The 288,358-nt window shown below is 37.3% G+C and overlaps 2 protein-coding genes and 1 long non-coding RNA gene across 14 annotated transcripts; 2 read left to right on the top strand and 1 right to left on the bottom strand.

Moving 5' to 3' along the window:
- Positions 1–47,476: 47,476 nt before the first annotated feature.
- Positions 47,477–190,458, bottom strand: WRN (WRN RecQ like helicase). 6 transcript variants are annotated; one of them, XM_047716851.1, is made up of 35 exons: positions 190,111–190,458; positions 183,098–183,232; positions 158,834–158,970; positions 158,084–158,196; positions 154,773–154,918; positions 153,964–154,110; positions 153,571–153,722; positions 152,283–152,355; positions 145,907–146,021; positions 136,576–136,978; positions 133,833–133,913; positions 131,732–131,870; positions 130,325–130,400; positions 127,993–128,060; positions 127,594–127,702; positions 126,601–126,669; positions 123,656–123,738; positions 119,917–120,023; positions 109,288–109,475; positions 104,534–104,708; positions 99,855–100,036; positions 94,759–94,860; positions 94,361–94,453; positions 89,136–89,277; positions 81,741–81,911; positions 81,567–81,664; positions 80,233–80,308; positions 79,398–79,474; positions 74,521–74,596; positions 73,971–74,083; positions 71,439–71,553; positions 66,766–66,897; positions 64,229–64,391; positions 54,805–55,019; positions 47,477–48,721 (listed from the first exon to the last, which is right to left on the bottom strand). In XM_047716851.1, exons 3-35 carry the CDS (start codon positions 158,927–158,929, stop codon positions 48,602–48,604), a joined length of 4,215 nt encoding a protein of 1,404 aa, XP_047572807.1. In that variant the 5' UTR covers positions 158,930–158,970; positions 183,098–183,232; positions 190,111–190,458; the 3' UTR covers positions 47,477–48,601. The 6 variants fall into 6 exon arrangements, with proteins under 6 accessions (XP_047572807.1, XP_047572800.1, XP_047572793.1 ...); XM_047716844.1 differs by having other exon boundaries at positions 158,834–158,992; positions 190,234–190,458; XM_047716837.1 differs by having other exon boundaries at positions 190,234–190,458.
- On the top strand, positions 190,409–227,741 carry PURG (purine rich element binding protein G). Of its 7 annotated transcripts, none has more exons than XM_047716925.1 (4): positions 190,409–191,038; positions 191,344–192,213; positions 210,787–210,840; positions 227,384–227,741. In XM_047716925.1, the coding sequence occupies exons 2-3, from the start codon at positions 191,350–191,352 to the stop codon at positions 210,796–210,798; spliced, it is 876 nt and encodes a 291-aa protein (XP_047572881.1). In that variant the 5' UTR covers positions 190,409–191,038; positions 191,344–191,349; the 3' UTR covers positions 210,799–210,840; positions 227,384–227,741. The 7 variants fall into 7 exon arrangements, with proteins under 7 accessions (XP_047572881.1, XP_047572887.1, XP_047572857.1 ...); XM_047716931.1 differs by lacking the exon at positions 210,787–210,840 and adding an exon at positions 204,398–204,399; XM_047716901.1 differs by lacking the exons at positions 210,787–210,840; positions 227,384–227,741 and adding exons at positions 205,637–205,703; positions 205,880–208,162.
- Positions 227,742–273,769: 46,028 nt separating this feature from the next.
- On the top strand, positions 273,770–284,527 carry LOC125093974 (uncharacterized). The gene is made up of 3 exons (XR_007125406.1): positions 273,770–273,782; positions 280,604–280,605; positions 284,330–284,527. It is a non-coding gene; the product is annotated as an uncharacterized LOC125093974 (long non-coding RNA).
- Positions 284,528–288,358: the final 3,831 nt, after the last annotated feature.

The following is a 288,358-nucleotide window of genomic DNA, read 5'->3' as shown; positions in this document are numbered from 1 at the left end:
GCTAGAAAGGTTCCGAAGAGAATTAGTTGGAATCATCACCACCTCTATCCAAGTCATGGGAACAACCCCAAACCCGAATCTGCATCTCTAGGTTGGAACTCTCTCCTGAATTCCCCAAATCTTCCCCCCCTGCGTTGCAAAGCCTTTCTCCACAGTATGATCTGCATGTCCCAGAAGTACCTCTAAACTCAGCCTACACACAACTGAGTATCTCTCAACCCAGTCCTCCAACACCTCCAGCATTCCCTCTCTTGATTAAACCACTACCATACAACCACTCTCCCCAGGGAGAAGCTGGGCACCATTACAGTCAGCTTCCCTCAATCCAGTCTCAAAAGCCTAACAATCAAAGCATTTTAATATCTTTAAAATGTGTCCCTTCTCTCTATCCCCATCACCACCTAACTGATGTTAAAAATAAAACCAAACCAAACAACAACAACAAAAAACCGACATGTCCAAAATGGCATCCCTTAGGTTAAAGCCTCAAGTCAATAAACCAAGACTTAATACCTAAGTATTAAGCAGTTTTGATCCCCTAGGTATGTCACCTTTAACTAGCCAGCATGTGGACTTCCTGGTCAGCACTAGGAAATTCACTGATAGACCCTTCTGATCCCATTAGGAGGGCAACCTTACCTAAAACAATGGATTCTTTGCTAATAATTTCCATTTTCCTTCTCCCTCTCTACCTTTAAAAACCTTTCCTTTCCTGTAGCCCTCTGGAGCTTGCTAGAATCAATTAATAAATCCAATTAGATCTTTAAAATTTGCTCAGTTGAATTTTTGTTAATTGAACACTAAGAAGCTCCTGGGTTATAAAATTGAAGTAATTCCTTTTAATTGTGATTTTTTTAATATTTGGAAGAATGAAAGATTATTTTTACATTGGGAGTTAACTATTTCCATATTAAAAGTGAATAAGTGAGGTTTTATCTGGAACCCTCAAGAAATGAGACCACCACTTTCTAATAGGACGTTTTTCAAGAGACATATATGAACCTAAATAGATAACACCAGATAATACAGAATAGCATATACATATCACAGATCTGAGAGAAACTTGACTATTTCCTCCAGGCAACCTAGTATTTTAGACTATGTTAGAGTTAGTCCCTAAGCTGACTATCTGCTCTTTGCCCTCTTTCATGTCAACCTTTCTCCCTTCACTGTGACCCCAAGGAGGTTTACTGGAAGATGCTACAGCAGGGGGATATTTTGCTTGTTGACTTCCATTTGGATTTGGCCAAGGGAAGGCATTGGGAAGGGATCAGAGGAAAGAAGGAAAAGAGGTTTGGGGATTTATTCTCTACCTTCCCCATCAATTCCCTCCCTCTGGTTTGCTGTGAGTAGACTGACTGCCTCTTCCTCCCAAAGGCCACAACCTCTATCCGAAGCTTTCTCAACAGTTCTTCGCTCTCCAGATTTCCAGTAACCACTTCTGCCCCTTGCCTTTTCAGACCAGAGTGGTATCAGCTCCCCACAATCACTAACCCACAGTACTACATTATCCTTTGTTGGTCTCCTTAAACCTTACCTACACCTTTATAGATAGTTCCTTATCATTTCATCCTCAAAATAACTACTTTGAGTGTACCATTTGTTTTCTGACAGGACGCTGACTGATGTAGTAATTGGTGCTAGAGTAGTCCTAGGGGAACGACTTTAGAATGGAATTCTGTGATCTGAAAAGTTCACAGATAACTTTTCTGTTAAGACAAAATATATTCAATGGCACAGTTGGCAGGCATCACAATTACTCAAACTTTACAGGGCCTGGGATATACTACAGGTAGAAGGCAAGTTGCTGAGAAAGGCTATGTCTGGGACATATCACTGCTATCTATGATAATACTTATGCTTATCAAAATTTGGAGAGGTTGATTATAAAGATTGGTGGGCCAGATGGCTTCTGACAGCACTAAAGAACATATACGCAGAAAATAAAAAATTGGAGTTTGTGACCTTCCAACTCAAAACACTGGTGGAAAATCAGGAAGATTCTATGGCAGAATTTAATGAGTCGGTTATCTTACCGTAACATAGAAGATATGGCTAAGGCACAAGAGCAGGCCTAATTTTAGGGGATATAAGTTACAAAACCTGGTAAATGTTCAGCTCCACCATGTCTCTTCACCAACATAAGGGTATTGGCTGGTGGTAAAGAAGTGAAAACCTGAGATGTGTGAGGGGTCATTTGAGCAGTCAGAAATGAGGGTGAAAACTTTGAAACCCTAGATCCTTCTGAACTTTCCTTAAAAGTAGAGCCAACCCTTCCCTACTCTCCACCTTAAGGATGCAGCCTTCTGGGGAAGAAACATATTTCAATGGCTATACCTGAAGTAGTTGCTTCAAAAATGGATGCATATTCTCCTCAGGAGCCAGCCCATCAACATTTTCTTGTCTCCAAGTTCATAATGGGAGTCCAGTGCTAACAGAGCCAAGCCAAAGGAGTGAAACATCTGTCACAGGATTCTGAAAAGCACGTACACAAGTGATCTGAAGAGTGTGACACCAGGGAAACTGAAACATAAAGCTTCATTGGATGGATTTATTGGCATGAGTACACTTATGCAGTAATTAAATTGAATAAATTGGCTTTAGCACCCAGGAGTGGTGTTAACACTTGACTGGACTGGTTAATTAAAGTCTGGACTCAACAGGAACAAGAAGTCGATGAGGTTAAAATCCCCCAAATTCTCTGGCTTACAAGTAGAAGAAGAAATCCAAAATCTCAACAAGATGAAAATGTTGGACCAGGTCTATTTTAACCAACCTGCTCAGCCATCCCTAACCCAATCTTACCTTCTAGAAGGAACTGAGGACACTCCTTTCATGAAGACATTAGGAAATTAAGATATTTATTAAAGAGAGGGGAAGGTATTATTGGTGAGGAAGGATGGTAACTAGCCACTTTGAAAAGCTCTTTGGCGGCTGTCCTCTACCAACAACAGGGAGGGATGCCACAAGGGAATTACACTCCCTGCTTTCAGTGGAAATAATGGGATCCCCAAATAGAGACAACAGGCAGTAGCCCTCATCACCACAGACAAGGTAGACACAATTGCCACAATAAGCCATAAGGACCAAGTTGTCAGCAGAAGGTCTAGACTAACAGGACTCTGTAAGATCATCATCTAATTAATCATGAAATCCCAGAAAAAAAGTGGATGAGCAGCCTACAAAAGATGCTGCTTGGCATGTATAGGTGGAAAAATTCCGGGTCTCCTGGGCAGACACCTAACTCTAATTGCTATAGTGAGCAGTTCACAGCCTCTTACCTAGTTCCCACACCTAAATAAGTTCACAGATCCAGAACTCCTTGGCTGAGCAAGAACTTTGAGAAAGATCCTGTAATGCAGTCACAGATATCTATCCATAAAATCATCCTTCCAGACTTTCCCAGAGGTGTCAACAGCCAGTTAAGAGAATAACTAGACACTGGAAGGTGAAACACCAGATATTTTGGAGTTACTAGATACTGCTCTGAAGCGACCCTATTCTCCAGAGATCCAATATCCACTGTGGTCTACCAGAGTGGAGGCTTCAGGTCAGGAGATAAATGGAGTCTTGGCCCAAATGGGTCCAAATGGGACGAGAGACCCATTCTATTTATAGTTATTCCCCTAATCCCAGGATGTAGAGTGGGAATAGATATATTTAGTAACTGGTAGAATCTCTATCTTGGTCCCCTGGCCTTTGATATAAGGGCTATTTGGGTAGGCAGGGCAGAATGGAAGCCTCTGGAACTACCTCAACCCTTTCCAAGATAGTAAACCACACACAATACAACATCCCTAAGGTAACTGCAACAATCAGTATCACCACCATTAAGTATCTGAGAGATGCAGAGATGATAATTCATGGGTTGGTTTGTTTTACTTTTTCAAAAACTGTGGTTAAAAAAAAAACACATATAACATATAATTTACATCTTAACGATCTTTAAGTGTACAGCTGAGTAGTGTTAAGTGTATTCACATTCTCGTGTAAAAGATCTCCAGAACCTTTTCATCTTGCAAAACTAAAACTCTATACCCATTAAAAAAATTCTCCATTTCCCCTTCTCTGCAGTTCCTGACAACCACCATTCTTCTTTCTGTTTCTATCAATTTTGACAGGTATTCACTTTTTTTTTTAATTTTATTTATTCATTTGTCAGAGAGAGAGAAAGAGAGAGAGAGAGAGAGAACAAATGCAGACAGAGGCAGAGAGCAAAAAAGGCTCCCCGGTGAGCAAGGAGCCCCATGCAGGACTCAATCCCAGGACCCCGGGATCACGACCCAAGCCCAAGGCAGTGGCCCAACCCACTGAGCCACCCAGGCATCCCAATTTTGAGAGGAAGGTATTCTTAACAGACCATTTAACATTTGCGTTTGCCCAACGCAAAAGCCAGATAGAGCATAAAGATGACTAGATTATCACAAACAGTAGCAAATAGTGAGGCCAATCACTAGGCAATTCAGATGTTGTATTAGCACTGGATTAGCATAGCCCCTGGCAATGAGTGTGCACTTAGCAATTTTTTCATTCTTATTAAATACAATCAGAAGTGATTGCCTTCCTGTGGTAGGAAGAACCATATACCTACACTGCCTTGAGTCACAGCTATAGACACAAATCCCCAAATTCAAAAGACATATTGGGAATAAAAATAAAAAGAAATGATACAGGAAATAAAATTTAGTAAGAAAATGGACAGATCAGATCTAAATCAGAAAAACATAATCTCTTTTTAAGAAAGAAGAAATTAAGAAAAAAAAATTTTTAATATTCTAGAACTTCTCAATTGAAAATATCTACTAAGTGCCCAACACAGTGAATGAGAAAACACACAAAACACATCATCAGGACATTTCAGAAGCCTAGCGATAATGAGAAGATCTTAAAAGCTTCCAGAAAGAAAAACAGTTCAGTAGTGAAAATGATTTCACGGGTGCCTGGATGCTGAGTCCAATTCTTGCTTTCAACTCAAGTTGTGATCTCAGGGTGGTAAGATTGAGCCCTGGGTTGGACTCCACACTGAGTGTGGAGTCCGGGCTTCTGTCTTTCCCTCTGTCCCTCCCACTCTCTCTTTCTCAAATGTTTAAATAAGTCTTAAAAAAAGAATAGCTAAAAAAATGATTTCAGACTTCTCAACAACACTGGAGGCTAGAAGATAATGGAAAATTGTCCTCAAAATTGTTAGGAAAAAGTATTTCTTTCTTTTTTTTTTTTTTAAGATTTTATTTGAGAAAGAAAGAGTGCTCAGAGGCAGAGGGAGAGGGACAAGCAGACATTTAGCTAAGACTGGAGCCTGATGCAAGACTCCTGAGATCCAGGAACCTGGGATCATGACCTGAGCAGAAGGCAGACGCTTAACAACTGAGTCACCCAGGTGCCCTGACCTGACCAAAAAAAAAAAAAAAAAATTTTTTTATTTATTTGACAGAGGGATCACAAGTAGGCAGAGAGGCAAGCAGAGAGAGAGGGGGGGGGGAAGCAGGCTCCCCGCTGAGCAGAGAGCCCAAGGTGGGGCTCTATCCCAGGACCCCGAGACCATGACCTGAGCCGAAGGCAGAGGCTTTAACCCACTGAGCCACCCAGGCGCCCCAGAAATATTTCTAATGTAGAAAAAACATATATATAGTTTGCTATGGACTAAATGTGTGTAAACCCTCGAAATTCATATGTTAAAGCTCTTACCCCCAATGTAACTGTATTTAGAGATAGAGACTCTAAGGAAGTAATTAAGGTTAAATGAGGTCACAAGGGGGACTGATCTGAAAGGATTAGTGTCCTTACAAGAAAGGACACTGGAGAGCTCTCTTAGTCTCTTTCCATATTTAACAAAGACCAGATGAGGACATAGTGAGGAGATCCATGTCTGCAAGGGAGAAAGGGTTCTCACCAAAAACAGAATCAGCTGGAACCTTGATCTCAGACTTCTAGCTTCCAGAACTGTGAGAAAATAAATGTCGATGTTTAAGCCAGCCAGTCTGTGGTACTCTGTTATGGTGTCATGAACAGATTAACACATAGTTGAAACTACTAAAGTATATGAGTAGAATGAAAACATGTTCAGACATGCAGAATTTCAAAAAATTAACCTGACATGAACCCTTTTTCTAGAAGTTTTTAAAGAATGTGCTTGACCAAGTATAGGAATACACCAAGAAAGAGGAAGGCATGTGGTCCAACACAAGAAAGAGGCAAAAAGAATTTCCAGAATGATAGTAAAAAGGAAACCAATATTCAGAAAACCTCTTGGAGAGAATCTATTCAGATTGGGGCACAATTCAGGGCTACAGAAAGTCACCAGGTATGGGCGGAGCTAGAGGGAGAGAGGGTAGAGGGCGGAGAGAGATTGGGAGGAAGGATGGAAGGAAAGGGAGAAAAGAAAAAGTGACCAATGTCTTAGAGTGTATTGTGATGAAATTTATAGTTCTGACAGATGCAGTTTGGGACTCAACTAAATAGGTCAATAAAAAAAAGCTAGAGGGCACCTGGGTGGCTCAGTCAGTTGAGTGACAGACTCTTGGTTTCGGCTCACGCCATGACCTCTGGTCATGGGATAGAGCCCCACATCAGGCTCCATCCTCAGTGTGAAGTCTGCTTTAGATTTGTCTCCATCTCCCTCTCTCTCTGCCCCTTTCCCCACTCTCATCCTCTTTCTCTCGAATAAATAAAAATAATAATAAATTTTAAAAGCTAGAAATTTTTAAATAAACACTATATTTAACAGATAAAAAACTAAAGTTGTATAAAAAAGTAAACTACAGGGACACCTGGGTGGCTCAGTGGGTAAAAGCCTCTACCTTCAGCTCAGGTCATGATCTCAGATTCCTGGGATCGAGCCCCACGTTGGGCTCTCTGCTCAGCAGGGACCCTGTTTTCCCCTCTCTCTCTGCCTGCCTCTCTGCCTACTTGTGACCTCTCTCTCTCGCTCTCTATCTTTCTGTCAAATAAATAAATAAATAAATAATCTTTAAAAAAAGTAAACTACATGCTCATCTGTGGATAAGTACACGGTCAAAATAAACTTAAATACTGATTTATCATGTATGTGATAATATTAGTAGGATGGGATGTTATAGGCATGGAGGGGTGGGAGGTATAAACGTTTTAAGTACTCATCTAACAAGTGGAAATTTTGGGGAGGGAGGAGTCAATAAATAGTGATATAAATATGCTATTTAGAAATATGACAATAAAGGGGTGCCTGAGTGGCTCAGTTGGTTAAGCGTCCAGCTCTTGATTTCAGCTCAGTTTATAATCTCAGCATTGTGGGTTGGAGTCCCACATGAGGCTCCACGCTCAGCAGGGAGTCTGCTTGAAATTCTCTCCTGCCCCTCCCCCCACTGTCACGCACATGCACACGTGCACGCTCACTTGCTCTCTCCCAAATAAATAAATAAAGCTTAAAAAGAAAGAAATATGAAGTAAATAACAAAAGGAGTGATTAAAGGGTCAAAAATAGCAATTAGGGTGAGAAGGAACAAGCCCTTGTCAAATATTCTATTTTATATACTGTTTCATTGTTCTTTATTTTATAATTATTATAATAGAATGCCAAAGAAAGAGTACCCTCCTTAAAAATTATTAAACAACCATTTCTAATGGTGGAACCCAATCCTTACAATTAGTCCAACAGTTTTAACAGGAGAAGTACAGTCTTTTTTTAAAGAATAGCCCCTTGATTCATGAAGATTCCCTTTAGTAAACAATAAATTCAGGTCTTATGACTTTTATTTTGTTTCAGATGTTAAAACATCACTACAAAAACCTCTGGCTTTTAAAAATGGAAAGGAAAAGGAATATTCCTCTGGTGACTTGTGGGGCTTTACTACCACAGACCAGGAGTAGCAATAACATATACCTGGTTCCATTAACTAATTACTTCCACTCTGAAGGTATTATTCAAGATGAACTATTCAAATTCAAAATCTGAGGTTTTGGTAAATGTAGTCTAATACTTAACTGCCTAGAAATCCCACATTGTGTGTCTCTTTAGTTAACCTGAAGGATTCACCCAGAACTAATACTATTAAATTTAGATGCCTTTTTTTCCTTCTGCTTATATTGGGAAGCCTAAGGATTTCATGACCATGCTTTCTTGTATAAAAACTTAGAATTCATTATCCCATTTGTTTTGGTGTTAGAAACACTCTTACTTTTTTTATTTTATAAAAACAAAATCAAATAAGTAAAATAAAATCAAACCTGTGCCTCATTCATGAAAGAAAATCTGAATAGTTTTTCTACCCATGACATTTGGATACACCCATATCAACTATCTAATACAGAATACCATCCATCCAGACTTCCTGAAGGAGTAGAATCTCACAATTTTGCCATCCAGTGCTGATCAAAAGCAGTTTCAAAGCATGATTTTATGGGTAATTGCTTGACAATAAAAAGACCGTTTTTGCCTGACAATCAAAGAACTAAATACCAGAACCACATCATTTAAGTCCTCATAGGATGGTTTACACTGAACTGTTAGTGACACAGTGACAGCAGCTCGCTTTGGCAGATGTAGTAAGCAGCTCTACCATATCCTTTATAATACCCCATTTAACACATCTTGATCAGCACAGATTTGTTATAAATCAATTTATGATGGTAAATTTTATGGGTCAACTTGACTGGCCTCAGTGCCCAGGTAGCTGATAAAATATTATTTCTGGGTATGTCTGCAAGGCTGTTTATGGAAGAGACTAGCATTTCAATCAGTAGACTGAGAAAAGAGATCTGTCCTCACCAATGTGGGTAGGCAACATCCAATCAGTGGAGGCCCAAATGGAACAAAAAGACAAAGGAAACGAGAATTCCTTCTTTTCTTCTTGAACTAGGCCATCCATCTTCTGCCCCCTGATATCAGAGCTCCTGGTCTCAGGCCTTAGGTCTCCAAGACTTAAACACCATTGGCGACTCCAGTCTCAGGTCCTTTAACTACACCAACTTTCCTTGTTCTCCAGCTTGCAGATGGCAGACTCTGGGACTTACTGGTCCTATAACTGCATGAAGCAATTCCTAGGATGAATGAATGAATGAATGAATGAATGAATGAATGAATAGATGGATGGGTAGATAGATGAATATTATTCATCTATTCATGTTTCATTCTGAATACATATATATGTTTCTGAATATATATATTCTAAATATATATTCCTGAAATATATATATTCATATATAAATATATATATATTTCTCTTTCTTTATATATATAAAATATATATGTGTTATATATATAACATATATGTATATATGTATTTCTCTTTCTACTGGTTCTGTTTCTCTGGAGAACCCTAATGAGTATACACCTGATTCTGAAATATCTTTCTAAAGAGACATAAACAACTTTAGTACAGGGTTTACATACCTTCCCAATGTTCTGCCTGCTATTCTTAGGCATTCCTGATGACTCAGAGTCACCTCTTATATTAAATAGTCCTTCTGTCTCCAACTTTGCTGTCAGCTGTCATTGCAGTTTCTTTTCTCTTAAAATGTCTCTTCTAGGCCATCTGTACCCCAATGTTTATAGCAGCAATGACCACAGTGGTCAAACTGTGGAAAGAACCAAGATGCCCTTCAACGGATGAATGGATAAGGAAGATGTGGTCCATATACACTGTGGAGTATTATGCCTCCGTCAGAAAGGATGAATACCCAACTTTTATATCAACATGAACGGAACTGGAAGAGATTATGCTGAGTGAAATAAGTCAAGCAGAGAGAGTCAATTATCATATAGTTTTACTTATTTGTGGAGCATAAGAAATAACTTATGGAGGACATGGGGAGATGGAGAGGAGAAGGAAGTTGGGGGAAATTGGAGGGGAAATGAATCATGAGAAATTGTGGACTCTAAAAAACAATCTGAGGGTTTTGAAGGGGTAGGGGGTGGGAGGTTGGGTGAGCCTGGTGGTAGGTATTATGGAGGGCATGTACTGCATGGAACACTGGGTGTGGTACATAACAATGAATTCTAGTACACTGAAAAGAAATTTAAAAAATAAAAGATAAGGGAAAAATGTCTCTTCTAGTTGGCCACAAAGCTTTCTTTTAAGGAATCACTTCTACAAGCTGATTCTACATCGATAGACACTCCAATAGGTTTCTCTGAGGAAGGCTCATTCCCAATGGATGGTGGTTCTCAGAGACATTTGGCTACATCTTGGAGCCCCAGCCTTCTCACTATCAAACTCCAGCCCTGATTCTGTAGCTTTCAAGGCAACCTGTCACTCTTCTAAGCTACTTCTAAATACCTCCTTCCAATCCCTCTCCCATTAGAAATTTGCTCCCCATGCTCTCTCTTGCTTCAACTATTACATGTTAAGATACTATTAAAGTTCTTTTCTTCAGTATCAATTAATCTCCCTTCAATGAAGGATTGGTCTCTCTTTCCTAAAGAGCCATCTTATTGACCACACAGACCAAAGGCCAAGTCCTAATGCCTTCACATCAGAGTCTAACCTTGATGTCAACTGCTCTACTGTTGGGTTGCTTGTGTAAGACATGAAGTCCTCCTCCTCCTAAATAAATAAATAAAGACATTAAGTTCTCCTACAACCAGTATGTAACTAAGTCCACTAGGTCTGTTCCCTTTCTTACCAAAATAGTGGTGCCAAAGCCAAACATAGTCTAGGGGTAACATTAAACCAAGATTATTGGCAATAGGCCAGGCTCTTTGGAAGAAGGCTCCTATCTTCTGATAGGTAGTTTTGGGAAAATAAGCCCAAGTATAGCTCAGGACCACCAGACATACTCTGAGACCCAGGACAGGACCCTAAACTCCAGAATGGTACTAAGATTTACTCTCCTTGGTGATGTAGGTTATCAGAACTAAGGAAATCGGGATCCAGGGAAATTAAGAGGACCCTAGAAGCCTAATATGGGACCATCTAGGAACACTTTGACCCCACTGTCCACTTTCTTAGGATCCATGATAATGTAAAACCAAGGCATTCTACCAGAACCCCACATCAGCCACTACTGGCATCCTCCTCCATTTCCAGCAGTGTCTGTACACAGCCCTACACTTCTAATTAAGCCAGATTTTCTGCTATGTAGACCATAGGGAACAAAATCAGGAACCCCCACTTCCACTAATATCATAGCACAGTGATATGGCAGAAAGTGAAAAGAAATGTCAGAGCCACTTATTAAAACTAAACCAGAATCATACCTACTCCTTGTAAACCCCCTCAGTCACCAGGAGTCTCTTCATTACTCCAACTGTTGATTTGCCTTCACAGTCAACTGTATTGCAAGATCTTCTTGACCTTTTTTGTTATTATATCATGGTGATCATCTGTGAGAGAGAAGCTTCATGGAAGCATTTAAGAGTCTGGATGGAATGGAGTGGATCAGCATCATGACCACTATGACAAAGGCAAGAACAATTAATAGTCCCTATAAGCTGCTTCAAAACCAGGAATTCCAATTGCTCAATCGAGTCCAAGAAAACAAATCCCATAGGCCATAGGATCAAACATAGAAAGCCAAATGGTTTTTCCCTCAAGGTAATGTTTCATTGTTCAAAGTACAACAAAAAATGTTAGCAATGGCACAGACATCACTATGACTAGAGCAATGCAATCACTCATCATGACACATGCCAATGAGTTGAGACTGATCTGTATTCTATTTTGGGCAGAGATGGTGTCTTTAATGACTTCTGCTAGAGTTAGTGATAGGTTTACTTATAGTCTTTTCTATTTGTGTGATTCCCACCAATGGGAACACTGCTCTGATTGTTCTAATCTAAACAATGAGTCAGTAATTCCCTAAGATAGTATGCCTGAATAATCAAGAGTGACCTCATTTTGAAGGTCTCATCAAGATCTGAGTCCAAACTTGGTGACTTTGAGAGTTTGGATCTTTGTTACAGACAAGTGTCAGAATACTATTCCTAAAGTGTATGAGGTACTAGTCTAAAGGCAAATAAAACCAGGTGTCCTAGCAACAAAGGAAGCAGTATCCAGTAGGGGCACATGGATATACAGGGAAAAAAATGAAACATTGAGGACATAAGCTTGGAACCAAGACCTTCCATTAGTTGAGTCACATACTTGGATCCCTATGAGTCTCTTCCAGATTATAAGTATTTGGCCCATTGCCCTATGAAGTTTGCTGAATTCAAATTCAGGATCACCTAGGGTCTGACTGATAGGTTGTAATTACTAGTTCTTTATCTGGGGCAAATAAATATTAGCAAAGTCACATGTTAATTTAAGGTCAGTTGTCCACGTAGGTACAAGTGGAAATGCTATCAGCTGTAAATCCCTATGGTCTCATGTGATGAAATCAGAATTGTCCAAAGGTTTTATTATGGGGTCTGGTGATGGACAGCATATCCAGGAGTCAGTAAGATTGAGAGCAATGTTTACTGTTTGTTTAATCTAAGAATGGTGTTGGTATGAGTATGTCCTGACCTAACAATTATAATAATGAGGGAGAAGGAAAGAAAGGGTTATTATGAAAGAAAAAGACCAAAAGGCCTATATAAAAGAAGAATTATTATAATCAAGCAGATAAATAAAATATGAATTAGATAAGGGTCTTGATCCAACCTCTTGGGCAGAAGCTACCCAATATCCATTGTCATCTGTTTGTTCTAAAGATGTTGGGTCAGCTGTCTATTTCTAAAATTCAACTGTTTATGGAATACTCATTTTGACTTACCCTATTGGAGTAGACTTCCAATTGTGCAGAGTTCTGATTTCTGTTTCAGTTGTAAAACATGGACCCAAAGACTAACTCCCTGGAGTTTCACTGCTGTCTTTGTTGTTAATGGTGCTTGTAGGCTCCCTTCCAACAAGTCTCAAGAGTAGTTTTTCTCCAAGGTCTCTTCCAGTAGTTGAATCTCCTGGTTAAAAATCATGGAAAGACAACTTCAGACTATCAGGAAAATGTTGTGGGAAAGGTGGCTTTAACCTGTTGGTGAGAGAACCTGGTATAGGACATGAATCTCTTGCAATTTTTTGCCATGTCCACATGCAGTAGGGCAAAGCCTAGTGTTCAAGGTGAAATCCTAAATATACAGATTTTCCAATTACTAATTCATAAGTGAATAACAAATGTGATCCCGAGAGAGTAGACTGCATGGCCATAAGGACCGATGGGAATACTTCTGGCCAAGAGAGCTAAAGAGTTTCTAAAATTTTCACTGATTTTAAGGATACCATTGGCCCTTTCAATCTTTTCAGATTGAGACTATCAGTGGTAAGGACAGTGTAGTTTTTGGACAAGGGGTAATGCCTTACAGATTTCTTTTACAATGGTTCCCAAAAATGTGTACCCCAATCACTTGATATGAAAGTATGAATGCCTTAAGTTGGAAACTCAAAATCCAGCAGCTTTTTAACAACTATAAGGACTATAACTTTTTGGCAAGAAAATGCCTCAACCCTTTCTGGAAATAGACATATAATAACTAAAACATATTCAAATACCACAGAGAATAAAGTTGGATAAATCCATCTGAAGGTGTTCTAAGGGACCCTGAGGTTTTGATTCCTAACAATGTTCCACATTTGCAATTTTTCCAGGATTATGTTGTTGACATATGACATATGATATATGACACATGACCCAGAAATACTCTGTCATATTTTTTAAAGTTTCTGTATCAATGTTGATTGAAGACACTAACGAATTTCCCTCATCTATGATGAGAAGTTTCATGGAAATCTTAGCTAATATCCATTTAAAATCATTTGGTGCTACCAAGCAGCCATTTGAGAACACCAGAGATTATCTGAGTGAAGGGTACAACCAGACTTTTTTTCTAATCCTCCTTTTCAAAATCAGGGGCTACAGGTTGATATTTTATAATGGCCTCTTTGACTCCCTCAAGATATTTATCCTTTAAAGGTTTAGTTAGGATCATAATTTTGGTTAAAGCAGCTTACTTGGTATAGTGATCTTCTACTAGAACATTTCCATTAGCTTCCATATTATCTTTTTACATGGGTTCCAACCTGTATAATTGCCACTTGTTCCATATCCCACCTGGAATATGGGAGTGCATCTTGAAGTTCTTTAACTTGCTATTTGTAATAGGTATTCCAGCAGAGATGAGAAACCCTCTTCATTTCCAAAACATCTCAAAGTCATGTAATACTACAAGAGCACGCCTGCTATTAGTACATATGTTTGCTCTCTGATCTTTGGGTAGTTGACAAGCTCTAGTGAGTGCAGTAAATTCTTTCAGTCTGGGCCAATTTTGCCTCGGGTCAAGGACTGTATTCTTAGAAGAGTGATTGTATACCCAAGTTGATAACTTCAAATTTCAGTTTGAAGTATGATTCATCAGCAAATGATATTAGGTTAGCACTGGGGCACCTGGGTAGCTAAGTTGGTTAAAATATCAGCCCTCAGCTCAGGGCATGATCCCAGGGTCCTAGGATCAAGCCCAGCATTGGGCTCCCTGCTCAACAGGAAGTCTGCCTCTCCCCCTCTTTCTCTCCCTTTGCCTGCTCATGCGTGCTCACTCCCTCTCTCTCAAATAAATAAATAAAATCTTAAAAAAATATATTAGGTTATTTTTTTTCAGTAAGAGTCTCTAATAAACCTTAGTGAGGTACAGCAAGTTCTCCCCAAGGCAAGATGATCATGAGGCTCCCCTTCTTCTGGTAGGTGCAGGACAGGATTCAGGGTGTTTATGGTGGTGTAGAATGATGAGGAGTAATGTTCCCCTGAGTCGCCAGTGGAGACCCACATCGTTCTTGGGGAAGTTATGCCATTGAGAAAGACAGGCACGAGAATTAGGAGGTAATGAGAGTCCGGGTAAGATGCAGGCATTTTTCCTGGCAGAGGAGAGGATTTAGACTTAGACAACCCCAGGAGATGTGGCAATGGTTGGAAGGAAGGTAATGCTTGTGCGCCTTGTGTCATGGGTTCCCAGCCTAAGACAGGCTGCCTCTGAAAGCAGACCTGATCATCTGCTCTTCCACCCCATTCCAGGCAGAAAACCAAATAATGCTCTCTCAGCATGAAAGCCAAACCAAACTAACACGTAAGGAAAACCTCCTCCAGTTTTATTGGTGATTCACAACAAAGCTTGTCCAAATGGATGCTGGTCCACTCAGAACCACGAAGTCTGTGAGGCAGATTCAAACAAGCTTGCAGGGCCTATGTCTTACCCTATGATTCTCCTTGCCTAAGGCTTTGAGACAACATAACACAAAACAACAATGCAAAGGATTGCAAAAAGGGATGATGAAAAGGAATGGCTTGTCTCTACCAATGATGCCCCCAAAATGGGAACCAGTAACAAAACCTAGGACCAAACTGAGAATAGTCAAGGAACTCAACACAGTAGAGCAGACTCTACATTGACTGACCATGTCATGTCACGGACTCAAGGCTCCAGCAGGAAGACAGAAGGGACCACTGGGCACTGCACTTGGTTAAAGGCTGGGGTCTATGGCAGCAGGGCATACAAATCGGGTGTCTGTTGCCTCTCCACAATAACTGTGGAGTAAAGACCACCCAAATGGGAAGCAGAGGCTATTTTGTCAGATCTTGTTATATGTATCAAGGGAGTCAGCCCCTATCACTTACATTTGGCAGAAACTTGAAGGCAGAGGAGTAGGAAAGCTTCATAGTGGGAAAAGGGGACAGCCTCAAGTGTGCCATGGCTAGAGGCTGTTGGCATGAGAAAGCTGTAGGAAAACTAACTGGAAGCAGGGATGTATTTGGCTTTTTCGTGTTGGTCCTAAGCTAGGAACAGACAAAAACTAGGGAAGCTGTCAGTTATTAATCAAGTCCTGGCTGTTTTCCACCAACTGTTATGAGGGTTATTGTCTGGATTCCTGCATTATTTTCTAGAAAGAGTGGTCTGATTTCCCACAAGTCTGACCTGTAGATAGTAGATGGCTTCCTGGGCTGTTTCCTATAGAAAATGGGTCAGTTTCCTGGGCCTTTGGATCATGGGTCAGAGTTCTCTTTTTATGTATGATTTGGCCACTGTTCATTTGTATATTCAGTCTCTCACAACATAGGGTAAGTACTATTATTCTCATTTTACAAATGAGGGGAATGTGACATAAAGACACAGTAAATGGTAGAGCACGAATTCAAACTAAGGCAATCTTTCTAGGGTGTGCCCTCAGCCCTGAAGGTAGCTGTCTTGAATGTTGCTATCTTAGTGTTGGGTCCATTCCAGAAATTTCTTTTTGGTGAAAAAGTTCAAATCTTTGTTCTTCTACCCAGTTGTTTGGGGTCCTACCTACTTGTTTTTGTGGCCCAACTAAAGAAGATGTATAAAGTATTGTTACATTAATAACTTATGAGATAACTTTTGGTTTTTAGTTTTTGTTTGCAATTTTCTTCCCTTTAAAGACTGGAGAAGGAGAATTTTTACAGTCGGGTTCCCTGAAGCAGAGATGAGTGTACAGTAAGCTTACCAGTGAAAGTTCTTGGACTCAACCCCTGAGGAAGTGGGGGAGAGGGGAGCAGAACTGAGCAGAGAGAAGCTGAGCTATGATACAGTCTCAACCAAGGTCTCAGCCACACCCATGGGAGTCAGTGGCGTTGGGATGACCCTTCAGAGTCTTCACTGTCTCCTGGCAACACTCCCAGCATCTAGGAGAATGAGTGCATTCCCCATAAAGGGGAATCACTGTGCAGCATGTTTAGGTACTGGAAATATCATTCTAAGAGAGAACAGCTCTAAGAAATTACTCCTTAGAAACCATTAACAATTAAAAAAAGGTAGACGGTGGTTTCAAGGGCTAATTCCTGGAGGTGCTATATTTGGCTGCACTAAGATGGAAACTGTTGAGCCAATAAAGGACAAATCCTGAAGGCTGATTGACAACCTTCTGGGTAAGTGCACTAATAGAAATACATACCCAGAAATGTCAGGGATGGTGGGGATGGCAGAGAAGCTTCTTCCAGAGATGCTTTGGGTCCCCACCTGGTCCTCATTCACACCACACACTTTGGGATTTCCTTATGACACCCATATAAGCACATGAGATTTGATTCCTGAACTTCAATAAGACCAGAGTATGGGTCAATCTGTAAATTCCTTTGGACTTATTCCTACTTGTTCCAGGTAGAAATCTTGTAACCTCTGAGCCAGGGGTCTCTCCCTTGAACTCAAGGGTGATCTGGAAAGAGACTGAAAAGTTCCAAGAGGAGGCAGGGATGGGGCAACAAAATGGGAGAAGAGAGCAGATATATGTAAATAAGGAGGAGAAAGGGGAAAAGGAAAAAAGAAGAAGCAAACTAAGACTAAGAAGGGAGAGGCCACTTACATAGTGTCCTACCTAACCACTGGAGACAGATTAGGAGACACTTCAAGATTCTTTCATCCTCATGATTCTAAGATTAAGTTGGCATTGCAAGTAATTTCCTGGCAGAGATCATATGTCCATCTCCCCACCTACGAAGGCTGGTCTTATGTTTGGAGAATAAAACATTATTCTACCCCCCTCACGTCCTACAGGAGAACAGAGTAAAGCTTTAGAACATTTCTTTCCTGTCGGTTTTAACAAATACTCTACAGAAAGACACAAATCATGCAATAAAACAAGCCCTCCCCAAGAATAAGGAAAATGGGTGAGAGACAAAGCCAGGATAATACCTGAGTCGTGAATGCTGAAAGCCATCTTTTCAATTCACACTAAATGTAGGACTACAAAAAGGAATCATCTGTTTTCCAAGTGATTTGCTCTTTTATAACAAAGTGCTCAACGCAAAACAAAAATGCTTAACAGTTCATAAAATAGCTTTGAAAGTTCATATATAGGAAAATGTTCTCAAAATGTTTTGCCTACACAAGACTATACCATTTGTGGGCGAAAACATGGCTTTCCAAAATGTTGAAGGGCCCAATAAATGCATCTTAGATTTTCTAAATACCCTAATAGAAAATCCTTCTCTGTGTTGCATTGAATGATCCCATCAGAATGTTAAGCACAACTTTATTCTGAAAGTGTACTGCTTTGAGATTTGGATCTTTCTTCTTTTTCACAGGTCTCTGACCAAACCATTCAGGACTCCAGATCTCCTGCTGTCTCAGACAGCTCAACTCTTCACAGGTTAAGGCAGGTTTTGGAAACTTGTTTTTTTGACTTACAATATAGCTAATTCCCAAATTAATTTTTTAAAAAGTCATTCTTACACAGATTTAGCTAAAACTCAAGTAGCCTGAACCATATTCACATTAGAAGATGTTAGAAAGTATAACCGTTTGTTATGCAATAAGATTATTTTTTCCCCTTAGTTTTATTGTTTGGCATTCAGCCTATAAAAGCCTAGAAAATGATTCAAAGTTACTAAGAGGGGGTACCTGGGTGGCTCAGTCAGTTAAGCCTCGGCCTTCAGCTCAGGTGATGATCCCAGGGTCCTGCTCTGCTTCTTCCTCTCCTTCTGCCCCTCCCCTCTCCCTCTGCTCCCCTTCCTCTGCCCCTTTCCTCTCCTTCCCTCCCACCCCACCCTCTGCTTGTGCTCTCTCTCTCTCAAATAAACAAGTAAAAAATCTTTTTTTTTTTTTAAAGTACTAAGACATGTCATAGGTATTTGGCAATCACTTAACTATTACTTATTTAACCAAACTGTCCACTGAGGTCACTTCTGGAGAGGTTTTTTCATTTTGTCTTTGGTTTTGTTTTTTATTTTGGTATTAGAAGATCCTCCTTCCTTTTTGGAAGCTATTAGAATTTTTTTGCATGTACTTAGACTGGAAATGTCTTCGAAGAAATTCGTAAGGTTGAACCATGGAGCCAAGAATATGCTCTAAGTTTTTACTGGGGGTGGGGCGGTCAGTCTGACCGAGTCTGTTGAGACTTGAGGGATGACACCATCATCTCTAAACGTGGCATATCCTACTTCTTTTTATTTAGTGTTAGATGATAGTATTGTTGTTAGTACCTGAGACATAAAAAATAGGCTCACTTAGGCTGTCATTCCCCAGCCACCATAACACACTATACTAAGCACAACCCCAGTTTCATCAACACCCTGGGACCCTTGGATTTCAGAGTCATGGTGTCTCCATTGCAGTGACTTCTCCACTTCAACAAGGTTCTGAAATTTTGTATGACCTGTTTCTATAACTTGTTCCATTTTGTGCGGTATTATGCATCCCCTGGCAGACACCACTTGGCAGGAAGGGGCTCTCAGAATAGAGCAAAGTACCATATCACAGGAAGGCAAAGCTCCACAGAAAATGCAGAAAAAAAACTGATGCATTGCAGTCTGTCACAGGAAGGAAGGGTAAATAAAAAATCGTCACTTCAGCTCTGCTCCTGTTTCCTAAATGCCAGTCTTAAAGAGTGTGGATCTTGCTGGGATGGAGATGACTGTGCACAATTTCAGAGGCCCCAGGGCCAAGAATTTAATTTTCTTTTCCATCAAGTTTTGAAGTGGTATTTTTCCATTTTTCCCAGGAGCACAGAGAGACTAACATAGATGAGAAACAGAGAATTGGTTGGTGCTAGTGTTAGCAAATTACCCCAGTTTTGCTCAAAATAGACTTTGGTGAAATTCTACATAGGGTTTATGTTGTGCCAAACCAATTACATAACTAAGGTGCTAAGAGAGTATAGAAGAGTCAGCAAAACTTTCTGTTTGAGTAGATCCATGAAGGCTTCATGGTGGAAGTGACATTGGAACTAGGCCTTGAAGAGACAGCAGAGTTTCAGTCGTTGGAGGGCATTCTGAAGCAAAGCAGCATGAAAGCCCCGGAACCCCGTGGCAAGGCTGGCTGAGTGCAGGTGAAGTGACTCTTCTGGGCTCCTGGAAGAAAACAAAATATCCTGCAGTCACTTTCAGCCATAAAATAGCGCAAATCAAAAATTAAGATAACAAGTCCCACATAACAGGGAAAGTTCCAGAAGTTAATTTAGTGTCACATTAACTTTGCTGACTTCCATTCTGAAGTGGGGAAGGCAGTGTGTGGTTCTTCGCCCTCTGTTCTCTTCAAGCTTGCCTCCTTCCCCAGGGGGAAGCTCTATTTTCAGAACCTTCCTGGGTCAAAGCAGGTGGAAGCAAGGGAGGAAATAAGGGCTTCTTGCTTGACTGGTTAGCATTCCCAGATAGATCTGGCTGGTAACATCACATGGATTGTAGTAGTGCTTTCCATGAGCTCTTAAAAGTTCCCTGAAGTTTCCATGACCCGACAGACTGTTAACAACTGTCAACTGTTAACAGACTGTTAACAACTCAGATGGGTACCGCCCTCTCAGTGCTGAGTTTCCCTCACTCTGCCAATCAGGCTCTCAAAAGACCCCACACCAGGTCTCCCCTCCACTTGGTCCATATGTGTCCTAATCACACATGTGCTACCCTGACAAACTCTAGGATACCAGGCTGCTCCCAGCACACCAAGTGCCTCTCCTGGCTCTGCCACCAGACCAGTTATTAGTCTCTCTCTCATGTTCTGGATTCCTATACAGCTGTCAGACCTCAGTCCTCCATGTCTCCCAGCTGTGGAGAACACGTTCAAAGCTGTCCAACTGGCCCCATAGATGCCCTTGCAAGTTAAGTTTAGAAAAGAACCCTCTCAGGGCTCAGGTCATGATCTCAGGGTCTTGGGATCAGGCCCCAAAACAGGTTCCATGCCAAGCCCAGAGTCCACTTGTCTCAGTCCCTCTGCTCCTTCCTCCCCACTCCATCCCCCACCCTCAGGTCCCAGGCTCTCTCCCTCCCTCTCTCTCAAATAAATAAATAAAATCTTTTAAAAAGGAGAGGAGAGGAGGATAGGGAAGGAGAAAAGGGAAGGGATGAGATGGGAAGAGAAGGGATGGGAGGGAAGGGAAGGGAAGAGAAGGGAAGGGGAGGGAAGAAAAGGGCAACCCCTCTCATCCCTCTTCCAAAAGGTGCATTTGTTTGTGCACAGGTATCGATTGATGGACGAATGAATGGAGAGAAGACAGATAAACAGGTAGATAGAATAAATGACATCTACTTAAATAGGATCATACCACTTTTAATAAAGTGTATTGAACTTAATTTCACTTAAACTTAACTGAAGGAAAATTGTGAACATTGACTCAGTGTTCTTTCTTCACAGGAGATATCGTTTCTTAAAATATCCTTCTAAAGATAAGAAAAAACATTCAAGAAAAGTTTTCAGTCATTATTTTTTTTTCTTACATGCTTCAATTTTAGACATAATTACCTAATGAAAGAACACCTTCTCCCATATCCCTTTTCCCAACTCCTTGATTTTTCTTAGTTATATTATTATTTTATGCTGTTCAGATTTGTATCATTTACTTTATATTCTGTAACCATGATTCTTTTTTTTTTTTAAGATTTTATTTATTTATTTGACAGAGAGAGATCACAAGTAGGCAGAGAGGCAGGCAGAGAGAGAGGAAGGGAAGCAGGCTTCCTGCTGAGCAGCGAGCCCGATGCGGGACTCGATCCCAGGACTCTGGGATCATGACCTGAGCCGAAGGCAGCGGCTTAACCCACTGAGCCACCCAGGCGCCCCTGTAACCATGATTCTTAAAAGCTTTAGTATGAGATCTATGTTTAAATGGATTTAATGTATTTCACATTTTATCAATGTCTCTATTCTTACATTTTTATTTTAATTCAGCTCTTATTTTTCTAGATCCATTTGGCTAAGAAATTTAAATGAGTATTATAACTCTCATGTGCTTTATATTAGGCAACAGGGACCAGCAGTCTTTAGCTGAAGGACATCTTCACTGGCTATAATATTCTTGGGTCAAAATTTCTTTCCCCCAGAATTTTGTGGACATTTTCCACTGTCCTCTGACTTTGAACACTGGGGAGTTGGGGGAAGGGCGGGGGCCAGTCTGATTTCCCCCATGTAGCTGATTTGCTTCTTCTGTTAGGATTCCCAAAGGTACAAGTGGAATTGAAGAAACAATATCACAGGAGCTGGAAAGGACCATGGTACCCATACAACAGCATAACCAAGGCAAGGCTGTTTGTTCTAGGCACAACCAAGTGCTCTCTGCTTGTGTTTTAATCACTCTCCCTAACGAGAAGCAAAGGTCTACAGGAATATTCTCTCCCCCAGAGAAAAGCAATGCTTTTCAGATCCCTGTGACTGGTGGAAACAGCCCAGATAAAAGTCTGTATCTTCCCCAACAGTTCTAACACAAACAATATTATGAATAGAATTTTTTTTAAAAAAATGAATAAATCAAGGCCTATCAAGTATTTCTCCATCATAATATACAATTAGAAAAGTACAGTCTAAATATTTGGAATAAATAAGTCTAAATATTTGGAAAAGCAAAAATTTCTTTGGTCCAGGCTTGATTTGAAGAAAACTACACATATATAGCAACTGGAACCTAAAGTTTACCGAATACATTTAAGGGGGAAAAAATGAGATCTAGCCACTAGTAATCTTTAACAAGATTTATAAATTTAAATATTGTAATGAATTTCTTACAGTACAAAAGTCAGTTAAAATTCAATAAAAGTTTATTCAATGCATTCAGTGACAACTTATCTTAGAATAATTCCTAATTACAGTAGTTCCCCTCTTACCTCTGGTTTTGCTTTTAACTTAAAAGCTCTGGATACAACCAAAAAGCATTGGGAAACCCTAAAAAATGGAAAGAAAAAAGTGGAATGCCCAGGGATCTCAAGACTTAAGAAAAGACAGTGCTAAGCCCCCTGGATGCATTATCAAGTCTCTACAGAGCAATAGAATGGAGGGTATATATACAGATTTACACAGAAAGAGATTTATTATGAAGGGCTGTCTCACATGATTATGGAAGTTGAGAAGTCACACAATATACCATCTGCAAGCCACTGGCCCAGAAAGTCCAGTGGTGTAGTTCCAGTCCAAACCAAAAGGCCTGAGAAGCAGGGACCCAACAGTGTAAATCCTACTCTGCAGAATCTGAACCTGAAAGTCTGAGCCTGAGAACTAGGAGCACCAATGTGCAAGGGAAGAGAAGATGGATGTTCTGGGTCAAGCAGAGAGCAAATTCACTTTTCCTCCTTTTTGTTCTATTTAGGCCCTTGGTGGATTGGATCATGGTCCACCCACACTGGGGAGAGCAATCTACTTTACTCAGTCTACCTGTTCAAATGCTAATCTCTCCCAGAAAAATCTAATAGACACACTCAGAAAAGTTGTTTTACCAGCTACCTGGGCATCCCTTGATCCAGCCAAGTTAACACATAAAATTGACCACCACATTGGGTTTCTTTGTTGGCACACTTAAATCCCTGACACAGTGCAGAAAAGCCTCCAACCTGAGATCACCAGCAGAAACATTAAAGCTCAAGAAAGGTCCTCCTAGCCAAAGGACTGAGGAAAAGGTGAGCTAACAATAGAAAATCTTTTTGGTAATACCTGCTGTATTCCAGCCAAACACCAAAAGGAAAAACTACAGCCATCCCTATCTCCCTGTGGTCTGAAAGGGACTGGCAGGGATTCCATCTTCCCTCCCACCACTACTCCACCTCTCCAAAGCAGGCATGAAGTGGTGTTGGTGTCAGTTGGGCCAAATAGGGAGGTGATCTTTCATCAACTCCTGGGTGAAGCAAATGATGCCCCAACCCCCCCCCCACCTGCCAGGAGAGTGCCAGCCGGGTCCAGGGCAGTATTGCCTTCAACCCCACCAGACAGTAATAAGACTTGAATGACGCCATGAAAAGTTCCCTCTCTCCCACCACCAGTATCTTCAGGACCCAGTGAGAACCATGGCCTCCATCCTTGCCCAACAAACTAGAGAAACTGAAATCATGTCAGGTGGGTTAGTCAACACTCCACTCACCTTCTTCCTCTCCCTGGCGGCAGGAGGGCCAGGTAGGGAGTTGAAGTAAAAATCCCACTTGGAAACAATAGGGCGGTATAAGTCAGTGTCCCCCTTTGACCAGGAAGGTATCAGTGAGGACCAAGGAGAAATCTGAACTTCCACCCTACCTTTCTGGAAGGAAGCAATGTAAATCAGTGCTTCACTCTTTCTGGAGTGGTATCAGGGGGGCCCCTGGAAGAAAGCTTAACACACCTACCTGGTCTTCCAGCTACACTTCAATAGGGGGACTGCCTGGTAAAAAGAAAATTAAATAGCATTCTGAGTCTCGTAATATAATATCCATGTTCAAAAGACAATTTTCTAATTCCAGTATAATTAACATAAGTGTTATATCAGTTTTAGGTGTACAATACAGAGATTCAACAATTGTATACATTACTCCATGCTTATCGCCATAAATATACTCTTTTTTTTTTTTTAAAGATTTTATTTATTTATTTGACAGAGAGATCACAAGCAGGCAGAGAGGCAGGCAGAGAGAGAGAGGAGGAAGCAGGCTCCCTGCCGAGCAGAGAGCCCGATGCGGGGCCCGATCCCAGGACCCTGAGATCATGACCCGAGCCGAAGGCAGCGGCCCAACCCACCGAGCCACCCAGGCGCCCCGTCCATAAATATACTCTTAATCCCCCTCACCCATTTCACCGATGCCCCACCTACCTCTTCTCTGATAACCACCAGTTTGTCCTCTATATTTAAGAATCTGGGGGTTTTTTGTCCCTGATTTTCTTTGTTCATTTGTTTTGTTTCTTAAATTCCACACATGTGTGAATTCATATGGTGTTTGTCTTTCTCTGACTGACTTATTTTGCTTAGCATTATACCCTCTAGACCCATCCATGTTGTTGCAGATGGCAAAATTTCATTCTTTTTGATGGCTGAGTAATACTCCATTGTATATAGATATACCACATCTTTTTATCCATTCATCTATAGATGGATACCTGGGTTGTTTCCATATTTCAGTTATTGTAAATAATGCTGCAATAAACATAGGGATACATATATCTTTTTGAATTACTGTTTTTATATTTTGGGGGTAAATATCCAGTAGTGGAATTACTACTAATTACTACTAATTAATCATATGGTAATTCTAATTTTGATTTTTTTGAGGAACCTCCATGCTGTTTTCCACAGTGGCTGCACCAGTTTGCATTCCCACCAGTGATGCATAAGTATTTCTTTTTTAGGAGACAATTTAAAAAGTCACTTGTCATACCAGGAACCAGGTAAATTATAACATGAATTTTCAAAGGCAGTTAAGGCCCAGATGGGTTTATCCATGAATTCTATCAAACATTCAAAGGAAGAAATTATGCCAGTTCTCTGAAATTTTATCAGTTCTCTACAATCTCTTCCAGAAAATAGAAATGCAGGGGATACTTCCTAACTTAATCTATGGGATTAGCATTACCCCAATATACCAAAACCACACGAAGACATTACAAGACTACAGACCAATATCTCATGAACATTGTTGCAAAAATCCTCAATAACATATTAGCAAATCAAATTCAACAATGCATAAAAAGAATTATACATGATTACCAAGTGAAATTTATTCCAGGTATGCAAGGCTGGCTCAATATTTGAGAATCAGTTACTGTAATCCATCACATAAAAAAGCTAAAGTAGAGGGGCACCTGGGTGGCTCAGTGGGTTAAGCCTCTGTCTTCGGCTTGGGTCATGATCTCAGGGTCCTGGGATCAAGCCCTGCATCAGGCTCCCTGCTCGGTGGAGGGCCTGCCTCCCCCTCCCCATCTACCTCCCTCTCTGCCTACTTGTGATCTCTCTCTCTCTCTCTGTGTCAAATAAATAAATAAAATCTTAAAAAAAAAAAAGAAGAAAGGCTAAAGAAGAAAAATCACATGATCATATCAATAGATACAGGAAAAGCATTTGACAAAACCCAACACCCATACATGATATAACTTTCAGCAACTAGGAATAGAGAGGAACTTCTCAACTTGATAAATAACATCCATATAAAAAACCTACAATTAACATTTTGCTTAATTGTGAGAAACTAGAAGCTCTTCTACTAAGATCAGGAATAAGTCAAGAATGTCTCTGCACAACTCCTTTCCAATATCATACTGTAAATTCTACCTAATGCAATAAGAAAAGGTATACAGATTGGAGAGAAAGAAATAAAACTGTCTTTGTTTGTGAATGATATAATTGTCTATACAAAAAATCCAAAAGAATAGACAAAACAAAACCCAAAAAAACCATTCTTGGAACCCATTAGAGGTCATAGCAAGATTGCAAGGTACAAGATTAACGTACAGAAACCTACCACTTTCCTATAGACCAGCAATGAACAAATAGTGGAATTTGAAATAATTTACATTTGCATGCAAAAAAATGAAATACATAGATATAAATCTAACAAGTATGTACAAGATCTATGTAAGGAAAATTATAAACTATGATAAAAGAAATAAAAGAAGAACTAAATATATGCAAAATACCCAGAGCAATCTACAGATTCAATGTAACCTGTATCAAAATACCAATAGTATTTTTCACAGAACTAAAAACAAGTAATCCTAAAGCTTATATAGAACTAATAAAGACACCAAATAGCCAAAGCAATCTTGAGAAAGAAGAACAAAGCTGGTAGTATCATGCTCCTCGATTTCAAATTATACTACAAAGCTACAGTAATCAAGTCTATATGATACTGGTACAAAAAACAGACACATAAACTAATAGAACAGAATAGTGTCCATAAATAAACCCACACTTATATGGTCAATTAATCTACGACAAAGGACACAGAATATACAATGAAGAAAAGACAGTCTCTAATAAATAATGCTGGGAAAACTGGACAGCTACATGCAAAAGAATGAAACTGGTACACTATCTTATACCATACATAAAAATAAATTCAAAATGGATTAAGGACCAATGTAAGACCTGAAACCATAAAATTCTTAAAAGAAAACATAGCATCTTGGACATGGCCTTCACATATTTTTCTGGATGTGTCTTCTCTGGCAAGAGAAACAAAAGCAAAAACAGCTGGGACTGCATCAAACTAAAAGGCTTTTGAAAAGCAAAGGAAACATCAACAAAACAAACAGGCATCTTACTACATAGGAGAAGATATTTGCAAATTATTTGACTGACAAGTGGCTAGTCACCAAAATATTTAAAGAACTCATATAACTCAGCACCAAAGAAACAATCAGATTAAAAAATGAACAAAAGAGAAATCAAAATACATTTTTCCAAAGAAGACATACAGATGGTCAAAAGACACATGAAAAAATGTTCAATATCACTAATCATCAAGGAAATGAAATTCAATGAGATACCACTTCATACCGATCAGAATTATTCTTACCGAAAAGATAAGAAATAACAAGTGTTGGCAAGAATGTGGAGAAAAGACAACACTTGTGCACTGCTGGTGGGAATGTAAATTGATGCAGCCACTACGAAAAATAGTATAGAGGTTTCTCAAAAAATTAAAAATAGGAATACAATCCAATAATCCCACTTCTGAGTATTTATCTCCAAAAAAAATGAAAACAGTAATTCAGAAAGATATATGCACACTATGTTTATTCCAGTTTTATTCACAATAGCTAAGATATGGAAGCAACATAAATGTCCTCTGATAGATGAACGGATAAAGAAGATGTGGTATAGATGTATAACAGAATATTACTCACCCAAAAAAAGGATGAAATCTTGCCATTTCCGACAACATGAATGGACTCTAAGGTATTATGCTAAGCAAAATAAGTCGGACAGAGAATGACGAATACCATATGATTTCACTTATATGTGGAATCTAAACACAAACAAACCAACAAACCAACCAACAAGAAAAATATAAATAGACTCATAAATACAAAAAACAAACCAATAGTTGACAAGGGCCGGGGGAGGATGGGCAAAATAGGTGAAGAGTATTAAGAAGTACAAATTTCCAGTTATAAAATAAGTAAACCATGAGGATGAAAAGTATAGCATAGTCAATGCTGCATACTATATAGTCAGTAATACTGCAATAATTTTCTATGGTGACACATAGTAACTACAGTTATGGTGGGCATTTCATAATGTATATAATTGTTGAAGCACTGCATTGTATACCTGAACTAAATCAATATAATTGTATATCAACTGTACTTCAATCTAAAAAACTAAATAAATGGAGAGATGTTCCATATTCATGAATAGAAAGACTCAATATTGTCAAGATACTGATTGTTTCCAATTTGCTTTATGGATTCAGTGCAATCCCAATCAATATCCCAGAAATTTACTTTGTTAATACTGACAAACTGGTTCTAAATTGTGTATAGAAAGGCGAAAGACACAGATTAGCCAATACAATATTGAAAGAGAAAAAGTTGACTTGAAGACTCACTATAAAGCTTCAGTACAACTTAACACCATATAAAGACAAATCAATCAAGACGGTGTTGTACTGGTGAAATCACAGGCAAATTCATCAATGCAACAGAATAGAGAGCCCAGAAATAGACCCATATAAATACAGTCAACTTATCTTTGACAAAGGAGCAAAGGCAATACAATGGAGAAAAGGTCATCTTTTCAACCAATAGCACTGAAACGACTGAACATATACATGCAAATAAATAAATCTAGCCATAGACTTTACACCCCTCACAAAATTAATCCCAAATGGATTATAAACCTAAATGCAGAACACAGAACTGTAAAACTCTTAGAAGATAACATAGAAAAAAATCAAGATAACCTTGGGCTTGATGATGATTTTTATTTATTTTCTTAAGATTTTGTTTATTTATTTATTTATCTATTTATTTGAGAGAGAGACAAAGATAGTGAGAGAGAGCACAAGCGGGAAAGAGAGGGGGAAGTAGGCTCACTGCCGAGCAGGAAGCCTGATGTGGGGCTTGGTCCCAGGACCCTGGGATCATGATCTGAGCCTAAGACAGATGCTTAACCAGCTGAGCCACTCAGGTGCCCCAGATGATGACTTTTTAGTGTAACACCAAAATTGCCATCCATGAAAAAAATAACTGCTACGTTGTACTTCATTAAAATTTTAAAATTCTGCTCTGCAAAAGACATAGTCAAGAGAATGAGAAGATAAGCCCCAAACTTAGAGAAGTATTTGCAAAAGACATCTGACAAAGGACTGTTTTCCAAAATACACACAAAACTCATAAAATTCAACAATGTGAAAATGAACAATCCAATTTTAAAAAGAAGTCAATGATCTGCATGGAAAACTCACCAAAGAAGATATGCAACATATTTCTCCACTTCATTGCACCAATCAAAATTATGTATATATTTGTTTGTTAGGAACTGGATTTTGCATATCCCTAAACTCCCAGTACCTTGTCCAGTCCAACAGCATATCCAATAAATACGTATTTAATGAATAAATAATTAAATGAGTAGATGAACATAGCAGAAATAAAAATGGATAGTTTCACTTGTAAACAGAGGAAAAGTTGAAGAGAGCAAAGGAGAGGGAGAAGGGAATGGTAAATGGAAAAGAAAAGGAAATGTAAACAAAAAAGGAAGAAATGCACATAAAATCAAACTCAGAACTTTTTGTTTCAAGTTGGTTTGGCTCAGGATTTAAGAAGTTCTTTTTTTTTTTTTTAAGATTTTATTTATTCATTTGACAGACAGAAATCACAAGTAGGCAGAGAGGCAGGCAGAGAGAGAGAGGAGGAAGCAGGCTCCCTGCTGAACAGGGAGCCCGATGCGGGGTTCGATCCCAGGACCCTGAGATCATGACCCGAGCCGAAGGCAGAGGCTTTAACCCACTGAGCCACCCAGGCGCCCCATCAGGGTTTAAGAAGTTCTTATGAAGGTACAATTCAGTTAATTATTCAAGAAAGTAACCTTGACTGGTTCAAGTTTGGCATTCATGGTTGGTTCATTTTGTCTCAGGAGTTTGATTTATAGGAATTTGTAGAGTCATGGAAATGAACACATCCACATTCACACCCACCTAGTAAGCACTGATCACAGGAAAAAATATATATATAAAAGATGACTCAACTTTGGGGTGCCTGGGTGGTTTAGTGGGTTAAGGCCCCTGCCTTCGGCTCAGGTCATGATCTCAGGGTCTTGGGATCAAGCCCTGCTACCTCCTCTCTCTCCGCCTGCCTCTCTGCCTACTTGTGATCTCTGTCTGTCAAATAAATAAATAAAATCTTAAAAAAAAAAAAAAAAAACGACTCAACTTCTATTTCTCATCCCGGATATTTACCCAGCTTAAGAAAATGCCCATTAGCGTCTGGGTGGCTCAGTGGGTTAAGCCGCTGCCTTCGGCTCAGGTCATGATCTCAGGGTCCTGGGATCGAGTCCCACATCGGGCTCTCTGCCAGCAGGGAGCCTGCTTCCCTCTCTCTCTCTGCCTGCCTCTCTGTCTGCTTGTGATCTCTGTCTGTCAGATAAATAAATAAAATCTTAAAAAAAAAAAAAAGAAAATGCCCATTAAACTAGTGGCTTCTTAATATATCTGGGGCATTTTATCACAAAAAAAGTCAAGGTTAGAGCCATCTGAATTAAATAAGTTCTCTCCCATTAGAGGAACTGAACTTTTGGAAGGAAGCTAATTGGTAGGTTCTACAATCACTCATCTCTAAAATTGCAAGGCACTTTTCTTTATTATGTTATATTGAAATGACATACTCTTGAGAAATTAGTTAACTTTTTAATATCATCAAAACCAGGCAGCCACATTATTTTATTTTTAAATCAATATCCTGGCTCACTTGACAGAACTCCGAGCAGACTTATTGATGGATCAGCAGTCTGGGATCCTGGCACAGGAATTCTAGAGGAGACCTGCCACAGTACAGAGCAGGATTAATTAGGCAGGCTATGATAATCTGATCATACCATTTTTGAAGGGCAGAGTTCATCTCATTAATTAGAAAATTACAGTGGGAACCCAGGGCATTTCTGGGAATTGATGGTCATGAGGGAAAACTAAGGACTTCAGATTTTGTTTACTCTTATTATGCCTAGCCCTTAATCATGAACCAGCCATTAGCTGCTCATTTATCCCCTGGATCTCCATTTTGTTGATCTTGCTCTAGTGTCGACCTCACTTCCCCCATCCTTCTCCAATCCTGCCACCTTCACTACCGCAGCCACCATAATCTTGCCATTTGAAATTAATCTGGAGGAAAGTAGGTGGGAGGAGGGTGACCAACCAACACCTGGGATGTAGCATATGGGAGGAGGACTTTGAAAAAAAATGCAAAAAGCCTTTCCATTCTCAGAAGACTATACACTAACATAGTTTAATCATATTTAATACTGTTGGTTGATAAAACAGATGCTAAAATCTGGTGAAGTCCATGTGAATGTCTCAGCACTCATGAAAAACAAAATTGGACCAATACACTTCAGCTCAATAGTGGGAACTATCCTTCCTTCAGGCAGAGCCAAGTCCTGCTAATAAGAGAAATATTCTTTCCTTTTCTTTCTGTTTTTTTTTTCCCCCTTTCTCCTTTTTTTTTTTTTTTTGGTCGTCTTATCCTCATGCTGTACACTGTATCATCACATCCCCAGGACTTACTTATTCTATAATTGGAAGTTTATACTTTTGACCACCTTTACCCATTTCACCCATATTCCTTTATTTATAAAGGATTAGACCGTGTTGTATATTTTAAAAATTGCCTTCTAAACAGTTATTAGTTGATTGTCTACAGTTCCATTGGTAGGAAAATTATACTAGAACTGAACCATTGTTCACATTCTCACCTTCCCTGCACTCCAGCCCATTCTCCTGCCTGAAAACAGGTGCAGAGGCAAACAGCAATATCTTTTCTTATAAATTCTTTAGGTAGTCCTCTTTTCCCTTTCCCTGGGACTGAAAGATTAAAACAGAGACTCATAGCATTTCTGGATCTCCAATTCTAACACTGGAAATTACAGGAAAATTTGCCTATGAGATTAAGCTACAGAGAGAAATCACCAGACTCATTGAAAAGAAGTAAACATAGGACACCTGGGTGGCTCAGTCAGTTGAGCTTCTGACTCTTGGTTTAGTCTCAGGTTATAATCTCTAGGTTGTGGGATCAAGCCCAGGGAATCTATTTGGGGGTTCGATCCTTCTGCCTCTCCCCCCAGTCACACACATACTTTCTGTCTCTCTCTCTAACATAAATAAGTAAATCTTTAGAAAAGTAAAAATAAAAGAAATGGACTAGCATGAGGAATGGGAAGTACATGTCCCTTTATGATATGATTTTCTTGCAAGAAACATATAGTAACCTTTGAAATATATTGTATTATCACTATAATTCAGAAGGATGTTGTATCTAAGAAAGAGGGGAAATCCAAGGTCAGGGAAAAATGGAGAAGATTGAAAGTCTAATCTGATAAATTCAGAAGAATGTGGAGATGAAAGAAGGAAAAGAATATGGGGGACAGTATCACAAGGGTTTAGCCTGGTCTAGAAGTCCCTCAAGTCTGGATCCAAATCCCGGCTCTGTCTAAATCAGCAACCTACAGAATTATGTAGCCTTTTTAAGACTTTTTCCCCCATCTATAAAGTAGAATCAATAATAATAGTATCTGAGTCATAGGTTGTTGTATGATTTAAATGAAAAAATGTGTGTAATGGGGGCACCTAGGAGGCTCAGTTGGTCAAGTGTCCGACTCTCAATCTCAGCTCAGGGCTTAATCCTGGGGTTATGAGTTTAAGTCCCATGAGAGAGAAAGAAAGTTAAAGAAAGAAAGAAAGAGAAATAAATAAATAAATAAATAAATAAATAAATTATATGTAATGGATGTGACTCAGGGCTTGGCACTTAGGAAACACCTAATAATATTACTGTGGATGTTGTTGCTGGTGCTGATGAAAATGATGTTGCTAATGGCAATAAAAGATTCAGAAACATGAACACACTTGTGGTGAGAATTGCGGAACGAGAGAATGAAGTAGACAGTGAGCAGCAATATGTCAGAGAGGATGTTTTGGCAAGCATTTGGCAAGCATTTGACAAGCATTTGACAAGCAATAGAAAACCCCACAAAAGTAGTATAAGCAATAAGGAAGTTCACTGATTCACAAAAAAAGATATTCCAAGGTAGGGCAGCAAGATCCAAACTCTCTCCCTCTCTGTATTCCACTGTCTCAGAGGCTGTCAGCTAATCCCCTCACGTCAACCAGATGGCTTCAACAGCTCGAGGCCTCACATCCCCACATACCAACATCTGCACCAAAAAAAAGGTGGGATGGGGGCTCTCTCCTTGCAATCCACTTTTTGAAGCAAAGAAACCTTGTCCAAAAACACTCCTAACCCAACAGACTTCCCCCATTATCTCACTGGTCAGAACTAAGTTCAATGCTCATCCTAAACAAGGATGGGACACTATGATTTCCATTAGGCCGTCTATCTGTCCTAGCAGTTAACATAGCAGAGTTACAGGAAAGTAGACTTCTGGCAAGCCATGTTCTCTGACTTAAGTTTGTGTGTCCATCAGCAATGTGTCCAGGTGCTCATGACAGGAAACACAACCATCGCTGCCATAGGTTGTTATGGGAACTTACCTACCCAGAAGTCCCAAGCTTGTGCAACTTGTCAGCAATGCCATCAGGGACCCAGATTCTTTCTTTCTTCTCTGCCGTTCTTAGCATGTGGGAGTTCCTTGTTAGGCTTGTCTTTTGCTGTACCTCCAAACATCAAATCTGCAGTTCAGTGAGGAACTTTCGTGAGAAGGAAGGGAAAGGGGCAAAGAAGAAAAAGGGATTCTCCTGGTGAAGTCTGCCTTTTTGTTCCCAAAGCAACTCTGTCTCCAGGAACTTGGACCTACATCTTACTATGCCGGAACTAGCTGTCATGTAGACCAGAAATTGAGTCATTTTAGCTAGATACATTGCTGCCCTCAGCAAAACCCAAGTTCAGTTTCTAGAGAAAAATGGAAGAAAACAGATATTAGGATACTAGTAGCACAAGTTACACTTGTAAAATGAGAAATAAAGACGATAGACATTTAAAAACATCCAACACCCTGCAAATTTAAAATCAGTCTCCTTAGTAATCCTTGGATATAAAAGGAAATAAGAATTATAACACCATCCATACCAATTATAATTATTATCATATAATAATCTATTAAATTTTATATAACTAAATAAAATAATTATATAATAATATATACAAAAAGCATACAAAATACCCCAAAGTGCTAGAGTTAAGATTTGGGATTTTTTTTTAAAGATTTTATTTATTTATTTGACAGAGAGAGAGATCACAAGCAGGCAGAGAGAGCAGAGAGGGCGGAGGGGAAGCAGACTCCCTGCTAAACAGAGAGCCTAATATGGGGCTTGATCCCAAGACCCTGAGATCATAACCTGAGTCAAAGACAGATGCTCAACTGACTGAGCCACCCAGGCGACCCTGGGATTTTATTTTTATTATTACTTTTTTAATAAAAGTAAAGAAAATAATTGAGGAAACTATTTAAAAAAGACCACAAAATTAACCAAATAGAAGAAGGAAATAGAAATGAATTATGGTAAATCAGAAATCAATTAATTACAAAATTAAAAAGAATTACAGTTCATAAATAAATAACAAGTCTGTTTTTTGAAAAGGCCAATAAAAAAAAACAATAAGAGACACAAACCATAGGCAAATCTAACCAAGAAAAAAAGGGAGAAAGTGAAAATATAATGAATTAGAAATTAAATATGGTCACAGATAAAGAGGAAAATGTTTTACTTATAAGGCATGTACAATTTTTCAGTGATAAATGTGATGACTTTAATCAAACTAAGATATACAGATATAAATTACTACAATTGACTCAGAAATAAGTTAAACTTTTTTTAAAACAATAAAAATGGTAAAAAAAAAAATAAAAAACCCTCAATTTTTTAATGAAGCTGGGACAACCATGTACTGAAACCTATTGAAGGAAAGACAAAAGGAAGGAAGAAAGGAAGGAAGGAAGGAAGGAGATGAGAAAGGAAAGGGAAAAAGAAAAGAAATAATGAATCACACTACAAACATAACACAAAGTAAGATAAGAGTATATTAAATCTGGCTCTAATTTAAATAATTCATCACTACCAGAAAAATAAGAATTCTGAAATACTAGAAAAATCTGTATATAATTAATCATATTTATAAACCCAATGTAAAAAAGAAAGTATATAAATCATTTGGACAGATGTCAATAAAAATGTCCAATAAATAAAATATCCACCCTGGAAAAAAATTAAAAGCTTATAAATAGAAGGAAATTTCCTGGATATAGTAAAAATTATCAGAAATCACTATTAAATACGATCAATGATAAAACAAAATTATTATCAGAAACAAGACAAGAATACTTGATTTTACCACAATTACTCAACATTGTTGTCAATGTTCTTTCAATGCATTTAGAAAAACAGAAGAATTAAGAGATATTCACAACACACAAGAAGATAAATCATTTTTTTGGCACATGAAATACTAATCTGAGCTATGCTATGCTAATCTCTGGAAAGTCATAAAGACCCAATGAAAAATTTATAAAACTAACAGTGCTCGCTCAAAAAATATTATTAGTCCTACCATAACAACTGGGAAAAGTTTCTATTCAGGACACCTAGGTGGCTCAGTCAGTTGAGCGTCTGCCTTTGGCTCAGATTATGATCCTAGGCTTGAGCCCCGTGATGGGCTCCCTGCTCAGCTGGGAGTCTGCTTCTCTCTTTCTCTCTGCCCCCTCACCACTTGTGCTCTCTCTCTCTCTCTCTGTGTCTCTCAAATAAATAAATAAAATCTTTTTTTAAAAAGTTTCTATTCATAATACACAAACAAGAACAACAAAAATTACCTATGTATAAACTTAAAAGACATTATATATATAGAACCTAGACAAAGAAAACTGCAAAGTTTTGCTGAGAGGCATAAAAGAAATTTAAGAAAACCAAGAAATAAGCTGTATTCCTTATATGGAAATTTTTATAATGTTGTAGTTCTCTTCCAAATTATGAAATTAATCCAATAACAAAAACAAAAAAAAAATTTTTTTTTTGGAACTTAAAGTAATTCTGAACTCATTTAGATGAACAACCTTAGAGTAGCCAAGAAATTTTTGAAAATGGTAAGGACGGATTCCATAGTAGATATTAATTTATTAGAGTCGCAATATTTAATATAGCATAGCACTGGCACAGGGATTGATAGAACAATGGAACATAATAGACCAAAAGAGATCTAATTTCTAAGAATTTAGTAGGTAATACCATGAAAGCATTAGTTGTTCAGTAATTGGTCATGGAGCAACTGGCTAAACATTGGAAAACTCTCTAATCTCACTCTCCTTACTCCAAAATAAATTCTAAATAGAATTTTATTTCTAAATAATTCCAAATGGAGCTTAATAAAATTTTATAATATATATGTCTTTATTTTGTTTGTAAAAAATATATCATGGATACAATTAAAAGGTAAATGATTCCCCCTCAAAAAGGTAAAGGACAACCTGGGAAAAATTATTAAATAGGTACAACAGAGAAAAAGTTAAATACTTCACTGATTAAAATGTTTTTATAATTTTATAAGTTGCTTTTTTTTTTTTTTTAAAGAAAGAGAGCATGTGAATGGGACAGGGAGGGACAGAGGGAGAGAGAGAGATTCTTAGCAGGCTCCACACTCAGGGGAGCCCAACTCGGGGCTCGATCTCACAACCCTGAGATCAGGACGTGAGCCAAAACCAAGAGATCAGATGCTTAACTGACTGAGCCACCCAGGCACTCCTATAAGATTTTTTTTAAGGCAAAAAAAAAAAATTTTTTTTTTTAGATTTTATTTATTTATTTGACAGAGAACACAAATAGGCAGAGCAGCAGGCAGAGAGAGAGGAGGAAGCAGGCTCCACTGAGCAGAGCCCGATGCGGGGCTCAATCCTAGGACTCTGGGATCATGACCTGAGCCGAAGGGAGAGGCTTTAACCCACTGAGCCACCCAGGTGCCCCGCAAAATTTTTATTGGATAAATAAAAAATACAAATTGCCAAAGAAAACCCATGAAGTAATGTTTGATCTTCATTAATAATAAAAGAAATTCAAAATACATACAGTGGTGAAACAACTTTTGTCCTATCAGTTTGGCAGAAATATAAAAAAAAATAAAAATAAAAAAGAATAGTCCTGGAAAGGGTGAGAGAATGAGCAATTTCTGAAAGACAATTTAGTAATATGTATCAAAGCCCTAAAATGGGGAGTTTTGACCCTACAAGTCTATGTCCAGGAATTTATACCAAAGGATTTTCATTTTTTAAAAGTATTTTAAAAAGATGTCCATTGAAGCACTGTTTATAACAGCAAAACTAGAAATATTCTAAGTATGGAAAAATAGGGGATTAGTTACATAAAGCATGGTAAATCATACACTAGAACTCCGTTAGCCATTAAAAATGATGGGCGCATGACAAAATGTCAAAACCTATTTCAAAGTGAATGAGAAAGCAAACCCCTAATGGAAACTGTGGTTAACTATGAGTGGCTGGACTGTAAGAATTCATTTTCCTCATCGTATTTCTATTGTTTTTGATGAACATATGCTATATTTGCAACTTCACTGCTAAGTTTAACATAAGGGAAGTTAGTGCCAAGTGCAAAAGCCGTGCATTTCCAGCTAAGGTTCTTAGAGCCGGAAAAATCCAGACAGGACATCTTCAAATGTCAAGGAGCTTACTTCTGGCTGATTCTCTTCCATTCCCCTCTCCATTGTTCAGGATGAGCTCACCAGCTCCCAAATGAGGTCTAAAAAGGGAAGAAATGGGCCGAGGCTTGCGTTCCCACCCTGGAAAACCTCTGGCCCCAACAAGTTGAGTGTGTGAGTGGAAAACATCGCTCAGAGAAAGCCTGTGTAACAGTCCGTTTTCTCAGGATGAGGTTGAGTGATCCAGGAACTCCGCGTGTTTTCATTTGCTTAGACTCCATGACCAAATACCACAGCCTGGTGGGCTTCAACAGCAGAAACGTATTTTCTCACCCTTCTGGAGGCTGGAAGTCTCAGACCGAGGTGTTGGTCATCAGGGTTGGCTTGCTGACCTCCTTCTCCCCCTGTCCCCACATGGTCTTCCCTCTCTGTGTCTCTTTGCCCAAATATCTGCTTCCCATAAGGACACCAGTCATATTGGATCGGGCCCCCATAATGTCGTCCTTTAACTGAATTACCTCTTGAAAGACCCTACTTTCAAGTACAGTCACAGTCTGAGTTGCTGGGGGAGGGGAGGGGTTAGGACTCCAACATACAAGTGTGGGGGGAACACAACTCAGCCCACAACACAGGATCATCCTGAGATCTCGGTTATCCCAGCTGGGAATGGGTGGCCTGAAGGTGGGTGTCGTGTAGGATGATAAGCAGTACAGTACTTACCCTAGGCTTCTGAGATGCTCTTTACAGAAGTGCTATCCCATCTTCAAGACACTTAGGATCTAGGTTTGGAGATGAGACATCATCATCACATTTGTTAAATGAGGACTAAGCATTGCTCTCGTTCTGTGAGGCCAGGGGTTGAATTCTCTACATTGGGGTGGTACGGTAGATGAGAAGAAAGTTTTAAAAGCTCCTTTCTGGACTGTGGGGAACCAAAGAATCTTCTACATCCAGGTCCACGGAAGATTTCCAGTAGGGAGCAGAGAAGAAAATCCTAATATGTCCTGCACATAGGAACTGATGAACAGGCTTAATTCAAATTCCTGCTGCTCTATAAATGAATGAACAGAATCCAGCTTCTCTGTAGCTCATAAAAACTGACCCAGAGTAAATGCCTCTCTCTTTCCTTCCAAATCTTGACACATTAGCCACGCAGCTGAAGCCAAAACCAAAGCAAATGATCGGACTTTACCGGCACCCCATATAACCTGAAATTACCGAAATTGACCAGTAGGTGGTGCTCTTGCACCAGCAAGGCAAAGAGTCCTTTCCTCCTCCCAGTGTGAAAATGATGAGCCACAGGAGGAGCCAAAGAAAGAAAGAAACTGGTGATTCTTGGTGGATGCTTAAACGTTAAGAAATTCAAGTGAGTCAATGAAAGTACTAAACTGTCCCTATTAGAACTTAAGACAAAGAGGCTCTGGGGCCTTATCAAGTCCCATATCTTCTCTAAGGCTTACTTGCATGTTCAGCAATCCCCAGCTTAACTACCTCTATCCTTAATCAGCTACAAGGAGCCCTTGAGGAAATTAGAAGTAATTTATATTCAGAAATGTTGAGACTGGGTCTTAACAGAAAACCAGTTCATGAACCAGAATATCTCATCAACTTCCAAATGTTTTATTATTCCAGTTATTTTCTTAAAGGCTTCTGGAATGTCCATCCTCTCGTATCCTTTGTTAAATGAAAAATAACAATTACTTTAGTACATCAGGAAATCCACCTGGTGCCTTTACATATCAAAATGACCTAACCTCTCTCTCTGACCAAACTACTAGGCAACCTTCTGATTATAATATGCTTCCCCGTAGCCTTCCTCTAGGTAAAGAATGAGGTAGCATTATTCCCACAGTGTACTAAGAACTGTGCAAAATCCTGTACTTGTAATTCTCCAACTAAGCCTGTTTCTTCCTCTATAAAATGGTGTTAATAAATGAGACTTATAGAGGATTGATTTGCTCAAGGTCGTGGTGAAAGCTGTCAAATCCATGCTAATTCCAGAGTTCATTTCTCAGCAAGTCCTTCTGTGACCCACTTTGCAACACTCCCCACCACCTTCTCTGCTTTGTCCTCCTAATGCTTATCACCATGTAACATTTTACTTCTTCTGTCATTGTTGAATCCCTAGCACCTGGGACAGTGCCAGGCACATAGTAGGTACTCCATAGAATTTGTTGAATATTTACTTCCATCTCTGTCAACTTGGAAAAAGAGAGCCTGAATCTACCCCTTGAAAGAAGGATCCACTTTAGGGTGGGGACACCCCAAATTTCTGAGCGAGAACAATAAGGGGCACACACTGGACCATGGTGATTTCACAAGTAGTGACCAAGTAATGTCTAAGGAGATAGGTCGCCTCCTTCGGACACCCAACCACAGAGTCTGTCTTTTCCCTTAGAAATTTCTACAGCTACAACTAGGTGAACATCAGTCATGTGTGCCAGCCATTGTTCAATGTTCTACATGCACCGAGTTTAATCTCAGCAACTTCTCTTCGCGTTACAAAATGTCTAAATGAGCTCAAAGTATCTAAGCAATTTATCCAAAGTCACACAGCTAGTAAGTGACAGAGCTATGGACTTTAGTGAACTACTAATGTCCAGAGGAAGTTATAAAGGAAAACTGAGCTATTGGTGCTCATGGACACACCCCACTCTATCTGCCCTTGGCTCTTTTCTGCACCACAAAGAGCTCCTGTGCATACATGTGAACACCCACCCTGGACATCCGAGCCTTGTCCATTGTCCCTACAAATAGCCATTTTTTGCCCACTCTTCAAGCCAAGGAAGGAGCATACCAGAGAGTGAACCAAGGCCAGAGGCCCCTGCAGGCTCAGGAATGTTTAGGCCAGACACTCTGGAGTCCTGTGTACTGGGAATGTAGTTTAGAAAAGGGGAGAAGGTATGGGCTCCTCCAGATAAGCATGACCCTTGATCCCAAGGATTCCTCACCTGCACAGAAAGGCAAGGGATGTCTTCTCATGAAGACTCAGCTGCCAAGGAATCTAGCAGGAGCAGGTCATCAGAAAGCTGTCAAAGCAACAGGATAAGCCCCCGATCCCTCAATCTCACAGAGTTCTCCCACTTGGGGAATGAAAAGAATTTGGTCTACTTGTTTAGCTTCTCCTGAGTTCTTTGGGGTCCAAAAGATCTGACACATTCCAGAAAACCCAAACCAACCTTCCCTCTGAGATCCAGGCATCTCCCTGGGATCCTCCACACTCCTATCTTTGTCCTAGCTTTCCCTGATCCAGGTATCAGTCACCAGCCAGGGCTCTAAGACCTTGCTCGCCTGCTGGTCCTAGCCAGCAAGAGCAGCAGATGGAAGTTAAACCGGGACAGGGTCGAAGCAAACATACTGGTCTGCCGTCATCCTGGGATGCCCTGCTACTCTAGTTTCATATATGAAACTAGAGTAGGGTATATATAGAGAGTATATATATAAAACATATATATGTATATATGTGTATATACATATATATTAATATATAAAAATATATTTTTATATATTTTATATATAAATACATTATATATTTTATTATATTTTAATATATAAATATATAAAAATAATTTTTATATATTTATATATATTATACAATTATATATAAATTTATTATATATAAATAATTATATATTTTATATTTTAATATATAAAATATATTTTTATATATTAATATAGACATATATATATAAAAATATATATAAAAATATTTTTTTTTCCCTGCATACTGGTCATTAACAATGATTATTACACCAAAAAGGCATTTTCATTACACTTATGTGTACATTAATGTTTTGATAAAAGTGCTATTTTTCTCATTTCCTGTGGAAGCTTGGCATAATCTTACAAAATCTGTAAAATAAAGAAAAATGTAGAACTTAAATTTAATTGTGAAGGAAGACTCAGCTGAGAAGGTCACTTCCCCCATTGAGGTGCAGACAGCATTCAAGGCATAAATTCTCACCTTCCCCCTTACTCTCTTTGGAACAAAGGAAGCATGGCAGCTTCCATCTTTTATTTCAGCCCCAGACTGTCCAAGCACCTTCTAAGATAGCCTTCCCTACTTTCTGCAGCAACGGTGCAAGTAGGGGTCTCTTTCCCAGTTTCATTCCCCGCCCTGCAACTCTACTGCTGAAACAGGAGAGCCCCAGGCATGATGATGCTCCCACGGGAGGCAGAAGCAGGAGAGCCGGTGGAGAGTGCTTTCTGGAACTTAGCAAAGATTATTACATATCAAAGCTGACTGAGAAGAAATCTAACTAGAGACCATCATTCTACATAATCCTAAACTCCCCAGAGACTTGCTGAAGAAAAACCTACAGTTGACCTCATTTCTAAATTTCAGACCCTCGAGCCCCCACCAGACTGGTGTCTCATATTGAGTGGCATCATTGGAAACGGGAGTCAAGTGTGACCTGGACATTCAGAGCACAGGGCCTCAAATCTGGATCTGCAAACAAGAAACAAGGAAAACAAAAAGGGGAGTAGGAGGGGGTGAGCGAGTTTGGGGTCTCCCTTTCCCGTCCTCACCAGGAGCAATTTCCTGCCTCTAAACAGTGTTAAGAGCTCACAGAGAGCTCTTAACTCTTAACTCTTAACACAGTGGCGGCTGCAGCATCCCTTTGTCTGCTCAGTTCCCAATCCGCTGTTCTGAAGAAAGACAGCATCTTCCAGGCACTGCTTTCCGCAAGAGGCCTGTTACTGCTCACGAGGTTTCCCAGGAGTGACCCCCCTTGAGTCGATGCTGGACTGTTTCAGTAGAGTATCACCATTCTCGCATCCTCATCGAGAGTCTGTGAACAACCGGTTTCGCTGACACGTACGCAATCAATTTTGCTTTAAAGAGAAACTGGGTATGAATGTGTATTTACAAGATTCCCCAGTTTTTTTAACATCAGTGGCCATTCCATTCAACATTTCGCTCCCATGTTATATGTAACGGCAGTCTCTAAAGACCTATATATTGTCGAGTAGTTTGGTGAAGCTCTAACAGTTTTCTGTATGTATTTTTCTTTGCAGATGAGGAGGAATTTTTTTTTTAAACCAAAATGCAACTGAAACCATAAGGATGGTACTCTGAAGAGTTTGTAATCTCTGATGTGATCTTAGGGATGGGAGTTCAGTTTTAATTTTAAAAGCAATACAGATTTCATTTAAAACAGAAATTATAAAAATGGAAACATCTGGCCCTTCCACCCTTCCCCTTCCACTCCCCAGAAATAATGTTAATCATTAGGAGTGTCTCAGCCCACAACTTCTTTACGCTCCTACGACCACATACTGGGCGGACAGGCTGGGGTATAAGCATAAACTACTTTTTCTAACTGCCACCGAGTGTCAAATCGGTGACCCCAGCTCATGCTAGACGATGGCCGCAGCTGTCTCCCCTAAATCACCTCCCGCTTCTGCATACTTACCCTTTGGAGTTGGGGGAGGGAGGAAGTGGAGGAAAAACACAATCCCATAACTGACTAGCAGAATTGCTCATTCCTTTTCGATTCCGATTGCTTCTCTAATTGACTGGTAGTTGCTCAGCGCGTTGGCAGATACCCAAATGCCAGCTCTCTCCCGGGGTGCATTTGTTGGTGGTTTGTTGCCCTCCACAAGCTGTGTTCCCTTGCAAACTAAGTTCTCCCTCTCACCCAATACTTGTCTTTCACGGAGGGGAGGATGGAGAAGTAGTACCAGGGCCAGTTTTCCTTGGTTACATGTTCATATCTTGTGATCTCTTTTTCCCCACTTTTATATTCTGTCTACACAAAGGTAAGCAAATACACGTAGGCAAATACAGGATTCGAACTCTTCATGTTCTGCTGAAGAGTAACTGCCCAGGGTGTGGTACACAGCAAATGCTTAATAAATGATTAGCTTAATGATTCCTTTATGGTCTCTTTTTTCTTCCACATTGGTCATTTTTTTCAATATCTTAAAAGAGTATGTGATGTATCTTCTTCAAAATGTTTTGTTTGCTGCAAGAAAATACTTTTGTGATATGCTTTTTTGTTAATTCTTCACAACGTAACTCTTCCCCTCTCTTAAGCATGGGATCCATGTTGTGTTTCCTTCTTCTATTTGTTCCTTCTTTATGAGGCCAGTCTATTGTCTTGCAGCCTATGAATGCAAACGTTTACTGAATGAAGAAGTATTGAATAAATGAGTACACACTTCTCATTAATCCTTTTAAATCGAGTTAGAAAATGAAGCTGGATGTAAAGCAGAAGTTTCACAAATTTTCTGAAAAACAATGAAAGCTCTGGGTTTAATGGTTACTAATATTAATATGAATCTTAGTAGTAATAGTAAGCATAATGTTAGATCTTTTTTCTTTCTCTCACAAATGAAATTTGTTGGTGATGGAATTCTATGCAATAACATGTTTTTTAATCCTTATTAGATATTCCAATAATGTTTCAAACTTGGTAGGATTTCAGCTTTAAAAGAACAAGCATATGCTAATTTTTCAATGATACATATTTAAATGGAACCACAATAACAGAATAATCTGTTATTCTAAAAGCTAAATTATCCTGAGCATTTCAGATGCTTACACTATCAAATAAAGACCTCTTATTCCTTAACCCTAAAATACTACCACCAAAGGTTTAATTTACTTCATATTCTACTTATTTACAATTTCTTTCAATGTTTAAACACATTTACCTAAGGATGTCTGTATGTTATCCCAAATGATTTTTGGGTTGCCTTACCCCAAAAAACTATGTGGCACCTTTTCAGGTAACTGAGATCCTGAAGTTTGCAGTTCCCCTCACGACTGTAGTGAACACTCTTCAGTGTTTTTGTTGGTTTTTTTTTTTTTTTTTTTTGCTTCCTATATGACAGTTTAATGTCTAGTTAGCTCTAAAATGACTTTACCGTCATGTCATTGGATCTTTCATGTTCTTAGTTACTTCTATAGCAACCTCTCTGAACATGAAGAATCCTACATTCTTTGCTTACTCTATCTGGTAGCACCATAGACTTGTGGGTTTTTTGTTTTGTTTTTGTTTTTATATTCTAAATAACTGTCAGGGCATTGTCTGACTCCATAGTCGGAATTCTAAATGACAACACAAGAGATCATCATCACTACTTTGTGGAGGAGATAGCATAAGACAAAGACATTACAAGAAACTCCTTATTTTTTAGAACGAACCTGAGGCAAACTTGAGGCCTGACACTGCTGAGAAATGATAATACACCCGGGAAAGTAAAGCCCAGTTCATCAGTTCTTAGTACGTTGTGCTGTACTGAGTCATTAGGTACTAGACACTTGCACCTGGTGACAAGGCCGAATACAGTAGAGCCTCCCCAACGCCCTCTGGTGGTAGACAGTGATAGGGAGCACGCCCTGGCGGAAGGGAGTGCTAGGGAGCTCACCCTCCTGGTAGGGAGTGGTTGGGAGCTGGACGGGGTGGGGAGAGCGGAAGGATATGGAAGTTCCACAGAGAATGCAGGCGAAATGGGGCACCTGGAGATTTAGGAAGTCTGCCCCTCCACCAAGGAGCAAACTGCTTTGTCACCTACTCTGGGGAACTAGCTCTATGAGCTTCCCACATCCTTCGACATTTAAAAAACATCATTATCTTTTGTGTCTGTTGTTGGGGGTGTCTATCAATGACATGACCGTACTGTGGTGACAAGTGCACAACATTGTAAGTTAAAAACGAACAAAAAACCCTTATTCAAACAGGTTTAACCTAAGTAAAGGGAATTTAATGCCCGTGTATGTGAAATATTCAAAGATATGTCTGACTTTGGGAAAGGCATGAACTAGTAGCAGGACAATATCACCAATAACCTGACTTCCTGCGGTTTTCTACTCTGCCTACCTCAGCACCGGGGCTTCACTAAACGATGACTCCTCAGGGTCCTAAAATTGCTCCAACGTTCCCAAGGTTCATGCTTCCTCATTAGTATCAGCAAGGGGAAAGAGAACATATTTGTGCCAGCATTACCATAAAAAGTCCCAGGATTCACTGTCATTGGAGTAATTTAGCCAGATCCAAATACTGCGGCGAAAGACTAGCTTACATGAAGTCACTGGTGCCAATCCCATATCCAGATTGGAATTTTTCTCCTTGGAGCTAACTCAAACATAAATCAAGAGCCATGTAGCTAAAAGGCCAAAAGTCCATACAAAATTATAACCAAGACAAAAAATAATAACTCTCTCCCTCTGGCTATTTGGCATGAGCTTATAACATATTTCATTTTAAGACTATTCAAAGCAGAGCTTTAAAAGAGCAGAAAACTGGATGTGATTTAATGTGAAACAATAGGAAATCAGCTAAATAATTCATAGTACATCTGTATAATAAAATACTATGTCGGCAGTTCTCAATCTACTATATCTCAAGCTTCATTTATATTCTTAAAAATTAAGGACCCAAAAGAAATTTTGCATTAATGTGCATTAAATCTATTGTTATTTAACATTTTAGAAATAACACTGAGAAATGTTTAAGAAATGTTTATTAATTTAAAAAAAAACAGCAGTAAATCCAGTATATGATAACATAAATAAATTTTACAAAAATATCCCCCACAAAATAGAAGAATGGCATTGTCTGGCTTCACAGAAGTGGCTGGAGTCTCAGATCTGCTTCTACATTCAATCTGCTCCTATATTCAATATATGTTCTTTTGGTTGACATATATGAAGAAAGTGTGACCTTAATTAAGAGTATTTTAATAGCTTTTCCAGATAATTGTAGACACTCTTCTTTGAAACTATACCACAACTGGACACCTGTAGTTTCTTAAAGATTGGTTGCAGTATACAATCTGAATCCATATAAATAAATGTTTTCATACTCTGCTACATTAAAATCCACTGGGCCACTATGTAGTTTGGATGACTCTTTTACTTATGCATGATTTTATAAGATCACGTATTAGTCACCTAGAAAATACTGGAGTTCACTGGGTTGTGTAGATCTTCTAAAAAGTTTGTTAATTGTATGAATAATACCTCATTAGAAAAGCCTTTATATTATTGGAAGCTTTCAAACTCTTGGCAGCAGACACAAGTTTTCCAAAACTATAAATTCTGCCAGAAATCTCAAATTTTATCATTGCCAACAAATAACCATCAGTTTTCCTTGAAGTGACAGGATGACTTCATTCAATTTTGAGAAAATACCCACCAAAAGCCCAAGTCTCAATAACCAATCATAGTTTTCTATCAGTCATTCTTTTCAGTAAGAAATGGTATTCCATGGAAAAAGAACTAATTCAATTCACAATTCAAACAAGAGTTTTTCCTGGAGACAACCATCACACTTTGGTACAGAGCAGAAGTGTTTTATACATACTTGCCACTTCATCACATAAAAGATTGAAAAGATGTGTTTAAGGACTGAGAATTAATAAAATCAATAATCTGGTGTCATTGTCTTGATTTGCACTTATGTACCAGTGGTTTAACTAACGACTGCTTTGCACCCTCAATGGAAAAAACAAAGGACAAAAGGCAAATCACAACTTGGTATTATGAAAATAGTTTTCCTTTGCAAATTCCTTGAAGGAGTCTCAAAAACTCCTAAAAGGCTGCAGACCACACTTTGAGAATCTCTGTACTATAAAAAGCCACCAAAAAAGATTCTGTGGAAAACGATTTAATGACATGGAAAAAAAATATTCATAATATATTCAGTGAAATATAAATTTCAGTCTCTAATTCTACTTCTAGAAATAATCTAAAGTAGAAAAAAAAGACAAAAATCACCAATAGGAAAGTGATTATATAAAATATAATATATTCACCATATAGAATGGTAGGTAGCTGTAAAAAAGAATGAGACAGACCAATATATATACTGACATGGGAAGTTCTTCATGACATATTAAGTGAAGAGTTTGCTGCAGAAAGTTGCATACAGCATGATCTAACTCACTTTAAAAAAACAGTAATGTATGTGTAGATATATAAGCAAAGTATTTACAAAGCATGTAAATGCGTAAGGAATGACTAGAGAACTCTAAGTCACGTACTTAACAGGAGCTACTTTCTGGAAAGGGAATGGTAATGAGAAGTAGGAAAATGGGAATACAGGGATCTTTTGTGTTTTAACTTAAATGTTTTACAAAGAAAACACATTCATTTATTATTCATGTATCAAACTAAGAAAAGCAGTGAATACAGAGGCTTAGCAGGATACACAAAAGGGGTTAACTGATGATCTGCTGGGTACAACCACCAGTGATTTTTATTTTCTTCTTTTCATCTCTCCAGATTTTCTAGTTCTCCTACAATATTTCTTCTTTATTAACAGTGATTTTTAGTTACAAAACATCAGTTAAAGTCCGTAAGGTGAACTGGTTAAAGTGTTATTAACCATGGTTTACCAAACTCAGCGTCAGAGTATGGGTTTCGATAGCGAAGTCACATGTGCTACATAAAGAGGGATTACAATCAAACTCCAACATCCTCAAAAACTGGAAGTGCTCAAGGTAATTACATAAAAGTTAAAAAAAAAATATATATATATATATACACACACACATATATATAATGCATATATAACATATATATTTTGTAATATTCAGTATGAAGGAATTTAGTACTTGAAAGATAATAGAAATAGCATACAAAATACAAAGTGCATGGTTACCTAGTGAAGTTGGTCTCCTTTGCTACATTATTTATCTTTACATGCATGGAACCCAGAATGTTTCATTTTCACTGGTCTGTTCCACTAATACCATTTATCAATGTGTGTAAGAGCTTCTTGTAAAGATGGTAAGGACAATTTGTAAAAATAACTATGCTTCCTTCGTTCACAAGAAAGAAAGCTGGTAATATATGAAGATTTTCTATCACACACGTAATCATCCTACAACCACCAGTCTGTTATTTATATCAAATCGGCCCCCCTTAAACATACTGCTGAAATAAAGAGATTAGGAAACAGAGCAGTAACGGTTTCTTAGAGAAGCGTAAAGGAGATTAATGTATTTATTCTATTCTATGATTACTCACTCAGGCTCTCAGAAGACTCAACTTTAGTAAACTGCACAAGGCTGTTTTAAGATGTTAGCTGTTCAACAAATGGGTTAGTCTGACTTTTGAGATTAGAATAATTTGTAAACTGAAGTACTCGTCACCACTATTTTCAGAAATGAAACACAGCTCCCCTCTTCTAATACAGTAAGACACACACAATTCCTCTGGCAATTGCCAGTTTAACTAAAAAGACCTTTCTTTTTTGTTCTGGCCATTGATTTCTTGCTGGTGTCAGCTGAAGTCTCACTGCCTTTGGCAAACCACTCAGGTAATTTTCTCTTTGAGGTTACAGAGGCAGGCTGTAGGAAAGAAACAGAAAAAGAAATATGTTAATGTTGAAAATGTGTGTCGGTTGTAAAAAGTAACATAGGTTACTGTATATACACCCACTACCTTCCCTTGTAGAGTAAAACAAAATAGTGAGAGCCACAGAATTTACTTCTAGATCAAAAAGTAAATAAAAGACAAAAATCGCTATATCATTTCTTCAGGCAATTTCCTGCCATCTTCTTATCTGTTCTCGGGCACTCAAGTGTACATACACATTTGAGAAGGAAAGAACTAGATATTATTTCAGATTTCTGTCTCATGTGTACTTGGTTTGGGCTGACCAAAATGGTTAATTTAATGTTCTGAGGAAAGGCATCTGCTCAGGCGCACACACATATAGACACCCACACATAAACACAAACACAGACACACACAGTATCACGTTAGGTGTTTGAAAAAGCATGTACTTCTATGTCTCCAAAGGTTGACTAGCAGAGTGATTCAAACACTATCAGTGCCTTGCAGAGTTGCTGGGACATAACAGATACTCAAAAAACAGTCACTGAAATAAATGAAAAAAATTGTTGTTTCAAAGAGTCTTTTGAAATCTGCTAAAAACGAGATTCACTTCTTTTTTTTTTTTTTAAGATTTTATTTATTTATTTGACAGACAGAGATCACAAGTAGGCAGAGAGGCAGCCAGAGAGAGAGGGGGAAGCAGGCTCCCCGCTGAGCAGAGAGCCCGATGCGGGGCTCGATCCCAGGACTCTGGGATCATGACCTGGGCCGAAGGCAGAGGCTTTAACCCACTGAGCCACCCAGGCGCCCCTGGAGATTCACTTCTAAATGAACACATACGTAATACTTTGCACAATTTTAGGAGACTTAGGCACCAAATGAAGCCTCAGGACCCTAAGTTAAAAGTCCCTGAAAAAAAAAATTTAGGAACCCAAAGGCAGTGGTTGTATATTATGTGATCTGCACGTGAAAAAGATAAAACAATTTTTAGTTATGTTCCATAAGCATAAACTGGTAGTAATTATTGTTATCTCAGTTTGACAAGAGCCTCAAACCAACATGACAGACAAATCATTCCAATGTAAGCATACCTTGGAATCCAGCAGTTAATTTAGTTATTGGAACTATATGAAGGACTTTATGATAAGGTGACCTCAATCTAAGTTATAATGTGTCTGTTAGTTGAAGGTAAAAAAGCATAATTTATTCAATTTCCAGAATGAAAAATATATACGGTTCGTCAATTACCTGCTATGTTTTGTTACATTTTCTATGTTTAAAAATGGTTTCAAAAGATTTAAGAGTGGGGAAAAAAGTCAAAGATCCTTCACAGAAAACTGTGAAAACATATATTTAGAAAAGGTTAAAAAAAAACCAAAACCCTATTAGCTCTTTTGGCTTAATTAAAGAAATCCAATGAAGAAGAAAGAGCTACTCACACTTTAGTAATAAAGCTAAAGAAAAAAAACAGGCTAAGGATAGCAAATTTCCTCACAGGGAAGAGAAGTCCAAGGAGAACAGATTAGATTTACATAGACTGCATGAGACGATATTTGACTCAGAAATAATAAATACTGGCGATATATAATGCCACAGACAAAAGGCATTTGGGCAGAGATAAAATTGGTCCAGAAATATTTATTCTTCCCTTAAAATCTTTTTTTTTTAAAAGATTTTATTTATTTATTTGACGAACGAGATCGCAAGTAGGCAGAGAAGCAGGTAGAGAGAGGAGGAAGCAGGCTCCCCACTGAGCAGAGAGCCCAAAGTGGGGCTCAATCACAGGACCCTGGAATCACGACCTGAGCCAAAGGCAGAGGTTTAACCCACGAAGCTACCCAGGCACCCCTTCCCTTAAGATCTTACTAACACAATCCCTTGGAGCCTACAGTTGTTTGCAATTATAGCTGGAACACCTGTGTGCATCTGGAGAAAGGAAAGAAGTTAACATGATAACAAAAGCAAAAAGCAAAACAGAACATGACATCTGCACAGGAACAGAGCAGAGAAAAAACCCTAAGTCTTGCAGCTGAATACCATGGAATAAATAGGGACTGCCAACCAAGACAGAATTAGGGTTTGAGCTCCAATTGAGTCACTTGCTAAATGTATGGCCTTACAAATGTTATTTCAGCCTCAGTTTCTTCACACAGAAAATGAGAATAACAGTACATAACATCACTGGATTACCTGGAGGGTCGAATGAGAATACATGCAAGCTATCAAAACACATCCTGATTTAGTTTTGGCATTAAAGACTTATTATTAATTAGTAGCAAATTATCATTAATTAATTATTATTATCATTAATTAGTAGCTAATATCACTGAAAATGTTCTATCTTCTGTAATATTTCTACAGAATATGACCTTCAGTATTTACCACACTATTATAATAATGATCTTGTTTCACTGAGAAAGAGGGAAAGTGCTTACTTACACTGACTATATCTTTTGAGTCTCAACAACAAGTTTTTGGAGAGACTTTAATTATGAGAACTGAGTCACCTAACAGAAACAATGCCTTTCAGTGACTACTTCCTTCTTTAGTAGTCAACCAAAATTCCCAGAAATCATAGTGAGATTTTCAGGGGGGTTTTCTGATACTCCAAATTCTATTAACAAATAACATTAAATTAAAAATACAAAACATTAACTCGTTTGTTGAGTATATGTGAGCATATATATGTAAGCAAACAGAGAAATATATATGTTATATTCACATTTAATTTCATCTACACTAAGACAAATATAAAAATAATAATTATCAAGTTGGATGTAGTTATCATGAAAACTACTTTATTAATTTAATCTTAATTGAGAATTAAATGAGAATCCGTAAATAAATCTGTTTTTGAATCGCTGGTTGGCTGATTCCAAGAAGTTAGTCTTAGGGAATTTCTGTGACTTTCATCTTTTGGTGAAAAATCACAAGGATTTTTTCGATCAACCTTTAACATTATTATAGAACACAAAATAGTTACAGCATGCACTATTTTCTTAGAGAACAACACAAAACAAAAACTATGCCTAAAAAGGCAAAGCTTAAGAAAATTCTAATTGTTCTGAAGTACTGAATTTTAATAATAATAATTATAATATTATTTGTAAGGCATTTTTTTCTGAGTATCTCAAAACAGTTTATAAATAATATTGTACATTTTAATTTATAATGAAGCTTAGTGGCAGGGCAGAAAATATCACATACTTTCTCTCTTAGGCAGTGAAGAAAAATAAGGAGGAAAAAAGGTGATTTGGGGGAGAGGGTTCTGGGAAGATGGTGGAAGCAGCAGCATAGTGTTTTAATCTCTCTGAAGCCCACCATTAAAACAGAATTGACAGGAAAACTCTGAACTCATAATCTACATTTACAATAAAACTAAGTTTAAAGGTATCCCAAAGAAATCCAAACTCAGAGCATGTGAGGATAAACCACCACCAGCCATAAGACCTGCATAGTACCACTTACTTAGACAAGAGAAAGCAGAGAAAGCAGTGAGGTGCCCAAGAACAGAAGAACCACAAAGTAGCCTACAGATAGACATCAGAAACCATGATAGATTAATGGGAAAACAACAACTGAAAATGAGAGGGCTTCTGCCTACCGCAACAACAAATGACTTATAAATGGTGTCTTCAGCTAACGCAACCGGTTCCTGTGAACGCTCCTGACCAGCTACCACAATGCCTTCTGGGAGAACTACTGGGTGAAATCGAATCAGCAGTTCAAGTAAAACAGAGACAAAGGGAAGAGTGACAAAAGAGTGTATCTCATAAACTAAGTTTCCATATTTTGAAAAATTACACAAAATACCAGAAGGGAGAGCTCTGTGAACTTGGGAAAAACTACCTTGAAACATGCTTTCTTTTGAAAGTGCAGGAAAACTAATTTCACGTGAAAATGAACAACAGGAAAGTATTAAGATCAAATGGGACACCGGAAGAGTTGCTAAGATACAGAATAAAACTGTAACCTCTTAAATGAGTTGAAAAACATTAAGAAAATTATTCAAAACATGAAAGAACATCATAAATCAGAATCAGAAAAATTCAAAATGGAGGAGAAAAGTTTAGTTAAGACTTAGAAGCAAAAGGAAAAATGTAAAGAAGTGAATACTAAACTAGAAGGAACATAGCAATAAACATAACAGAGTCTGTCCAGAGAAATAGGAGGTGAAAAAGAAGAAGATGAAGAAGAAAATTTTAAATTAAGGAGAAATGGAAAACTAGAAAGAATTCATGGAAAGTGACAAATATTGCAGCTAGGCAAAGAAGATCCAACATATAGTCGAAGTCCCTGAAGAAGAAATATAAAACAATGGGACAAATTCTAAGAAGCAAAATTTAAGAAGACTTTCCAGAAATTTAAAAAAAAAAAAAAAAGATGTACTCAAAGAATCCACTGTGCACCTGCATATTTTGAATCAGAACTACCAATATCAAGATGGAATCTTTCTTCATTAAACAAAGGCATCATGGAGCTTCTATCTTAACAGTAATCACAATAGGCGTAAAACTAACAATGCACCAACAAATACAAAGAATTTGTTTTGACATTATTCTTTATCAGAAGCCTCATATTCATCCAATGAAACAAATTAAGAGATATAATCCAGGTCAGCAGAGAAGATGAATGTTAATAGGAAAGATCTGACACCAGCCCTCCAACAGACTACAGTATTCGAAGCAGCCTTCTGTACTTGGGAGTCGGATGAAAGAAAAATACTTAGGCTGGCTCACTCATCTCTTAATCTACTTCCTATCCCCAATATCCTTGTTCCCCTAAATGTGGGGGAGGGTAAATCCAGTAGGCTCAGCATGACTTCTACCCATCCACCCACCACCGCCAAAATCTCCCCACTCTGTTGTCAGCGTCTGATATTATTTCAATAAGGGAAAAGCCAAACGCTAATATGTGACTAAAATAATAATTCATATAAATGTGCATCAATAATCAGGAAAAAATGGTAAGTTTCACCTCTTCCTTTACTGATAGGTAGAAGCTGGGAAAAAACAAGGTTTTAGGCATCTGGTATAGATTTCAGAAATAAAAGGCTGGGAATAGAGGCCAAATTTCACTACTACCACCCAACATTATTTTCTTTAATATCCTTCCCACAGCTACTTCAATTGACTAAATAATGTAAAGACTTCCAATTAATCAAATTTCATTAGGTTATCTATGACATGTCTGTATACAAGCCTAACTGAAGTACAGAATGTAAAGCTCCTCTTATTTTTAAGCTATTGAGAAAATGGGTTTAACTCTTAGAAATCTATAAAGACTATCTTGAAACTGGAATGGAATCCCTAATGCACATTATGAGAAAACACCTACTACCATGCTCAATTTATGATCTAGAAACTAAAATAGTTTTTTAGCAAATCACTAGTTTTCACAACTTTTATCACAGAATCATAAAATTTTAGACCTGGAAGGTAACAAAGGCCCAATTTTCAAATTTATACAATCATTTAATAGAATCATCATCAAAAAATAGTTATCTCATACAACATATAGAGCAATAATTTCCAAAGCATTTTAATAAAACTAAAATAATACTAAATAATACTAAATTCATGGTTTTTCTCAGAAATATGTATGGTATATGTGCAGGACCATGGGCAACAATTTTCCTTGTACCTAAGAGATTCAGTATGACAAGAACAAAGCAGGAGGAATGACAGAACGATAGACAAACTAGTTTTGGGGGTATTCATAACGGAATTTGTTTTCATTTTCATAAACTACATAAACTGCCATAAGTTCAAAGCCAATACTATGTCTATGAAAGAAAAAGGATTTCCACTATATATATATATATATATATAATCGGTATGAGGTAGAAGTAAAATTTCAGCTGACATTCCACACAAAAAGCTAAGTAGATGGGCTACATTTCCCTTTTTCTGTTGTTTAAAAAAATCACTTTTCTCAGATAAGATTTATGAAAAACAAAGGAAATAGAGCACAGATTTTAAAAAGTAACCTTATAGCAGAATTTATAACAGTTTAAAAAATACAGCATTTTAGTGTTAGAATATGTAAATCGAACCAACCGACAATGTATGAAAATTCTACATATAATTAACACCTTAGTATTAGCGCCTACTTCTTCCCTGCTTCTCTTAGAACTTGAACAGCTCTCTTCAGAGTTGGGGAAATATCTCTTTCTGTTGGAAGTACATGAAAGCTGGTCTAACAGTCTGTTGTCACAGTCTTTTCCCAGGATCTCAAGTGCCATGTGGATAAGGTACGTGTCAATGTTTTCAGGAACCAGCTTTCTAATTAGTTTAACTTCATTTATATCTGTAAAGGATGAAAAAAAACAAGAGTTGAAAATAAATTACACAGAACATTTTAGAAACCTATGAGCTGGAAAGAGTGAAATACTTTGTAGAAAGGAAGGAGGAAGGTGTCTGAAGAAAATGTTTCTCTGGGTGCCTGGGTGGCTTAGTGGGTTAAAGCCTCTGCCTTCGGCTCAGGTCATGGTCTCCCGGCTCTGGGATAGAGCCCCACATCAGGCTCTCTGCTCAGCCTCCCACCTCTCTGCCTATCTCTGCCTACTTGTGATCTCTATCAAATAAATAAATAAAATCTTAAAAAAAAATGTTTCTCTTTAGAATGCCTGTAGCCCTACAAACCAAAATGAAGTAAAGCATGTTCTCCCCTCACCTCTTACCACCTGCAGCCTTGCTTCTAAGACTTAAAGTCAGGTCAATGCCATTGACTCTGTATAAATGATGTCTCAAACCGCTTCTTGAGAGGTGCCCTGAGAACCAAAACCAACCTTCACAGAATTGTTTCTAAAGGAGTTACACTTCAAATTCCAAATATCTATTACAATTATTTTTTAAAGATTTTATTTATTTACTTGACAGACACAGAGAGATCACAAGTAGGCAGAGAGGCAGGCAGACAGAGAGGGGGGAAGCAGGCTCCCCGCTGAGTGGAGAGCCCAACGCCGATGCCGGGCTGGAGCCCAGGACCCTAGGACCCTGAGATCATGACCTGAGCAGAAGGCAGAGGCTTAAACCATTGAGCCTCCCAGGTGTCCCTACAATTATTTTTCTAATAGAACTTACTCTTAAAATAGAAGCTAATCGTACTTGTGAATAAGATGCTACTAAAAAAAAAGATCCTTTCAATGGCTATTGTAGCATAACAAAACATATCAATTATTTAAAATGCATATAACAAAATGAGTTTTCTGGGAAAAAATCACTTATTTTCACAATCAAGGAATTTTTACTTTTCGTAACTCAACAGAACCAATTCAGACTGTGTGTCTTCACACCTTTTACAAATTATTTAGCAATCTCCTACAGTCCACTACTTATGTTTCAAACACTTTCAACAACACATTCATCTGGAATGCCCTGGAGTATCATAAAACTAAGCAGCTCAGTTTCACCCATCTTCATGTAATTATAAAACTGGTATCAAACATTTCTGACACCCAATTCAATTAGATCAGAATCCAAGTATTTTTAAATGTCACCCTGAAAGGGCAGTCTTTCAATTTTCCATTTTCAAGATTTATATTCTCCTTTCTTCCAAAGATCTTATCTTGCTACTCTTGAACTTCAAAAAAAACCTGCAGTTAAGTTTAAAAAACAAAAACAAAAAAATCAACAGGTGGTGTCTGGGTGGCTCAGGGTCCTGGGATCAAGCCCCACTTGGGCCTCCCTCATTTAGGAGCCTGCTTCTCTCTTTCCCTCTGCCTCTCCCTGCCTGTGCTCTCTCGAATGCACTATCAAATAAATAAAATTATTTTTTAAAGATTTTATTTGTTTGTCAGAGAGAGAACGAGCAGGGGGAGCGGCAGGCAGAAGGAGAAGCAGGCTCCCCACTGAGCAAGGAGCCTGATATGGGGACTTGATCCCAGGACCCTGGGGTCATGACATGAGCAAAAAAGACACTTATCAGACTGAGCCAGCCACTCAGACATTCCTACAAATAAAAGCTTAAAACAAAAACAAAAACAAAAACAAAAAAAACCACGCCAGCAAGAGGTGGTCACCCAGCTAATAGAAACTAGGACCATGGGGGTATATATTTAGCCTATACTCTGTTACTTAAAAGTGTTAAGATATAAAACTGATCCTAAGCAAAATCTTGGAAAATAAGATTTTACCTCTAAATGTAATAAAATTAGCAATATGACTATTATTTCTATTGACCAACTAAAATTCTATTTGCCCTTCAGTCATTATGCCATCAAAATACCACAGAAATTTGGCCAATTTTATTACTTCATTAATTTCTTAATGACTGAGGCATCTTCTTTTGTATTGTCTATCCAAACTTACTTTGAGTTCCCTATCATTTGTCTTCAATTTTTCTTTGAAAACAAAATGACCCAAAGAACATTATATTACACATTTTTTTCCATATCTCTAGATTCTTAGAAGTGGGATTGCTAGTTCAAAGGTCAAACACATTTTATGTTTTCATGGGTATTGCCAAACTATCTCTGTAATTGTGCTTCTGCTACAATGAGCACTAACAACATGTAGCTGACAAGCTCCTGAAATGCGGCTAGGATGGTTAAGAAACTCAATTCATCAATCTGAAATTAAATTTAAAAGGTGATACTTGGAAAAAAAACAACTGATATTTGATTCAATTATTGAAAACATTTTAGAATGTTTGGAACACAGAGTATCTACTTTATTCAATTGTAAAGTTTATGAAAGCTAAATACAAATCAAGTATTTTCAATTAAAATTTGGCATCAGAATTGAGATAAGCTATAAATGTAAAATACATTCCTGATTTCAAAGGCTTAGTACAAAAAACACAAATATCTCATAATAATTCTATATTGATTATATGTTAAAATGATAACATTTTAATATACTGGGTTAATTAAATTATATCATTAGAATTAATTACAACTGTTTATTTTTGTTTTTTTAATTCAATTTTTTTAACCTTTTTTTTTTAGATTTTCAAACTTATTTTTATTTAGGGAGAGAGAGCAATCAGGCACTTGAGATTAATGGAGGCAGGGGGAGATGGAGAGAGAGAATCTTAATTATTTTGAAAGGAAAAATGAGATATTTTATTCCATCAAAACAATCTGTTTCTAAAATTAGAATGTCTTTTTTTAAATAAAACTATGATGTATCATTTAGTTATGGTTTTAAACCACTGTTAGTGATTTAACAAGTATACAAAGTTATTGTACTATAATCTGAATATAATTTCTAGATATAACTAGAAAATCCATAAATTCATTTACACATTTCTGTAAATCCTCTACATTTGTACCTTAAAGTCATCCTACAATACACTTATGCAAAAAAGGGGCATCTAGCATTAAAGATACATCTGATTCTATCCTAACTTTCCAGGCAAGTAAGTGCTGAAAATTTCTATTGGGAGAATAATGAACACCGGCTGCACTCCTTCAGTGCTTTAAAAGAGATCATATTACTCCTATTTTTGTGGCAGGTCCCTTAGAAGCCACCCTTAATTTTCCAGTTATATGCACATAAAGAATGGAAGAATGAAATTATTCAAAATATTACCTAGACACCTCATTAAATGCCTTGCTTAATTTATTATTAAGCATAGTTAGAATTTCAACTCCAAAAAAGAAGCTTAAAATTACATAAGTGTGGATAAACTAAAAGATTAAAATGTTATAGAATTCCTTTAAATATTAAATTACAAGTACAAAATGTACTTAGCAAATAAGACAGCATGAAATAATACATATGATTTCTCAACTCAGAATTACTCTATTTTCAGGTATAAGATTATGCCATAACAAAAACATAGAGAATTCTCAATTCAGAATTTTGAAAAATTTAAGTGCCAATCAAACTTGTTCATTTAAACACCAAATTATATCACTTCTCGGCCTTTTGGCTAAGATCAAGTGTAAACACCAAATTATGTGAGATAGCTACAATTAAATTAAAAAAAATAACATACCTGAATCATTAATGTAATAAGTCCATCTGCATTTCTTTTTATTTTTTATTTTATTTTTAATTTTCTTTGAAGATTTTATTTATTTGATATAGAGAGAGAGATCACAAGTAGGTAGAGAGGCAGGCCAAGAGAGAGGGGGAAGCAGACCCCTGCTGAGCAGAGAGCCTGATACAGGGCCCAATGCCAGGACCCCAAGATCATGACCTGAGCCGAAGGCAGAGGCTTAACCCACTGAGCCACCCAGGAACCCCCATCTGCACAATGTTTTCTCGAATAGGAGAACAAATAGTATTTTATCAAGGAAAAACAAGAATTCAAAAGTAAAATTTCACATCAATAAATGTTGTCTTACACACCATAAACGTATAATCAAAAGAAAATTGAGTTCCCATAACCTTAACTTTCTCAATTTTTGCTTTGGAAGTAAACTACAATAATATATTTTTTCATATTGTATTGTATAACCTACACACAGTATACTGACAGAAAGATGAATTAAGTATTTAATAAGTATATTTAAAAGTGTTCTCCCTTCTTTAGAATTTAGTATTTATCTCTAAATGAAAATTTATTTGCTATATTCAGTATATAATGGATAAGATAAATGTTTTAAATACTGTTTTAGTCACTAATGATTACAGATGCTTCTCTTCTCTCAGATATTTATTCAATCAGGCCATGCAATTTTATATGCAATTTTATTTTATTATTTTTTTAAGATTTTATTTAGTTATTTGATAGACAGAGATCACAAGTAGGCAGAGAGGCAGGCAGAGAGAGAGAGGAAGGGAAGTAGGCTCCCTGCTGAGCAGAGAGCCCGATGTGGGGCTCGATCCCAGGACCCTGAGACCATGACCTGAGCCGAAGGCAGAGGCTTAACCCACTGAGCCACCCAGGCGCCCCTTTATATGCAATTTTATATTCACATTTATATATTGTTTGACTTTAATTTTTTTTTTAAGATTTTATTTATCTGAGAGAGAGAGAACAGAAGTAGAAGGAGAAGCAGATTCCCTGCTGAGCAGACAGCCCGATGTGGGAATTGATTCCAGGACTCTGGGATCATGACGTGAGCTGAAGGCAGATGCTTAACAACTGAGGCACCCAGGTACCGTGGCTTTAATATTTTTTAATTTCAAAAGTTGTCTGGGGCACCTGGGTGGCTCAGTGGGTTAAGCCTCTGCCTTCGCTCAGGTCATGATCTCAGGGTCCTGGGATCAAGCCCCACATCGGGCTCTCTGCTCAGCAGGGAGCCTGCTTCCCCGGCACCCACCTCTCTCTGCCTGCTTCTCTGCCTACTTGTGATCTTTCTCTCTCTCTCTCTGTCAAATAAATAAATAAAATCTTAAGAAAAAAAAAGTTGTCTAATGTCAGAAATTAAAATTGCTAAATCAAAATTTAGAGGAGACTAGATAGAGAATATTTAAAGGCACTATACATACAAATATGTTAAACTGAATATAATTAAGTATATCTACTTTACCTGTCAATTAGAAATTTATAAACCCAAATCTTATATCAGGATTAGAAACTGCATACTTCGGGGTGTCTGACGAACTCTTGATTTCAACTCAGGTCATGATCTCAGGGTTCTGGGAATGAGCCCCACCTTGGGTTCCCCATAAGCTCGGAGTCAAATTGGAATTGTCTCTCTCCCTCTGCTCCCCAACCCCTGCCCTGCTCACTCGTGCACTCTCACTCTCGCTCTCTTTCACTCTCTAAATAAATAAAACCTTAAACCAAAAAAGAACCTGCATATTTCTTTCTTTAAATAGTTGGCAGTACACTTTAACATGGTATAGTAAAAAGAAAAACTTGCTCAGTCATTAATCTTCACGTGATATTAAAACAATCTGCAACTCTCTAGGCCTCAAATTCCTCTCTCTAAAACAGGGCGGAATTCATAAAGTGAAAATTTAATGATTTCCAATTTCCTTCCCAAATCTAAAATCCTAACTTTACAACTGTATGATTTGGAAAGCAACTTAGCAATACCTGGATTCTTCACCATAGCCAAATAAAATAGATGTTGTCAGTAATTGGGTAAATAACAGAATCTTAAATCTTCCTCTACCATTTTCTCCTGCCAATAATGAACTGAAATTAGAACATTTATTTTATGTCACTCAATAATATTTGCCCAAGAATTCTTCAGTACTTGAAAAAAAAAAGGTAATTATGACCAGCCTGAATTATTAAAGTCTTAAGGTTCTATAAAGTTCAGTTTTAGGGCGCCTGGGTGACTCAGTGGGTTAAGCATCTGCCTTCAGCTCAGGTCATGATCCCAGAGTCCTGGGATCAAGTCCCACATTGGGCTCCCAGGTCCACAGGAAGTCTGATTCTCCCTCAGACCCTCTCTCATGCTCTCTCTCGCTGTCTCTCTCTCAAATAAGTAAACAAAATCTTTAAAAAAAAAATAAAGTTCAGTTTTAAAATCTCCCTTCTTGTACACTTTTTTATTAACTTATTTTCTTAATTAGCTACTAAAAAGGATAGAGTATAAAAGCAATCATATTTAGAGGGGTTTTTTTTTTAAACGATTTTATTTATTTATTTGACAGACATCACAGGTAGGCAGAGAGGCAGGCAGAGAGAGGAGGAAGCAGGTTCCCCACTGAGCAGAGTCCAATGTGGGGCTCGATTCCAGGACCCTGGTATCATCACCTGAACTGAAGGCAGAGGCTTTAACCCACTGAGCCACCCAGGCCCCCTGGAGGGTATTTTTAAGAAGCTATAAGATCTTACCATCTACTTCTTCGTTCATATCATTATAATCACCATTACTGCCACCATCACCATCTACGAAATACTTACAGGTGCCAGAGTGTTCTGTCAGTCAGTATCTAATTATTTCTCACAGTTCTGTAAGAAGAGGCAACATTACCTTGCCCTGTTTTAGAGATAAGGAAACTGAGGCTTAGGGACACTGGGCCATTCACCCAAAGTCACATGGTTTTGAAGTGGTGCAGCCTACGTCAATCTAAATCAGCTGTTACCAGAGCCTTTGCTCTTACCGACCAGGTTAACACACCCGTCAGTACTCGGGATTTACGACAGACAGCCAATAATAGTCACAAGGGGAAAACTAGAAAAGAAAAAAGGCTGCGCAAACTCAGAGAATACTGCCTACTATCCAACAGCTCATCAAAAGACATACATTTCTTTAAGTCCTGAGAGATTATACATACATACATAAAGAAAAAAAACACCAAATGTATTAAAATCAAGATGATATCTGAGTTTTTGACCTTCTCTAAAATACTATTTTACTTTGCATTGGAGAAAGAGAGGTTTTCTATGATCACAATTCTACCTCTATAGAATAATTGCTGCTTTCCTTTCTCTGCCTTAATCTCTAGTTCGGTGGCTGCTGGAGTTCGAAAGACTGGAATGGGACCAGGATAGCTGCTTAGCTTTCTCGTAAGAGGACTCACAGCTAAGTTACCTTGGATGTTTTATCACAGTCCAGGATATGGCCCTAAGGTTTTCAGATTTAGAAACTTAACTTTACCTTAATAGATCCACATTAACCATGTTCACAGATTGTCAATTCACTGATTTACAATAATGGGTTTATAATTTCACATAGATAAGTACCCAGATTAGCATGACTAGTGCATGACTAGTCTCATTGGCCAGGATTAGAAATTGCACATTTCCTTCTTGTAAATAATCAGCAGTATAACTTTAATATGGTAGGGGACCTGGCTGGCTGAGTTAGGAGAGCACGGGACTCTTGAGTTGTGAGTTTGAGCCTCATGGAGAGATTGGGCAGAGAGATTACTTAAAAACAGTAGTAGTAGTAATGATAATAATAATAATAATAATAATAATAATAATAACAACAGGGCATCTGGGTGGCTCAATTGTTAGGCATCTGCCTTCAGCTCAGGTTATGATCTCAGGGTCCTGGGATCAAGCCCCACATTGGGCTCTCTGCTCAGCAGGAAGCCTGCTTCTCCCTCTCCCACTCCCCCTGCTTGTGTTCCCTCTCTCACTTCTCTCTCTGTCAAATAAATAAATAAAAATCTTAAAAAGAAAGAAAGAAAGAAAGAAGTTTGAATAAATAAGTAAATAATGTTTTCAGAAAAAAAAGGAAGAAAAATTTAGTTCCCTGAGAATAATTTAGATGACCACTGCCCAGATTTATCCCTGTCTTTCTCCTGTGCTTCCATAGTTGACCAATGCAACACATGAAGGTGTTCTTTCTTTACACTTCAGTCAAGTCTTTCTGGAGTTCAGAATTAATGCTGTCTTTTTAAATATGTTTTTGGGTTTTTTTTTAAAGATTTTATTTATTTATTTGACAGACAGAGATCACAAGTAGGCAGAGAGGCAGACAGAGAGAGAGGAGGAAGCAGGGTCCCTGCAGAGCAGAGAGCCCGATGTGGGGCTCGATCCCAGGACCCTGGGATCATGACCTGAGCCGAAGGCAGAGGCTTTAACCCACTGAGCCACCCAGGCGCCCCTTAAATATGTTTTTTAAAGAGTTTATTTATTTAGAGAGACAGTACAAGCAGGGGGAGGGGCAAAAGCGAAGGGAGAGAAAATCTCAAGCAGACTCTGTGCTGAGCACAGAGCCCAACTTGGGGCTCAGGTTCATGACCCTGAGATCAAGACCTGAGTGAAAATCAAGTCAGTCCCCTAAGGGATGACCCAGCTCCCTGGGGAGCACCCAGGTGCCCAATGCTGTCTTTAAGGTGACTTTAATATTTTTGTTCTGACCAATTTAGTACAGTATTGATTGTACTTTCAGAGGGTGATCGTATTTCCCTTATTTCTAAATCCCTGGGGGAACCACCTAGTTGTTCCCAAGTGGGAAAGAATTCAAGTTAATGAAAATTTAAGTATTTGCATTGCAGTTCCTGAGATAAGGCTTTCTGTATGTCTACTGTTCTGTCTTAAGAGTCTGAAAATTTACTGAGTTAAAACACATCTAGTTTGTACATTTATGGGGAAAAAATCCTCTGAGGTACCTCATCCTTAATTCTGTAAAAAAGAGATAATCGAAAACTTTCTGCAGGGCAGGCAAATGTGCTCAGTCTCCACGAGCACAGCTGACACTCTGCAGCAAAGGGACAACAGGAAGCCCTTCTACAAGGGACCCAGAGACCAAGGACCATCCCTTCACACCACAGCAACTGAGACCACTGATTGCACTGCTTAGAAAGATTATTTACGTGGGCCAATGACAAGGAATCTGTAAGATTTAGGGGAAAATGAGAAATTAGTAAGCTATGAGAAATGAATATGGAAAAAAATGTGTTTTTTCCAAGAGGTGAGGTAGAAGTTAGAAAAGGATGAAAGCCCACTGTTTGGGGATGGGAGTAGAAGTCATTATTTAAAGCTGCAAAGGAATACAGGAATTTCTCAGACTCAGATTTTCCTCTGATAATGGGAAGAAAGACTGTTTTTCAAAAACAACAGAAAAAGCATTACAAAAGTAAAGTTTCCCTTGTAGCATAAGGGGTTAATGCTGGTAAAGTGAAAAATACAAGTGGACTGCTTGTTTACTTCCTCTGGGTTCAATGACTCAAGTCATTAAGGCTGCAGACTAGGGTCAGAGCGATCACCTGAGTTGATGGGAGGGTTTCGGATAACATCAGCAATAATCTTCTGAACCTCTGGAGTCAGGCCTGCTCGTTCCGTATCAAGTGGGCAGCCAGCTTTCATTGCTTGGGTTAAGTGCATCCCAACCATTGTGACAGGCATAACCCTCTCCTTGGATATACTTATCTAGAGAAACAGGAGCAAAACAACCAGTGAGGTCTTAAAAGTTTGCAATGTACCATATGTAAATAAAATGTCCAAAACCTTCAGGTAGTCTATGTTCATTGATAAATAATGCACTGAACCTTCGCTTAAAATTTTCATTTTTACTATTTCTTTAAAACTACCCATGTTATAGATCTTTACACATGTTTTACCTTTTATACTTACTACAGTGAATAAAACAAAATCCTCCAGCTTTAGCTAAGAACTCAATCCTCATCCCTATGTAATTATTCACTTCAAAAACCTATTAGTGGCAGAGACTAATCATTCTGTGTAAATCTAATAACTGCCACAGCCTTTTGAAAATATCATAAATTGTAATCCAATATTCTGTATAATTGAACTAACACATGGTACTTTAGTTATATGAATGTCCAAGAAGACAAATCCTAAAATGCTTAGTGATAGTGTAAGGCTCCAGATGCATTCTATAAAAGGTTCTTAAGAAAACTTTAATAGGGTGTTTTATATTGGCTCTATTCATAAAATAATGACCACAATTTATAAAGAGCTGTCGTTTTTTGCCTAGCGTTAAACTTAACATGAATTGTTTTAAATTTAGGATAGTGTTACATATCTTATGTAGCTTTTTAAACAAAAGTAGCTCTAAATCCATTTAAGATGTACATTTGATAAAACATTCTTTTAAACACTCAGAAAGTTTATGCAGCTCTAGATTATTTCATGATACCTTCTTTTAATGCATCTTGGAAGTCTGAATTTGGACTGTATTTATGTGAAGGCTGTACTTTCACAGAACGGAGCATTTAAAGCAGTATTTTCAGCCTTCAAAGGTAGGTTTTAAGTTACCTTCATTAAATGTCTACCTTTTTCTACTACACGGTCTGTACCATGTGTGCATAATATCAGGGTTATTTGATACCAGGCATCAAATTACCTAGAACTAATTGTATTATTGCTCCTGATTAATTAGTCCTTAGGCATGTTTAATTTTGTGGTTAACTGGCACAGACCCTCTCAGACCCCTGGGAGGAACAGATAATTATACCATGATATTACACAATAATATAAAAAAAATAGCAAAAGATCAATGAAAATATACCACTCCGTATTTTTAATCATATATAATACAACACATGAAACCATGTATCAGGGCTGAGTATTAGAATGTACTTTATTCAAAAAATTTGGAGGCTACACCAAATCTTCTTAGTACTGTATTCAGTTATACTATACATAGTCAAATTATGTATTTATAAGCATACTTAACACATACATGTAAGTTACTATTTAAATAAGAAACTGAACTTAAAATTTCTATTTATCATGCAATTCACTTCAAAAATAGTACAACGGAATTGTTCGGTTTCCTCTGTAATGGCTTTTGTACTTTTAATTTCAGGAATCTGTGTAATTAGAACATCTATTAAGTGATGAAGACAAGCTATAAACTGTTTTTCTTATTTATACTGGATTTTAACCAGAATAAGAAGTATAATATAGCCTAGTGAATACAGACACAGAGAACAGGAAAAGCAGGCACTGGACCATATAGCCTTTCCCTAATCAATTTAATGACACAGAGGATAGGAATTCAAATTAGTTAAACCTAGCTGGACGCCTAATTCTGTCCCTATTCCACTAAGTTATACTCTTCATTTTGTATATTTAAAGAAACCTCAACAGCCTTAAGGACTGAGGCCAGAACAGTGAAGAAACATTAAGTGTGGCCATTTTTCACAGTAATTAAGATTTTTTTCAAAGACCAATCAGGCATGGTTTAAAATAGAGAATAATAGTAGATGATCTAGAGTGAAAAGCAAGCTGTTTTTTAAAAACTTATTTCCAGCTTCTTGGACATCCTTCCAGAGACAGTTTATACATTTTTGTATACATACACAAAAATATGTAAATATATAAGCATGCATATATACACACACTTACATTTATGCTTTTCACACTGCTCTCCATCTTCCTTTTCCTTAATGTTTCTTGGAGATTATTTCTTATCAGTACATATGCTAACAGTTTTTAAACTACTAATCCCAGTTAAAAAAAAAAAAAACAGTCTTAAAATACAACTGCTCTAATATCCCTAAGCTGTAAATATGTTCAGCAGAACCTCTGATACAACCTCTACAAAGTAACCATGGTCAAAGTACACTTACTCTTTTTAATTAATTGACAAAGGTAGGTTTGGCAGAAAAAGAAAATGACATTCTAGTCCAAGATTAAATAGAAAATGAAACAATATAAAATACTTCAAGATTAGAGGAAATTTACCCCAAGTCACAATTTTACTATTTGAAAAGCTGATAAAAACACATGTTTAGATAAATTTGAAAATCTGTCAACTTGAAAGTAAAACACTAACCAAAGACATCTTCTTTTCTTGGAATAAGTAATACGTGATGGCCACAGGCTGTGAAAGGGAGCATGCTTCATTTTTAGCCACCATGCTGTTCCTTTGTTCTTCCTGAGGTTTTGTCCTTGAAAAGAGGTCTGTCTACAAAATTTTAAATGTAACACAAATGATTGATAATAATATCAATATAATGATAAAGAATCAGTATGATCATTAGGCATGAGGGAAAAAAAACCACACAAAACTTCAAAGGAATGGTCAAAAATCCCCTTTTTATGAAGAGCTGAAAAAGGTTTTGTTTTTGTTTCCTTTTTGTTTTTGTTTTTTTACATATTGATCTAAAAAGGTGAAATAAGGATGGAGGGAATAAGTTTTTAAATAAGATATCTAAAATAGTAAACATGTTTATAAAGCGAGAAATTTCTAGTCTCCCCTTTAGCCAACAAAGAGGGAATAAAAAATGAACTATAATGTTAACCACTCTGACTCTAAATTAGTCCCTTAATCTCTGGAAGTGAATACTGAATGAATGAATAAACCAAATTAATATTCAAATTTGATGCCATAGTCACAAATTCTGCTAACATTTTGTAAGTAAATACATTACCACTATATACATATAGTTTAAAAAGATACATACAAACTGTGGCTCTAAACTTGAAGCATTATGTAAATTCTTAAATATGGTTCCTTAGGAGACGTTTAAAAGAGAAAAAGCAGACAAAGGATTGAAAAATGAGATTAATAGAGCAATAGTGGAATTTTTTTTAAAAGATTTTATTTATTTATTTGACAGACAGAGATCACAAGTAGACAGAGAGGCAGGCAGAGAGAGAGAGGGAAGCAGGCTCCCTGCTGAGCAGAGAGCCCGATGCAGGACTCGATCCCAGGACCCTGAGTTCATGACCTGAGCCGAAGGCAGCGGCTTAACCCACGGAGCCACCCAGGCACCCCGGAATTTTTTTTTTTAAGATTTTATTTATTTATTTGACAGACAGAGATCACAAGTAGGCAGAGAAGCAGGCAGAGAGAGAGAGAGAGAGAGGAGGAAGCAGGCTCCTTGCTGAGCAGAGAGCCCGATGCGGGGCTCAATCCCAGGACCCTGGGATCACGACCTGAGACCCGCAACAGTGGAATTTTTTAAGAGCCTGAAAAAAAGGTAAAGACCAAGTGAGAGTTATGATAGAATTATATGATGTATGATTCGCATGGATTAAGAATAGTTTTCCCCATGCCAACTTTACTTTTCAAAACATAAGCACCAACTTAAAAGAATTAAATCCAACAGAACTTGGTGTATTGTAACCCACAGCGGTCCATTTCTACCCTAAATAAATAAGTGAGTCTGTAGATTAGTTCAGATACCTGGGACCACGCAGTTTGGGGGAACAGAGAAGCTAGACAATACCACAAGTTGTTTCTAGGCACCTCTAGATTTTCAAGGAAGAATATTTTTTATTAAATGAAGTGTTTCTATCTGAGACCTTAACACTGTCAAATCTGGCCTTAAATTGCTAGGCGTGCTTAATATCAGACCCCATTAGCCCGATTCCTCAGTCTGTCAGTATAGGCGATAGCTGGAGGCAACAATGGGATATCCCAATACCAAGGTCTTAGAAATGTGACCACTGTGAATTATACTGGCAAATCCATAAAGATTTTATTACTTATAGGACAAAATCATGATGTCATCTGTAAATGTGAGACTAAAGGGTTTAGGAACATTCAAAACACTAAGCAAAGTACTATGAGGGCAGTAATCTCAAGAAGGAAGGGCTATTCTAATTAAGCAAAAGTCTAATCAAATCATTCTCTATGTAGATAAAAGACTATATGAACAGAGAGTTATCAATGGAAACATAAGTAGGAAATCAGTGGAAACAAAAATAGGAAAGGCAGAAGGACCAAAGCAGGCAATACCTACCCAAGCACTGTTCAGATGACAAGACATCTTGGCTAACTAGATTTGAATGTAACAGTTTCTCTGGCAAGTAATGTAGGACAATGCCTAATCTGCCTTGATGTGACAGACTACTCTGACACTATCAGAATTCCCCTTGTTCTTTCTATTCCAGGCTTTCTAAGCAACTGTCAGATAAACTGGCTTCCCATATACCTTCTTATTCAATACAAGAGGAGAGGACGCTGGTTGGGTCAGGTGAAACTTCAGTTACATTTCTCACGATAAATTAATGAATTTGCATTCCAATGTAACCACTTACATTCACATATGCACACATGTATACATAAAAACAAGCTCACAGAGAAGGATAATGCAAATCTACTCCCCAAAACACAACTATTCTGTGATGAGACATACCAGATTTTTAAAGGGGGATCCAAATGTGCATGTCCAAAGCTTACAGGAGATTCTTAGAAGCGAAAACAACCTCTTAATACTGCCTTCCATATTTTTAATGCTTTAATGCTTTTTATACCCACCCCTTATCTTTTGTCTTTCTTTTTTTGTTAAGCTTTATTTATTTATTTGAGAGACAGTGTGTGTGTGAGCAGAGGAAGGGGCAAAAGGAGCGAGAGAGAGAGAGAAGCAGACACCCTGTGAGTGCAGAACCCAAGACTCCAAGATCATGACCAGAGCCAAAATCTTAAGTCAGATGCTTAAATGATTGAGCCACCCAGGCATCCCTATCTTTTGTCTTTCTAATTAATCTATTGTTTCCTTAATATGGGGAAGGAAAGTATCCTTTCCATTGTGTAGTCAGGAAATGGCAATGGAAACCTAAAGATGTTAAAGAACACTTAGAGTCAGGCTCCCTGCTCAATGGGGAGTCTGCTTGTCCTTCTCCCTCTGTCCCTCCCCTCCTCATTCTCTCTAATAAATAAACTCTTTAAAAAGAAAAGGGGGGGGTGGTGGTGCCTGGGTGGCTCAGTCAGTTAAGCACCTACCTTCAGCTCAGTTCATGATCTCAGCATCCTGGGATGGAGCCCCGTACCACTCCCCTAGCCCCCTGCTGAGCAGGAAGTCTGCTTCTCCTTCTCCCTCTGTTCCTCCCCCAGCTTCTGTCAAATAAATCTTTTAAAAAAGAACACATTCAGCTTCAACAGGTAGACTATGGGAGAATTAAATTCCTAATTCCCTGATTCTGAGTCTAGTAGACTTTCTACCGCCTCGCAATGCCTTGCCTTTTATGTTGGAGTACACAAAGTTAATAGAGTCTGCATGTGGGGTTTAAAGAAAGAAACCCAAAGGATCCTTATAGAAATGGCCATTTATGGTGGAGCAAAGAGTAATAAAAGAATAGGAAGAAAATGCTATTAAGACTGAAGAGAAGAACATGTATTCTACTTAATATCAAAGGACAGCATGACTGGAAGGAGAGGGTAATTAGGGAATAAAATAAATAAAACAGAAAAGAAAGTGGCTGGGCTCCACGCCAAGTGATAGTAAAGATAACTTTGCAGCTTTAATTTCTATCTCCATCTAAAAGTAAAATAATTTATCAACCTAAAACACAGTACTTTTTCAAATTTAAAAGCAAAATCACTCAACAGAACAGAAAGACATGAGCAGCCTGGACAACTACTTAAGCATCATCTTAAAAATTAGATAACATGTTTTTGTGGGTGATTTACTACAGGAGTAATCTGAATCGATTTTCTAAGTGTCCAGTGTGGAAATGAAAACACAGCTGACCCTTGAACAAGATAGTGTGAAGTGGCCAGGTCCACTTAGATGCAGATTTTTTCAATAAATACAGTACAGCGCTAAAACGTATTTTCTCTTCCCTATGATTTTGTTTTGTTTCAAGTTTTTATTTAAATTCTAGTTACTTAACATATAGTGTAATATTGGTTTCAGGAGTAGAATTTAGTGATTCATCACTTACATACAACACCCAGTGCTCGTCACAAAAGTGCCCTCCTTAATACCCATCACCCATTTAACCCATCCCCTGCCCACCTTCCCTTCATCAACCCCTTATGATTTTTTTTTAAAGATTTATTTATTTATTTGAAAGAGAGAGAGAGTATGCACAAGCAGGGGAGAGAGGCAGAGTGAGAGGGAGAGAGAGATTCTCAAGCTGATTCCTGGCTGAGTGTAAAGCCCAACGCAGGGCTTGACCTCATGACCCTGAGATGATGACTGGAGCGGACACTTAACCAACTGACCCGCCCAGGCATTCCTCCCTTATGATTTTCTTAATAACTTTTTTTTCTCTACCTTACTTTATTATAAGAAAATAGTATTTGGGGCACCTGTGTGGCGCAGTCTTTTAAGCATCTGCCTTTGGCTCAGGTGATGATCTCAGGGTCCTGGGATTGAGCCCAGAGTTGGGCGGTCAGCTCAGTAGGAAGTTGGCTTCTCCTCTCTCTGCCCTTCCCCCCATCCCTGCTTGTGCTCTCTGGCTCTCTCGCTCTCTCAAATAAATAAATAAAATCTTAAAAAACAACAACAACAAAAGAATACGGTAAATAAGACATATAACATACAAAATATGTGTTAATCAACTGTATGTGTTCTCAGTAAGGCTTCTAGTTAAGTTTTGGGGGAGTCAAAAATTATACATGGATTTTTGATGGTGTGGGGGTCGGCACCCCTAACCTCCCACATTGCTCAAGGGTCAACTGTAAAGGGAGAAAATGTTGCTTTTGAAAGGTGTTTTTTAAATCATCAAAAAATGTTTATTCTCTCACAGTTCCTGCAAACCACAGTATTTTACCTGAGTGTTATTTATTTGACAGAAATCTTTGATGACTTCCAACAGAGGGGTCAACATATTAGCTTTGCCTTCAGACACACCATCGATCCTTTTCACATTTTCAAATGTAGTAGGTCTGTCATTTAAAAAAATTAAAAAGTCAAGAAACCACTAAAACATTATCACTCCAGCAACATAGCTGATGTTTAGCTTCATATTAATACTTAATAAACGTATATTTTTCCATTAACCAAAAACAATGTGTAATATAAGTAATGATGTTTCTCTTCGCTTTCCACCATTTAAAGATTTATAATTTTAGCAGTTTTTGAACAAAAACACCACCACCATTATCACCACAAAAACACAGTACTAACTGGTAAACAGGCCATTAGCATGAAGAAACAGGCTAATGTTCTACTCTATTACTGATCTTATCACTATTACTATTTTTACAGATATTAAAAAAAACTATGAGGCTCTGAGGATAACCAAGAGGCTAAGAAATACAAAAGAAAATCTCATTCATTATATACAAACTATTTACCTGTAATAATAAACTTGCTAACTACTTTAGGCTTTTAACTCAGTATTTCTTATTGTGTCCAAAATCCAAGAGATTGTATGATGTCTACTTTCTAAAAATCTGCCAATCTAATTATTACTCATTTTCCTTTAAATTGTCTTCACTAAATATTAAAATGTGGTTTTTGAATATTTACTTTTAATAAAATAATTATTTTAAAATATAAGCACCACATTACTAAAATTTCTACACTAAAGTAATATCTTCTGGATGAAACTTAATGATAAAAACAATTTTTTAAAAGAAAGTATAAAAGATGAATATAATTGGGACACCTGGGTGACTCAGTTGGTTAGGCATCTGCCTTTGGCCTAGGTCATGATCCCAGGATCCAGGGATGGAGTCTCATATCAGGCTCCTTGCTCAGCAGGGAGCCTGCTTCTCCCTCTGTCTGCTGCTCCCCCTGCTTGTGCTTGTGCACTCTCTCTCTCTCACAAAAAAATAAAATAAAATTTAAGGGGCGCCTGGGTGGCTCAGTGGATTAAAGCCTCTGCCTTCGGCTCAGGTCATGATCTTAGGGTCCTGGGATCGAGCCCAGCATCGGGCTCTCCGCTCAGAGGGGAGCCTGCTTCCCTTCCTCTCTCTCTCTACCTGCCTCTCTGCCTACTTGTGATCTCTGTCAAATAAATAAAATCTTTAAAAAATAAATAAATAAATAAATAAATAAATAAATAATTTTTTTTAAAAAGGGTGAATACAATTATCAAACAAATGCTTTTTTTCTTTTAAAGATAGAAATTTTTTGAAAGATTTTATTTATTTGTTTATTTGTCAGAGAGAGAGAGAGAGAGAACACAAGCAGGGGGAGCAGCAGGCAGAAGCTTAACCCACTGAGCCACTCGGGTGTCCTTCAAAAACCGTTCTTTGGAAATAATTTCTTCTAAATACTTATTGACCACCTCATCTTTATTAGGCATTGTGCCAGGTGCTTTGGAAGACACAAAATAATGAGGAAAACAGTGTCTTTATTCAAAGTTTAAAATCTGGAAGATACAAGCACGTATACCAATAATAACAAAAAATAAAGCATTATGTGAGATGTGTCACAGAAGCATCTTCTAAATTTACATTTTAAAGTCCTTTATGAATTCAGGGGAAAGGAATTACTTTGCTGCTAAGAGCATGAAAGACTTCATGGAGAAAATCTTGAAGGATTTCCTAGCAGGAGTTTTGGGAAATCAAGGAAACGACAAGGCAGAAGCAACACTGTAAACAAATACATGGAATTTGAAAGGGGATCTTCAACATGTGGTCGGATAAACCACTCAAAATTCTGTGACATGGATGTAAAAGTATGTTTAAGTCCATAAATGGAGGGCTCTGAATTATAGGCTAAAGAAGTTAAGACAGTTAGGAACTAGTTAGGCAGAAGTAGGACATGAGAAGGAAAGACTGATTTGGTCTCATGTATCAGATGAAACAGAGACAGAGAGAGGAAGGAAAGATTTACTAGTTAAGAGGCTTCTGCAACAGCCCAGGGGCAATGGTCTGAACTAACAGGGTGTGACAAAGAAGAGAGAGGACAGCATACACGGACGCATGAGGAACGCTTTAATGAAAAAGTCTCACAACTATTTAAGTAGGACTAAGACGGGGATCCACGTTAGAGGAGTGAAAATAACACCAGGCATTTTAAACATGTATTGTTGAGAACATAAAAGTATGAACTGACAAAAAAAAAGAGAGAGAAGAGTTTTGGTAGTTGCACAAAATGCATGCACGTAGGGTTTGTGGATAATGAGTTAGATTTCATATACACTGAATGTGACGCTGAAAACGTTTTTCATTCATGTTGAAACGTAAGACTACAGCTCAGTGGAGCGACGGTGGGCAGCATGGGACACTGGGGAGTCACCTCACAGACAAGACAGCTGGACCCCAAGTCGTACGGTCACTAAACAATCTACATTACAAATCTATTATGTTAGGAGAAAATAAGTTAGAACACGTGCCGACAGAGAGCTTACCTCATTTTGGCCATATCCAGTAGTATCTTATTTGTTGCCAGGATAGCTGGAGGGACATCCATTTTACTGGCTTGTTTCTGCCTGGCTTCCACCAGTTTGCCGTACAACACAGTCTGAACGAAAAGCAAAGAAACAACTGAACATTTGTTGTTGTTTTTTTAATGTACTTAGAAAAATCCAGTCCTTTATTTTTAGAGCTTCGGCTATTACATTTTCCCTCAGGATGAAGAATTAACTATATCTCAGACTCAAGCTAAAGAACAACTTTTAAAATGCTGGCAACAGGGGCACCTGGGTGGCTCAGAGGGTTAAAGCCTCTGCCTTCGGCTCAGGTCATGATCTCAGGGTCCTGGGCTCGAGCCCCGCATCGGGCTCTCTGCTCAGCAGGGAGCCTGCTTCCTCCTCTCTCTCTCCCCGCTTGTCTCTCTGCCTACCTGTGATCTCTGTCAAATAAATAAATAAAATCTTAAAAAAAAAAAAAATGCTGGCAACAAAATCTTAAGCATGCTTTCAAGCACTTTCAAGCACTGCCTTTTCACAAAAGCCATACCTCAGTCTCCTGCTCTTGAGCTGAAATAACAGGTTCTGAGGACTTGTGAGGTTTTCCTGGTGAACGTACCATGATGCTAAAATATGTAAAAGAAAATAAATAGTAAAGGCGTTTCTTTCTCCATGTTCACTTTTTATTTCACCCCCAAAATGAGAATATTGTTGCAAGTCAACAGTAACATTTATCTTTCATAACACCAGTAAAATAATTGTGATATGGCAGCCTAGATTTTAAGCAATTTCAATCAAATGCATTCATTATAATGGTAAAGTTAAAACTGTAATTTGAATTCATCAAAATGTAGTATACTCAAAAACAGCCTTTGCCCCATCCTCATCCTCAACCAAATTCTTTAAAATACTCCTTCCTTATCTATACTTAAGGTAATTTTTTTTGTCCAAGAGAGATACAATCTATGATTCTTTACTGTGACATCACTAATTTTTGGTTGGTAAGGAACATTAGCATGGGACTAATCAAACTGTTCACAATTTTCTTCAAAATCAAACAAAAATAAGCCAAAGGGGATTTGTCTTTTGACTCCACAAAACAAAGATAGAAAGCATGCAATTAGCAAACAACATGGAAGGAGCGAGGCAGCAAACTAGACAGAAAACCAATTTCTACAAAGAACATTTCCCATTGATAAATTAATTCTAAAGACAAAAAGATATAAAAATGAAATTGTATGGAATAGCCTATATAAAAGATGCCCAATTTAAATAAAGCCCTTTTTCGGTAAGGAAAGGGGGAACATGTTTGATATTTAACAAATGTTTATAGTAAGATTTTCACAATTATCAAATCCTATCGCTAAAATAAGCAGATTTAAATTAGAGGAAAAAAAAACACCAGTTCAAAGAATTAGTAATATCAGGTTATTCAAGATAATTATAGATTTGTTTTAAATAATAAAATTATATTACCCTTTATAATAGTATTTATAAAAGTCTTTATACTAACGTACTGCTTGCAAAACGGTATTTTAGATTATTTCACAAATAAATTTAATTATCATATATACTGGCAAAATATGGGCAATATAGCCCTGAAGGAGAAATATACATGAAAAACAATAATAAATGTTTTGCCTATGAATACTATTACAAGTGCACAGAAGACAAGCCCAAAATAACTATAATGAATATCATGAAAAAGTGGAGATGTTGGGGGCACCTGGATGACGCAGTTGGTTAAGTGTTCGATTCTTGGTTTTGGCTCAGGTTGTGATCTCAAGATCATGGAATCGAGCCCTACATGGGGCTCTGCACTGAGCACAGAAATCTGCTAGCTTCTCTCTCCCTCTCCTCTGCCCCTCCCTGCCTCATGCTCTCTCTGTAATGAGAATGAATGAATCAATCAATCTTTGGGGGGGGATAAAAAGTGGAGATGTTCTACGCATGAAACAAGAAAAGACTACCATGTTAAAGAAGAAACAGAACAAGAAATAGTTCTTAGAAATTAAGATTTTAATAACTAAAATTAGAATCTTACTAGATGGAAAGGAATATAAAGTCAAGGAATCCAAGAGAGTACACACCAACAAAAAGAAATTGAAAATAAGGGGGGGAAATGAGTAATAAAAACACTAAAAACCAAGCCAAGAAAACAAAAAAGATAATTACTAACAACAAGGAAAATTAAAGTAGTCATGCCTTAGCCACAAAGACTGGCTTAGTAGTATATAATATTTGTCTAAGTATAATAATGTAAAAACAAATTGTTAATACGGCCACAACTTGAAATATAATTCTGTTTTGGTCAAGGGAAGAACTTAAGGAAGGGAAATGAGGGAAGTGCATATGGAAGATAAGCCACAATCTACCATTATAGGTCAATAAAAAAACTTCTAAAACTGATAGGTCCAAAAATAGTAATCTAAGCATGTCACTTAGAAATATGGAGGCAGGGGAACCTGGGTGGCTCAGTTTGTTAGGCATCTGTCTCTTGATTTTGGCTCAGGTCATGATCTGAGGGTCATGAGGTCGAGCACCAGGACAGGCTCCATGCTCAGCAGGAAGTCAGCTTGAGATTCTCTCTCCCTCTCTCCCTGACCCTCCCCAACTTTTAAAAAATGGAGGCAAATATCTACAAGCCCAGCTGAAAGATTAGAGGATAACCACTTCTACAGAACAGAGCAAAGTGGATTTGGGAAGGATGTGAACTGGCTTGCTTTGTTATATGCCATTAAGTACCAATTGACTTTTAAAACCATGTACATGGGGGCACCTGGGTGGCTCAGTGGGTTAAGCCGCTGCCTTCGGCTCAGGTCATGATCTCAGGGTCCTGGGATCGGGTCCCGCATCGGGCTCTCTGCTCGGCAGGGAGCCTGCTTCCCTCTCTCTCTCTCTGCTTGCCTCTCTGTCTACTTGTGATCTCTCTCTGTCAAATAAATAAATAAAATCTTTTGAAAAAAAATAAAATAAAATAAAACCATGTACATGAATTATTTTAATGAAAATTCAAATGAACTTTAAAATAATAGTTATTGATATGTAAGCATCTTCCTCGTTCCTATACACTAAGCCCATATATTAAAATTAATTTCTGGGCCACTCCACAGGTATGTCAAACCCAGTATGTCTATCACTAAACTCCTCATCCCCTAAATACCCAACCTCTCAAACCTGTGTTCCTCTTACGTTACCAGCGACGGGAATGACAACACTCTCGCCTGCAATCAGACACAAACCTAAGTGTCATGTTCAAGTTTTCCACTTTCCTAAGCCCACCTCTGTTTTCAATCACTTAGTCCTAACAATTCTAACTCCTAAATATCTTACAGTCCTTTCTCTTTCCATGCCCACTGCCATTTCCCTTGTCTAAGTTCCCACCGCCTCTTGCAATAGCCTCCTTATGGGGTCTCTACACTCTGATCCTCCTGCCTTCCATTCCCTCCACAGCCAGAGTCATGGATCAAGGGTCGGCACACCAGGGTGCACGGGACAAACCCATCTGTTCTGATAAGGCTTGTAAGCTAAGAATGGTTTCTTACATTTTTAAACAGTCAAAAAAAAAAAATCAAAAGAACATTTTGTGACATGTGGAAATTATATGAAATTCAAATTTCAGGGTCCATAAATAAAGTTTTATTGGAATACAAGCCACACTTTCTTTACATATCAACTATGGTTGCTTTAAGGCTACAAGAGTAAAGTTAGACAGAGACCACACAGCCCTCGGAGCCTAAATTGTTTACTATCTGATCCTTGATGGAAATGGCAACCTCTGTTCTCAATCGTAAATTTGATGTCACTGTCCTACTGAAAAATCCTTCCTTAGCTCCCAACAACTCCTCTGCCTTTATGACCAAGTTGAGGGCTGGATAGACACTGGATATTCTGGGCCCTATTTAATTCTTCAGTCTTAAATTTTCACCACCCCTCTGCTTCCCTCTACTAGGTAACTGCTAGGACTGTTGAGTTCCTTGATCATATCACACCCTCTCTTGCTTTCAGGTTTTAAAAATTGGGCCATTCCTCTGCTCAGAGAACTTAACCTCACGTCACTTAACTTCTACCTAAAGTCTCAAGTGTCATTTCCAAGTGTGTTTCCAAAGTATTACAACTTTGGATTGTAATTTCATGTTCCCCTACCTGTATACCCCACTAGAGTATAAACCCTGGGAAGGCCAGTGACTATGTCTCTATTTTCCCTACCAAATCCCAATGCGAAGACTAATACCCGGCACAAAGATGTTTACCAAAATGAAACAAATGTTTAAATGAAGAAATACTTCAGCATACTGAATGGATATCTTGTTTTATATACTCCTTAACCCTTTTGTTTATACACTGTAATTAATTAGCCCATATCTAAACAAAAAGAAATTGTTTTGAGTGAGAGACTAGTATTATGGTAAATATTTCTGTCAGATCGAAAGTAGTATTATCTAAGTGAGAAATCCACCAGAAAGTAACAGCATCAGAGCACATTAACTTCCGTTCTCCTGATAGGTATATAAACAAAGTCCACTCAATAATCTGTATATAAGTCCTGACAAGTTTTTCAAACTCTCCATCTTTAGACCTTCTCTAATTCTGTACATTCTCCACACTTTCATTAAGTTAGCAAGTCAAATATTAAACTCCAAAGTATAATAGGTCCATTCACTATTTCTACCAACTCTAATATCTACCATTTTATGTTCCCATAACATGTATTTTATATGGCCTTGGAATATATATTTTATACATATGTAGTGAGTGTTTAGAAGCTAAAGGTTGGGGGCACCTGGGTGACTCGGTGGGTTAAAGCCTCTGCCTTTGGCTCAGGTCATGATCCCAGGGTCCTGGGATCGAGCCCCAAGTCGGGCTCTCTGCTCAGCAGGGAGCCTGCTTCCTCCTCTCTCCCTCTCTGCCTGCCTCTCTGCCTGCTTGTGGTCTCTGTCAAATAAATTTAAAAAAAAAAAAAAAAAAAAAGAAGCTAAAGGTTGACAAATATAGATTTGAAAGTCAGATCTGCCATACGTGACTGAACAAAGTTAACTTCTTAACCCCTGGTATCTTCAACTTTAAAATGGGAATAAATAATAGCAGCCAACTTACAGATTGTTGTAACAATTAAATGAGATGTTATAAATAAAATACTTAGCATGTAGTGTATGGCTTGGCAAATAATAATACCCAAGAAGTATTAGCTATTAAATTAATATTAATACTATCATTTTATAGGTCTTATTTAATAATTATAATTTATATATTATATATAATAATTTTATCTACATAATAATTATGATAGGCTTATGCTTTAACTTTAACTTCCTTCTACCTTCTACCAATGAAACAATCCAACATCTGACAGACCTTTCTCTAGGAAAGAAAGAAAAAAGGTGTCGATACAGTTAACATAGAAAATAAACATTTTGAACTCTGTACCTTTTTTTAGGAATGTTTCTCCCAGAAGAAATTTTATCAGTTGCTTTATAAGAATACATCTTCTCCAAGTTAGGCTGCTTTTAAACATATAAAGATTCATTACAAGAAATCGGAAGTTTCAAAACTTTCAAATACAAAAAAAAAAAAATAATAAGATACAAAAATCTCACAATGACAACTTTTCCTCTGATTAATCAAGTCATCAAATAAAAGTCATCACCTGAAAACAGCTCTTGGATTATCAATTTCTAGGATTCTAAAGGCAGTTGGAAATGTAATGTCCTATTTCTCCCAAATCTATAGAGAATACATAATCAGAATAATTATTTGAGGCACAGTAGAGGCCCAACTTATAAAATGATTCAGTTAAATTCTGCATACTTTAATACAACAGAAAAACTCTGACAAAAAATTAATTCAGCACATTTTCCTGTTACTCCAGTGTTCCAATTAGTTTAAGTCTGCCTGTGGTTCTTTAACCTGTAACTGTTATCTAAGATCCAAAAACAAAGCAAGAAAGTATGTGTGCATGTGTGTGTGAGTATGCATATAGCTTTCATGAGAACACTTAGGAATCAGGCTTATTATTTCTCTTAGCTTTAAGTATCGTACTTTGTAAAAAACAAAAAAACTCCAGGCCAAATGAGTTATAAAACAGGTTTTAAAAAAATTAAAATAAGTCACTTTCTCTATTTTTAACTGTCCTATTAGTCCCAGAAATCACATCCTGCATCTTTTATTCTGTTCACATCACTACTCTTTCCAAAGTTTATGTTTTATTACATATGGCATTTCGAAGGAAATCAGTAGGAACCACCTCTTTAAACAAACCAACCTTCTTGTCTGTGGTTGACTCAGCTGGTACTTGATTATAGGAACCCTGTTCAACTCCAGGTGGTACAGTTTTAGAACTGAAAAAATAATAACATCAAATTATCTCAAATGCTGAAATATGATTATTCAATTATCTAATATCATAATGCATCCAGTCTCAGAAAGACAGATGAGAGTCTACTGTTTTGGAACCGAAAATTTTTTATTTTTATTTATTTTAAAATTTTTAAAAAAGATTTTATTTACTTGTCAGCAAGAGAGAGAGAAAGTCAGAGAGAACACAAGCAAGGGGAGTGGCAGGCAGAGGGAGAAGCTGAGCAGAAGCTGAGCCCAATGTGGGACTCGATTCCAGGACCCTGGGATCATGACCTGAGCCAAAGGCAGAGGCTTAAATGACTGAGCCACCCAGGAGTCCCCAAACTGAGATTTCTTTAAATTAATTTTTTTTTAGGACAAGCTCCGAAAGTGCTTTTTAAGCTCTTTAAAATTTAAGTTTAAAGCTCTTTAGAGTTTTTTGACTTTAAAAGAAAAATTGATAATAAAATGCACACTATAGGGATTACCATCAACAATATTATAAACTTCAAAGTTGTGAAGAGAGTTGTATTCAACACAGAAATGATAATTATGTCACATGATAGAGGTTTTAGCTAACCCACTGTAGTAATCTTATGACAATATATAAATCTATCACACTAACACGTTGTACACTTCAAACTTACAAAATGTTATGTCAATTATATCTCAATTTTTTAAAAAAGGAAAAAACCCATAAATGATCAACAACATGTAAAGATACAAAAAAGAAGGCAAAAAGTATATTCCCTTCCCACTTTCTAACATAAGAAGAAAATCTGAGGGGTGCCTGGGTGGCTCAGTGGGTTAAGCCTCTGCTTTCTACTCAGATCATGATCTCAGGGTCCTGGGATCGAGCCCCACATCAGGCTCCCTCAGGGAGCCTGCTTCACCCTCTCTCTCTGCCTGCCTTTCTGCCTACTTGTGATCTCTCTCTCTCTGCCAAATAAATAAATAAAATCTTAAAAAAAAAAAAAGGAGACAATTTGATATATGGATGCTTCAACATTGATCTCAGTGCTGTTTCTTTAATCAATGGGAAAGTAGCTTTCTAAATACTATAATACTCAACTACTTCTTATCAATCAAGAAAATGATCTATGATTTATCTTTCACCCACTAACTCCCAATTTCAAACTAGCTAAAAGACGTATGCAAAGCAATCTTTACTCACTTTATCTTTGTGGTGCCTGTGAATTGGTATAATTTGCCATTTCAACCACAAAAATACAGAAGTTAAAAAAAAAATGAAAAATGAACCTTGGTAGAAGAAACACCCTCGGACACAATTCTTCACTAGCTTGGAGGATAAGTTTCTTAGGAGACTCTGTACCAGCTTCATGAAGCCAACATCTGCCCTATTGAAACAAGAAGAATCTTTTAATACATAGTGAGAAAAATTAAATCAAACAGGTAGTCTTCTACATTGCTTACCTTTTCCGTAAGAGTGCAAATCCTTACAAATCTGCGTTTCCCAGAAACTTCTACCAAGAATCCCTCAGCCATGAGCTGGTGGGACAAAGCCTTCCACCAACTCTCTGTCTGATTCTTGCCACTGCCAAATAAATTGTGTCTGCGATATTGATCTGGAAGACGCTGGGAACTCTGAAATTAGGAATAAAATCAGTATCTAAAAATGCTTTTTTTACTTAAACAGGATAAGTAAAATGGAACTGCCTATTCACTTTTTGGATTTAACACTAAATTTCAGCTTTAAATACCTACAAAATTTGATGCCCATCCTGCTTGTTCTGAGCACTTAAGTCATAAATAAATATATAATCAAAATAGTGTTCCTTTCCTGTGTGAAATAATGGCAGGTAATTTGATACACATGTTTTCCAATGCACAGCGTTGGATATGTTTGGCATATTTAACCTAGGCTATTTAGGCCTTTTATCAACACACATTACTGTCTGAAAACAGTACTCATAAGCTGTAGCTCAAGACTAGAGGCAGGGGTGTTAAAAGGCAGGATGACCCCACAGCTAGTCATCAGTGAGCGCACTGCAACGATTCAGTCCCCACAGCGTGGCTGCATTCACCGTACTTTTGTTCACGAGGTACTACAAAGTTTATTTAATCATTTCTGATTTAGCTACTTTACAGAGAAACTCCAGGGAAAACAACTGCATGCTACCCAGGAACTGTTTTTGAGATTCTTTTTTTTTTTCCTAAGTGAAGAGAGGATTCCAGTAGGAGACTCTGCACAGGCCATCACATTCTGGCAATGTTGGGGAAGATGGTCTGCCATGTGCAGAGTCTCCTATATAACTCTCTTGCCCTCTGACAGAGGGAACTCCCCGCACCTTCACTCTCTGTAAAGTACTTTTCCATTCACTGTGCCCTCTTACTACCTCCTCCACTTACCCTACACATTCAAGAACTGCCTTTACATGTCTATAGTATTTTATGAACATAATTCTTTACGGAAAGTTGCTCCTGTCTAATGTACTTGTGGTGAATACGTCAGATGGTCATTCAAGGATCATTCTAACCTTCAGCCACTGTACCCTCTTTCACTGCAGAATCTGCGAAGTTATAAATACTGTTCCTCAAAATCCCTTTCGCCAGAGTTCTGGGTATGATTTAAGAGGCATTTTCGCATGACATCTCGAAGCACGAGATGAGGTCGGGCTACTCTGTAGCTATTCTTGCAGGGACACGTGATTGTGGAGGTGTTCGCTTTTTATGAGAAAGTGTTAGCCAAGAACCCAGCGTACGACTACTAGCATCCTAAGTCTCAAGAGGCATATACTTTTTGGATACAGATTATAGCAAGTACAGGTGGTCACCAGAACAAGAAGGAGAACCTCCCTAGCTGTTACAGCTCCCTGTTCGGTGCACTGTGGGGTCTGGTGCTACAGCGGCAGCTTCCCAGACTGATAGCTTCTTGTCACAGAAGAGGCAGCAGGTCTCATAATCGATTACTTTACAGTACAATCTGTAAGTTTTTTAATGCCCAGTAATATATAGCTTTCTGTTTAAATTATTTAGAGTGATTATGAGCAAATATAAATTCTGTATTTTAGGTTATATTTAGATTTCAAAAAGAGTCATCCCTTGACTATGTCAAGAGGTTATTCTAAAAATTTCAATATTAAATCCAATCTAAAATTTTTGAAACAGGCACAGCCCATCATTCAACATTTTTACATTTTACCTATATTCCATGAAGGCTTAATAATCAATGCATATAAAAATCCAGGGGTCAAAGTCAAAACAATTCATAGACAGCAGACATAACTCAAGTACTAGAAGGTTCTCTATTATGAATGTACTGGTTTTATTCAACTGATGAAAATTGTTACAGCTACCAGTTTATCATTTTTGGAACATTGAAACATGTGAATAAAAGTGAAAGAACCTTGGGAGGCCTGGGTGGCTCAGTCAGGTAAGTGTCTGTCTTTGGGTCAGATCATGATCCCAGAGTCCTGGGACTGAGCCCTGCATCGGGTCCCCTGCTCAGCTGGGACCCTGCTTCTCCCTCTCCCACTCCCCCTACTTGTGCTTGCCCTCGTGTCTCTCTCTCTCTGTCAACACATGAAGGAATCCTAGGCTGACGTTAGATTAAAGTGGAACAAATTCCCATCAGAGACACTTCAGTGCCTAGAAACTGAGCTTAACACCCATAGGCTTCTGACAGGGTAGTTAAAGAGTCTATAACATGCATTCTACTTACCTTAAAAATAGAAATAGAATTCTTTTTATTACAATAGATAAGTAATGAGCTTTAGTATCATGGTGATTATATTTACCAAAATTTTATCAGAACAAGATTTAGAGAAATAGAAACACCCAGGTACAACATGGTACCCTTTTCCCTACCTAAGCCAACTGACTTGAAAAGAATGCTTAAACTCAAACATCAGAGAATTTCAGAGCTAGAAGAACACTGGAGTTCTTTGATCCACATGGTTATTTTTTACTCATATTGCTAACAAATAGTTAGAGGCTCAAAGAGTTAAGCGGTAGCTAAGGTCCTAGAACTAGGAGTAGAACACGGGCCTCCAGAGTACTAGTTCGAAACCTTCATTACTATATCATGCGAATACACACACAAATATACATATGCAATACATACATATACAACAGAGATACCACATATCCATACCCCACATATCCATATCTATCTATACACACACACACACACATTGTTTGTAGTTAGTACAGCAAGACTACCTGGATTCAAGTCCCAGGAATGGTACTTTCTACCTTTTTGACCAGGCAAGTTACTTAACTTACCTGGGCTTCTAGTTCCTCAGCTGCTACCCAAGTATTAACAACATCTTCTATCTCTTGGACATGTTGTAAAGACTGAGTAACCAAGACAGAGCCTGACTCAGTAACATTAACTTTCTTCTTATTAGTTAACAGTTGATCCTTTAACTCAACCTAAATTCCCTAATCTAAAAGAAAAACCATTATAGGGGCACGTAGGTGGCTCAGTCGGCTAAGTATCGACTCCTGATTTCTGCTCAGGTCATGATCTGACCTGCTCAGATCAGACCATGAGACTGAGCCTTGGAGCTGCGTGTGGAGCCTGCTTAAGATTCTCTCCTCCCTCTGCCCTTCCCTCCCACATAAGCACATGCATGCGTGCACTCTCTCTAATAAATAAGTAAATCTCTAAAAAAAAGAAAAGAAAAGAAAAAAGAAAAATCACTACCTAGTATCTAGTCAGATTTCCTTGTGACACTGGTAATGGTACTCTACATCTACTAGGGGCTTATCCTTGTAGCAGGAGCTTCTACTGCTTGCAAACTAGTAACACCAAAGGTATTAAATTGCCTAACTAGTACTTACTAGCAATCTCAACACTAAAATTATTCTTCTAGCCTTTCCTTTCATAAGGAAAAAAAAAAAAAAAAAAAGACAAAACCTGAAGGGAATTAACACATTCACCAGTATGAAGCAATAAGATTTTTTCCTAATCAGCAGGGAGTAATTGTCCTTCCCCTCATGATCAATAATTGCAAATACTATATACTGTGTGAATAAATTCACATTGTCTTGTTTCCATGGCAATCACCATACCCAGAAAGCTGCTATCGAGAACACAGGGATTTGAGCATTGATTTTAAGGAAGGCACATTTTACAGACACATCCCGTACCAACTGCATTCATTCTAGTATCTCCAGATCATTCAATCTAAAAATAAAAATGTAAAACTGCATGTGAACAGCATAATGAATAGAAAAGGCACTAGAACAGTAGTCAGGAAAGCTGCTTGCTCATCCTGATTGTGGCACAAAATAATGTGACTCAGGCAGGTCCTCTAACTTTCAGGGATTCAGTATCAACCACTGTCAAATAAGGCAAGAGGAATAAATGGTTTTTTTGCTCTAGGAGTCTACACTTCTATGGGACACACTCAAAAAGGGAAATTATCTCGTTCTTTTCTTTTAAAAATCAGGTTGGGAAAATAAGGAGCACCAAACTGGTATCAAGGAATATGGAAACCCACTAACTATGGATAGGTGTTTGAACAAAAAGAGCAGACTGGCGAGAATCCATGACCCAAAGTATCACTTTCTGATAAAAGCAAAGTCTTTGAACCTTTATCTGTTAGAGAAAAAACAACAACAACAACAACAACAACACACAAATCTGCCACTTGTCTGAAGTAACTTCTTTAAAGATCACAATCATTTTGTAAGATAATTCTTTCTGCTGGGAATGCCACACTCCCCTCCATCTTTCTTTCCTCATCTCATGTCTGAATGCCAAAATCTACTATTATCTCCCACAAAAAAGAAAGCTCCAGCAATATTGACAGCATCACAAAGACTTCTCTAACTTGCCGGCTATGGACAAGCACTCTCTCCAGAACCCATGTCTATTCCTATGTTTTTTATCTCTTTCAATGCTACACTATACTATTTCTTCCCAAGTAACACCTTTCATACTAGAGGATGAGTTTTGGTTTTTTGGATTCCCTACAAAACACAGTGCCTTACACACACACACACACACACACACACACACACACACAAGATGTTTAATAACGAGTGGGAAAAAATAGGTATGAGCTCTCTCAAGTTTTAAATCTCTAAGTTCTTAAAGTGTGAAACAGGCCCACAGTTTCTGTCTACGTTTTAACTTCTTTTGACTCTTTCCCAACTCCTACAAGCCAAAGAAGCTTGGAGCTGCCACTTCAGGTCTTAACAAAGTCACCTTCAGGGCTTTTATTCTAAATGCAAAATAAAATTAAAAGATTAAAAAAAATTATCTCTAGGAATATGTTTCAATCAGACAAAATAGCTTATCCAGAAAATTAAATTGATAACCCTCTCCTGTTCAATACTTTGAAAATTATAAAGGGTGTTTAAAACCACCAGTAGAGGGGTACTTGGGTGGCTCAGTGGGTTAAGCCTCTGCCTTCGGCTCAGGTCATGATCCCAGGGTCCTGGGATCGAGCCCCGCTTCGGGCTCTCTGCTCAGCAGGGAGCCTGCTTCCTCCTCTCTCTCTCTCTCTGCCTGCCTCTCTGCCTACTTGTGATCTCTGTCTGTCAAATAAATAAATAAAATCTTTAAAAAAAAAAAAAACTACCAGTAGTTTTCTCGCGGCTGCCTGTAGTCAAAGCATCTTTTATCGGAAGTATTACCTAATTCTGGAGCCATGACAAGGCTCAGCACTTTGAAAATATGATCAGGAATGAGGTTTCACTTAATGTCCTGGTTATGCAAATTACGTACTGTGTTTGTTTTCGAATCTATCCAGTTATTATTGTATAGATTCGAAAACAGAAACTTATTCATACAAGGTGTTTAAAAATATTTATGTGGTGAGCTATTTAGACAGCTAAAACAAAGTTTCTTAGGCAACATTTCTAGTATTTAATTTCTAATTAAACTTGAACTATTTAAAAACAACGTTTTAAACTCCATTTACAAATACCTGGATGGGCTGTATAACTGTTTATACTATTTAGAAAAATCTTGTGTAAGAAAGGAGAATCACATGCTGCTTAAATTATATTTCTTATATATATATGTAAAAATATTATCTCTTTAAAACTCTAAAGGTCTTCAGTTTAATATATTTATCATCTTACAGATCTAAATTATCTACAAAGCTATAAATTTTACCTAAATTAGTTAAGGTGGATGATTTACTAAATTCCTAAAGGAATCATAATTATAATTTTTAAAACAATATCCCAATAGATACCAAGATCACTGAAAGGAAGGGGAAAAAAAATTACCTTATTTTTCCTTGTAGTTAATGTCTACAAATTTTTGTTAAGTGGTACTTTTTTGAAAAGTTTTATACCTTTATCTAGCAAGGGTAGTATAAAATTTCACAAAGAATAAACTTCTTAATTTGAAGACTCCCAGAAGAGACTGTCAGTATAAGCAGTCTGACTTGGTTTTCAAATAATAGGTGAAATCTGATCCCTCTTGTGACCAGTTCAAGTTTGTATAGGAGCCCACTTACACTTATTTGTTGATACTGGATACTGCTGGCTTAAACCAAATTAAAACAAGGATCATTTTTATAAATTACACATTCAACTGGGATACACAGGTTTTGAAGATGACAGAGACAGAAGAAACTTTCATAGATCCCAATTAAGCTTAATCTATCTCTTGTAACTTAAATTCTTTAATAAAAAAGATACTAGAAAAAAAAAATAGTAGCACTCATAGCAGCTAAAACCAAGTTCCTTAACTCGGAACACTACTTAAATAATATACAGTGACAACACTTATTAAATTTCTAATCAAACTGGTGATTTAAAAACAAAATTATAGCGGGGCTGGGGAAAAAAATAACAAAAAATAAAAACATAATATTTTAAACTCCATGCAGAATCTAAACCATCACTATCTGAAAAGTTAACATGTTTTCAATATTTCATTTAAAAATATTTCACAAATAATTTAACATGTCCCTTTCTAAACAAGATAAAAACTCAGAAAATAAATATTTACATGAAGCATTCAAGTATTTAACTAATAAATGCTTACTTAAATTATTTTTTAAAATTTTACATGCAAACTGAGAATATTAATCTCTACTTTTAAGTATATTTTTAATAAATATACATATTTGTGAAGGATTCTACCTCCGACTTTGGTTTATTCAACTAATAGCAATGCATGACACTTGGCTTTGCTTTACAGACTTCTAAACCAGGAATAAAATCATATGAACAAAAGGGCTACTGACTGTTAAGGGTCATGACTTACTCATAGTATACTCGCAAATGTTAGCATAATTCTGGCATGCTAATCACTAAAACAAAAAAAAGTTGCTGAATTGGCTATCGCTATTTATTCAATGGTAAAGCCAAAAATGAAACAAACAAACAAAAAAAATTTTTGGAATTTTAAATACCTGAGACGAGAAACGGAAAAGATGTAAAAAGAAATAGTATACCTCCAAATATTGTTATTGAACTTAGACATTTACAAATAATCACTGAAATTAAAGTTTTGCTCAAAGAATTTACTACTTTTCAGGGCACCAAAGAGATACTTTTGTTCTACCTGTCTCCTGATACAATGAAAGCTAACTTTTCTTGATTATCCTAAGAAAGACCAGTTTAGGGATTTATCCAACTGTAATCTAATAAGCTAATACAATGCTTCTAGAATGAGCTGCAGAACTGAACATCAACTTGAAATATGAAAACAGCAGTACATGTGATAACATGCAGGTTTTGTCAAAAGTAACGAATGTAATGCTTGACTGGAGCTTCATATGGCTGACTTCCAATAACTCATCTAAAGCCAAAGCTGCCATCCCAAGACAAACTTCTGAAGAAAAATCTAACAGGAGTGCAAGAAGAACTAGGAAGGTGATTCACAGGTATACTTACAGATCCTTGGAGAAATAAAATCGGAAGTCCAATTCCAAACTTTTCTCCTAAGATTTCCACAGCAGATAATAGCTGGAATGCTTGTGGACCAAAGTCCTTTGATGTCTCATCTGAGTCATCAATGGCATAGCAATGATCCAATCTAAGTAACAAACAGTATAATAGAAAGTTTAGCTAAGGCATGTATCTTTAGTAAAAGGCGAAAGATTTATGCGATCTGAAGAGAAACCAGAGTATAAGGCATGTACCTTTAGAAAGAAAAAGATTCCATGTAACAATTAGCTAAGTAAAAAAAAAAATCTCAAATATGCCAACTGATTCATAAGCTAACAAAGTTCACAGCCAAGACCATGTGAAGTATGTAAACCATGAAATATAAACCATAATTATAGCTTTGTATGTTATGTTGATGGTTCTCAACCCTGGTACCTTGGAACCCAAATTTCATAGGAGGTACCTTAGACCATAAACAGAAGAGTAGCGAGGTTCAAGCAAGCAGAATTCAGAAGTACAGCTTGAAAAGCTCCACTCGAATGATTATATAAATACTGGACTTTTGGGTTAGGTTGTAATAGGAGAAAAAAATTTTTGCAAAAAAAAAAAAAAAAAGTTGTTAACTTAAAAACCAAATCTCCTATGCAATAAATTATTAGCTTAAACTCCGATGTCTGTAAAATACGACACAAAGATAAAGTGCACCTCATTTAAGTCCACTTGGAAGTTACATTCCTAAGCCATCCTTCAGGTAGACTTAGAATTATCATTAATACAAATGAGAATTTTTTTTTTAAAGATTTTATTTATTCATTTGACAGAGATCACAAGTAGGCAGAGAGGCAAGTTGGGGAGGGGAGGAAGCAGGCTCCCTGGTGAGCAGGGAGCCTGATGGGGGGCTCAGTCCCAGGACCCTGAGATCATGACCTGAGCCAAAGGCAGAGGCTTGATCCACTGAGCCACTCAGGAGCCCCAAGAATTCTTTAAAGCTGGTTGAGAACAAAAGGACTCCTTAGAGAAAATCAACTAATACAGTTCAACTACCTAATTCAATAGCTTTCTTTAGAACAAATAGCTTTGAAACAGCAGTAGGAATACAGTCAATATTCCAGCTATAATATGTTTTGGGGGAAAGACTACATTTAGGTTTATTCTCCTATTCTAACTTCTTTAGTAGGATACTTAGCTCATTATTTTTCTTTTCTAGTATGAATATTTAAAGCTATGAGATTCCCACAAAGTGCCACCTCTGCTATATCTTCCAAGTTTTAATGTATAATATTGTAATCATTACTAAAGTTCTAAAGATGTTTTAATTTCCAATCAGATTCTTTCTTTGATTTATGAGTAAGTTAAAATTGTTATTTATTTTTAATGTCCAAGTGAATGAGAATATTGTTTATCCTCTTATTTTTCTTCTAATTCAATTGCATTCTGATCAGATAAAGTGGTGTGTTTAATACCAATACATTGAAAACTTTTAAGACAACACTACAATCTAGTATAAGGGACAGAAAGCTTTTTATAAAGGGCCAGAGAGTAAACAGTTTAGGTTTTGTGGGCCATACTGTCTTTGTGTCACAGCTACTAGACATTCAACTCTGCAAAAACAGCCATAGACAACATATAAACAAAAGGGTACGTTGTATTCCAAGAAAACTTCATCCATAAAAACAGGCAGCAAAGTGGGTTTGTATACAAGCCATAGTTTGCCAGCCCCCTGCTCTAACACGGAGTCAAATTTTTTTTTTAAAGATTTTATTTATTTATTTGACAGAGAGAGAGATCACAAGTAGGCAGAGGCAGGCAGAGAGAGAATGGGAAGCAAGCTCGCTGCTGAGCAGAGGGCCCAATGTGGGGCTCGATCCCAGGATTCTGAGATCATGACCTGAGCCGAAGGCAGGGCTTAACCCACTGAGCCACCCAGGTGCCCCCAGAGTCAAATTTTTATCAATGTTCCATGTATGTTTGAGAAGTGCAGTCTCTAATTCAGGGCTTCCCAGCTAGTGTGCTGTAAATGGATTATAGGGATGCTAGAGAGTTAATCACAGTTCTGGACAGAATCTGGACCCGAGTAGTAAATAGCCTAATGTGCTATCGTGGTATTATCATTAGTTTTGTGGATCATGAAGTGAAAATGTTTGCAATACATTGTTCTAAATGCTTAGTATAGAGTTCTAAATAGCAAGTGTGTGATAAATCAAACTTGTTACTATGTTGACCAAATTTTCTACAGCTTACTCATTTCTGGGTTGTTTAACCTGCCAATAACCAAAAATTATATCAAACTCTTCTACCTTAATGGTGGATTTGTTGATTTCTTCTGGCTGTCGGTTTGTGCTTTATGTATTTGTAGGGTTTGGGGGTTTGGTGCATAGAACAATTCTGTCCTTTTGCAGAAGAAACTTTTTGTCACCACAGAGATCATCTTCATCCCTAATAATTACTTTTTTGTCTAATAGTTACACAGCTACTATGCCTAGGTACCTATGGTTAACTCAACTAAACAATTTGTTTTTATTTTTTCAATTAATATACAGTTAAATTGACTGTGTATCTGTGCATATGTAAAGTTCTATGAATTTATTTTTTTTTTAAGATTTTATTTATTTATTTGAGAGAGAGACAGTGAGAGAGAGCATGAGCTAGGAGAAGGTCAGAGGGAGAAGCAGACTCCCCATGGAGCTGGGAGCCTGATGTGGGACTCGATCCCGGGATTCCGGGATCATGACCTGAGCTGAAGGCAGTCGTCCAACCAACTGAGCCACCCAGTCGTCCCAGTTCTATGAATTTAAATACATCTATTGATTCATATGCATAGATTCACCCAACAACCGTAATCAGCTACTATCACAATGAGGACACACAACAAATCCATCAGAGCAAACACTCCCTTAGGCTAGCCCTTTGTAATCATACCCTCCACCTCCCTCTACCCTCTGGCAACCACTGATCTTTTCTCCATCCCGACAGTATAGTCTTACTTTTGTGAGACCACCATATAAATGGGACCATACTGTAAAACTGGTATTATTTCTTCCTTTAAAAGTTTGGTAAAATTTGCCATTCAAACCATTTGGGCTAGGGAATTTTATTCCAGAGGTTTTTAACAGCTCTAATTTCTTTAACAGTCGTACAACTATCTGGGTTATCTATTTCGTTGTAGGTGAATTTTGTCAGTTTGAAGTTATCACGGAATTGGGTCTGTTTCCTCTAAATTACTGAATGTACATGCACTGTATTATTCACAGTGTTTCTTTATGATTCTTTTAATGTCCGTTGGACCTGTAGTGAAATTACTTTCATTCCTCGTATTGGTAATCTCTGTATTCCCTTTTTTTCTTGTGAGAAGTTTCTATCCATTTTATTGACCTTTTCAAAGAATGAGCTTTTGAATTCTTTGGTTTTTCTCTTTTGTTTTTATTTTCTATTTCATTTCACATATGCTCTTATCTTTATTTCCTTCCTTCTGCTTCCTTTTAGTTTATTTTGCTCTTATTTGCTTCCTAAGGTGGAAGCTTAATTACAGCTTTGAAACTTTTCTTTTATTCTAAGTATTTAATGCTCTAAATTTCCCTCAGTATTGCTTTAGCTGCATCCCATACATTTTATATGTTCATTTCATTCAGTTCAAAATATCTTCCAGTTGACCTTGAGGCCTCCTCTTTGGCTCATGGGTTACTTAGCAGTGTGCTATTTAATCTTTTGAGTGTTTGGAGGCTTTCCTGCTATCTTTCTGTTATTGGTTTCTAGTTTAATTCCTTTAAGGTCAGAAAACACATTCCATACAAGCCGAATTCTTTTAAATGTATTAAGGTTTGTTTTATGACCCAAAATATAATCCCCATTTGTGAACATTCCATCAGTACCTGGGAAGAATGTTTACTCCACCATTGTTGGGTGGAGTTTCTATAAAAGTTAATTAGATCCAGTTTGTTGGCAGTCCTGTTCATTTCTATCTTCTTACTGATTTTCTGTCTATTAGTTCCATTAATTACTGAGAGATGTTGAAATCACTAACTATAATTATGGACTTCTGTATTTCTCCTTTCAATTCTGTCAGTTCTTTTGTTAAAGTATATACACATTTAGGATTATGTGCTCTTGAACATGATGGTTAACTTGATGTGTCAACTTGGCTAGGCTATGGTGCCCAGTTGTTTGGTCAAACACTAATCTAGATGATGTTATAAATATTTTGGAGATATTCCAATCACTTCCAATCAGTTGACTTTAAGAAAAGGAGATTACCTGATAATGTTAAGTCTCATCCAATCAAATGAAGGCCTTAAAGAGCAAAGACTGAGGTTTGCTGCACAACAAGGAACTGTGACTCAAAAATATTAACACAGAAATTCTGCCTGACTTTCCAGCCTGCCAGCTTATCCTACAAATTTCAGCCTTGCCAACCCCCACAACTGCCATCAGCCAATTCCTTAAAATCAATCTCTGTGTATATGTATGTGTGTGTGTAACTCTGGAGAACTATGATTCATTGGTAAACTGACCCTTTTACCATCATGTAATGTCTTTCCTTATCCCCGGTAATATTCTTTCTCCAAAGTCTCCACTGTCTGATATTAAAATAACAACCCAGCTTTCTTTTGACTAGTGTTTTCATGGTATATAGTTGTTATCCTTTTATTTTTAATCTACCAATATAATTACACTTGTGGATTTCTTATGGTCAGCATATAGTTGGGTCATTTTTTTCCCCCCAAGTTTACTTATTTATTTTTAAATAATCTCTACACCCAATCTGGGCTCAAGCTCATGACGCCAAGATCAAGAGTCTCATGCTCCTCTGACTGAGCCAGCCAGGCTCAGTCATATTTTTAAACCAATTCTAACAATGTCTGCCTTTAAATGGTGATTTTGGACCATTTACACTTAATATAATTATTGATACATTTAGATTTAGGTCCACCATTTATGTTATCAATTTGTAAAGCAAAATAATATTGCTTGCTTTGTCTTACATTTAAATAAATTATTTTGTTTTTTAAAACTGTAATACATATCATTCAACAAAAACTCAATTAAAAATTATTTGAGGGGCCCCTGGATGGCTCAGTCAGTGGAGCATCTGACCTTGATCTCGGAGTCTTGATCTCAGGGTCGTGAGTTTAAGCCACCTGTTGGCCATGAAGCCTACTTAAAAATATATATATTTGAAAAGGAAGAGAAACAAAGACTTTAAGAATCTCCATCTAGAAGAAAAAAATCTTTACCTGGACCTGCAATTATCACAGCATTTTTCAGTTCCCATAATACCCACGGAGGCCTTTCTTAGTTGTTTGTCTTCAAAATGAGACAAGATGAGTCTACCCAAGAGAAAATTTAAAATTAAATAAAAGAACAAAACCATATATGTTAAAATCATTGCTTAAAATAATGAGGTGAAATCATCACTAATTGATTCACCTGGGATCTCATTATCTGGCTTCAGTTTACTGAGGCACAAAGAAAGTTACCTTAAAATTTCAGCACATATGTAATACCAACAAGATATGGTTTCTAAATATTTCTAATTATTTTGCAAAACTTTTTCTTAAAAGAGCATCATTTTTTTTTAAAGAGCACCATTCTTAAATCTGTTATTAAGTAATATAAAACAAATAATACCTACTTTCGCCTACACCTTCTGGAATGAAGATATTTTTCCATCTTTGCCATCATCTTTAATTTGTATAATCGAAACTTTTCATTGGGAATCTCACTAAGGAGATGCCTGTCAATTACAAATATCACAGGAATATATAAAATTGCATTAGTGATTTTGTTATTTTTACATTTATTACTGTTTACTTTTCACAAACTATACCACCTACACCTCTATCAAGATAAAAAAAAAATTTTCTATCATCCCAGAAAGTTATATGTCCCTTTCTAGTCAAGTCAATGCCCCTAAGAGGCAAGCATTTTTCTAACTTCTATGAAAATTACTTTTGAAAGAATTCTGTATCTATATTCAAGCATCAATTTTTTAGCTGCCTTTGAAAAAATTATTATAAACCCTAAAGTTTTTCATTTTGATTTATATGCTACATGCTTTTTGGCAATATTCCCACTATACATGGATTTTTACATTTTCCCAGTAAAAGGTTATTGTTTATTTTATTTTATCTGAGAAACTAAAACATATTGAAAGAGGTTCAAATCCAAATATAAGCCTTAATCCCTATTTGCTCTTCAGAGGATTTCTCATCCCCCTTAAAACTATCCCTTTATACTATAGTCTATTTTGAGACACCAATAAAACATCAGAATTAAATTCTTCCTCGAACAATTATAACTCATTTTTCTATAATACTTAATTTATTTTAAAATTGTTAGCACTAGACATGTTTGTCTTTAAAAAGTTAATTCTAGTTTACTGTGAAGAAATTCCATGAATATCAGATATCAGAAGATGATGCACATCTTTCCAAGAATTCTTTTTTTTTTTTTAAAGATTTTATTATTTATTTGTCAGAGAGAGAGGGAGAGAGAGAGCGAGCACAGGCAGACAGAAAGGCAGGCAGAGGCAGAGGGAGAAGCAGGCTCCCCGCTGAGCAGGGAGCCCGATGTGGGACTCAATCCCAGGATGCTAGGATCATGACCTAAGCCGAAGGCAGCTGCTTAACCAACTGAGCCACCCAGGCGTCCCCCCAAGAATTCTTTCAAGAATAAATAGAAGTCTGAGTTGAGTAGATTTCAGATATTTCAAAAGAAAACAATGTTTGCATGTAAGCTCTAATTGATAATGCTGATCCTCATCAAAATGGACCTCACTAATATTATGACTATTCAAACTTCTGACTGATAAAAATAACTCCGTACAATTCTCAAAGATGACACCAACAGGGAATCCAGTTAAATGACTTCTGGAAAGTCTGAACATACAAATGATCACTTATTCAAAACCATTCTTATGATTTGACACCACCAACCACCATGCCTTTCCATATAATTTACCCCAAAATCTCTTCCAACTATTGACTCTAGTTCCCCATAATCTCATTCTTCCTAGCCCATGCCCTAAAAATTATAGTTGACCATTAAACAACACAAGTTTAAACTGCATCGGTCCACTTACCTGTGAATTTTTTTTTTTAAAGATTTTATTTATTTATTTGACAGAGATCACAAGTAGGCAGAGATGCAGGCAGAGAGAGAGAGAGGGAAGCAGACTCCCTGCTGAGCAGAGAGCCTGATGTGGGACTCGATTCCAGGACCCTGAGATCATGACCTGAGCTGAAGGCAGCGGCTTAACCCACTGAGCCACCCAGGCGCCCTTACCTGTGAATTTTTTAATAAATACAGTATAGTACTATAAATGCATTTTCTCTTAAGATTTTTTAAAATAGCATTTTCTTTTCTCTAGTTTATTTATGGTAAGAATACAGTATATAATAGATACAGCATATGAAATAAGTGCTAATCTACTGTTTATGTTATCTATAAGGCTTCAAGTCAACAGTAGGCTACTGGTAGTTAAGTTTTGGAAGAGTCAAAAGTTATATGTAGATTTTTGACTACCTGGGGGAGTCAGCACTCCTAACCCTCATGTTGTTCAAGGACCAACTATAGTTCTTTTTTTGCTTTATTTATTTGTTTAGCTCACCTCTTTCTCCTCAGGAAGGACAAAGAAAACAAACACCTACACTCTAAGTACTATAGCCTCCTTTGTATTTGGTTCAGATGACCTACATTTAACTTCTCATTACAGTGTCAGTAACAAATCTGAAAAAATAAAATTACAAGTCTCTAAAAGCAAATCTAGTAAATATTTATTTTACTTTTAGGACTATTAAAGTAAAATATTCCACAGAATAAAAATAAGTTGAAAAGGAAAAAAAATTCTAAAAGCAATCCATAAATACAAATCAGATGGAACCAGATGGAAGAATTATTAAATTGAAATTAACCTGCAAATTATTCCCTTTTTAAAAAGTTTACATTAACATTGGGTTTGACTGTTTAATAGCAAATGCAGACATTGAGATGTTGCCAATCGTACTGCTTCTACAATAAGAAATAAAAAATTACATATTTACACTGATGACTGGACAAGTTTTTCTCAATCATAGCATTCTAGTATAAGATACACTCTAAAAGTTTTATGAATTATAGTAATCTTTCGACTGAGAACAAGAAACTCCATTTATTCTCAAACTTTGTTTCCTTCAATAGAAGAGATCTGTCCCAAGGATGACACAGATCTGTCCTAAATCCTCACTGAATTCTCTTTTATCATGATTAACCCTGAGGTTTAGTATTTCCCTTAGGATGGATGCAAAAAACAACCTGTCTTTACTAAAATTCAAGTATGGGTTTTCTGGCACCATTATTTGATTACTAACCACTATTACTTCTGTGAAATCTTAGAAGAGGTAACCATTTAAAATATCTTTTGAAACCAAGATGCCTTCAACAGACAAATGGATAAAGAAGATATGGTCCATATACTATGAAGTATTATGGCTCCATCAGAAAGGATGAATACCCAACTTTTTTATCAACATGGATGAGACTGGAAGAGATTATGCTGAGTGAAATAAGTCAAGCAGAGAAAGTCAATTATCATATGGTTTCACTTATTTGTGTAGCATAAGGAATAACACGGAGGACATGGGGAGATGGAGAGGAGAAGTGAGTTGGGGGAAATTGGAGGGGGAGACAAACCATGAGAGACTGTGCACTCTGAGGAACTAACTGAGGGTTTTGGAAGGGAGGGGACTGGGAAGTTGGGTGAGCCTGGTGGTGGCTATTGTGGAGGGCACGTATTGCATGGAGCACTGGGTGTGGTGCATAAACAATGAATTCTGGAACACTGAAAATAAATTTAAAAAATAAATTTAAAAAAATAATTAAAAAAATAAAGTATCTTTTGAGACCCAAATAAATAGTAACTATATCTACTGATGAACCTGCATAGTCATAGTATAAAACTCCGGCTGCTAAGTGTTCAGCACCTCTAGTACAATATATAAATAAATCAGAATTGGTAGGAATCAACATATGTTTGATACAACCCCAAATTTAATAGTATCAGATAGACCTGTTCTCTATCCCAGTTATTTTAGTTTATAAAAAGCTTTTACATAGGCAACCGTCAAAAGAAAAACAATAATTGTTCTGTTTAAGGGGATGGTTTTATTAACTCTGTGTTAAGAAACAAAAGCTATGACTGTTCTTTAAAGAGCTTAAAATTTACACCAAACGTTTTTATCTAATTAATCCCTGTTCTTCTTTCATAACTCACCCTATCACTTCTTGAAGGAAGACTTAACCTGAACTTTTTAACTTGGTAAATACGCATCTAGTATATTCTTACTTACAATTCAACTGTCCTTCAAAGTACTTAACACAGCTGTAATTTTTACACAGATTTGCATAATCCCTTTTAAAAACTCTTTTGGTTATTGAAATTGTCAAACACAATGAATCCTGAGTATCTAGAGTTGTGGGTACATACTCTGTATGTATGTACATACAGAATCACAGAATCTGTGATTAAGGTCTGCCATTTCCATTATATTCTCTGAGAGCTCTCTGAGAGCAGGCACCATATCTGTTTTTATTTATCACTGTATCCCCAGCATAGATCATAATGCTTAAAACATAGCGGGCACTCAGAACAAAACACTGCTGAAATGATGAATAAAAATAAAAACTGTATTGGATAGGTACTCTCGTCATTTTAATAATATGAGCTAATATGTCCACGCAAGAGCTCAGTTTATTCAGCAACATGGATGTGCATTTTGAAAATAACTCATCTTAACAGCCGCATCAATTACCATATATAGGGGTTTTTTTCCTGAGATTTTATCCTCCTATGGATGAGGGCATCAGTTGCTAAACCCTGCCCCTGAAATTTTTGCAAGATGAAGTTTTCCATTCCAATATAAATCTCGTAGAACTCAAGTACCAGTAAAAGACTTGTTTCATGTTTAAGTAGAATGATCTTCCTACATTTAACTGAACACTTAATGTTTTTCATGGCAGTCAATCAGTACAGTGAATGGCTAGCTGTAGTGCAACACGAGTATTCACACACAATCAAGGAGAGCTGGCATGCTTTCACAGAACTAACAAAAGAAACAAATGGTAAAGAGAGTCAAATAGTAAAATTCACTTGGAATAAGCACCATTGTAGCACAGGAAAAAAGAACCAATAACAAAATAAATGCTATCTGAAGAAAACTATGGCTGCAGACATACCAAAACTCGAGAGGACCTGGGGTGAAAAAGAGTTTGTCCGGGCGCCTGGGTGGCTCAGTGGGTTAAGCTGCTGCCTTCGGCTCAGGTCATGATCTCAGGGTCCTGGGATCGAGTCCCACCTCGGGCTCTCTGCTCAGCAAGAAGCCTGCTTCCCTCTCTCTCTCTCTGCCTGCCTCTCCATCTACTTGTGATCTCTCTCTGTCAAATAAATAAATAAAATCTTTAAAAAAAAAAAGAAAAAGAGTTTGTCCATGCACAATATTAGGAAAGCACCCATAGGATCCATGTTCCATTCCCAGTATAGTTAATTCTTCACACTAGATGAAGTATAGCTGAAATCAGGTCATCTCTGGGTGGCAACACTTAACCACAAAGGTTCTTACATATCCTCTGTTTGGTTGGTTTTAAATACACTTATACACATTACTTGGAATTTTGGATGCAGCTTCAAAATACTTTCAAAGCTTATACGGAAAGAAAGAAATCTGCAAAAGTAAAAGCAATAAATGGTTTTACCTGTTTAAGTTAATGTCTGCTGGAGCCCACAGTACATGACAAGAACTCTGAAGTCCATCACGGCCAGCTCTCCCAATCTCCTGGTAATACGATTCCATTTCTTTAGGAGCACCATAATGAATGACTTTGCGAATGTCGGCTTTATTAATGCCCATTCCAAAAGCTATGGTAGCTATGACACACTGAGAATAAATAACAACATAGTTTGACAAATATGTAGCAGAACCAAAAGCTGACATCTTTACCTTTTGGCAAGAGTAATAATTAGCTCATTAACTAAAGTCCCCGGGATGAAACTGAATTTAATATAATTTCAACCAACACTTACAGATCAAAAGATTACCTGCCCAATTTATGAATTAGAGATTGGTAACCCTAAAATAGGATTTCTATTTCCTCCCTATAAGAAGTAGCAACTAAAGTGGTCTCCCTGAACACCTATGAGTGAGTACAAGACACAAAATAGATTCTTAAAATACTTACTATATTAAAAGGGACTTCATGTTATTATGAAGTTTCAAGAGTCCTTACCTGATTACCAAATATCTAAATATTTTCTAGCATTATTCCAAGATGGAAGGAAACCTCTCATTAAAGATGGTAAAGTGGAACATGAATTTATCTCTGCAACTTTAAAAGACACCTAACATATATGAGCATATTGAAATGATATTTACATCATTGGGAGAAGTTTTAGGGAAGAATGAGTGATAAGAACATAAAAAAAACTAAAAAAAAATTTTAAAGTATTAACAGTAAAAGAAGATATGCAATAAAAGTAACTATAATTTACTCCATGGCTTAGAGATAAAAAATATTTACAGAGAAATATATATATCGATCTAACCAAATTACGTTAATGTTGGGAGGAATGGGGGTTAGAAATACATGAACAGTGTAAGCAGAAGGCAGGAAGGGGTATGAAAGGGAGATAAACTCTCACTCCTCATAGTGGGAAGTCAACAGACAATGCCTACATCTAATAAATGAAAACTAATAATAAATTTTAAAAATCTAATAAATAAAAACTAAGTAATAACAGTAAAAGCAAATCACTGCACAATCTAGTGGTAAACAGCAAAAGAATAAACTAAGAGAGATGAAAATAGGAGACAGAAGTAGGAAAGGAAGGAGGGGCTGATGTTCCCATTGTAAGCATTGCAGAAGTAGCTAGTATTTTAAACTGTGCCTGTATAACCAATAAAAGTTGAAGTGCTATTACAAAAATCTATTAAGATGGACCAAGAATAGAAGAAAGATAGAAAGAAGGGGGCAGAGAGGAAGAAAGAAAAAGAAAATGCTAAATAGATAAAAGGAAGTATAAGAAAAGTGAAAGAAAAAAAAAACATTGAAATAGAAATTTATTAAGAAAAAGCTTTAAGGGGTGCCTGGCTGGCTCAGTCAGTAAAGTACTGACTCTTCATCTTGGGGTTTTGAGTTCAAGCCTGAAATTGGATGTAGAGATTACTTAAAAATAAAATCTTAAAAGAAAAAGCTTTGAGTGAATAAATCTAGGCCATTTTGCTATATTTGAAAGTGAATAAGCAACATAGTAATTTTAAGGTCTTTAAAAATGTATTTGATTCTCTTAATCTCACAAAACAAACTGAGGGTTGATGGGGGGAGGGGGGTTGGGAGAGGGGGGGTGGGGTTATGGATATTGGGGAGGGTATGTGCTATGGTGAGTGCTGTGAAGTGTGTAAACCTGGCGATTCGCAGACCTGTACTCCTGGGGATAAAAATATATGTTTATAAAAAAATAAAATTTAAATGAACCATAAAAAAAAATGTATTTGATTCAATTTTCTTCCAGCTTAGTTGACATATAACACTGTGTAAATTTAAGATGCATAATCTGATAATTTGATATACGTATACACTGTGAAATGATTACTTATAAAGTAATAAAGTTACTTATCACATCCATTACCTCCCATAGTTACCATTTGTAAGTGTGTATGTAGTATGTGTGTGTGGAGAGAACTTTGAAGATCTAGTTTTCACCATATGATCCTGGTTTGTTTTTTTTTAAGATTTTATTTTTAAGTAATCTCTACACCTGACATGGGGCTTGGTATCTACAACTCTGAGATCAAGAGTCGCATACTCTACTGACTGAGCCAGTCAGGCACATTTATGACACTGTTTTTCACCCTCTTCTACAGACATGATGTTCAAAATACCATTATAAACTCTCCAGTGAAAATAAAGTATTTTATCAAGTAATTTATTCACAGACTCATCTCAGAAAGAAAAGAATTTGAGACCTTAAAAAAGCAAATGAAATACAAAAGAACATGTAACAAAATCAGGACTAAAAGTAAGAATGAATGGTCACAGTCTAAAAATGCAAATCTACATCTGAATATGGTTAGATATGGTTAAGAACAGTAAGAAAAAATTTTTTTCTAAAATTATAAAATAGAAAATAGTAAGATTCTAAGCATCAGTCAATTCAAGATATGAAGAGCTTGGGAAGTGAGCTCTACTTTCAGGCCCACACCAAAGTATAAATCAACTTCAGAAAGACAGGAGAGTGAACATCTAGAATTCTATGCATGTATGCATTCAGTAGGCACTCAATAAATACTCAATGGCAAGTAATCAATTCCACGAGCACCAGACTATTCTATATAGATGAGGAAATGTATTTTTATCATCTTGAGGAGGTGTCTGAGAACTCTTCATGCAAATGTGAAGCTTACAATTTATTATAATAGCAAAGAAGGAGTACATTGAGGCCAGTTGTCAGATACAACAGGACCCCTAATGTCGCTAGGGTGACAGCATCAATACTAATTTATTAATTTTCCTAATGTGCATAAAACTTTTTGGCATCCTGCCACAGAAAGGGAAAATACAGTGGCACATACATATAATACCTTTCTAGATATTAGGTATAATTGGTGATCACTGTGAGGTCTTTAAAGCCATATTTCAAAGCATCAATGTTTCACTGAAGCTGAACGTGGGTAGCAAAACCAGATGCATCCAACGAAGTCTCCCCTCACAATATAAGAGAGAAAGTTTATAATCTCTCATATCTGTAAGAGATGCTTCTACCTAAATGAGTAATTAATAATAAATCAAGATGAAAGAAATCACTGATCAGTTAGTGGCTCAAACATCAATTGTTAAGATCCAGTAAGCAACAGCCAATAAATTTTATCTGATAATTTTCAAATTCCTGAGATAACAGAATAAAACTATAAACATTTTAGAATTTAGGTAACTCTATTCTAAGCAGTTGTGATAACTGTTCCTATCTTTAGAAAGAAGAGAAAGAAAAAGAATGCTTTTAGGTAAGTATGCATTATAGCATGACAGTGCATAGTGAACTTTATAGTGTATATGAACCATACTAGAGGTAAGCTGTTTGAACAATGTTGGTTTGAGGATCATTACCAACTACAGAACTGGACAGAAAGGAAATGGAAGACCTTCTGAGCAGAAAATGCAAAGCAGAAGTTAAGTTCACGTCTTAACTTCAGAGGAGGCCTAGTCCACAGGCTTGCATTAACAGACTTTGGATAGGATACTGACAGCATGAAACTGTAAACCTTCCAACATGGTCTGAATTTAAGTCCTCCTAAATATTCTGCATGACACCCACTAAACCAGGATTCCAATCACTTCAGATTGGAATTATTACATTATTTCAATCATTACAAGAATCTCAGCTAGAACACTTCACAGTGACTTCATTGATACCCTTTCTTCCTTCAGTCTTTCCTCTTCAAATCAATCCTGCATAGGGCTGATAATCTAATGTCTCTATGATACTACAATCTTGCTCAAAAATACACATTAGTCTGTCATAATGGTTTTCAAATGCTATTCTGTGGAGCTCTGAGAATTATAGAATACCCCCAGAGACTGTCTTGGGAGAATGGAAGTCTCTTAGATCTCTTTCTCTCACATCAACTTTGACAAGAATTAATCCACTTCGATTTGTCTTACCTAATAGATAAAAATGAATTAAAAAATTAAATGAAAATTTAAATTAAAAATTCTAAGGCTAAAGTGGTCTAGAAAAACTACAGGTACATTATTACATCAATCCCAGCCTGCCTCTTTGCAAATTTTAAGGCCCTTCTCCATAACCTGGCCAACCAAACTATTCAACTTTTTTCCTGTGAGTCTCTAACAGTTCTTCCCTGCCTTTTCAACCTATACTTTGTACCAATCTTACTCCACACTCTCTTTCTCTCCAACCATTCCAAACTATTCCCAGTTTCCTAAACCCAGTATGCACTTTCCTACCACAGTGTCCTTGCAAATGCTAGTCCCTTTCCTGGGAATTCCATAACCAAGCCCTTTGCCCTCATCACACACTGGCCTCACATACCCGACAAACTTCCACCTACTTGTTCAGATTCTGTGCTCAAACTGCTTCTCCCTGGTTGGATCATCACAAAAGAAGCTACCTTAACAGCGAGCATTCCTTCCTCTATGTACCTAAGCACTATGTGCAGCCTGCTTTTTGTACTCACCTGCAACAGTCTGTTCACCTGTCACCCATATCATACATTAATTCCCTTTGAGAGAAACTTCTTTATACTCAACAAGATAGAAGATAGAAGAGAAAACAAGATAGAAGAAAAAGATATGGGAAATAAATATTAGAGAAACATCGGTTTCCATGGGGAATAGAGAGTAATGATGATGGATCTTCACACCTGAATTTCATCTCTCATGAAACTATGATGAACCTCTCTCCTTGATTTAACACTCAGGCCTGCATGGTATGTTCCACAGGCTAAGTTCAGTTTCTTAAGTTCAGCTGTAACTTGTTCTGTCATTTTTCTGGAAGGACAATAGATGATAGTTGGACCCTCAAATTCCCAGGTGGTACTAAAATCAAATAAACAAACACACACAAACAAAAGAACAAAAACATATAAATATATATATAAATAATCTGTTTAAGATTATCTTATTTAATTTCCCCTTTCTTTTTAAAACTTTAAATTTCATTTGTTAAATTTTAATTAATTTTCTTTTCAGTAAAACACTATAAAAAGAAAGCATATAAAAAACAATGATACATTTAATTACATAAAAATGTGGAAAGTCAAATGTGGAAATGAATTATATTAAATCCCAAACACCTTCGACTCATCTTTTGTTCAAATTAAAAGTTAAAACCAGAGACAAGTTTATTTAAGTAAAAGCCTTGATAAAAACTTAACAAGCTACTGGAAATTCAATTTCCATACTTTCAGAATGCAAAGCACTAGATGAAGGATTAGTCTTCATTTACATAAGAAAGGTAAGTGAATATTTACATAGGAGAATAGTTTTACTCTTTCTCATGATCAAAAAATTGAGTTTCTATGTATGTTTACTAGAAAAACAGTAACTTTTTTGTAATATTAAAGATCATTTTTGTAGTTCAAAGAAGTATTTACTAGTAATCTTGGGACTACTACAGACAACATCTGTTCGAAAGTCTGTTTTAGAATCCTGTGCTTATTTATTAAAAATGCAAAGGATGGTTTCCAAAGAACATTCATTTAATGCCTCAACATATTCATTTACATGAATATATTCATTTATGCCAACTTAATATTAAAAATGTATTATTTTAGATTTGGGAAAAATTTTAATTTTTAATGCATATATTCTGATAAAATTTCAACTTTAGGAATTTATTTTACAAATATCTGCCAAAAGACACATATACACAAATATTCACAACAGAACTATATTAGTGAAAAGTAAATGTTCATCATTATGTACATTCATACTATGAAATATTAAGCAAACAACAAAAAATTACTGTATCTAAAAACCTTTAAGAAGGACTATGCAAAAGTCATTGAAAAGGGGAAAAAATAAGCAATAATTTGACTCTACAGGTTTTACTGAATAATCTACTCAAAGTAATTTTTTACAGTAACCAAATGGGCTTCCATAACAAAATGTCCCAGCAGATAAGGAAAAGAGAAAAATTACAGTTTTTTAATACACAAAAATATCTTTTTTTTTTTTAAGATTTATGTATTTGAGCGAGAGAAAAAGAGAGCACAAGTGTTGGGAGGGACAGAGGGAGAGAATCCCAAGCAGACTCCCTGCTGAGCCTGGAGGCTGACAGAGAGCTGGACACCACAACCCATGAGATCATGACCACAGCCAAAACCAAGAGTCAGAGCTTAAACTGATGGAGCCCCCCAGGCGCCCCTCACAAAACTATCATCATTTTAAAAACATTTCTCAAAGAAGAAAAATTTTTAGCCAAAATGTGAACATTATAATAGCCTACATATTAGGGCCCTAATTTTAAAAAATCACATTATGCAGAAAGATAGCAAAAATGCTTTTTCTTAATAATGATAAAAGTTTCCATTTATTGAAGATATAAAAATCCTAAATGTGTCTGTACCAATTAACAGAGTTTTTTTGTTTCTTTAAAAGGTTTTATTTATATATTTGACAGACAGAGATCACAAGTAGACAGAGAGGCAGGCAGAGAGAGAGGAGGAAGCAGGCTCCCCGATGAGCAGAGAGCCCGACGCGGGGCTCAATCCCAGGACCCTGGGATCATGACCTGAGCTGAAGGCAGAGGCCTTAACCCAATGAGCCACTCAGGCGCCCCCAATTAACAGAGCTTTAACACATGAAACAAAAATTGATAGAACTAAAGGGAGAAAGAGAAACACATCTATCTCTCATAACCGGAGATTTTAACCTGTATCTAAGCAAAGACACTTCAAATCAAAGGAAAATATTGCCTAAAATATGGAAATACTCTGTAACTACTCCTGCATAAAGTTAACAACAAAAACTGGAAGTGCATATCTGCACAGCACAGTTAGAGAAAAGAAGGGTATAAAGCTCAATGCCCAAATAGTGATCATTTATGAACAGTGATAAATCAAGAACAGAACCAGAAGATGTTAAGTATTCTTACCTGACATGTTTCTGTAGTGTTCAAATTGATACTAAGACCATGTATCAAGTTTTACATTTAAAAAAAGTAGAAAATACACAAACATTTGAACTTAGTAGAGAAATCAGAGGAATAAAATTTTATCTCTATTACAAAAGGATTCATTACTTCGCCAAGTGGTTTACTAAACATTGTTATTTCCTCACAACAATTTCCTGCAAGGAAAGAAATCTATCTTCATCTAACCACCAAATTAGATGGATGAGAGAGGCTTATCTATTCAATTTCAATGTATCATGAGTATAGAAAACAAATAAGGTCAGAATTTAACAAACAAGTTGGCCCAATGAATAGGGAAAAAATGGCAAAATTAAATAAAGAGAAGAAATAGAAATAAAAGGCAACACTCTGAAGTCTTAATTACCCTTCATCTAATTATTGCTTGTTAAGAGGAAAATTTCTATTTGCCTAAAGTCTACAGGAAGCATTCTGACTCGCAGGGGTTGGTGATACCATAACTCTTGGAGGACTGAAAATGAGTGCAAAATCTTTCCTGCTTTGATCTCGGAAAAACCACTGTCACAAATATAAAAATCTCAGATGGTCTTGGATGTTAGGCTAAGGAGTCTTGCTGTTAGTCCACAGGGAAGAGGGAGGCACCAGAGAGGAATGCCAAGACTCAGGGATGTGCTTTCAGATGATGAATCTGACAACCATGTCTAGAATGCAAGGAACACTGAGGAGGAGGGAGGTCTATTAAGGGACATGATAACAGTCTAGGCTAAGAGACCCCCACTAGTATAATTAACATGAAAGATGGTGAGAAGAAAACATAAAAGGACAATATAGTCAGAAAGATAAAATGTCACAATGTCACACACACAAAAAGGTAAACAGTTTCAAAAAGGAGAAGGTTATTAGGGGAAGGCCACAGAGATTGAAAATAATATGGACGGAAAAGGATCAAAGATTAGGATAAAGGGAAGTAAAGTACAATGAGTACTCACTTCAGAGAGATCACCAGAGCTGTGCAAATACTCAATACAGCCATTACTTTCTTGTTTTTTATTTTTTTAATATTTTGTTTTTAAGTAGTCTTTACACCCGATGAGAGGCTCAAACTCACAATCCCAAGATCAAGAGTCACATGCTCTACCGTCAGAGTCAGCCAGGCACCCCCATTACTTTCTTGTTTTAATCTGAATATAGTACAATTATGCCAATAGAAAATCCGACATTTAAATTCATCCTAAAGAACCCCAGGAGTCCTTCAGGAAAATACTATTGATGTTATTTAAACTATTTGCCCAGACTTGTTTTATGTTTGTGCTGGTAGGTCAAACATTATTCACATGTGTTCATTTTTTTTTAAGATTTTATTTATTTACTTATTTGAGAAAGAGAAATGAGAGAGAGAGAACACAAGATCAGGGAGGGTCAGAGGGAGAAGCACTCTCCCCACTGAGAAGGGATCCTGATGCAGGACTCGATCCTGGGACTCCAGGACCATTCCCTGAGTCGAAGGCAGTCACTTAAACCAACTGAGGCACCCAAGTACCCTATTTTCATGTACTCTGATTTAAAAACACATTTCATAACGTGACAGTTATAAGCTTTTCACCAAGAAGACAGATCAGGGAGATAAAACAAAGGAAAGCTTCTTAGTATACATATAAAATGCCTCCAAACAAAAGAAACAGGAAAAAGTACGAGTGACAGCTTCTTCTTCAATAAAATGAAAATAGTATGTAGCTTACTAAGCAGTTATAAGAATTACCAGATCATTTATATAAAGCACCTAGGATAGTCCCTGGCACATAACAAAATGTTTATTATTAAGATGACTTTTAAAATTCCCTAATACTCAATTAGTCATATAATTAGTGAGCTAAAGAAAATTCAGTTAAAAGACTCAGTTGTTTCTACTGTTTACTTGCCAACTGTTTTTTTTTAAAGACTTTATTTATTTATTTGACAGAGATCACAAGTAGGCAGAGAGGCAGGCAGAGAGAGAGAGGACACAGACTCCCCGCTGAGCAGAGAGCCTGACTCGGGGCTCGATCCCAAAACCCTGGGACCATGACCCGAGCTGAAGGCAGAGGTTTTAACCCACTGAGCCACCCAGGCGCCCCATACTTGTCAATTATTAAGAGTGTAGGGGTGCCTGGCTGGCTCAGTAGGTAGGATATGCAACTCTTGATCTCAGGATTGTGAGTTCAAGCCCCATGTTGGGCGTAAAGTTTACTTTAAAAAAAAAAAAAAAAAGAAAGAAAAAGAAAAGGTGTACATCCTGTTCAAGCAACGACATGAAGTACCAAAATACCAGAATTATTTTCTGCCTTCAAAATTAAGCTATTTTCTCAGTTGTTGTCTTGATTATATAACATCACACTTGACTTGAACCAAAGCTAAGCAGAATGTGAAAAATGTTAAATATGCATTAGAAAGAAATAATAAATAAATAAGCAAATACATTCATAAAACAAACAAAGAAAAAATAAGGAAATAGTTAACCAAAATTTATCGACATGAAATCCTCACTTTGTCTTTCGGATAAGAAATTGGACAAGATCCTGAATGATGTTTCCTGTTTTTCGCCCAACTTCTAAATACAAGTTTGGTCGATCAAAACCAGTACAGGTAATCTGAGGATTCTTCAGGTTTAAGCAGCGCACAATGTCTTCCCGGATTGAAGAACTTGCAGTGGCAGTAAGTGCAACAATCGGAACCTGAATGAAATGAAACTGATTTTTTAAAAAGTAGAGCGCTCATTAATTCCCAACATTTCTACTGCCTTCTTACAAACAGACTGGATGACAATTATAAAAGGAATAATGTTTAAAATGCAACTTAAAAATTACTCTTTTTCGAAGAAGAAAAAGAAAACTTCCTACTTACTTGTTTCTCACCTTTGGAATACTTTTTTTTTTTTTTTTTTTTTTTTTTGAGAAAGAGAGAAAGCGAACATGCCAGAAGGGGTTGGGCAGAGGGACACTGGGAGAGAGAACCTCAAGCGGGCTCCTTGCCCAGCGCAGATCCAAAGCAGTGTTTGATCTAGGGACCCTAAGATCATGACCTGGGCCAAAATCAGGAGTCAGATGCTTAACCAGCTGAGCCACCATGGAATACACTTACTTTTTAAAAATCAGAAGAAGTTTAAATAAAACACTAAACCCATAAGATTTCTAAATACAATTACCTACTTATTAGCGATCTAACTCTCCACTATTTTTTATTTTTAACATTTATTACATTAGTAATAGTACTGATATAAATGAGGGATATGGTATGCCTTATTTTTTTTTTAAGATTTCATTTGTTTATTTGACAGACAGAGATCACAAGTAGACAGAGAGGCAGGCAGAGAGAGAAAGAGGGAAGCAGGCTCCCTGCTGAGCAGAGAGCCCCATGCGGGACTCGATCCCAGGACCCTGGGATCATGACCTGAGCCGAAGGCAGCGGCTTAACCCACTGAGCCACCCAGGCGCCCCTGCCTTATTTTTTATTAATCTATAATTCACAAATTATAAACCCTTTTGTTCACTGAAAATCTAACAATACAAAGCAGTTAAGTCTTTTTTTGTCTTCTGTATTAAAGATACCGGTTTATGGCTTCTCAGATGTAGAAGCAAAGCTCTTAATAACCTGATAACCTCTGTCAAGTTTACTAAGTTAATCATGGCATACTATACATAAGAACATATAACACAAAACATCCATTATTAACTGATTCCTTAAGCAACCAAGTCATGTTCTATTTTCAGTCTAGCAAAGACTTCTTAACTGGATTAGCAGCCAAAACAGGAGACATGGCAGTTACTAGGAAAAACAGGAATACGTAATCATTCAGAAATTCTAAACTAGGATAATGACATACCTCCCATGAAACTCGATTCATTATTTTTGCTCCTATTATCATGGGGAATTATGATAAATTATGTTATTATCTTATATTCAGAAAAAAAGGGACTAAGTCTTCAAGTTGTTCCTAAATCATTAGCTATTCTATGTCCAAAAATACACAGTAAAGTAAATGACATCCTCATAAAATAGCTCTCCAGATGCCCTGTACCTACCTCATAAATCAGTTTAAGCAATTATTTTCCATGGAAGTGAAAATTTAGGTGCAACTATACGAAAAGCAATTATAGAATTTGGAAAACAAGATACAATTTGCTAACACTATAAACTAGTTTTACAATCAATATGGCTTTACTGAATTAAAAATTATCTCAAAGCTCATGTAAAAAAGTTAGCTTTGCAGTAGGTTTTTTTTTTTTTAAAGATTTTATTTATTTATTTGACGGAGAGAGATCACAAGTAGGCACAGAGGCAGGCGGGGGGGGGGGGGGAAGCAGGCTCCCCGCCAAGCGGCGAGCCCGATGTGGGGCTCGATCCCAGAACCCTGGGATCATGACCCAAGCCGAAGGCAGAGGCTTTAACCCACTGAGCCACCCAGGCGCCCCTGCAGTAGGTTTCTTTAAATGGAAAAAAAAGGTATCGGAACCAATGTGAGCAGGTAATTGGCATTTTTGCATTCTCTATCCTTTTATATTCTGTGCACTTACTTAAATTGTTAAATATTATTTAAATACTTTATTTTTTTAAAAAGACTTTTTATTTATTTACTTGATAGAGAGAGAGACAATAAGAGAGGGCACATAAGCAGGGGGAGTGGGAGAAGGAGAAGCAGGCTTCCCACTAAGCAGGGAGCCCGATGTGGGGCCAGAACCCAGGACCTTGGAATCATGACCTGAGCTGAAAGCAGATGCTTAACAACTGAGCCACTGAAGCACCCCTATTTTTTTTTAAAGATTTTATTTATTTATATGACAAAGAGAGTGACACAGTGAGAGAGGGAACACAAGCAGGGGGAGTGGGAGAGGGAGAAGCAGGCTCCCTGCCAAGCAGAGAGCCCGATGCAGGGCTCAATCTCAGAACCCTGGGATCATGACCCAAGCCGAAGGCAGACATCCAAGCCTGAGCCAGCCAGGCGCCCCAATTTAAATAAATTTATTTAAAAATTTTAATTTCATTATTTAAAAATGAAACTCCCAAATTAACTTCATTGATTTCTGGCTTTCAATCAGACTGTTCTCTGAATTTAGAGAATGCCTACCGAACAACTTATAAATAGACCAATTAATAGAGAAGTTGGTTTATCTAAACAAGCTTATACATATATATATATACATATACACACACATACATACACACACAGGTATATATATATATATATATATATATATATATATATACATACATACATACATACGCACGGAAAGTTTAAACATTAGAAGCTCTTAGGACATGCACATACTCACCCTCACAAAAACATTTTTTTTAACCACTCTAAGTGCTTTACTCAAACAATTTATAAATGCACTAACAACATCCTTGTTTAACTGCATATGCAGAGAAAAAACAAGGTTTTCAGGATACAAAGAGCAAGAGGGTTTGGTTTGTTTTTCTAAGCAGTATAATGTATGAGTGGATAGGCAATGTACTTACGAAGATAAAATAAACATGAAACAGGATACCTCTTAAAGAAATTAATTTTAAAAATCAGGCAATGCTGTAAAGTGTGTAAACCTGGCGATTCACAGACCTGTACCCCTGGGGCTAATAATACATTAAATGTTAATAAAAAATAAAAAATGTTTAAAAAATCAGGCAAAATAGCAGCATGGTAGTGAAAAATAACTGGCTTAAAGTCAGATGCCTGAGTTCAAAACCCACCTTTGTCGCTAAGTAGATGTGAGATTTTGAGCTGGTGATTTCACTCTCTAAGTTTTGGTTTCCTCATATGTAAAGAGATAACGATTACAGCAATCTCATAAAGTCATGGTGAAGACCGAATGATGACACAATGTGTAACTTGCTGAGCATGATGCATGGTACACCGTAAGCACTCGAAAAGTTTCAACTATTGGGGCGCCTGGGGGGCTCGGTCAGTTAAGCGTGGGACTCTTGGTTTTGGCTCAGGTCATGATCTCAGCATTGTGAGATGAAGCCCCCCCCACCGGATGCACTACTTCAGATTCTCTTTCCCTCTCCCTGCCCCTCCCCGCTTGTACACTCTCTCTTTCTTAAATAAATATATAAAATCTTTAAATTTAAAAAGCGTTAACCATTATTGATGCTGTTATCACAACCACTGAAAAGAATTCTATACAAGAATTCCAGAGGCATGGGCATGACTCCCAGATTTGCCACTGACTTTGGCAAGGGCTTCTTTTAGCCTCAGTTTTCTTCACTAAAATATGAGATGTAGAGGGTTATGTGATGTTAGACTCTCTTCTAACTTAAAAATTCCCACCTTGCCATTAGAAACTCCCTAAGTCCATGACCTGTAAGTGATGAAAAATCAACAGAAATGCAGTCTTTCACCCCCAACCTTCTAGAAGGTTGCAGTTAAGAATGCTGCTTCCACAACTAGAAAACAGAATAAAATAAGGGCATATATTAAACTTAAAGAAACAATGGTTATTTATATTCACTTCAGAAATGAAGAGAATCTTTTATAAGTTTGTGGTGCCTTATGACGTTTAAAACTTATAAACTAGAGTGATGCCTGGATATAACGCACAGGCTGGCTAGGAGAAAGATGATCACACATCCTGGTTTCCACACCAGCATATCCTGTCCTCATAGCAGAAATACTGACACCTCTCAATCTCTTTCAAGAGCAAACTGATTTGGACAATAAACTTACAGCATCACTTAGTTAAATCAAGCTCTTAATTCATGAAACTCTTACTCTTTAAGTTGGAAAATTCAGTCTCTTTGGAAATAAGTACCAAGTTTTGTTAAAAGCCGCAAAAACTATAAATTAACCTTGTGACTATAAATTTAGGAATGGTTTAATCACAGGCTTCAATGGCGCAGCATCTACACATTCAGAGAACTGTAACTGTTCCATCTGTTTCTAAATTTGGGTCATGTTGCTAATGCTAACTCCATACTACATAATATCATGCTGCATTCATTCGTTCACTCATTTCAAAAAGTTACCATTCACATTATTCAAGGAGTGTCTATATGTGCTATCTTTGGGAGAGGACTGGGGAGGGAGGAATGGAAAGAATCAACACGTCTCATGGACATCACAGTACGTTTTACTAGAATTTTACAAAATCTTAAGACTGATACAGAGCTTTCTGCATCGCTGCTCTTTCTTGAAACACTTTGTCTGATCCTCTCCAAATGCAAATCTTTATGCCAAGTGCTTTAGTGATTTCTTTGCTATTTTTAAACCTACTGAAATCATATGGTATGAAGCGGCAACAGTTGTCCCAGTGTAATCGCAACTGGAAGGAGGAGAAAAGCACTGAGAACGGTGAGGAAAATAAGAGTCCTACAACCACCAGGTGGCATTTCTCACCACTTAGCTAATCAACAGGACTCATGAAAACACTAGGGGGAAAAGGTTTTCTCAGCCATTGCTTGACAAACACCCTGGGCTATACTGAGTCATTGCAAGAAATGAAAATGATCCAATAGAGTCCAAAGCCAGACATAATAAAAGATTTAATTCACCACTGAAAAGTGTTTAAGAGCTGCATAAAATATTTAAAACTCCTCTAACACAATCCTCTTAGCATCAAAGGCCTCAGAAAGGATTACAGAAAGCAATCTTCCTATTTTCCAAAAGCTTACTTTAAAACCATTCTAAATTAATGGAAAGCAGTCCTTGAGGCATACTGAGCCTCCTGACTTTCACCATACAAATATCTTGTTTATCTATTACGTGTACTGTTAACCTTTCTTTATTATTTATACTGTTTCACACACCATTTACTGTGTTCCACATACCATTTACTGTTTGATACTTTTGCTTCTACAGGTATGGATCTAAATTCCTTTACTGCACCATGAGCTACTTCAGGGCAGAAACTATGTTTTATACTTATTTCTCATCACTTGCTTGAGATACCAACACAGAGTCCCAGTGTGAAGCTATGGCCCAACTCTACCACTCCCCGCTGGGAAAGTGACGTCTCTGATTCTTTGCTTTCTCGTCGGAATTCATTTTTCATTTACCCAAGTACTTACGGAGCGCCCATTATGTGCCCGGTCCTGTTCTAGATTATATGAACAAAACCATCAAAAGCCTGTCCCCCATAGAGAACATTCTAGGAGGGACCCACAGACAAGAGACAAAATTTGATATGGTAAGTAAAACAGTGATAAGTGCTATTAAAAAATAGCAAAGGAATATGAGGTATGTCGAATGTTGGAGGGGGAAATTAATTTGAAATTTTTAATATGGTGGCCCAAGAGGCATAAATGAAAAAGTAATACTTCAGTAAAAACTTGAGAGAAGTAAGGGATCATCCCATGTGAAAAGTATTCAGGGAAGGGCACCTGGGTGGCTCAGTTAGGTAAGCGGCCAACTTCTTGCTTCAGGCTCAGGTCATGATCTCATGGGTCCTGAGACTGAGCCCCATGTCACTGGGCTCCACACTCAGCAGGGAGTATGCTTGAAGATTTTCTCCCTCTGCCTTTCCCTCAGACTTGCACACAGACATGTGCGCATGCGCCCTCTCTCTCTCTCTCTCTCTCTCTCTCTCACTCTCTCTAATAAATAAATCTTTTTTAAAAATAAGTATTCAGGACACCTGGGTGGCTCAGTCAGTTAAGACTTTGCCTTCGGCTCAGGTCATGGTCCCACGGTCCTGGGATTGAGTCTCGCTTCAGGCTCCCTGCTCAACAGAGAGCATGCTTTTCCCTTTGCCTGCTGCTCCCCCTGCTTGTGCTCTCTCACACACACACACTCTCTCTCTCTTTTAAAAATAAATAAATAAATAAACTTTTTTTAATTAAAAAAAATAAAAATAAGTATTCAGAGAGACGGAAGAGTGAGAACAAAGCCCTACTGTAGGAGCATGCTCCGTGTCTGAAGAATATCAAGGGGAACAGTGTGGCTAGAACCCAGCGAATGAGGAGACAAGCAGTAGAGAATGGAGTCAAAGACAAAACCGAAGACCAGATCACATAAGTAAGACCTTTGTCATGACTTTTGTCATTATTTAGAGTGAAATGGTCACTGCTAGAGGATTTTCAGCAGAAGACATGACCTATCTGGCTTATTATTCCAAAAGGATCACTCTGGATGCTGTACTGAGACTTAAGGAGGGCAAGAGTGAGAACAGGGAGACCAATGAGGAGACTGCTTCAATAACGCACCCTCAAGGGCATGATGGCTTGTGCCAGGGCAGTGACAGGGATCGAGAGAGAAAGTATTAGATTTGGTATATATTCTGAAGACCTCAAAAGAGTTCCTCACTGTTTAAATGTGGGATGGAGTGCGAGAAAAAGAGAAGAATTGAACATATTTGGCCTGAGCACCAGAAGGATGATCTGTTATTAAATGACATGGGGGAAACTGAGGGAAGAGCAGGTTTGGGTTGGAAAGAAAATCAGGAAGCCACAGGGCTAGGTTAAGTCTGAATTGCCTATTAAGCATTTAAGTAGAAAGATGCCGAGTAGTCAGTTACATTTATGTGTGTATGTATGCGTGCGTGTGTGTGTGTGTATTCTATAAAATAGTGATAATACCAAGTGCTAGCAAGGAGGCAGAGAAACTGGATCACTAATACGTTGCTGATATCGACTGAGGGTGGGGATATAAATTTGGGAGTTGTCAACATATAGATGGTATTCAAAGCGTATGTTAGACGAAATGACTAGGGGCTTAAGTGCAGACTGGAAAGAGAATAGGTCAAAAGACTTCAGTTTCAGGCACCCTAATGTCAAAAGTGCAGAGATGAGAGAAACAAGCAGAGGAATCGCAGAAGGAAATGACAGGAAGAAAGGAGGAGAACCAAGATAAGGTGCTATCCTGGTGAAGGGAACAGAGATATTAATCTTGCTGGGTTTGGGGGAGGCTTAACCGAGATGAAAGCATTGAACAGGGTCAGTCCCGTAACTCGTGTTCAATTCAGTCTAGTTTGATTCAGTATATACCTGTTAATTGGTACACTCAAGTTTTCTGTGTTGGTTTGTTTTATTTAGTTTTATTTAGTCTGCTCTAACCACATCTTTATGAGAAGAGCTACAGAAAAAAAAAAAAAACTCTCAATTTTTCTACCTATAAGCATAATTAACATGCAATGGAAATGAACTAGATAATTTACCAAAAGAATAACAAACAATCTTTAATGCTTTTTCTTAGTTTACTTGTACTACTGTTAAATCTTGAGCTCAGAGGAAATGATAGCTTCACTACTAACAGGAAAACCTAAACATAAATCAACCTTGTTTATTCATTCAAAATTAATACAGTAGGGGCGCCTGGGTGGCTCAGTGGGTTAAGCCGCTGCCTTTGGCTCGGGTCATGATCTCAGAGTCCTGGGATCGAGCCCCGCATCGGGCTCTCTGCTCAGCAGGGAGCCTGCTTCCTCCTCTCTCTCTGCCTGCCTCTCTGCCTACTTGTGATCTCTCTGTCAAATAAATAAATAAAATCTTTAAAAAAAAAAAAATTAATACAGTAGACTAGAGAACCCAGAAACAGATTCACCCACATATACCAAAGTGATTTTTAACAAAGTGTCAAAAGCAATTCAACAGAATTGCTTGGAGTAACTGGACATCTATAGGCCAAAAAAAAAAAATAAAGAGCCTCAATATAAACCTCACACCTTAAACAAAATTTAATTCAAAATGAATCCTGGACTTAAGTGTAAAACATAAAACTATTAAAATTTTGGGGAAAATCATAAAAGAAAATCTTCAGGACCTAGAGTTAGGTGAAGAACACAACAAAAGTTAAAAGTGATAAACTGGATTTCATAAAATATTAAAAATCTCTGCCATGCGAAAGACACCGTAAAGACAATGAAAAGGCAGCTACAAATTGAAAGAAAATATATATAAACCACATATCTGACTAAAGATTCATAGTTACAATAAAACACTTTCAATAGTTTAAAAAAAATTCCCATTAGATCAGGCATTTCACAAAAGAGGTAATTAGTACATGAAAAGATGTCATCATTAGCCATTAGAGAAATGCAAAGTAAAAACAAAAGGACAGGGGCACCTGAGTAGCTCAGTCTGTTAAACGTATGTTTTCATCTCAGGGTCCTGAGATCCAGCCGCACGTTGGGCTCCCTGCTCAGTGGGGAGCCTGCTTCTCCCTCTCTTCCCCACTTGTGCTCTCTCTTACTATCTGTCTCTGTCTCTCTCAAATAAGTAAATAAAATCTTAAAAAAAAAAAAAAAGCAGGATATAGGCACTTGTGTGGTTCAGTCGGTGGAGCACCCAACTCTTGGTTTTGGCTCAGGTGTCGGGCTCCGCACTCAACAGAGTCTGCTTGAGATTCTTTCCCCCCCCCTTCCCCTCTCCTCTTCCCTTTGCTCATGCTCTCTCTTGAATAAATAAATAAAACCTTAAACACACACACAAAAAACAGGATAACACTCCACACTTAATCAAAATGGCTAACATAAAAATTACTGGTAACATCAAATGTTGGCAAGGATGAAGAGAAACGGAGTCATTCAGACATTGCTGGCAGGAATGTAAAATGGTATATAGCCACTCTGGAAAACAGTTTAGCAGTTCCTTAAAAAATTAAACATGCACTAACTATAGCACCAGCAACTGTATTCCTGGGCATCTACCCTAGAGAAATTAAAACTTACGGTCACGTTGTCTCACCAACTGAAGGACCTTTGGGTTGTACACAAATATCACAGCAGCACTGTTCATAATAGCCCCAAAGTAGAAACAACACAAAAGTTCCTCAACAGGTAAATGGTTGAACAAGCTGTGGTATAATACAATACTAGGCAGCAATACAAAGCAACAAACTTGACTTATACTCCGACTTGGATGGATCTCAAGGGAATTATGCTGAGTGAAAAAAAAAGCCAATTCCAAAAAGTGACATACTGTATGATTCCATTTATACAATATTCTCAAAATAAAATTATAAAGATGGAGATCAGTGGTCACTAAAAGTTAGGGTGAAGGGTGGAAGGAGAGGTGGGTGTGTCTGGAAAAGGACAGATCCAGGAGCCTGGTGCTCATGGAGCAATTCTGTACCTTGAATGCAATGGTAGTTGCACAAATCTACATATGGGATAAAACTATAGATAACACAAACACACGTACTTATAAAACCAGGAAAATAAGGGTAATCTGTGAAAGGGCGCCTGAATGGCCCAGTCAGTTAAGCATCTGGCTCTCGATTTCGGCTCAGGCCGTGATCTCAGGGTTGAGGGATCAAGCCCCTCGTAGGGCTCCATGCTCAGCGGGGAATCTGTTTGGGATTCTTTCCTTCTCCCATCCCCCCACTCATGACCCCTCTCTCAAATAAATAAATAAACCTTTAATTTAAAAAAAAAAAAGAACTATAAAGACCATACCAATGTCATATTCCTAGTTTTGATATTGTACATTGGGGAAACTAAAAGGTACACAGAGTCTCTCTTTCCTTTTTTTTTTATTAACTGCCTGTGACTCCATAGTTTTTCAAAAAATAAAATGGTTGCCATTATTGTGAATTTTCAAGGTGCTCATATAAAACATGCCATTCATGTAGAATACTCATGTAGAAATCTGCTATTCTTTATGATTAGGGAAGAAAGTAGAATTCTGGTACTAAAAACTTTACTAAAACCTCTCCAGAATAGTTCATTTCTCATGTTTTCAATATGATGTAAGAAGAGGTAACCATACTTTCACAGCATCTGAGAGTAAAAGGACACACACATAAGAGCTCAACTGAGAAGGCATGGGATCTAAACATGGTTCTAAAGTCGAGTCTGTGTTCTACAGGTGAAATTTGGTCCACAGACGGTTTTGTTACTGCCCACAAGCCAACAGTTTTTACATTTTTAAAAGGTGGTGAGAAAAAACAAAGAAAAATGTGACAGAGACCATACGTGGCCTATAAAGCCTAAAATATTTATTACCTGGTTCTTTCGTAAAAGTTTTCCAACCCCTGCTTTATAGTATTCCTCAATAAATTACATGCCAACCTTAGAAGAAAGCCAAAATTAGAGTTTTTAAAAAACTCTAAAACTTTAAAAAAATCCTTCCCCTGCTTTCACGACCTGTTTGCCCTTTCATAGAGAAGTCTTCAGCCTTCTGGCAACTCCCCAATCCTGGACTCTCCTTTGATAAGAACATCATTTCAAGACGTTGCACTTGCAAGCTTACCGATGGGAGTATTGCCTTTAGGGAGCCCAAAGTCCGGAACGAAATTCTAAAGTCATGTCCCCATTCAGAAATACAGTGAGCCTCATCCACAGCAATAAGGGTGATACCTACAAAAGTGAAAAACATAAAAATGGGGGAAATAAAGTTCAAAAAGAAGTCATAAATTCATCTAAATCAGTATCACCTCCACTTAGAATATATAAATTCTACAGAAAGGAGAAAAAATAACTCCAATCAAAGTATATGCTTCATATAAAAATATAAGCATAAATGACATCAGGTAACACCAAAATAAGCATCATGAGAACAGAGGATGGGAGATATAAAGGCGTATGGATAAAGGATATGGATAAAAGGAAACATTCATATATTATATATTCATATATCATATATTATTCAAACAACATTATTTATTAGGTTTCAGCTTTCATCATTATTCCTCAAAGAAATGAATTACTTACTACTACTATACCCTCAAAACTATCACTCATGAACCATTTGCAATGACAATGCCTTAAAAAAGAAGAGCGGTTTTCTTTTTCCTCTTTGGTAATACTTTCAATTTTATCTCATCAATTAGTTACCAAAAGAGATTAAAGAGCACATTCCTACTGAGACGAGGTGCATCATCACTGTCCATGACCGATCACATATCAGACCGCAGAGAGTTCCTCTGGAATGCCAGTATTGGAAGACAGGATGATAGCTGCATTTTCTAATGTAAAATGGTAAGAACTAAAACTCGGTATGTACAAGTAGGTAAGAAGGAACAGAACTCATTCTTTCTTCCCCTATCAACGCCCCCACTCTGCCCCCATACCACACACGCACACTGAAACAGAATCAATAGTGTATAGTAATGCATTTCAGAAAAGGGCTTTATTGTAAAACCGTCCATTAAAATGTCCAAAGTAATGACAGTAGCACTTTTGCCCTGTATTATCAAATTAATACTTGAGACAAAAATAAATAATTTTTCCATTAATGGAGATGATCATTACTTGATAATTGAATATTAATGATTTTCTGCCATTGGGGGGGTGATGACAAATATGTCCTCTAGAGTCAGACAACCTGGCTCCACCACCAACATTGTATTACCTTAAGCAAGTTACTTAAGCTTCCAAGTGTCAGTTTCCCACAAATAAAAGGTAAATATAGTAATACCTAACATTTTTTAGTCACTCTGAAGATTGTTAGGTATCAAATACACATAAAATACTAAGATAGGACCTGGCAAAAAAGGCAGCTCAATAAAAACAAAACAAAACACCGAACAATTATTATTAGAGTCATTAAATGCCTACTATGATCAAAACACTTCTCCAGGGGCGCCTGGGTGGCTCAGTGGGTTAAAAGCCTCTGCCTTCAGCTCAGGTCATGATCCCAGGGTCCTGGGATCGAGCCCCGCATCGGGCTGTCTGCTTGACAGGGATCCTGCTTCTTCCTTTCTCTCTGCCTGCCTCTCTGCCTACTTGTGATCTCTGTCTGTCAAATAAATAAATAAAATCTTTAAAAAAATAAATAAATAAATAAATAAATAAAACACCTCTCCATAGGAAAACATTAATAAGATGTACTCTATAACCTTGAGAAGCTCCGAATTCCACAAGAGGAGACCAACAAGCAAACAAACAATTATAATTCACTGAGATTACAAAATACAATAGAGATGAAAGAGAAAGCAAAAAAAAAAATAAATAAATAAACCTACTAAATATGAATACAGGCTGATTAGCATCAAAATTCTCTGGCTGCTGCTGCATAGCTGGGAAAAATTCAATGTTACCACTAATTTTGGCTTTAGAAACTAAATGACCCAAATTTTAAATTAGGTTAAAACAAACATGATGCCTTTTCTTTTATTTTAAAACCCTGCTTAAAATTATAGGTTTAACTACCTACCTCTTAATGAAGCTAAACTTTGTCCCTTAGCATCAGTTTATGGAGCTTTTGCTAACTTTTACTTTAAATTCGCAAGTCCAAGTGTCTGCCCAAGTCCTAGGCATATTTCATTTTGGCATATCTGCCACTCAAGCCTTATTTCTAAAGTCAAAAGACAATTATAAGTGTCTTTGCTTTTAAGGAGTCTCCATATAAAATTATGTTTGCTGCTTCTGTTATATACTCATACTACTTAAATAATGTAACATAAAAAGCATAAATCTGATTAGCTAAATGTCAGACTACCATACAAATATAATTCTGAGTAGATTCATTTTTGCAAGCATTTTATAATTTCCTACAAACAAAAGCCGAAGAAAAAAATATTTCAAAAAGAATTTATCCCTTTTTGTTCAACATTGAGAGTCAACCCCCCAAAAAAAGGATGTTCATCCATCTTATGCAGAGTATTCCTCTCTAATGATGGCAGTTCATAATTTAATCCATTACAAAAAATAAAAATAGAGAATTAGAACTAGCTGTCAAAGGATCTAAGTAAATACTTAAGCTAACAACTAATTAACCCCACCCCAGAAACAAAGCAAGTATTAAAATGGAACAAAACATATCCAGCTTACCATGGACACAAATCCTAACTTTTGATATAAAGCCATAAAATACATATATCTAGGGTATTTAGGCCTAATCCAAAGTGAAATATCATTACGAACTTCATACAATCTTATAAGACACACACCAAATTTGTCTTCCATTAAAGACAAAAATATAATATGCCAATAAGAGATAAGAAATTGATAACACATCACTGATAATGTATTTAATCAAATGTTAACTTCTGCTCTGATTCTTTTGTTCGTATTTAATATATACCAAAAAGAAACAATTTGTTTTCATTTTACTGTTACAAAAATTATTAAATGCATTCCTAGAGTTATATGCTACTAAGCAACAATTAAATGAGGTGTTGCCATATTGAAAATTAACCTATCCAGAATATTGTAATATATAACTATACAATGAGATCATATAATATTAGGAAACTAAAACTGGTTGGTTCAACTGAATGTTTCAAATAACAGTACCTATGACTGCAATTTGTGGGTAGCTTATTCTAGCCATCAAGAAGGAAAAAAAAGACAAAAATTTTTGAAGTACAAAAAGGGAACCAGCTATGGATTAATTCTGTATTCACATTTTCTAGGAAATAAGCTGACTTACTATCTAACTTTTTAAAACCATACTCAATAGTGGGAAATAATCAAAGGTAGTATGTTTTCCAACCCTAACTACACATCAGAATCACTCATGAAAAACTATAGGTGCCAGGGGACCAACCCAGGCATGTTGAATCAGAATTTTCAAAGTTGGAGGACACTATATTTTTCTAAAGTTGTTAAAATGATTATCACGAACAAAGGTGGAAAACCACTACTGTGATTTAATTTAGATTCAGAATACAAAAAAAAGAAATTATCATTTTACAGAATCTAAGATTCAACATTTATTCAATAAAACATGTAAATCCCTGCTATATGCCAGGTACTGCATTAGGGTATTTTTTTCCCCAAAAAGTTTATAGTCCAGTGAAAGAAAAGAGATATATAAATACACAATTTATAATACAGGAACCTGATTTCTACAGCAGAAGGACTATTAGGTACTAGGGGATAAGACTGGAAAGACATCAAGTTGGAAAGTCAGAGACTTCCTGGAGGAAATACTGTCTGAAATCAACTTTAAAAGAAGTGAAATCCAATATGCAACCACATATTTAACTTTAAAGGATAACTCAACTAAATCAGTACTTATAAAAAGATCCTATGGCACCACTTACCAATATTAGCCTGAAGTTGCTGGAGTAGGCTCAAGTTACCTGAACAGAATTCTGGAGTTAGGTATACAATGCGGTATTTGCCTCTGTAAAAATAAGCAAACAAAAAAGAAACAGGAAAGGAAATATGCTATACTAAAGGAAACAATCATCCAGTGAACTACAACTTAAAACCGTAACACCTGACAAACTTTTAAATGATACATTACACCATTTAAAACTAAAAAAATGTTATATGCATGTATATATTCACACATATTAGTCCTCTGACTCTACTTCAACAAAGCAAAATGAAAAGTGGCTCTCAGGGGGTACTTGGCATTAAGGTGACATTAGAAGCCATGTTCTAATTTCCAGCAGTCTAGCCCCAAAACTATAGTGTTTAACAATCAAGCCTATGGTAAGCCTTTTATGTGCTGGCAAACCACCCACATACCACCCTCCTTCTTGGAGAACTACAACCCATCACCCTCCCACTGACTCCCTCCCCATGATTAAGCCCATAGCACCCATGTTTCTCCTGTGGATTTTGTTCTCTTGCCTAAATACATCTTCTTGGGACAGGGTTAGCAACTTTATCGATGTCAAATCAATTAGTCTCTGTCCTAGATTTTGAGGGTCTGACCAAGAAACAACTAATCAGTCCCTGCCAATGGCAAGACCTGTAATATTTGAAATAAGTTGTTGCAGAGTGGTCTTCTCTATCTTGTGACTAGAAAAGTGGAAAATGCTCATTTCCTCAGAAGAATAAGGAAGACACACAGAGGCTATAAATAAAAGAAAGCCTTATTGTATTCTTGATACCCAATTCCAAGTCTCTTCCTAAGGGGTGGATAACTTGTGTTCACCGTGATCCATGAGACATTCCTATATCCTTAATACAAAATTCAGTATTTGTTTAAGCTAACTTGATTTTTTTCTGTTCTGGGCAGACAGAATCCTAAGACAATGTTTGTAATAAAGGTTAGTAGGGCATTAAAAATATATAGTCTCCTTTTCATTCTACCAAGTGAAAACATAAAGTAAAATAGAATGAAAATCAATTTCCCTTATAAAAAGACTCTAAAATATTTCATCTACTGCATGCTAGGCATGGCGCTTTCATTAGGAATTAGGAACAAAATAGATATGCTTTTAATTTCATGAAATTATTCAATATTCTAATTCACATTAGAAAACAGTATAAATAACAAACTCTGATGTCAAACTGCCCAAGGTTTGAGTCTCAATTCGGCTTCTTATAAGCTAAGTGATCTTAGCTAAGTACTTAACTTTAGTGTGCCTCAGTTTCTTCAGTGTAATATAGTAATAATGATTATAAGGACAGGGGCACCTGGGTGGCTCAGAGGGTTAAAGCCTCTGCCTCCATATGATGTAATGTATTCACCAATAAAAAAAAAGGAATGGGGCTCCTGGGTGGCTCAGTGGGTTAAGCCTCTGCCTTCGGCTCAGGTCATGATCTCAGGGTCCTGGGATCGAGCCCCGCATCGGGCTCTCTGCTCAGCAGGGAGCCTGCTTCCTCCCCTCTCTCTCTGCCTGCCTCTCTGCCTACTTGTGATCTTTCTCTCTGTCAAATAAATAAATAAAATCTTTAAAAAAAAAAAAAGGAATGAACTACTGATACATGTAACAAGATGGATGAATCTCAAAGTAATTATGCTGTGTGATCTACAGCAGACAAAATAAGAGCACATATTATAGGACTAATTCTGTTTATGTACAATTTTAGGAAATGTAAGCTAATCTAGAGGGACAGAAAACAGATTCATAGTTACCTGATGAGTGGAGTAAAGAAGGTAGGAAAAAGAGAGGGGGATGGATTACAAAAGGTATGAGTATACTTTGAGGATGACAGATATATGTTCATCATCTGGACTGCAGTGATGCTTTTGTGGGTGTTTATATGCCAAACTCACCAAATTAGATATATTAAGTATGTAAAAATTATTGTATGTCAATTATACCTCAATAAAAGTAATTTAAGATGTTTAAAGAGAAAGAAAACATACATTCAAAAAAATTTATAGGAATGTTCATAGCAGCTTTATCAGTAATAATAGCCCTAAACTACAAACAGCTTAGGCATCTACTGATAAGGAAATGAAAAAACAAACTATGGTATTTTCATACAATGACATAGCACTCTGATATATTTTTTAAAAACCACGGACACATACAACATGAAGTATTCTCAAAACATTTTGCTGAATGAAAGAAGTCTTACAGATAAGTTCATATTGTATGACTCCATTTATATGAAATTCTAAAACAGGCAAAAATATGGTAAAAAAAAAGACAGTAGTCTGCCTTAAAATGGAGAAAGAAGGACAGACTGGGAAGGGACATGTATAAGCTTTCTGGAGCAAGAGTAATACTCTATACCTTGATAGGGGTTTGGGTGATATATTTGTATGAATTTATCAAAACAATAAATACATGTATATATGTGTGTTTACTAATAAAATACATACGTGTTAATCTATATAAATACACACAAATTTTTGTATGAGTTCAAAATTTCATTCTTATTAGGAATTAAGCCATTTAGAACTGGTGGGACAAGAGATCTAGAATCCAGTCCCTGCTCAGCCATTAACTCATCGAATGACTTTAAGCAAATTATTTTCTCTGGGCCTCAATTTGTTCCTCTGTAAAAGGAGATACCTACTCTCCTAATTCTTGTTCAAAACCAAAATTTTAAAACAATATGACAACAATGCTAATGTTACAGTCCAAGAACTAAAAATAATAGATTTAAGTTTAAAAGATTTTTAAATTGAACAATTCTATAAATGTACTAGAAAAACAAAGTACATTTTTAAATCATGAACATTTTGTCCACAAATTAAATAAAAATTTTTATATAAATTTTTAAATAAATTATATATTTTTATATACAATTTTGCATAAAATTCTCACATACATCAGAAACCATATAAATTACTCACGATTTAATATCTTCTAGAACATTTTTTGACTGTGCTGATCCCAGAAAACAAGCTGGAATGTTGGACATTCTATAAGAAGAAAAACAAGTATTCTTGGAGCCATGTACATACTACATAGATCAACTTCATTCTTAAGGACTAAGGAAATACAGTCCTCTTCTCTATAATCCTCACTGTTTTTGTAACTCACTAATTTGATAAACAAATTCCTCCAAAGGCAGTATTAGAAAGCAGGTTGTTGGGGCACCTGGGTGGCTCACTTGGTTAAGCGTCTGCCTTTGGCTCAGGTTATGATCCCAGGTTCCTGGGATCCAGCCCCACTTCGGGCTCCCTGCTCAGTGGGGAGCCTGCTTCTCCCTCTCCCTCTGCTCCTCCCCTGCTTATGCTCTCTCTCTCTCTCTCTCTCTGTCAAATAAATAAAATCTTTAAAAAAAAAAAAAAAAAGGAAAAAGAAAGCAGGTTGTCAGGGCAGGTTTTTCAGAAAAATTGCAAGGTCACATTAAAGAGGTTTAAAATTTTTCTGTAACTAAAAATTATACTTCCATGTATATACTTCATACCAAGCTAAAGAGCAAGGGTAACCAAAAGAGAAAAGAATTTTGAGATATGGATGTAAACTGGCTTAGAGTTTGTGGTTACAAAAATTTTTATTGAGACCATCTGGTAGCCTTGGATTATAAAGAACTCAAGTAAAAAGATAAGTTCTTCCACCAAAGAGTCATTTATCACTAAAAAAGACAGAGCAACATTCACAGAAATGTGTTACTGGGAACTAGATTTTAACATACATGATAGGTCACATGTTTCCCTCATGGAAGAAAAAAAGGGTGATAATGTAGCAATGAAAACATTACTAGGGCACCTGGCTGGCTGAGTGGATAGAGCCTGCAACTCTTCATCTTGGGGTTGTAAGCTCAAGCCCCACATCGGGTGAGCGATGACGTAAAAATGGAAGGAAGGAAGGGAGGGAGGGAGGAAGAAAACATTACTTACTTAAGCTGGAGGACTTGGTCTTCCATCAAAGAAATAAGAGGAGAGATGACAAGGCCAATCCTGCCTGAATACACAGCGGGGTACTGGAAGCACAAACTCTTTCCATATCCTGGAAATAAAAATAATGCACTGATAGATATAAAAATAAAGCCTTGGTACTTTGATTTCTTCCTACAATGTACTTGTGTGAGATGAACGGTCCTTACTAACATGCTATCCTCTTAAGAGCTAATTTCTGCATAAATTTGAGCATCTAATCTCAAGATCACTCTCTTCTGTACTTTATACCATTTGCATTTGTATTTATATTTTGAGAGTGTAATAAAAGATCACACATTTAAAAACCTTTAAGTTTTATATTTTAGAGGACTAAGTTATTATTGCTTATGTACAACTTACCAGTTGCCATCACAACAACATTATCTCTCCTTTCTTCCAAAACAGAATGAATCACCTTCCACTGAACCCTGGAGGGTAAAAAGCAAAAAGGCTATTTTGTTTTACTAACAAGAAACCCAAGGACAAGTGGAAAACGTTTAATTTTTTCACTACCTCTAACAGAATTTCTTTTTCTTTTTTTTTTAAGACTTTATTTATTTATTTGACAGATAGAGATCACAGTAGGCAGAGAGGCAGGCAGAGAGAGAGAGAGAGGAGGAAGCAGGCTCCCTGATGAGCAGAGAGCCCGATGCGGGGCTCGATCCCAGCACCCCGAGACCATGACCTAGAGCCGAAGGCAGAGGCCCAACCCACTGAGCCACCCAGGTGCCCCAGAATTTCTTTTTCTTAAAGACTGTATGTATTTATTTTACTTTTTGTTAAGATTTTTTATTTATTTATTTGACAGACAGAGATCACAAGTAGGCAGAGAGGCAGGCAGAGAGAAAGGGGGAATCAGGCTCCCCGCTGAGCAGAGAGCCTGATGCGGGGCTCGATCCCAGGACACTGGGACCACGACCCGAGCTGAAGACAGAGGCTTCAACCCACTGAGCCACCCAGGAGCCCCTATTTATTTTATTTTAGATTGTATTTATTTGTTTTATTTTAGAGAGAGCATGCACATGTGCAAGTAGAGAGAGAGGGAAAGAATCTCAAGCACACTCCATGCTGAGCACGGCCATCAGGGGGCTCAAGCTCACCACTTGAGGAGATCACACTGGAGCCAAAACCAAGAGTCATAAGCTTAACAGAAAGTCCCACCCAGGCACCCTTCTAATAGAATTTCTTTTACATTTTTGAGCTTCAATATATAGACATAAATTTATTGATTAATATAAAAGAGGGACAACTGGGTGGCTCAGTCAGTTAAGCATCTAACTCTTGATTTTGACTCAGGTCATGATTTCAGGGTTGTGAAATGGAGCCCCATATTGGGCTCTATGCTGGGCATGGAACCTGTTTAACATTCTCTCTCTCCCTCTCCCTCTGCCCCTCCGGACACTTGCATGCGCAAGAAAGTGCACGCACCCTCTCTCTCTTGCATGTGTGTGCACATGCTTTCTCTCTCTCATTAATTAATTAATTATTTAATTAATTAAAGAAATGCTCCAGAGGCCAGGATTGCCTGAGAAGGGACATGAGGGAACTTTCTGGAGTTACTGTAATGTTCCATATTTGACTAAAGGGTTAGGCTACATGGGTGCATGCATGTCCTTTAATATGTGCAAATGCACATTTAAGGTTTGACCATTTTCCTGCATGTAAATTTTACATCAAAAGAATAAATCATAAATATTTAACTATAGTTAATGATTTATACACTGAAGTACTTAGGGAGATAAATAATGATGTCCTGTCTACCCTAAGATGCGTTTTTTTAAATTAGGTAGATTAAGGAATGGATAGAGAAGTGATAGATGGATATTATGATAAAGCAAGTATACTAAAATGTTGAATATACAGGTATTCATAGTAAAAAAAAATTCTTTCAGCTTTCCTGTACCTTTGAAAATTTTTTAAATAAAATGTTGAGGGAAAAATCAATAGGAAAGGTGATCTTCTGATGTGCTGATAATGACCTATTTTTTCCTTATGTGAGTCCTGGTTACACAGGGTGCTTGTAAAAATTCATTGATCTGTACATTTATGTGCACTTTTCTGTATGTAGAACATAGTTTAATTAAAAAAAATTTATGATCAAAGAAGAAGAAAGAAATGTTTCCATGGGTTAAATTTTAAATTTGCAGAATAGGAAAAAATGCAGTCTAGGTTTTTACATTCTTATTAGTTTTATTCAAAATTACTTGTTCCTCATTTCATTTTTATTCACCTTATTTTAATACTTATAAATGTGCCCCTTTAGACATAAATACATTTGAATATATTAAAACTGATAAGATTATCACTATTCTTCAAACTGTTATCTCATGAATTTCTATTATATCAGCATGCTTTGGACAGTAAGTTGTATGAAATAGACAACACAGATACTTAATGAAAAACAAGTCAACATTAAATTAATTTATTAATGTGTTTAAACTAGTATCTATACAGAACTCTCTATGGTAAAGAAAATCACTTTCCTCTCATAAATACAATTTGTAGATACAAATTTTAAATAAGTATTATTTTAAAATAACTTTATAGTTATTTTAGTCACGGAAATGCAGTGTAGAATGTATAAACTACAGTGAAGTTTTGTTATTACTATTAAACAGATGGATTATTTGCCATTTTTCCTTTGTGAAGAAAACTGTAAATATGCAATTTAATTAACTGAGATTATACTCACGGCTTAAAACTGGAATGGCCAAAATAGATCTTGAGGAAATTAATTTGGCTTGCATTAGGTCCTGGTAATGAATGGTCTTAAAATAAAATGAAATAGTCATTTATGTTATAAGTGATAGGGAATGAAAGTTTTATTTCATCGACTTCTTTTAAAGAATACAGTGATAAGTACCAGACATCACTGTTTCCTGTCTTTTAAATCCAACTAATTCAGTCCTCTGGATACCAGTCATGATTTTAGTTACTTTGATTATTACCTAATAACGGATTAGAACTTTGTGCTTCTACTACAAAATGGTTCACACTTTGCCAACACTGTAAGAGAACAATGTTTTAGAATTTGCTAGTCTGCTATAGCGCTAAAACCTAACATTTAAACCCAACTATGGCAAGCGACATACCAATGCAAATTTCACAATACAACCAACTTTAAATTAATAGTAATCAGAAATTACATTACTATCACAAAGAAAGCCACAGATAAAATTAAATCTTCATTTTAGTTAGCTATCCACCAAATCCTTGACCATAATTCTAAAGGCATAGAACAATGGAGTTACATTGATTTTATTCAACTAATTTTTATTTTCTACGCAGGTTGAACAGTTCATGAGTGGCCAAGGCAGAGCAAAGCAATGAATCAAGACCACTCATCTATAAACAAATGAAAATTCATTATTAGATTTTTTAGCTTTTAACAATTCTAAATAGAGAACTAAATTGATTTGGAGATGTTATGCCTTCATTTCTTTCATTTCTTCATTAATACAAGAAAACAAAGAGAGTAACATTTTCTTTAACATTTTTATGTACTTTCCACCTACAATATGTATTTTAATTTTCCCACGCTGTAACATTGATGAATATAGCTCTTGAGGAGTGTTCTACTTTATGAGAAGACCCCATGGTTTGCCATAACAAATACTGTCACTTACACTTAAATAATAAGAAAGGTTCATTTCATGGATTCCTAACTATAGTTGGCATACACAGTAGGAAAATCAGTCCATTTTGCTGCCTGACATTGTGCCACTTGTTTGAAGGAATAAGTTCCTAAAGAACAAACACCATGTATCTATGCCTTTAACAATAGTGTTTACTTTAAGTCATTAATGATTCTTAATAATGATTTTCTATTATTTTGACAAAACACAAAATTCAGGATGAAAAGTTTCACGTCACCAAATGCACCAAACACCACAATGCTTCTATCCCTCTACTTTCATAAATGGTAAGATTTTTGCTTTATAAAGACCAAACACCAAAGCAGCTAATGACAAGGTTTTAGGACCTCATTAATTACACGCCATAAAATCCTTGCCTCCAAAATGTTTAAAAACTGGATGCTAAATTAGAGTCAGCAGTAGGTAGGAGAGGTGAGTCGTTTCAAACATGTTCCAGCGCTTACCTGCACCCTCCTCTTCTTCTTCTTCAATAGCTTCAATCTCATCTTCGTCATCTTCAAAAGGAACATCCGGATCTCTTTCCATGTCTCTGCATTTTGAATGAACTGGATCTGCCGTGCCAGTATTTAGGTTTTCTAAAGACTGAAAGTTTAAAAGCAATCTTAAAAGCAAAACCATTGACAGTGTTGCATCTTTTTCACCCAACACAAAAGAAGTATTATTAACAGAACCTACAATTTTGTTCAAAGCTGGCAGATGTGCAACCAATACCACAAAAGAACATGTGTGCTCTAGTTTAAATATGTGTTCAAGAATGGTTTCTAAGGCATAAGGCCAAAGATGGAATACTTCCAGCATAAACAGGGTTCGTTAATAGCATATCATAAACTGCCTGTGGGGCAAGTTATCAAAATTTTGAATAAAATTTGAATTTTTTTCCTTTATCATACTTCAGTGTTTTCAATTGCCAAGAGGTAAATGTGAGTTTTACTGATATTTTTGTAACGAGTTTCTCCTATCATGTGTCAGCATAAGATTTAAACAGTAAGCAAACAATAAATGTGTTTCTGTGAATTATGTGAATATGTTTATGTGAATTATGAAAACAATAAAAGATGCAAATTTTAAGAATGGAATATTACAAATGTGAATAAAGTTGCTCTTTATTTTGGCTTGACAATATTGGATTTTCTCCCCTAAATGAAGATTATCTGTTTAAAGAACATTAGGATATTACAAAATTGTTTCGTCTTCACAGTTTTTTACTGAAAAGAGACAGAAGGATTATTAAACCACAGTTCTCATTTTCTCTTTTTATTAAACCTTCCATTTAATAAACTTGACTTTCATGGTTTTCTAAAAAGTGTATTCATTTCAGGCCTGGAAAAGAAAAAGAGTGATTCTGTTTCTGATTTTTTATTCAAGTCAACAAATATACTTAGAAAAGCATTTTGAAAATAAAGTTCTCTCATATGGGCATCCAGATTGCCTTCTAAGAGGTTCAATATTAAATTTAAGTTTGTGGAAGTCTGCAAGTGTCCTGTACATGTGCTACTTGAACAGCACTCCCCAGAGAAATGGCTAATCAATTATGGAATATGATTTAGTATTTATGTCCTATTATTACTACTAGCTAATATTTATTAAACACTTAAGAAATGCCAGGCTCTGAACAAGCTCTTCACAAATAACACCTTAAATAATAATAGCTATTAACTGAGTATCGAAAAGACTAAGAAACTTGCCCAAAGTCACAGAGCAAATAAATGGAGAAGCTGGGATTTAAACCCACATCTAAATTCAGACTCATATTCCTAATCACTACTTAGTGACTCCTAATCACTATATTCCTAATCATATTAGGACTATGATTCCTAATCACTACTTACTACTCCAGTTCATAACGAAGAATAAGGAACCTAATCTCATTTTGTTAAAGAAAGAACAAAAATTTCACATCAATCTAAAGATGAGGAATAAAAAGCATGAATAACAATGAACTTCTGTGTTTTTCTTCATTTTCAATTAATCTGAAATTTAAGATTTTCTTATTGTCCATCTCTGGTTCATCCCTGGTTCATTCCTGACAAAGAAACTGGAGGTTGGGTGTAGTGGTAGAAAATTTGTAATTACAAAATAATATTTTCAACTTTGATAATAAATTAGTGGAAAATGAAATAATTTAAAACATTAGAAAATGATATATAATATATCCATAGTAACTAAAGCCAAAAGAAGTAAAGAAGAATATTGAATGTATACCAACAGAACTCCCAAATAAAAGGGGATACACATGGATGGGAAGAGAAAGAAACCTATTTCAACAGAGGAGGGCAAAATCACTACCAACATTCTAGGAAGAGATTAAAAGAAGTGACCTGACAAGAATATGTTTTATAATATGTAAGAATTAGTATACTGCTACTAAAACATTATTCATAGGCCATATAAAGATGTAAACAAATATGAAACGGAAAATAAAATCTAATGGTTATATAAATGATAGTAATCTCATTGTGGAGGGACATTTAGAACTAGGTAATATTTTACATAATTGTCCTTTTTGAAAGAACTAGAAGTAAATTTTCATAATTTCAAACATACCTTAATCATCTCCATTTCTAAATCTTCATCACTTTCAATTACATAAGATAGATCCTCTTCTTTATCCTTAGAAGATAAATGTTTAAAAAACTATTTTGAACATTAATTTTCCAATATAATTGACCTCATACCCTGTTTTCTACAAAATAAAGTTCCTATACACTAGATATCTGTAGACAACTTCCTCTTCTTGCCTAATAGATAAATTTATAATACCTATTTACGTGGTTATATGAGGCATAGATAGGAAGAAAGGGTAGTAAGGAAGAAGAAAAAGAAGGAGAATAAACAGAAACAAAGAATCAAAGAAAAAGAGAAAGAAAGAAATGTAACTGGAAAGATAAACAAGAGAGACAGACTTGATATAAAGCCCACAATCTAAGACAGAATACAAGTGATAAGTTCAACAATAGTTAAACAATATCAAACTGTGTCCCAACTTGAGTACAAGAACCTCTTTACTGTGTTGAAAATTTCTATTCTATTTTAAGACGGTTGGTTCTTTTATATCCACTAACGTTAAAAAGATCACAAAGGGCTCCTATGACTGTAACAATACCTTTAAATAAATCATTATTTTACAAACGGCTTCTACAAGTACTTGAAAAATAGTGTCAGATAAGTTATTTATACAGCGGTTGTCAATGTTGGGATATGAGAAAACTTTATACTAATTTGGGAATCCCCAGGAAGCAAGTGTCCAACAGCATGGGACCCCTGAATAAAAGAAATGTAGAAGGACCCCAAAAGTCTAATATTTAAGTTGAAAGTAGGAAAAGGAAGCATAGTCATAATTAATCTGCAAAAACCAGTCTTAAAAAAGGATTTTATTTTTATTTATTTATTTATTTATTTGAGGGGCTGGGAAGGGCAGAGGGAGAAAGAATCTTAAGCAGGCTCCTTGCCCCAATGAGGGGCCTGATCTCACAACATTGAGATCATGACCTGAGCCGAAATCAAGAGTCAGACACTTAACAGACTGAGCAACCCAAGTGCCCCTTAAAAAAGGATGTTAAGGGGCGTCTTGGTGGCTCAGTGGGTTAAAGCCTCTGCTGAGCCCCGGTTTCGGGTTCTGTGCTCAGCAGGGAGCCTGATTCCCTTCCTCTCTCTCTCTCTCTCTCTCTCTCTCTCTCTCTTTCTCTCTGCCTACTTGTGATCTCTGTCAAATAAATAAATAAAATCTTTAAAAAAATAAAAAAGGATGTTAAAATAAGCTTTATAAAAAGAGAAAAAAATTCTTTTACTTTTAAAATAGGATCTTTAATAAGTAAAGAAAAAAACTGCTAATTATCACACAATAAAAATGGCAAGAATTGGAATAAAAGATGACAGATCATGAAATCCTGATCATAATTCTATATTATGATACGAAAAATACTGTCTTAAAATGTATACCTAATAAGAAATTTTCAAAAAGCTAAAGCGTGATGCAAACATTAGCAAATGATATTTCCTAAAAGGGGAATCTGTTTTAAAAGTGGTTGGTATGAGAATAGTCTGAAAATCATTTTTTTAAAAAATGCATTTATATATTGGTAGACATGATTTCTAATATAGTTACCAAACAGAGAATTTCTCAACTACTGAGACTTTTGACTGACATTAGAAAACTGAAGAGGGAAATAGCCCTATTAAATGACTTTCAAATTTAATTTTAAAAACTATAAACTTAGTTATTACAAAATAAAATGTATAAAATTCTACCAAATACAGGCATCATAGGTAATTTCCTAAACTAATGAAAAACAAGTGAGATAAAAAAATACAGCTACATGATGTCTCATTTTATGATTTGTATTTACAATAAAAAAAACATACAGATTTCTTCTCTAATACAACTTAAGTATTTCAAAAAACATCCTTAACTTAGCCAGGAGAAAAACAACCTCACAAATTAAACTACTCAGAACATATTAGAAATCTAAACATGAAGTTGACAGATAATATAAAATGTTTCACAACAATCTATTAAGAAAAAAACGTAGGTCACTGACTCTCCAGATAACAGTAAAAGTTAGTGTCGAGTAAAAACACTAGTTTATTAGAAACCCTCTCACAATAAGTAAGCAAAGAAAATCTTGTATAGGGAAAGATAACTACTCCCAAAAATCAAGTTTGGAAGAGTTAACACTAGTAGGAATAGGGGAAATCCAAAAAAGCCAAGGTATCTATTACATAAAAATAAGGAGAAATACTAAAATACAACAAATGTGTACTGGCATTTTAAATCCTTCCATTACAAAACCATTAAGTTGTGCTTATTATACTAAGTCAAAAACAGCAAACTATAACTCACAAGCCAAATTCAGCCCACTTTTTGTTTTTGTTAATAAAGTTTCATCAAGGGGCGCCTAGTTGGCTCAGTGGGTTAAAGCCTCTGCCTTCAGCTCAGTCATGATCTCAGGGTCCTGGGATTGAGCCCCATATCAGGCTCTCTGCTCAGCGGGGAGCCTGCTTCCTCCTCTCTCTGCCTGCTTCTCTGCCTACTTGTGATCTCTCTTTCTGTGAAATAAATAAATAAAATCTTAAAAAAAATAAAGTTTCATCAAAATACAAACAAGCTCATTTGTTTGCACTTGTCTATAGTTGCTTTCACACTAAATTTTTAAACAGAATTGAACAGTAACACCAGAAAACATGTAATTGATCTGCGTAGTCTAAATGTTTACTATCTGCCCTTCCACAGAAAAAAATCAGCCAACCCCTACTAATGAATAAAAATTGTTTTCTATTTTTTTAGTACCTCAGGAGATTTGCAAGTCACATCATTATGAAATTTTTCCTGAGCCTGCTGTTCCAAAATTTGGAGGTCACATTCTGTAATATCTAATGACGTCAAACAAATTCTTTCTGTGTTTTCTTTCAACTTATTGCCTTCTTCTAATCCAGCTTCAAGCCCATCTTCTTGTTTCACTTCATTTCGAAGTACATTTCCTTCATCATGTATAATTAAATTATCAAGTGTTGTGTCCCATAGATCATCTTCAACTTCAGTAAAAATTTTCTGTTTTCTAATTTGTTTATGTTGTACTCTGTCAGCAGCTGGATCTTCCAATGGTAATAACTGAACAGTCTCGGCAGAATCAAGTATCATCTTCCTCAATGAATACAGATTTTCTGAAATATCACGTAATAATATAGAAATCCTAAAAAAATTAAGAAAGGGTAATTCAACTTTAACTTCAATAACTACCAGCACAGTTGTAATGCTTTTTTGTAAGTACAAGCTTTCTAAATTGACCTTCATTTAAAGGACACACTGGATTACAGTTATTCTTCATTCCCTAATAACCAAAATATGCTTACAGCTGTTAGCTACTCCCTAGTACAGCAAGGTACTTCTGCATTCAACTTATATACTTACTAAGCATATATGCTTATAAGCTTGTTGACTTGTATGCTTCCTAATTGTCAGTAGTGTTTGGTCCCATACTAATTCTTTATACCAGATATACTTTTTATGGTAATTAATTTAATTAAATATGTCAAATCAATGACACATGACCATAAAAAAAATTTACACTGAACATGTTAAAAGACACAGCAATTTCCTTTTTTAAATTTTATTTTATTTTATTTATTTATTTGACAGAGAGAGAGAGATCACAAGTAGGCAGAGAGGCAGGCAGAGAGAGGGGGAAGCAGGCTCCCCACCGAGCAGAGAGCCCGATGCAGGGCTTGATCCCAGGACCCTGAGATCATGACCCGAGCCGAAGGCAGAGGCTTAACCCACTGAGCCACCCAGGCGCCCCAGCAATTTCCTTTTTTAAAAAAAGTTCTGGGGGTACCTAGGTGGCTCAGTGGTTTAAGCCTCTGCCTTCGGCTCGGGTCATGATCTCAGGGTCCTGGGATCAAGCCCTGCATCGGGCTCTCTGCTCGGTGGGGAGCCTGCTTCCCCCTCTCTCTGCCTGCTTCTCTGCCTACTTGTGATCTCTCTCTCTCTGTCAAATAAATAAATAAAATCTTAAAAAAAAAAAGTTCTGTCTGATTAACTATAGTCAAAACAACTATAAGAGGAGAAAAAAATCTTAAACACTCCTAAGACTATGCCATCAGATTCTTTCAAGTGTCTTGTTTCCACTCCATTTTAAAGAACCTAAAACTAGAAATTGCAGATGATACATAATGAGTGTGCTTTAAACAAGAACCACTCTGCAGAATTCCAAAGAGTAATCCTATATTTAATGAAGAAACCATGATGAATATCAAAACATTGGGAAACAAATAAACACTAATATATCAAGTTAGGAGAAAATTTTTATGATCCCACGTTTTAACTAAATGACTCAATTTGCCAATCAATTACTAGTTCCAACTGTAACATATAAGGGTGTTTATGTTATAATTCGAAAATGATGCTGCTGTGCATGTTCAATAATCACAAAACCCGACACATATTCTTTGGAACAGAAAATAAAATGAACAAAAAACTTCCCATCAGTAAAAACTGTAAAAGGTAAGAAAATATGGAAAAGTTGTATATCGATAAATACGAATTTCTTAACTCCTTAGTTATAGTTGCTAATATAACATTTTAACTAAGTGACTTTATTTATTTTTAAGATTCACTTATTTATTTATTTGAGAAAGAGAGCATGAGCAAGAGAGACAAGCAGGAGCAGGGGGAAGGGCAAAGGAAGAGGGAGAAGCAGACTCCCAGCTGAGCAGGGCGCCTGATGCAGGGCTGGATCCCAGGACCCTGAAATCATGACCTAGGCCAAAAGGAGATGCTTATCTGACTGAGCTACCCAGGCACCCCTAACTAAGTGACTTTAAACAGCTATTTAGAACAAACCTGGTTAACTGCACAGGAAAACAACTGCTAGAGTGTAAAATAAGGCATACTATCTGCAGGTTATAGGGTTTATTAAAGCAATTTTAATTACTTCATAAAAGTATAAGTTCGAGGGAGAAGAGGGAATAAAAGAAAAGAGACATTTTTCCTATTTAATTAATACTTTTGATTAGCTTTTCTAATTCTTCTGTATTGAAAACAATACTTAATAAAATCCAATATGACTTTTAAAGTTTTATATTGACGATTCAAATAAAAATTTGATCATTTATGGGAATAGACTATCAAAAATGTTGAGTTGTTTCATGATTTTTTCCATGCTAAAAATAGCACCAAAGTTGGGCTCAAGCTTAAAGTGACAAGTCTACATCAATATAAATTAAATTCAAAATCTAAAAACTCACTAATTCTAACATTCTAAAATTTTCAAATCTTATAAAGAATAGTCAGTATTATATACAGTTATTCAAATATAAGAACTTACATAAATACTTTAGTAGGAACAGATATGTGATACTATTTAATCGTTACATGCATGGGAATGTTGTAATACATAAATATAGCGACAGTGACATACAAATTGATAAAGACTGTAAGGGCGTATTTAGTCTGTGCTAACATCAGAGAATGGCTTGTCCCATATAAGATAACTATTTACTCCAACAAATATCAAACGATGTCTTCAGTAAGACATAATATACATTTCCTTCTTTCCTAGGATTGTTATTATGCATATTAGTAGCCTACAGAAAGCCTCAACACGCAACAGAATGTTAAGTACATGACAGCAATACAACAGATGTGTAATGAATTTAAATCAGTGAGTAAGTAGTACTGTACAATCCAATAGCTTCCAGGGCCACTGAAGCATAAAGCTGTTCCCTTCTGTAACAAAACTCAAACTACTCTATTTTAAAGTTCTCAGTTTGCCTACTCCTTCACAGATTGCCAGCTGTAACTTCCAGCTATGGTCATGTGCATAATATTCCTTATCAATACCTTGTTTTCATTTTAACTGGATAGCTAAGCTTGTCAAACTGTATCTATAAATGAGAAGAAAATAAGCTCTGAATGTCCCTTCATGCACTCCACTAGAAATACAGTTAAATATGAGTTTGAATTCATGATTATGACATGTATTTTAGCATGCAGAGGTCTTTTTTGTTCCTCTCTGGTTCTGAGGTGTAATTTGGTAAGTTAGACATTACTGTAGACTTCTTACAAAGAACCTGAAATAAGAAATTTAACTAGTTCTTAATTGACACAAAGTTGACAAGATCTTTCTTTACTAAAATGAATCCAGTATTTCCCATTCTCAAGTTTTAAAAAAACCTATTTTAGCTTTGTTATTACAAAGCAAAGCATTAAGCAGATATAACTTATATTCAATAGATAGTTTAAGTGCTAGAACAAATTCTGAAAGACATGTAAACATCACGTAAACAGTGATTATTTTTCTTTCATAGAGGAAAAATGTGAAATTGAATACAAAATGGCTTAATTGTTACCCATCCCCATTTGACAGTTAGGTCTTTCAGAATTCTCAGTTACATTAAAACTACTAAAACAAAGTGCTAGGACGAAAAGGGACTTTGAAAAAGAGCTAAATCTCTGTATCATATTTTGAAATATCAGAATCAAAATTTATCACAAATCTCATCTAAAAAAATAACACTAACATTGCATTTTGTCAGAATCAGAATTCTATTTCAACTAACCGCTTGACATTCTACAAAGTATTTTTGCCTCAATATATAACTACATTGTAATCATTCACTGTTCAAGAGCATTCCTGGTATTGGAAAAAGTCATTCAGCAATTACGGCTAGGGAAAGTCCTGGTTCCAGAAAGAGTTAGCTACAAGGCACTGATAATCCAATGTCTATTAATCCAAGTATCTTAAATTATGTAGGGCTTTAGACATAAAATGGCATTTAAAATCTGAATTCCCCTTGTTCTAACAGCCTAGTGATTATATAAAATTCCTATTTAATAATCAGATAAAAACATGAAAAAGGAAGCTATTCAATATAAAATTTATTTGTATGTATATATTTTAGGTGACCAAACTATGAATATAATTAAATGAGAGATGCCTGTAAACAAAAGAAAAAGACAACTTTGAATCTAAAGTACTTTCCTTTCTGTGGACATCTGAATTTTATTTTGCCTTGTTTCATGAAACATCCTACAAAGCAGATAGAAAAGCCTTAAACTTCTTGATGGGCAATTTAACACACTGGAAAGATATTTCTCAAATTTATAGATCAGGCTGTGGGCATGTGTTGAAGCAAATTTCTATCTGTCAACGCACATGAGGCTGACAGCAGACTTGTCCACACAGACCTGGCAGGCCAGAAAGGACTGGCATAACATATTCTACATGCTAAATGGGAAGAATATGCAGCCAAGAATACTTCATCCAGCAAGGCTGTCATTCAGAATAGAAGGAGAGATAAAGAGTTTCCAGGACAAACAAAAACTAAAGGAATTTGTGAACACTAAACCAGCCCTGCAAGAAAAATTAAAGGGGATCGTTTGAGCAGAGAGAGAGCCCAAAAGTAACAAAGACCGAAAGGTACAGAGACAATATATAGGAACAACAACTTTACAAGTAATACAATGGCACTAAATTTATATCCTTTGAGGCACCTGGGTGGCTCAGTCAGTTAAGCAGCTGCCATAGGTTCAGGTCATAATCCCAGGGTCCTGGGATAGAGCCCCATATCGAGCTCCCTGCTCAGTGGAGAGCCTGTTTCTCCCTCTCCCTCTGCCTTCCACTCTCTACTTGTGCTCTCTCTATCAAATAAATAAATAAAATCTTCTTTTAAAAAATTAATTAACTAAATAAATTTATATCTTTTGATAATTATTCTGAATGTAAATGGACTAAATGCTCCTATCAAAAGATATGGGGTATCAGAATGGATTAAAAAAAATAAGTTCCATCAATATGCTGCCTATAAGAAACTCATTTTAGACCCCAAAACACCACTAGATTGAAAATGAGGGGGCACAGAAAAAAAAAAGGAAGTAAGGGGGTGGAGAACCATTTATCATACTAATGGAAATCAAAAGAAAGTTGGAAGGCCATTCTTATATCACAAAAACTAGATTTTGAACTAAAGACTGTAATAAGAGATGAAGAAGGGCACGACATCACAATAAAGGGGTCCATTCAACAAGAAGATCTAATAATTGTAAATATTTATGCCCCTAACTTGGGAGCATCCAATTATATAAACCAATTAACAAAATTAAAGAAATTCATTGATAATTATACAATAATAGTAGGGAACATTAATAATCTACTCACAGCAAAGGACAAATCATCAAAGCAAAAGATCAACAAGGAAATAAGAGCTTTCAATGACACACTGGATGAGATGGACTTAACAGATATATATAGTGCATTTCATCCTAAAGCACCAAAACACACATTCTTTTCCACTGTACATTGAACATTCTCCAGAAGAGATCACATCCTGGGTCACAAATCAGATTTCAACCAGTACAAAAACACTGAGATCGTATCATGCATATTTTTAGACCACAAGCTATGAAACTTGAAGTCAGCTACAAAAAGAAATCTGGAAGGACCACAAATACATGGAGGTTAAAGAACCAATCTTTGCTGGTTGACCTAGCAAATTAAAGAATTTTAAAAAAACATGGAAGCAAATGAAAATGAAAACACAACAGTTCAAAACCTTTAGGATGCAGCAAAGGCAGCCCTAAGAGGGAAAAATATAGCAATATAGACCTTTTTCAAGAAACAAAATCTCGAATACACAACCTAACCTTACACCTAAAGCCTAAATCCAGCAGGAGAACAGAAATAATAAAGATCAGAGCAGAAATCAATGATAGAGAAATCAAAAACATTGTAGACCACATGAACAAAACTAGGAGCTGGTTCTTTAAAAGAATTAATAATATTGATAAACCCCTAACGAGACTTATCAAATATAAAAGAGAAAGGACCCAAATTAAAATTATGAATGAAGGAGGAGAGCTCACAGCCAACACCGAATAAATACAAACAATTATAAGAGAATATTATGAGCAATTATATGCCAACAAATTAGACAATGTGGAAGATATGGATAAATTCCTAGAAACTTATAAACTACTAAGACTGACAGAGAAGAAATAGAAAACCTGAATAAACGTATAACCAGAAAGAAAATTGAATCAGTAATCAAAAATCTCTGAACAAAGAGTCCAGGGCCAAATGTCTTCCCAAAGGAGATCTACCAAACATTTAAAGAAGAATTAATACCTATTTTTCTGAAACTGTTTCAAAAAAAAAGAGAAATGGACAAAAACTTCCAAACTCATTCCATAAGGCCAACACTACCATGATCCCAAAACCAGACAAAGACCCCACTAGAAAGGAGATTTGCAGCCAATATCCATGATGAACAAAGATGCAAAAATTCTCACCAAGATATTAGCCAATAGGTCCAACAGTACATTAACAGGATTTAACCACAATCAAGTGGGATTTACTCCTGGGCTGCAAGGGTGGTTGAACATCTGCAAGTCAATTGATGTGATACACCACATTGATGAAAGAAAGAACTATATGATTCTCTCAATAGATGCAGAAAAAGCATCTGACAAAATACAACATCCTTTCTTGATTTAAAAACCTCCTCCATGTAGGGATAGAGGGAACATACCTCAATATCATGAAAGTCATATACAGAAAACTTTCCACAGCACACATCATCCACAATGGGGGAAAAACAGAGCTTTTCCAATAAGGTCAGGGACATGACAGGAATGTCTACTCTCACTACTGTTATTTAACATAATACTGCAAGTTCCAGCCTCAGCAATCAGACAACAAAAAGAAATAAAGGGATCCAAATCAACAAAGAAGAAGTCAAACTTTCACTCTCTGCAGACAAAATGATACCCTATGTAGAAAACTCTAAAGACTCCACCCAAAAATTGGTAAAACTGATAGAGGAATTCAGCAAAGTCACAGGATATAAAATCAATCGATAGAACTCAGTTGCATTTCTATACACTAACAACGAGGCAGAAGAAAGATAAAGCAAGAAATCAATCCCACTTACAATTGCACCAAAAACCATAGGATACCTAGATACAAACCTAACCAAAGAGCTAAAAGATCTGTACTCTGAAAACTATACAATGCTTGCGAAAGAAACTGAGGAAGACAAAAAGAAATGGAAAAACGTTCCAGCTCATGGATTAAGGGAACAAATATTGTTAAATGTCTACACCACCCAAAACAATCTACACATTAAATGCAATCCCTATCAAAAGACCACCAACATTTTTCAGAGCTGGAACAAACAATTCTAAAATTTGTATGGAACCAGAAAAGACCCTAAACAGCCAGAGTAATGATGGAAAAGAAAACCAAGGCTGGAGACATCACAATTCTGGACTTCAAGCTCTATTACAAAGCTGTAATAATTAAGACAGTATGACACTGGCACAAAAACAGACATGTAGATCAACAGAACAGAATAGAGAACCCAGAAATGGACCCAAAACTATATGGTCAACTCATCTTCGACAAAACAGGAAAGAACATTCAACGGAAAAAAGATAGTCTCTTCAACAAATGGTGTTGGGAAAATTGCAGAAGAATAAAACTGGACCACTTTCTTATACCACACACAAAAATAAAACTCAAAATGGATGAAAAACCTAAATGTGACACAGGAATCCATCATGGGATATAGGACATAGAAATCCTAAAGGAGAATTCAGGCAACAACCTCTTCGACCTTGGCCACAGCAACTTCTTGCTAGACAGGTCTCCAAATGTAAGGGAAACAAAAGCAAATATGAACTATTAAGACTTCATCAGGATAAAAAGCTTTTGTGCAGCAAAGGAAACAGTCAAAACTAAAAGGCAATCTAAGGAATGGGAGAAGATGTTGACTTATCAGACAAAGGGCTAATATCCAAAATATATAAAGAACTTATCAATCCCAACATCCAAAAAAAAAAAAAAAAAAATCCAGGCAAGAAATGGGCAGAAGACATGAACAGACATTTCTCCAAAGAAGACATACAAATGGCCAAGAGACACATGAAAAGATGCTCAACAGCACTCGGCATCAGGGAAATAGAAATCAAAACCACACTGAGATAGCATTTCACACCTGAGAGAATGGCTAAAACGAACAACTCAGGAGATGACAGATGTTGGCAAGGGTATGGAGAAAGGGGAACCCTCTTACACTACTGGCAGAAATGCAAACTGGTGCAGCCACTCTGAAAACAATATGGAGATTCCTCAAAAAGTTAAAAATGGAAGTACCCTATGACCAAGCAGTTGCACTACTAGGTATTTATCCAAAGGATACAAACATAGTGATTCAAAGGGGCATCTGTACCCCTATGTTTATAGCAGCAATGTCCACAATAAACCAAAATATGGAAAGAGCCCAAATGTCCACTTATTTATGAGTAGATAAAGATGTGGTATATATCCACACATATATCTATGAATGGATAAAGATGTGGTATACACACACACACACACACACACACACACACACACACACACACATAGGAATATTACTCAGCCATCAAAAAGAATGAAATCTTCAGGAGCACCTGGGTGGCTCAGTGGAGTAGGGGGTCTGTCTTCGTCTCAGGTCCTGATTCTAGTGTCCTGGGATCAAGTCCCAAGCTGGGTTCCCTGTCCTGCAGGAAAACTACTTCTCCCTCTCCCTCTGCCTGTCGTTCCCCCTGTTCATTCCCTCTCTCTCAAATAAAAAGTTTTAAAAATCTTTTTAAAAAAATGAATGAAATCTTGCCACTTGCAACAACCTGGATGGAACCAGAGGGTATTATGCTAAGCAAAATAATTCAGTCAAAGAAAGACAAATACCAGGTGATTTTACCCGTCTATGGAATTTAAGAAACAAAACAGATGAACATAGTGGAAGGAAAGAAAAATAAAAGAAGACAAAAACAGAGAGGGAAGCAAACCATAAGAGACTCTTAACTACAGGAAATAAACTGAGGGTTGCTGGAGGGGATATTAAGTGCGGGGATGGAGTAGTTTGGTGATGGGCATTAAGGAGGGAACATGATGTAATGAGCACTGAGCAACTGATGAATCACTAAATTCTAACCCTGAAACTAATACTATAGTATACATTAACTAGATGGAATTTAAATAAAAAATTTCTATGAGTCTACCTTAACAAACAGTAATTCTTTATAAATAGGAATGTGAAGTAAGAACAAACAGAATTGATAAAAACAGGTAATATTTAACCTCTGTGGATCTTCCACTTTTTTCCAAGTGTCAGGGAGATGCTTAGCCAGATCCATCATATTCTCAGAGATTGATGTCAGTTGTTTCTTCACATCACTAGGTAGCATTTCCTCCTCTGGACAAAAAGAATCAATGTTAATTTTCAAACCACAATGCAGAGAGATTTATTTAGTCATTTATTTAAACAGTGTTAGGGTTCCATTTTCATTTTCTTTCCTTAAGCAAATTCCAGCAAAAGGACTTCTTTATTCTACCTCCGTATCACCTCAGTCACTTTACTTCCCTTTCAGATTTTTGCTACTTGAATTTTAGAATAAATTCCAAATGATCTACATTCATACACATTACAACCAGCAGTTAACAATCTAGACTGAAGAAGGCAGAAATGAGAATCTGAACCCAACTACACTATCTCAAAATCAGAACAGATTTCTGCAGGCTCTTACTTATGAAACAGAGTTCAGTAAACATAACCTGAGCCAACAGCCAAGCCTCACTTCCCTTCTCATCAATCATGACCAAAATAAAATGCAAACCTTTCTAATCAGCGATCATCTTCCAAACTCTCAACTTCATTCTGTCTGGCACATCCTTGTCCATCAACACCACGCCTGCCTGCCTTCCTCGAACCCTTCTCCTGCTTAGAGTTTCTTAGAGCTCATCACCATTTTCTCTTGTCCTCAAAAGTCCAGCTCCGCTGAAGCATGTGACATGTCCCATCTGCTATTCCTGATTGCTGAACACTTCGATCTCAAAATCACATTCTTTCATTCATTGAAGATTTCACTGCCTGGTTCACCGTTTTTCCCTTCACTGCTACTCCTGTGATAATTCCACCTAAAATTGTGGCCTTTTCAGTGCTTTGATCCTTCCATTTCCAACAATCTTTTCCTCAACTGACCTCAGCCACCCATTCCTAGACATTTGACCTTATAATTGCCAATAAAGTCACTACTTCCAAACTTAAATGGTAAGCATTCCACCCGCCCTCGGAACACCCGCATGCTGGCTTGCCTTCCAGGATGCCCTCCCCAACACAGCTATTCTTTCACACTTTCAGGATCGAATCCACTGATCCCAGCATCTTTTCCATACATCTTATTCTTCCCAATCCCACTCCCCACCATGTCTTTTTTTCCTTTCTTGCCCATATTATAATAATCATTCCCTTGTAGGACTCTGACATCTTTTGCTCCTTCCTCCCTCCACGGTACTTTTTTTTTTTTTTTTTTTTTTTTATTTGTCAGAGAGAGAGAGAGCGAGAGTGAGCACAAGTAGATAGAGTGGCAGGCAGAGGCAGAGGGAGAAGCAGGCTCCCTGCCGAGCAAGGAGCCCGATGTGGGACTCGATCCCAGGACTCTGGGATCATGACCCGAGCTGAAGGCAGCCGCTTAACCAACTGAGCCACCCAGGCGTCCCTCCACGGTACTTTTTATCTAGGAAAACCCCTACTCTAATTAATCCCAGCTTTTTTACCTACTTGATGCCTATATTCATAGAGCTGACTATAACTGAAGATAAAACACAGCCAAGATGACTCAGCTTGCTTTAAATTCATGACACAGATCTCAAAGGAACCCTCGGTAGACTGTTAAATATTCTGTATTTCCCACTTTTCTACTATCAAGATGACTATTTCATACCTCTTTCTTTCTCTCCAAGCTTCTAACATCTGCTTGCTCCTTTTACTCAAGGAACAACTTCACCCCTCATAACACTAAGAAAATAGAAAAAGAAAACTATCTCATCTTCCCACCCCCCCAATCTGCTAATTAGTCTGTACTCACAGAACTACTCTTATTTACAGCAAAATTCCATGAAAGAGTTGTCCACACCGCACAGTCTCAAATTTTCTACTCCCATTTTCCCCTAAGCCTTTGCCTCCACCAGCACGGCATGGCTGCTTTGGGAAAGGTTATCCCGTGACCTCCACACTGTCAAATCTAATTATCAGGTCTAGTTCCTCATCTCCCTCAGATTCTCAGCTATTTGAAAGAGCTGATAATTCCTTCCTCCTTAAAACAGGTTCTTCCTGCAGCTTCTGGACACAACACCTCTTGACACTCTGTCTTCCACCACCACCCCTTCTTGGACCTTCTCCACTGCACTTTCCTCCTCTCCCTGATCTCTAAATGTCGGTATGCCCTCAACATCTCAATACTTGGACCTCCTCTGTTCTTTATTCCAGTCACTGCCTCTTTCATCTCATCTCCTTTCACTGCTTTAACTGCCGTCTGTATCTTGATGTTTCCCAAAGTTACATCTCCAATCTCAACCTTCCCCCTGAACTCCAGAATCACATTTCCAACTGCGATATCTGCCTGGATATCAATAAGCACCTAAAATTGAGCATATCCAAAACTGAAATCTAGATTTTTCTCACCCAATCCCCCCTTTCCCATAACCTTTCCACCATAACTGATCCTTCCATTAACTCAGCTGATCCCACCAAAATATGTTTATTGTCCTCTCAGTCTCTGGATCTTACTCCTACGGAGAATTCATTGGCAAATCCTTCACAATTTATACCTTCAAAACATATACACATTCTACCCACTTCTTACCATCTCTACTGCTACCAGCCTAATCCAAACAATTGTCATCTCCTGCTGGGACTACTAGAGTAGCCTAATAGACTTCCCTGCCTAAACACTTGCTCTTTTATAGCAGCCAAAAAAAAAAAAAAAAAACCTTTTGAATTAAAATTTAATCATGTCATTTTCCTGCTCCAAACTCTCTAAGGGTTTCCCATCACTCTACTTTGTATTTATCGTGATTAATAAAATATGAAGCCATAGTCACCACCTCTAAGGCCCTAAATGATCCATCTGGCCCAAGCTCCTTTTCTAGCCTCATTTCTTCCCACTCCGACCCTTACTCATTTAGGCTCAGTTCTCCTCACTGTTCCTCAAATAAAGCAAGCAATCACCCTCAGACACTTCGTTCTTTCCCCGATGCCTGTTACATTCTTCCCTCAGATATTCACGTGGCTCCTTCGCGTACTCTGTGAAATGAAGTGAAGGTGCTTGGTCTCCTGTGTTCAGTGCACTTTCCCCCACAGCTGAAACTGTGTGTGATTCATAATAAACATCCAACAAATATGTCATATGCATGAATGAATATCCCCTTACAAACCAATCTTCTAAAGAAGAAGTTTTTTATACATGCTTCCTCACATCCCTTGGATCTAGTAACTTCTCTAATCATGTTAGTATGACTTCTACTCACACCACCCCACGACCCCCTCTTGCTCTGCTTCTAGCACCTCCATTTCCCAAAGCCTGTGACCCTTCTCTTCTTTTTTTTTGTTTTTTTAAAGATTTTATTTATTTGATAGAAAGAGACACAGCAAGAGAGGGAACACAAAGCATGCCAAACAGAGAGCCCAATGCGGACTCTAACCCAGGATCCTGGGATCACGACCCGAGTTGAAGGCCACCCAGGTGCCACAACCCTTTTCCGTTTTAATAGCACATGCCCCAAATAACCACTCTCCCCCTGAGAACACTCTTTTGTCACCCAGTACACCAAAGCTGCTAGAGTCAAAGGTTACAAATGGTTGTCGCCTTGCCAAAACTGATGATTAATTCTAAATCCTCAGTTTCTCAAACTCAGCAGGACTTGAAACAGGTTGATAACTCCCACGTAAAGCATGCCTCTTCACTTGGCTTTCTGCCCACCATATCTCCTAATTTCCTTCTACGCCAGTGCTAGACAACTCCTTTGTCATCCCTTCCACCTTGCAAAGACAAACTACTAAGAGTTCCTCAAAATTCTTAGTCCCAGTTCTTTACCTCTAACTAAAGCTGTCCTCTGAGCTACGGCCTGGATATCTGAGTCCCACCTGGCCCCTTCTACCTTGCTGACAGCCTTCCCTCCTTTAACATATCTAAAATCAACAGTGACCCCCTCGGCTCCAAAGCTTGCTCTTTTTCATCAGTGGTTTTCACCCGTTGTTTGTGGCAGCAACAGAGGAATGATCCTTGACAAATGGCTCTCATCAGCACACCAAATTCTGCTGACTCTACTGCTCTATTAAATGTATTTTGAATCTATCCCCTTCTCTCCATTCTCAATACAACCATCCAAGCCGGGTCACCACCGCCTCTCCCTTGGATTGCTCTCAAGGCCTCCTAACAAGCCTTCCCACTGTGACCCTTGCCCTGTTACAATCCATTTTCTACTCTACAGCCCAAGTTATTCCTTTTTTCTTTTTCTTTCAATATAATTCATGTCACTCCTGTGTTTAAACCCCCTAATACCTCTTAGGAGGAAATTAAACTCCTCACGTAAACATGGCCTATCTGCTTTCCTTGTTCTGCGTCTCTGTCCTGCACTCCATCATATTTAACTGTTCACCACACTGAACTACTTTCAGTTGCCTATCTATCCTACAATCTCTTTTTGTGCCGGCTATTTCCTGTGCCTATGACACTTTTCCTTTATTCTTCCACTACCTAACTCTTGTTCCTATTTCAGGTCTCACCTTAAACATCACTTTCTCCAGGAAATACTGCAATACTTCCAAATATGCATCAGATGGCTCTCCTATGTGCTAACCACAGCGCCTTGTTTTCCCACATCATGAGACTCATCTCCCTGTAGCCATGCCTCCTTTGTTCATCTCTATATCCCCTACAAACCTGTAGATTTCCCTCTCAGGAAGCAGATCATGAGTATCTTGTTCATTACTGTATCCCCATATCATAAAGTCCTCAACAATTTTTAATAAATGAGTAAGTGTGTTTTTATCTACTATATTGTTCAGTGTTTATTGGCTACCATCCTAGAGTAAGCTAATATTTTAACAAGAAGAAACAATATGTGAATATCCTTTTACTTCCTGATGTTATAATCCACTTTAATTCTTTAGTAAGAAGAAAAAACACAATTTTATAACTAAAAGTGGACATTTGAATACATCATGTATAAATACACCAGGGAAATTAAACAACAGTGAGGCTGATACCTCTGGCTTCCTAACAGGGAGGAAGGAAGGGAGGGAAGGGGAAAAAAAAGAAGAGTGGTAATGTTTGTTACAATTCACTAAGATCCTAGTCAATGTACCTCACTTCAGATGTCAAAATATATTCACACATATAATGCAATAAAGAATAAAAGTGAGTGTCAAACAATGCAGTACTGAAATGACAGGTACACAGATACCAGGACTTCTAGTAGCGACTTATAAACATATGGTCCTTCAGTGAGATATCTTAAACATTTCCTTAGAAGCATTTTAATCAGAGACAAAATTGTAAGTATAGCCCTAGAAGTAATTCTGCAAACCACAGATTCAGAAAACCATGAATCCCTCTGTTGAGTTGAATTCTGTTATGACTTAAATAAGTTCTATATTATTCTCCAGATTAGCTTCAAAAACATATCATCTGCTCAATTTAAGCAAGATAATTTCTAGCCACAGTACCTTTGGCTATAGAGAGTCAGCAAGCTCTCATCAGAAGTGACTTTCCAGGGAAAGAAAGAACACCCAAGGAGTCTTCTACCTTACTAGATAAAGAAGGAGGGTCTATTACAAAGGACATGAATCCCTTCTTAATGGCAATCAAAAAGGGTACAACATAATTTTATATGAGGAGGTCACACCTTATCTTTAAGCTTATTTATAAAATCACTGATTTAATTAACATCTTAACAAACACAATTATTTAAAATCTCCAAAACAAGCTATAAGAATAGGAATAACAACTCTATACAGATCAATACAGGTGCTCATAATAGTCTGTCCCTTAGTGCTCACTATTCTATGCACTAGATATGGGGCTATCATCTATATTCCAAGCATGGGGAAACATGTAAATCTCAAGTCACATGGCAGGGGTTTGATTTCTGTCACAGGAAGAACCCATGCTCTTTCACTCTACTGTGTAGAGTGTGTAGCTATCACTGACCTATTGAGGCATATGAGAAAAGCATGGAAGTGGAACAAAGTGGCCATACTTTTTGGAGGAAAACAGCAATTATCTTACCCTAGAAAAAATTTAGAAATTCAAACCAGGACACTATAAAGTAACTTGTACATTTTAAATATTTATAGCAAGGATGTAATAATCTCCAGACTGGGAGATAACTGGTTGTGTCACTGATGTTATCAAACCCACAAAGCCCCAACCAAAGAAGCCTAATGAAAAGCTATGTGACAAAGCAGTAATAAGTCCTCCTCTGCCACGAGTAATGTGCCTGAAACTCCAATCTTGGGCCACAGAGATCTCACACCCTAATGTCAACATGGTTCAGACACTCAAGGAGTTGGAATACTAAACAGTTAGCACATGCGTGAATACTGACTTTTGGAGATAAACCTCACAAGAGAGTAAATTCAAATTTTATCTTTTATTTTTAGAGCACCACATACCTTTTTTATTTATAGCAAACCTTTGCACAGCATCACCTAAAATCTCTAATTTTTGATAAATGATGAAACCAGCCTATTAAAAAAAAAAAGCAGAAAAGTGAAAAGAGTATGCTAAAGGTAATCAAAATAAGGCTTTATGTCCCATCTTTAGAAAAATCAACTGTGACTCCCAAAGCACCCAAAAGGATGCATTCAACTTATTATGTTACACAAAGATCTATGGCTTCATTAAATCACCATACCAATTTCGAGAGTGGGTAAAATAAGCTACTTGTGCCTTAAAAGTTTTACATTTTTATCTTTTAATATTCAATATTCTAAGGAGTTATCCAAATCAAATAACTTATAAATGGGACTCCAACAAAATACAATCAAGTACGAGAATTGTGTTTTGGCGACACATATCTACTCCCCTGTATCTCATTAAATCAGCTGTGAATGTCGGCTTAACGAACAGCCCTCCTTTCATGCACGGTTAACAGGAACAACCAAATCACACTGATTTTTCATGAATAAAAATATTACAGAACTTGCACAAGTTCTCAACAAGTTCTATGATTTTTTTTTAACAGAATGCAAAGGAAAATTATCACCCTATTTCCTGACAAGATTGAATTTTTTTGTTTTGAAAAAAAGGAGTTTCCAGACCTAAAAATAGATGTGAAAAGGGAAACAGCAAGATATTCATTTAAAAATGAAAGTATAAATTAAGGAAAAAGAAATCCACAGGGACATAAAATGTATTTCCTAGCAAAAAACAAACCGAGAAATAAATAATGCTATACATTAAGCCCAAATTTCAGTATGTATGAATATGTAAATATGAAAATACAACTGACTAACAGCAGTGGAAAGCTAAATTTGGAGGTAATTTTCCTAAATTTTTAGCATATTTTAAATGTAAATATAAGAAATAATGCCAGTCTCAATATAGGAACTATAATTATTTTTATTCTGAAGTTGCTTATAAATCAAATACATCATCAATATCATTTGTGTTTGCTCAGCCTGTGTTTACTAGCTATCCATGTTTTCAGAGAGATTATATTGATTACATAGAAATTAGACATTATTTTGGCTTCATGACAATAAAAAATACTAGCAGTGAATAACCCATTGATTGGTACTTGCCAATTAATATTGAGAATTATCAGTTTCACTGTCTTCTTAAGCATGTTTAATGCCAACCTAATTTAAAATATTGGAGTTATTACAACAAAAGTTTTCTAAAGTAATTTATTATAAGTTTAAAAAAGCACATCAGAGTTTAAAGATCTTTGATACATACATATGCATCAGTGGCTGCATACAGTTTCTGATCCTCAGTGAGAGGAAAGTCACTCCAATTGCTACAGCGGATAGACCTGTCTTTCAGAAGCTGTTTGCCGAAGAGATGTTTAACCAAACCATTCAGGCTCCAGATCTCTGTACATTTCAGCTGGAAGTAAAGAAAAATCAATACCGCAAAGAAGTATTTCTATTTTCAGATATTTCTAAATACCAGTAAATGCCCATGCCACAAATAAAGCTAGAAATGTTATACCAAAATATATGGCAGAGTTAGTCCTTAATAAATTTTCCAAATAGTGTAATATTAGTTTCGGGTGTCCCGACATGGTGATTCAACACTTCCACACAACACCCAGGGCTCATCACAACAAGTACATGCCTTATGTCTACCTTTCATTGGCAACATCTGTCAGCTCCACAAAATTCTTCAAATCGATGTCAAAGTCACATAGAAGCTTCCGCTGATCTCCTTTGATTCCCACACCTGCTTTTTTAATTGCTTCATTTTCAAGCAACATTTTTAATCCCTGAGGAAAAACTGTAACATTTTATTATTATTTCCATAGGTTCTATCAAGTATTACTGATTTATTTTCTACTTCTTATACATGCTATGTTTATATTTAAATTTATTTTATGTTAAGATTAAATTCAGAAACACATTCACCTTGAGTATTTCTTTTTTTTTTTTTAAGATTTTATTTATTTATTTGAGAGAGTACAGAGGGAGAGGGAGAAGCAGACTCCCTGCTGATCAGAGAGCCTGATGTGGGGTTCAATCCCAGATCCCTGAGATCATGACCCAAGCCAAAGGCAGACGCTTAACCAACTGAGCCACCCAGGCGCTGCCACCCTGAGCATTTCTTTTCTTTCCTTAAGCGAAGTCCTGACTGATAAATGACAAGAAAAACAACTGGTTTGACTACTTTCTCTGCTAACATTAACAATATATTCCTGATCATTTAGCCCCTCTAAACTTCACTTCTCTACTGTCTAAACCAGGAATAATAACAATACCTGATGGAGACGTTGTAAAAATAAATAAAACAGGGATATGAATGAATCAGGTCGAACATGAATACTTCAATAAATGTAAGGTGATGAGAAAAGCACCAGCTATTTCAAAAGCTTAATTTTGTAGGGATAAGGTTGACATAATACAACTATCAACCATATAAAAATGAAACAAAGAGATACTAACCTGACATAGAAGAAATATGAAACAAGTAACATTTGCTCTCTGACACACATAACTGAATCAGTGCAACTCTGCTCTGTTTCCCTTTACTGTACGCTGGTGGCCATTCCATGTCAAATCCTACCACACCTCCAGTACACAGATCCGTGCTAAAGGGGAAAAATACAGTGCAGATGAGCTACATTAGTATTTTAACTTCTGTATAACTTCTGCATTCCAAAAATTAAAAGACAAGTCATATATGGTAGAAGATATCTATGATACAAATACCTGATAATGAACAGCCAGAAAATATTAAAAATTCCTTGAAAAGTTCGTAAGAAAAAAAAAACAGATAATCCAGTAAAAAGGAGGAGGAGGAGGAGCGGGAAGAGGAGGAAAAGGAGCACAGTATCAAGTACTGAGAAAGATACCTACCTGCTCAAACACTAGTGAATGTAAATTGGTAAAATCCTTTTAAAAAAGGCTTTGATAATATTTAGCTGAAGATGTATAAACACTATGACCCAGAAGTTTTTTCTCGTAAATATATCAAACTCTCAGATGCGTACAGCCAGACAGATGTTTAAGAATGTTCACTGCAGGGGCACCAGGGTGGCCCAGTTGGTTAGGCATCCAACTCTTGATTTCAGCTCAGGTCATGATCTCAGCATCCTGGGTCCGGCCATGCATCAGGCTCTGTGCTCATCAGGGAGTCTGCCTGAGGTTTCTCTCTCCTCTCCCTTTGCCCCTCCCCCACTCACACTTGCTCCCATGTACGCTCTCTCATGTTCTCTCACTCTCTCCAAATCTTTAAAAAAAATAATAATTTGCTTTAAAAAAAAAGAATGTTCATTGTAATACTGTTCTTTTTGACAAAAATGGAAACTGCATTTCCATCAACAAAAGAATGGGCAAATTGTGGCATATGGAAACAATTAAATATTATATAAAAATTAAAATAGAACTACATATACCAAAAAGGAAAAATTCTCAAAAAAACATAAAATGTTGAGTGGAAAACACAAGTGGCAGAATATACATATAGTTTGATAGCATTTTTTAAAGTTTTTAAATGGGCAATATAACAGCATATGGTATTTGAGGATATAAAAGTATGGATATAATAAAAAACATGTGAGGGAATGTTAAACACTGAACTCATGCTAAAGTTATCTCAGAGGGCTGCAGAGGGAAGAATCAGAATGGACATACCTGGGGATTCAGCTGTATTTTACCATACCACTTCTTAAGATTTAAAGAAAATGGATATTAAGATTTGCTAAAGTGAGGATTTTGTTATATTATTTTCTATTTTTGTTTATGTTTGCCTATTTTATAATTTTTAAAAATTAAAAATGTATATCACAAAAGAATCTCAATTTCCGCTTTGGGCCAAGATGGTAAGACATATCTTTCCTCTATGAACAAACAGAAAATTGGACAAAATAGGTACAGACACTGAACGATAGGCAATACAGGACTGTGCTCTCTGAGGGAAAGAAAACCATGGGGGAGCCCTACCACTGCCCCCACTTTCTACCTGGAACACTTTCCAGACAACAGAACAGGGAGAAGTCAAAGCAGAGCACTGAGTTAGGGAGACAGGGTTCCCAGCCAGAGAGGCTGAGGGAGCTAGAAGTTGTTTCTGGAGAGGTGGGAGCTAGGCAAGAAAGAGGCTGAACACAGACCAACCAGGGAACCATCGGATGAACAATTCCTAGGGCTTACTTACATGTAGGGAAGAGGCATTAAAGTTCTGAAAAGTGGCCTTAGAGAGTCTTGTTGATCGCCTGGGGCAGTCAGCAAAGACTCCAGGGCCACACCTTATTATTATAGGGCTAAATTACTCCCAGAGTAAAGACGCCTATCAATCTGCCCTAATAAATCTTAAAAATAATGGCTCAAAAGGTAAAAGCTGATCTTCAGGTAATTTAACTTCCTGACAGAGCGAAGCTCTTTTCTTTGAAGAAAAACAAGCAAACCCAACAGTCAGCAAGGTAAAATCACATGTCCAATCAAAACTGCGGGCATTAGGAAAAAAAACAGAAAATGCGACCCCTAACCAGGATAAACATCATTTCATATAAAAAATCAGTAAAATAATGGAATTAATAGACAAGCACACTGAAACCACCACTATAAATATGCTGAATATGTTCAAATATTTAAAAGAAAACATGAATATGAGAGCCAAACTGGAAGATACTTCCTAAAAAGAAACAAATAGAACTTCTAGAGAAGGAAAAAAGAATAAGGGGGGGGTACTAAAGAAATTTTTTAAATCTGTTGAGACTAGAAACCCACAGGTCTGAAAAGGTCAATGAACCCCCCAAGCAGGATGAAGACAAACCACACTACACAACGTGACATCATAATCAAATTGCTGAAAACCTGTGATAGCAAAAATCTTTAAGCCAGCCAGTGGGGGGGTAAGAAAAAAAAGCCTGCCTATCATAATGCACACAGAATTCATCAGAACTACATTCCTCAAATCACTTATGCTTATTGCCTTTACATATGACATGCTATGGCCCTGACAAAGGTAGAGTTAATATATAATCATAACTGACAGATTTTACCTTCTCTGTGAGACAAATTTTGTTCTATATAAAGAGACCCAATAGCGGGGCCAGTTAACTAGGAGTGAGGACACTTGAATACTATTTCTAGAATTCATCTACCACCAGGAGATCATAATAGCTTAACTTAACTCTGTATCTTTTAACCATTGCAATGTACAACAGTTTAAAAAAAACAAACAGGTATAATAACTTCAAAGAAGATCTGAATGAATTCCTTCCTTCTTCTTCTCCTTGTAAATGCTTAAGAACCTTAGATTGCATTATTGCATAATCCTAATTTAACAGGGCAATTTTAAAAAATACTAACAGTCATTTCTAATGTTCTTCTTAGGAATCATTTGCTATAACTGTTGCAAACTAAACGCAACAGAGCTGATCACAACCATTATTCACTACTAATTTGCTATTTTAATGAAATATAAAAGGGACATTGGAGGTTGAATAATTCTTACATTTTTTTTTGCCCTACATTGGTGAAATAAACAATGTGTTTAAGTATTAAAGTACTGAAAGTAACAAAAAATTAGCTAATAGAAAGGATTATGAACATGTACATTATACATTTAATCCAGTGATTTTAAGATTTTTAAACGTAAAATTAGAACTTGTCAAATGATATTCTACATGTAGAAATGATTATCTATAGAACACACATTAACTGTAAAATTCAATCTACTTACAGATATTGTCATAATAGTTATCTTCTAAGGGTTCAAATTCAAATGAAACTAGAAAATTCAAATCTCTTACCTAATATCTTCTGATAGAAAAGAACAATCACTAGCTTCATAACTATAAACAATTGATCCAGTGAATTCTAAGAAAGGGAGGTCATCTTCAAAAACACTCTTCTGAATAGATGCCTTGAGTTAAATAAAATTTCAAAAAGGCACAAATAAAGTTCACATTAAATAAGAGATATTCACGGAAAAAATACAGTTCAATGGAGCATTCAAATCATGGTTCAAGTTTTATCAACTAACATTTTACAGACTAATGAAGTCATAAGGACAATGTAGCAAAAATAAAGCTATCCACTATAAAATTATTTTTCTAAAAAGTTATTTACAAACTTCTACTCCTATTTTCATAAGAGTTAATTTTTTTCTGTAATTATATTAGCATTCTAGATGTAATAATGTTGCCTTAAGTTGCTGAAGAATGGCTGGTAGATCTTGTATCTATGAAAACTTAAACATGCTTACCCACAAAAATTCACCAAAGTAAATACCTTTCTAAATTGACTAAATTAGAACAAACTAATAAGGTCAACCCTACACAGCAAGAAAAAAGGTAAAATACAGAGTAAGAATTCCCATTATGTAAACCCCATTAAAATTTAGTCCCATTCACCCAATAAATGACTAAGTTGTGGTTCAATCACACAAGAGCTATTCTAACTTTAATGTTGACCTGAAGTTTAACAAGTGAAGACTGACTGATTTTATAGTCAAATGTACACTAAATTTCCCATTAACGAATAACTGGTGAACTGCATACCTTTCCTTCTACTGCAGGACAGGTCTCATTCTGCCCAGACATCCATTCAGGAAGCTTCCGCTGCTGTAGAGTTGTTTCCAACTTTTTTTCATTCATCTTTAATAGGCTCCAGTTGCAAAATCCAAAACACAATTACTCTGTGAATAAATACAGTGCAATCTTTGGAAAAAAAAAAAAAAAACTCAAAGAGTCCTATGGATACTACTGAGGAACCAAACATGCAAATTTAAAGTTACAGCATTTGGCCCACCTTTAGGTTTTAAGAGCTAGAATTGCAAAACAAAAGGAAACAGATATAATATGCTGGATCTAATAATTATATAATCAGTAATATTTCTTCTTTTTAAAATAAGTGAGCCAATTTAATTGAGTTCTAAGGTTCTAGTAGTTTCAAAATCCTATCATTTTATGACTTTGATCCTTTCAAAGAATAATCTTTATCTCATCACCAATGACAATCCTTGAGTGTGTAAATTCTTACAGATTTTGACATCTTTAATTTTCTTATCATCTGTCCTAAGATCTAAGTAAACTCAGCAAACTGTTGGACTTGTTCACAAGTCTACTTGAAAAATGAATTTTTAGACAGAGAACAGCTTTTCTATATTAAGGGTTTTCTTTTATTAAGCTCTTGGCCTAGTAAGTGAACAAGTTTCCCTAAGAATAAGAGTTTCACAGAGGATATTTTTAAAAATCTGTTACTAGCTGTGAGGGCTCTTCTCAATGTAAACCACACGTAAAAAATGGTTATAGAAAACACAATGAATAGGAGAACCATGACAAACTCTTTTTGTTAATGGCAAATGGATCCATACCCTAGCGTGACCTAACACACTAAACTGAAGCAGTTTTAATTTCTTAATAAAATCTTTCCAACTCCAACCTTAGTTCCTATTATCTCAAATTGCGAGTAAAGGAGCAGCAGTTTTAAATATATACCTGAAGATTCTTATGATGAAACATGTTAATATGAAATAATCACAGCAACTACTTATGATTTAGGATAATCTGTTATCCCTATTGGTACTTAGCAATATAAACCCAGAAGAAATTACACAGTATCAGCAGGTATCCATTTTAATTGCTCATTTTCTCAAGCATAAAGCCCCAAAACTGAGAATACTGATAATTTATAAAGGAAATTTTTTTAAGGAAATTTTTAAAAGATTACTCTAGCAAAATTTTCTATATAAAACCAACTCTACCACTCTTATGCATTGGGAAGAAAGGGTTAAAAACAGGCTAGTAATTTACTCTCCTTACTGGGGAGAGGAAATGAAAGACTTCAACCAGGGATCCCAGTAATAACACTCACGATCTCAAACCAGATGGTAGCCTTGTAAAACTACAATGATATTTACTAGCAGAAAAACACCAAAGAGTACCTATCTAGAAAATGCCATTCACAAGATACAGCTCAACTATCTCGACTGCTCATCACAAATGAGCCTGGAATTCAGAATTTATTAATTTATGGCTGAAAAATGGGGAGTAGTCAAGTAAGCTGTGTCATTAAAACAATATAAAATAGAGGCATTCCAAAACCAACACAACTTCCTTTGTGCAATTTTTTTTTCCCCCACATTGCTCAAAACTATTCTGTTAATCTAAAACCATAACATGTCCTATTGCAAAAGAAAAGGACATTTTTGGAATCCGTGTCTGACAGTCTGGGGATCCTCCAAAAAAAGAATACGCCATCTGCACTTGGTGCTTGCTTGTATTCTTTGAATCATTAGCAAAGTTTGGCGTTGGGTAAGATCTATGATTCACTGAATCAGAATGGACAACTCAAGTTTGGGTGTTACCATTTACATTATATTGGTAAGATAATATATGTAAAATATATGTTTTTATAGTCATCTTACAAAACATTTTACAAATGTTAGTAGTTATTAATACGTTTATATGTGTCACAAATTCAAAACTCTTAACAGGAGAGTTAAAATTTGATCCCAAAGTGTAGTTTTTATATATGCTCTGTTCTTGATCTTAAAATATTATTTTTATGAAGCTGGAAAACAAGTTTTGGCTATACACAAAGTAGATAATTTGCAAAACTGCCAGAAAATTGTGGTTTCTGCAAATAATAGACAACTCTATAAAAACACTATAAAATCTTAGTATTTTTTTACGTAATTCATTCACACTGCCAAAACAGAAATAAACTTCAGTAACTCTTCCCTGAAGCCACCTATAACACTAAAATCATTTTAATTTGAAATGCTTAGTTTTCAGATGTAAAATACTCTCTTTCGCACACAAAATTCTGTCTAGATGCTTCCAGGCAAAGAATTTGAAAGTAAACTTGTTTACGGACCTAACATCTTCGTCAAATTTACTTAGATCTCAAGACAGATAAAAAAGCACACAGAAAATTAAGGTTGTAGAATAATATGCAACAAGGAAATTCTTCAAGATACAGGAGGATTTGATCAAATAAAGGTTACTCTCAGAAGGGATCCAAGTCATTGAATGATAGAATTTTTCATTTATATATTTAGCTGTTGTGCTGTTGAGTATAAACAACTTTGACATGTCTTTTTCTAAAATCAAGACTCATCATTTCGTAACACTTTATCTCATACCATTAAAAGATCTTAAATTCCTCTTTGAAATAAATACAGATGGTCCCTGACTAACAATGGTTTGACTTGGGATTTTTCAACATTACAATAGTGCAAAAGCAATACACATTCACTAGCAACCACAGATTTTGAACTTGGATCTTTTCTTGTGCTAGTCCTATGTGGTACGACCTTCGGTGGTGATGCTGGGCAGCAGCCTGGAGCCACAGCTCCTGGCAACCATTCTGTAACCATGCAACCATTCTGGTTTTCACTTTCAGTATAAGATCTAATAAATTACATGAGATGCTCAATACTTTATTATAAAATAGTCTTTCTGTCAGATGATTTTAGCCAACTGTAGACTAACTTAAGTGTTCTGAGGACACTTATGGTCAGCTAGGCTAAGCTATCATGTTCAGGAGGCTAGGTATGAAATACATTTTCAACTTTCGATGGTCTATCTGGGAAGTCGTAAGTCAAATAAGATTTGTAATATACTTTGATTTGCACTGGTTTGGACTTTCCTGGAATCATCCTGCCTATCTACCCACCATTATCTGCTACTTTTCAGTCTTGATCATTTTTTTAAAGGCTACCTTTAAACATTATACACCTGGGATTTTTATTATTTTTTTATTTTTCAATTTTTTGTTTTGAATAATCCCATTGAACATGTCTCTCAATAGCGTAATTCATCTCATTGCATTTAGTGTAAGAACATGAGTTTTCTCTCTCATTTTACTTTGATTAGTATTTACCTTACTTTCTTCAGTTTTCTTACTTTTTTTCATTTTTTCCTGATTGGCTGAAATTATCATCCATTCTCTTTTTCCATTATCAATGACAATATGTCAATTTTTTTCCATCCAACTATTACCATACTATCTCAGCAAAATAATACAACAATATCCCTTCCCCATCCTGACCCTACATTTGCACTGTCCTGTTTTTTACTTTCCACCCTTCTAATTACTGTTTTTTGCTGATATGGTTTTGGCTACAGCCTGTCAGTCTTCTTAGTACTACTCTTTTATTTCAACAATCCTTACTATTTTCCAAAAATTTATTTTATAAATTTCAATATCTATTTTAATATAAATGTATTTATAAATTTTAAAAATATAGTGTTTACTATAGTTTCCTCTTCCCTTCATCTCACCCCTCTTGAATCTTTGTTCTGACTCAACTGTTTAGAGAACTCTAAATTATTTTCATCAAGTAGAATATGAAGGTAATAAACTCTGATTCCCTGCATATGTGAAAATGTATTTCTTCAATAGATAAAATGATGTGTTTGTTGGCTGAGTAAAACAGTCCCTCAGTTGTCTATAGCTATTCGCTTACTGTCTTCTATCTTTTGATGCTGCAAGTAAGAAATTCATTGTTTCTCTGATGCTTTTTCTATCGTGAGTCATCTATTTCCCATCTGGGAACTTGAAAGACTTTCAAGGATGTTTAGATTTTAAGGAGCCTAAGTGTAAATTCTATTCTCCTTGGGATCAGTGAGTCCTTGGAAAGGGCTCCTTTCCAAGTCTTTTTCTTAAGATCAGAAAACTTTCCCCTCAATATGGGTTGAATTGCATCCCTCCTCAAAAAAAAAAAAAAAAAAGAAGTGTCAGAGTCCTAACTTCCAGTACTTCAGCATGTGACTCTTTATTTGGAAAAAGTCATTACAGAAGTAATCAAATTTAAACAAGGTTATTACAGTGGTCTCTAATCCAAACCGAATGGTGGCCTTACAAAAAGGGGAAATATGGACACAGAGATGTCTCAGGCATGCACTGAGAGAAGATGTTGTGAAGAAACACATAGAGGAAAAAAGAGCCATCTACAAGCCATGAAGAGGTCTAAAACAGATCCTTCCCCCACAACCCTCAGAAGAAAACAACTCCACCAACAATTTGATTTCAGACTTCTGGCTTCCAAAACGATGAGACAATAAATTTCTGTTTAATCATGGAGTATGCAGCACTTAACTGTGGCACCTGCAGCAAACTAATATACCCCTATTTTTAGTTTAGTTATTAATTGCCACTATCTCTTCCCTTTTTTCCTTCTACATTTATTCACATGCTGATGAATTTCTTCCTGCCTGGATTTCTCCTCCTAGACTCTATTTTTTCCTTCCTGACTACCATCTCTTGAATTTTGTTCTTTGTATTTTAAGACACTCCTTACACTTGACTTCCAAGATGCTAATTTCACTCCCAATGGTGATAGTCCTTTTCAGTTTGTCTACTGAATTTTTATAATGTTAAGATCTTGATTGTTAGTTCCAAAAAGTTTCCTTATGCTCTAGTTGAGTCTCTCTAAATATGCTTATTATTTCTTTCTTTTGTAGGTTATAATCTAGTCCAAATATCTCTTTCAATAAAAGTCTCCTATTCTGGGTGTTCTTTGGTCTTCTTTCCACTGATGCTGGCTTCCTTAGTTGGACCATTATTTTCCTTTGCCTATAAACTCTATTTATCATCAGCAGTCATCTGCTCTTAGGATCCCTCAGGAACCTGAGAACAGGACAAAAACTGTTAAGTCTTCCAATGACGTATTAGGAAGCAATTTCTCTATTAACAGGTCTCCCAAATTGTAATCTCAAGACCTAGACCACCAGCACGCTGAGCTCATCAATACAACTCATCTGGAAGTGTTCTAAGACAGGAAAGATGAAGCAGGTATCCCAGGACCAGTTGTTCAGTTCACTCAACAAATACCTATTTCATTTTCAGCCATATTTGTTCTACCACAGTAATGCTATTGAGTATTTTATTTAGGGAATTATGTTTCAGGTCCTTTCTTATCCTGCTATTTTCCTTTCAATACACTTTCAATTTCCTTTTTCTCTTTTTCAAATTTTCAAATTTAAATTTAAAATTTAATTCAAATTTAAATTCTAGTTAGTTAACATATTATGTAATATTGGTTTCAGGAGTAGAATTTAGTGATTCATCACTTACCTACAATACCCAGTGCTCATCATAACAAGTGCCCTCCTTAATACCTGTCACCCATTTATCCCCTCCCCCCCACCCACCTCCCTCCATCAATCCTCTTCAGGGGTTTTTTTTTGGTTTGTTTTTTGCTTGTTTTTTCTCTTTGGTTCTTTTATTAACACATTTCCTGCTGAATCCACTGGTAATACTTAAAAGACTTTTAGGGTTTCATTGTTTAGAAATTATTTTTTAAAGATTTTATTTATGTGACAGAGAGACTATAAACAAGGGGACTAGCAGAGAGAGAAGGAGAAGCAGGCTCCCCGTTGAGCAGGGAGCCCTACCCTGGACTGGATCCTGGAACCCTGGGAAGGCAGAAGCTTTACTGACTGAGCCACCCAGGCACCACTAGAAATTATTTTTTATCAAGGGTCAACTACTCAGCTAAGTAAGCTTGATAGCTGTTGATTTTTCTCAAATACATGATGATTCTCAGTGCCCACTTCATTTATAAATGAAAGTCTATACCAGGAGTCTACAACATTCCTCAACTTGATGGCACATTCAGAAAATGAAAATATTTTTATAGCATACTGGAAAGGCGATCTGAGAGTGTGCATATGACATCTTGTAAAAATTGCGTATCTTCATTGTAAAATTAAACTTTTTAAACAAAAAACTAAGTTGTTTGGATAAACATAACTTTTGCATATTAGGCTTTCTACTTAAAATGAGTACATACAACTCCTGATTAAAACATTTTAACATTTTCTTAATATTCTATATAGTCACCATCACAGGGAAGCTTTATTAGCACAAGTGGTAGCAAATGGCAGAAGAGGAGGCTTTACTCTAAAAGGCTAAAAACTTCTTTTTAACAATTAACCAGCATTCCAACAACTCGACCTCTTTAAATTCTACTTCAAGAATGCTGAAGTTCTTTAAATCTAACAGCTTCTCCTTTTCTTCTATTGAAAACTATGTTAATTCCTTCTGATGATATAAATAAGTTTTGAATACAAATGAATTTTTTATATCAAGTATTTCAATATAGTGTGCTAAAGCTCTGTCATAAGCATACACTGAATTTGCTCAAGTATTATTAATCCATTCTTAGGATTCAAGTGATACCAATTATATGTCACTTCTAAAACTATTTTAACTTCATTCTCCCAAAGCTGAATTATTACTCTGAATCCATAAACTTTGTCAGTACATGTTAATATATTTTTCCACATAATCACTGCACTTTCAAATTAATTCAGGTGCTCAAAATGTCCATTAAGAATACTGTTTATTGAAGCCAATAAGTAAGTATACTTCAACAAATCTGTAAAGTAAGAACCATTCATATGGAATAATTTGAAATTTTCTTTTAGCTTATAAATCTTCCTTTAGACTGTCAATACACTTCATTACTGAAATAGCCAACCACATTTCTTTACCTAAAGCTGAAAAGAAGGTAGGTACTATAGTAGCTTAGACTTCATTAGGTTCACCATTTTTATGACTTCATTTAACGTGGAGCTCAGAACTACAGGCAATTTTTAATATATAGGAACTTCTCTGTGAACAAGACAACTTATTACTTAGAATATCAGGGTTTTTTTAAATATATTGAACTAAATGTACAGCCTAAACCCGATTATTACCAGTCCCAAACTTCCACTGTTTCCATAATATCTTGTATGTTTCAAGATATTTCCTTTGAATACTTCAGTTTTGAAGCTTCTTTGCCAAGCAAATAATGTCCTTTCAAGCATTTTTCTTCAAGGATTCTTAGAGCTTTCTGAGGCCCATTATCAACATTTATCAACAGATATGGATTCATATCTACAATGAACACCTTTTCACTAAATAATCTGAATTAGTACTGTCTTCTTCTATGTCTTTGACAAATCTTGAACATATCTTCTAACAAAATAATTGAAAATGGCAACTTTTTCATTTCCTTTGCCTTACGGATCCCAAACACAGCATTCCATACAGACAGGAAAAAAGAGCAAATTTGGCAAACTAGTGAAATACAGGCTTTACTAACCGAGCAATCCTGTATCTGGTTTCTTGAGCTCAATCTGATGATCACAATCTCTTAAAAGAATTTTGTTCTACAGGCACCTGCGTGGCACAGTGGGTTAAGCATCTATCTTCAGCTTAGGTCCTGGTCCCAGGGTTCTGAGAAGGAGCCCTGAATATGGCTCCCTGCTCAGTGGGGAGTCTGCTTCTCCTTCTCCCTCTCCTTCCATCTCTCCCCACCCAGCTCATGCTCTCTCCCTCTCTCAAATAAATAAATAAAATTTTTTAAAAAAGAATTTTATTTTGTGTTCAAAGATGATTTCAAAAGTTCATACTTTTTTTTAGTAAAATAGCTGTTTTATGAAAAGGTATTAGAGTATTTTTTTTTATTTGTATTTATTTGACAGAGAGAGATCACAAGTAGGCAGAGAGGCAGACAGAGAAAGAGAAGGGAGGAAGCAGGCTCCCCGCGGAGCAAAGAGCCCGATGCGGAGCTCGATCCCAGGACTCCGGGATCATGACCTGAGCCGAAGGCACAGGCTTTAACCCACTGAGCCACCCAGGCGCCCCAATACTAGAGTATTTTGTTTGACACCCTTATTTCATTTGATTTAGCCTATAAAGAATTATGGAGGGGCACCTGGGTGGCTCAGTGGGTTAAGCCTCTGCCTTCGGTTCGGGTCATGATCTCAGGGTCCTGGGATCGAGTCCCATGTCGGGCTCTCTGCTCGGCAGGGAGCCTGCTTCCCTTCCTCTCTCTCTGCCTGCCTCTCTGCCTACTTGTGATCTCTCTCTGTCAAATAAATAAATAAAATCTTTAAAAAAAAAAAAAAAGAATTATGGAAACGTCATATAATTGAGATAATTCTTTACTTTAGAGCCTAATTATTGGTGAAATATTTAGTGTTATATTTAACTCACACATCAGATGACTTTACAGCTTTTACCAATAAATTAGAGATTAAAGTGGGAAAGTAAATATCTGCAGAAATTAAATTTATTTGAATATAAAATAGTTAAAAAATAAAGTGCTTGAAATATTGTAAGTCCTTCATTCCTTGGGAAATGCTTCTTGCCAATTTTTTAGTCTAAATTCTTTTTTTTTAAACAAATCTTATCCCAAAAAACTTCTTGAATGAAAAAGACTAAACAAAAACAGTGTACTGAAATATTTTCAGTTCTTTAATAATTTAAATTTTTAAAGTAAGCAAAATACACTTGTAATCAAAATATTTTTAAATGAGGTTCTGAAGATACAAAGGCCTATATTTCCCTTATTAAAATCAATGGAATTGTATTATGTTCAATTATTGATTATTTTTAGATAAGCACTATATATAAATTCTAAATATAAATTCTAAAAACAAACATATTGTGAAATTCTATCATAATCAGGGTTTGACAAATTGTCACATCAAAAGGCCATAATAAATAAATAATTAAAAGTTACATAACAAGCAAGAAAATAAACAAAATTCATTGTTTTCTGTTAGAAAATACTGATAAGAATTAGCTAACAATCATGCTCTTTTCTGTTAGCAGTAAAATAATTATGAAAATTAAGACAAAAATGAAAGAATTTTGGGGTGCCTGGGTGGCCCAGTGGGTTAAGCATCCGACTATTAATCTCAGCTCAGGTCTTGATCTCAGGGTTTTGAGTACAAGCCCCACATGGAGCCTACTTGAAAAAAAGAAAGAAAGAAAGAAGGAAAGAAAGAACGAATGAGCTTATGTATACACATACAACTTTCCCAATTATTAAATAATATACACATACAAAATGAAAATAATAATTAAATAGTAAATTATTTAACAGGAAAGTCAGGTGGAAGGGCTACATAATACAGCCACAGAACAACCCTGTCTGACCATGTTTCCTATGCACAACCATCCAGGTTACTGTATTGTGGATAGAAGTTTCTGTGACTTAACCTGCATGACGGGCCACCCAGGCCTGCACGGAGGCAGGCAGGTTAAAGAAGGCTGCTTATTAAGACTTGTGCTGCTGAATGATCTCGGGAGCCTGGTTAGCTGACATCAGCTAGCCTCCGGGTCAGAACTGGCCCTTCTGGTCTAGACACCAAGAGCTATAAACTTTGCCTTGCGTCCCCTCTAGCTCCAGCCTGGGCAGGCCCCCAAGAAGAGAATCCAAAAGGAGAGGCCAACACAAGGAGCCCAGGCTCCTTGAAGATGTAAAGACATGATAACACAGAAATGCTGCTCGCTCCTAACTGCACAGAGGCAAACAAATGTTTAACTTCACACCTGGTCATTTGCCCTATAAATACCACCCTTAAAGGGATGGTATTTTGGAATTCTCACCTGAGAGGAAGACGCTCCGCTTGGGCCTCTCAATCTGGACCCCAGCCTGGCAGTCTCCACAGGGCTTCCCCAGCTAATGAGGTTGGACACTGTAAGTGCCCAACTGGATGTAACTCTTCCTTATTCTCCTTTACTGCTTACTATTGCCCTGATTTATGCATAGATTTCCCTTTTCTTCTATTTCCACTCGGTTTTTTACTTTATAATGAAGTGTTTTTTCCCCGCCGCCCCCCCCACTCGAAACTGAGAGTATGGCTGCTGTGAATCCTTTCTTTAGAAGTTACCTAAGTAGTTTACAAAAGGATCACCATATAGAATAATGTTCAAATATGATTTCACCTATTATAAATCTTTGAATGTTTCATAAAATGCTTCTATGTTTGAAAAACATAAAAAATATACAGCCATCAAAACCTTGCCTTATAACCCACATCACCATGCTACAGCTAGAAGCCACTAACTTTGCTCCAGCTAACTCTTGCCAGTAGTGAATATGAACCCAGTCAGTGTTACCAGGTCTTCCAATTTTTCCAAATATGAAGAAATTGCACCAAGCAATATTCCATTTAATACCAATATCCAAGACCCCTCTACAGGCCAAAATTTGGCCTGCAGTCCTTTCAATTTACAACTTCTGCTACAGACAGATCAGTACTAGCAGCTGGTGTGGGTACCCACAGTAATTTTTAATGTCAATATACATTTCCAATTCATTAAGTGAAATACTTGGGTACATTTCTATAGGAACCTGTGGAATTAGTGATGGCAAAAAAAAACTAGGAATATGCTAACAAATGGCAGTTCCTTTAAAGAAGCATACACAGGACACAGAGTGGTTGACTGGAACAGCTACTTAATTAGAGCAGTATCAAGTGAATTCCCCTAAGAATGGAGGACATCTCCTTTTACGCATCTCTGAGTCTACTGTGTCAACTCGTACTAGACCGGAGCATTACTCCACCTTCCTCAATGGCTCCGATAATAATGCTAGGAGCAGGCACACAAGAAATCTACTTTCCCAAGCTGCCAAATTGTGAGTATAAATGATGAAGCCACAGCGAAGCACAGGCCCAGTTCCTTTAGTCCATCTGCTATAGTACCAACTATATGCTTTGGCAGTCAAGTTATTTAAGGGCTGGTTTGATGGTCTAGTTTGAAAATTATTATGTTTAACCAGAGCGGAGGTTAAATGAAAGATAAGCCATCTATTTCATGAGGCGGGCCAAGAAAGTATTTTCATGCACTACCAATATTTCCCTCAAAATAATTCTCTAGATTTACACGTAGTTTCATTTTTAAGAATTAATCTTACCAAAAAAAAAAAAAAAAAGCATTCCTCAGAAAGATTTATATACAAGGATAGTCATTCTTGTTATATATGATAGTATTTAAGATATAAAATGTCATATACAATATTTATAATGATAAAGAGTTGAAAACAGTGTAATATCCAACAATGGTAAGTTAAATAATAAATTGTTACATCCATAAAGCAGAGCACTATGTAGCCATTAAAAACATAGTTATAATTTATCAAGTGAAAAACCAAGTTAAACTCTAATTTTACATAATAAATATGTGTATATTTGTATGTGTGTATATATATTCTATAGAAAAAGACATATGTATACATACACATATATAGGCAAACATTTACATATATACACATACTATATTTTTAAAGGTGTGGAGCAATGTATACCAAAATATTAGTGGTTAGCCCACAACTGCAGATGGCTTTTTATTTTCTTCTTTATACTTTTCTGTATGTTTCAAATTTTCTATAAGAATATGTGTTACTTTTAGCAATCAGGAGGAAAGTATGCTAAAAAAGGGGAAAGGTTGATTTTGTTTTGGTTTTTTTTTTAATGAACAATCAAGGCTACATTTTTTATACTCTAGAGCAAGAGTTAGCAAATTCTTTCTCTAAAAAGCCAGACAGTAAATATTCTAGGGCTCATGGCAGATTGTCTCTGTTTGGAACTACCAAGTCAGACACTGTGGCGCAAATGTCATAAATAATACTTAAATAAGCATGGCAATGTTCCAATAAGACTTTATAGACAATGAAATCTAGATTTATGCAAATTTTGCAAAATTCTTCCTTTTGATTTCTTAGCCACTTAAAAATATAAAAACCATTTAGCTCATAGTACAAAAACAAGCAGCAAGTCAAATGTGACCCACCACAAGTTTGCCAACTCCTGCTACAGAACAGACAAAATGGTCTAAGACTATAAAATGTCCAATGCTACTGGCATTAACAACTACAGTTTTTTTTTAATCACAATAATACAGTGATAAAATAGGTAATAAGAAAAAAATACCTAATAATAATACAACTTCTTAGTAAAACCTTTTTGATATCTTACTTGCAAAATGGACTTCATGATACCTGAATGGGTAGGCTTACTACTCAGGGTTAGTAATATTACCCTATTAAATGTTAAGAGATTATCTCCTAAAACCACGAATTAGGTTTTGAAAAAATTCATTTTAAATGATTTTATTTGACATCAATTAGATTACTGCAGGCACTTTTAGTGCCTTTTAGTCCATGGCAAAAGAAACACATCAGTAAGATTCAAGATTTAAGTTTGACCAAATACAGAAATTAAGACCAACTGTATCCCATATTAACGAAGAAGGGATAGCTTTTTAATTACCTAGCTTTTAGATCATACTCTACTTCACTCTATCAGAGTAGAAATTCATCTCAAGAGCACATTTTTCTACTTAAAATGGTATCCTCTTCTAAAGAATGGACAAACTAACTCCTATTCCATAGAAGCTGGGTTTCACTGGATTAGCTCAGAGATGTCTTTGCTCCTAAAACCTTTAACTAATGCTGGGGTGGTGCCTGGGAGACTCAGTGGGTTAAGTCTCAGAGCCCTGAGACAGGCTTGCCACTAGACATAGTTTGCCTGATATTCTCTCCCTCTGCTCCTCTGTTACTCTGCCCCTCTGCCCCCTTCCCCACACTGGTTCTCGCTCTCAAATAAATAAATAAATAAATAAAAACCTTTAACTAAGGTAAGGAAACTAATACCTACTGTTACCATGGTAACTGACTTGCCTAATTGCTTGAGGGCTAAACTGAATAAAGTATCCCAACCTTCTTAAAAAGCATTAAAAAAAAAAAAACAAAAACCCACTGGTAAGTACAAATAACCATTTCAGGGCCAGGAAGAAATTATTAGTAAGTAGTGAAATATTTAACTGTTAGACAATTACCTTGTTTAACATGAACAAATTTTCACCTACTACTTAAAACGGTTCACCTCTATTTTTTTCAAAATACATAAAGGCTAATCTGATCAAATAGTTTTTGGGGGTTTTTCTAAGATTTATTTATTTATTTATTTATTACACACACACACACACACACACACACACACACACACACAGCAGGGAGCCTCTCTCAAATAGTTTTTTGGGGTTTTTCTAAGATTTATTTATTTATTTATTTGACACAGAGAGAGAGAGAGAGAGAGAGAGAGAGAGCGGGGAGCCTGATGCGGGGCTCAATCCCAGGACCCTGTGATCATGACCTGAGCCAAAGGCAGAGGCTTTAACCCACTGAGCCACCCAGGTACCCCTGATCAAATACAGTTTTATAAATTCTAATTATTTAGTCAAAAATCAAGAATGTTTACAGTGACTCTGAAATTTGCTAACAAAATGTCATAAAAGAGTAATTATAGTACATAAGCTATAATTTTAATTTCTCACTTCTGGTATTTATGCAAATTTTCAAATATCCATTGAGTTTCACAATATTCCTCTGAGGAAGAAAACTATCACCATCGCTGTATAACAAAGGAAAATGTATCAAAAAGGAAAACTAATAACAAAGACTAGCTAATTTTGCAGAAGTTAGCAGACTACTCTAATGGTAAAAATTATGCTATGAAGAGGTAGGGAAGTAGAATGGAAAGAAATCTGGACTTAGAGTCAGAAAACTCATATTCTCATGTTGCTTTGTGTCAAGAAAAATTACCCACAATTTAAAAGACAAAGAGGGACGCCTGGGTGGCTCAGTTGGTTAAGCAGCTGCCTTCGGCTCAGGTCATGATCCCAGCGTCCTGGGATCGAGTCCCACATCGGGCTCCTTGCTTGGCGGGGAGCCTGCTTCTCCCTCTGCCTCTGCCTGCCACTCTGTCTGCCTGTGCTCGCTCGCTCTCCTCTCTCTCTGACAAATAAATAAAATCTTTAAAAAAAATAAATAAATAAATAAAAAATAAAAGACAAAGAGAAGGCAGTATGTCCTTTCAATGTCATAAAGGAGCACAATCTTAACCAAAGATGACTTCATTAGAGAATAGACCTTTATATGACTTGCTATTTACTACTGATAAAAACTGAGACTCTGTGAAGTTACTTGTTAACTTGCAAATTTTTGTCTAGTAAAGGTACAACTGAATTCTGTCCAGTAGAAAAGATAATCTCAAAGGCTATGCTTTTTACTGCTCTGTAGGGATGGTTTTTGTATCTAACCCAGCAATTTTATTCCAAAATTCTTTCTCCAATATGTATATGTACTGGTCAGTTTTATCTGTCAACTTAACTAGGGGTTACCCACCCAGAGCTAGTCAAACACTATTTCTAGGTGTGTCTGGGAGGGTGTTTCCAGAGGAAATTAGCATTTAAATAGGAAGACTTTGTACAGAAGACTGCCCTCACCAATAAGGCATCATCCAATCTGCAGAGTCTCAAAAAAACTAAAAGGCAGACAGAGGGCAAATTGTCTCTCCATTCAAGCTAAAATATCCATCTTCTCTTTCCCTCCCACATCAGCACTCCTCAGTTCTTGGACTGTCATACTAGGAGGAGAACTAGACCACTCGCTCCTCTGCTTTGTAGGCCTTCAGGTTTGGACTACAATTACATGACTGGATTTCCTGGACCTCCAGCTTGGAACAGCAAATTGTGGAGTTCCGGCCTCCAAAACTGCATGAGCCAATCCCCCACAATAAATCTCTTTCTGTACATCTATATATATCCTACTGGTTTTGTTTTTCTGGAGAACCCTAATCCACTATATCTTTGTTCCTCTTTGAAACAATTTTATCTCCTGCTGGTTCCCTCATTAATGAGCTAAATATGTGACATATGTTCATTCTGTATTTGTATGAGAACCAGTCTTTAATATTTTGGAAAATTATACTTTGATGCTTTGCTACTTGGTATCCATGTGATCTTGGACAAGTCACTTTACTTTTCTATTTTCATTTCCTCATCTGTAAAATGGGGTTAAATTCCTACTATATTACTTGCTTTATTATATTATTTTTTTATTTTTTTAAAGATTTTATTTATTTATTTGACACAGAGAGAGAGAGCATGAGCAGCGGGGAGGAGAAGAGGGACAGAGAGAATCTGACTCCTCACTGAACAGGAGTCCCGAGGGGAACTTGATTCCAGGGCCCTGGGATCATGACCCCAGCTGAAGGCAAACGCTTAATTGACTGAACCACCCAGGGTTCCTATATTACATTTTTGTTGTTGTTGTTGTTTATTGGACAGAGAGAGATCACAAGTAGGCAGAGAGGCAGGCAGAGAGAGAGAGGAGGAAGCAGGCTCCCCACCAAGGAAAGAGCCCAATGTGGGGCTCGATCCCAGGACCCCGGGATCATGACCTGAGCCGAAGGCAGAGGCTTTAACCCTCTGAGCCACCCAGGCGCCCCCTTATATTACATTATTATTAAATATTATATTACCAGGGGCCTGGGTAGCTCAGTCATTAAGCATCTGCCTGTAGCTCAGGTCCTGACCTCAGGGTCCTGGGATGGAGCCCCGCATCCGGCTCCCTGCTCAGTGGGAAACCTGCTTCTCCCTCTTCCACTCCCCATACTTGTGTTCCCTCTCTTGCTGTCTTTCTCTCTGTCAAATAATAAATAAGATCTTTAAAAAAATAAATAAATATATTACTTGCCTTACTGCATTAATATAAACAGTGATAAACAGGATGTCACATCTTTTAGTCTACAGTTACAGTCAGTTGGTATACTGACAGTGTTAGCTAGGATGTAACACAAAGTTACTCAAATCAGAGGCCTGAAAGCTATCAGCAGAAGGGAGAAGGGGAAGGGACAAAAGCAGGGAAGGAATGTGTTTTATTTTACAGAACCAGCAGTTGGACCAATAAGATACCCAGCCAGATGGTTTCAGCTAATAGCCCCTTGCTAGGTGTTTCACCTGATAGCTTCTTACGTGAGACAGTTTGAGCCATCTTGGACTGGTTGAGGACCTGAGCAGAAGCCCCAAGTTGTCTTGAAGTAATCCTTAACTCATTATAATATAAAGATATCCTTCTATGGGAAGGAGTTTTCCCCCATTTTTTGAACATACTATGGATGCACTAGCATGCTGACATGCTAGGCATAAACGGTTGAACTGAAGTGCCTAGGGAACAAAATATGCATAAGTTCCTTGATGTATATACAAGCTCCCTCCCTCCACCCCCAAATACACTGAATAAAACCCCCTTAAACCAACCCCACAGGGAGACAGTGCTTTGAGAGCAATCCCCCCGTCTCTCTCTTACTATAAGAGGTAATAGAGAGTTCTTTGCTTTCAATACTTCCTTGTGTTGTGTTTAATTTTTTTTTTTTAAGATTTACATATTTATTAGAGAGAAAGAGCATGAGTAGGGAGAGGTGGAGGAGGAGAGGGAGAGGGAGATAATCCTCCAGCAGACTCCCTGCTGAGCATGTAGCCTGATACTGGGCTCAATCATAGGACCCTGAGATCAAGACCTGAGCTGAAACCAAGAGTCTAACACTTAACTGACCAAGCCACCCAGGCACTGTGTTCAATTTAATGCACCCAAAGGAGCGAACCCTTTGAGTTCAGTTACAATAAAAATTATGACAGATCTTTTACTACTATTATACATCATTCTCTTTAGTGTACTGAGAGGAATCAAGGAAAGACAACCAAATTCATACCAACTAGACAAAGTTTATAAATTTATCAAAAATTAAGCACTCAAGTGCTTCATCACTAGAATGTTCTTTTAAATGATAAATTCAAAGAGAGAAAATGGATTCATTTATCCAAGAAGACTTCATTCTTACCCATCAGACCTGACCCAAGGAGTACTGGATTTCAACACGAATCCACTTTTTTTTCGTCTATAACTATACTGTACAAACTGTATTTAGGAAGTTTCCAAATACAATTTAAATTACAACCATAATAATCATATACTCATCTAACTTTCTGTGTATGTAGAAAGTAATAAGAATGAATTAAAAAAGTGTCAATGACTTGTAAGATGGGATTAATAAGTACTAAAAAAAAAAAAAACCTAACACAACTTATAAAACCAAAGCAGCTTAAATGTTTCAGCAGTTCAATTTGGTTATCTATGCCCTAATTTTGGTTAGATTCTGTGAGTTTCACCTGTACAATTATGTTCTTTTTACTGAGAGGCAAATTCTAGTCACGAAGTCTTTCAAATTTAATCAACAATGCAATGAACTTTAAAAATTCTGGGTTTGCATAAAACTTCTAAAAGAAAACAGTCAGTTAACTTTTGGACATCAGTCTTAGCAATATTTTGGGATCTGACTTCTCAGGCAGGGCAACAAAAGCAGAAAACAAAACAAAAGAAAACAAAACCAAAAAACAATTAGGACTGCATCAAACAAAAAGCTTTTGCACAGTAAAAGGAAACCACCAACAAAACAAAAAGGCAACCTACTAAACAGAACAAGATATTTGCCAATGATATATCCAATAAAAGATTAATATTCAAAATATATAAAGAAATCATAGAAAAAAATCTGAATAAAAAAATGGGCAGAGGACCAGAATAGACATTTTTCCAAAGAAGACATACAAATGGCTAACAGACACATGAAAAGATGCTCAACATCAGTAATCATACTGGAAATTCAAATCAAAATTTGAGATACTACCTTACATATGTCAGAATGGCTACTGTCAAAAAGACAAGAAATAACAAATGTTAGCAAGGATATAAAGAAAAGGAAACACTTACGTGCTGTTGATGGAAATGTAAATTGGGGTAGCCACCATAGAAAATAGTATAGAGGTTCCTCAAAAAATTAAAAATAGGTATACCAAACAATCTAGTAATTTCACTGCTGGGTATTTACCCCCACAAAAAATGAAAACACTACTTCAAAACCACCTAGAGCATTTTATTGTATATAATGTTTATTGCAGCATTATATACAATAGCCAAGACAGGGAAGCAACCTAAATGTCCACCTATAGGGGAATGGACAAAGAAGATATGGTATACAATGGAATACTACTCAGCCCAAAAAAAAAAAAAAAAAAGAATGAAATCTCACCACCTGTGACAAAATGGATGGCCCTAGCGGATATTTTGCTAGGTGAAATAAGTCAGAGAGACAAATCCTATATGATTTCCCTTAAATGGGAAATCTGAGAAGCAAAACAAATGAACAAACAAAACCAAAACAAGACTCATAAACACAAAAAACAAAATGGTGGTTGCCAGAAGGGAGGGGGGGTTCAGGAACAGCCAAATGGACAATGGGGATTAAGAGGTACAAACTTTCAGTTATAAAATAATTAAGTCAGGAAGATGAAAAGTACAGCATAGGGAATATAGTTAATAATACTGTAACAACTTTGTATGGCAACAGATGGTAACCACACTTATCATGGTGAACATTTCATTCTGCATATACAGTTGACCCTTGAACAACATAGGGGTTATGGGCACCAACCCACCACACAGTCAAAAATCCACCAATAATTTTTGACTCCCCAAAACTTAACTACTAATAGCCAACTGTTGATGAGCAGTCTTACTGATTTGATAAACAATTAATATGTATTTTTTTAGGGCACCTGGGTGGCTCAGTGGGTTAAGACTCTGCTTTCCGCTCAGGTCATGATCTCAGGGTCCTGGGATTGAGTCTCGAATCAGGCTCCCTGCTCGGCAGGGAGCCTGCTTCCCCTCCTCTCTCTGCCTGCCTCTCCACCTACTTGTGATCTCTCTCTCTCTGTCAAATAAATAAATAAAACCTTTTTTAAAAATGTATTTTTTATGTTATATGCATAAAGTAAGCTAGAAAAAAGAACATTTCGTTAAGAAAATCATAAGGAGGGGTGCCTGGGTAGTTCAGTTTGTTAACCATCTGCCTTTGGCTCAGGTCATGATCCCAAGGTCCTGGGATGGAGCCCTGCATCGGGCTCCCTGCTCAGTAGGAAGCCTGCTTCTCCCTCTCCCACTCCCCCTGCTTGTGTTCCCTCTCTCACTGTCTCCCTCTATCTCTGTCAAACAAATAAAATCTTTAAAAAAAAGAGAGAGAGAAATAAAATCATAAAGAAAAGAAAATACATTTATAGTACTATGACTGAAAAACATTCATGTACAAGTGGACACATTCAATTCAAACCCATATTGTTCAAGGGTTAATTTTAAGTGTCAAATCACTATGTTGCACACCTGAAACTAGTAACATGTCAACTGTACTTCAAAAAATTCTGGGTTTGCTTTCTTTTAATTTATTATGTATTTTCTGAAAATATAACCTCACCCTTTAAGTTGATCTACACTTACCAATATACTAGCAACTACTTTTTTTTATTAGCAACTAGTTTATACACACACACACACACACAATCTATAACTTACTGTAGAAAACATAATTTATAAGGTATTCTTCTGCATTGTTTTTGAGAATTCTTTCTATTTTTCAATGTACTAACAGGAATAGGAGGGGTTAGAGGAAAACAAAGAAGAACCAAAGAATCCGTGACAAAGCCCTCATTAAATCCCTAATTAAAGAGGCTTTCAAGACTTTCATTAATCTGTTGCTAGATTTCTGGTAATCTTAATTTCCTCCCAAATAACCCAGGCAAGCAAATTAGAAAAGCTAAATAAAACTACCTAGAGGATTTTTTAAAAATATTTTGTTTATTTATTTGACAGACAGAGATCACAAGTAGGCAGAGAGGCAGGCAGAGAGAGGGGGAAGCAGGCTCCCTGCTGAGCAGAGAACCCCACGAGGGGCTGGATCCCAGAACCAGAGATCAGGACCTGAGCGGAAGGCAGAGCCTTAACCCACTGAACCACCCAAGCACCCCTCACCTAGAGCATTTGGTTTGGATAGTAAGTCACTGAAATTTGAAAAATAATAGGATGGGGTTTTTTTGAGATTATTTATTATAGATATCACCAAATGTTCCTAACTACCAAGTATTATATGATTGATATTAATAAAGTATAAATAAAAATTTATATTAATAAAATCAACTGAAATAAAGTGTAAATGAAACCAATCAAATAAATATAATAAAATGCCATTAAAACACTAGCAACAGGGAAAAAAGAAAAATGCCTCTCTCAATGCTGTGTCACTGTGAGAAGCCACACTGCCCATAAATCAGGAACACAACTTGACCTGAACTGAATCCATAGCTCAGTGAAATGCTTTATAACTGAATTTCACTATCCAACTGAATAATTCATTATTTTTAGTGAATTTCCTCTGTTCTGTAAGTAGCTACAGCCAGTAAGCTGAAATCAACATTATAAACTGGGAAACGGTAGAGAAAGTTTTTGAGTAAGTCAATTTAAAACTTGCTTAGACTGCCTATTTTTTCTTTTATATTTATTACTGTTACTTCACATGGCCTGAGATGAAATTGTATAGGACTCATTATCAAGGGTACATTGATAGTTGCCCACCCACCATCCATTTCACCCAACACCCTTTTTATGGCCATAAATTTAATTTAGAACAGACCAGTTATTTACCCACAAAGGTAGCATGCTTTAGGAAAGCTGCCCTCATACCCAGCTCCCACGGTAAACCCAACTGATCTACAAATAATCCCATTCCTTTTGACACAGTCATGATTCAAAAACTCAGGTTAAACTCAGGGCATTCCCCCAAATTTGCTTTAAGAATAAAATATACAGGGGCACCTGGGTGGCTCAGTGGGTTAAGCCTCTGCCTTCAGCTCAGGTCATGATCTCAGGGTCCTGGGATCGAGCTCCGCATCAGGCTCCCTGCTAGGCGGGAAACCTGCTTCTACTCTCCCTCTGCCTGCCACTCTGCCTTGTGCTCTCTCTCTACCTCTCTGTCAAATAAATAAAATCTTTTCAGAAAATAAAAGAAAAGAATAAAATATACAGGGGCACCTGGGTGGGTCAGTTGGTTGGGCGTCCGCATTCAGCTTGGGTCATGATTCTAGGGTCCTGGGATTGAGTCCCACATCAGGCTCCCTGCTCCAAGCGGAGCCTACTTCTCCTTTTCCTACTGCTGCTCCCACTGCTGCTCCCCCAGCTTATGTGCGTGCGCACGCTCTCTCTCTCTCTCTCTCTCTCAGACAAATGAATTTTTAAAGAAAAAAAAAGAATTAAATATACTTTGTTTTTTAAGTAATCTCCACACCCGACGTGGGGCCTGAGTTCATGACCCTGAAATCAAGAATCACATGCTCTTCTGACTTGATTTAGGGGTACCCAGGTACCCCTAAAATATGCAACTTAATTCAGGCCAATGAGACACAAAGAGGAGGGTTCCTCTAAAAAATACTGTCTTGCAATGGTAAGAGATGCCCTCTGCCTGACAATGTGAAGTCTGGGCCTTTTCCACCCATTTGCCACTATAATGGAAGTCAGCTTGAGGAGAAAGCCAACTTAAATACACAGCCAACATACAGAAAAAGGCAATGATGAGAATGGAGCCATAGTCAACAGACAGAATCAGTCTACTAGTGAGTCCTACCTCAGGCTTCAAGTTACATTTTGGGAATAATAAATTTCCTCATTTTTTTAAGTCTGTTTGAAAGAAGTTTTCTGTTTCTACATTCTAAGTAATATACAAATATAAATGAAAATTAAATTGTCATTAATCCTTCCCTTTAATCTCTCATCTTAAAATAAATTATAAAGCTAAAATAGCCACACAAAGCATACAATAACAAAAGTTTCATAACTTGGTATATAGTTTCAAAAACTTTAAAAATCAGAGTAAAAATCAAAAGTAACAGCAATTTAAGTAATAGCAATTTAACAGAAACTTATAACAACTAAATGGGAGTAAAATTTAACTTCAGGATGCAAAGTTCTGCACTGCGTTGAAATGCAGCACTGCCACACATAGAAAGAAAAAAATGCATGAATTTTATTTATTTTTTTTTTTGGAGGGGTAGGGAAGGACAGAGAGAGAGAGAGAGAATCCCAAGTAGGTTCCAAACCCTGCATAGAGCCCAACACAGGGCTGGATCCCACAACCCAAAGATCACGACCCAGGCCAAAATCAGGAGTCAGGTACTTAACTGAGTAAGTCGACCAGGAGCCCCAGAAAAATGCATAAATTTTACAACAAGATCAGTAAAAATCAGAGAAAGAGTGAAAAATAAAGGAGACTGGGTAAAAAAGAAATTGGGAAATTAATATACAATTCCAAAAGCAACCGTAATTTTATCCAACGAAAATCTTTTGTAAGAACCTATCTCTTAAGACAGGGTGAGTGTACATAAAATGAATAAAAGGAAATATTAGCAATTTTGTGATTATACAGCTCCTAGAAGGCAAAAGTTATCTTCCATCCAACTGTCTTTCTACTGTACTTCAATGCCTTCATTTTTTAAAAAATATTATTTACTTATCTAGGGGAGAGAGAGAGATGGAGGGAGGGGCAGAGGCAGAGAATCTTCAAGCAGACTCTCCACGAAGCACAGAGTTCAATGAGGGGCTCACTCTCACCACCCACAAGATCATGACCTGAGCCGACACCAAGAGTTGGACACCTGACTGAGCCAGCCACACGCCCCTTCAGCGACTTCATTTTATGAACGAATAGCAAAAACAGATCAGGTTCCAGTAGGTGATGACACATGCTGCATGTCAAAATTTCTAGGAGAAGCGTAAGAACTTCAGTATTTTGTTCAATGGCTTCTATTATTGCTACACACACTAGGAAGGTCCCATCCCTCTTTCTTCTTGGCTTCAAAGTCCCTGAAGAGAGGGTGACTCCATGCCTTCCTCTGAAAAACTGGCCTATCAGACAAAATATGGAAGAGATCATAAAATGTAGAGATAAGAACCTGAAAGTCTGAAAGAAACAAAGGTTTGAAGTAGGCTCAGGAGAGAAGGTCATACTGGTTTCACTTATTTTGGGGAGAATATGAAATTACTCCAATTGCTTATTTTCCCATGAAGAAATTATTAAAAAGCCACCCTCTTTCTTAATTCTCCCATAAAATTAAGCATTTTCTCAAAAAAAAAAAAAAAGAAAGAAAGAAAGAAAATAACCTTTAGAAAAGGCTGACTACTACTACTAACCAGTTTTTATAAGAGATAAGCGTAACTTTTACCAAAGAGCTAAAGTCTCAGGGCACCTGAGTGGCTTAGTTGATAGAGCATGCAACTCTTGATCTCAGGGTTATGAGTTCAAGCCCCATTTTAGGCATGAAGCCTACTTAAAAAAACAAGAACAAAAACCAAAGTCTCCTAAAATAAATAATTTTCCCCCAGTATCTTTACGGCAGGTAATTTACCTCTTCAATTAAAAGGAACAAATACTCTGACCAGATTCACGTTAAGCGTACCAAATTAAGTACTTTTCTGTATACGAGCAAGAACCAATTAGAAAATATAATTTATACTTGAACTCAGTAACAGCAAAAATGACAACCTACTGAGAAATAAACCTAATATAAAATATATGAGACCCAATTAGAGACAACTAGAAAAGTCTACTAAGATATCCAAAAAGGGCTAGATAGGATACACTGAGCTCCTGGTCAGTAAGTCTCAAAATTATGTTAATTACATCAATATGCTCAAGAAGCAATACCAAGAAAAAAATGTCAACATGATTTTTCATCAAATCACACAGATTTATATTAAAGTTCTCTAGGAAGAGAAAATCCTCAGAAGTAGTAAATATTTTTTGAAAAATAAGACCAATAAGGGGAAGCTCACTCTAAATAGGAAATGGTACAAAATAGTAATTAAAATCATGTGGAACTGGTATAAAAAGAGATATAAAACAAGAGAATAAAATATACCATGGCCAGAAACAGATCCATGTAAATACAGAAATTTCATATACAATAAAGGCATTTGCCATCTTTATTTTTTTTTTAAGATTTTATTTATTTGTCAGAGAGCACATAAGCAGAGGGAGTGGCAGGCAAAGGGAAAAGCAGGCTCCCTGCTGAGCAAGGAGCAATATCTGGGACTTGATTAGAGGGTCTTGGGGGATCATGATCTGAGCCAAAGGCAGAAGTTCAACCAACTGAGGCACCCAGATGTCCCATTTCTCATTTTCAGAAAGAACAAAGTATTCAATGAATGAGGCCAACAAAACTGTCTATAATCCTGATATATCACTATCAGCAAAAATTTAAAAGATTAATCATATATAATATATTTGCAAGAGAAGAAAAACTGGCCTTACCATTTTCAAAGACATTTCGTAGAAGTTATCAGCATTTTAAACTGCATACCCTTCAAGCCACCAATGGTATCTATCCTATGGAAATACACGCACACATGGACCAAGATATATGCAAAGGATGTTCATTACATCAATCTGTAAGAGCAAAAATACAAGAAGCAATTAGTAAGGTAAAATTAATAGTTAAGTAAACAATGACATAACCATAAGATGGCATAGTAAGCAGTTAGTAAGAAAACAGAACTACATGTATTCAGATGACAAGTTCTATAACTTGTGCTAAGTCAAACAGGAAAAGCTAAGTGTCAACAGTAGTCACCATTTAAATTTCAAAATACAAAATGACATTCTGTGTACATATAAATGCAAAGAACAATCCAGGAGGATACATATCAGTTAATGGGGGCCCCTACAGGGAAAAGAATGAAACTGAAGTCAGGTATATGAATGGAGAGTTTGAACATTCTATAGTTTGTTTCTCAAAAAGCATCTCTCTCTCTCTCCCGTCCTTCATCCTCCCTCCAGTCTTCCTCTTTCTTGCAATCTCAGAGTAAAAGAGCCTCTGTAAATAATGAAAACAATAATGATTTATAGTTTTCCAATCTGGGATCCTGAAGATAAACAAACTCTCACAGTTTTAGTAAAATCAAGAATGAGAGGGGCAAAACTAGACTGATTATCCTAATACTAGAAAAGAGGGTAACAAACCCATTTAGTCCATCCCACCACCCGCCTTGTGTATAATAGCAAAGCACTTTCGAAGAGAATGACCTCATCACCAGTACCAGGAATGAAACCCAACTGTTTTAAGGTCGGGGGGAGGGGGGAGTCCTATTCCACCTGCCACACAACTGACTGAGGGGCAGGAATTACAACCTAAGTCTCAGTTCTCTGGTCTCTATCCCTTGTCCATAACTATAAGATCCAAAGTGATCCTCAGAAGTCTCTTTCCATGGTATGGGAAGGGATGCTTTTGCTACTGCTACATATGAAGGAAGAAATATATTACCAGGGTGGATGCACACAGCCATCTTCCAACTATAAAAGAAATCACCCCGAAGGTAAAACACTTTCATGCCTTCTTTGTAGAAGAGGGTCAGGCATGGCCAGAAAAACAGAGCCCTGACTGAACTTGCCTGCAGGCCACTCTATTTCAGGGTGTATCAATTAAGCAGGCCAGTAACCTTTCTTTGCTAAAGTCAACTTGACGTGGGTTTCTCAATATTTGCAATTAAAACATCCCTGCTGATGGGATGGAGTAAGTAAAACTCAATGCTACTTTTTGAACTGATTTTTTCAAGACTATATAGAATTCCATTTTCTCTATTTACCATAATTTATTTAACTATTCCCTATTGATGACAGGTGGCTTACAAATTTTATCACCAATAACAGTCAATGAACACCCTTATGTGCATCTGTAGGCATTCATATTATTATTTCTATAGGACAGATTCCTAAATCGATGAAATTACTAAGTCACAGAAAACTCCTACTTCTCTGCCTGCCTTCTCACCAATAAATTATTCACAATCCTGAGAGAGAAGACAAGCCAAAGAAGACTACACAGAAAGCAGAAAAAAATTTCTACAGAAGCTGCACTATAATAAGCCTTTGGTGAAAGATTTCAAACTGACAACTAAGAAAAGATGCCATATGTCACCTGCCACTCTTATAAGAACACTTGGGTCAAAGAAAAGAAGTCCATGAAGGGCTTATGGGTTGACTATGAGTTGTAATATAACCATATGTAATTCAACATCTAACTTTTCAGGTTGGGTATAGATCAAGTTGGTGATATCTGAGTTGCATGTTAATGGACCATTATCATCACCATCAACATCGGTATTATGGCCATTTACATCTACATCCCACCTTTTTTTCCCCTCTACTTGTCCAAGGGCTTATAATCTTTGATACAAAATTTCCAAAGAAGATAGTGCCTCTCAGTTTTCTGACTAGTTCTCCAATTACCTTGCCTACGCCCTGCTCTACTCATTTGTTCCCATGGGGATGCCATGTCATTACCAATGACTGAATCCCTCTATAATCTTAATTCTAAGCATCTCATTCCCCAATCAACATCTCCTATTTTTCAGGTTCATTCCCTGTAGAAATTAAATTCAAACAATCCTCTGACTCAACTAGGACCTAAAATCTAATGGTCCTGCTACCTTTTCACTCTCCATACCCCCAAGTAGTCCTTACTTCCCCCTTGACCAGTTTAAATTGCAAATTTTAACCACTATATAAAGTGGTTTAATATAACCACTTCTTTCATACTCCCTTAACTTCGCTGCCCATCTCTGGTTTCGTGTTTCTCTCCTATCAAAACTCTAACCCTGAGTAAGAAAAATTCTCTGCCTACTCTGTGCCTATACCAATGCAGCTAAATGAAGGCAGCATGTGAAAAACACAACCATGTTGACTGGTCTCACCTTAAATTTATGACCACCATCCTCAAGTGCACCCTCCAACTTCCTAGGAATTCTACAATTTTTCAATTACTTATTTACCATGCTCACCTTCATAGCTTTTCCTCTCTACTTAAACACAACACATCTCCTCCCCATCCTCATTCTCAGCTCACACCTTGCTTCAGATTTCACTGAAAAGAAAAACAATTAAAAAAGAACTTCCATAGGTCTGTACCCTGTAGTTTAGTCACATAATTGTATCTATACCCATATACTCTGCCATGACGGTTAATTTTATTGTGTCAACTTGAATGGGCCACAATGTGCCCAGGTTTTCAGTTAACCATTATTCTGGGCATGTCTGTCAGAGTGTTTCTCGATGAGATTAGCATTTGAATTAGCAGACTATATACTGCAGATTGGTCTTCCTGGGTGAGCCTCGTCCAATCTGTTGAAGGCCTAAATAGAACAAAAAGGCTGAGTAAGAAAAATTCACTCTCTGCTTGAACATATTCAATCTAGGTTATTAGTCTTTCATCTTCAGAATCAGACTTGGAATGAAACACATACCATGAGCTCTGCTGGTTCTCAGGCCTTCAGACTTGGACTAGAACTATGCCTTCAGCTCTCCTACATCTCCAATTTGCCAACTGCAGATTACGTGTGTGTGTGTATGTGTGTGTGTATAATATAGATAATATATAATAACATATAGTATATGTAATACACAATACATACAACATACACACATTATAGTATATATCTCTCACAATAAGGAATTGGGAACTAGCCCATGCTACTAAGGAGGCTGAGAAATATATATACACATTGATATCAACATCGATATAGGTATCAGTATAGTGCGCGCGTACATACACACACACCTACATATATCCCATGTGCTATCTGTGCTCCTAAATCCAGCCCCTCCCTGTGTGCACTAGATTCCATACTCAAGGGCATTTTTCCCCTCTCTCATGCATCACCAATTTTTCTCTCTCTACTTGTCTCCCAGAAAAGTCCCAAAGTCCCATCAGTATATACACATACCGCGATTTCTTCCATTTTTAAAACACACTCTTGGCTAACTACTCCATTCTTTTCCCCCTCGTTAAAGAAAAACTACTCAAGAGAGTCATCTGTACCAGCAATTCCATTTCCATTTCTTCTACTGTCTCTTAAACTCACTATAACCACTCCATCCCACCAAAAGGGCTCATACCAAGGTACCAATGACTTTCATGTCACCAAATCCTACAGTCAATTCTCAGTCCTCATTTAGCTCACTTCATCAGCAACATATGACACAATCAGTCACACCCACCTTCATAAAACATTTTATTAAACTTCTGTGACAATTCTGGATTCTCCACCTACATCAGTAAGAATTCCTGCTCAGTATCTTTTTTTTTAAGATTCTATCCATTTACTTGATAGAGAGAGTGTACAAGCAGGGGGAGTGGAAGGCAGAAGAGGAGAGAGAAGTGGACTCCCCACCTAGCAGGGAGTCCAAGGCAGGGCTCCATCTCAGGAACCCAGGACCCTGGGATCATGACCTGAGCCGAAGGCAGACGCCCAACTGACTCAGCCACCCAGGTGTCCCCTTTCTCAGTATGTTTTGCTGGTCCTTCCTTATTTCCCCAATCTCTAAACATCACAGCATTCTAGATTCAGGTTACAGACCTTTTCATTCACTTCCTTGAAAATCACAACCTGATGGCTTTAAAATAATCTATAGCACACTGATGACTTCCAAACTTATATAAACAGCCTGGCCCACTGCTCTGAACTTCAAACTTGTATATCCAATTACTTACTATATACTTGATTTCTAATGGGCATATCATGTCAATATGTATAAAAATTTCCCCAAACTGCTCCTTTTATAAGTTAGAATTCTCAGTAAGTGCACCTTCATCCTTCTGATTACTCAGGCCAAAATCCTTAGTCATCCTTGCCTCTTTCTTTCACACTTCATATCCAATCTATCAGCAAAAATTTTACCTTCAAAATAAAGCTGAATCTACCTTCTATCACCACCTTCACAACTAAAATCTTGGTTCAAACCTCATTACTTCTTATCTCCTTGCTCTACAATCCAAAATAGTAGCCAAAATGATTCTGTTGAAAGATAATTCAATTTAAAGAATGATACACCATAACCAAGTGAGATTTATGCTAGGAGCACAAGAGTGGTTCAACATAAAATCAATCAATGTAATGTATCACTTTAACAGAATGAGAGAAAAATACCACATAATCATCTCAATTAACACAAAAAAGGCATCTGAAAAATCCAACACTCTCTCATAATAAAAGAGACTCAAAAAACTGGGAGTGGAAGGAACTTCCTCAAAATGATAAAGGGCATTTATAAAAACCCACAGCTAATACATTCAATGGTGAAAGACTGAAGTTTTCACTCTAAGAGCAAGACAAGACTAGTGAGCATATCAAAATGTGTATGATTGTTGAGTCACGATGCTATACCACTGAAATTAATTTACTATTATATATCAACCATCCTTTGATATAAAAAAGAATTATTTGGGGGTCACCTGGGTGGCTCAGTCAGTTAAGCATCTGCCTTCAGCCCATGTCAGGATCTCGGGATCCTGGGATCAAGACCTACATTGGGCTCCCTGCTCAGTGGAGAGTCTGCTTCTCCCTCCCCCTTTGTCCCACCCCTCAGCTCGTGCTCTCTCCCTCTCTCTGTCAAATAGATAAAATCTTTAAAAAAAAGAAAAAAGAGGAAGAAAATTATTTGGAGTAGATATGGAGAAACTGGAATCCTTGCAACATCGCTGGTTGAATATAAAACAGGGCCACCAATGTGGCTGTGCAGTTAGTTCCTCAACAAGCTAAACAGAATTATCATATGATCCAGCAAGTCCACTCCTAGGTATATACCCAAAAGAAATAAAACAGGAACTCAAGCAGATATCTGCAATGTCCAATGCAGAATCATTCACAACAGCCAAAAGTGGAAAAAAACCCAGTGTCCATCAACAGATAATTAGATAAAACATAGCATAATCACACAATGGAATATTATTCAGCCATAAAAAGTAATTAAGTTGATACATGGTACAACATGGATGAATCCTGAAAGCATTATGCTGATTGAAATAAGCCAGATGCAAACACACAAATATTTTTTTAATTAATTAAAAACAAAAATAAAAATAAATTTAAGATCCCTAATATTGTGATTCCAGAATAAGCAAATTCATAAAAAGAGATTATATTAGAGGTTACCAGGGGCTAGGCAGAAGGAGCAATAGGGAGTTACTGCTTAACTAACCAGTTAGTTAGAATTTGTTTGGGGTGAAAAATTTTAAAAATAGTGGTAATGAGAACACCTGGGTGGCTCAGTGGGATAAGCATCTGCCTTCCGCTTGGGTCATGGTCCCAGGGTCCTGGGATCGAGGCCAGCATGGAGCTCCCTGCTTAGCAGGAAGCCTGCTTCTCCCTCTCCCACTCCCCCTGCTTGTGTTCCCTCTCTTGCTGTCTCTTTCTGTCAAATAAATAAAATCTTTTTTTAAAAAAAACCATTCCAATGATGGTGTTTCCCTGATAAAATTCTTCAACAGCCTCCCATCTCCCTCAGAATGAAAACCCAAATTTTCAAAATACCCTACCAGGTTCTACACTATCTGCCCCCTACTCTTTCCTGTCTGATTTTATCTCCTACAATTCTTCCCAATTTCATTCTGCTCTTACTGGTCTCCTCAGCTGCTCTTTGAACACAAAAACAGGCTTCTTCAGGGCCTTTGCACCTTCTTTCCCCCAGATAGCCACAGATCTAGCTCTCCCATTTCCTCAACTCTTTACTCAAAAGTTACCTTTTGAGTGAGGACTTCCCTGGCAAGCTACTATAAAACTGCAGCTCCCTACTCCCACCCACAGTCATCATCCCTCTTTATTACTCTTGAAAGGACTTTCACCTTCTGACATACTGGGCATTTAACTTACTGTCTATGTCTCTCCAAAATGTAAGGTCCAAAAGCAGAAAGATTTGTGCCCCTTTTGTTCAGTGTTGGTATCCCCAGAGCCTGGGGGAGTGCTCAATAAATATTTGTTAAGTTAATAAAAGGAGACCACTATTCAATGACATCAAAATCTAAACTCCCCTATCCATCCCAATATCCCTAAAAGTAACATGCCAAATTATACAAAACCTGAAGTACCATGACTCTAAAGACCGCCAAAAAAGCATCCTAAGGATTTCATACCATAGGGACTGGTATTTTAACATACTCAAATCTATCCAGAAAACAACTCAGATTCAGCCGGGGGTGGGGGGGTAGGGAATACGGATTAAACGATTTAAACTCAAAAAATCCAACTTAATTTGCTAAATTACACACAACAGTTTATCTCCCCTGACTCTGCTGTATAAATGGAGTGGCTCCACGTCTGCAGGAGTAAAGGCTGAATCCGAAGGGCACAATCCTAAGGCCCCAAGACAGGCAACCGGTGGCACAAGATGAGGGAGGGAAGCTCTGGGCAGGCCAGCGGCAGGTGGCGAGGGGTGCCCTTTGCCTGTCTGCTCCGGAGGTGGAAAGGGGCAGAGGACACCCATTTCTAACGCACCTCCCACACATTGTCCAGAGGCCTGATCTGCGGGACTGAGCACCTCCAATGCCGGAGAAGGCTGGAATGATCGAAAATCCGGGGTCTGGAGCTAGCTCAGACGGGGTGGAGAGGACACGTTACCCGGAGAAGAGACAGTTCAACCGGCCTCCTCTTTCAGCTGGATGACTCGGAAAGTGCCACAACAGCAGGGCCTGGAATCCAGGACAGGTAGCAATTCGACAGACTTTATTCCCGCGCTGCGGAGCGCACGCCGCTGCGTCACGGCGCCTCAAACACACATCAGCTCTGGAAGGCGGACGCCCCGCCCCGTCGCCGTTCTCCGCTCTTGTGGCGCTGCAGCCGGGCCACCAAGCCCAGCTGGCTACGCGGCGCGCATGCGCAGAGCCCCTCGCTGCCGCTGAGTACTCCGGGAGGTGTAGTCTCTGTGCGGGCGCCGGTGGGCCGCCAGAGTCCTGCGTCCCGGCGGAACCTGGAGAAGTCTGAACACACTCGGCACCCCCGTCCTCATTCCCATCTTCACACCTGTCCAGTCACCTCGCACTTACGCTCCGTCCCCGCGCGCTGGGCTTCGGTCTCGGCGCGCCCGCAGGAAGAGCGCGAGACCTTCCCTTCAGCAGGCTGTGCTGGAGGAGGCGGGGTCCACGGCCCGCCCCCTGCCGCCACCCCCCCCCTCCCCTCCCGGCGGGTATCGGGCCGGTGCCCGAAGAGAGGCGGCGGCCCCCGCAGCGGCCGCAGGAGGGGCGGCGGCGGCGGGCGCCGCAGGCGATGCCCCTGCCCGGCTGCGCCGGCGGGGGACGGTGCGAGCGGCGGCGGGGGAGCTGGCGGGGGGCAGCGGCTACGGCGGCTGCAGCAGAGGGGCCGAGAGCTGGCGGCGGTGGCGGCGGTCGTGAAGGGCATCGGTAGCGGCGGTGATGGCAGTGTCGATGTGAGTGTTGGCTGACTGGGGTCCCCGGGGCTGCGCAGCCCGAGGCTGGCGGTCCGGCGGCGAGCGGGAGGCCGGGGCGGCGGAGGGATGCTATGTGCGCGGTGCAGAGCCGGGAGACGCCGCCTCTCGCCGCCGACGGTCGGGCAGAGGCTGGAGCCGGGACTCTGCGGCTGCGGGCGCCTTGCACCGCGGCCCGGAGTGGGGGTCCCGGGCGGAGGCGGGGGCAGCGCAGGCCAAGGGGCGTCTGCGATTGTTCTCAACACCCCTCCCCCACCCCACCCCGTGTGTCTGTTTGTCACTTGCAGCTGAAGATGGAAAGAGCCAGGCGAAGGGGAGGCGGCGGCGGCCGCGGCCGCGGCGGCAAGAATGTAGGGGGCTCTGGCCTAAGCAAGAGTAGACTCTATCCCCAGGCCCAGCACTCCCACTACCCCCACTACGCGGCTTCAGCCACCCCTAATCAGGCTGGGGGCGCAGCCGAAATCCAGGAGCTGGCCTCCAAACGAGTGGACATCCAGAAAAAGAGGTTTTACCTAGACGTAAAGCAAAGCTCCCGGGGCCGGTTCCTAAAGATAGCCGAAGTCTGGATAGGGAGAGGCCGGCAGGACAATATCAGAAAGAGTAAACTGACTCTGTCCCTATCTGTGGCAGCGGAGCTGAAGGACTGTCTAGGGGACTTCATCGAGCATTACGCCCACCTGGGCCTGAAAGGCCACCGGCAAGAGCATGGCCACGGCAAAGATCAAGCCTCCAGGAGGAGACAGAAGCACTCGGCACCCTCCCCACCTGTCTCTGTAGGGTCCGAAGAGCACCCTCATAGTGTCCTCAAAACAGACTACATAGAGAGGGACAATAGGAAGTATTATCTAGACCTAAAGGAAAATCAACGGGGTCGCTTCCTAAGAATTAGACAAACCATGATGCGAGGGACTGGCATGATAGGTTATTTTGGTCACAGTTTGGGCCAAGAACAGACTATTGTGCTCCCAGCACAAGGAATGATTGAGTTCCGTGATGCCTTGGTTCAGCTCATTGAAGACTATGGCGAAGGGGACATAGAAGAACGAAGAGGTGGAGATGATGACCCACTTGAACTCCCAGAGGGGACTTCTTTCAGAGTGGACAATAAAAGGTTCTACTTTGATGTGGGCTCTAATAAATATGGAATTTTCCTGAAGGTAAGTGAGGTGAGGCCACCTTACCGTAATACTATTACTGTTCCATTCAAAGCTTGGACAAGGTTTGGGGAGAATTTTATCAAGTATGAAGAAGAGATGAGGAAAATTTGCAACAGCCATAAAGAAAAGAGAATGGATGGCAGAAGGGCCAGTGGTGAAGAACAAGAATGCCTCGACTAGAGTGAAATTGAACTCCATCAGGCAAAATTTAAAATCATAAATTGGCTAAAAGTACTGATCCATAATCATTTGAAGAAGTTTTTCCTCTTTTTTTGGCCCTTTGTTATTAGTAATACCTCTGGTAGTTTATACTTCAAGGAGTCTGATTCTCATGTTATACACAGAATATTATAATTCTTAAGGGAATTCCAACCTTCCCAGAGCTAAATAGTTCAGCTGCTTCACCTGCTCCAGACTATTGAAGTATGCAAATCAGCACAAAATGTGATATTCTGACCTTCTAAATACCATAACTAAGATTTACATTACACTATGACATGATCCCGAGAAAATATACATATACTTAATATGGAAGTGTGAATTTCTATTTAACAAGTTCCCCGAAAAAGTATTCCATCCCTATTTCATTAAAAGGCTGCTAAGCTTTCCTGTAGGGCAGTTACCACAGAAACAGAAATTGACCTCAAGTATAGTATAAATATATTTCTTTATAAAAGTACATGTAGAAATATATTAGTTGTTCACTGGATGAGTGAATATCAAAAGTACCATGAAAGAATTAAATCTTACAGTTATGATAGGATTCTATAATTTCAAATTTTGTGGTAACCCTGCAGTTGATAGTTGCCATGTCAAAGCCGTGGGAGAGTTTTAATTGGTTATTCTAAACTAGTTGTAATCCCATCTTTACCTCTATTCACTATACCCTTTATTTTTATTGACTTTCCAAAGTTTGAAGAATTACTTTTATGTCACTGTTGAGTGGGAGGCTTCATCCTATGGCTTTGCTATGGAAATCTTGGTGTTTTAGCCTTTCATGCTAATTTGAAGGTTGTGCGAGGTTTTTTCCCAAAATATATCATGGACTCAAGGTGTTATATTTTATGCTTCTTCTTTAGCACTATTTCAGAGGGGTTGGTGCACCAGTTAACTGATACAAAAATACATCTGTAATAATACATTTTAGTAGCACTTTTGCAATTGCTACCCTTAAAACCGTGTCAACACTTCCAATATAAACCTGGCTTTTACAGGTATTTTAATTCCAGAAAGAAAAAAAAAATCTTTTTCTAAAAAGCATTTAGAATATAAATTTTCAGCCTGTGAAAATTATTTAAGGATTGGTTATAAACATATTTGAAAGGAAAATTCAGGCATTTTCCAAGGTGCTCTTTATGATACTTAAAAATAAGGTTTACTTTACACAAGACTCACCCATTTACCTGTATTAAAAATGACTTTCCAGGAAGTGCCACAGCAATTTTTCAACACCTAAGCAATTTTTAAACAAGTGGTTATAGTGTATATGTGTACCAACCCACCGTGTATTAACTGACTGGAATTTTATCTGTTGAGCTGCATTTTATTCTGATTGAAATTATTGTCTTTTATCTTGGCTTTATTCACCTCCCACACAATAAGTCCATATAATCATCTTTAAGAGCCAGACACTGATTTCAACCCCCAAATATAGCTCTCATTGATGAGAGCTGGCTGCATGGATTGAGATCAGAATGTAGCTCTCCTTTTATATGCTATAAGTAGTTCAAAATTATTTTAATAATTTTTTCCTTCAGCAGTTTGTCCCCAAATCCATTTAAGTAAGGTCACTAAGAGAACTTTGTGAGTTAAAAAAAGAATATTTCTGGCTTATCTTATTTCAAAACAAGCAATCAGTAACCCAGATATATACGCTGGTATTGGTTTTCAGATTGTATTTCACGTTTCCTCAAGTAGTATGAAGGAATCTCATTAGTTCATTATAATTGTGGACCATCTGGATTACTATGGAACAACTGAAGGTTAGAAGATAATGTTAGTACTAGAGTTAATAGCATATGGTGGGTGTTGAGACTCTAAAAGTAGCAAGGATCTTTAAGCAGTCCTAACTGTAAAATAACTATTGTAGACTTGATAAAAAGTAGTTCTTGGTATATGAAGGAGTGATGTGCACTTGAATTACTGTACTACTGATTGTTATTGCTGCCCATCATAGTGCCTACTAATAATTATCAACCTGTCAGATTTTGGCAAACTGGAGTGATGAATGTTCCAGTATTCGAGTGTTCCTATCACTATTGCTATGACTATATACTCTTTCTTAAAACCTTCCCTCCTAAAATATTTATATCCATTAAATCTACATGATTTCTTTTTTGGTTTTAGTCTGATAAGATTTGAGTGTTTATGTCTATATATATACATATGTGTGTATATATACATATACACAATACTATGTCAGACTTAAATATCTTTAATTCATTGTATATAAATATTAATTTTGCATTAATTATTTAAGTCAAGAATTAGTTAAGTAGCCAAATCTTCTACCTTGTATGTATACTTCAAAGTTATTACCGTCTCAAAGCTATAGATTGGTAGATGCATATATACCGGCAACTGAATATACATTAGAATCACTAAGCCTTCTGCCAGTCCTTTTGTTTCACTTTTTTATATGTATTCATTGAAAAATGAAATGTTATGATTTTTTGATACTTAAAATTCCCAATTATTCATTAGCCATAATCAAATAAGATCCAGTTCAAAACTCTGGTATTAGGACATGTATTGCCATGTATCTTATAAAATAAGCTACTATTTTTTCTGTGCAATATGCATTTTATTTATTGTCATTTGTAACATAAATGAAGCTGCAAGTGTACATGGTATTCTTCAAAATAATAGGATCCCAGCCTTGAGGATATTAAACTCTTAAGGCAACTGGATGTTAGAAGTCAAAAAGTGAGCACTCAAGTTAGTAACCAAAATTACTAGTTCACTGTATAATTCTAAAACACTGATGATGTTTGCACATAATAACCCAAGTATAATGTGGTATAGACTCAAAACTGTAATAATATAAGCTAATAGTATGAGATTTGGAAACGGGTTCCTCATAATGGTTGGCAGTGTGCTCCTAGCAATTGAAAGCAACACTAATCTGTTGCTTATATGCAAAAGATGCAATGTATTATAAAAGTATTAAAAGTTCTGCCACATTTTATAATTTTCCTTGTTAAAGCCCCAAACTGCCATGTCCCTTAAACTTGAGTCAAACACAAGCTTATTTGCACTAAAGAGCACGGCCAAAAAATAAACGACAGGGTGGAAAAGCTAGTTGGAACCTCTTGAAATAATTGGTTCTAATGGGAGAATTTCACATTTGTCTAGTTGAAAGCTATATGGTCCAGGCAGACAATCTGTCAGTTCACTAATTTAATAATGCACTTTACCTTTTGTATATAGAAGATGTACATTTATGCCACTTGACAGGTGGGATGTGTTTCAATAACTATGTAGTTAGAATCTGTAGGGTGATCTCTTGCATGCAGACGTTTGTGTTGGAACTGCTGTAATACAAGTTTCCATTAAATCAGTGTAATGGAGGAGGATAGAAGATGCTTTTGAAACAAGTCCCAATACATTTAACAAACACTTTTAAAGTAGAGTTCATATTTGTATTCTTAAGACCTAAAATCAATAAAAAAAGACATATTTCTAGCCCAGCTTAGTATTACAGTTGAGACTATATCTAGTTGAGACTCCTCATAATACCCTGAAAGTTAATTTTGGGAATTTGTGCAGACAAAAAAAAATTTTAATAATTCTGTTTCATTGTTGATGTGTGTTAAAATGACTAATGAAAAGACAGTAGTACCTTATACTGTATTAGAATTAAAAGTATGGTTGGCTGATATGGCATCCTTAAGAAAACACCCAGACTAGAGAAATAAAGTTTCAAATTAAGAAAATGCAAAGACCCTAAGAACCATCGCTAAAATAAACGTAGTATTATTTCAAAATTTGCAGAACTAACTTTCACCAACCAAAAAGGGTATTGGGAGATTTAGCATATCCTTTCATCCTAAAAACTTCCTGAGATGTACATTTGAAAACTAGATAATTGTTGCTTAATAATAGGTTGTATGTACTTTACTAAGAAACACTGTGTACTAATAATTCATTGAGAATATGCTATATTTACTGCATTCATTTTATATATATGGATAAGAATACATTATATATAGTCATTCTATCTTAATATATTCATGTATTTATATTGTAATTTTGCAAATATTTTCAGTAAAATAAACATTTATCTGAGCTGCACAATTTGAAGAGGATGAAATTGGAATACACCCTCAGACACTCATTTTTAATAAGCAGCTACCATTGAAAGTTGATGTATGTACTATCACTCCTTTAGATTTTGTCGTATGGTTTATTTTAATATTTAAGTGATTAGGACTTAATTTGAACTTTTAATGGTGTTCTGAAAATAATTTTTATAAGTGTGAGATATTTTTCCCCTGCTTATTTCAAAATGCCTTTCATTGGAACTATTTATAAAATCCTATTCCAAGCTTTATGTAAGGGCTTGGCTTAGTCACCACATAGTTTGAAGTCTGTCTTTACCAAAACACCAAACATCTTTGGCAGGATAAAATCTAAAGTAAACCACAAAGAGAAGTTAAAGTTGATTCTATGCCAACAAAATAATACAGGTACAATTTTTAACACTGCCAAATAAGGTTCTTAAAGTCCTTCTGAAGTTTTCTTAAAGATTTCTTGAATTTCTTAGAGATATGGTGGCTAATGGCTAACCCAGCAGAAGAGAATAAGAATGTTAGTATGCTGGTGAGACAATCCATAGTCCACAGTGCTGTAGCAATGAGGTACAGGGAAAATGTTTTTTCCCAAGCTAAGGTCATGCAAAATTTGAATTTTTAGATCACAATTACTATCAGAAAGTAAATATAACAAAATTTAGGTAGGTGGATCTTGGGAAAACAATATATGCGTTAGTATACTTTCTTGTATATTGTAAAAAATTAGTCTTTTTTTCTTAATTTGACATGATTGTTAAAATTAATTTTAGTAGTGGTTTTTTCATCAATATTTTTGAATAGGGAAAACATATATATCGTACAAATTTAATGCTACGGTTAGTGAAAAATAACCAATGTTAACCAATTTCTTGTGTATCCTTCTAGAGTTACTCTGAATATACAAGCATATGTGTATATACATATATTCTTTTTGCACATCCAAATGAAAATATATACACTATCCTGTACCTAGTAATATCAATTTTAGATCTGTCATTTTAAATGAATTTTTTCCCTTTTATTCAGATACCATACTTGATCTAGTTAACATAGCACTTAATTTGAACTGTATTATTACCAAGGGAACCTCAAGGAAATTTTGAATGAATCCCATTGATACTTACTTAAAATGCAAATATATGTATATATTAATTTAAAATGTATAAATATTTAATTTCCCTTCCCTATCCCTAACCACCTTGCCCCTCCTGTCTTCCCATCTTCCTTCCCACAGAAGAGTATTGGTTTTTTTCCTGAAGTAATAAGGTTCAGGACTGGCAGGATATTAAGCTATTTTACCAAGTGTTATTTTATCTTAACTGTGTTCTCCAATGAAAAAAACCCGTATTTAAAAGCTTTAACAAATTATCACTTTTAGTCAAGTTTTACTAACTCTGATATTATCTCATTTTTATCCAAAGACCTTGACATTATGAGAGCAAATGAGCACTAGAACTATAGTGGAAGTTTATGCTATGACTGTTGAAATCTTTTGATTTGTTAACATGAGCTTTATCCTTATGATGATAAGGTTATTAATGAATAATGCCTTTAGCAACTTAGTCAAATCCAGCCCTACACAAAAGGGTAACACTAGTCCTGATTGTTTAAAGCATTGATTCCCCCACAGAAGGACTCTGGTCCTTGAGACCAGAAGGGGTACTATGATGATTTGGAGAGAGATGAAAACTTTGGGGCTATGAGGTTTCAAATACAACTAAACCATCTCCATTCTCTGCTAGAAGATTATAAAACAGTAAATTATTTTTTAAAATGAAGTTAGCATAGTGCTTTAATAGTTTTGCAAATCCCCCAACCCCCCAAAAAGATCATTATTCTCTTTTCATTCATATCAAGCATGTATTTTAAAGTCACCTTTCTAATAACCACCAAGAAAAAATTATATGACAAATTGGAAGTTCTGTACTGGAACCCTGAAGGATACTATCTAGTTATAAATCAAATCAACCATAATAAAAAATCCAGTACTATTAGAAATACCTTAAAATATATGAGGATTGAGGAGGAATTTTTTTAATGGATTTGTTTCTGTAAATTTTACAAAAATTTTAAAAGGTTTAAAAAAATTCAACCATTGGTCTAAACTTTAAAATAATATCTCCATAATTGGTTGCATGATTTTCTGTTTGTAAAATGACAGAGTTGTTCTTAGAAGACAGAATCTTCTTAAACATATATTTTTAAAGCATAAAAGAGTTCTTTTAACGATGAATATCTCATCATCCTTTGCAGAATCTATAACCTTGGTAAAAATCTCCAGATATTTACTTGTTAAGGCTTAAAATGGTTTTTATGTTTTGCTTCTTATTTAAAGAAAGGGGTCAAAAGGGAGGTAAATTCTCCTGCAGGAATGAGTTTTGCTTAAATTCAGGCTAAAAAAGTTAGGAACTTCCCATACGTAATCAAGGGGTTTCCCATGTTAGTCCTTCCTGGTAAATTATGTTTTCCAAACTTTATCTTCTTTTGAACATCCTTTGTGAGAAATTGCTTATTCTTATTGAGGCCAGTGATATTTACCAGTGAGTAAAAACTGGCTCATAATGAAATTAGTGCTGCTATAGTGAAGTTAGTTTGCAATGTGGATATAAAGAAAATACTCATTTAAATGGAATATACAGTTTCTTCTGTTGTTGACTTATTTCTAAGACTAAATAGGAGTTGCTTGTTCTCTCATTTTTTCCCCCTCGTATAGTTAGTTTCTGTGTTATTTTATTCAAAGTTTTCATCATTCCCAGGAAATAGTAGGGGTAAAGAAAAGGAAAAGTAATCCCTAAGAAAATGTTCATAGTAGTTAAAAGTTTAGAGTTGCTCAAAGTGTAAGATTGGGGGGAGAAAAATGCTTTTGTGGGGTTTTGTCTTTATCAAAATGATTATATAAACCTGTTTGCTTTATTTGATCTGATTAAAGATAGAATTTCTTTTGAGATGCCGATATTCAGAAATATTTACTATCTTATTTTTCTTAGAGAAAATGGCTCAGTAGTATAATACATACTTTTCAGGATTTTATTTATTACTTGTTGTGGATTTGATGAGGTTGTTGTGTAGAGGTAACAAATGTACAAGTAAGAGAGAAGAGAAAGGTAGTGACTCATTATTTTATTTGCCTATAACAAGGGGAATCAGTATAACTGAAATGGGAGAAATAAGAAATTCTCAAAACCAAACCCCTATTTATTTAACCTTTAAAAGATAAGGAGGGCACATATTACTTGGAGCACTGGGTGTGGTGCATCAACAATGAATCTTGGAACACTGAAAAAATTAAATTAAAAAAAAATAAAAAGTGATTTGAGAAAGAATAAAAAGACCTAACTCTGCCAGTGGACGGCCTCTCAGCAAACCATTTCCTTCAGTAGAAAGGCTTCCGTTTATGAAAAATGAACAAGGGGCTTCTGGGTTGCTCAATCCTGTAAGCATCTGACTCTTGGTTTCAGCTCAGATCATGACAGGGTCGTGAGACTGAGCACTGTGTAGGTCTCTGCACTCAGCTCAGAGTCTGCTTGAGATTCTCTCCCTTTATCTCCCTGGTTCCCCAGCAATCTCCCCGCTCCTGCTTACTCTCTCTCAAAATAAAATAAAGTCTTCAAAAAAAAAAAAATGAACAAGATCATGCTGGAAGCTAGTTCCCTCCTACTCTAAACTTCTAAAATTCTGTATCAATGGAGTGTGAAAGAAAAAAATAAGAGAGTACCAGAATTGGAAAATGTAAGACAGTCTCTCTTTATATTAAAAACAGCTGAAAAATGCAGCAGTCTGTGATGATACCCAAAGAACATGCAGACGTGGCGGTTTTTTATCACATGTATGTACCTCTTTAGCCACACAAAATGAAATTTTGTTCCTAGTCCTTTTTAAGATCAAATTGTTATGCACTATCTACATAACTATCCTATGCTTTAATTTTTTTATGGAAATATTTTTGTTATCTATATGAGGTCTTATCCTTTGGAAGCATCACTTGTTTCTATATACTCTAATAATTTCTTATATTCTACATGGCAAAAGAATTTTAAAAATAACATCATTTTCTGAAATGTCATTGTACCTGAAATAACCTTAAATTACATTGCTAAATGATACACTGCTACTATCACTGCAGGGGCCCCTGAGAAGGAAGTACTACCCTTCACCCCTATTTCCTTGGTCTGTTGAACATAGTATGTTACAATAATGATGTTTAACAAAGGAAATCAGGAAGGGCACTGAACCATGAACAGTAGGGTTCTACTTTAGAGGACCTGTAACTACTAGGGTGTACAAAGATAAAACATCATAATGAGTTTGTTTGTTTTGTTTTTAGCCTTGAGAAACTACCAAGGTTGATGATTGAAGGGGAAGAGAAAAACACACAAAGGTTTTTTGTCCCAGATGCATTTATTAGGTGCCCCGGTCCTCCAGTGGACAGTATGCTACCACCACTCTCAATAGAGCAAAGGTAAAAAAGAGAGACCTCTCCTGCTGGACTAATCTTTTTGGTGCCCATTTGTTTATTAAAGACAGTACTTAAGAGTAACCAAAGTGTATTTTGAAGTGTGTGTACACATACATATTTTATTAATTTCGAAATATCTGTGCACATAAAATTTCATTGCAGGCATATTACATATACTAAACCAGCCTTTAGCCCGGTTCACAATCTGGTTGGTCAGTTATCTGGTTGGTCAGTTATCAACAAATTCTATAGAGTGAATTGGCTGTTGTAGAAATGTTTTTCTCCCCCCTCTTCTCAAAGCAACTGATACATTTTATTGTTATATTGTTTCTTCAATGTTGCTTGAAATCTAAGTGGGATATGAAAGAATCGTTTAGTTTTGTGATAATTTGCCCTTGCCATTTTGTAAAAATTGTCCTTAGCTTCCCATTTCAAACATTCTGAGCAACTTTACCAAAAGAACACACGCAAGTGCCAGAAGTACCCATTAAATAAAACAGCAGAACCATAAGATAATAATTTAGAAAAAAAGGATATGTACAAGACACCTAGATACACACACACACAAAAAAAAGTCCTTATCATTTGCTTCAGAAGCTGCTGTATTTTATTTCTAAGTTTTTCAGACTAGCAATGTGATTTATACCAATGGTTGACAGTCTAGAATCTCAATAGGAAAAAATAGTTTGAAAGTTCAGTTGAATTTATTATGGAATTTTATGTATTGCTTTTCTCCAGAAAGGGTAAGCCATACTATAATCATATATAGAAATAGAGTTCTAAAATTCCATCACTCTTAATCTTCCTCCCTTCTTTTTCTCCCTCTCATGCACTGTACCCTGTTGGAAGTGGGTAAGAACACTAATTTCTCCCACTACCCCCAGGGCCCCACTCCATCCTATTTGTTTAGGGGACAGTTGAAACACAATAGAGAAGGCTAAAGAAATTGCCTTGTGAACTAGATCTATAAACTAAGAAAGAAGGGCTACTACTTCACTCAACTATTCTCAACACTCTTGCCATATTCCTTTACAGTAATTTAGGATGAATAGAAACATTTCACTTGGGAAGATATGGACTGAAAGGTCAGTTAATCTAACTTTCAGTACACAGTGATTCTTCAGGAAATTTGACTAGCATGATTGACATGCTAAACTAATTTTAGAAATGAGTTTAGCCTCTAGAAAAATTGCACCATGACCATTTTTAAAGAGAAGGTGGTAACAAAAGGAATTGTCAATCAAGATTTATTAGTACTAACAACTATTACTTATTGAATACCTACCATATATTAGGCATTGCTGAACCCCTTGTAACTATTCTAATCCTTCTAACAACCCTATTACTATCCCCATTTTAATATGATTTTCTGGAGATTTTTGAAACTAATTCAGTATTTCAGATGAAATATTAGTATTTCAGAACTAACATATTTGAAACCAAATTGACACCAAGCCAAAAGATTGTGCTCATTCAATTAAGCCAAAGTATCTTGAAGACTTTCTCCAAAATTTAAGCCCCCTGATTAATAAAGCACAATCTATCCTGGAACACCACTGGTAAATCTGCCTCAGATTACTAGGAATTATTTTACCCAAAACTATTATCTATGTATGGGGCTAGTACCACCAGGAGACACTCCTCATTGAAGGGTTCATCTAGTTCATTAAAGTTCAGTACTAATAGGGGCGCCTGGGTGGCTCAGTGGGTTAAAGCCTCTGCCTTGGGCTCAGGTCATGATCCCAGGGTCCTGGGATCGAGCCCCGCATCGAGCCCCGCATCGGGCTCCCTGCTCAGCGGGGACCCTGCTTCCTCCTCTCTCTCTGCCTGCCTCTCTGCCTACTTGTGATCTCTGTCTGTCAAATAAATAAATAAAATCTTTAAAAAAAAAAAGTTCAGTACTAATAAATACAATTTATTTGATCTTTAGTGTAGTTTTGACATTGAAACTCTAATCTCAACCAACTATGTCAATAATTTTGAAAAGAGATCAAATGATGAGAATATAGATGGATCATCCCAATTTAATCCTTAAGGGCAAAGAGGAGACAAATTACTATTTACCGTGGATCTACAATTTCATTTTCATGAACCAAAACCAACTGGTCGTGTTGAATTAATTTGGTTATAAGTCTTATCAATATTAGTGAAAAGTTTATTTTTTCTTGCAACTCTTTTTACTATCTTATTCTTCCTATACCACTCTACTTATTTTCATATTTCATTACCAATTTTCCTCCTCTTTTCCTTATCCCCAGCAGAATAAACTGGTATGACTACCCGATTTACAGATACACATTTTCTCCATGACTCCAGGCCAGTGGTTTTCAAATTTTGCTGTGATTAAGAATCACTCAGAGGGTTCATTAACACACAAGATTGCTGGCCCCACTTCCTGAGTTTATGGTCTGTAGGTCTGGGATGGAGAGGAGAGGACCAAAAATTTGCATTTCTGACACATTCCCAAGTGATCTGATGCTGCTAAAATGGGGGCCTCACTTTAAGAACCACTGCTGTACGTTGATGTGATTTTACCTTAGCTACAAAAGACCGTGAAAGAGAAATGTGGTCAAAATAACTATAGCATCTTGGTTGGTAGAAAGAAGACTCAGAGCTTTTCATTCTGCCTTGAGAGATTTACAAATCTAAAACAATATTTTTTATAAATTGCCTAGACGTTAGATAAAAACCATTTTCTTCTCTTTATCCTTTCATTATATTTTATAACTTCTATCTGATTTTTTGACAGCACTCTTGAGATAATTCTGGTAGGGATTAATAATTATGAATTCTTATATGAAAAGTTTAGCATTCAAATTTATGGAGACTGAAGCATATTTTTAATTTGTTAAATAACTGATATATAAATCTTAGTAAAGGAAAGTAAATAATTTCTATACTCAACAGTTATTAATACAAGTGTTAGTGAATATTAAATATTAAAACTTGAAGGGACCCTAGGATTAGTTCAGTCCCTCAATTTTCCATTTTGTGACATATGTCATGAGGCTCAAATGATTCATAATTACTAAAGTAAGCCAGGTAAACAGAAAATAAAAGCTAAATCTCAAAATGCTGATTGTTTCTTAAGATATATAAATGATAATAAATATACTAATTTCTTTTTAAAGCATATGTTTTCACCATCTTCCTGTGTCTTATCTATATGCATAGGATAGAGGAACTATATATGTACTGTAATGTATTTATGATAATTTTTCAAATTAACAGTGAGACCCATTGATTTAAATCGAGAGATACTTCCCCTGGATGCTTGTTGAGCATATTTGAAAACATAACTAACATACTTAAAAATAATTGATATTATGTTTGCTAACCTGTGGACATTCCATAATTAATGTGTTGATCAAAATTAATAAAATGATATTTTGTATATAAATCTATATAATTAATATGTATGACATAACCTTAATAGCTGTCATTCTAGTGGATCATATTTTATCAGAAATACTAGATCATTCATACATATACATTTTGCAGTTCTGCAAGTTCATTAACTTCTCTTACCAACTACTACGACTTCAATGATTAGTGCTCCAAAACAATGAATTCCCAGTTGTGAAAAAGATCAACATAACTGAGATAAGCACCAAGTCAAAAAGATCATTACAAGCAATATAATAACTTTTAAAAAAAATTCTCTGTCCTGTTTGTATTATAACTACAATTTAAGTTTTCGATTTGAAAAATTTAAGTCTTACAATTATAATCTGGGGAAGCTTCAGGCAGAATGGAGATTTATAGGAAATTTCAGCTCAACATGAGGGCAGACTTCAAGAAGTAGTGCTGTTTCCCTGTTTCTGAAATTTTTTAAGGCAGAGAATAGACATGCAATTAATTTAGGATGTGTAAAGGGAATTAATAAATCAGAAAAAAATGGATTGTTATTACCTTGAAGATTCTTTTCAACTCTGAGGGACAGGATTTTGAGAATTCTTTTTTTTTTTTCTTAAAGATTTTATTTATTTATTTATTTGACAGAGATCACAAGTAGGCAGAGAAACAGGCAGGGAGAGAGGAGGAAGCAGGCTCGCTGCTGAGCAGAGAGTCCGATGTGGGCCTCGATCCCAGGACCCTGGGATCATGACCTGAGCCCAAGGCAGAGGCTTAACCCACTGAGCCACCCAGGTGCCCCAGGATTTTGAGAATTCTTAGAACTTTTGTATTCAGGTCTTCTATTAATGATCAAGTTAGATAAAGAATTAGGATTTCAATATTTCTAGCATTATTCTGAAAACACGTTAAGAAAAAAAATCATGTCCTCCCACCCCTTGTTATTGCAACACAATATAAGATATACTTTCAAATATTTATGAGCTGTAGTAATTAAGTGAATTAGTTAAGATAGGTTTCATGAGATTTACCCTACAAAATTAGGTCTATTTTTTATGATTTTCATAAGAAATTTTGCACTTTTAATCGTATTTTTCAGAAACAACCATTTGAAGGAATGAACATAGTACTTACGTTGCTTTTTCAAAAGTACCTGCTACAGGTTTATTTGGAAAGACATAAGTGATAGTACAGTAAATTAGAAACCCAAATCATTGGATATTATCAAAGTTTTTCTTTGTAGAAGTCTAAATTAAATTTGTTTAAAGATTGAAGCAATCAAGTAATATTCTCTATTTGTTTTTTTGCACACTAATTTAAGATGGAAAGAAAACAACATGGTTCACTATTTCATCTTAAGGTTTCCATATCGGAGAACAAGATTCCAAGTAGGTTGATTATTTCTGCAAAAAATATATGTGATTCTCTCCCAGAGAGTTTCAAGGCTTTATAAAAGTCAAAAGGGTGGCTGTGGCAATAATATCTAAATTCAGGGATCTTGTGTGAACCAATATGGAACTCTGTTCTCACTTGCAGGGTCCACTTTTTCTTGTCCTTCTTTCAGGCATCTTGCGCTTTCTCATGATATAACAACATTTTCATATTTCAGTGGACAAATAATAATGCCTTTTAGAGAGACAGCTGAGTAAGTCAAAATGTATTACACCAAAGTCTATAAGCTATATCTGTATTACACATTTCTAAGTATTTAGCTAAGTGAATTTTACTCTGCATGAATATTACACGTGTGTGTGCGTGTGTGTGTATAAAATTTTAAAGGGAAACCAATCTTCCCCCACCCCACACCACCTCCATATCCCCAGAGCAGTACTGACAAATTGGTTTCATCTTGTTCGTTACTACAGTTGATTGGCTGCCCTAAAGTTCTATGTTGAGAATGTGAAATCTGCATCTATAGGGAAAGAGAGCAGAACAACATTCATGCCAAATATTTGCTATTTGTCATCCCTGCTTTAGAGCTATAAAAGTTCTCATTATAGCTCTATAAACATTTCAAGCTTAGCCAGGCAGCTGGTTCTTGCAACACAGACTACCATTTGACTCACTTAAGAATATCTCTTCTAATATTTCAAAGAGATTGTTTTAATCCAATAATCCCTCCTTTAAAACAATAGAGACTCTCGGATGTGCCTCTAAGGAGCTCAAAGAATCGTGGCCATGATGGTGTCATCAAGAATACCCTTAAACATTAAACTGTGTATTTGCCTCTAATGAGTTCTAACCTCCATTAAAATGACAGCGGTTTCTCCCTTTAAAATTTAGTCCAGTCATTCTCAAACACTCGTGTACATAGTATATTTATTAAACATGTAGATTCTGGTCCCCACCCCCAGAAATTCTGATTTGATTGGTCCAGAGTGGGGTTCAGAAACTGGCATTTTTTGTCTTGCTCTTTCGGAATGGTGTGGAGGCCATTCTTTGTCATGCATGGCCTTAGACTTGCATTCTTTCTTCCATATCATCTTTTCAGCTGGCATTGTTTAGATTTTAATGCCATCAGCCAAAACGATTTTTTTTTTTTGTTGTTATCCTACCAACAATTAATATCTAGGGCTCACTTTAAACATAGAGAGGCTAAACACATAAATCCAAGTATTTAATCTAGGATTTTGTATTATATTGTCTAGCTTTCTGGGCAATGATCACTGGGAATGCTAGTTTCTCCCCCACCTCCTATGCTCAAATTCAAACTATTTGACAAGTAACCATTAGTTACTTTTCAAAATTCAAGATTTCAAAAACAAAATATTCTGTCTTTCCAGCCTGAGTCAAGTCCATAAGTGGTTGGTCTTTCACTTTCTCACAAGTTGACTCTCTAAGTCTCGAATGACTTTTCTCATTTATTTATTTATTTATTTTTAGATAGAAACTCACAATGTATTGAGAGTACAAAAAATATCCTTAGTCAATCTGAATACCTCACTTTTCTGGTCTAGTTCAACTCTTTTTTTTTTTTTAATTGTGGTTAAAAAAAAAACCATAAAATTTACCATCTTAACCATTTCTAAATATGCAGTTCATTAGTGTGAAGTATATTCACCTTGTTGTACAACCAACATCCAAAACTTTCTCATCTTGCAAAACTGAAACTCTAAGCACATTGAATAATCCCCTATCCCTCTGCCCCATCCCCTGGCAACCACCAGACTACTTTCTTCTCATATCTGCTTTCTCCTATCAATAATGGGTTTATAGTTATTGCTACTTAGCTCTCCAAGTATAATCTTTACAACCTCTGTTGTTACAGTTCTCACTTGTGAAAAGATTCACATTTGCAGGGCATCTGCGTGGCCCAGTCAGTTAAGGCTCCAGCTCTTGATCTCAGCTAAGGTCTTATCTCAGAGTTGTGACTTCAAGCCCCACGTTGGGCTCCACAGAGGGGGTGGGGCCTTCTCAAAAAAAAAAAAAAAAAAGATTTATAATCACAAAGCAATTGTGCTTATATTAAGCGATCCTTATAATCTTTTGGTGACTGCAAATGAAATACATCTGGTCCTGGAAGCTTTCCTCTGAGTTACAAGGAAAGGGAAACTTTATTCCTCATGAGACCTAGGGAATTCCAGAGGGATACTTCTTGTATGTTTGTTTGTTTGTTTAAGGTTTGAGGTTAGAATTGCCAGGACAGTTAAGCTTAAATCATCCAATTTCTGTAGATTTTTCCTATGTATATTCTAGAATTGGTTCCTCGTTATTTATGTAGTAGATTGGAAATTTGTCTGGAATTTGGCAGAGTTATTGTTCATTAAATGCTTTCAAAGTCTTTGCTGAGTCCGATATGAAACTTTACTTTTAAGCAGCTTTATTAGAAATATAATTTGGAGACACCTAGATGGCTCAGTTGGTTAAGTGCCCAACTCTTGATTTCCGCTCAGGTCATGATCTCAGGGTCCTGAGATCGATCCCATGTTGGGCTCCACCCTGGGCATGGAGCCTGCTTAAGATTCTCTCTCACCCTCTGCCCCTCCCCCCCTTAAAAAAAAGAAATAAATATAATTGGGGAGGAAATAGGCATATATAAAAATACATTTTCTGCAAATGGAGTGTTTCAAGCACTCTTTTCAAAACCTTTGGCAGTAAGAAAAGCCCAAACCCAAGAAACATTCTTAATACTCTTACTTCTCAAAAGTTTTTTTTTTAATTTCTCTGCCTCTGTTATTAAAATTTTTCAAGAAGTTAATAAAGTTTTATTTTTGAAGAAGTTAGTAAAGCATTAAATCCTACAAGCAATATTCATCTAAATAAACAGAAATGCTATAATTTTGAGCATTATGCTCATGATTTTGACATAGAAAAATATGTACCTTTTCTTGGCCTAAGTTATCTTGGAACTAACACAAAAACTAGTTGATAGTGATTCTTGGATAATGATAACTGAAGCTTTCTTCATCTTGTGAATTTAATAATCCATAATATGAATGTATATGATTTTTTCAGACAAATGTTATTTATCTAGAACAATTTTAAGTAATTTCATAATTTTGGTAGCACCCAGCTATTGCTTTAATGATCTCCTGCAACGTACTGATAATATTTACTTCAAAGGAAATTCTTTAATATTGAATCTCATTATTCCTTTGAACTCCATTAAAGAATTAGAAATGTTTTCTCAATAAGAGGAACAATTTTTGAGTTGAAAATATTTAGTGAAAGAGTTGTAGTGCATCCAGTTCAGTGACCTACTAAGCAATTACTCTATTTCCTTTCCAGGGCCCCATCACTATTAAAGATCTTTCCTCATTGCACACCATTATCACACCTAAACCACAGAAATTCATCGAATGCCAGCCATGCGATCCTCAGGGCACACACTGCCAGCCACCTAGAACTTAACCTCTCCTCCGTAGTGGCTAACATAAGCTTGGCACTAGTATTTTGCCCGGGAGACTCTTTAATACAGAAAAAACTTCAGGCTGAAAATTCCCCAAGTCCTGAGCCTTTTTTGATAATTACATACTTTATCAATTATAATATTAAATTTACTTACAATAAAGAATGCCCATTTGATTTATAATAACTAAAGCTAGTTTGCATTCTTGTTCTTCGTGTGCTATTAAACTGTACTCCTACTTAAGGAATCCTTTGAGTCATCAGGTTACTACGTGCAATTTGGTTTGTTAATCACCATTTGCTGTTTGAATGATTGAAAAAAAAATTACACTTAATGACATACCAAGCTGGGATTCATGCAGTGCACATTAAAGTGAGTTGCTTCTGACTTCAGAAATATTACATAAGATCTATGTTTTATTTGATAGAAATTTTTTTACAGTTTATGTTGGAGAAAATCAATCTTAGGGAAACAGAGTTCGATTCTTACATCAGATTTTCAATAATTTAATTCTAAATGATTCATCTTAATTATTTTGTTACAAAATAACTACAAAATGAATGTGATACCAAATTACTCACTGTATTTGTGCTATAATTAATAAAACCCCCCAAAATGTATTGTGTATTATTCAAACTATTGTTTCAAGCATTCATGGAATTTTAAGAATTCTAAGTTCTCTCTTTTTCCCTCCTGGTGGGTAGTGGGTGTGGTACCGAACAGAGGGCTTGGTACCCAATGGAGGTAATGGCGCTGTGTGAGACGCCTGGGCTCCCTGCCTTGTAGCTGACCCGGGGGCCAGTCATTTAATCTCTTGCTTATTCATCAGTTGTGAGAACTGGATCACAATAGATGATAGGAATCTTTCAACATCTATATTCCTGGGGTTAGTGAAACTTCTCTTCCAGGTACCTTCGGCTTCCTTGTTTGGCCTTCCCTCATTTTTCCCCGAATGCTCTTTGTTTCTTCTGACATTTATGGACCATCCTATCCTCCTCAGTATCCTTCATACTTAGCGATGGTTGCTTTAGAAAAGTGTTTCAGGGGACAGTTCCCTCTGTCTCATTTGTCCAGTCCCCTTTTTTATTAAGTTTAAAACCAGAAACTGTTTCTTCCTTTTTTCTGTTCCCGTCCACACCTAGCACTCTGCTGATTACTTCCATCATCTTTCTTCACATAATCACCACTGTTCCCATTCCTGTTTTGCTTTGAAATCTTGTTGCTTCAGGATTCCAGAACTTCACAGACGAATCAAAATGAAGCCAAGTGGGAATGAAAGCGGTAATTTTAAAACCCAGTAAGAAATACCATGTCATTTTATTATAAGGATTGACTCAACAAATAAAGACGCGTAGAATATGGGATCTTTTGTTTCCTGCCTATCCTAAATTTTACTTCAGAAAATTCTTTCCCTTGCTTAATAGATCAGTGATCCTGTTCTATTCACTCAGTGGATGTCGAGTGGCTACCCTGTGCCAGGCTTTATGCTAAGGACTGGAGATAAAATAATTTACAAAAGAAAAATATCCACTCCCATTAGCTTTAAGTATGCCGTGTCTTAAGTTACTTGATTCAAATCAGCTTTTGGAACCTAATCAAACTATCCTTTTTTCATTCAACAGATACTCATCTGATTATCCACAGCGTACCAGACAGTGCGTTGGTATATGTGAGAGGTGTGTTTGAAGCTAGCAATTATAAAATGCTGAATGTTATTTTCCCTTTAAATATGATTTACTTACCTGCATTACTTAATTTGAATATGATATAATTATCTACCTATGTTATAATGATCAAAGTATATTTCACTGATGCAAATTTAGAGAGCCACAACAATACTGTTTTAAATAATGATTCTGTCTTCTCCGTTCCAAATCTCTTTTGATGTCCTAGGATGAAAATAATGATTCTGTTTCATCTCATGGGACATCTTCATGTGACTACTGTATTCAAGTGGTAATGATTTCCTAAACTCTAAGCTGGAGATGATTGTGAAGCCCCTTGCAGGTTGAGTGGGGGAGAGATTGAGGAAGGCGAGGAGTAGTGACATCATATCATATATTTGCCCTCCCTGCACTTTAATTTTATTTCACTCTCCTCACACTTAACAATATCTTCACAAAATCCTTTTCTCTCCATATGTCTGGATTTATAGCAAACCATCAATGTTCTCAACTCTGAATCTCACTGATACCTTAGCCAAATGAAATGAGCCTGATTCTACTGTTACCCTGTTAGTAAATCTGAAGCTCGAACAATTTTCTGTAGATGCATTTCAAAGAAGAGATATTAATGGATAAATTCAGTTAGTTACTGATACAAACGATTCATTTGTCCTGAAAGTTTTTCCATAACTGGAATTTCTAATCAAATTAAATGTAAAAAGAATATGGAATTTTAATTACAATAATTTACATGTAATTTCACATATTTTTCAAAGTTCCTTCACATATTATATCTCATTTCATTCTGATAAAAATACTGATTTTGTTCATTATCTCTGATCTCACTTAACAGATGAAGAAAACAGGCCCAGGCAGGTTAAATGATTTACTATAGATCACTTAGTGATCTAATAAAATACCAAGGTTTATAAGAAGCCCACTGCTCATTACAGCCTTCATAATAATGTTACAGAAATTTTAAATGGTGAACTTGAAATCAAAATTTCATAAAATTAAGCACATATTTTTACGGATAATTTCAATAGTTATTTTAAAAGTTAAAATTGGCATACAGTATTATATTAGTTTCAGGTGTATAAGAGAGTGATTCAGTATTTTTATACATTACAAAATGATCACTACAATAGGTCTGGTTACCATCTGTCACTATACAAAGTTATTACAATACTGTTGACTATATTCCCTATGCTGTACATCACTTCCGTACCATGTATTTATTTTATAACTGGAAGTTTGTACCTCTTAATTCCCTTCATGTTTTTTGCCCATCAACCCACACCCCCATTTACCCTCTGGCCACCACCAGTTTGTTCCCTATATCTGAGTCTGTTTCTGTTTTGTTTCGTTCATTTGTCTTTTAAATTCCACATATAAGTGAAATCACATTGTGTTTGTCTTTCTATGACTATTTCGGTTACCATAATACCCTCCAGATCCATCTGTGTTGTCCTTGTCATGTGTGTATCTTGTTTGGGGAAATGTTCAGGTCCTCTGCCCATTTTTTAATCAGCTTGTTTCTTTTTGTTGTTGTTGTTATTGGGTTGTATGAGTTAATGTATATATTTTGGATATCAACCCCTTCACAGATATATCATTTGCAAGTATCTTCTCCCATTCAGCAGCATGTTTTTTCATTGTTGGTGATTTCCTTCATTGTGCAAAAGTGTTTTAGTGTGATGTAGTTCAGATCATTTATCTTTGCTTTTGTCACCTTTGTATAAGAAGACATATCCAAAAAACTATTTCTTAGGCCAATGTCAAGGAGTATTTTATGTGTTTTCTTCTAGGCATTTCATGATTTCAGGTCTTACATTTAAGTCTGTAATCCATTTTGAGTTATTTTGTACATGGTGTAAGAAAGTGGTCCAGTTTCATTCTTTTGTGTGTATCTGTCTAGTTTTCCCAACACCATTTATTGAAGAGACTGTCTTTTCCTCGTTGTATTTTCTGTCCCTTAGTTGTTGATTAATTGGCCATAAAAGTATAGGTTTATTTCTGGGCTCCCAATTCTATTCCATTGATCTGTGTGTCTGTTTTTGTGCCAGTACATACTGTTTTGATTACTACAGCTTTCTAGTATATCTTGAAATCTGGGATTGTAGTACTTCTAGCTTTGTTCTTCTTTCTCAAGATCGCTTTGGCTATTCAGAGTCTTTTGTGGTTCCATACAAATTTCAGAATTATTTGTTCTAGTTCTGTGAATTAAGCACATGTTTTTATAGCCAATTTAAATGTTTTTTTTTTAAATGTGCTCTAAACATTTTCTTGTTTTCATCACATCTTTGGGTTCAGTTCTGCACTCAATATACTGTGGGTTTTGGCCCTAGCAGAAGGTATATCAAATCATTATTTTGGTAATCAATATATTTGTAATCAATATATTGATTGATTGATTGGTAATCAATATATTTGCCTAGAGTCAGCCTTTTTTCTTTAATTATTGAGTCTTTGGCATCTCTATTCTTTAGTCTATTTCCTGAGCTCCCACCTTTAAAAAAATATTTATTTATGTATTTATTTGTGAGAGAGAGAGAGAGCACAAGCAGGGGGAGCAGCAGGCAGAGGGAGAAGCAGGCTCCCCACTGAGCAAGGAACCTGATGCGGGACTTGATCCCAGAACCTGGGGATCATGACCTGAGCCAAAGGCAGATGCTTAACAGACTGAGCCACTCAGGTGTCCCCTGAGCTCCCGCCTTAGTGAACCTTCCAGAACTTGATCCTAATGACTAGAATGCAGATCTCTTGCTGTCGTATCATCACAAGTCTTATCATGGCTCCTGCAATGCAGTGTAGCCTTCAAAAAGTGTTATTTCGAGAACTTCAGAGATAAAAATACTTCATTTTCAGTCAGGTCAGTTAATAATTAAAAACCAACTGGAGAATTTTTTCTTAAACTCTTATGAGCAAGAGCAAATGGCCACATAATAAGTTGGAAGCAGGTTTTTTTCAAAACCTATTTGAAGGGGAAGTTCTAAGTTTATATGAAATTAACTCAAGAACATATATATTCTTCATTTACACCATTATATGGTGATTATAGTTTTGTTTTGTTGTTGTTTTTGTTTGTTGTCCCTGCAGTGATTATAGTTGTTAACAATGAAGATTATAAAAACATTGAAGTATTCTCATGCATATAAAATTTCATTGTGCTCTCCATATTGTATTCAATCAATATTCAATAGGAGTCAATTTCAATAGAATTAAAAGTATTGTAGTTAAAGGTCTGTTGCTAGAAATTCCTTTAAATAAATAACCTTGCTCCTAGCATTCCCAGTGAGCAGTGGCTTTGCAGCATCACTGAGGAGTTAGCAGGCTGAGCTCTAAACTGTATGTGCAGATTCAATTTTTCTGGCCCCATATATCCATGGCCATAAAAGTTTCATATTGGCTCCATCTGCACAAGTTATCACATGGTTATAAATATAAAAAGATCAATATGGCCAAGATTATCAAGAAGGAGCTTAGGGGCACCTGGGTGATTCAGTTGATTAAGTCTCCGACTCTTGATCTGAGCTTGGGTCTTCATCTTGGGGTCATGAGTTCAAGTCCTGCATTGGGCTCCATGCTGGGCATGGAGCCTACTTAAAAAAAAAAAAGAGGGACACCTGAGTTGCTCAGTCCATTGAGCGAGGGTTGGACTCTTGGCTTCGACTGGAGTCATGATCTCAAGGGTCATGGGCTTGAGCTCTGTGTTGGGCTCTGAGCTCAGCACAGAGTTTGCTTGAGATTCCCTCTACCCCTGCAGCCACTTGTGCTCTCTCAAAAAATAAACTTAAAAAAAAAAAAAAGGGAGAGGGGTGCCTGGGTGGCTCTGTTGATTAAACAACTGCCTTCGGCTCAGGTCATGATCCCAGAGTCCTGGGATCAAGTTCCGCATCAGGCTTCCAGCTCCACGGAGAGTCTGCTTCTCCCTCTGACCTTCTCCCCTCTCATGCTCTCTTTCACTGTCTCTCTCTCAAATAAATAAATAAAATCTTTAAAAAAAAAAAAAAAAAGAAGGGGGGAGTGTTTAAAAGAAGTTCCACATTTGCTTTTTGCTAGGAGAGGAATAAAACCACAATAACTTTAAACCATTCTGTCCACCCCTTAAATAATAGCAGTAATTTCAGCTGTATCTTTAGGTTCTGGGTTCCCCCAGAGTTATCAGGCAGTCTTAGTGGCCTCAGTACGGAGTTATAAAGAACACAGAATTTGGTGTCAGCCAGTCCTAGGTTCAAATCCAAATTATGTCACTCTTATGAATAGTGAGCAAATTATATAACATTATAGACTTACTGTGTGAATTTATTCATTCAGCATTCAGTTTATTAATTACTATTAATTACTCTGTTCTGGGGCAATGTTCTTGGTCCAGAGGATGTATCAATAACAAACAGATAAGATCTCTTGACCTTACAGAAGCTATAGTCAGCCAGGATTCTCTTTAGAAAATTAAACGTGTTAAGATATATGAAGCTGTTAGCAAAGTTTCTATCACATAATAAGCATGTGATAAATACTAATAACATCATTATTAATTCTTCCCAACTCATAACATGAACAGCTCCCCAGAGAGTATAAAAAAATTATGCAAAATTGGAAGGGAACCTCCTTTTACCACAGGAAGTCTCAGGTCCAGCAGTAGCCAGGGAGTTGGACTAGTTATAATCTCCTGAAGCTATTGTCAGTCAAATAGAAAAGCACACAACTATGTAGGCAGAACTTCCTTGGACAGGAAACAAAAGGTACTAACTTTTATAAAAGAAAAAAATTAAAAATTAGGTACGTCATCAAAATTAATGTGTTCTTTTTATCAAAAGATGCCATCAAGAAAATGAATAAACCGTCCACAGACTGGGAGATATCAAAGTATATTTGTATTGCTGGAGAGAATCTGAACTGCTTTATTTCCTTTTTTAAAAAGATGATCGTCAGTTTGCATGATTTGGGGATCAGTGACCCCACTACTAAAAGGATTATATTCACCTGTTTTACTTCATGACTTGACAACTTAAGATTTTCTTGTCTAAATCTGCTATCAGCTTTAATGTTTTTTTGCCTGAAGCAGTCTTTGGAGTCATTTAACACCCTCATTGTAAAACAGATAGGAAAAATATTAAAGAGAGTATGTGACTTGTTCATAATCATCTAACCAGTCATTTCAGAACTTGAGCTAGGTTTCAGGAAGTGCTCCTTCCGCTACTCTATTTCTGCTTCTCTGTTGCTTCCTTGAAAGTCAGCGGGAGATAGTATATGGGCTTTATTCAGGATATGTGTTTTCTTCTGTCAACTGGAACGGTTTTCACACTCGTTTATTTTAAAGTTGAAAGCATTGCAAGATTATGGTTGCAAGATTATGGTTTCAGCTTCTGTAAGATGAAAAAATAGCTTTTTGATGGTTAGTAAATGCTTTAAAACATGGTTTCAGGACAGTTTATGACAGTTAACTGGGACCAGTAAAATGTAGTTACAGTAACTACATTTTACTGGTCCCAGTTAACTGTCATAAAGAGGCCCCTGCAAACCGTCATCTTGATCTCTGAGCTTTTTCTCATTTCATATAATCTCAAGCTATATTTTTTTTTTCTATCTTCTAGCACTTGATATTCCGTTTGTCTTTGGTACTGACGAACTTTTAAATCTCTATGTCAGAGATTTACATGAAACATTTCACAACTATCCAGTCTGTTAATTATGAAAGTTTTTTATTGTTCATCTAGCAAAGCAAACAATGTCCTTTAGTGTCATTGATTTAGTTGGGTTTTTAAAAGATTTCATCAATTAATTAATTTATTTATTTATTTATTTACTAACTTATTTATTTGGAGTGGGGAGAGGAAGGAACAGAGGGAGAAGGACAAGCAGACTCCGTCCTGAGCGTGGAGCCCAGTCCAATCCGAGGTTCAGGCTCACAGCCCCGAGATCATGAAATGAGCAAAAATCAAGAGTAAGGGGCGCCTGGGTGGCTCAGAGGGTTAAAGCCTCTGCCTTCCGTTCGGGTCATGATCCCAGGGTCCTGGGATCGAGCCCCGCATCTGGCTCTCTGCTCATTGGGGAGCCTGCCTCCTCCTCTCTCTCTCTGCCTGCTTCTCTGCCTACTTGTGATCTCTGTCAAATAAATAAATAAAATCTTTAAAAAAAAAAAAATCAAGAGTAAGACGCTCAAACGACTGAGCGCCCAGCCACCCTTTATGGAGTTCTTATTTTTTTTTAATTTTCTTAACGTTTTATTTATTTATTTGAGAGAGTGAGTGAGAGAGCGTGAGAGAGCACAAGCGGGGGAAACAGCAGAGGTAGAAGACTCCCGGCTGAGCAGGGAGCCCCACTCTGGGCTCACTCCCAGGACCCTGGAATCATGACCTGAGCTCTGGGCAGACACCTAACGACCGTACCACCCAGGCGCCCCTTTAATTGAGTTTTTAAAAGGAAAATTTTATAGCTAAAAAATCTCATCTTCTATCAATATAGAATTTATCTTCTATCAATTTGTTTCGCTTTCACAATTGTGTTGGTTTATATTTATGTGATTTTTATGTCAACAAAAGCTGGAGCAGCAATAATGACACATGGCTTAGGGGTTTCAGAGCACTGCCCTCTTTTACTAAGTCAATGTCTATGCTTTTCCTTTTCCATCATACTGAATTTTTAATTTGTAGTAAGAAGCCACTATGTGAGGTAAGAAATGACAATCAAGGGAAAGGAAAACATTCATTCATTTATTCAGCAAATACTTATTGAGTTCTTTTCAGAGGCCAGCCATTATGCTAGGGAAATTGGTTACTTTTTTTTTTTCATTTTTTTCAGTCTAGTCTCGGGAGAGAACATGATGAGTAGTAAAATTATGTGTTTTAGATGTCGCCGTATGACATGCAGATTTAAAACAACATAAAACCTTGGTGGATTTGAATTGGAATTAAAAAAGAAATAAATTGGATAAATAATTATCTGGCTTTTGATTATAGTTTTAATTTCCCATGAATCCTTGGCATTACTTGTAGGTAAATTCTATTCAGGGTATTACTACTTTCTTCTCAGAATTAATAGTATTTTTTCACTTATTTATTTTTAGAACTGTCAGTGTAATAAGGTTATTTCTGTAGGAAATTGGGACTTCTGTGGTTATTTTGATTCTGATTATAACCTCTTTAAAGCTGATGAACATATAGCCCCTTAGATTTGAAGTGGCAAGGTAATCATAAATTAGGCCCCAAACACTGGCGTTCAAAATGGTTTTAAAATGTAATATTCAATATATACACTTGAATATGCACCAAAGTTACATAAATAAAATCTTGCTTTCTTTCCACCTAAATGTTTTAAGTTCCTCAGTCATCTTTAGATACCAGTGGTATACTACTACTCTCCACCGTTGTTCACTCATCCTTGGGGAAACAAAAAAGAGTGAAGGCCATATTGCCGTGATCACTGCTAAGTAGCATTTGAGCCAAGTTTTTTATTGCTATTTTTTATGCCTTTATAAATTAGTATTTTCACAAGGATAAATCGAACTTAAAAACCCTTTTCTGTTCTCAGGTATTTTTTAATGTAAGATGTTTTATTGTCCTTTCTTAGAGCTGGGTCCATAAAAGAATTTGTCTTCTTTTTTTTTTCCCAGCAATAAACTAAACCTGGTTTAGTTCAGTGCCCTGATATAAAATCCACATTCTCTGTAGAGTATTGGTCATGGGTCCCGTTCTAGGATGTGTTGCTCTTTATGGGACAATGTGAAGGCAGAAGTTCTGGAATGAAAACAAAAACTCCATCCTACACTAATGCTTCAGCAAGAACATTGCGTTCAGTGGCAATGCTTTTTCACATTTTCTATTAAAGTATAATTTACTTACAGTAAAATGCTCAAATCTTAACATATCATTCAATCAGTTTTGACAGGTATCAAGACACAGAACATTTTTCTCACCCCAGAAAATTTGTTTCCCTTTCCAGTCAACAGCCCCACTCTTTCCCCAATCCAAACCTCCAAAAGCAATCCCTGATCCAATTTCTGTGACTACAGGTTAGTTTGGTCTGTTCTGGAATTGTATATAAATGAACATGTAGTTTCATCATTTGGCTTCTTTCACTCAACCTAATATTTTTGAGGTCATCTGTGTTGTGGAGTTTTTCAGTAAATAGTTTCCTTCTGTTGCAGATAAGACTTTAGGAAAAACAGGCAAAAAATAATTAGATCTTCACTGAGCATCTTAAATGACACATGGCGATCATTAAAGTCAGGGCAGCAAAACTGCAGCAGGAATGAGGGGACAAAATACCCTCTAATATTAATATTCAGTGACAGTACTCCCACCTTAATTACTGTTGGATGCATCAAGAGGTACTGTTCTGAGAGATTTTATTAACAACAAAGATACTGGGCAACTAACTGCACCACAGCAGTTATAATGGCTCTGCTACTATATGTTTCCTTCCCTTTGTACGTCTGCTTTGACTTCAGAAAGCAAATGTCAGAAATAACTCCAGGTGAGGAAGTACATCTTATGATATCTCCGTAATCAAAGCATGCTGGAAGGGATGTTTTCACTGTTTATCAATATGGTGGTGATGGCTCAGTAGCTTTTATGCACTCTTAAAATTGTATAACATAGACTTTATGAACTCAGTTTTATTATTACAAACTCACTTTGATCCATAATTTTTACAAATAGAAGAACAGATACAATGAAACCAACATCTCCAGATTGCATTTTTGGGGGTTTTCTGTGTTTTGTTTTGTTTTTTAAGTTCTAATTGAATTTACCGAAAAATTGCCATTTTAAGCAAGGATTCGTTGAGATTTGGGAGCCATAATAAATTTAAGTGAAGATGATACCGTGACTCTAGGGAGTCACAGTAAATTGTGTACCAACAGATGTGAATTGTTACTATCTGCTGTTGTCTTCTCTCTCTCTCTTTTTTTTTTTTTTTTTAAGATTTATTCATTTGTTTATTTGACAGAGAGAGAGAGAGCACAAGTAGGCAGAGAGGCAGGCAGAGAGAGAGGGGAAGCAGGCTCCCCACCGAGCAGAGAGCCCAATGCGGGGCTCCATCCCAGGACCCTGAGACTATGACCCAAGCCAAAGCAGAGGCCTAACCCACTGAGCAACCCAGGTGCCCCTGCTGTTGTCTTTTTCAAGAGAACATTATTCTGACTGAAAAGGACTCTGAATTTTGACCTAACTACATAAAGGCAAGCACTGAGCTGGCCCTGGGCTAGTTCCTCCCAATCCATACCATCTCCATCTTTAAGATTCTTAAATAAGAAGCTGCGGAACCGCAAAGAGATCGCAGAACATTAACTCACACACCAACAGTACACACAACGAGCACCTTCTTAACTTTATGGGATGTTAGCATGTCGTTTTCAGTGTTTATACAACTCTTCAGCCAGGAGAAAAATAACCATAAAATACCATGGTGCTTCTATCAGTCCTATGGAAAAAGGCATGCAAAAAAAATTAGAAGTTTTGCCAGAAAACTTAGAAAATAATGTTTCAGATTATTCCCATCCTGTGACTCCCTCTTACCTACTGATTTTCTCATTTCTTTCTACCTTCCACTAAATACACCTTCCTTCTCCCCTCTCATACTTATTTTTCTTCTTATGGTTCCTAAGATATTTTATTTACCACATTCATATTTCATTCTAATAATTCCAGAAATGTTGAAATGATACTTTCCTTATACAACCTACCTTAGTGTAGAATTTGGCTTAAGTTAAGCTTACGTCTCATAAGTCTTAGTTCATATGAAAAAGGAGTTACATTTAAATCCTCAAAAGAATCTCATTAGTATAATTTAAACTGTACAGAGGACTTGCTGTGCTATCCTACCAAGCCTCAAGGATCTATGTTCTAAACCATAAAGATGATTAACTACTTTTGAGCAGTATGAATGAATTCTCTCAGCAGTTTGTCATCATTTTAGTTGGAGTAATTAATTTTAATTAACTGCCAATAATGTTTGTTGCCATGTGGAAAAATGAGAATATGGCCCTTGTTCCCATTTTAGCATGAGTAATGATATCAGTTTAATGTTAGAAGGGTAAAGAGGTCTTGGGTTGTGAAATATAGAATTTTAAACCTGATTTCCCAGGGAGTACACTCTGCTTGAAGGGTTTTGAGAAGTCCTAGTTTAGCAAAAATTAAAGCTGATAGTAAATCATCTTTCCTCCTCCCACGTATTTAGGGTTCTGGCTTTTAAAAATTAGATTCTTCTCAAGAAACAAGGACAGTCTCAAGTACACAATCTAACCTTACACCTAAAGGAGATGGAAAAAGAACAGCAAATAAAGCCTAAATCCAACAGGAGAAGAGAAATAATAAAGATTAGAGCAGAAATTAATGACAGAGGAAAAAACAACAACAACAGTAGAACAAATCAACAAAACTAGGAGCTGGCTGGTTCTTTGAAAGAATTAATAAAATCAATAAACCCCCAGCTGGACTTATTAAAAAGAAAAAGGAAAGAGAAAGGACCCAAATGAAAACTTGATTTTGCTTCCTAGTTTTGGAATTAGTATTGTTTTTGTTGCTTCTCAGTCAAAATGTTTGAGTTCATAGTCCTGTTTTATAAACATATACAGTAATTTAGAGATTCAAACTTAATAGCATAGCCTTTTGTTTTTCCACTGCTGTGATTGAAAAAAATTAAATAATTTCACCTCCTCTCTTTGAAGTTGGAAATGAGGTCATGAATTGTACTTAATTGTAATTAACTTAAGACTTCTTTAGGGGACAGGTTCATGCAAAGTAGCAGGACCAGGGGCAAACTCCTCACTACTAATTTTGCTTACAATATGAAGTATTGCCAGCAAAGTAATATCCATACCACATTGACATAATTTAAGTATATTTATTCAGGATTTTAAAGGCTTTACATGGAATTGTTGCAAAAGAAGGAATAATGGTCGTTTAGAGAAAACTTTTAATATTCACAGTTGCTCAAGAGTTCTGAAACATCAAACTTTTCAAGTTTATCCCTTTTTTAAAAAAATGAAATACTCTTTGAATACTGTGTATATTCTCATCTTACCAGAAGAGGAATCGGGCATCACAAAATAGAAATTTAGAGCTGGAAAAGACTTTCAATATCTTATAGTTTAAACTTGACATTAACCTTGTTCACTAAAATCACTATCTTCTTAAGGATCTTAGTTTTCCTGCACTAATTTCCAGAAAATTAAAGAACCTCTAGTCCCCAGTGTTTTTTGCTGTAATATGTCTGTCTTTTCAGTCCCTTCTGATATTCTCCATAGTCATGCTGATGATTACAGCTATGAGGATTTTCTTGATTCTTTATGTCTGAATTAGCTTAAGAATAGTATAGTGTGTGCAGAAACATAACTTTTAATTTAAATAGTTGGCCAAAGAAAAGGTGAATAATGCAGTTTTAGGAGTAGTAGCAGTAAAAGTTGAGTCACCAGTATTCTGGAGGACACATACCATAGGGTCTTTGCCATCAAGGTTTAAGAGTGAGTAATACAACCCTATTAGGTAAGAAGGGTAATACCACTTACGTTACTGTGGTGGAGAAGCAAGAGTGGGTACGCATGGCTTTTCACTTGGAAGTCAAGGGTGAGGGGCACTATGTTAAGCTACTTTGTTTCATTTTTTTGGTCTTATTTCTCATTCCTCAAATCGACAGATATTTATTTTGCATTCAGCATGAGCTAAACATTCTGATAGATCTAGGTATACAGCAGACAACAAGATTGAGTCTTTGACCTCAAGGGGTATAGACACATAGCAGAGGGCATTGCTAGATATAACTGCATACAGAATAGAGAAGATACATAGGATCTTGAAAACCCTGTGTGGTTCCACCACTTCACAAGCCATTTATTAACTTTGCCCTCCTTCTGGAATAAGAAATAACTATTATAATCAGTTGTTTGGCATTTTGGAAATGAAAACTGCTATAAAAGAGCGGAATAATAGAAAACAAGATTAAAGTATATGGTAGGAATGGCTCTTACAGGTTTGTCCAGTATTTGTCCTCACTCTAGGACTGCTACCAGGGTAAAGCTGTTAGGTAAATGCAATTGCCTAGGTTTTGCGAAGACAAGAGAATATCTGTGTGTATTGCCAAGAGGGATTATGCAATTTATATGACTTTGGATAATTCAGGAACTAAAGATAGTAGGAATCCCACGTGGAGTATGGGGTTTCCACTTGCCTACAGCTTCTATAAGGATCTTCTGCATTTCAGTGTTCATTTGAAGTATTTCCTTAACAATTTTTAAACCCTGCCGCTACCCAAAACTGTTACCCACAAGTGATTATATTTTCATATTCAGAAACTACAAGAAGATTCATTAAATTATATAGAATGAATATCTACCTTTCTGTGATTGACCTATCTGTATATTGGATTTGGGGAAGTTGTTATCAGTGATTTATCATGCCCGATTCTTTCTGATTTTACCTCTTTTTTTTAAACTTTGTTAATTCTCTCAGAGGACTAGGATACCAATTGACATCCCATTCTCCATCCTCAGAAGATGAAGAATTTATTGAATTGGGCATTTCTTTCAAATGCTTTTATATGATTACATTCTTACACTGAACATGGAGATTCTTGAACTGTAGGAAAAAGAAGGGGTTCTTTTTTGATAGTCATTGAATGGTCCTTGACTATGAACTAATCTTAATTTTATTATTTGCATTTTTATGTTTTTGTCAGCGCTTTCACCCTAATTAAATGAGGCACTACACCACAATGTTTAGCCTGTCACATAATACAATGCAGGTGACCTGTCACTGAGAATCATGATCTTACCTTCTCTTTTTCCCTCTGAACAATTTTTTTGGTCTCAGTTTATAATGACATACCTCTGTAGTTTAACTTCATCACATTCAAACAACAAAAATATTAAAAATCTTACCTTATATATGTGCCACTGATTTTTTTAAAAGCATATTAATATAATTATTGCTTGGTAAACAGATCTTATTTTTTACTGTCCTCCCCTGATTTAACAAATGTAATGATATGGAAAATTTCCATACAGTTGCTTATTATTTTATTTGCTCCATATCTGTGCTCTGATCTTTAACATCCTCATGTCCTTATCATATTATCTCTATACATTTCCATTTAGAATAAACAGAAGCATGAAAATTAATAACCCATACATCAGACCTTTTTGCTGTACTTAATAGGAATAAGCAGTTAAGGCTAGAAACCTCAATGTTTAATGCTGTTTTTAAAACTCAGTTATTCCATATATTGTCACTTCAGTGATTAAAGAGTGTAAGTATAATATGTAGTCAGATTAAAACAGGATAACTAAACCAGTGTTTAAAAAAAAGAAAAAGCTATGGTGTCTGTGCATTGCATGGCAGAATACTACTAAAATTTGCTTAAATAAATTCTCATGATGTTTTTGATACTGTGGAAATGCTTTCGCTGTACTTGGGTTTGAATCTTCATAATGACAAAGGTTCTAACAGTTATCTTTAAAAAAAAAACACTATCCTGTTTTTAGAAAGTTATAACTCATCTTCCCGGTTATATTTGTGATAAGTTTGTGAAACTATACTATACTATTATGAGAAAGGTAAAACTTATGTGTACTTAGATTTTGATAAGTAGCATCGTATGCATTTAAAAAAGATTTTTTGGTAACTTGTGGCACTTTGGTAAAGGAATGTGCAATTATCAAGGTTTATGCCATTTTGATTTTTTTTTTTTAATCACCAGGAATTACTCTTACTAGGCTTTAGATTGAAAACCAAACCCAATTTTAAGACTGGCACTTTTTCCTACTGGTAGTTCCTGTTTCTCTAATTATGTAGAACATTTCATTTAAACCATTCTTTTCAATGAATTTTAACTTTCCTCCTCCCTCTTAACCTCAAAAACCTTTAATTTAAGGAGCATTTTAAATTCATCCAGTGGTAGTTAGATAAGCATTTTAGGTATCATGGACATTTAATCTGGTGCCTGGCTTTAATAATCTTCTGATAAAAATAGCTAAACTCCCGAAAAAGAATATTCGAACATTTTAATTAGTTTGTATGGGTTATAATCAACTGAGTAAGTTGATGTCCATATAGTCATAATTTATCTTAAAATCTGGGGCTGTCAACATAACTAACTACACAGATTGCTTAAAATACCCTCATGTATTCCAAAGAGAAATGACAAGAAGAAATAGAATTCTGTATGATTATAGCTATTGTATACACTTCTGTTAGGTTTCCAGTACTTTACTGTGATACACCCATGGGTAGTAGAAGCAAACCGAAAACAAATATAAATGCTTTAACATTGGATGTTGGCATACAGTTCAGATTATGCATAAGCTATTGCAATAAAAAAAAATACTCATTGTGCCTGTATTTGAAGAATTTATCTTAGATTTCCTCTGGCCTTTTATACTTAAGGCTGTGCAATCATTTAAATGTAGAGACAACAGAATATATGAATGAATGAAATGATGGCCCTGTTGGCCATGGGATAAATATTCTGTTGAATTTTTTGAGAGCATTGCCTGTGGTCTATTATGACATAAACTAAATTGTTCACAAGCCACATGTGAGTCTTAAGTACAAATCACAGCATTGAGAAATTATACATCTCTCTTTTTCCTCACAAAATGAATTCAGAATTTATAATTCAGATTTATAATTTTAAGCTGCTGATTATTAAAAAGTACCTAATATGAATTTAAAGATTAAATGAAATAAGACCTATGAAAGAATGCTAATTAATAGCATAATCCTGTATACTATCACACTTCTGATAATGTTAAGTTTCTTATAAAGCCTTAAAATATTTTAGTGAAAAATTAATTACCTAGAAATGAAGGCACTTTATTACCTTGAACTAGCTATTTGTCTGTATAGAATTTGTCTAAAATCCCATAAAATATTCTTTATCCTTTTATAAATTTATCCTACTTATGTGTTTTTCTAAAGCTTCTTATAATACAATAATTCAAAACTATTTTAACTTAATAGAAAATTGTGTTATGTGATAGAACCAATGAACAATTCAGAAATAAAACTCTAGAGAAACAAAAGTGTGTGTGAGAACAGCAAAACTGTTAGTCTAAGTCTACAATCATTTGAGGTTAAAATGTAAAATTTGGAGGCTTTTTCATTGAGCAATTTTTAGACAGCTTTTATTTTTTTAAATCTTATCTTTAATTAGTTCTACCTTGTGTTGAAATGTTGGTCAAATTATAAGGGCAATCGAAAGTATTAAGCCAGCCTGTCATAACTCAATTTTCTTTATTTGGTTTTTTTTTTTTAATGTAATTCTAAAGCATTAAGAAACAAGTCTTGTTTCTTCTATGTTCAAGTCAGCCCTGCCTGCCAAATTATCAAATTGAAATCAGAAACGTGGATGTGCAGCTCTCTAGAGCTGCTGTACCCTCTTCAGAAAATTAATAGTTGATTTATACAAGGGATTTGATTCAGAGGAAAAGGCATAGGATCCTTTTTTTTTTTTCAAAAGTTAACTTTTTTCTGAAATTCATCCTTACATCTTTCTGATATTTAAAAAAAATAGACTAACTTTCATCCAAAAATGTTTTTTAACAGAAGAATATTTCACAGCAAACAAACTTTGCTTTCTTTTTTGTTTGGGGGCAGTTCACTTAATAAAAAAAAAAAAACTGGTTTATGATTACACTTATCTTTAGTTCTTTCTCCGTGGTGGCCATTTTTCTATCACCGGTTTTAAGTGTTTTACTAAATGTAAATGCTGCTTCATAGACGCAGTTATCATTACACAGTACAGACAGGAGTCAAGTTTATCAGCAGTCTTCTCTTATCAAGGAGAAACTAAAAATAAATTCCATGTCAGTTCTTTGGTTTGTATCTTGGTATCTTTTTAAAATACGATATATTAACCCAAAGGTGTGTTAATGTCATGGCATGAACAATCTTAAATGTAGATCTATCGAGTATTTTGTGATGCTGAGTAACAAACTTTTCTCAAATCTCTGTGATGCTGAATATTTTCCTTAGGAGGTTTTGTTTCATGTTAGATTGTTGTTCTGAAAGATGTTGGTCCTAGTGGGATTTTTTTTTTTTAACTGGGAAAACAAATAAACGCATGTATTACAAGTATAGCAATGGTGAATTGTAAACTTACCGTATAATATTGATTCTATTTTCAAAAATGTTTTGCTGTTAAATATATACAACATAAAATTGCTGCCGTACTGTAATTGAGTACTTTTTCTTAAATGACCCTGTTATCACTATTCCAGAATTAGAAGTTGGGCAGATACATGATTGACTCATGTGTCTGCATAGATGCGTCAAGGTATATTCTTCTCTTGGTGAGTAAAAATATATTTTCCTTGGCATCAGTGCATTGAGATCTGAATATACCTGTAGCTATCTGTTCCTATTACACATTTCTTATACAGTATCTTCTAATATGCCAAAATTGGCCTCCACACAACTTAAAATTGAGGGTTTGTTACATGCTTTCTAACAGAAAGGTTTTCAGTAATATTCATTATGGGTTTGTACTGTGAAAATAGTGAAACTCCCTTTAAAATTTCATATATGCTAAATTTAAATTAATATTTTTTCTTTAGCTCAAATTTCCCTAAATCCAGAGAGAATATCAACCCTTTTCACTGTTGTCAAATCCAGCATAAGGAACAGCCCTATGACACTACAAAAACAGTTGAGGAATAAGGAATAAGTCTCTTATGTTACACTTCAGAATAAAGGCATTGTGTGAACGAAATGAACCGAAGTTCATCATGAATGCAAGGCTTCTTTACTTGACATTCCTCCACCGAAGGGAAGACAAGTGTCAACACCATTGGCGTCATTTTTCAAACCGATCTTGAGTGGAATACCTTCCACCACCCTGGAGTACTTCTTGACTCTTAACAGGTTTTGGTTTGGGTTTGGTTTGGTTCTAATTCATTGAGCCTTTCAGTTTTCCAAAAAAAACCCATTTGTCAGCACTGAGCTAGAGAGACATAGATTTGAAAATACTTTCTTAAGAGATCATGTAACTCTATAACTCAATTTCAAAAGAGGAGGAGGGTATAGTTTCAACCCACTGCCTCTCACAAGAAACATGTTTTTGAATCTGTAACTGTTTTAGTGTTAACAGGGTACAAAGTGTTTTTGTCCTGTATTGTACTTAAAGGTTCTCATTGATTGGTGATTGTATTGTACTGTATGAAAACAAATCATAAATTGCCTTGTACTGTTTATAATAGACCATACCACGTACTACTTCAGTTTTTATGTTCCAAGTTTTCCAGTGATGCATGTTAACAGTTAGGTCCTAAAATTCTGTGGTGCTAATTCTTCCATATCCAATGGTGCTTTTGTGGATGCTAACTGCACACATGCTGAACAAAGCTTGAAGTTTAAAACTTTCCTCCCTTCCTCTGTTTATATAAAGTAAAATGAAATAACTTGAATTTGTCTCAAAGTATCACTGACAATCTAATAAACTGGTTTCTATGTGTGATTACTTTGGATTCTTAATTATTCTTCAGAAAGCAAATTAGTTCTCCCGGGCCCTTCGATCAACCAAAAGTTGATTTTACTATGTGCTTATTTTGTTATTTCATTTATGCCCCAAATTTTGGGGTATGTATGGGAATTTAAATCCAGTTGGCCTAGTTCCCTTAAGCAAGTTTATGTTAGATCTACAAAAACTAGACCCATCAGACATGGAAATTAGTATGTTGAAAAAACCAAAAATGTGCTGTTTGAGTGCCTTTATTTTAGTATGTTGCTAATAAGGTTTTATTATCTACTTGAACCATAAGATAACATTTGCATGGAAAAAAGTATGCCTTCAGAACGTTTATTATTGCTCAAATGACATTGAAAAGGCCATTCCTGTATGATGACATTTAAAGTAAAAGTTCCACTTCACGTGTTTATGAAAACATGGACAAAAAAATAAAATAAAATTGGAACTTTCCAAGACAAACTGATTCCATATGCCAGAATGGCATGGTCTTACTGGATTTTTAATTTTAGCATCAGCACTAAGAATCACAGCATTAGGACAAGTGAAGCTGCTATCCTCATGAGGGCAGAGGTCTGTTTGTCCCAAGCTAGAGATAAAGTCAATATTAAAGCAGTGTGCAAATTTGCATTCTAATCTTGGTCTCTTGTCCACCCCATGGGTAACCTTAAATTTCAAAAGAAAAGATCAAAATCAATCTAATAAAGCTCCTTAAGCAACAATCACTGATCTCAAATAGAAGACAAGCAAACCTGTCCATCTAATCTCGTGGGCCTAATGACTGAAATGACATTCCCATGCTGCTGTGGTTTTTTATTTTATAAAGACTGTAGGTGCAGCAATTTTGCCTCAAATAGTTATTGAATCGTGTCTAACTTCTAATATCAGAAAATAAAGTTCACAGAATAGAGTCAATATGATTATCTTGAACATCTCCAAGACTATCTTGAACAAATGCAGTATTTACTAAATCACAACCTCTCCAAAGATATTTCTACTGTATATTTTTGTAACTATCTTTACAGCATTCCATTCTATGAAAACTGGCAAACAATAAATGTGCTACAAAATAATTTCAGGTCTTCTTTCATCAAAAAGAGAGAGAAAATAAGTAAGTCTATGAATGTTTTAGAATATCTTTACTTCTGCAGTAATATTTTGCCTGTTAATTGAAAGAAAAAATAATTCTAATTTTATAAAAAGATAAAAGAAAAAACTGCTTTTGGAAAAATATCTACTTTTCAATCTACATGAAAAAATCTCTAATTTTTATACCTACAGCCACCAGTTTTATGTATTATTGTTCACCATAATGTTTGTCCCACCTAAAAAATTATTCTAACAAAATTTATCAGGTTTTTTTTGTATGAAATTATCTTTAAAAATCAGCCTTAAATAAAATGAGTATACTTTGTAAGTTTGGTTCATTTATGAAGATAATGTAGTCTCTCCCTCTTTAAGTTAATTATTTAAGCTTTTTAAAAGTTACATAAAATTATGTTTGTCTTTAGTTTTATCAATATTATTTTGGTAAGTTGTATTTTCTGTTCCTAAGATAATAATTTCCCTTGAAAATCTTAAGCTCAAGGTGTCATCTGTAAATCTGTGAATGAAAGTACTTTCAATAAAGATCCAGATATTCTCCATTGAAGAACCTCTTTTGAAATAAATTTCATGTACATTAAAAGCCTAACCTGATTCATCTTAGGGAACTGACTTTTTTCATCAGGAATTGCTTTGAATTTGAAAATGGCCAACAATAATAATCTTGCCCTTATTAAAAAAAAAAAAAAAGTCAGTCTGTAACCTGTATCATTTCAGATTTGTCTTCTTCATGAATTTTTTTAAACCATTGAGGTGGGTGCATACTGAGATCACATTAAGACTAAAGTCACTTTTCTTACCCTCCAGTTTATTGTTAGGGCAGTGAAAATTCATGCAAAAACAAATGAGTGGTAGTTTATAAGATTGAATAAGCCATATAATGCATGAGCACAGCATTGTACGTATTCTCCCAAATTGGTCTCACAGTCTGTGAGTAGTACCTAAAGCTTACACTTTCTGTAGAGCATAATGCTTGCCATCATAAAAGACTTAACAAAAAACCAGCTAATGAAAATATAAAGGACTCTTAATGAAAGAACTGGCCCTCGGTTTGGGGTATGTAAAAATGCAGTTTTGTTAGTTCATTCTGAGTAAATACACAAGAGATTTCTTTTAAACAAGATCATAAAGAAAACACCTTGAGCATCAGATACCCAGGGAAGAAAATTAATTTACAACAAAAAATAAAGTGTTATTCCCATTGAGTAGGACTGAAAGGAAACTGTGTATAAGAAGTGGACTTCAAATTTTGCTTTATACAACTCTTTATTTATTGATAAGCATGTATTACTTTTATCATTTTTAAAATGATTTTTAGAGGAAGGAAATAAATGCTAAATAAATTAGAAGACCTGCATCAACTGGTTGCATATTCTCTTTCTGGAAGGAAAGTCTACTTATAAAATCTAATTAACGTCAGGACGTTGCTTGATAAGTATAAAATCAGGTAAAAGGAAATGAGTAATATTAATGAACAGCCTCATCATGTTATGATGGGCTCCATAAGGAACCAGAAATCATTACATTAGCTCATCAGAGAAGTCATCCCAAGTCAGAGATGGAGATCACTAACATGCCCTTATGTTTTGTATCTTTTTTTCCGATTCCATCTTTCAGTGTGAAAATATTATTGCTTACCAATATAATTAAACTACATATTATATTTTTATCATTTTAGGCTCCTTAGTGATATAATTATCATTCATCATTAAGCATTAACATTATTCAAATATTACATAGTCATTATGTATTAAATCATAATTACTAATGCAGTCATATTATTAGTAATAATTAGCCATACTTGGCATTATTCATTCACTATAATAACACCACTCATCATTAACAAAAGTTTCGTATACAACAGATATCCCTCAGGCTACAGCCCTTCTTGATGGAGATTTTAAGAACATCCCAATTCACCAGTAGCAACTAATGAAGGATTAAAACCCTCTTACCTTACCCACAGGGCAGAACATATCAATAGGTCATGGAATTCTTTCCAATGGACCAGATACAGCTCTAGAATCTTTTTCAGCTCAGCACTCCTAGCAGCCATTACCAGTTGACTAGACTTAGTGCACAAGGTTGGCATATATGACACTCTGCCTTTGACATCTCAGGAACATATAGAAGCCATCTGTGTAAGTCTGGGTCCTCCAAGAAGCAGATGCCAAGATGGGATTGGATGTAAAAATAGAGTTACTAGAGGAAATGCCACTAAGGGAAAATGGAGGAGTTGATGGAGGTGTCACAAGGCAATGCAGGTCTGTACCCTAGGAAGGAAAAGACAGAAGAAACTAGACTTCAGCACAGTTCTGAGGAAGTTTTAACTAAATGATGGGCAGTCCTGGAGCCAAAGTGACCCTTCAGAGGAAGCTGGCATCTTACAGGTATGGGCTGGCTTAATTCCTCTGCCACACTCAGTCATAGTGTGGTGGCTGAGAGCCACCACGGCAAAGCACAACCTCAGTACCAACTTGGTGATGGATTGCAGAGCATAGCAGAGCATAGCAGCTCGTCTGTGGGTCACTTATGTGCCCCAAAGGAGGAAATCTGAGAGATGCCTTTTCAGGGCCACCACAGGTTTCTGTTTGCACAGCACAGGTCTACATGTCCTTCTAAGTGGGAGGATCACCCTCTCCATGGTCGTCACAGGCCTTTCTTCGCAAGGGGAAAATTCAGGAAAGAGAAGTTAGGGAATAAAGCCCCGCCCCCGACGCTGCATTAGATCTCAGGGTCACAACGGGAACGTCTCCTCTTCCTCCTCCCCCATCCATTCTAAATGACCCCTCACCTTAGCATGACTTGCCTTGGCAGGACTTGTCTGGTGGTAGGACTCAAACCTTCATTCCTGAGGGGTCTGATCTCCTCATAATCATACTCTTCTCAGGCTGTGGTTGCCGTCCAAGTCCATTAGCAGTTACAATGGGGCAGGGAAGTACCAAGAAGCTGCTGGAGCAGATCGTGCACACATTCCTTCCTCCCTGCCTCCATTGTTTAAAGCAGCACTATTTCCTCCTAATGGTCGGGTTTAATTATCCCTGCCCAGTTGGTGACTGCTGATTCCTAGGCACAAAAAGTCCCCAGTGCCCTGGCAGCAGCTATAAGTTATAGTTCACTGGATACAGGTTGTGTCCTTTGCCAGGAATATGCCCCATTTGGGGACTGGAACCTCCAGGCTGCAAAGCCCAGAGCTGCGGGGACAGGAGGCACCAGCCCCCAGTGGTCATTAGTAGTGATGATACTGAAGCAACACCTGCTTCCACACCCTTGATTCTCAGATTGATGTCCTCTTCCTATTAAGTGCACAGCACGATAGAGACAGGGGTCCCTGGTTTAGTGCACATATTGTGTCTTGAAGGCTGGCATCCCATGCTTTCAGAGTATTGCCTCCCATTGGCCCTTCTGCCTTCCATAGAGCTGACTTCCTCTGGATGGTGTGATAGTCATAGTCAGAGCAGGGGCCAACTCTATCCACCTCCTTCACTGGGAAGTGGGTGTCCTGGTTGGATGCCTCTGTCTCTGCTACTGCATGAACATGCTCCGTTTATGTGCCCACTGTGCTAGTTCTGAGGTGGCAGTGGCAATCTGACCCATGTCCGTTGGCCAAGTCATTTTGTCTACTTGTTCGGGGCTTCTTCCATGATGGATGCCTTCTGGTGGACATTCACTTACATAAAATGTCTCTACCCCCAGACTTTTGTGTTCTGATCTTCCAGTTTTTTTTCCTTTCAGGTCACTGACCAGAGAGCCAGGCCAATGACCACTGTCTAGGAACTGTAAATACTTTCACCTCAGGCCATTTCTTCCATACAGAGTTGACGATAAGGTGCACTGCTTGCAACTCTGCCCACTGGAAATATTTTTCCTGTCCACTGTCTTTTAAGGCCACCTCACCCATTTTCAGCTTGTACCCACATACCTAGTAACTTATCCATAAGCCAAGCTCAAGCTAGGACCTCGGGCTGCCTGTTCAGACAATATATTCATGATCCCTGGTCCTACCCAGGCTTGATCTTGCAGGTATCATTTCCATCTCTTGGTAGACTACCCTTGGGCCCATCCAACTTCATGACTTGGAGGGTTCAACAGAACCCGAACAATGATAGGCAGTTTCTAGTCCACAACCCTCATCTCCACCAATATCCTACCCCTACCCCTCAATATCTTTCTCAAAAATTTCAAAATTCCTGCCACTTGGCTTGGTCTTATTCCAGAATTGCAGGTGCCTGTTCTGTGAATCTTCCACTGGGGTTTGCCAAAAACTCTTATCTTTTCTCACTGCATCCTTCTCAATCCTGAGACTTCCAAAGAGGTAGGGTCTGCCTAATTATAGGAACCAAAGAGCAGGACTGCTGTTCCTTCCATTTCCTGCTCTGAGGCCTGCCCAAATCTGGCAGTTTTCTAAGTCACCCAGTATGCCGGCCAGAGTAAGATGCCTATCTGTGGAATGTGTTATCTCCTGAGCCCCAAAAAGTCAACCAGGGTGCTGAACTTCCTCTATATTATAGGGATGAAAGAAGCACCCCTGTATCTTTTACTTTGGAAAATATATCCTGGCATGCTCCTGATCATCGGACCCCCTAAAAACTTCACCAGAGTGGCAGGAGCCTGAATATTCACAGGATGCATAATGGAGCTCCCGCTTTCCACAGCCTCGTTATTCCTTCTCCTGATCATAGGGAGCCACGAGCAATGTGGCCTGCACCACAGCCTGAGCCCATTGCAGAACCCTTTCCTACTGAGAACAACTCAGAAATTCCCACTTCACTGAGTGTTGTTATTGCTCTTTCCAGACTTCTCTAAGAACTGCCTAGCAGTGAGTTTGCCCCATTCCCTGAGGTTTTTGAAAATCTTAGATCCTGAGAAAGTTAAATTCCAAGTCCCTTATCAAGTACTCTCAAAATATAGTCCAAGGTATATGCCTCTGGCTCCTGCTGGTACGTGCCAGAGAATTCTGGAAGCTTCTCTGGTGTGCAGTTTCTTTTCTTCTTTGTCATTCCTAGCATGTGTCCGCCCAGGCTATGCTGGGACTGATGTTTAGTTATCAGACAGGGAGGAAGTGAGGCTGGCTGCAGAGAGGAACCTGTGTTCCTTGTGAGGGAGAGGTCTCTGCAGCATCTTCTAGGGGGACAGAATGCTGGCTCTTGTCAAGGAAGGATGGGACACCTCTGCAACCCTAAAGGATGTGGCAGCGTTGAGGTGGGAAGGAGAAACCTGCAGAGAAAATATATTCAGGAACATCCATCTACATGTCCTTATCCTAGCTTTCAGGGTCCCAGGGTCCCCCAACCAGCACCTTGACCTTGGCAGGAGAGATCTGTCTTGGCTGAACATTCTAACATCTGAGGAATCTCTAAAATTCTGATTGCAATAAGTTTTTAGATTATTGCAATAATCTCTACAATATCTGATTCTCAGTCTGTTCAACTGTGTCTGTCTCCCACACTATGGAGGTAAGGGCCTCTTTGTAAGCTACCAAAGAGACCCTCTGGTTCTTACACTTAGCCATTAACTGCTTATTAATGGCTCTGAGCCTTTCATTATCCTGCTGGTATCAATACAACTTAGCAGTCATCAGCCAACTCTGCTGTCTTTGAGGACATTGTTCTCACCATAACTTTAAAACACATGAATCATCACATCTGCAACAGCATTCCCTCCTCAGATGGGACATCTCTCTAGGTCACTATCAATGAAATATGTAGCACTTGAGTCACCACTTCATGCTAGGGATTGTCCTTGCCCCATCTATCAATCAGGTTAACACCCTCTTTGCCCACTAAGTGATCAGTGGGTTGGTCCCAAATTTCAATCTTTTCTTGGATCATTCTTTGGGACTCATTGTGTTAGTCCAGGTCATCTGAAAAACAGAAGCCAAGATAGAATTAGGTAAGTGTAAGAGATTTCTTGGGGCAAAGGCTGGTGAGGGAAAATGGGGAGCTGGAGGAAGCTGGGAGATCCATCAAACCAACGCAGATCCCATCCATGTGCAGGAGAGAAAGAACATCTCAGACAACAGCACTGGTCTAAGAAAGTTTTGGCAAGACCAACAGGAGATCTCAAGCCAAAGGTATCCTTCTGAGGACTCCTGTGTCTTCGAAAAATGGCCCTGCCTTTGTATCCCTGCCATGAGAAGTCACTGGGAACAATTCAGGGGAATGGAGCCTTAGCATGGATACAATGATAAAGGTCAGAGCACAGCAGCAGAGGCCTTTGGTTAATTATCTTCCCTGCAGCAGATGACCTTCCAGGCCATGCCATCCCCTAGGGGCATTTGTGTTCACAAAAGTCTTTCTCAGCCATTGTTGAAATGCTAATGCTTACTTGGCTCAGTTTTAGAAAGCGATAATTTTGATCCTTATGCTGAAAACTGGGGAAGAAAGATTAACCTAATTGGAGTTTGAGCTGACCATAAGCAATAAACTTAAAAATAATATTGAAATACAAATGAATACTCTTTTAAAAATTTTTTTTTAAGATTTTATTTATTTATCTGAGAGAGACAGAGCATGAGCAGGGAAAAGAGCAGAGGGAGAGGGACAAGCAGACTCCGTGCTGAGAACAGACCCCCACACATGGCTGGATCCCAGGACCCTGAAACTGTGACCTGAGCTGAAATCAAGAGTCAGACGCTTAACTAACTGAGGCATCCAGGTGCCCCATATTAGTGAATAGTCTTAAGTTCAGTAGTCAAATTTATACTCAAAAAAACTAGAAGTTTTTTTGAGTATAAAAAACTTTAGAAGTTTTAAAAATATTTCGACATACAAATACCTCATGTGTATTTATACACATCTTATATTTTGCAAGAAATATTTTCAATACAAAAAGCCTAAATTTATATAAAAAGTAAATAATAGGGTGATTTTTGTGGAACTAAGGATTTTTTTTTAAGATTTTATTTATTTATTTGAGAGAGAGATTGAAAGCTAGACAGAGAGCATGAGAAGGGGGAGGATAAGAGGGAGAAACCGACTCTGAGCAGGTAGCCTGATGCGAGACTCCATCCCAGGACTCCAGGATCATGACCTGAGCTGAACAGAGTTGCTTAACCACCTGAGCCACACAGACGCCCCAAGGATTATTTTTAAAAGATTTCCTATGTGATGTATTCATGAGCAAACTGCTAGTATATTTATTTAATAATTTAAAAGTATTTGATTTTACTCGATCACAAGTTATATGTATATATTATATCATTTTTAAGGATTTATTTATTTGAGAAAGAGCGCAAGTGAGTGAGTGGGGGGAGGGGCAGAAGGAGAGACTCTAAGCAGACTCCCTGCTGAGTGGGGACCCCCTCCCCCCCGCAAGGAGGGGCTTGATCTCATGACCCAGGAGATCATGACCTGAACAGAAACCGAGAGTCAGATTTTGTTTGTTTGTTTTTAAACAATAAACAAATAATTTGTTTTTTTATTAATTTTTTTTATTATGCTCAATCAGCTAGAATAAAGGACGTCATTAGTTTTTGATGTAGCATTCTTAGCATACTGTTTTCCAGGCTTATCCATGTTGCAACACGTACGAGTGCTTCATTCCTTTGTAGGCCTGAATTCCGTTCCGTTGTGTGGATATACCATTTGATGTTTGTCTATTTATCAGTTGATGGACATTTGAGTTATTTCCACTTCTTGGCTATTATGTACAATGTGGCTATGAACATTTGTATGCAAGTTTTTAAGTGGACACTTGTTTTCAGTTCCTTTGGATATATACACTTAGGAGTAGACTATTTGAGTCATAGGGTAATTCTGTGTTTAATTGTTTGAGGATTGTTGCCTACAATGGCTATACCTTCTCACCAGCAAGCAAATTACTTTTTTAAAAAATGACTTATTTACTTTGAGAGAGAGAGAGAAACCACCAGCAGGAGGGGCAGAGGGAAAAAGAGAGAGAATCTCAAGCAGACTCTGTACTAAACGTGGAGCCCCACGCAGGGCTCAATCACATGACCCTAAGATCATGACCTGAGCTGAAACCAAGAGCCAGATGCTTAACCAACTGTGCCACCCGGGTGCCCCAAAGAAATTACTTTTACACTTCAAATATCTTAGGCACCTTTCTGGGCATAGAGATTAATAAAATTATTTTAATAGCTATTTAGTAGTCCATTACAAGAGGGCATCAATTTATTTAATTAATCTCCTGATAATGAACATTGCATTGTTCTCAGTTTTTTACAATTTCAACTAGTGCTGTATTCCATTTTACACATATTTTAACAAGTAAAGTTACTTGTTGAAAAGAGATACTGGTTCTAATTCTTTTATTGAGGCATAAGTGGCATATAATACACTGTACCTATTTCAGATATATAACCTGATACGTTCTGATTATGTTTACAACCATGAAACCATCAGTATGATCAAAATAATAAACATACATATCACCTGCAAAGTTTCCTTCCTTCTTTTACACCCAACCTCATCTTTATCCCTACCCCCAGGCAAACACTGACCTACTTTCCATCAATATGGGTAAATTTGCATTTTCTAGAACTTTATATCATTAATTCATACATTATATTCTCTTTTTTGTCTGCCTTCTTTTACTCAGCATGATTTTTTTAAGGAATCCAAATGATCTGTATCAATAATTAATTCCTTTGTATTGCTAAGTAGTGTTCCATTGTATGAACATAGTATAATTGTAAATATATTAATCACCTGATGGACATTGGAGTTGTTTCCAGCATCTGGCTATTAAAATCAAGCTGCTGTGAAAAGCTGTGTTCAGATATTGTCGTATACATTTGGTTTCATTTCTCTTTAGCAATGGAATGGAATGATCAGATCAAGGTGAGTATAGGTTTAACTTTTTAAGAAACTGCCAAACTGTTCTCCAAAGTGTTTGTTCCATTTTACACTACTTCACATCCTTGTGAATCCCTGGTATGGTCAGTTTTTCTAATTTTTGCCATTTGAATAGGTGTGTAAGGGTAATTCATGTGATTTTAATTTTGTATTTCCCTAATGCCTAGGGACATTGTGTATCTTTCCATATGTTTATTTACTATCCATATCTCTTAAGTAAAGTTGCAAATCTTTGCCTATTTACCAATTTTTTCTATTACCTCGTTTTAATTTTCAGAGTTCTTTATACAAGTCCTTTATCAGCTATGTGATTTGCAAACATTTTCTCCCATTCTGCGGCTAGTCTCTTGGTTCTCTTAGCAGTGTCTTTCAAAGAACAGAAGCTTTTAATTTTGATAAAGTTCAATGTGTCAGTTTTTTTCCTTATAAATTGTGCTTTTTGTACCATTTCAAAGAACTCTATGCCTAACTCAAGGTCACAAAGATTTTCTTCAATATTTTCTTTCATAAGTTGTCTAATTTTATGTATCATATTTAGGTCTATGATCCATTTTTGTACATCCTGTAAGATATGGATCCAATTTCATTGTGTTACAACAGAATATTCAGTTGTTGAATCACTATTTTTTGCTAAGACTCTTCTTTTTCAGTGATTTACCCTCACATCTTTGTGGAAAAATCAGTTATCCACCTATGTGTGGGTTTATTTCTGAATTCTGTTCTGTTCCATCACTATATGTGTCTATCTTGGTGCCAATACCACACTATCTTGATTAATGAGTCTTGAAATCAGGAAGTGTTAGCTTCTCAATTTTCATATTCTTTATAAAGTAATTTTGCTATTCTAGTTTCTCTGCATTTCCAAATGCATTTGAGAATCAGTTTCTCAATTTCTGCAATAAAGCCTACTGGGATTTTGATGGGATTGTGTTCAATCGATATACCCATTTTGGGAGAAATTACATTTTAACAATATTGAGTCTTCCATCCATTTATTAAATTCTTCTTTAATATCTCTCATGAGTTGTAGTTTTAAATGTACAAGCCTTGTACATCTTTTTTTCAAATTTATTAAGTAGTTCATAACTTTTATATTATTGCAAATCATGTTGTTTTTGTAATTTAAGTTTCTTATTGTTCATTCCTAGTCCATAAAAATACAACTGATATTTGTATATTTTGTATATAACTGATTTTTTATATTTTATATCTTGCCAAAATAGATATCTATATATGCATATGTATTATAGGACTACATATATTTAATAGTAGGATACCCTATTTTGGCTTTTTGTTGTTTTTTTTTGCTGGCTTTTTTTTTTTATAAGGAGCCATATTTGTTTATTCCTCAAGGAATTTTTTTTTTCTATTTTTAAAGTGTAACATACAGACAGAAAAGTACAAGATACACAGGCATACTTAAATAAAATACACAAATAAGTAAACAAATATGTGAAATACAGAAGTCCTAAGCTTGATAATTTACCACAAAATGAACACAACTAAAAAAAAAAAAAATGAACACAACTATGTAACTAGTACACTGGCCAAGAAATAAATATAACTAGCCATCCTAGATAGACACCACCCCCTGAGCTCCTGAAGTCTGACTTGACTCATCTTGCCTCCCCAGAGTTTATCACCTTCCTGACATCTAACAGTAAAGACTAGCTTTGCCCATTTTTTAAAACTTTAAAAAAATTTTTTAAATTAATATATAATGTATTATTTTCTTCATGGGTACAGGTCTGTGAATCATCAGTCTTACACAATTCACAGCACTCACCATAGCACATACCCTCCCCAATGTCCATCACCCAGCCACCCTGTCCCTCACCCACCACCCCACCAACCCTCAGTTTGTTTCCAGAGATTAAGAGTCTCTTAAGGTTTATCTCCCTTCCCAGTCCCATCTTGTTTCTTTTTTTCCCTCATTTCCCCCTCCACGACCCCCCACTCTGACTCTGAAATTCCTCATATCAGAGAGATCATATGATAATTGTTTTTCTCTGATTGACTTATTTCTCTTAGCATAATACCCTCTAGTTCCATCCACATTGTTGCAAACGGCAAGATTTTGGGTTTTTTGATGGCTACATAGTATTCCATTATATATATACAGCACATCTTCTTTATCTATTATTCTTCTGTTGATGAACATTTAGGTTCTTTCCACAGTTTGGCTATTGTGAGCATTGCTGCTATAAACATTCAGGTGCCCATGTCCCTATGGATCACTACATTTGTATCTTTAGGGTAAATATCCAGTAGTGCAATTGCAGGGTCATAGGGTAGCTCTATTTTCAACTTTTTGAGGAACCTCTGGATGGTTTTCCAGAGTGGCAGCACCAGCTTGCATTCCCACCAACAGTGTAGGAAGGTTCCCCTTTCTCTGCATCCTCGCCAACATCTGTTGTTTCCTGACTTGTTAATTTTAGCCATTCTGACTGGTGTGAGGTGGTATCTCACTGTGGTTTTGATTTGTATTTCCCGATGTTGAGCACTTTTTCATGTGTCTGTTGGCCATTTGGATGTCTTCTTTGCTGAAATGTCTGTTCATGTCTTCTGCCCATTTCTTAGTTGGATTATTTGTTCTTTGGTTATTGAATTTGATAAGCTCTTTATAGATTTTGGATACTAGCCCTTTCTCTGATACATCATTTGCAAATATCTTTTCCCATTCTGTCAGTTGTCTTTTGGTTTTGTTGACTATTTCCTTTGCTGTGGAAAAAACGTTTTGATCTTGATGAAGTCCCAATAGTTCATTTTTGCTCTTGCTTCCCTTGCCTTTGGTGATGTTTCTAGGAAGAAGTTGCTGGGGCTGAGTTCGAAGTGGTTGCTGCCCGTGTTCTCCTCAAGGATTTTGATAGATTTCTGTCTCACATTGAGGTCTTTCATTCATTTGGAGTCTATTTTTCTGTGTGGTGTAAGGAAATGGTCCAGTTTCATTCTTCTGCATGTGTCTGTCCAATTTTCCTAGCACCATTTGTTGAAGAAACTGTCTTTTTCCCATTGAACATTTTTTCCTGCTTTGTCAAAGATTAGTTGACCTTAGAGTTGAGGGTCTATTTCTGGACTCTCTATTCTGTTCCATTGATCTCTGTGTCTGTTTTTGTGCCGGTACTATACTGTCTTGATGATTACAGCTTTGTAATAGAGCTTGAAGTCTGGAATTATGATGCCGCCAACTTTGGTTTTCTTTTTCAACATTCCTCTGGCTATTTGGGGTCTTTTCTGGTTCCATATAAATTTTAGGATTATTTGTTCCATTTCTTTGAAACATATTGATGGTATTTTGATAGGTATTGTGTTAAATGTGTAGATTGCTCTAGATAGCATAAACAATTTCACAATATTTGTTCTTCCATTCCATGAGTATGGAACATTTTTTTCATTTCTTTGTGTCTTCCTCAATTTCTTTCATGATTATGGTTTTCTGAGTACAGATTCTTTGCCTCTTTGGTTAGGCTTATTCCTAGGTATCTTATGGTTTGGGGTGTAACTGTAAATGAGATCAACTCCTTAATTTCTCTTTCTTCTGTCTTTCTGTTGGTGTATAGAAATGCAATGGATTTTTGTGCATTGATTTTATATCCTGACACTTTACTGAATTCCTATACGAGTTCTAGTAGTTTTGGAGTAGAGTCTTTTGGGTTTTCAACATAAAGTATCATATCATCTGCAAAGAGTGAGAGTTTGACTTCTTCTTTGCCCATCGGGATGCCTTTTATTTCTTTTTATTGCCTGATTGCTGAGGCTAGGACTTCTAGTACTGTGTTGAATAGCAGTGGTGACAGTAAACAGCCCTGCCATGTTCCTGAACTTAGGGGGAAAGCTCTCAGTTTTTCCCCATTGGGAATGATATTCGCTGTGGGTTTTTCATAGATGGCTTTGATGATATTGAGGTATGCACCCTCTATCCCTATACTGTGAAGAGTTTTGATCAAGAAAGGATGTTGTACTTTGTCAAATGCTTTTTCAGCATCTATGAGAGTATCACAGGGTTCTTGTTCTTTCCTTTATTAATGTAAGTTTCACACTGATTGATTTGCAGATGTTGAACCAAACCTGCAGCCCAGGAGTAAGTTCCACTTGTTGAGGTGAATATCCTTTTAATGTACTGTTGGATCCTATTGGCTAGTATTTTGGTGAGAATTTTTGCATCTGTGTTCATCAAGGATATTGGTCCATAATTCTCTTTCATGATGGGGTCCTTGTTGGATTGGGGATTAAAATAAATAAATAAATTTGGTCTCATAAAATAAATTTGGAAGTTTTCCTTCCATTTCTATTTTTTGGAACAATTTCAGGAAGATTAGGTATTAAGTCTTCTTTAAATGTTTGGTAGAATTCCCCTGAGAAGCCATCTGGCCCTAGGCTCTTGTTTGTTGGGAGATTTTTGATGACTGCTTCAAACTCCTTAGACCCTTTGAGTATGATAGAGTGTCCTTCTTCATCTCTTATTATAGTCTTTAGCTTAAAATCTAATTTATTTGATATAAGGATTGCCACTCCAGTTTTCTTTTGATGTCCATTAGAATGGTAAATTGTTTTCCACTCCCTCACTTTAAATCTGGAGGTGTCTTTGGGTCTAAAATTAGATTCTTGTAGACAGCCTATTTGTGGGTTTTGTTTTTTTATCCATTCTGATACCCTGTGTCTTTTGATTGGAGCATTTAGCATATTTACATTCAGAGTAACTATTGAAAGATATGAATTCAGTGCCGTTGTATTTCCTGTAAGGTGACTGTTACTGTATATTGTCTCTGTTCCTTTCTGGTCTACTACTTTTAGGCTCTCTCTTTGCTTAGAGGACCCCTTTCAATATTTCCTATAGGGCTGGTTTGGTGTTTGCGAATTCTTTTAGTTTTTGTTTGTCCTGAAAGCTTTTTAACTATCCTATTTTCAATGACAACCTATCTGGATATTGTATTCTTGGCTGCATATTTTTCTTACTTAATGCTCAGACTATATCATGCCAGTCCTTTCTGGCATGCCAGTTGTCTGTGGATAGGTCTGCTGCCAATCTATTTCTACTGTTGTATGTTACAGACCTCTTGTCCTGAGTTGCTCTCAGGATTTTTTCTTTGTCACTGAGACTTGTACTTTTACTATTAGATGACAGGGTGTTGACCTATTTTTATTGATTTTGAGAGGGTTCTCTATGCCTTCTGGATTTTGATGCTTGTTCCCTTTGCCAAATTAGGGAAATTCTTTGCTGTAATTTGCTCCAATATACCTTCTGTCCTCCTCTCTTTTTTCTTCTTCTGGGATCCCAATTGTTCTAATATTGTTTTGTGTTATGGTATCACTTATATCTTAAATTCTCCACTCATGATCCAGTAATTGTTTATCTCTCTTTTGCTCAGCTTCTTTATTATCCATCATTTGGTCTTCTATATCACTAATTCTCTCTTCTGCCCCATTTACCCTAGCAGTAAGAGCCTCCATTTTTTATTACACTTCATTAATAGCTTTTTAAATTTCAACTTGGTTAGATTTTAGTTCTTTCATTTCTCCAGAAAGGGATTTTATTCCTCCAAAAAGGGATCCTCTTGTATCTTCCATACTTTCTTCAAACCCAGCTAGCATCTTGATAATCATCATTCTGAACTCTAGTTCTGACATCTTACTAATGTCCATATTGATTAGGTCCCTAGCCATTGGTACTGCCTCTAATTCTTTTATTTGAAGTGAGTTTTTCTGCCTTGTCATTTTACCCAGATAAAAGTAGATGAGTGAGAGAACAAAATACTAAAAGATTAGCAACAATCCCAGGAAAATATACACTAAACAAATCAGAAGAGACCCAAAACCAGGGGGAGAAGAAAGGAGGAGGGAAAAAATATATATATGATCAATCATAATATTATATATATATATTAGACTGCTGAGTAGAACAGAGCCACACACTTGATGTTGGGTGCATTTTGGTCTGTTAGGAGAAATTGCTTCCCAAAGATTTAAAGAAGGAAAAACTTACATATATACAAAAATAAGGATAAACACATGAAGGGATGGAATATGACTGTAAAGGTGAAAATTAAAAAGGATTCTAAAAAACAAATTGATAAGAAGTTGGCTGAAAAGAGAAAAAGAAAAAGGAAAGAATATGATCAAGCTGGAGACTAGAATAAAGCAATTCACTAGATCTAGGGTATATTTTGATCTGTTAGAAGAAACTGTATCCAAAAATTGTAAAGAAAAAGAAACCTATATGGATACAAAAAATAAGGTTAAATACAATGAAGTGTATTTAATGAAGTATTTAATGAAATTAAATACAATGAAGGGATAGAATATGACTATAACAATGAAAATTTTAAAAGTTTTTTAAAAAGGTATTGATAAGATAAAATAGTTAAAATAGGACAGAGGAAAAGTTTTTAAACAATAAAATAAGAAAAAAATAAAATTAAAAAAAGTTTTAACTTTGGAAGACTAAAGAGTCATGGGAAAAAGCCATGGATTCTGTGTTACTTTCCCGTAGCTCTGGAATTCCGCAGTTCTCATTGATCGATGAACTTGGTCTTGGCTGGATGTTCTTGCTGATCTTCTGGGGGAGGGGTCTGTTGCAGTGATTCTCAAATGTCTTTGCCCAAGACAGAATTGCACCGCCCTTGCCGGGGCCAGGCTAAGTCATCTGCTTGAGTTCGCTCTCGGGAGCTTTGGTTCCCTGAACACTTTCCGTACAGCTTTGGAGGAGGAGAATGAAGATGGCGGCCTCTCAATCTCTGGTAGGGAGGAGCCAAGAGCTCAGGGCCCTACTCCTCAGTGTTCCCTCAGAGAAAAGCAGTCAATCACTCCTGTCTCTCTGGTCTCCGACCGCAAGTTCACCCAGCCTATAACTGAGCATTTCTGTCTCTGGTGCATGGCTCCTTTTGGAGTCTCCAAACCCAGCAGATTCATGCAGTGCTCCAGCACCACTCCCTCCAAGGGAGGAAGGTGAGTCTCCCCAGAACTACCATTTGTGGGGTCCCTGCTTGAAGAGCAGTGGTTGGACTGTGCCTCAGATCATGGTTTAAGGTAATCCCAAACTGAGAGCTCACTCCTCTGCTCTGTCTCTACAGCCAGCTTCCATTCTCTGTTACCTGGGAGCTCTGCTGCTCTCAAGCACCCCCTGGTGTTTCTGTGACCCTGAAGGTCCTGAGACCACACTGTTCCCATGAGTGCTCCACACCCGCCCCCCTTAGCTTCTGGAGCGATGTCCCTCAGTGGAGCCAACTTCTAAAAGTTCTGATTTTGTGCTCTCTGCTCTACTGCTTGCCAGGAGCCGGCCCCTCCCTCCAAGGTTTATTTTCCCAAATGTCACCTCAGATTCACTTCTCCACGTGTTCTACCTTCCAGAAGTTGTCACTTTTCTGTTCCTAGAATTGCTGCTCTTCTCTTCAATATCCTGTTGACTTTGTAGGTGTTCAGAATGGTTTGATAACTATCTAGCTGAACTACTGGGACCCAACAATATTTAGGTCTACTCATCCACCATCTTGCTCCTCCTCCCTCAGGATACCCTATTTTGATTCCTTCATCTTTGGGATAAAATTTATTAAAGTGGTGTCTGGGTAGCTCAATGAGTTGGGTATCTTACTCTTGATCTTGGGTCAGGTCTTTATCTCAGGGTCATGAGTTTAAGCCCTGTGTTGTGCTCCACACTGGGCATGGAGCCTATAAAAAAAAATTTTTTTTTAATGGGAAAAGGCAAGTGAAGTCTCTGAAACTACCCCCTGCCTCAGCAAAATAGTAAATCAAAAATAATATCGTATTTCAGGGAGGAATGGCAGAAATTAATTCTACCCTTAAAGACCTAAGTGGTACAGGGATTATTGGTCCCCATCATACATTTATTTAATTCCCTAATCTGGCTCCTACTGAAACTAAATCATGAAAGATGACAACTCAAACTCAACAACATACTGGCTCAAATTGCACCTGCAGTGTCAGATGTGGTATCTTTGTTGGAGCACACTAACACTGCCTCTGGTACATGGTATGTGACCATTCAGCTGTCAAATGCATTCTTTGTCATCTCTATCAGAAAGTTCACATTGACTTATGCCAGACAACATAATGCATTTACTGTCTTACCAGAGGTATAAGTTAACTATTTCACTCTCTGTCAAAATATAGCCCAGAGGTCATTGAATTTCTGGACATTCTGCAAAATATTACCTTGGTCCCTTGTAGGGACATCATCATGTTGACTGGATCAGATGAGCAAGAAGTAGCAAGTATGTTAGTGGCCTTGTGAAGACACACACGCCAACCGTGGGAAATAAGCCCGGCAGAGATTCAAGGCCCCACCACATCAACAAGAATTCAGGGTCAATGGCCTCAGGCATGAGAGGATATCCCCTCCAAAGTGAAAAGCAAATTAGTATCTCTTACGCTTCCTACCAGCAACATGGAACCATAACACCTAGAAGGGATTTCCAGGTCCTGGAAGTACCATAAACACTTAGAAATATGGTTTGGCCCATTTTACCAAATAACAAGGAAGTCTCCCAATTTGAGTAAGCCCCAGAGTAGCAAAGGGCTCTAAAGCAAGTCCAGGCTGGAAGCAGCTCTGTCACTCTGCCATCTAACCCAGGAGACATTATGGTATTAGAGGTATCTGTGATAGAAAAAGATGCCATATGGATTTTATGGCAAGTCCCAATGTAAGAGTCACAGTACCGGAGCACCTGGGTGGCTCAGTCAGCTAAGTGCCTGCCTTCAGCTCAGGTCATGATCCCAGGGTCCTGCAATCGGCACATCAGACTCCCTGCTTAGTGGGGAGCCTGCTTCCCTGCTTCTCCTTCTCCCTCTGCTCTTCCCTGCACCACTCACTCATACTATCTCAAATAAATAAAGTCTTTTAAAAAAAGGAGGGAGAACCACAATGCAGATCCTTTGGATTCTGGAGTATGATCATGCCATTTGCTGCAGGTATTATAAACCATTTGAGGGACACCTAGCTGGTTCAGTTAGTGGAGCACGCAGCTCTTTATCTTGGGGTCATGAATTCAAGGCCATGCTGGGAGTAGAGTTTACTTAAAAAGAAATCGATTTAAATAAATCATTTGAAAAATAGATTCTGGTATGCTATTAGCTTCCATGGAAAAGACAGAAAGCTTGACTGTTGGACATCAAGTGACTATGTATCCAGAAATGCCTACCATGAACTGTGTTCTGTAAGACCCACACAGTTATAAGGTCAGGTGTGTTTGGCAGCATTCCATTCTGAAATGGAAGTGATGCATTTGGAATTGAGCACAAGAAAAGGCAAAGGGCAAAAGTAAGCTGCACAAGCAGCTGCCCCAGGTTCCATGTCACACCACCATGGCACCATCGTCTGTCCCACAGCTCACCCAGGACTACACAGGGGGACTTTTGTGAACAGCTCACAGAGAAGGAAAATGACAGGACTTGGTTCATGAATGATTCAGCTCATTATGTGAGTACAAGTCAGAAATGGACTACAGCTATACTAAATGTCCACTCGGGGACGGCTCTGAAGATGGGGGGTGAAGGAAAGTCTTCCCCTCTGAGCAGAGCTTGCCTTGGAGCTCTTCATTCACTTTGTGAATGGAAAGGGAAAGTGGCCCAAGGAAAGACTACGTAGACTCATGGACATGGAAAGTGGTTGACTGTTTGGTCAAGAGCTTAAAATGAGAAGGATTGGAACACTGAGGATAGGGAGGTCTGGGGAAGAAGCTTGTGGATGGACATATGGGAGAAGGCAAGAAGTGTGGAGATCTTTGTATTGCTTACTCATAGCCACCAGAGAATAGTAATCAAGGGAGAGGCCCTAAGAAAATCAAGTCACTAGAACAACCCACACACAAATCTTAGAGTCTCAGAGCCTTTTTCCCAGAGGAACCTACCCATGGCAAATACACAGTCTTTGGTTCTTTATCTGATTATATTCAGTACCAAACTGGGTCTTTTCTCCCCAAATCATAATTTTGATATCAGAAGAGTGTCCATATTTTTCATATGTATATAATATGGTACCATTTGTACAAAGACAGGGAAAATATTATATGCTCATAATTGCTTTCATATACAGAAAATATTCCTGGAAGGACATACCAGGAACAATGAATGATTGGTGCCTTAGGGTAACAGAACAGTGCGATAGATTAAGGAGAACTTCTTACTGTACACTCTTACTTTTTCTGAAACCATGTGTATGAACTTCTAAATAAATTAGAAAAAGTAAATTTGACCCAAAAAGAAAATTCCAAAAGAGTGAGTCACTTTTTCAGACAAAATTTCTTTGCCCTCTTTCCTCATCATAATTCCATACTCACAGAAGTTGCCACAAAAGCCCTAATCCATCCATTTTCAGGACCTTCAAAATTAGTTTCAGGCAAACTCCACTTACACAAGCTCTTCGCTCTCCCTAGCTACTTCCCCTTTCCGTATCTATTCTTTTCATCTTCTAGTAAAGCCTTCTTTTTTCTCATGCAGCCTCACTGATCTCCCCATGCTCTTCAGGCTCTTCATTTTTTTGTTGTTCCACTCCGACCATTATCCGCATGAACTTAGGCTAGTAATAACATAAGCTTCTTCCTCCCAAGAGGTGAGGGGAGAGATTAGAAACAACTAAAATCTAATATATTTTCCTTTCTCATTATGACATCCCTTCTTAGCATCACTATCAGTTTTAATGTCTTGGCTTAATAGAATATCTCCTGTGCCTAAGACAGGACCTGGCCCATGACTGAGGCTTATAATTTATTGAGTTAAATGAAAGGACAAAATTTGTAAATAAACCATACTCTCTGTTCAGAGGTCAGCTCATTTTTTCTATGCAACCTTAAAATAAATATTGCCATTCCCAGATTTTAGGAAGTCTGTGGCCCCAGTGTCTGTCCTTGGACATCCCCTAAAGGTGATCTGGAGAGACCCGACTTCCCACTGTGGGGATATTTTTGTTGGTTCTGTTTTTGTTTTACCAGATCATTAGTTTATGTGAAAAGTATATAACATAGGAACAGCTACATGGAGGAGACAGATACACAGGGCAAGTATGGGGAGCAGGGCAAGGGCCAAGGGGTGGGGCAGTGGAGACCTTTCACGCCCTCTCTGGGCGCCCCATTCTTGCAGCACCTCCAGGCATCCATCAAACCGGAAGCTCTCTGAACCCCATACTTTGAGGGTCTTATGGAAACTTCCTCACTTGGGCAGGATTGATTAAAGCATTGGCCAATAGTGATTGAACTCAATCTGTAGCCTCTCTGGGCAGGGTGGGTTCCCCTGGCAATCGACCCCCAGCCACAGGGACTTTCCAAAAGTCAGGTCATTAACATAAACTCAGGCGTGGTTAAAAAGGAACTTGTTGTGAATAACCAAAGACACCTTTATTACCCATATTATCATGCTCTTTTCACTTAGGGAATGTCAAGGGTTTCAGGAGCTCTCAGGAGCCGGGAATAAGACAGACAAAGACCAACACCATGGTGATATTTAATGATACTGCAGGGGTGGCTTGCTGTGCTTCGTGATTTCTCTGAATTCTCTAATCTCTCCGTCTCCTGTTATTGTTGCTGTTAAAAGCGTTTTGGCTTGGTGTCCATGCACTCCACGCCTCTCTCAAATCAGCTTGAAGGCTAGGGCTGCTAAATTGGAAAATGTCCTTGTCTCTCAGGACACTACTATAACTGCTTGATTTGTAGGTCTCCAAGCAGAAGAGTGAAAATTTTTAAATTTCCTCACAGTTCTCAAAGGAGGCCAGAGAGTAAAAGATTGAAAACACCAACACCTACCACACAGATTGGATATTCTTTCCTCCATGCTAACAAAGTGGAGATGCTAACAAAAATTGGATCATCTGCTTTCTCTGTTCTGTCCTTTCGCTTCTGCCCAGGAAGCAAAGGTCTAAATACTGAAAAATCACTAATTATATTCTGAATCCCTCGTATAGCTGCAGCAATTATGTATTAGTGAAGAGCTTCAAGCTGAAGCCTGCTTTTTATTTAGCAGAAAACACCCTCTCCTGCTTATTCAGAAACTACTATATCATTTATTTATCACACACCCGCCATATGCTAGACACTATGTTATTTTCTTTCACATAAGTGACTTCCTTTAATGTATCTGTGTGTGTGTGTGTGTGTGTACATTTATTCATTCATCACACAACTGGTAGCAGAAGAAAAAACATTCTAACAAGGATTTATCCTTCTTGACTTGCTGGGGTCCTCAGCCATGAGGACAAAGCAAATGAAGGGTTAGTGTAATCAGCTTTGATTTTCTACAGATGGAGCATTGTTATTTAAATATAATTTCTTTCTTTATGTTGTAGTTCCTGGTTTTAAAAGACGGTTTCGTGGTTGAGCTAAAACTAGATACACAACATCAGTCATTTAAACTCTCACTTGTTAATTATATGAGAAAACATTGCACCCTGAGTATGGATTTGAAGTCGCTGGCCATACTCCAACTTTGTGAAAGATGCGGTATAAACAGAGGTATGTCTCACCACCAAGTTAACTCCAAATGCAACCAAGTGATTTTGCTATGTCAGTACTTGAAGTGATATATACTTCTACATGCAAATTTACTGAGGCTTAAATAGAAATAAAAGAGGGTGGCTCACCAACAGCCGTACAATCTAATTTTAGGACATTTTCCTCCCTTATAAAAGAAACTCCATACCTATTTGCTGTCAATGCCATCCTCCCCCCATCCCCCACTCTCATCACTTCCCAGCTCTAGGCAACCCTAACTTTCTGTCTCTATTGAGTTTCCTGTTCTGGACATTTTATATAATTTTTAAACTTTTTTTAAGATTTTATTTATTTATTTGACAGAGAGACAGAGAACATAAGCAAGGAGAGAAGCAGACACAGGGAGAGGGAGAAGTAGGCTCCCCACTGAGCAAGAAACCCAATGCGGGGCTCCATCACAGGACCTTAGGTTCATGACCTGAGCCAAAGGCAGACACTTAACCAACTGAGCCACCCAGGCGCCCCTGGACATTTCATATAAAGGAAATCAAGGCTCATCCGTGTTGTAGCATGAATCAGTACTTCATTTATAAAGAAAGCTTTTTTAATATCTAAAAATCAAATAAATTCTTTGTGAGGTAATGAAAAAGGTATATGGAAGATAAACACATAATTCAGTTATGTACCAAGTATCTTATTTCGATGGTGTCAAGGTCAGGATTTTTAATTTGCACATTTTGATAGACAGCTGTGTAGGTTCAGAAAATGATAATTAAAGAGAAGGACTAAAATAGGACATGTTTTATTGTTAAATTTGGTGATATATTTCTCCATTTCTGAAAATTCATAGATATTATGGAAAGATGCTGGTTTAATGCATTCACAAAGGAAAACAATCTGAAGGGCTGAAGAAAATGGGTGCTTGCAACTGACGCAGAGATTGCTTTTCTTTAATCAAATACCAAACAGAGGTCTGAAAACTCATTTTAGCGTAAGAATATTTAGTTGCCTCATAACTAAAGCAAGGTCATGGGTTTTCCATTGTGTAAAGGGAACATGAGAAATATCATGCCTATTGCCCGCTGCCCTTAGGGCACCAGGCAGCAATAACACCTTTTAGCAATTCACCCTTAATTCTTCTCAATTTTTCATAGATCCCTGCACGGTTCTTTGCTCTAACCTTCCTTTGACTTTCAGTCACCTTCTTTCCTTTGACTTTTTCAGTCACCAAGAACAAGACCCTGTTCTTGGTCTGCTTTCCTATCATCAGATGCGTCTTACAAGGAGAAAGAGAACACAAGTCACCAGGCACTAAAATGCCCAAGTGACCTTGCCTTCTGCAGAAGCCTAAAGTGACAGCCGCATTGTTGTGGACTTGCCCGGGCTCTCTACGAGGCCAAATAAGCCTTGGTTAAGGCTTCAACATATCAGGGATGCCAATCACGAAGAAAAAATTAAGTAAGCCTATGTTTCATATTTTCAAAACTCCTCTGATAGCTATGGTGGTATAAATTTTAAAATAACTGGACTGACTGACACTTATTGTATAAATTAATATTGCTTGTACTTTATATCACACAATGGTGAGGTGTTGCAAACGGATCTCAGCCACTTTAGTATGCACGACACTTATGTTCTTTTGGAAAGATGACAGTAGCCACCTAAGAAGTTTGCCTGGAATAAAGATTAGCACTCCCCCACAACCTTGGCGCCTGGCTATGAAGAAAGGAGTCCTCAGACGACATTCTGCCAACACACACACATTCACCATCTAACCATTGCCTAAGCAGGCAAGCACAAAAGCCATTCATACCTCCTATTCTGAGCTCAAAAGAAATTCCTGCTTGCTTGCTTTTCTTTTCTTCCCTTCCTTCCTTTCTTTCTTCTTTCCTTCCTCTCTCTCTCTCTCGTGTCCTTTGTCCAGATGCTCTAGCCACTCTAGGCAGACTCTCCAGGACAGAACGCAAGAATCCTTTGAGCCTAAGATTACACACCGAAGAAAACCATGCTGTAGAAATCTGCTGATTTTATACCTTATACATGCAAGCATGGGGAGTGTCTCTAAAACATCTCACAAATCAATACATCAAAATTACCCATTTCTAACTTTCTTCATGCTATTTTACAAGTCACTAATTTTACCATTAAAATGACCATAGTTGACCTTTAGTCTGCTAAGAAATAGAGTAACTACCAGTTGGTCACAGCACAGGTAATCACAGAAACACCATCTGTGTAGGCTAGCTGTCTCCAGCAATCTCTGGTTAGAATGCTAGCTGTACTTAGTTGTAGCTTAATCTTAGTAACAAACACATAATAACAATCCGTCCGTGCTAAACTTTTTTTTTTTAAGATTTATTTATTGACTTGAGATAGAGAGCAAAAGACAGCAAGTGAGCACAGGGTGGGGAGAGACAGAGGGAGAGGGAGCAGCAGACTCCTCACTGAGCAGGACCCTGAGATCATGACCTGAGCCGAAGATAGACGCTTAACCAACTGAGCCACCCAGTGCCCCTGGTTCTAGAATTTTTTATGGTTTCAGGTCTCACATGTAGGTCTTTAATCCATTTTGAATTTGGTTTTGTGTATGGTATAAAAAAGTGGTCCTGTTTCATTTTTTGCATGTTACAGTCCAGTTTTCCCAACACTATTTGGTGAAGAGATAATCTTTTTCGCATTGCTATTCTTTATTGAAGATTAGTTGACCATATAATTATGGGTTCATTTATGGGTTTTTTATTCTGTTCCATTGATCTATGTGTCTGTTTTTGTGCCAGTCCCATGCTGTGTTGATGATGACAGCTTTTGTCAGGTAATTTGAGGTCTGGAGTTGTGATGCCTCCAGCTTTGCTTTTCTTTTTCAAGATTGCTTTAGCTATTCAGGATTTTGTTTTGTTCTGTTTTAAGTAAACTCTAGGCCCATTGTAGAGCTTGAACTCATGACCTTAATTTAAGATCAAGAGTCACACGCTCACCAACTGAGCTAGCCAGGTGCCCTGCTCTTTGGGGTCTTCTGTGGTTCCATACAAATTTTAAGATTGTTTGTTCTAGTTCTGTGAAAAATGCTCTTGGTATTTTGATAGGGATTACATTAAATGTATAGCTTGCTTTAGGTAGTAAGACATTTTTATCATTATTTATTCTTCCAATCCATGAGCATGGGATGTGCTTCTATAAGACTAACTTTAATGAGGACATATACAAAATATGTCAATTGTGATTGAGTCCCTACTATATGCTAAAAGTGCTATGAAGTGTCAATGACTTAAAGAGGAAATTCTCTGCTTTCATGGAGCTTACATAGATTTGTGTCACACTGTTAATACCTCTTTCTCCTATTCTTGGATCACTTTGCTTATCACCAATTCATTAAAAAAAAAAAAACTGTTGGAAACCTAGAATCACTTTTCTTAAATCATGTTAAATTTCATAAGTGATATGCAAACAAAACTTGTGTTATGAAAATCTGGTTTCAAGCCAATTTTTTAAAGTGTAGATACTCTCCTGTCCTATTCACAATCCTGAACTACCATGAGGACTAACTCACGCACTCATTTTTTAAAGACAATTGTTTACTGAGTGTTTACTATGTTCTGGTGATGTAGAGGTGAACCAAACAAAGGTCTTGCCTCAGGAACTTACTATTCTAGGGCAGAAAGACAAACAATAAACAAACAAGAATGTGCTGGGTTGTAACAGGTGCTAAGCATGGAGGAAAAATAAAGCAGAATGTGAAGAATAGGGTGGGCCAGGGGTAGAACTAAGTCCTCATCCTTAGGGAAGGTCTCTCTGATACGTTGAATTTATGCAAAAACTTGAAGGAAGGGAGGCAATGAGTCATATGGATATAAGGGGGAAGAGCATTTTTTAAAAATTTTTTTCAATTTAATTTACTTATTTGAGAGAGATAGCAAGAGAGAGCGAGCATAAGCAGCAGGAAGAGGGAGAAGCAAGCTCCCAACTGAGCAGGGAGTCTGATGTGGGGCTCCATCCCAGGATCCTGAGATCATGAACTAAACTAAAGCCAGATGCTTACCTGACAGCCACTCAGGTGCCCCCAGAGGAAAGAGCATTACTGGCAGGGGCAACAAGTGCAAAGACTTCTAGGTAGGACCATTCCTGGCAAGTTGAAGGCACAGGAGGGAAGTCAGGGTAGTGGGAACAGAGTGAACAAGAGAATAGATAAGATCAGAGTGTTGAGAGGGGTAGAGGAGACAGATTCTGTGGTAGTGTGGAGGCCATCTTAAGGGCTTTTACTCTGAGTGAGATGAGAAGTCACCAGAGTATTTTAAGCATGTGAGTGTCGTGATCTGACATATATATTATTAGAACCAAATAAGCCACAAAGGGCAAGGTGGAAACAGAGGAAACCATTAGGAAGCTTTAGGAGTGACCCAGGCAAGTGATGACAGTGGCTTGAACCAGGGTAGCAGTGGAGACAATGTGAAGTGGAAGGACTGTAAGTATGTCTTGAGGACTCAATTTGGATACATTTTGGATAATGTATGTGAGTTATGAGAGAAAAGTGGGACAAGGGGGACCCGATTGTCTAAAAGGTGAATCCCTTCCAAAAAAGAGATAACGTATCTTTAAAATTATAGTGCAATTTTACATGTCATGTGTGTGAACTATAGCAACAAAGTAACTTTGTATTTGACATTCTAAAGCCTTCTCATACTTATCTCCTTTTTCTTCATGTATCTGTCAGGTAACACAAAAATCTCTGCTACTATATTATGTAAACATACATGTACATATATAAAATACCTCTGCCTATCTATTGGTAAAACACCAAAACAGTGCGTTGGCTTCCTCAGGTTTATATGACACATTATTTCATACTCTCATTCCAAACATTGCTTTTTCTTTTCATTCCCATGCGCAGCCACATCAACATTATCCTCCAAAATTCTGTCATACATGGTATGAAAGTTCACATGAATGATGGGTATTACATTCAATTTTCAAGAACTTTCAGGCAGAAAAAATGTCTCCTTCAGTCCCTTTAAAATGAGGTGACTATGGTGTAAAAGTTTTCAAAAAATGATTATTCAGGAAAAAACATTATTTAAATCTAATGTATTTTTGGTCTATTATTATTGGGCTTTTAATATCAAGTCACGTAATTTTGTAGGCATTTGCAAGTTAAATTTTCAGAAGGTTGAGCTCTTCTCTGGCATGTTTTACACATCTTTAAAGCTCACCAACCCTTTTCACATTCCAGCTCTGTTGTACATTAGCAGCACAATCTTGGACATTTCCTCATTGTATAATGAAGACAATAATAGTACCTACTTCATTAGATTATTGAGGATTAAATGATGTGCAGAATAATGGATGGCACATTGTAAACATTCAAAAAACAATATCTTCAGCCACCACCGCTGCCATTCTCATCATCAAGCTACCACAGTCTGTTGGTTGGTAAATCTTAAAATCTTAACTTGTTTCCACTCAATGCAAAAACAACCATTCGTTGCAGTCAATCCGTTAAAAATATCATGAAACCTAGTACAGACAAAACACCAGTTGTCCGTTAGATTTTTCCCCTACTGCCTTTTAGCGGATTGTTTTTAGCATTCCAGAGGAACAGACAATGGAAAGAAACTTTGCTTTCCATCTAGCCAGTGTTTTTTCCCTTTCGGAAAATTGCTGCCAACAGGTATAGTCACTTAAACGGCAAGGGATGGCTCTTCTCTTTCAGGGCAATCCCTTCTTGTTCCGGACAGTAGCAGCCTGCGGGTTAGGGAGCAGCAGAAACAGGTCAGTGCAAGTGCTTAGCGTTGGTTTTCTCTCTTGCTCTCATCATTACCCTGTAGAAAGTTGTTGGAACAAAACAAATTCATTCATTGCAAATAAAATTAAATAAAATCTTCAAGCTTGAGTTTCTGCCCATTTTTACCTTAAAAGGATGATTTCTAACAAAATTCACTTTCTCTACCAAGATAAAGCACATTTGTTTTGCCCTTTGCCCTGTATGTTCTATGGATTTCCTACACAAAATCTAAGCGATATCTTCCATCTCTCCTTTAAGTTTTAAGAAAGCCACTCATCTTATAAATAATGTTCCATGGTGGGGAGAGGGAAAAGGGACCAATGTGAATGATGATTATTTTAATCCCAAACATGAGGTTCCTCTTTCTCTGCATCCTCGCCAACACATGTTGTTTCCTGTGTTGTCAGTTTTAGCCACTCTGACAGGTTTGAGGTGATATCCAGTTGTAGTTTTAATCTGTATTTTCCTGGTGATTGGTGATGTTGAGCATTTTTTCATGTGTCTGTGGGCCATCTGTATGTCTTCTTAGAAAAAAAGATGTCTATGCATGTCTTCTGCTCATTTTTTAACTGGATTACTTGCATTTCTTAATGTTGAGTTTTGTTAGTTCTTTACATATTTTAGATACTAACCCTTTATCAGATGTCATTTGTGAGTATCTCCTCCCATTCCAAACGTTGCCTTTAGTTATGTTGATTGTTTCCTTCACTGTGCAGAAGACTTTTATCTTGATTTCCTATTTTTTAAAGAAAGATATGTTCAATGTAGGTATGTAATCAAAAAGAATTCTGAGAAAAATCACTCCACTTGAGGACTTTTAAGTAGAAAATTCAATCTTGCAAATTATTATTCTTCCACTTGCTCAGGAGAAGTGGTGATTTATTAAACACAAAAGTAAAGAGATCAATTAGTACCCATGTTAAGCATTTGGTAAAATCGGAGATGATACCCTTTTCTGGCCTTGATTCTTTAAAAATAAATCATAGGAAAAAGTTTTAAAATGCCAAAAGACTTAGAGACCAATAAAAATAATTTTAAACACCTGTTTATTTGCTAACCAAAACAGAATTAAACAACCAAAAAAACAGGTATTGTCACACCAGTTTTAGCCTTCTGTTTATGGGAGTTCTTCCTTTCTTCATATGTTTAATCAGATGTAGCCCTCCCCACACTCAACAAAAAGGCAAACACAATGGTTCTCACCTACACTGGTTTTCCCCTACTTCAAGGGGAGAAAGCATCTGGACCTCAGGGTGCCTGACTAGCTCATTTGGTAGAGCATGTGATTCATCTCAGGGTTGGAAATTTGAGCCCCTGTTGAATGTAGAGATTGTTTAAAAATAAAATCTTAAAAAAAAAAAAAAGCTTCTGATGCAGAAGAGAGGGGCAACAGTGACATCTGATTGTATTTCTATTACCTTAGTTAATAAGGGTTCAGTGGATGGGTCCCTCTCTTTTCTTTCATACTGATATTAGCATTTTTATTACTTCAAATATTAGTACAATATTAATAAATTTCAGTTTATACTAATATTAGTACAAATATTAGTGATTTCCCGTAGGAACTTTGAAAACATCACACATTCCATTTGTGGTGATAATGCAATTTTTTTAATCCAAGAAAAGTCCACACAGATCTTGACAAGACTTGCTTAAGAAAACTAGTTAACAGTCAGTTTTTTATTTCTATTTTTTTTTCCCAAAAGAGGAGGGGAAATGAATGTATAATGAGTATCAATAAGCTCAGGGCTATAAAAAGGAATTTTACCAAAGGTCTTCTAGAAAAGAACTCCAATATATAAATAAAATCTTTACACTAAAAAGCACGTAAACTGACTTTATGTAAATAGGTTTACTTTCTAAGTGCTGCTAGGGTCATTCCTATTTAAGAGTGTCTATGGAACGCTTTTTTGAAATTAAAGAATCTCTTTGTGATATGAATCTTCTTAACTGAACAACTTGGGTGCATATTGAACTTTCTTAGTAGAGAATTCATCAATGGGTAAGTGAATTGTGGTTCACTATAGAAGGGTCTGCTATGTTGATTATAATACCATTCAGCAATGGAATGGACCAAACTACTGATTGAGAAATGGCCTGCCATTGCAGCTATTCCCCCAAAGACAATTACAACAATTTGATCACCAAGAAACCCCACAAACACCCTGGATCCCAACTTTTGTCCCAGGAAATGGCTGGCCACAGAACACCGTCCCTCTAACACTTAATACTCCCTCCTCTTTTGAAATGTCACGTTCCCCCTTGCAGGGTACCAAGGACTACCAAATACCTGAAAACCAATTAGAAAGACTCCCCACGGGGCGCCTGGGTGGCTCAGTGGGTTAAAGCCTCTACCTTCGGCTGAGGTCATGGTCCCAGTGTCCTGGGATCGAGCCCTACATTGGGCTCTCTGCTCAGCAGGGAACCTGCCTCCTCCTCTCTCTCTCTGCCTGCCTCTCTGCCTACTTGTGATCTCTGTCAAAAAAATAAATAAAATCTTTAAAAAAAAAAAAAAAAGTCTCCCCACTTCCCCAAATCCCACCTTAATAGAATACTTCCCTGTCAGGGACTATCTCAGTATTTCCCCTTTTTCCTTCATAAAACTTATTTTCCTTTCTAATACATCTGAGTCCTTGCTGAAGCAAAAGTGATGACAGATGGGCTCCCTTGCCAAGAGTAAATGAATAAACAGTCTTTGTTAATTTTGTCTCAGATTTAGCTTTATCTTTGACATGATATACACAACATCATGGATGAATCTCAAAAACATGAAGTTGCTTGAAAGAATCCAGACACTGTATGTTTCCATTTATATAAAATTCTGGAGAAGGCAAAACTAAGCTATGATGGTAGAAATCAGCTTAGTGGTTGCCACTGGGAATGGAATTGACTGGAAAAGTCCCAAGGGATCTTTCTGGAATGATGGAAATGTTCAATATCTTGATTGGGGTGGTACTTACACTGATATATATGTTTTTCAAAGCTCATTGATTTATATACTTAAGCCTGGTTCACTTTGTTGTATGTGAATTATACCTCAATTTTGAAAAGTGAGAATGTCTGATTTGGAAGACTCAGAGATTATAACATCCAGTGTCCACCCATGATTGATTTAGAAAAGCCAAAGCTCGGATCACCTGGGTGGCTCAGTCAGTTAAGCACCTAACTCTTGATTTCAGTTTAAATCATGATCTCAGGGTCCTGGGACTGAGCCACACACCTGGCCCTGCACTCAGCAGGGAGCCTGCTTCAGGATTCTCTCTTTCCCTCTACCCCTCCCCCCCATCTCTGTCTCTAAAATAGATGAATAAATCTTTAAAAAAAAAGAAAAAGCAAAGCTCATTTTGTGCCTTACAAGGAAATCCACCATCTTTCTAATGAACTCCAACCTCTGTACCCCAAAGCTGGCAATAGAGAAGGAATCCCCAGAATAAAAATCACAATCACTACTGTTTCATGAAATCTTACCGTGTTCTTCACATACATTATCTCATTTAATTCCCACAATAACCTTCTGAGGTAGTATTACTTTTATCCTCAGATAAGAAAAGAGAAAACATAGGCCCAGAGAGATTAACAAAACTTCCCAGTTAACTAGTAAGTTGGAACTAGTAAGTGGAGAATTCCAGTATGAAACCCAGTCAGTTGGATCCCAAAGTCTATGATTTTACTCATTGTGCTATATTGGCAAAGAGCCTTTGGCTTTGACCTCAAAACTCATTTTCTTTTGGGAATTCTCATTAATCCGCTGTTGCAAGACACCAAAAAGTAATAAGCCATTTTAAGAAGGTTATTTCTGTCTCTCACAACGGTCCCAGTGATGGTCCACATTGGTAACCAAATCTGTCTAAATGTCCTTCAGGGACCCAGGCTAATAGAATAGCTGCCCTACAGTCTCAATGTGTGGTTTCCAAGGTCACTCTAATCTTCTTCTTCCCAGGCAACTGGCAAGAGAAAATAACAGTTACCCAAAGTTAGGAATTTTTTCATAAGCAAGTGAAAAGTCACAAAGATCACTTCTGTGCACTGCTCAGGGATACTTTAGCTACAGGGCATACCTAGCTGCAAGGGAAGCCAGGAAATGAAGTCCCTAACTATGCAACTGTGGTCTAGTTTAAGTTTTTTATTATGAAAGAAGCAGAGAATGGATTTTGTTGGACAGTTAGTAGTCTCTTCCATATTACTCTAGACATATATACATCATTCTTAATTTCCCTAGACATACCTAAGACAAAGCAGGAACATGAGAAAATATTATACTTTGGGGAATAGTAAGAGGAAGAATTAATGCACAATATACTGCAAAATAATGTGTCCTAAAAGGTACAATTTGTTTGCTAATGTCTTTTTCCATCTCCTAGTCTATTTCCTGAGGCAAGAATTGCCTCGTTCTAGGTTCTTTATAGAAGTTAGAGGAGAAAAGAACTACAGTCAAATTTAGCTCAAGTAAAAAGACATCTTCTGAAAAGGATGCACAGGCAATCTAAAAGGTATCCCCACAGGGTACCTGGATGGCTTAGTCAGTTAGGCATCCAACTCTTGATTTCTGTTCGGTTCCTGTTCTCAGGATCCTGGGATCCAGCCCCACATTGGGGGAGGAGGGGTCTGTGCTCAGCAGGAAGTCTGCTAGAGATTTTCTTTCTCCCTTTGCCCTTCCCCACCCCTGCTCTCTTGCTCTCTCTCTAAAAGAAATAAATAAATCTCAAAAAAATAAATAAATAAAAGATAACTTCACAAAAGAAATAAAGTAGAATTGATTAAACTACTTAGGAAAGAACTAGAAAAAGAAAGTTCTGGATATTATTCATTCATTCAACAAATATTTTTGAGTATTTATTATGAGCTACAGAGCACTGTTTTAAGTGATATAAACACAACAGCAAAAAATCTCCCCGAACAAACCTTCTTAATCATAGAGTCCGCACTGTAGTAGTGGAGACAGATAATAAATAAAATAAGTAAGTGAAATATATAGCATATTACATAGTCTTAAAATGTTATGAAGGAAAAAGAAAGAAAATGGAAGTAGAGGAGCATCTGGCTGATTCGATCAGTAGAGCATGTGTCCCTTGATCTCAGGGTTATGAGTTGGGGCCCCATATTGGTTGCAGAGATTACTTTAAAAGAAAATCTTCAGGGGTATCTGGGTGGCTCAGTCATTTAGGCCTCTGACTTCAGCTCAGGTCACAATCCAGGGTCCTGGGATTGTGCCCCTACATCACATTGGGCTTCTGGCTTCACGCTCAATGGAGTCTGCTTATCCCTCTCCTCTGCCCCTCCCTCTGCTTGTGCCCTCCCTGTCTCTGCTCTCCTAAATAAACAAATAAAATCTTTAAAATAAAATAAAATAAAATCTTTTAAAAAAAAGGAAAGAAAATGGGAGTAGAAAATATTCGAGTGACACTTTGCAATAAAGATTGGTCAGGTACTACTCAAACCTGCCTTTCTCTTCTTCCTGGGCACATGGCTAAATTACATTTCTCAACCTCACTTTGTAGTTCGCTGTGGTCAAGTGACTGAGTTCCACTCCATGGAACATAAGTAGATATGATACCATCTTTGCATTTCTTATCCAGGACACCTCCCTGAAAAACCCTCTGTAAAATCCAACAAGAACAAGACCCCAAAGAGGACATACATTCCCTGTTATACATCCTAAGTTCTGGTTTATTGAGTTAAGGTCAATTGGATACATGACACCAGGAAAAATTGTTTCCTTCAGAGAAAACTCTCACTCTATTCATAGGGGGGTGTATTGTACAACATCTGCAGCACATTAACCAAATCTGGATTCAACATACTAACCCCAACATAACAAAAGAATTATATGTAGAGTAACAAGCGAGACAGCTATTGTGATCATGGTGAACTACTACTCTCAATTGCCTTTCATCACTAGTTCCTTCTCTTGTCCTTAAGAATTGGGGGGGAAAGGGGCCAGTCAGTTAAGCGGCTGCCTTCAGCTCAAGTCATGATCCCAGGGTCCTGGGTTCAAGCCCTGCATCGGGCTCCCTGCTCTGTGGGGGACCTGCTTCTCCCTCTGTTTGCTCTGCCTGCCGCTCCCCCTGCTTGTGCTCTTTCTCTCTCTCTGTCAAATATATAAATAAAATCTATTTTTAAAAAAATTAAGGGGAAAATACATACTCCCACTTGTGGTAAGAATTCTTGATGGGGACCATTATCACTTCTCCTGAATCTTCCATTGAAAGATACCTGAGGGCTTGAAATAGCAGAACTCCTGAAAACACAATAATCTAAAATCTACACGGAAATTTCATGCCCGTGTACCAGTGAACATGGCTCCTGAACTCTATGCAGCTAGCCAGGAGAACAGGGCAAATCCTTAGGGAAATCAAGGAGATTCTTGGCCTAAATGGACTCATTTTAGATTTCTAAAGGGCTTTGGGGACAGGTTGAAGTTTTACCGGCTGTTGCCTCTGGTGGTATTACATGCAGGACTTAGGAAAAGGAGAAGAAGAAAAGGAAAAGGGCACATGTGGGAGAGAAAGTGTGTCAGGAGAGAGATGGAGAGGGACAATAGAGAGAGCAAAGGAGACAGGCATTTTTGAAGGATGGAAAGTGAAAGAATGCCTCTGACATCCCCTTCAGATTCTAAGTGAAGGCCTCCACTGGTTACCCAGTTGAGACTGAGACGGTATCTTTTTCAGCTTTCTCTGTATTCTGCACAGCCCCACCCCCTAACCCCCACCCAACCCCACTGCAGGCAGATACAGATGCACACACAGAGGCTATTTTACTATATTCTAATGTGTACTTCCCATCACCAATTCACTTCGGTACCTTATGCTCTCTTTTCTCTAATTTTTTTTCCAAGTTTTAAAATGCTTTCAAAATTACTTTTTTAAAGACTCAGAAAAATGAGAACACTGTAAATCACACTACCAAGGACTTGGAGTGTTTTGATTTGCCAGTGGGAATCCCATAGTATTTACACGTCCATCAGCGTCTCTGATGATGAGTCTTAGTCTGCTTTCATTACTTAATAAGACTTTGCTTGTACTGGCACTTTCTATAATCCTAATATTAGTGCTGTGGACTAACAGGTCTGCCCAAATTCATACATTGATGCTCTAATGTCCAATGTGATGGTATTTGGAGATGAGGTCTTTGGGAGGTAATTAGGTCATGAGAGTGGAGCCCTCATGAACGGGACTAGTCCCCTTCCTTATAAGAGGAGACACGAGAGATAATCTCTCTCTCTTTCTCCAGCAAGAAGGCGGCCATCTGCACTGGGAACTCAATCAGTGGGTACCTTGATCTTGGACCACCCAGTCTCCAGAACTGCAAGAAATTAATGTTTGTTGTTTAAGCCACTTAGTCCACGGTATTTTGTTAGAGCAGCCTAAACTAAGATAATTAGAGTAAGAGGCACTCAGGGAGCAGCAAGACTGTGTCCACTCAATATGAAATTGGGGGAAATAGCTCCATTGTGACTTGTGGACAACTTATTTCCTGGTCCCCACGGTATTGCCAGTATAAGTTAATTTCATATAATGGTTTTAACTCAGCATTATTGAAATTGACTTGATCTCTTAGAAAACAGATTATAAAGAAGAAAATTTACCTGAAATGCTATTTTTCAAACAGGCTAAGCTAAATGGATAGGTTGATAGTTATACAATATTATGAATGTATTTAATATCACTGGACTTTAAAATGGTTAAAGTGGAAAATTTTATGTGATGTATATTTTACTACAATAAAAAAGGCTAAGCTTATACTAATAATAGACAAATCAAATAAAACAATGGAAAGAAAAAGCCATTGATCAATTAAAGGTTATATGGGCCAGATTTCTTTGGTTCTTAAGCACAAGAAAGGCTTATTTAAATTTGCTTATGCAAATTTATGCAAACTTAAATTTGCCTATGAAAAAAAAGAAAAAAGAAAGACAGAAAGAATGTATCGGCTCATGTAATTGAAAAGTCAAGGGATAATTTTGTTTTATTCTAGTCATTGCTAGATTGAAATATTCATCGTCATCATAACTCCTGTCTATATCTATTGGTTGTGCTTTCCTCTGTGGTAGTTTCATTCTCATGCAGGTTCTCCCCAGATGATGGTAAAAGTGACTACCCACAGCTCCAGGCTTATATCCCAGCACCTTAGCAACCACAGCAGAAAGAGAATGATCTCTCCCAAAAGTTCCAATAAAAATTCTGGAGCTAATTTCATGGTCTGGCTTGGATAAGGGCCATTCCCTGAGCCAATTACCTTGTCTAGGGGGGATGAAATGCTTTAATTAAGTAAGCCTGGCATGTGTTCTCACCTTTAGAGCAAGGAGAGAAAACAAGCCCCAGCTAAGCCAACTGAACTGAGGATGGGGGAGAGGTGACTCCCTAAGAAAATTATGTACTATACCAAATGGGATGAGAGACGTTGGGCAGGCAAAGAAGATAGATATCCAAGAAGGGTACCGAATTGACATTGGGACATGTTTGCCCCAAAAAATGAAAATCTGGGCTCCTGGGCAACTCAGTGGGTTAAGCGTGTGCCTTCAGCTCAGGTCGTAGTCCTGGGATGGAGCTCCCCGCTTCTCCCTCTCCCTTCACCTCCTCCCCCTCACTTGTGCTCTCTCTACCTCTCTCTCTCAGATACATGAATAAAATCTTTTTAAAAAGAAAGAAAAAATCAATGGAGTCATTTACAGACTAGAGGCGGAGACAAAATTTTCTGACTGTATTTGGTAATATCCCATTAGGATGGGTGTTGCTTTCTTGACGGTTTGCTGGGTTTCGACCCTGCATTTTTCTATTAGCTACCACTCTCTCTCTCTCTCCCTTCCTTTTTGGCCAAGATTCTTGAAAGACTTGGAGACGCTCCTGTAGAATTGTGGTCTGAAGTGATAAACAACGACATCGCCACTCCCCTTCTCCTTTACCCGCCCCGCGAAATTAGCATAATGGACTGCCAAGCGCGACCGAAATGAGAACATTCTGTGAGTTAATAGATTGAATCTGCGTCTTTGGCCTCATACTACATGGCCTTCTCAGACTGTTTCCATGGGAGAAAGAGCTGACATTTGCAGACTAGAATTTCGTAAATATGCCTCTGTGTCTTTTCTTAATGTTCATTATCACAATAGAGGAGTGCTCCCAAATCAAACAGATCCAACATGAAACTCTCAGCTTTCAGAACTCCTCTGTATAGGCTGATAGCACACAATGGCTAGCACCCTCCAAGCTCATGTGACTTTGTCCCTGCATTATCACTGGAGGCACACATATGCTTTGTCATGTCTGACCTTGACCAGCAAGCACACGGATGGCCAAGAAGATAGCTGCTCGATGGTAATTATAGTCACTCACCGCATAACCATGTAGTTAACGGAACTATAACTGGAATCCTCCCCTACCACCCCAAATTCTTTTGTTTCTCTTCTTCACAAAACTTTCTGGAAATATAACCACATGATTAAATACTGAGCAGAAATACCACTTTGTCAAGATAACAGATCACCTGTGCCCCCGTGTTCAACTGATGGATCTTGTCGTCATTATTCCATTAACCCAAACAATAGTCAGGAAAAGGAAGGCTGATTTCTGAAGCCATGTTTAAAATCCATTAATGTGGGGCACCTGGGTGGCTCAGTTGGTTAAGCCTTCCTCTTGGGTCCTGATCCCAGGGATGGAGCCCTGCCCTGGGGTGGGGAGGGGTGCAGGGATAGGGGGTGGTCTGCACTGGGTGTAGGGGGTCTGATGCTCCCTCTATGTCTGCCCCTTCTCCCTGCTTACGTTCTCTCTCTCTCCCTCTTTCAAATGAAGACATAAATAAAAATAAATAAAAATCCATAAATGCTACCTGGGATACATTTGTGAGGCAGAACAGACAGGGATTATCTTTTCTCGCTCTCTACTAACCCAAGGAAAAATTCACCTATCTTCACCTTGGAAACCAGAAAAGAGCAGAAAATCTCAGCATTACATTAAAATCTCAGTAAATTTGGAGACCAGAAATTTCCACAGAGGGACAGTCATTATGCAGGCACTGGAATAGGAAGGAAAAGTCCCAGATGAACTCACAGTCCTTGGAACGAATTTTAAAAGGGAGAATCAGGTTGAAGGGGGGGTGTAGTGTGGAACACAAGCAAAGAAGTTAACAGGAGAAAAGCAGGTATATTTGTCATTCAATCTAGGAGAGATAAAAAAAAAACCCAAACAAATAGATATTGTGCCTACTGGGGAAGAAGTAATTGAAACATGGTGAAAGGGAGTTCATAAAACAAGAGGATTCTGCCGTGGTCTAGTATGAAACCAAAGCCCTGTCACTTAGATGGGAGGCAGGGAAGCAGACTGGGGAATCACTCCCTCAGTCAAACAAAACTGAATAGAATACATTAAGGCGGTTCAATGTTTTTCTGTCTCAAGCTTAGAAATTTCTTTGTATCTCCTGTAATATTGTAGGAGCTTGAAGCAGATCTGAACTACTGAAGAGAAACTCATGATGAGAATTTATGCTTCGGAGAAATCACCCTATCTTCATTATCTTGCAGCCTTACACCTAGAAAAGTGGCAAGTACATAGTAGGTATTCAATAAGTGTTGAGTAGTTGAACGTTGTAGCAGATACAGCTAGAGCTTTGATCTTGTCCTCTTGGCGCCCTCACCGAGGTCATCAGCAGTCTTAATTGTGAAATCCCTTCTTGCTCAAGGCCTCTGTTGTGTTGGTCACCGTCTAGGGACAGTGATGCTTTGGGCATTGTCTTTTGGGCATGCCTAAGCAGCTGGCAATAGCTTTGATCAGGATGGATGTGAGGGCGATCTGGCTGCGACATCTGTCACCCCATTGATCGCCAGGGTTGATTCGGCTGATCTGGCTGGCTAGGCGGGTGTCCCCTTCCTCCCTCACGGCTCCATGTGCGTCCCTCCCGAAGCTGCGCGCTCGGTCAAAGAGGACGACCTTCCCCGATAGAGGAGAGGACCGTTCTTGGGTCAAGGGTATACGAGTAGCTGCGCTCCCCTGCTAGAACCTCCAAACAAGCTCTCAAGGATGGGTGTCTTGGAAATAGATACCTTGGCAATGAATGCTTAATGTCAGGCACTTACACTACAGCTTCCTAGCATTTCTTGCCTGAAGGAGCTGTCAGCCTGGGCACAGAGCAGACCACAAGTACCATAGGAATGATCCTCAACTAAAGATAGGCAGGAGTTGGTGAATTTAAAATCTTCCTTGTTCTTGGGTGAGACAAGTCTGAGGTATGGTCTGCAGGGTCTCCCAGGGGGTCCCTAAGGGACAGACCATTGCCACCGCTGTAACCAGCTCATTAAGAAACCTTGATTGACTTTCCTCTCTTCTGTCTGATTTCTCCAACCCTTTACTATGGCTTCTGGGATACCCTCTGAAGAAACTACTTACACTCAAATCATCGTCTTAAAGTTGCCTTTCGGGTGGTTCAAAAACTAAAAACGAATCGCTGATAACCTACTAAGTCAAGTGACTTTCTCTTATTATTCCCTTGACCTTGTGATTCCTTTCACAGAGTCTATGAACTCTGGGCTATAGAATTATTAGTCAGGGAGAAACGTGGTTTTAAATCCCAGGAGACAAATTTTGTTATTCATCGGAGTGAATCAAGTCTGAATAATAATCAGATTCTGTTGATTATAAAACTGAGGCAAGATATCCATTTATCAAAATTTTTTTGAGAAATCTGAACACCAAACTGTGTTGAACCCGTCATTTATAACTCATATCCAAGAGGCTTGTATTAATTCTAGTATTAATTCCCTACATAGACCCAACTTTTTTTTGTCCAAATTACCCTCTAAGCAGCTCCATTTTTCTTATTTGTGGAATGGAGATAATCAGGTTCACCAGCAACTTCACAAGTACGCTGTGAGGATTCATGAGTTAATGCTGGGAAGCAGAGTTCTGTCTTTAGATGAATGTTGCTATATAAATGCAAATTATTGCATTACAGCGAGGCTTACATGTGCTAATGCAGTAACTTTTAGATCCTAGATTCTTTCAGAACACGGAAAAACAATTCTGATCTGAACACAGCTGCCTCAATTTTTTTGCCCACGAGAAAAAGCAATCCATCCGCAGGGTAGCCCGGAATGATCGAGGTGCTCCCGATACTTTTTCCCAGGCCCTCCCCCGGTCTGCTAATTGCTCCGTGGTGGTGTGTCTGGGGCTCCTCTCAGCTACTGTGCAAGTGACCATCCCTCCCTCACCTGCTGTGTGACCAGGTGTTCCCATCACTCCTGGAGCCCTTTGAGGCTGATTTAAATGAGCTGTCTGCTTCTATTCTATATCTTACTTCTTTCTCCTAATTCACCTCTTTGAAGCCTGGCTCGGTGGATTCTGGGCAGTGGTCAAAGAGGAGTGGAATAAAGTCTTTAATATTCCTTTGATCAAATTATCCCCTGCATCACACTTGGGCAATTTTCCATGATCTGCAGGATGACGTCCACTCTCCTTCTCTTGGCTCTCTGCCTTGTCCATTCTTTTTTTTTTTTTTTTTTTAGATTTTATTTATTTATTTGACAGACAGAGATCACAAGTAGGCAGAGAGGCAGGCAGAGAGAGAAGGGGGAAAAGCAGGCTCCCCACTGAGCAGAGACCCCCCCCCCCCCATGCAGAACTCGATCCCAGGACCCTGGGATCATGACCTGAGCCAAAGGCAGCGGCTTAACCCACTGAGCCACCCAGGTGCCCTGCCTTGTCCATTCTTAATTCGACCACAAGGCTCTTTCATCCCTCTCTGTCACTATCATCCTACACAGAAAGAAAACCCTTTTCTTATCTACCTTACAGCTTTGAACACGTGGATTTAGTCCTTTTTTTGGCCCTTACTACCTGTGTGACCTTGTGTAAATTCTTTTTTTGCTTAATTTTTTTTTATCAACATATATGCATGTGGCACAAAACTCTAAAGACACAAAGAGTGTAAAAGCAAGTCTAAGGATCTGCTGTCTGCAAGCTGAAGGACCAGGAAAGCTGGTGGTACAGTTCAGTCCAACACTGAAGGCCTGGGAACTATAAATCAAGAAATCTTGTCTTAAAAAAAAATTAAAACTACATGTTGAAAGCATATACCACAGACATATTTATGTCAACCTGAAAATCACCAACCCAGGACACTTCTAATAAAATTACTGACCTTGAAAGAAAAAAATTATTTGGGCATCAAGGCACAAACAGCAAATGACATAAAGGAAAGAAAATTATACTGTCATCAAACTCTTGTCAGCAGCAGTTGAGGCCAAAAGAAAATGGAGTGATAGTTTAAGATACTCAATAGAAGAAAATGTGAGCCAAGGATTTTATATCCAGCAAAAACGGCTTTCAAATGTAAAGGGGCAGAGGCAGACGATTATTAACACACACAAACTGGGACTTCTTGCTTCTTCTTCCCATGGGCCCTTTGGGGAGGACTTTGAACAACCAGGGTGATTAGAAAGACAGAGACAAAAGAAATGATTGAAAACACGCATGTGTACCAACTCTATCTACACTCCAGGTGGGTATTTCTTCATGCATTGTCCTGGGAATTTAAAGGACAGTTTCAATCTTGAAACTTAGTTCAGAGAAATGTTCTTGTATTCTTCATTTGGAAATAACCTCCTCTAAAAACAAAAGGGAAGGGAAGGGAGTTGGGCATCTGACTGGATCAGTCTGTAGAGTGTGTGACTCTAATTCTCAGGGTTGTGGGTTTGAGCCCCACATTGCATGTAGATATTACTTAAAAATAAAATCTTTAAAAAAAGAAAGAAAGAAAGAAAGAAAGGAAGAAAGGAAGGAAGAAAGAAAGGAAGAAAGAAAGGAAAAAGAAAATCCTCTCCCCTACATTTTTAGTTTTCTCTTTCTGAAACACCTATACATCAGATTTACTGTGTCTCTTTGCCTTTTTGTTATACATTTTGAGTTACTGACTTTATCTTCCACTTGTTATACTAAAAGTTTTCATTTTAAAAAAATTTTTGAAAGATTTTGTTTTTAAGTAATCTCTATACCCAGTGTGAGGCTCAAACTCACAACCCCAAGATCAAGAGCCACGTACTATACTGACAAAGCCAGCCAGGAACCCATGAAAATCTCTCATATTTTTAATTTCCAAATGCTTTTTCTTCTTTTTTTTTTTAATAGAAATTAGGTATTGTTTCATGGATGGAGTATCTTCTCCGATTTCTGTGAGGATATTATAGTTACAACGTTTTTCTTCTGCTCTTTATAATATCTGTTTCCCCTGAGTCGCTTTCCTGATCTCTGTATTTCATGATACTGGCTTTCTTCCAATGTATGGAGACCCATAATTGTCCACTCATATTAAATTGAAAAAATGTTTTAAGATTTTATTTGAGACACAGAGAGAGATAGAAAGAGACAGATAGTGAGAACAAGAGTGGGGAGGAGAGGGAGAAGCGGGGAGTTCGATGTGGGGCTCAACCCCAGGTCCCTGGGAACATGACCAGAGCTGAAGGCTGATGCTCAGGGCTGACTAAGGCTTGAGAGCATAGACTGGCTTGACCAATGTAGGGCATTTAGGCAAGGACCCTGGTGATTTAAGAGACCTAAAAATATCTCTTCTTGTAACTTCTTTCCTCTGAAATCATTCTATTTCCCTGGAAAAGTATCTTGCAGGGGATTTTTTGTTTGTTTAGTTGGTTGTTTGTTTTGTTAGTTTTTTGCCTGTTTTTGTTTTTGTTTTTGTTTTTTACCTGGAAGTCATAACCTTGATTGCTATGAATCAAGAGATGAACAGGGAAGGGTGATTGGTTGGGGGTGGTGAGTGCTCTGACTTTCAATTGTGCACATTATTATTATTATTATTATTATTATTATTATATTTATTATTATTTTATTTATTTGACAGAGAGAGCACAGCAGAGGGAGAAGCAGGCAGAGGGGGAGGGAGAAGCAGTCTCCCACTGATCAGGCGGCTAGATCCTGGGACCTGGAGATCGTGACCTGAGCCAAAGGCAGACACTTAACTGCTTAACTACTGAGCCAGCCAGGCACCCTCAATGTGCAAATTCTTATACTGCTTTCTGTCAGTCACACACCTGACTCTCCTCCATGCTGCCCAGTGTCCTCAAGCATGGAACTTCTCTAATTCAGTTTCTCCAGATTATAAACCTCTGCTGCCCTATAGAGACTGGAGAAAAGCTTCTTCCTACAGAGAAAGGAGGAATACAGAGACTTAGCTATGAAATATGGGGTGGGGGGGGGGACCTGGACTCTGTCTTATATACAGACTTTCAGTTAATCATTTAGCCTCATCACTTACTCTTACCTTCCTCTGTTCCTAGAGCTTCCAGGAACTGACCCTTACTGTAATTTGGGGGAAATGGGCTCTTTCTTTTTTGTCATCCTTTTTTTTTTTCTTTTGTTTTAAGATTTTATTTTTTTGACACAGAGAGAGACACAGCAAGAAAAGGAACACAAGCTGGGGTAGGGGGGGACAGGCCTCCCGCCAAGTGGGGAACCCAGACTCAGGGCTTGAGTGGGGGCTTGATCCCAGAACCCTGGAATCATGACCCGAACTGAAGGCAGCCCCTTAACGACTGAGCCACCCAGGCTTCCCCTTTTTTGTCATCCTTATGCAAACATGTAAGATTTCAGCTTTCTCTGTTCTGTCAAAGTTATCAGTCACTCCTCTCTGTGCTTACTATCCTCCAAAAATTCGTTGACGTACTAGGCCATTGTTGTCTCTGTTTCTCTTTACCCTTGTGAAATCTTATATTTCAAATTTATTTTCTGTCATTTTATTGGGGCGTTGGGAGGAAGCAGCTATAAACAAACCTATTCAATGTATGCTTAAAAGGAAGTCCTTCTTTCTATTCCTTGAATAAAAGTATTGTGCTACTTTCAATGGCAGAGTTGTCACACATGCTGTTCCTCTCTATAAAAGGCTCTTTGTCCTTCCTTCACTCCAGAATATCCATTCACCTGATGTAGGGGGTTGAATTGTGTCCCCAGGCAAAAGATAGATCCAAACCCCGTACCTGTGAATGTGACCTTATTTAGCAATAAGACCTTTGTGGTTGTAATTAAGTTAAGGATCTCCAGGTGACATCTTCCTGGATTTAGGATGGGCCCTAAATTCAAGGATTGATGTTTTTATGAGAAAGCAGAGGGAGGTTTGTGACACATACACACAGAGAAACCCAAAGAGGTCCCTGTGAAGACAGGGGAAGAGATTTGAGTGATGCAGCCACAAGCCATAGAACTCCAGGAGCCACGAGAAGCTGGAAGAGGCAAGTAAGTCATCTCCCTCTGAGACTTCACAGGGAGCACACTCCTGCCAACATCTTGATTTTGGATTTCTGGGCTCCAGAACCATAAAAGAATAAATTTCTATTGTTGTAAGTCACCACCTTTGTGGTTATTTGTTGTGGCAGCTCTAGGAAAGCAATACGCCTGGATAATTTCAATTCACTCTGCAGGTCTCTGCATAAACATCATACTAATGTATGTGCACCAAATCCCGTCCCTCAGCTGTACAACCTCACTGCAGTCCTTTGTAGTATTATGACAATTTCCATTGTATAATCATTTGTGTACTTTGTTTTGTATCCACCTCTTGTAAGGGGCAGGACTACATTAGTCTTGTTCACTCTTTTTTTTTTTTTTAAGATTTTATTTATTTGAGAGAGAGGAAGAGAGCACAAGCAGGAGGAGTGGCTGGCAGAGGGAGAAGCAGGCTCCCCGCTGAGCAAGGAGTCCAATGCGGGATTCGGTTCCAGGACCCTGGGATCATGACCTGAGCCAAAGGCAGACTCTTCTTTTTTTTTAAGATAGATAGATAGATAGATAGATTTATTTATTTATTTATTTGACAGAGAAAGAGAGATCACAAGTAGGCAGAGAGGCAGGCAGAGAGATGGCGGGGGGAGCAAGCTCCCTGCTGAGCAGAGAGCCCGATGAGGGGCTCGATCCCAGGACCCTGAGATCATGACCTGAGCTGAAGACAGAGGCTCAACCCACTGAGCCACCCAGGCACCCCAAAGGCAGCCTCTTAACTGCCGTCCTGACACTCACGTATCTTCCTGACACAGTGCATTGCATATAATAGATACTTCATTCATTTGTTAATTCACTCACTATTCTGCAATATATTCCTTCATTTTTTTTCAGTTCTACCCATTTTGATAGGTATTGCTGCAAAGCATTTCCTTATTCCAACTATGTTACTGATGACCTAGACCTGAAATGTTATAATCACTTTCTGATGTGTACATAATTTATCTCCCCAACTCCACTATGAGGTCTTAGCATTCCAATCACTCATTCATTCACTTATCCACGTACATTGAGTAAAAACCACCTACATGTAAGCTAACAAGTGACACATAGCGTCTACATCTAAAAATCAAACACTGGGAGCACCTGGGTGGTTCAGTCAGTTAAGTAACTAACTCTTGATTTTAGCTCAGGTCATGATCTCAGGGTTTGTGAGACCAAGCCCTGTTTTGGGCTCTGCTTTGGGCTCCATGTTGGGCTTTGAGCCTGCTTAAGATTCTCTCTCTCCCTCTCTCTTCTTTCCCTCTCTAAGGAAAAAACAAAGAATGAATTAGAGACAGAACAAACTATAATATGTAGTATGATAAATGCCAAAGAAGAGGTAAAATGTACAGGGAAAATTTTAGCTGGAGAGGCCAGGAAATTATTTGTAATAGAGGTGACATTTAGGCTCCCTATCACCCCAGCAACCATAGCATCTATCACGGTGGGAGCAAATAGACATTTGCTGGTGGTGGTCATAATAAATCCTTCAAAAGTTAATCATTTATCAGACAATATAGTTAAGTTGTCTTCTCCTCTGTGTAATTATCGAGAATTTAAAAAGTCAGAAGCAGATGCAACATACTTTTCCCACCATATCTCTGGTTGGGAAAAAAGAAAAATCAGTGACTCTGTGGGCTTCCGTGTTTATAGTCTTTTAAAAGCTTTACTTATTTGAGAGAGCAAGAGCAGGGGGAGGGGCAGAGAGAGGGAGAGAGAATCTCAAGCAGGCTCTGAGCTGAGCACAGAGCCTGACCTGGGTTCAATCCCATGACCTCTTGATCATGACCAGAGCTGAAACCTAGGGTCGGATGCTTGACCAACTGCACCACCCAGGCACCCCTGTGTTTATAACTTTTGATCACAATTTAACTGAGTATTCCTGAGGCTGGAGCAAGATGTCCTCTAGCAGCTTTATTCTATACCTCTTTTAATCAGTATAGACCCTTAGTTTTACACCCAGTACAACTATATGATATAGATATGTGTGTGTGTTCATATTATGTAACTATACATTTGTGTGCTTCCCCCACTAATATGAAAGACCAAAGAGAAAGACTATGACTTATTCATCACTACATGCCTCTCCCCTAACAAAATGCCTGGCATACAATAGGAGAGCAGTGTATGTTTGCTAAGTAAATGAATGTCACTTGGTGAAACTTGCTCTGTACCTGAAAGTTCTCATTCTGGATAATTTCTAAGAGTTGAACTTTTTAAATACTATAATTGTATGTGCAGACATCTAAGGTGCCTGTAAATCAGGGCTTAAACCAGACGGCTGCTCTTTTGGAATTCCTGGACCTAATTTCAATGTGTGTATGGGGGTGGAGGGCTTTCCATGCACAACACCTAGCAAGTCTTGAACACCAACAAAGTGTCCAAGACAATTCTGACACTGTCTACCTGGAGATAACATCAGATTCCACAGATTAAGGCCTCACTCATACTAGAAGAGCCCCTGTCCTCCATCATATACCAGTCACCAGCTCCAGGATGTTACCTGTTCTTCTGACCAACAGCCTACCAATTGGAGGTTCCAACCACCTCTTAGATTTGATTAATTTGCTAAAGCATCTTACAGAACTCAGGGCAACATGATTACCAGTTTTCTAAAGGATATGAATCAACAGCCAGGTCAAGAGATACACAGGGCAAGATCTTGAACAAAGAAGCTTCTGTCTTTATGGAGCTTGGGTGTGGCTTGGTGGCATGTGGAAGCATTCTAGTCTTGAAACTCCCTGAAGAGAACCAAAAAGTTGTCCTCTTGGATTTTTTTTGGAGGCTTCATTACAAAGTCGTATTGACTAAGGTATTGGTCATTGGTTGATTCAACCTCCAGCCCTCTCTCCTTCCCAGAATTTGGGGGTATAGGAGGACTAAAAGTTCCAGCCCATTAATCACATGGTTGGTCCTCCTGGCCTCCAGCCTCTAGGCTTGGATGGGGTCCAAAAGTCACCTTCATTAATAATAAGACATCCATTTCACCTTTATGGCTCTGAAACATTTTCAAGAACTGTGGATAAAGACTAAATATATCTGAGAAATCTATTTTGGTCATCTGAATGATTGAAAATAAGTATTTTTTTTTTTAGAATTTATTTATTTATTTGACAGAGATCACAAGTAGGCAGAGAGGCAGGCAGAGAGGGAGAGAGGAGGAAGTAGGCTCCCTGCTGAGCAGACAGCCCGATGTGGTACTCGATCCCAGGACCCTGAGATCATGACCTGAGCCAAAGGCAGAGGCTTAACCCACTGAGCCACCCAGGTGCCCCCAAAATAAGTATTTTTAATAAATCATTATATCATGGGTGCTCATTAATGCTCATATTGATATCCACTGTTCTATTTGCTTTGTGTCCCTGTAAATAGGCATGGTGTAGAAGTCCATCCTACAGTGAAGCAAAGGACAAGAATAGCTACATCCTTCCTTTATACTATTATCACTAATATTAGAATGTGTACGCATTAATCCTGATGACAGCTAAACAATGGGAGACACAAGCATGTGCCCAGATGAAACCTGCTAGTATTGAGGAGTCACAAAGCACACTCATACAGACATACGAGAAAGAATTCTCATCTCTCCAATTTAACAAATAGTGTAAAAGGCCTACCTGTTTGGCTATGTTGTTGTCCAACTGCTGTGGTTTGCTCTCCTCTTCCAGAAGTCCAACTACCCGGGTAATCAGAAAAATCTCTTGGAAGAACTGACAAATGTACCACTATAACTCTTCAATCAGTGACATGGACATTATGGGAATTGCACCTACATTCCCTTCAGACTCCTTGAGAACTTTGAACTCTCTGGGTCTGCAGAAGTGGCCTCAGTGTCCCTGGCTAGAGGATAGCAGCCTGCCCCTTGCCTAAAGACTACATAAGGCCTCAAATGAAGCAAATGCCCTGTGCTCCTCAAGACCAAATATGCCCTTGACCTCAAGTGTGGCAAACTCTTCCTCTCCTGGCCACTAAACTGGTAACAAGGAGCAAATCTCACTGCACCCTGACTGGAGAGGTGCTGGCCTTGCTGCAAAGAGTATTTACTCAAGGAGCTTCAAGGCCTGGCTAACATGTCTGGGAATGGTTGTTGAGGATGTTGGACCTGAGTGTGGGACAGTATACTAAACTGGATAAAGAAGAGTTTAATATGAGGCACTATTATATCACTCAGGATTTAATACCCAGGTAATGGAACCAGTTTTAATGTGCTGTTGAGATGGCTTTTAGAAGTTTATGGGGGGAAATAGCCCACATTCAAAGAAGTAGAGATGCCAGAAATGCCTTGGCAGAGTGTTAGGGATGGTATTTAAAGGCTCAGAGATAAGAGCATGTCAGAGTGAATCAATTATTTAAGACTCAAGTCCCACTCTATTCCTTGTAAGGGCCCAAAGAACTCTCCTTTCACTTATGCAGTAAGGAAACTTCTAATGAGAGGGACATAGCACTCTTGAGACATTCAGTTGTGAAGTCCTTCATTACCAAGGGCTGATGGTTCCAGATGCTGTTATGGAACCATTTTCCTTAATGACAATGGGGATGGTGGGATTCCGGAATAGTAGAGTCCAGGAGGCAGATCTTAACTACCAGAAACAAAGTGAACTTCATTACTATAATGTTTGGCAAGGTTGGAATAGTTCATGGATGGTCAGCTTATTGGAGGAAGCTGCACGTGAAATGGACTGCACCACAGCCCATCCCATGCAAAAGTGTTCTTGAAGACAGTGGTGAGGAGAAATCCTCTTAAGGGGCTGAGTTTCGAGTAGTAGTATGTCTGGTTTTCTACTAGTATGGAAAGAAATGATCCAGAGTGAGGGTATTGTATGGCCTGTTGGGCAGATATCGTTGGGAGAAGGGGCAGTGGGGGCATGCCACCCCAGCATGGAGGGATAGTTTAATACGTACATTGTTTAGAATTGTCACTATACAGTGACAATAAAAAGTAAACTGAATTTTAGGCATTTTTATTATTGTTTGAAAATCTCTGCTGATAACACACCCATCTTACCTACACAGGAGAGGACCCATTTTGCCTCTGTCTCCCTAGTTCACCACTGCTCGTAGCAGTGGTGATTAATTTAGTTGTTTGGTTAGAGATCTGGAAGGAGTAAGGCTGGGGACATGACATCCTGGGGGCCAATGTATAAGGATTTCTGTATCCCCCATATGCTCACCAGAGTGGATCCATTGCAGAAGTTGTGTTAAAGAACAGAGGACTTGCCCAAAATGTCAGTCTTCTGTCACTAGCCACTTGGTGCCTGCACAAAGACGGCCAAGATGGAAGCTACGCAGGGCCTATCCGAATGGACACCCCTTCACCAGGGCTGATTTATTAGCTATTGCAGCTGCTAAATGTGTCTGGTCTATCACTAGCAGGGACCGACACGGAGCCTGCAGTATGGTACTTTCCCCAAAGGAGGCCAATCAGTGTCATGGTGGAAAGTTAATTACACATCAGATCCCTACCACCCAGGAAGGGGAAGTGACTGCTCTTGACTGCAATTGACACATTTTGATTTCCTTGCCCACAGGTATCTTGGAATCCCACTAACAAAGCCTCACTTTACATACAAAAGGAACCAATTAAGAGCAAAGGAGTCACAGCAAGGACCAATGGTCCTAAGATCCATTGGGCCAACCACAGATGGCATCATGTAGTCACAGCTTGCCAGAGAGTTAGAATGATCTTAAAAAAGCTCTTAAAGATACAGCTCTGACACCAGCTTAGGGATAACTCCCTATAAGTTCAGGTCACTGCCTTTCAGAATGTTATAACTTCAACCACAAGCCTTTCTTTTATTATTATTATTATTATTATTATTTATTTTTAGAGGAGGAGAGAGAAGCAGCAAGTGGAGGGGTGGTGGCAGGTGTGGGGGCTGTGCAGAGGGAGAGGGACAGAGAGAATCTAAGCAGACTCTACGCTCAGCACAGAACCCAACATGGGGCTTGATTACCTAACCCTGAGACCATGACCTGAGTCAAAATCAAGAGTCAGACGCGTAACTGACTGAGCCAGCCAGGCACCCCAACCAATAGCCTTTATGTGGTGCTATGCGCCTCCCCTCACAATCAGAACACAGGTCCAGACACTGAGGAGTGGAAATGGAAGTGGCATTGCTGTAGACAGACCCATTTGGAGAATTTATTCTTGTTATTTTTATAGGTATAGGTTCTGTGAGTCCACATATCCTGGTTGCCAGAGAAGAAATGTTTCTGCCATGGGACACCATATAAGACTTCTAATAAACTTGCAGCTATAATGCCACATGGTCTTCCAGTGTTCTTGTCATTAGAGTAAAAGCCAAAGAAGAGTTACTACACTGACAGGGGCAGGTGACCCCGTTCATCGTGAGAAGATAGGGCTGATGCTACAGAATGGGGCAGGATGGATGCCCTCTGAGTCCCACTCAGAGGACCCACTGGGGCAAGGTGTGCTGTCTCCATGCCCAGTTTTAACTCAAAAAGGGGAATGCAACAGAAATGGCATAGGGGCTTAGGAACCAGGGGCTGACCTAGCAAAGATCAGGGTCTGGGTCACATCAGTAGGTAAGCCCTCTGTGGCCAAAAGAAATGTTTTCTAAGGAGGAGCTAAATGAGAATGGGTAGAGGAGGGAGATGATGAATATCAGTTATGACCTCCAGACTGTCAGTACCAGTGGGGTTTTAGCTGACTTCACCAATGGTCTTTTGTTAAGTTTCACCCAGGAAACATGGCCAACCACCATCTTGAAGGAGCCAAGACAGGATGGAATGAACTTAAAGTGAGACTCAAGTAGATCTGAGTGTTAGAATGAGGGGATGGTAGGGGCTACTGTTGGTATTTTACTGGACCCCCTATAATTCCTTAATTCTTTCTGTGTGACCTCTCTCATTTTCTGTGTTTTTTTGTTTTTAATGGTTTGGATATGCAACTTTCTTCATACAACTGACTAAGAGTTACTGGAGCCTTTGCCCATACTTGCTGAGAGCCCAAAATACCTGGGAGCTTACACCCCCTGGAGAGGTCTTAACCAGTAACTGACCGGTGGGAGAATATGCAAGTCAAGCTTCCTTGTTTTAAGTTTCCACAAACTCTGAGATATAATTTATACTCTAGAGCTCCCCACAGCATCATGTTAAAGCTGGTACTATTCCCTGTGGTAGGCAGAATTCTCAGATGGCTGCCAATGACCCATACCCCTGTATAATCCCCTCCCCTTGAGGGTAAGCAGGACCTATGGAATATCAGTCCCGTGGTCATATTGTATTACATGGCAAAGGGGAAATGGTTTTGCAATTGTAATAAATATCCTAAGTCAGTAGACTTTGAATTACTAAAAAAGGAGATTGGGGTGCCTGTCTGGATCAGTCAGAAGAGCAGGTGACTCTTGGTCTTGGGGTTGTGAGTTCAAGCCCTATGTTGGGTGTAGAGATTACTTAAAAATAAAATATTTTAGGGCACCTGGGTGGCTCAGTGAGTTAAGCCTCTGCCTTCAGCTCCAGTCATGATCTCAGGGTCCTGGGATGGAGCCCCACATCGGGCTTTCTCCTCAGCAGGGAGCCTGCTTCCCCCTCTCTCTCTACCTGCCTCTCTGCCTACTTGTGATCTCTCTCTCTGTCAAATTTAAAAAAAAAAAAATCTTTTAAAAAATTTAAAAAATATTTTAAAAAAATGAAAATAAAAATTGGGCATCTAGGGGGCTCATTTGGTTGAGCATTTGACTTCGGCTCTGGTTATGATCCCGGGGTCCTGGGATGGAGCTCCGCATTCAGCAGGGAGTCTGCTTGTCCTTCTCCCCCCAAATAAATAAATGAGTAAAAATCTTTAAAAATAAATGTAAATAAATAAATGAGATGATCTCATTTATGCCAGGATTTAAACAGGTGAGCCTTTCAAAGAAAGCTCAGGCCTTTCCTGAGAAATGGAGCCTAGTATGGAGGTAACTGTAGCGGTCCAGGCAGGCGTTGATGGCAGGGGGGCTGGAGATGGGGTGAGGGTAAGTGGTCAGATTATAGATAAATTTAGAGGCAGAATGATGGGATTGCTGATGGCTTTGATAGGAATTCTCTCAAAAGCACCTTCCTAGATCTTCAGACAACTCTAATTCAACTAACAACTGATAACAAAAAACTCATTTTTTTGTTTTGCCATCATTAATAGGACCTTTTCTCTGATGCAATAAGTCAGCTTCATATGACTCTGCCATTTGGTCCTACTCTCCACAAAGTGTAAGCACCTGAGAGTTAGCCTTTTGGATTGCAATGCAAATGCCTGACATAAGCTTTTGACTGTGGAGGCATCTGCTTCCCAGACCGCTTTCTCAAATAACCACATTGCCAGCTATCAGACTGAAGAGCTAGGCAGACCTGCCTCTGAAGTCTTCTTTGTTTTAGAGATTTCTGACTCAGCTACCCATTTGACTACTTGTTTCCCCTTTTCCACTCTTTAATTCCCAATCTTATGTGTAAATTTCACCAATCAAGAGCAAAACCAGAGGCCCTCAACCCCAATAAAAGCAGAACAGCAAGCCCACGTGCACTCTCTTCCTGAGACCTCTTGGTGTGTCCCCAGGCCTGCCATGGTCCCTGCAGGGCCTGTGGGAAATAAAACCTTGTTTTTCTTTCCAAAGTTCCCTGATAGTTGATGCTGAGGTGTTTCTTTTAATCAGAACAAGAACCACAAAGTCTATTCTGGCCACAACATTGGCCTTCACTGTGGGGGGTCTCACCTTGGGCCTAGGTGAGGGCCCCCAGGCATTCCTAGCCAATAGCATCACTACCAACAGGCTGAGCTCGGCACAAACACCCAGTCTCTGAAATGGTCCCAGAGAACCCTGCTCGCTCTTCCAATTTGCCAAATACCAGCCACTGCTTACTCATGTCCTATACTTGGCAGGATCAGCCCTCCCTACTTTTCAAACCCATGAAAACCCCCCTATTTTTCAAACCCATGAAAAGCTAGCTTCTTATGAAGCTCCCCTCAATGGTTAAGTAGTGGGGGTATGGATATAATGGCTATTCCAAAGGTGAAGAGTCCTGGAAGTCTGTGTAAGCACGAAGCCGCAGCCTGCCTACAATTTTCACCTCCAGGAAGTAAACAGATACACTCCCATGCTCATGGCTTCCAAAGATAGCCAGTGTGTCTGGTTTGTCTACTAGGGTTCTCTACCCCTAAGCAGCTTTCTCACTGGAAGTAAAGCTTGGCCCTGATTCCTACTTGGTAAACCATAACCCAGATTTCCTTCACTGAGTTAATTCCACTGTCTTTGATCCAGAACTCTTGCTAGTCCTTGAGTCTTCCCTGACTTATAATTCTGGAAACCCATCCGCACAGCCCTATGCCCATTGCTGTCAGAATCGAACTTTCCCCTTGGAGAGTAATGCTGACTTAGAGTCACCTGGCGTTTGCCACATCCCCATGAACTCACTGGTTTGACTGTATACCTTTCCCTCAGGCTGAGCTAATGCCCCCGGGGTTTCTCCACAGCTCTGTCACTTTCCGATCCTAGCTCCCTGATGCTGCTTGTTAGAACGTCCCAGCATGCCATGCAGCTGGGACTGTGAATTATGACATATGACAGAAAGAATGTTAGAACTTGAAGGAATCTTACAGATCATCTTGTCCAGTGCCTCTCAAACTTTTCTCTAAACCACACATCTCAGGAAAAAACACAAATAATAGCAGTGAATACCTTCTCTCTACAGACAAAAAAACAAACCTAGAAGCTAAGAGCCTCACCAAAGGTCTTACAACCAGTAATGATTAAGAACTAATTACCTGAAAGGTAGTATTCAGCATTTACGTATCATTAAGAGTCATGTTCGTTTGGATCTTTTTTCTGCTAACTTGGGTTTATTACCAACCAAGAATTTTCAGGATTAGTATGTGCACAGTTCAAATAAACTAAATTGATCTAAATCAGGGATCCTGCGGAAATCCTGAAAACATTAAGGTGGAATTCTTTTTTAAAAAAATTTCCCAACTTTATGGTGTTAGAACTGACATATTGCATTGTTTAAGTTAATGTGTACAATGTGATGACTTGATACATATATATAGTAAGAGATATTTACTATAGAAAGAATAACACAATCTTTTAGCTCATGTAATTGCCATTTTGTTGTTGCTGCTGTTGTCCTTATGGTGAGATAAGAGAGACTTCTGACGTCCACAAAAACATAATAGTTTGCCAACTCTGCTTGAATAGAAATGGAAATCTTGATAGCCTGATAGGGAGGGTCACCATTTTTCAAATGGATTCAGATGAATAAAGTTAATATGTAGGGCATAAAGGAGATAATAAAATGTGTATGGAAATTAAGGTATTTTGGAAATTTAATTCTAAAGCAGAGTTATGAGCTGTATTTTTCTTGACTAGTAAGTTCAAAGAACAAAATCACATTGTACTGCATTTTCCTCAGTTTCTTATCTAAAGAAAACAAGACTATTTTAATAAAATCTGAGCAATATGAAAATGATAAGGGATGATTGAGAGAGAAAAAGATTGAGGACAATAAAAAAAGATGAGATTGCAAGTTTGAATCCTTTGAAAAAAGTCAACAGGGGATCTTGGTTAAATGAAAGAGTCTTAGAGAAAGATGCTAGGGCGCTGTATTAAGCCTGTCAGAGCTGCCATAACAGAATATCATAGCCTGAATGGCTTACACAATAGAATTTTATTTTTTGATAGTCCTGGATATTGGAAGCCCAGGGTAGGGTCAAGGTGCTGGCAAGATTGGTTTCTGCTGAGGCCTCTCTTCCTGGCTTGTAGACAAGACGCCTTCTCTGTGTCCTTGCAAGGCCTCTCCTTTGTGCTTTCACATACAGAGAGAGGGAGATCTCTGGTGTCTCTTCCCCTTCTAAAGAGGATACCAGTCCTATCAAATTAGGGCCCCACCCTTATGACCTCATTTAACCTTTACCACTTCCTTAGAGGCTCTACCTCCAATGAAGCCACATTAGAGGTTAGGGCTTCATCTGAATCGGGGAAGGACACAATTCAGTCCATAACGGTACTTCCTCAAGTTTTTCTCAATATTATGCACTAACTCACTCCTTTTCTTGAAAGTTACCTCATGTGTTCACAGAAGAGACCCAAGAAAGAATTAGTGTCTGCCAAGGTAGCAGCTTTGCCACGGTGATACAGTGTTTATTGTGTGACTAATGGGCTTCTCAGTCTCCAGAGAGCATGCCATACCTGAATTCACCTCCTAGCTAATGTAAATGGAATGCAGAGGATTTGGCCACTCTTCATCTTCTGGTGACAACTCATTCTGCACTGATCAAATCAATTATTAACAACTCCTTGCCATCCTCATAGGCCTTGTTCAGGCCTTTGCTGTCACGGGATAGCTTAGTTTTTTCTTTTCTGGAAATACTGCTACAAGTTTTCTACATATGGCTACATTGACAGCATATATATTAAAATTGGCTCAACACATTGTTGATATCTGATATGGTAAAAAAGGAAAATATTACAAAGGCCATGGATACATGCTGGACTAAATTTCTCCTGTGAACACTGAAGTTAATGGTGACAATAATATCGACTGATTTTTGTTAATAATCGACTGATTTTGTTGATTCTTTAGGTAAAATGCTTTCCTTTAATTTTTTTCCTGCTTATTTTAGTTGTAAAAGCAATACATGATGTTGTTTAAAAAAAGAAAACTTAGCCCTCCTCAGGGCTGGAGGAGCCGCCCCCGCCCCCACCAGAGGGCCAGGAAGAAGAGGAAGACGATCAGCAGCGACAGCATCAGGGCCAGAGCTGAGCTTGAGCGGCCATCCGCACAAGCTGTGGACTGGTGTGACAGCGTGAGATGCCTTTTGAGTGTACAGCAAATAAAAGTTTTCCGTCCTGGGAAAAAAAAAAAGAAAACTTAGGAGCATAGAGTAAAAAATTAAAGTCTCACCTACCAGGGACACCTGGATGGCTCAGCCAGTTGGTCGTCTGACTCTTGATTTTGGCTCAGGGTTGTGGGATTGAGCCCCAAAATTGAACTGGGCAGGGAGCCTGCTTGGGATTCTCTCATTCCCTCTCTCTTCCCTTTCTCCCCTCTCCCCACCCCCCAGCTCATGCTGTCCCTCACAAAAAAATTTTAAAATAAAATCTACCTACCTTTACTCTTACCCATCTCACTCCCCACACTAGAATAATTACATAAGCCTGATGTGTTTTTTTCTAGATCTTTTATTAAATACACAAACACACGCAAGTGTGCACACATACATGCATGCAGAAATACACTCTTCCTCTCTGTGTATGTTACTTCTAGAATAAAAATTGGATGATACTTTATGTATTTGTGCACTTCACTCCTTAAATATATCATGAACAAGAAAGAGATGAAATGAAAATTGCAGAATGCTTATAATTGTTGAATCTGGATAATGAATACATGGAGTTACATTATTCTCTTTATTTCTGGGCTAAAAAAAAAAATATGACGAACTTCCATAAAAAAAAACCCAAAAACAGAACCAACCAACAACAACAAAAAAACCTCATAAAAGAAAAATCAGATTTACAGAGGCAAGGGGTAGAGGGTAGAAGAATTGGATGAAGTTATTCAAAAGGTACAAACTTTCAGATAGAAGATAAATTAGGGGATGTCATGTACAATATGATGACTACAGTTAACACTGTCATATGGTATATTTGAAAGCTAAGAGAGTAAATTTGAAGATTTCTCATCACAAGGGGAAAAAAAACATTTTCTTTCTTTTTTTTGTATCTATATGAGATGGCAGATATTTACTAAACTTATTGTGGTAATCATTTCACAATAAGTCAAGTCATTATACAGTACACCTTAAACTTACACAGTGTTAAATGTCAATTATAGCTAAAACTTGAAACAAGTAATATTCCACTGAATAACATTATTTACAGAAGGAGACTTCTAACGGGGTAATTGGGTTTTCCATATGCTATGTCAAATGATGCCTAATCTCTCTCCTCTCTGCTACCAACTCCCTACCGTAAACTAGGAGATACTTTATCAGTAGGGTCAGTTCTAATCTTTGGAAGGCACTGAAGGAGGGCTAATCCCCAAATACTGGACTTGATACCATCAAATCTACACTTTCACACTTCTGACACTTAACCTGAATTACCGTGACCACCATTCTTCTATCTTGTTCCACATTCCTTAATTCTAATCTTGGTCACCTTTCTAGGTCAGCCATCTTTTTAGGATTGGAGACCTGAATTCTTCTCAGTTATTGATTCCAGGAGTTGATCTCTTTGGCTACCTTTTTTTTTTTTTTTTTTTTTAAGTAGGCTCTGTGCCCAACGTGGGGCTCAAACTCACAGCCCCAAGATCAAGAGTTGCATGCTCTACCAACTGAGCCAGGCAGGCCACCCTCTCACTAACTGTTTGAATCTTTGATTTCCATTGCCTCAAGAACTGACTTTTATTTATTCCACAAGACTCTTCAAGCACTCCCTACCTTATTTTGGACCACCTTGAGATCAGTCTTGTTGCTTTTCAAGATCTCTCAAAAACTTTGTTCTGCCTGTTGGTCTGGACTTCCTCCTCACCTCGCAGGATATGTTGTACCTCATGTTGCAGGGCCCATTCCACTTTGTAGGTCTAGTTCAAAGTCTTCATAATCTCCCATCCAGTTGTGGTCTGGACCTATAAGAGTCTTCAAATGCAAAAAAGACCATTCTCTATATACCTCAAAAAAGTTCATACATTTCTAGAAATGTAAAGAAAGTGTAAAGGAAAAGTCATTCTAAAAGAGAGAAGCCAGTAAGGATCAAATTATAATAGCTCAGGTGAAACTGGGAAAGACCCTCTCTATGAATAGAGATGATGGTGGGAATAGTCTCATGAGACTGGTTAAATAGAGTTTTTCGGAATAAATGAAATTGCATAGAGATTAAGGGATCGTATTGTCAATAAATAATAAATTCTACAAACTAGAAATCTCTGACCAAAATAATACTAAAAATAGAAGCTATCAATAAAATGAAAACTTTTTAAAAAATCAATTGCCTGGAAATGTTAAATGACACCTCTAAATAACTCTTAGGTAAAGAAGAAATTAAAGCAAATTTTACAATAAAACTGAAAAAAAACTCTGAAATTACAGACTAGAATGTAGAAACTATGTCACACTATTTATAAAAACTTTTAGAATATAGTTAAAAATCCTGTTCATGGAGGAGTGCCTGGGTAGCTCAGTCGTTAAGCATCTGCCTTCAGCTCAGGTCATGATCCCAGGGTCCTGGGATGGAGCCCCATGTTTGGCTCCCTGCTCTATGGGAAGCCTGCTTCTCCCTCTTCCAGTCCCCCTGCTTGTGTTCCCTCTCTAGCTGTCTCTCTCTGTGTCAAATAAATAAAATCTTTAGGAAAAAAATCATTTTCAGGGAAAATTCCATGCTGTTTAATATTTATATTAATAAGCAAAAAAATTGATCAATTATACATTTACCTCAAGAAAAAAAGGAGGGGGGGATCATATGACTCTTGATCTCAAGGTCATGAGTTAGGTCCCACATTAGGCATAGAGATTATTTAAAAAATAAAAGAAACAACAAAAAAAAGTAAAACAAGGGAATGTTCTAAGTATTACACTAAAATTGGAAACCATGAAGGAAAATATTAACATGTTTAACTGCAAAACTTATTTTTAAACTTCTAGAGCAAAATAGACCATAAATAATAATAAAATACAAATGACAAACTGGGAAAGATACATGAAACATATGGCAGAAATGTTATTAATTCATCAAGGATTAGGATACCTTTCAAATCAATAAAAATCACCAAACACTTAAGTAGAACAATGAATGTGGATTTAACAAAATTCGCAGAAGCAGAAGCTAAGATGGTATTATACAGATGAAAAGATAATAAATTCACTGAAATCAGAGAAATACAAATCAAAGAAAAAGAAGCTATTTTGAATCTATGAAGCTAGGAAAAATCTAAAGGAGCAATTTAGCCCAGAGCTGGCATGGGAATTGGAAATTGGCACTCTTGTCTACTATTGATAGAAGTGTAAACTGGTACAAATTTTATTTTGAAAGATTGATTTTGACAATATGTTTTTGAAATTTAAAATTTCCATATTAACTTGATGGCCTAAGCAAACGTGTTTATCTCTCACCCTTGCTAAAATCTCATTGAAGTGATAGAAAAATACATCAAAGGAAGTTCTTGGGGTGCTTGGCTGGTTCAGTCAGTGGAGTGTGTGACTCCTGATCTCAGAGTTGTGAGTTCAAGCCTCACATTGGGTGTAGAGATTACTTAAAAATAAAATCTTTTAAAAAAAAAAGGACATTCTTTGCCTGATATGGTAATTGTAAACTAAGAAACCTGAAACCCAAAATAAAGGTCTAATACCCAGTTGTGCATGACTTTCATCAGTGCTTTCTAGAAAGAATGCCCAAGTTCAGAGTGAGGTGCCACATGTCCTGTAGAAGGCAAAATTGCCCTGGATTGAGAACCGCAAGTCCAGATGTAGGGATGAGCATGGCCCTATCCATATCATCTTAACAATGATCTTTACAGTATGGAATTACAGAGTTTGACCTCTGATATATTATTTGAGTATATGGTATATATTCACATATGGGTGCCCATGTTATAGCAGTCATTATTACTATCACTAAAAATATTCTGAGGAGATAAAAGGATGAGACACACCATTTTGTACCCATTCAATAAAGACAGGGATTAAATGAAATCTGA

This window comes from Lutra lutra, chromosome 2 (assembly GCF_902655055.1).
Source record: "Lutra lutra chromosome 2, mLutLut1.2, whole genome shotgun sequence".
In the NCBI taxonomy this organism is placed as follows: Eukaryota; Metazoa; Chordata; class Mammalia; order Carnivora; family Mustelidae; genus Lutra; species Lutra lutra.
This window is presented reverse-complemented; position numbering and strand designations above follow the sequence as displayed.

Bases quoted from the DNA above. Each gene is read 5' to 3' on its own strand.
- WRN (XM_047716851.1), bottom strand. From the start codon at position 158,929: ATGAATGAAAAAAAGTTGGAAACAACTCTACAGCAGCGGAAGCTTCCT. The intron at 130,401-131,731 runs GTAAGCGCTGGA...TTTTATTTTAAG, and splicing joins AGAAGAAGAGGAGGGTGCAG to ACCATTCATTACCAGGACCT. The intron at 71,554-73,970 runs GTAAGCTCTCTG...TTTAAATGACAG, and splicing joins CTGGATATGGCCAAAATGAG to ACCTACTACATTTGAAAATG.
- PURG (XM_047716893.1), top strand. From the start codon at position 191,350: ATGGAAAGAGCCAGGCGAAGGGGAGGCGGCGGCGGCCGCGGCCGCGGC.